General features: G+C 42.2%; 2 protein-coding genes and 1 pseudogene across 2 annotated transcripts in view; 1 reads left to right on the forward strand and 2 right to left on the reverse strand.

Moving 5' to 3' along the window:
* Positions 1-2,622: 2,622 nt before the first annotated feature.
* Positions 2,623-228,837, reverse strand: mocos (molybdenum cofactor sulfurase). Its single transcript, XM_080208753.1, has 15 exons — positions 228,643-228,837; positions 207,199-207,288; positions 204,011-204,077; positions 176,857-177,504; positions 162,634-162,710; positions 125,241-125,440; positions 117,365-117,481; positions 107,399-107,836; positions 50,547-50,709; positions 34,452-34,539; positions 22,255-22,379; positions 14,589-14,700; positions 12,544-12,691; positions 10,447-10,551; positions 2,623-4,010 (listed from the first exon to the last, which is right to left on the reverse strand). The coding sequence occupies exons 1-15, from the start codon at positions 228,767-228,769 to the stop codon at positions 3,909-3,911; spliced, it is 2,607 nt and encodes an 868-aa protein (XP_080064879.1). The 5' UTR covers positions 228,770-228,837; the 3' UTR covers positions 2,623-3,908.
* Positions 85,585-85,804, reverse strand: LOC145361861 (U2 spliceosomal RNA; annotated as a pseudogene).
* A 37,533-nt stretch (positions 228,838-266,370) lies between the features above and the next one.
* The window catches only part of LOC145356152 (poly(rC)-binding protein 3), a 238,112-nt gene continuing 216,124 nt past the window's right edge, over positions 266,371-288,358 (forward strand). Inside the window, exon 1 of the mRNA XM_080208805.1 lies at positions 266,371-266,730. The gene's annotated coding sequence lies outside the window, so the exon portion shown is untranslated. The remainder of the gene's footprint in view (positions 266,731-288,358) is intronic.

The raw sequence follows: 288,358 nt of genomic DNA on the forward strand, positions 1-288,358 counted from the left end.
ATGTTGTGAGCATGAGGGGATGCGCCTGGAGATGACTGGCCTTGCCTCAGGGGTGGAGGTCACTAGGCTTAACTCAGGGTGACCAGGGTCACAATTGTGGGATATCAGGCTAACATTAGATGGAAATTAGGGTGATACTGGAGGGGTACCAGGTGATGACGGACACAATCTTTGCAAGGGCACAAAACTTCATCCATTTCAACTAGGATCAGGCAAGCCAGAGTGCAAGAGCAGTTGGTTTTGCACAAATCTCTCACCACAGTGCATGGTACCATTATCTGCACCCATGCAGTGCTCAAATCTCTGGGGTATCAAGCATTGAACTATGTGAACTACAAAGGCTTTCACTTGTGAATATTTAACTGCACAACCACACATGGAGGAAGCCCTCGACGGAGCACCCTGTCTATTCCTAGTGCAGGTTTCCAGTTTTAAGATTGGGAATAAAAGAACACAGCTAATCAGAAGAAGGAGCCACAGAAAGGGAGCAACTAGTGAGTTTACTTACAGAGGTAAATGTTTTGTACATGCTTAACGCCCATGTCCATGCTTTGCGAATAGAGCTTCTTAACCTTTCTAACTCTGCCACTACATATTGGTATGTCCCCATCACCTACAATGGAGGTGAAGTGTTGTCTGCCAAGCCCTTTGTCTATGAGAACCTTGGCAGGCATCCTCTGGAGGGCTGAGACCTGAAAAGCCCTGGCCTGCTTTCAGAGTCCTGCTATGTGGCAGTGTCATCCTCTTCAGTCTGTTTACGTGGGCCTGAAGCAGTCACAGAAACAAGGGATTTAGATGGGGTGCACACTCTGAGTCACCTTCACTCTATGGGTTCCCCAGGGCCCCTGGCTTCTTCCTGGGATAGAGAGGCAGCTGGAGTGAGCTCAAGAAGCCCGCTGTGCTCTGGCATTGGCCCTGATGGATCACAGCAAGTGCCTGCACAATGGAGTGCATGTTCTGCACCATGGTCTCCACAGCAGCCACTATCCTGGCTGCATTGATTGTTATGTTATGTTGCATTGATTGTTATGTCAGCTCAGACACAAGGCAGATGGGCTCCTCCATGCAGCCCTCCAATCTGAGGAGTGTAATAGATATCCCTCCCTGAGTCTCCTGAGTTTGCCTTCATAGTCCCAGCAACTGAGGCATGACTGAACCTAGAGGCTCATCACTTGACTGGATCTCAGCAAGTTCCTGGCCTCCAGCAATCTTCCGTGTGCCAGCACCTTGGGACGTTTCCTGCCTCCGCCTGCTGTGACTCTGGCAGAGTGATGTGCTCACCAGACTGTGACCCCCATTCTGCTAGGTTGAACTAGGTCCCACTGAGATGTGTGTGTGTCTGTGCTGGCACAGGAAGTGCGTGAGCTGTGATGGTTCTCCCATATTGAGGTCCGTGAATCCTGCCGTTGTGCTGGTGTCAGGGCTGGAGTCAAGGACCTGGCTGGGTGGACTCCCTCAGCTGCTCCCTGGATGGGCCTGTGAAAGAAAGGAGAGGTCATTAGTGCATGGAAGGAGCCTGAGAAACAGGAAACACAACTTACAGTATTGTTGTCTGGCAGATGATGCAGTGCTAGATACTCACTTGGTTTGTCACCGCCAACCTCACCATCAGCACAGCAGCGGTGAATGTCCTCTCTGGCCAGTTAGTGGGGTCTCTCTTGACGTTCTTGAGTTCTGGCAACCCTCCATCCATCAGGGATTTCTCCTTCTTGTATGCAGCTTCTCCTGCATGAAAACAGATGTAAGCAGGACACATGACAGAGCAGATGATAAGGATGCCTGACACGTGTGGATGGTGAGCGGGATCAATGAGGTGATGAGGACAAAATCTTCAATGGAGATGAAGATATGTGTGGGAAAAGGAGGAATGGTGTATCTTGAGCAGGCACTGAGTGAGACCTCCTGTAGATGTACGATGGATGTGTGTGTATGAGTTGAGAGCAATGTGAAGATTGACTTATCCTTTCAGAATAGAGGAGATCATTCATCCTCTTCCTGCACAGGATGACTTTCCTTTTCTGCAAGGCATTGGCACTGATCACTGGTGTCATCACCTCTCATACTGGATCAGTGACATTGCTGCTGGGTTTTCATCCTGAACGTGGGTAACTGATATCACAATGGGCTTCAACAGTATCGAGCAGTCTCCACAGGAGGGCATCAGACAATTTCAGGGCAGATTTCCTGGCAGCTATCACTTCCCCCTGGCCAGGAAGGTGCCTAGATGATCACAGTGCTGAGGTGATGGTGGTTCGGGTGAATCAGAGGCTGCCTGCCAGCCACAGCGTGGAACCTGTGGTTGAAACTTTTTGGCCATTGCCATCAGCAGTCTCAACTTCTCCAACCCGCCACTGGCTTTTGCTCTGTGTCTTATAGTTAGTGACCCACCTGTCAGTAAAACAGTTTCTGCATCCAGGTTGCCAGTAGTGTCCACCTAGAATTGCCTGGTCGTATTTTGGAGAGGTGCTTTATCCATGATTGCAAGACTCACCCATTAGAAAAAGAAACTGGATGAGGTGTGACAGGAATTGCTGATTCACTATCACTCGGTGCTTAAAGTTAATATCAGCCCCATTGGGCAGAGGCAGGAAATAAGAGAGAAATGATTCAGAGGAGGAATGATTCAGATTATTCACATTAATTCCTCTTTTTAATCATTTAAATATGCTGACAATTTTACATAAAACAAATCTAGTGTGACAAAATCTTTGGCAAGTTAAATAGCAATAACACAATTTGTAACTTGATATATTAAGAGAGCTTAGCCATCAACTCCTTAATTATAATTTATCAAAATTATATTTAATATTAATTTCATTTGCTTTAAGGTAAATAAATGAAGTAATGAAAGTAAGTGCTTATATTTTTGTTTGGTGGGGTGGCTTACTGGAACAGATAGCATAGTTCACGTGCAGCTTTGCTAAGACTGCTATTCCTGAGGTGAAACCTCAACTGTGTCCATATGTTCGCCTGGACAGTGAATGTTGTCAGATCATTCAACTTGAAAGTGGCTAAATTTAACATTGCATTCATGCATTTTCACATGAATTTTCTAACTGAGGTCACGTGATCAGTAGTAAGAGCTCTGGCTGATCTTTACTCTATGACCCAGTAGCACTAAGATCAATTGCAGCAGCCTCAGTGTTGCTGAGGTGAGATTAAACTAATAAATTTAGTTTTAACAAAATTGAAACAATTTATACAATGCTGGTTTACATTTCCTGATTCTGCAAATGTAGTAAGGAACCTCACCAACTGCCAGAGTGCATTGATAAATTGTGGGTGAGGTTCAGGCAATAATCTCAATTACCCTCAGTTTCACCATAGAAGATTTATAATAAATTTGCAGATGTTAATCTGTCAACTAATCACAAGGATGTCACTTGAGTGCTAAATAGAACCATTTAACCAGCATCTTTAAGATTATGTGATTTTAGCAGCCAGGAAGAGGAATCAATGCAAAATCTGTCTAAGTATAACCTGAATAATGTATTGTAAACAAGTCAATTGATATAATTTAGTTCCTTCACATGTTGAACAGTACAAATTCTTAAAACTAAATCCTTAATGTATCAAAAATTACAATATAATACGGTCAAGTACAACAACTGAAATAATTTAAAATTCAGATTCACTTAAGCAATTCCTACTCTGTGATCTCATTCAAAGCAGGATATTGTTGTATTTTCTTTTTTAAATTAGGAAATTATGCAACACTAAAAGGTTTCCAGTCTAGTAAACTGGAATTAACATGGGCTTTACTTTGGAAATGCATAAATGGAATATTAATCTATAACTTTATTGTAAAAGAACACTGAAGCATTCATGTGGAATACTTTCACGTCAAGCATTCACTCCTATGGAAACTGCCGAGGATGTTATTGTCCAGCAGAAGGAGTAGTTGTTCTTTACTCTCTTTTTTTCACATCAGCCTGAGATCCGACAGCCAGGATTGCACAATGCCCTGATGTTGCTGGTGGCTGATGAAGTAGATATGCTCCAAAGGTCATCTGGAAAGAATATGACTTCAGTTACAATGCCACAGGTTATTTATACATACATATGAACATACTAATTAGGAGCAGGAATAGGTCCCTCAGTCCCTCAAGCCTGCTTCGCCATTCAATAAGATCATGGCTGATCTGATTTCTCCACATTCCTGCTATATCCTTTCATCCCTCTTATTATTAAGAATCTATCTACCTTAAAAATATTCCAAGACTCTACTTCCACTCCATTTTGGGGAAGAGAGTTCCAAAGCCTCACATGTTACCCCAGTTTTATCAAAAAAATGCCTTAACAATTGATCGGAGCAAGACAATATTTGAAACTGATAACATGGATTTCACGTTTTTTGGCAGAGTGAGGGATGCAGGATGGAAACTGGGAGTTTGCTTGCTCCCAATCTCGCCATCTCAGCTCATCCAATCAAGCTTTGGATGGCTAATTAGTGGTAAATCCAGCAGGAAGGAAGGTAATTAGAGAAGCAAGGGAGAGAGGATGGTTTGGTGGGGGCATTCTGTGTCCATTCAGACTAAGAAGTCTTACAACACTAGGTTAAAGTTCAACAGGTTTATTTGTAGCAAACACCACTAGCTTCCTGATGAAGAAACAGCCAGTTCCGAAAGCTAATGGCATTTGCTACAAATAAACCTGTTGGACTTTAACCTGGTGTTGTGAGACTTCTTATTGTGTTTACCCCAGTCCAATGCCAGCATTTCCATATCATGTCCATTCAGACTAGGTAGGGCATTAAGTGCCACAAACAGGAAGTCAGCTACATCAAGAAGTTTAAAGGCTTCCTGCCCTCAGATTTAGTCTTTTTTTTTCTTGAAGAATCAAAAAAGATATAAAAATTGAGTTGCATAACGATACAGATAATGCTGCCATCTTTCCCAGCAGAATTTGTAGCTACATTTAATCACAGTACTGGTGTCAGGCCCTTTTTACCACCCTTGAGTTGCCTCATCCTGGCTGCTATAAAACACTCCCAAACCTTTTCATGTCCAATGCCCAAAAAATGCAGCAGCCTATGAACTGAAGAAAATTGGGTCTTTAGCTGGTTAATTAGTCAGTGCAAATTAGTGAATGGGCTTCAGATCTTCACAAGTGCTCACCTTCATAATCTGAGAGACTAGTGTGATTGTCAATCCAACGTCATCATGCTTTGTTTTACGTACATGCCGGGTCCATGTGCCTGATTTGTGAATGTACAATCTGGCACATTGGGTGGGATTTTATGACATCGCTTTACTCGAGACTGGAAATTCCTGCCCGGGGTCAATGGATATTTCCAATGTCGGCCCCTTGCCCACTCCGATTCCACAGTGGGCAGCTAGAATTCCGGCAATTGTTCGAGGGACATGGAAATAATTGATTTTTCTCTTACTCATCACAACCTTACTTTTTCTGTTAATTTATTTAAGAACATGAGAACATATTGAAGAAGTAAGATTTCTCAATCCATGAAGCCTATCACTTCCATAAACCTGTTAATTCACAATAACATTAGCTGGAGTTAGGTTTTATGTAAAAATTATCCTCAATGCTCAAAAGCAATCAAACATAACTCTATTATTCTAGTCTAAACCACATTTAATTTTGCCTGCTCGACCTCAAAGATGGTGTCCAGCCCAAAAATAAAAATACAAAAGCAAGACTTTCATTTATATAACACTTTTCATGACCACCAAAGTCTCAAAGCGATTTATGGCCAACTAAATCATTTTGAAGTTTAATCACTGCAATAAGGTAGGAAATGCATCAGCCAATTTGCACATTGCAAACTTCCACAAACAATAATATAATGATGACTGGAGGATCTGAGTGGAATCTTGAGCACAGATTCTCTGTTATTGGAAGTGCTAGGGGTGGGTGCCAAATCTAGAAAAAAACAGAAATCCCTGGTGAGATTTCTGATTTTTCCCATCAGTTGCTGATGACATAATCAGGTTCGCACCCATATCACCCCTCACTAGGTTTCATACCATGCTTATGTTCCACATGTAAACCTGATAAGGGGATCATCCCATAGGGACTATATTTACACAAAGTATAGCCCCAGGGGAGAGGGATATGGCCAGGCAATGCCCTGGCACTGCTCCTGCACAGGCTGGCAGTGCAGGGGGGGGGGAAATGCTGGCGATGACTGTGTAGTGGGGGGAGGGGGTGGATTGCCAGCAATGATTGGTTGGTGAGGTGGGGTGGGGAAATGTCAGCGATGACTGTGCAGGGGCTGATGGGAGGACCAACAATGATTGGCTAGGGGGAGGAAGGTGTTGGTGGAAATACCCGCAATGGTTGTAGGTGAGGGTGATGGTGAGCCCCCAATATCTCCATCGGGGGGGGGGGGGGGGGGGGGGGGGTATATTTATTTCTGATCTTTGAAGATGGTGCCCCAATTTCTGTGGACCCTGTTGTTGGCACTAAGAGTTCCTGCCCCAGCTACTCAAGTTTTCCTCTTTTGAGAAGCCCAAAATCTGGAGAGAAAACTGGTCTGTGCAACCGTAGAGTTACATGTCAATTTCCGACTGAGACTGACACTGGTCAAATTCTGGTAAGATCACTTCTTCTGTTTTTGTGATGTTTATTGAGAGATATTTTGTTCAGGACAATCTTCTGAATAGTGCCATTGCAGCTTTCACACCAACCCAAGCAGGCAGATGGGGCCTCAGTTTGAGATATCAACAGATGGCACCTCCAACAGTGCAGCGCTCCTCAGTACTGCACAAGAATATCAGCCAAGATTTTTGTGTTAAATCCCTGGAATAGGAGTTGAACCTGGAGCTCAGCTGTAAGAGTGTTATGAACTCAGCTACTGCTGAATCTGTGATCCAGGGACGTGATGTTGAGACCACTTTGTAGGTGACACTACATTATTTCATCGTTACATCTTTTGCTGGTGCCAAGCACTAAGACTTGAACCTGCCAGTGTCAGGGTCAACAATGCATGCATTTCCCCACAGTTCCAGCTCTGATGCTCAAAATTAAATGAATAAAACATGTGCTATGTAAAATCAACTAAATAATTGAATGTCTGCTTTTTATTTTTCTTTTTCCACAGTGGGTGGCTGTATTCATAATGATGAAAGGCTTTCAGTGTGAAACTTTTGGGATCCAGGATGGACCTGGTGAGACTGAATTCCACACTATAGTGAAATGTGTTTCATAATGATCCTAACATATTATTATTAATAATAATGGAGAATTTCATTGTCTCAGTCTTTCCTTTATTTATATCAACCTTTCCATTTATTTTCTTTTATGTTGCAGCATACTAATAATAGCCTGAAAATGCAGTTGATGTGGTAATCAAAGGAAAACTGAATTATTAAAAGACTCTGGAAGAATTTATTCCTTTGCTCTCTCCTGCATAATGAACGAATAAGAAACAGCCAATAACTCTTCAAAATCAGATGAAAGCTACACATAGATGTAAATTAAGTAGCAGAAACGGCACCGTGAAATCAAAACAGGCTCATCAACCCGCTGCAGATTTGAGTATTTACTTTGAGTGACCAAAGTTTCAAAAGTCAAATCTGGGATACATTGAAAAACCAAGGCAAGATGGGTCTCCTTGGTGATTGACATGTTGGGGTAGGGGCAGTTGAAGTTCATTGATGACAGCTCCTGAAATATGTCCAGCCAGAGTTCGCAACCTTATCAGAACACCCAATCATTGAAGATGGCAGTTATGAACCACAATCTTTCTCCACTACTGATTCCGTTGCTGCCAGCTGAGGTTACACAGTTGATTGGAAACTGCTGTTGACATCCAAACTATTCCGCTGTACAGAACAGTGTTCCAGCTGTTATTTGCAATTTACATATAAGATATTGTTCAGACTGAACATTTCATTGTCAAATGTCATTGCAGTGCCTGGTGACAACTGACTGTAAAAGACTCTGACCAGACCTAGACTGTCAATAACTACTAGAATACTGGTGACAAGTGACATTTTTCAGTCCAGTCCAGAATTCATCATAGAATCATACAGTGCAGAAGGTGACCATTCGGCCCATCAAGTCTGCATAGACCACAATCCCACACAGGCCTATCCTCATAACCCCATGCATTTACCCTAGCTAGTCCCCCTGACACTAAGGGGAAATTTTAGCATGGCCAATCCACTTAATCCACACATCTTTGGACTGTGGGAGGAAACCAGAGCATCCAGGGTAAATCCATGCAAACTCCAATTCTCTAAGGTCTCTTTAAAACCTTTGCACCCCTCCCAAATTGCATTTAAACCAAGACAAAGATCTGAGTTCCTCCCATGAGATAAATCCAAAATTTCAGCTCCAAATTAATTCAAGTCTTCTCTTTATTCAGTGATACATTCTCTCCTTAAAATTGAAACAATCTGGCAATCTCACTTCACTGTTCCAAACAGGCTTTCTTGTTGCATCATTGCTCTTTCAATGGAAAGATAAGGTAATGATAACTCTACAATGTGGCTTCTGATTGGTGGATACCACTGTTGATCTTCTGTCATCAGTCAGCTGATTCCCAGATAGAGCATGGAGGATGGGTTAAAGGGGAGGGGCCTCAGCTAATTAGAAAACACAGATTTTCAGCAATCTTGAGAAAATTGTTGGGACACCCAGACTATCCCAGCCAAACTGCAACGTCTAGTCTCCATAGAATTACAGATTGAAAAAGACCAATTTGATGATCAGGACCTAGGAACTCTTCTGCAGAGTCCAAAAGATAGGAGTTACACATTAAAGGAAAAATCTCAAATGCAGTGTGCCTCAAACCTGCTCATTTTCAGTTTTAACAGAGGTGACATAAGTTGGAAACAATCTCAGTCACAGGAACAGGATTGTCATTTAACCATTTCAACAAGACTGCATGCATTAAATTCTTCTCTCTGTTTAAGCTTCAGTGCTGGCCAGTTGGATCTCCAAGGCCCATAAACACCTGGCAGCTGAAAGGAGGAAAGAACTGCTGGATGGAACCGGTACATGCTTTGCAAGAAGTGTCTTTAGGGTTGGAACAAAATGGGCACCAAACATAGCATTGCTATATTGTTGAGGCCATCTTTCAGGAGTCCAAATTGAATGTCGAAAACAGGTGATTAATTTTGCTAATGAGGGGCTTGGTACCTATTAAGAACATAAGAACATAAGAAATAGGAGCAGGAGTAGGCCATCTGGCCCTTCGAGCCTGCCCCGCCATTCAATAAGATCATGGCTGATCTGTCGTGGCTCAGTTCCACTTTCCCGCCCTCTCCCCATAACCCTTAATCCCCTCTCTTATCAAAAACCCATCAACCCGCTTCTTAAAAATATTTAGCGAGGCAGCCTCCACCACTTCAACGGGCAGAGAATTCCAGAGATTCACCACCCTTTGAGTGAAGAAGTTCCTCCTCAACTCCGTTCTGAACCGCCCCCCCTTTATCTTGAGGCTGTGCCCCCTAGTCCTACTGTCTTTTTTGAGCGGGAAGAGTCTTTCCACCTCTATCCTATCCATCCCATTCATCATCTTATACGTCTCAATGAGATCTCCCCTCATTCTTCTAAACTCTAACGAGTACAAGCCTAGTTTATTCAGCCTCTCCTCATAGCTCAACCCCCTCAACTCCGGTATCAGCCTAGTAAACCTCCTCTGCACTCCCTCCAAGGCCAAAAGGACCCCTCAACAAAATTATCATTCAGTGGTGTCAACAGCGGGCCTGCCACCACTGGATTCTTCAGTGGTGCCTACAGTCATCAACAAAATTTTATTTTAAGACCTTTTCAAAAAGTCACAGTGTGGAGACAAGTGGAGGTGTTTCACTCAACACAACAGATTACCTGATGTAACCCCCTGTGCCGAAATCTATATCAACTCAAAAATGTGGATGTAATGAGACCCAATGCAATTTGAAGGTGGAATCAGCGTCTGCGACAGGAAGGGAGAGAGGACAGTATAACAGTGATAATGCATCAGCAAATAAGACCTGTGCAAAAACAGTGATTAAAAAAAAATCCTCTTCATCTGAATGTGGAAAGAATTCTGAATAAAATAGCCTAATTAGCGAAACAAATATAGAATTTAAATAATTTAAATCTAATCACCGACAAGGACAAATGCAAGTTTATACTCCACACTATGGCATTATTCACCTGACATCAAATTGGCCTAGCTTGGCCAATTAGTGACAGAGGGCACACTCACCATCCAATTAAGAAAGGACAATGCAGCACAGGAACAAGCCCTTCAGTCCAGCAAGCCTGCGTCAATACATGGTTTCTAACCCTCTGTTAGTTTCCCATTCAGGTGTTTATAAAGGTACATATATGATTAGACGTAATAAATTATGAACAGTGTAATTATGACATTCTGAATGGATTATTGCATTGTCTTGCAAAACACTTTCCTTTGTTTCCTCTTTTATACAGCAAACCTCGACAATAATGTGAGTTTTAACAGATCTGCTCTTTTAAAAAGGCAATAATTACCTTTCTGTCTCTGCAAGAATATAGTGTTTGCAGGGGTTCAGTGCTTCTTTTTCCATTTTCTTGGTTAATACAAATCATTTGGCATCTGCTGCACAAACCCACAATCTGCAAAAAAAACATATATGGCATGACAGTGACTATTTTGTACCACAAGAACTGCTTCATTTCTCATTTTATTATCAATCATGTGCTGGTAACAAGAGTTCAAAATATGTATCAGTATTAGAAAACAGAAAATGTCTCTGCGCAAGATGTTTAAAAATACTCATTTAGGCCTTGGATGAAAACAATTCTTTGACTAACTCTATATTATGATTTGCAATCATGAGTTGCAAAGAAATCAGATAATTTGTGCATGTGGTTCAATCATATAATTCTGATATCATAAATTTGAAATATGATGCAAATAATACTTCTGTTCAAAGTATTTACACCAAATTCATGCTTTTGTCTGCTACACTTACATTTTAGGAATTTCAAATTACATCAGAGCTTTGGTGTGTAATTTTCTCTTTAATATGCTTGAAATAATTTTCAAATTCTTGGGCTTTGATTACTTTTAAAGTAGAATCAGTTTTTGAATATAAAGCATACTGTTGTATGTAGTTATCAGTAATTTCAGTGGCCATTTTGCCAAGTGACTTGGCAAGTGATAATTTGCCGGAAGATTGGAAGGGGCAACAGCATAGTAATAATGGTCCAAATCTTCTGATCAGCTTCAGAATTGCTTTGATTGACACTGACACTGATCAGACCGAAAACCACCCACTGACTTGGATATACATTTTCTGGTCAAATGTCTGAATCATGATAGAGAAAATCTGAGAGACAGAGAGCAGAAAAGAAAATTACTGCAGAACCCATGGCCGGTATTTTACGACTGCTCGGGCAAGGCTCGTAAAATCCTGCCCGAGGCTAACAGAGAATTCTGTTCAGCACTAACTACTAAACGATTAAAAGTCACAAAGCTATTCCGTTTTAGTGAATGACTGTATGAATGTTTCAGTGAGTTAGGCTCCCATTCTTTAAAATTCCTGAGAGTATAGGTCCAATTGCTCTGCCACCCATCACAGGACAATCCCTTCATCCCAGGGACCAGTTTTGTGGACCTTTGCTGTACCCACCTCCAACAGGATTATTTTAAAGGTTTTTACAAAGCATGTTCAAATGCAGTAATAGTAGTTTTTGTAAAGAACTACGACTGTTAGAAGTCAAACAATCAAATATTGAATTTTATAAACCAACTGTTAATTAACATATGTTTATGCTTGAAAAAAAAGACTGCATGATCTTATATTATAATTTTTATATTTTATGAGACAGCAGAATTGTCATTATTTCATGCTTAATGAAGAAAGTGAGTAAAAGGATCAGAGTTTCAGTGTTTTAGCAGTCTCCCTAACCTTCACAGCCTAGAGGCAACTAACGCAAGATCATATAATTACACCCTCCCTCCCCCTTCCTATTTGCCAATGCATTGCAACAAGCAACCTTGCTAAATTGTTTGTTTTTACATAAACACACATCTTGCTGAAAACTTTCTTAGAGCTGCTCCTGCATTGCTCCCATAACATCACTGGGAGTATAACAGAAACCTGGCTACAGTAGTGATGTCGGAGCAACTCTGTGGAGAGTTTTAAGAAGAGTGAATAGACTGAATAATGAGGATTACTTTAAATCAAAAAAACACAATATAGTTATTAGATGTCTTCACATACTTTTAAGCAAATAGTTCTGTAAATGACATCAAACATATTTATGTGGAAATTTCTCAATTGTAATGAGTTGATATTCTTTGTTATTACTCACAGGTAATCTGGGGTCTAGAGAATGGGTGTGAAGCTTAATTGCTAACTTTTTCAGTCATTTTACTGTACAGTTACTCTGTGTGCATGTGTGGACTGAATAGATTCGGCATCAGTTGAATTTTGCAGCAGTTCTTAAATGCCTGTAAACCCCTGTTTACAGGTCAGAAAAAAATAGCTTGTTTTCTCTTTTTATTTTTGATACTTTGGAGTGAGATATCTGGATTGTGACAGACATACTCAAGCTTTTATGTAAATATATTTAAAACTCCATGAGAACATTTATATTTACCTGAAAAGAAATACCATCAAAATCTATTGCAGCCCAGTCATTTTCTTCGTATGGCCTCATTGTGCTTATCACAAGATTGGCACGAAAACGATGGATTAGTTCCTCAGTTGTTAATGCTTCACCAGAATTCGAATCACTTGTTCCATCACTATAACAGAAGCACAATCACATTAACATTTATTTGAAATTATGAGATAATCTGGAGAAAATCTGCAGCTTCTAAAACCATAAATATTGAAAAATAAATAGGGAAATGTGCCGTGGAATCTCATAGAAAACTACTTTGATTAATCTGGTCATAATGAATTTGCTGAAATACTTTGTAATATTTCCTGAGCTCCACTGGCAGATAAGAGTGATAAGAGATATCTATAGTAGATCCAAATATATATCATATCTATGCCAGGTCAGGCAAAACACGTTTCAAAATTATGCTTTTTAGCTTGCACCATGTGGAAAAGGGAAGCTGTAAAGGTAATTTTAATGTGCCACAAGTTGGCCACAATGAATATATGAAAATGTTTTTTAATGCTTCCCAAAATGTGTTATTTTTAGGATAGTAAATTCAGTCACTCCTTACACTAGCGCTCACTTTAGAAGCCATGACAGAACTAAATCACCAAGCAAGACGCGTTACTATAAAATTTTAAGATGTTCCTTCTTTACGAATCAAGAAACAACAATTCAGTATATGTTCCAGTTCTGGTCAATGCAGAGCCGATGGTTTTGATGGCTGGAGACATGATGAAAATGGTGATGGTAACGTTAGAGATGATTTAACTGTTCCTTGTTAAAGGTGATCGTTAGCTGTCACTAAACTGGCAAATGTTATCTGTCCCTTGCTGACACACACCTGGATGTTACTCAGGTCCTGCAATAGACTCGTAAAGGGTGTTTTATATTGGATGAGTTGTGAATGGAACAAAATGCAGTATTTCCAGTCAGAAGGCCAATCCTTGATTTTTACGATGGAAGGCAAGTCATTGCTAAATCAACTGAGAAACTTCCTGGGGAGTTGATGGCATTGTGATAATGTTGTTGCAAGAGTAATCCAGAAATCCAGACAAATTTAAGTTTAATTAATAAATATGGAATTGAAAGCTAGTTTCAGTAATGGTGACAACCATTATTGATTGATTGTCATAAAAATCATACAGTTCAATCATATCCTGTCGAGAAGGAATCTACCATCCTTATCCAGTCCAGCCTAAATGTGGCTCTGGTCCCAAAACAACATGGTTGACTCCTAACTGCCCTCTGCAACAGCTTAGCAAGCCACTCACTTCTACAGCAATTTGGAAATGGCAGCAAATGCTGGTCTTCCCAATGATGCCTATGTCCCACGAAAGAGTAAAGAAAGAAAATTCTGCAGGAGTATCCTGGAACAATGATGATTGGCCTTCAACAGCCACAACTATTTCCTTCGTGTTATTTATGACTGCAGCTAGAAGTTCCCTTCAATTTTAGTGGTGTTGATGACCTGTGGGGTCAAATTCTGTCTTGCTGCCAAAGATGGATAGTGTCACTGTCCTGACATTTTGCTGACACGCATGTTGGAACCAAGGCTGTGATGGGGTCCAGTGTTGAGCTCAGATCCGTGAGCAGGTGAGTACTTCTTGCTTCACAGCAATTAAGACTCCTTCAATAATTTTGCTGATGATTGGGAGAAGGGTGATAATTAGTTGGGTTAGGTTTGTCCTTGTATTTGTGGATAGGAACTACCTGGGCATTTTTCCACATTGTTTGGTGAACGTCAGTTTCATAGCTCTACTGGAGTAACTAGGCTGAGGGATAGATATATCTATTGTGTCACTCTTACAGAATACAGCCAGGATGAGGTCAGTGCCCTGAACCTTCATTGTATTCAATGTTTTCTCTGCTCCTTCAATGTTATGAGGAGTGAAATATCTATGCCAAAATATTAATGCTATTGTTGCAATTCATTTTCTTTTTCATACTTAATAGTCTTACCTTTTCATTACATAACATAGCTACACACTGCTTGGCATTTTTTTTTCTTTATTACCCATGAAGATATATCCTACCGTTGTAATATCTGTTGCTTGAGATGCAGAATGCTAGCCATGTTTATCAGAAGATACTGGGCTTCATTAACCAATGAGAGGGAAGATGATTGGATCAAAGCTTGGTTTTGAACTGAAAATTTAAAAACACCATTAAAGACATGTGGAAGATATTATGGAAGTATTTGTAACCTTTGAAAAGTTATGTTAGGGCAAACTAATTGGACTTTAAAAATATATATCAATTCGAATCAACAGCAAATCTTTCAAAATTTAGTTTAAAATTCATTTATTTGTGTCACAAGTAGGCTTACATTCACACTGCAATGAAGGTACTGCTAAAATCCCCTAGTTGTTGCACTCTGATGTCTGTTTGGGTACATTGAGGGAGAATTTAGCATGGCCAATGCACCTAACCAGCACTTCTTTGGGCTGTGGAAGGAAACCGGAGCACCCAGAGGAAACCCAAATAGACACAGAGAGAACACGCAAACTCCACACAGACAGTGACCTAAGCAGGGAATTGAACGTGGGTCCCCTGGTGCTGTCAGGCAGCAGTGCTAACCATTGTGCCACTGGTTGTTCTCATTTGCTTTAAGACCTGAACCTTTTAATTTGAACTTTTGTCCTCTTTATTCTCATATTCTCCCTCTTCAGTGAAATCTGTCAACTGTTGCAACTGCAATGCAAACTTAGAGCATGACAAGGACTGCATTGCCAGTGTGTGTGAAGATGACTATGGCAATGAACTCTTATGCCTCAAACTTTGTCTGGAATGGAACTGGAGATATTAGCAATGTCTTGCAGTTTGAAATGCATTACTGCATAACGGAAAATACCAAAGCTCTTTATTCTGAGAGAAATAACATTTTAATTCCTCTTACCAGAAAGAAGCAGGGTGGAATACTGAAGTTTTAAGAATTGCAGGTTTCACCATAGTTCAAGATTCCATTGAGTGCACACACACCCTAATTTGTGTCAACTCTGCCAAACCTGAACTGAAAGTATTTTGCCTGAACATACAAATGATGTGTATCATACACATCAATGTCCTGTATCCCAGCAGCAGTCTGTTTGTTGTGAGGCAGACTGCTGTGCCAGCTCTATCTTAGGCACCATGATAAACTAAATGGTGGCTATTCAGCTATCCAGTGACAACATGTCTCATGACACGTGAAAGTTGCATTTTTCTTTGTTCATAGATTTGGGCAATGCTACATGGCCAGTATTTATTGCCCATTCTGAATAGCCCTCGGGAAGTGATGGTGAGCCACCTTCTTGAATTGCTTAAGTCAATGTGTTGTAGAAATCTGATAGAGCAGACCATTTGGATACCTAAACAGCAACTGCACTGCTTGCACCACTCTCAAAGCCCTGCAGTACTTGGCTGAGCAAGTCTCTATTTGTGGTGGTATGCTGCATAACAATGCCATCATGAAGATATGACTTTTGCCACAAACTATCAAGCAAGAAGCTGCATTCTCTACCTCCTTTTTAAGTGCTATCCAATTCAACCCCCAGGATCCTGGAATTGCTAAATAAATTTATTCAGTCTGATATGAAAGAGTGACAGAGATGGTGGTGTAGTGGTATTATCATTGTACCAGTAATCCAGAGGCTGGGGGTGATGCCCTGAGGACCTGGGTTCAAATCCTACCACAGCAAATGGTGACATTTGAATTCAATAAAAAAGTCTGGAATTAAAAGTGTAATGGTGACCATGAAACCATTGTCAATTGCCATAAAAACCCATCTGGTTCACTAACATCTCTGTAGGGAAGAGAATCTGTCACTCACAGCTGATCTGGTCTACATGTGACACTGGACCACAGCAACTTGATTGACTCTTAATGCTTTCTGAAAAGGCCTAGAAACTACTCAGTTCAAGAGGGCATTTAGGAATGGTCAATGCAGGCTGCCCAGCCAGTGATGCCCATCTCCCTGAACAATGAAAAAAAAACATTTTTAAAATTCAGTTACGTGCTGTCAGCATAACTGGCTAGGTCAGCATTTATTGCTCAATCCTAATTGCCCTTGAGAAGGCAGTAATGAGCTGCCTTCTTGAACTGCTGCAGTCCTTGAGGTGTAGGTACACCTGTGATGAATGGTGTTCCACGATTTGATCTAGCACAGTGAAAGAATGGTGATATTTTTCCAAATTAGGATAGTGAATGGTTTGGAGAGCAACTTCCTGGTGGTAGTGCTCCAATCTGTCTGCTGCCTTTGTCGTTCTTGATGTTGGAGGTCGTGGGTTTGTAAGGTGCTGCCTAAGAAAGCTTGGTGAGTTTTTGCAGTACATCTTGTAGTTGGCACACTCTGCTGTCACTGTGCTTTGGTGGTGGAGGGAGCAAATGTTTGTGAATAGTTTGCTAATCAAACTGCTTGCTTTGTCCTAAATAGTGCCAAGCTTCTTGTCTGTTGTTGGAGCTACACTCATCCAGGCAAGGGAAGATTATTCCATCACACTCCAGACTTGTGACAGTCTGGACAGATGGTGGACAGGCTTTGAGGAAACAGAAGGTGAGTTACTCTTCACAAGATTCCATCACCTTAAACAATTATATGAAAATTGAATTTTGATATGTACACCCAAAAACATTAAATAGGACAATTATTCTTACAAGGCAAAATTGAACATAATATTGTGAACAAGGCATACTTCAATCTAAGTCAACAGAAATGCTTCACCATGGGAGTTGATGCTTGTGTTAGGCAAGAGAAAGATATCTAGTAATAAATAAAACTGTGTCAATTTCCAGCAATGCAGAAAAATATTAAGCCGCTTATAAAGGACCTGCGTACATATATTTCCAAGGCTATATAAGCTACATACAGCATAATACTCAAATCAAGCTGCATACCACCAGAGTTTTGATGTCATTATACCACTAAATAATTGACCAAAATCATCGAATAATACAGAATGGCAGACACTAATTGTTCAACTTTGAGACTAATCACAAATTCAGCAGATACAGGTTGAAAATGGCGACTGTAACAGTCTGATTTGAAATGTTAAAGGACAGTTTGAATCCAGTTCCTGGCAGATATGCAGTCTCCTTCAACAACCACCCAATTCAACAATTAAGCCAGGTTACTAATTTGGGGACCCAGAAAATGAAACAAAAAATCTGCCATTGGCACATTGTGGGGCACATTGACAGGATAGGGGACAAGGATCTTACTTTGCATCTAACCTTGCTATCCATGATTTGGGATTGGATGTTGACATTGACTACCTTTGATGGAAAGAGTTCTATCTCCCAGCATCAATATTCTTTATCATGATTAGCAAATAGTAATTGAAGAATTTTGACTGGATGTTTAAATGACCTTTTTCCCTATGGGCTTACTGTAAAACTATAATAATTTAAAACTTTTGATAAGGTAATACAGAGAAAAATTCTACTTGTGTTGGTAAGCCAACTCGACAGGCATTTACTTCACTGTAAGAAGTTAGGTTGATGAAGGCAGCACAGTAACACGAGGTTAGCACTGCTGCTTCACAGCTCCAGGCACCTGGGTTTGATTCCCGGCTTGGGTCACTGTCTGTGTGGAATTTGCACATTCTCCTCATGTCTGCGTGGGTTTCCTCCGGGTGTTCCGGTTTCCTCCCCCAGTCCAAAGATGTGCCAGTTAGGTTGATTGGCCATGCTAAAGATTACCCTTAGTGTCCTGAGATGTGTAGGTTAGAGGGATTAGTGGGTAAAATATATAGGGATATGGGCTGAGTGGGATTATGGTTGGTGCAGACTCGATGGGCCGAATGGCCTCTTTCTGTACCGTAGGGCTTCTATGATTTCTATTTCTACGAAGTATCACTGATACAATATAATTTAGTGAGAAATCAGACAAGTAAAATCATTATGCCCCTTTGAGAGGGCGTCCTGTCTAATGATCTTTATGTTGTTTATGACAATCTTCAGATGATTGCAGATAAGGCCCAATGACCTCATCTAACCTCACCTGCATATTTGTAGAAGGACTCATCGGCTTCAAGTGAGGGTATTTCTCACATCTGAAGATCAGGTTAAAATTGACATTACAGTGAAGTAGGTGGGAAGTTGAATGATAAGATACCTCTGGTATTTTAGATGCCTGCCTGTCCATTTTCTGACAGACTGGCTGGAATTTTCCAGCCCTTAAGGCCCATGGGATCTTCTGGTCCCACCAACGTGAGCAGAGATTTCAACGGCTCATTGGCTCTGCTGCAGGAGAAGCCGCAGTGGAGGACCTGGAAAATTCTGGCCCCTGTGTTAAAATCCACTTTAGTACTTAACACAAACTACTGAAATGATTGAAAATATGCTCCTTTCCCTGAAAGAATTCAAATTAAGTTGTAAAATCCAAGATCAATGTTTTCTCTTAGAGAACAAATAACTTAAACTTATTTCAATGCTCCTTCTTTTTCCCTAGACCTGAAATTGCATCTTTCTCTATTTTCTCTCATATCTCCCCTCATGTCCTCCCTGAGCTCATCTTGTCCATAAGACTCACCTCCTGTTCCTTCAATCCAATTCACACTAAACTGCTGATCACCTAACTTCCCCTACTGGCTCCCATCTTAGTTGTCGCTATAAACAGTTCTTTTTCTGCAGGTATCGACTCCCTTTTCCTTTAAATCTGCTGTCAACACCACTTCCATGAAAGAAAACCATGGCCCCTCTGTGCCTGCAAACTACTATTCCATCTCCAATCTATCTTTCCACTCCCAAGTCCTTGAATCTCTTGTTATTTCCCAAATCTGTTCCCACCTTTCCCAGAACTCCTTATTCAAATCTCTCCGATGGGCTTTCTGCTCCTGCCACAATACCGAAATGGATCTGATCAAAGTCACAGATGATATCCCATATGACTCTGACAAAGGTAAACTTCCCAACTTCATCATTCTGGTCTGCAGCCTTTGATATGGATGAGTACACTGTCAGTACCAATGCATCTCCAGTGCCATCCAGCTAGATGGGACTGCTCTCACGTGGTTCCATTCTTATTCATGCAATGGCTTCTCTTCTTGCTCCTGTACTATTGCCTCTGGTGTGCTCCAAGGATTAATGCTTCCCTCCCTCTTATTTCTCATTTGTCACGTGCAAAATTGTACAAAAGCATGGCATCGTTTTCACAGCAAAGCCCAGCTATATCTCACCACCACCTCTCTCAACACCTCCACTGTTGCTAAATTTTCAAGCTACTTATCTGACATTGAGTACCGGATAAGCAGAAATTTCCTCCAATTGAATATTGGTAATTCTGAAGCCATTGTTTTTGCTCTGTTTTCCAAACTCTGGTCACTAACTACCAACTCTATCCCTCTTCCTGCAACAGTGTGAGATTAACCCAGGGTTGGATTCTCTGACCTCCCCCTCAGCTGGGGTTCTCTGGTTTCAATGCAGTGAACAGAGGTTTGGCTGAACAACAAATTCTCCATTCTCACTGGCAGTGGTGGTGGGGTGTGAATGGCCAGAGAATTCCAGCCCCAGTTTGTTTGCAGAGTCATATCTGACTCTGAAATGAGCTGCTGATCTCATATTTGGACCACTGATAAAATCACCTTTTCCATCACATGATTTCAGTTCTATCTCAGCTCATCTACTGCTAGAATCCTCATCCATGCCTTTGTAATTCTTGACTATTCCAACACACCCCTGGCTGGTGTCTCTCCTTTTACACTTCATAAAACTCTGCTGTTCATGCCTTAGCACATAGCAAGTGCTAATCCCCTGTGATCCCTGTACTTGCTGATTTACACTGGCTCCTGCTTGCAATGTCTGACATAGAAACAAGAAGGAGTAGGCCATTCGGCCCTTCAAGCTTGCTCTGCCATTCATTTTGATTAAGGCTGATAATCCTGATCCCCTCTTTCCCCCATATTCCTTGATCTTTTTAGCACTAAGAGCCATATCTAATTTCTTCTTGAAATCTGACAATGTTTTGGCCTCAACCATCTTCTTGGTAGTGAATCCCACCCATTCACCACCTTTTGGGTGAAGAAATTTCTCTTCAGTTGTCTTGATTTAAAAATTCTCACTGTTGTTTTCAAAACACTCCATGGCTTTGCCCCTCCTTATCTCTGTAATCTCTTCCAATCCCACCAACCCTTTAGATAACTGTGCTTCTTGCTCCTATAATTCTAGTCTCTTCCATGTTTCCAATCATAATGACTCCACCATTGCTGGCCGTGCCTTCAGCTGCCTAGGCTCACTACACCTCTCCACCTCACTTTCTTTTTTTAGGACATTTCTTAAAACTCAACTCTTTGGCCATACTTTTAGTCAACTGACCTAATATCTCTTTCGTGGCTCGATAGCCTACTTTGTTTTGTAATGCTCCTGTAAAGTGCCTTGGAATGTTTCATATTTTTATAGTGCGCTTAATGTAATAAGCTGTTTTTGTAAAACTCTGATTCCTTTCTGTCTGGTATTGTGGCATTCAGTAATGCGATTTACTTAGTGCATAATATAAATGGTCAGTGCTTGAAATGGTTGGCCTTGGCTAATGTCAGTTTTTCAATTTATGTACCTCACAAGAGGTTATTGCAGAAGGTCAGGGGACATGGAGTTGGGGGTAGGGTGTTAGCGTGCATAGAGGATTGGTTGTCAAATAGGAGGCAGAGAGTGGGGGTCAATGGGTGCTATTCGGATTGGCGGTTGGTGACTAGTGGAGTGCTCCAGGGGTCGGTGCTGGGGCCTCAGCTATTTACCATTTATATAGATGATCTGGAGGAGGGAACCGAGTGGATGGTGTTGAAATTTGCTGATGACACCAAGATTGGTGGAACGGCAAATTGTGCGGAGGGTGTGGAGAGTCTACAGAAGGATCTAGATAGGCTGGGCGAATGGGCCAGGAACTGGCAAATGGAATTTAATGTTGGCAAGTGCGAGGTGGTCCACTTTGGTAGGAATAATGGTAGGAAGGATTATTACTTACGTGGAGAAAAACTGCAGCAGGCGACGGTGCAGAGGGACCTCGGGGTCCTTGTGCATGAGTCGCAAAAACCCAGCTTGCAGGTGCAGCAGGTGGTCAGGAAGACGAATGGAATGCTGACCTTCATAGCGAGGGGGATTGAATATAAAAGTAGGGAGGTCTTGCTGCGGCTGTATAGGGCATTGGTGAGGCCGCAGCTGGAGTACTGTGTGCAGTTTTGGGCGCCGTGCTTACGCAAGGATATTTTGGCCTTGGAGGGAGTGCAGAGGAGGTTTACTAGGCTGATGCCGGAGTTGAGGGGGTTGAGCTATGAGGAGAGGCTGAATAAACTAGGCTTGTACTCGTTAGAGTTTAGAAGAATGAGGGGAGATCTCATTGAGACATATAAGATGATGAATGGGATGGATAGGATAGAGGTGGAGAGACTCTTCCCGCTCAAAAAAGACAGTAGGACTAGGGGGCACAGCCTCAAGATAAAGGGGGGGCGGTTTAGAACGGAGTTGAGGAAGAATTTCTTCACTCAAAGGGTGGTGAATCTCTGGAATTCTCTGCCCGTTGAAGTGGTGGAGGCTGCTTCGCTAAATATTTTTAAGACGCAGGTTGATGGGTTTTTGATAAGCGAGGGGATTAAAGGTTATGGGGAGAGGGCGGGAATGTGGAACTGAGCCATGACAGATCAGCCATGATCTTATTGAATGGCGGGGCAGGCTTGAAGGGCTAGATGGCCTACTCTTGCTCCTATTTCTTATGTTCTTATGTTCTTTACCTTGTAAGTGACGCTTTTTCAAGGCTCTGTGAAAATTAGAACTCTGTCTGATCAGAAAACTCTGCCGTCCAAGAAATGTGGAGATCCATCTTGCAGCATTTTCTCCACAGTCCAGTCCTTTCACTCTGCATTAAGAAGACATATATATATAAATTTTCTAAAGATACAAAATATTCCTGGCACATTCAGTCTGTCCCATAAAGCTGTGGTCACAATACAGACGGTAGTCATGATGTGGAGATGTCGGTGTAGGACTGGAGCAAACACAGTAAAACGTCTCACAACACCAGGTTAAAGTCCAATCAGTTTACTTGATAGTAACCCACAGCTTTAAAAAACACTGTTCCTTCATCAGGTGTGTGGAACCTTCCACACACTGACGAAGGAACAGTGTTACGAAAGCTTGTGGGTTTACTATCAAATAAACTGGTTGGACTTTAACCTGGTGTTGTGAGACTTTTTCCTGTGGTCACAATACATCCATGGAAGCCATGTAATCAGCTGGGGTGGCAGGGGGTGGGGGGGGGGGGGGGAGGTGGCAAGAAAGCAGGTTGGTATGTAGCTTGTCATGTTACCCTCTTTACTGCTCTTATTTGGCTTTTTTGGGCTTGGTTTTATTTGCACATGGGATGTAGCATCACTGGCTCAATTAGCATTTATTGTTCATCCCTATTTGTCCTTGAGAAGATGATGGTGAGCCGTTTCCTTAAACCATGTGGCTTAAGTACACTCAGGTTTCCAGGTTCCAGAATTTTGATCCAGTGACGGTGAAGGGATGGCAATATAGTTTCAAGCCAGGATGGTATGTGAACTGGAGGGGAACTTGAAGTGATGGTGTTCCCATGCAGCTGCTGCCTTTGTCCTCCTAGATGGCAGAGGTCATGGGTTTGGAAGGTGAAGCTAAAGGAGCTTTAGTGAGATATTTCCTGCAGTTCAAAAGAAGTTTATTCTCATATCACAGAAATTTCAAACTGTCTGCTACCAGAAGATGCATGAATTTGGTCAGTTGAAAACTCCTCAACTTATTTTCGGTCCCCTCCTCTATTTCCTGCCAGCTTCTGTGGAGTGAAATTAAAGATTCAATAAAGTTGGGAATTGAATCTGCATTGCACCAGTTTATGAATAGACACTTCAAGAACTGGTGACACATTATAATGTATGTCTTTGTATGTTATTAGCAGCTTATGATCAATTTTGGGAAATTGAAGAATCTTTACAAAGAACATTCCTTGCTGGGACCTCACTCAACTACTACCTCTCTTAGTCTCACAAGGGAAAGACAATCTTTATCTATCAGGTCCTTTTCATATCCTGATTCTCTTCTGCAGGCACCTAAAATATTTTTTTTCTTATTGCCTATTTTGCCACATTTTAATTCTAATTTATACTCCATTTATCTTTTGTCATTCCAGTCATCCTAAATTTTCTTGGAGAACTTGCGAGATTCCAGCTGGAATCCACCAGAACCTGGCAAGGACTCAGTTATATCAGGACCTTGAGGTTTGTGAAAATTTCTTCACCATATTTAAGGAATGGAACCTCCAACTGCCTTACAAAGTAAGTATTGGAACATTGAGCCGGTGAGCCATGAGCCAACACAGGGATGTAGGACTAATGACCAGCAAGCTAAGTGAGCTCGGGGGGGGATCTCTCCCCTCCCGCCCACCATGGGAATTGTAACGGGTTAGGGCCGGACCATGCAAAGGTCAGGATTCTCCAGTTTTGGGGCGCACATGGCCAGAGAATCCCACCCTAGGTGTATCAGCTTCTTGAAGGGCAGGAGGAAACATCACTGACGGCAGGATTTGTTGGCTGTTTCCGATGGGAGGATCTTCCGGTGAGCCCTGACTGCAGATTCCCCAGCAGTGCAGGGTGCAATCAATGGGAAACCTCACTGACTTTGGTGGTACCTGCTGCTGGCCAATGGCAGACTGTCTCTGCTGCCACTTTGCACGCCACGGGAGAAGAGGGAATCCCAACCAGGGCAAAGGAGTTTAGGGTCTGGAAGAGATTGACCTGACCAAAGTTTAGCCCCTTGTTTACTTGCTTTAAATCTGAGGATATAGCTGATGCTGGAAATGCTAGACAGATTAATTTTCATTTCTAGCTGCATTGAGTATGTAGTACGGGACTGGAATCACATGAAAGACAGACTGGATAGAGATGGTAGATTTTGTTCCCTGAAAGTTATTGGTGAATCAACTGGGTTTTTAGGGCAGCATGGTGGCTCAGCTGCCTCACAGCGCCAGGGACCCGGGTTGAATTCCGACCTCGGGTCGCTGTCTGTGTGGAGTTTGCACATTCTCCCTGTGTCTGCGTGGGTTTCCTCCAGGTGCTCCAGTTTCCCCCCCACAGACCAAAGATGTGCAGGTTAGTTTGATTGGCCATGGTAAACTGTCCCTTAATGTCAGGGGATTAACAGGCTAAATATGTGGGGTTAAGGGAATTGGGTCTAGGTGGGATTACGGTCGGCACAGACTCCATGGGCTGAATGGCCTCCTTCTGCAATGTAGGGATTCTCTGATTCTATGAATATTTAACTATCATGTCACTAGGTGTCAGCCCATACATCACTCATTTACTGAACTCAGTTTCCTGATCTGTCATGGAATTTGAACTCACATACTCTGGATTGAGAATCTAATACCATAACCATATGAGCTAAGTCTAATGCTGCCTTGATCTCAAGGACAACCACTTTCACCTCTAACTGACAGTTAGTCTCAGTGATAGTGACCATGAAAATATCACTGTTAGTCAGAAAAACTCACCTGGTTCATTAATATCCTTTAGAGAAAGAAATCTGCCATTCTGGTCTGGCCCATGTGTAACTCCAGACCCACAGTAGTGTGATTGATTCTTAGTTGTCCTCTGAAATGGCCTTGCAAACTATTCAGTTGTTAAGGGCAATTAGGGATGGCAATAAAAACTGGCCTTGTCACTGCCACTCACATCACGTGAAAGAATTAAAAAACAACTAACTGAACACTCATTTCTTTCCACTTTTTAGCAGAAGCCACACTATTAGTTTTAAGATTCCTTTCGTTCCAATGTCACAAGTCGCTGATTTTGTTGTTGTTGCAAAGAACTGCCATAAGGAGTATATTCCTTCTGTCAGAAGGTGGCAGTGTTGGTTGAAGTTAGCATGAAAACTCCTAAATATTTCCATGTTTTCAAAAATGGATAAATTATTCCACACTGCAAATAGGATGATTTTTAACAAATTGCCCAAGATTAGTTCAATAATGTTAGCTACTTATTTTGAGTAACTAGCAATCAATTCTATTACTTACTTGTCCAAAACAATGTCATATAATCACACTGAAAATCATTCTGGGAGCACAGTCAAAACTGAGAGAAACAAAGGTACAAACGGTGTTTTTAACATGGAGAAAAGGCACTCCCTGAAAAGCAGATTCTTCATCATTCTGTGTTCGAGCAGTCAAAAAGGGTTTGAGAGAATCTAGACAATTAACAATTTAGCACTCACCAATAAAAAACAAATAAATTACTTCCTGGAGCCTGAGAATAGTAATAAACTCAGGCATAACTGTGTTAAGTTCTAGTGCACAAAGTTATCAAGAATTCTTCTCTGGATTTTCAAGAACGTTCCAAAATGAATCCCAAATTCATCAAATTTTGTCCTCTCTTTCCAGCTCCTGAAACTTATTCATTTCCAGATGAGGGTTGGTCCCATGTAGTATGCAATACCTCCAGTACTTTGCATATGCTAGTTATTATGCCAGTGTCATAGCTAAACCCAATCCTGCTTTCAATGATTTTCACAGTCATGCAATTCCAGTAGGTTAACAATTAGGAACAGGAACTCTGACTCATCTTCCTCTCCCCAATCGACAAATAATAGTGCTTTACTCATCAGCCCAAGAGAGAACAGGCTGGAACCTTCCGGTTTTTGTGGATGAACTAACTTAACCATCAGGCATCCGTGAATTTTCAGCGAGAATGTATGAAGTTTGCATTTAAAGAATTAGCTTGACTGAGGCCCACAAAATAGGGTTCAAAGTTGAAAACTGCTTTCTGTGGTAATGTAAATCCCAGACACTCTCAAGCCATGATTATGTTACAAAGCCAATTAATAAATTGGCTCCAAAGATTCTCCTTACTGGGTGTGGAAGTGCTCCATTCATGCTGAGGACTACTTTTATAAACAAGAAGAATAAAACATCACAATTATAGAAAGAACCACGACTAATGCAAACTTAACTCCTTGCTTCATTCTGGTCCTCCTTCAAACACTTTTGTGACACTTAATCGAACAGTTATTTTAGAAATCTTTTCTCCTTCATTCTTTTTAGACTTACAGTGAAGTAGGCAATCTCTCAAAAAAGACCACAAAAACTGCAATTGGGAAGGATAGGTAGATGGGGAAGAACTCTATTAATTAAGTTATAACATTGAGCCTCCTCTCTTTCCACTCCTTGGGAGAAATGTCAGGAGCAGCGAACATATAGATTTCTCTACAGACCATTATCAAGTTGGGACAGGGCCCAACTTTTAGCAAAAAGAAGCCGTAGAAATGGTCCTATTCTATTTTTTTCTCTTACACCAATCATATTAAAGGATGCTTTGTCTCGTGAAAAAGATGAGCAAAAGCTGGAATAGAATAAACAAAGATCATATAGGATAACCAGCACAGTTAGTCCAAAGAATCCAAGTCAGTTTTTCTGCTACATTTGGGCCTCCTGCCTTTCCTCATCTGATTCAGCATAATCAGCATAACTCTCTCTCCCCTTCAGTTGCATATTTAGCCACCCCTTAAATATATCTTTACTGTACATTTTAAGATGTGATAGAAATTCTAAGATAACAAAATCTTTTCAGAACTGTTTTATGTAATCTTTGTAATTTTTTTATAGAAAAAGAAAATGCTGGAAATTTAGCTTTTCATTCTGGTACTTTTTGATCTCCCCTCCCCCCCTCCTTCTTTTCCTGTCCTCTACTTGTAGTAAACCTACAACTTCTCTTAACGGTTTCCATGTCTGACTGAAAGTTCACAGATCTGAAATGTTAACACTGTCTCTCTTTCTATAAATGCTACCAGATCTGCTGAGTATTTCATTATCATAGAATGGTTATAGTATAAAAGAGTTCCATTTGGATATCAAACCCGTGCCAGTTCTCAGCAAGGAACAGTTTAGCTAGTCCCACCACCCCACTCTTCCCATTCATTCTGAAAATGTTTTGTCTTCAGGTGTGCACAGAACACCCTTTTGAAAACTAAGATTAAATCTGCAATCATCATCCTTTCAGGTAGCGTATTCCAGGTTGTAACCACTCATTGAATAAAAAAAGCTTTTCCTCATGTTGCCTCTAGTTCTTTTGTGAATCATGTGTGCTCTGGTTTCCAATCCTTCCACCAATGGAAACAATTTCTCACTATCTAATCTGCCTAAATCCCTCATAATTTTGAACATCTCTATAAAATGTGCTTTCAACCGTTTTTCTTAACCCCAGATTCTCCAATCTGTCTGCATTACTAATGTCCCTTATCCCTGGAAATATTCTCACTAATCTTTTCTGCAACCTTCCAAAGATTTCACCTTATTTCCAAAGTGGGGTGCCCAGAATTGAACACAATCCAGATGAGGCCAAACCAGTGTTTTATAAAAGTTCATCAGAACTAGTACTCTACGGCAGTTCTCACACAAAAATTCTCCTGAATTGGCAAAAAAAACTGGTGTAAATCACAATTTTTTTTCACTGGGCAGCTACCCAGTGCTACCCCTCATTTCCCACACCCCCCAACAGACTAATTGCAACCCCCATATAATCATTCCCAGGACAACCCCAAACCACCCCACCCAGAGCGCCCCAATCTCCAACAACCCCCCCCACCCCCCGCAGCAGTGACAACCCTCCAACCCCCTCCGTGAAGCAGAAACTGTCTCCAAGAGGTACACCTCCCCATCCCAGGAGACCTCCCCCCAACAGGAGGCAGACCCCCCCTAGCAGACCCCCAAACCCCCAGCCCGCCCTGATCACTGGTGTTCCTCCAGCCCCAAATGATCCCAATTCAGAGTGGCAGTGAGACTCCCCACCCTCACAGATTACCTGCCTGACTTCTAATCTGGCCTATCCCATTAAGACCAAAAATACAATGTCTGGTCAGCTATTTTTAGAAGTCAGGTTCACAGAGCTGGGAGTTCTCCAAACTGCGCACCCAATTGCAGACCAAATTCCAGATCAAAGTATTTTGCCTTCATAATATTTTATGGTAATTTCAGTTTCTGAAATCTGCAGTACAAAGTTAAGTTTTGCATTGTGCAGCATCTTAGTACTGTGGGCAGATTGATCAATTTTTTTAAACTAATACTAAATGTCTTGCTTTCACATCAGCAATTTTAAAATGAATGACTTATCCATTAAGTGCTTTTAGTGCATGCTGGCAAGGAATGCCAAATTGTAAGTAGTAATGCTGATTCAGTTATGTGGATTGGTTGAAAAAGCTGGGTAGTGTGTGGAAGATCACAGAAGATAATTGCCAGCAAGAAATAAGACACAGAAATATTGTCAAAAGTAAACTGCTGCAGGTTGAAACAACAATTTACCAGCCCAGTGCAGAAGGAACCTTTGTCTTCACCCTTACCAAAAGGAGCACAATTCTGGCTGTCTATGTGAATGAGGCAGATAGATGAGAAAACTGATGATGGCACCATGGGTAAAGGCAGTCAGTCAAGTGGGAAGAGCGAAAGGGAATGTGGAAGTAGTGGGATACTCTATAATCGGGGGATAGATACTCTCTGCAAACATATATCAACTGTTAGATTAAAGTGACGTAAATTGAGTGCCTGGAATACAACTTTTCTACAGCAATCTTAAGAAACAAGCTTAAATGTACTTAAGGTTGCTGATGATACAAACTAAATAGGAATGCAATGCAAGAACACAGAGAAGCCACAAAGAGACATATAGTTAGGTTTTGTGAATGAACATCAAGGTCAGGCTGATGCACTACAACTTGGGGAATTGCAAAGTTATTCGCAGTAATAATAGAACAGCAGAATATTTTTGAAAAGGCTTAAAATTTCCAAATGTTGATGTTCAGAGAGACTTTGGTACACTCGTACAAGGAACACAGAAGGTTACCATGCAGGTGCAGTAAGCAATGAGGAAGATGAGTGGCATGGTGGATTTTAGTGCAAGTACAAGAATAAGGAAGTCTTGCTGCAATTAATTGTACAGGGCTTCGAAGAGACCACACTTGGAGTATTGTCTGCAGTTTTGGTCTCTATATTTAAGGAAGAAAACACTTGCAATGGAGGCAATAGAGTGAAGATTTACTAGATTTGTTCTGGGATGAGAGGGTAGTCCTATGATGACAGGCTGAGTAAACTGGGCCTATGCTTTATGGAATGTAGAAGAATGAAAGGTGGTCTCATTAAAACATGCAAGATTCTGAAAGGGTTTGACAGGGTAAACAGTGAAAGATTGTTTCCCTGAATAGAGTATCTAGAACATGGGAGCAAAGGGTTAGTATAAGAGGTTTCATTAGGGCAGAGATGAGGGGAAACCTCTTCACTCAAAGGCTTGCAAATGTTTGCAATTCTCTAAACTATAGGTTGTGGATGCTGCATCATTGAGTATATTTAAGATTGACAAACTTTTGGTGTCTCAGAGAATCAAAGGTTATGGGGAATGGGAAAAAAACCATGGCACAGGGTGTTCAATAAAGGGCAGTTTGAGGCATCCACTTTGGATCTGAGAAAGACAAGACAGATTATCCCTTTAATGCTTAAAGAATAGGAACTATAGATAAGTAAAAGGGTTTGGGTGTCCAGGTACACAAATGATTAAAGATAGTGCACAATGCAAAAGGTAATCACAAAATGTGAATGCAATTATTTTAAGAGGGTTGGAGAAAAGAAAGAAAAAGAAAGAATTGCACTTTCACAAACTCAGGATATCCCAAAGTGCTTTATAGTCAATTAAGTACATGTAAAAAAGTGTAAATACTGTTATAACGTAGAAAGTAATGCTTTGGTTGTGCAGAACAAGAATTAAGATATAAAGACAATTTGCATAAACTTGGCTTTTACTCCTTTCCATTTAGATGGTTGAGGAGTGATTTAATTAAGGTGTTTAACACGGTAAAAGGTTTTGATAGAGCAGACATGGAGGAAGTTCAAAGAATCGAGAACAAGGCAACACAATCTTACAATCTTAAAATTAGGTCCGAGCCAATCAGGAGTGAAATTAGTAAGTGCTCTCCCAAACAAAGAATAGAATGAACATGGAATTCTCTCTCTCAAAGAGCCATGGGGAGGGGGTGAACTGAAATTTTTAAATTTAAAATTGATATATTTATTGTATAAGAATATTAAGAGATGTGGATCAAAAGTGAGTGGAGTTGCGATCAGCTTGAATGATGAACGGGCTCAAGGGGGTGAATAGCCTACTTTCCTTTTGCTCCGAAGATAGATTTGTAATACCACATTGATGCTAATTTTGCTGTTAATATAAGGGTGGTGCTAATGACTGTTACTGTTATTTAAATGTAAATGGTGCAGCCAATTCAGGCCAGGGCTAGATGGGCAGTTAAATGCCAATACCGAAAGGTTGTTGTACAAGTGCAGTGTTCTACCATAAGCTTTGCCTAAACACTTGCTGCTCTAACTGCAATGCAACCTCTGCTTTAAGAGGTGCAGGTTGACTTTAGAAATACAGGCTACTGTAAGAACTAGGGACCTTTCAGAAAAGGTTCTTTTTAAAGAATGATATGGAATTCTCATGGAATTAGTTGGCACAATATTTAATTCTCTCCCTCTGGAAAATAAAAACAGTTTTCAGGAGTCAGAGACTAAGAAAGTAGAGATCAAGATCACAAAGATTGGGTTCTTTGCATTGAACTCACTAGATGCCACAACACTCCTGAACCCAAAGCAGAAAGCCTGTTGGTACCTTGTACACCCTAGTAATTTCAAGCCAAAGTGCGGAACAGGGAAGGGAGATGAACAGCCTGAAATCTTGGGTTTGAATCAAAAGGGTTTGAATGGGTGATTAACACTAGGTAAGCTACCAGCCCCTAGAAATTAAGAATATTAATAAGTGTTTGGAAATAGGAGCAGTTCTCATCAGGAAACTGCCATCTTCAGACAGAGGATGGACCAGGAAAAAGCAAGGATGATGAGAGAAGAGCGCTCTAACACTTTGCCTAAAGAAGAATGCTGCTGTCACAAGCTTCTGATGTCAACAACACTCTATGCTAACCGTCTGTCATCCTCTGGGATCAGTGAACTGCTTTCAACTGTGATAGGTTGTATACTTTTCTCATCTATTTTGCTAATGCATCATATCTAAATTGTTATTTCCTAATAAACTACCCTAAAATTACAAATATTTGACTGCCTATCTTAGGTATCTGTGGCTCCTGAACCCCAAAAACTCAGCTTCAACTCATGCTAGCATCTCATAATTTTAACCGCAGATATAATAATATGAAAGCAATATAATTGATTCTTTTGTAAAAAATGAATTTCTGAACTATTTTTCAACTAACTCGCTCACACTGGCCACAGATTTCCCATCCCACTCGCCACGGGAGTCATAGCGCGAGACTGAAAATTTGGGAACCGTTGAAAGGTCTGTGGAGCTCGAGGGACATTTTTGGTCTTTGGGGGTGCATGGCTGGAAAATCCCACCCACCATGTTTTGATATTTTAATGTCTGATCATATCTCAAGCACTGATCCTGCCAGACTTGTGGCTCAGTAGGAGGCCATCTCATTTACCGTAATTATGTTGCCCTGAGTAAGGTCGTAGATTTGTAAAAATTATTTAAACTCTTCAAGATCCATGCTATTTGTCTTATTTGGACCACAATAGTGTGACTAATATACACCCTTGTGGATGCTTTCACCTAATCTATCAACCACCATTAATAAACCAGGATCCATTCAAACTCAACAACGAAGTTTCGACTAACGAATTTCCTACCATTTGACTTGTTCCCAACTGGGACTCCGCTGTTTTCCTGCAGAATTTGCTGGTCTTGCACTGGTGCTACAATTGGAGATATGGGGGTCAAACTTGTCAATCTTTGTATTGTTTAAATTATGTCTGACTATGTGGAATGACTTAAAGTTTAAAGTTTATTTATTAGCATCACAAGTAGGCTTACATTAGCACTGCAATCAAATTACTGTGAAAATCCCCAAGTTGCCACACTCCGGCGCCTGTTCAGGTACACTGAGGGAGAATTTAGCATGGCCAATGTGCCTGAGCAACACATCTTTCGGACTGTGGGATGAAATCAGAGCACCCGGAGGAAATCTGAAATCTGCGCAGACACAGTGAGAACAGACAGTGACCCAAGCCGGAATTGAACCCAGATCCCTGGTGCTATGAGGCAGTGGATCTACCTATTGTCATTAAGCACTTGGGACATTTCATTATGTGAAAGGGAATATATAAATATAAATGTTGTTGTGATGAGAAATATGCCACAAATTTTCCTTTCCTGTGTACCTATAAATTGCTTAGTTTCAAGGAATAAAGGAAAGAAATTTGCAGATGTGCAACTCCGAGTGCCTGATCTTTATATGCTCAAGATTTCCTGGAATCCTGTGAGTGGACACTGTACCCAGAGCCGGCACCATCAAGGGCAGCTACTGAGAAAGTAAAACTAACTGGATCCTCAGCCTCATCATCCTCTTTGTTAATTGAATATTCAAACACAGGAGCACACATATAATGTTGATAGTGTCCCTTTAATTTGACCATTCTCAAACTAGAGGTTAATAGCACCTTTTCTTTAATTGGTTCAAGCTTGGGGCTGGACACCTGCTTGTTGCTATTTTTAAACATGCTTTTGTTTTAAAATGTACTATTCCACGTCTCCCTTAACTGGACTGCAACTGCCACCTGCCTAACCATTATGTTGCCTCACAGCGTTTGCATTTTATCACACTCGGGTACACCTCCAAATTTGGTACAATCAGAAAACTTCATCTTGTACATTTGTCAAAACTATTGTGTCCTGTCCAGAAACAGGAAGGAAAATATATATGTACATCAGCCTGGCTACATTGTAAAATTAGTGTTTTATTTTAAAAATAGACAAAGGCATGCCTGACTAGTCAAGATTCATACCAGAGAAATTTCTAGCCTTCAGCAATCAGCAGGGACCTTGTTATGTTTGAAGAAGCGTTAATGCCCCTATGGCTGCTGAAAATCAAATTCTAAAGAAATGCACCTACAGTGTTTACATTTCTGCGGCAGAGCTCTGGTCACAAAGGCCATAGATTTGCAAGGACAAAAGGGATTCAGCCTCCTCTATTAAACATCTCAAGCTTCTGGGCCTGGGAAAATATATGCTTTGTCCAAAACCCAGGAGAAGTGGTGGGAGATCTGTCACATGATTGAACACAGGCAGTGTACCTGTTTAGCACCTAACAGGTAGCAGCAGAAACAGCTCTGTCCAGATAAATTGCCTGGAACCTAGTCTATACTTTGAACTACTGGATCATTGGAACTCTTGCATCAGTGCCTAAAAGACTAATTCCTTGGTCCCTGCCCTCTTCCATCATGGAAGTCTTCACTTCTGGAAAGACAGATCATCCTGCAACAGTTTCGGCCTGCTAACCTCTGAAGAAATGTACCATTGGACTTTTGACTCTGGACTCACAAATGTCATAAAACCATAACTCTTATGTTATCATGATCTTTGCCCTGTATCCCTTTCTTTCCTTTATCCCTCTCTTATTGCATGAGTGCAAAAGGGGTAGGTGCTGTGAAATCACTTCCTTCATTTTCTATGTGTGAAAAATAAATCAACCTTCTTATTTGTCCTTATCTCCAGCTTGCTGTGGGATTATTAATAGAGGACTGGATCACACCAAACTGAAGGGTTGAGGAAAATACTTACAAAGGGGGAAATCAAAAATACTGTTCTGTAAGAGGAGAAATCAAGGCTGATAAATTAAACCCCCTTCCATCCATAACAATTTATATGATAAAAAATAAACGAGATCCTAGCAGAGAGCACCAGCTAGGCCTTTTCCAATTTCACGAAAGGCATTTACACTGTGCTGTATCAAATTTTAATATGTTGCCTCCAGTTCAATTAATGCAATGGCCAATTCATCTTTGTTTATCCAATGTAACTATTCAGGCCTGGTTGCGAGAGCAAATGGTGTAAATGCAGGAAGCAGTAGCACATTTGTAAGCTTATATGCTCACCTGTCTCCACAGACTTTGCTTTGACAGAATTGAAGTGGAAATTGTTTTCCATCTCCTTCTTCTAGAGACACAATTATGGGATCCATTCCTGAGGGATTGAAGTAAACTAACCATTAGCATTTTAGTAAGCCAGAATGCATCTTATAGTCACTCTGAATGCACTTTTGGCACTGTCTCCAGATTATATCTTGGCTAGACTCTTCCCTCATCAAACTTATTCGCTTTTTGGCTCAAAATGAAAGTACAACATATGTCCTGCCTTAGAGAATACTTCATTTGGAATCAGGCAGGGTTGTAATAGAGTCAGAGTTATACACTGCGGGATAGGCCCTTCGACCCACCAAGTCTGCATTAGTAAAACTACACTAAATTTACACTATTCCCACTTTCCAGTACTTAGTCCATAACCTTGAATGTTATGACATTTCAAGTACTCATACCTTTTAAAGGTTGTGAGGTTTCCCGCATCTGCTACCCTCCTAGGTACTGCATTCCAAACTTCCACCACACTCTGGGTGAATTTTCTTTCCTTAAATCTAAACCTCCTGCCCCTCACCTTAAAATAATGTTACTGACCCTTCAACTAAAGGGAACAGCTGCTTCCTATCCACCCTGTCCATGCCCCTCATAATCTTATACACTTCAATCAGGTTCTCCCTCAGCCTCCTCTGCTCTAAAGAAAACAATCTGAGCTTATCCAGCTTCTCTTCTTAGCTCAAATGCTCTATCTCAGGCAACATCCTGGTAATTCTCCTCTGCCCTCTCTCCAGTGCAATAGCATCCTTCCTATGGTAAAGCAAATCGAACTGCACACATAACTCCAGCTGTGGCCTAACCAAAGTTTTGTACAGCGCCAACATAACCTTCCTGCTCTTATATTCTATGCCACAATTGATAAAGGCAATTGTCCCAAGTGCCTTCTTAACCATCTTATTAACCTATCCTGCCACATTCAGGGATCTGTGGACAAAACCCTTCAGGATTCCTCTGTTCCTCTCATCTTCCTTATATCGTGCCATTCATCGAGTACTCCGTTTTTTTGAAAAGTTTATTTATTAACCATAAGTAAAGCTTACATTAACACTGCAATGAATTTACTGTGAAGTTCCCCTAGTCACCAGACTCCGACACTTGTTTGGGTCAATGCATCTAACCTGCACGTCTTTCAGGCTGTGGGATGAAATCGTGTCTAGTTTCCTTGACTAGCTTCTCCTTCCAAAGTACATCACCGCGCACATTTCAGAGTTAGCTTCCATCTGCCCATCTCACCAACTCACCTACAGCTTCCTGCAACCTAAGGCTTCTTCCTTACTATGAACCATCCTGCTATCCTTGTGTGACCTGCAGACTTATTTATCATTCTCCCCCCTCAACATTCTCATCTATATCATTTATATATATCACAAACAATAAGGGACCTAGCACTGATCCCTGAGGTACGTCACTCGACACCAGCCTCCAGTTGCACATACAGCCTTCTATCACCACCCTCTGTTTTCTACCACTAAGGCAGTTTTGGATCCATCTTGCCACGCTACCCTGGATCCCATGTGCTTTCACCTCCTTTTTCAGTCTCCCATGTGGAACCTTGCCAAAGGCTTTTCTGAAACCCAGATAAACTACACCAGCTGCATTACCCTTATCTACACACCCGATCACCTCCACAAAGAATTCATTCAAATTTGTTAGGTCTGATCTCCCTCTGACCAAGCCATGCTGACTATCCCTGAGCAAACCTTGCCTTTCCAAGTGGGGATTAATTCTCTCAGAATTTTCTCCAATAGCTTTCCTACCACTGATGTGAGATTCACTGGTCTATAATTCCCCGGTTTATGTCTACCACCCTTCTTGAAAAGTGGAATCACATTAGCTGTTTTCCAATTCTCTGACACCTCCCAGTGGCCAGAGAAGAATTAAAAATTTCAGTGAGGGCAGATGAGACACTTTCCTCATCTTCAAGAAACATTAAAAGGTAATCTTTTCAAATACAGGTGCTTTGCATGTCACAAGCAAGGGCACAAAAAAATCTACATTTAAATGTTTTCTCGAAGGCCAAAGCAAAGAGTGGAGATTCTTGATCCCAACGGAACAACAGAGAAAGTTCAAAATGACAAGCTGTCTGATGTGCTATCAATCAGAAGCTAAATGTTCCAGAAATTATTTTCTGTATGCACTTCACAACATCACCCTGCATGCAATTCTTCCCTTGAGTGTATGGAAGTAGATTTACTGTCCTTTGTGGCATCAGAAATATCATAACTGTCCACAAATCTGATTTTTGCCTTGTGGGTGACAACATTTTTTAAACAATGTCTGCTGTGAACATAATTCATTCCCATTTTTCCTGATTGCTATATTTGCGGCAATTAAAAAAACGGCAAGTTCCAGCTTGCACAGCTGTAATTCTGTCTGAGAATAATCGTCCTCTAATTTCAAATCTAAAATAGATATAAAAATCTATATTAGTTTTCATTCAATTATAAGGTTTTATTTTTCTCATCATCCTTCCTTTGGTCTGGAAGATATGCCACTGATATTGCGTAGCATGGTCTGGGGAGTAGATGTCCAGTTCCACAGAAAAACAAAAGGTTCTGCTGCTGATTGACATTCACTAATTGCCAGTTGCTAACCCTGGGAGTTCTCTTTGCTCATTGCAGCTTTCAGCAGATGCTCATTTTCAATTGTACAATATGTGCAGTGGCTGTGGATAGCACTGTGTTTAGTTATGTTAGAAAAAGCAATTAGAAAAAAAGTACATGACCCTAGAATATGTCATTTTCAACATAACAGCAATCTTCAATTTCTAAGAACGTGCCGTTTTGCGCCATAAGAGGACCAACAATTCCATGGTCTAATTATGTTTTCAAAAATAAAATGTAAACTACTGCAGATGCTGGAAAGTTGGATCAATAACAGTAGATGCTGGAAACACTCAGCAGGTCAGGCAGAATCTGTAGAGAAAGCCAAAGTCAATATGTCAGACGCATGTGCCTTCTCATAATATGAGAATATGAAGTGTGGTTGAGCAAGAGATCAACTAGAATTTTAGAAAATATTTATTACAAAGACATGGCTCCTGAGGGCTGCACGTTGTAGATACTGGGTAAGTTGTTATGAAGGATACACAGGAGGGGTATGGCGGCATGAAGGGGCATGAATGATATAAAGGGAGGCATGGACAGGGCATGGAGTGGAAATGATGGGGCATGCATGGTGCGTTGAAGGTGAGGGGTGAAGGTTTGAGGGTCTGTCATTCATTATTACAACTGGGTTGATGTTTCAGTAAATGAAGGTGGACATTCAAGCCCGCCAGCCTTGCCATCCACTTACTTCGAGCCTGCACCAGAAGCTGGCAAACCCAACTCCATCCCATCTCCATCTCTCTGGAATGGAAATATGGTGGATGGAGATCTTTTTAAAGGATTCGCACCTGCGAAGTTGGGAAGTTTCCCAACTCAGCTTTCCTGTCTCCTCTACAAAAATCTGGCCCAGAGTGTTGAACGCCTAAAGGAGAAAGCTAAGTTGGGAATAGTTATGTCAAAAGTGAAGTTTTTTAATGGGCAGATTGAAAGAGGCTTCTAACGCCCCAGAGTCTCTTCAATTGAGTACATTACCCTGCCAACAGTGTACTGTTAGGGAGTGGTCCTTACATCAAGCACCAACCTGTTCTTTCCCCAAATTTCAAAATGGAAGCATGGGCCAGGATAGCTGGGCACTTAGATGGGAAATCCAGGGTGCACTGGAATGGCAACCATTGGAATCTACCCAGTTCTCAAGAAAGAAACACATGCTGAGTCTCTGGCCTTACAGCTCAAATTACCAAGCAAGTGTTGGAAGTAACACCAGTGGTCAGGAGCGAGCTCCAAAAATGCAATAAGTCACACAAATTGCCATTTGATAAGGGTCAACTCAGTCCCATGCGTCCACTGCAGAGCACAAGCAGAAATATGGAAGGTTGAGACCACAGAAATATTTTAAAATAAGGATGGGAATTTAAAATTGAGACATTGCCTAGCCAGAAACCAATGTAAGTCAGCAAGCATGGAGTGATGGGTAAATGGAGCTTGGTTTAAGTAAGGACACAGGCGGAAAAGCTTTGGCCGACCTCTATCTTGCAAAGGATACAATGTGGGAGGCTGGCCAGGAGTAGATTAGAATAGTCAAGATTAGTGGAAACAGTGGTACTACTGAACAGCAAATGAATTGGGGCAGATGAAGACAGGCAAAGTTATAGGGGTGGAAATAGGCGATCTCACTGATAGCATGTACATGAAGCTGGGAGCTCATCTCAAGGTAATTAGGTCAGTCACTAAGTTGTAAATAGTTTGGTTCAGCCTTAGACAGTTGTCAGGGAGACAGATGGATTTGATGAGCAGAAATTTCCTCCAAATAGTCTTTGGGAAGACCGAAGCAATTTTCTTGAGTCCCCATCAAAACCCCCAATATCTATTTGGAGTAAAGTTCTGCTCATCCAGTACTGGATGTCAGACAAGCAGTTTGATATTTTAGGGATAGTGAAAGAGTTGAGAGGGAAAGTGGGTGTCATCAGCATACATGTGAAAACTGGCATTGTATCGTCATATGATTTTCCAAGGACAGAATGTAAACAGGAAATACGAAGGGGCAAAAACACTGGAGTTAACAGTGAGAGAGCCGATTACAATTAGATAGTTAGGAATGGAACCAACCAAATGCATTCCCACCTGGCTCAATGACAGTGGAGAAGCGCCAGAGGAGAATGGTGATCAACTGTATCCAGAGTTGAAAACTGGACGGGAAGGACTTTATCACAATGACATAGAATATCAAATGTGACCTTGGTAAGAGCTTTGGCACTGTGATAGTCCAGACATGTAATGAGAGGGATTCAAACAGGGAGTTCCAGGAACGATACACATGTATTTGGGAAGCAACAACCTATATAATGACTGTGGAGAAGAAACAAAAGTTGGAGATGACATGGTAGTTGCCAGGACAGTGCAATCAAGATGAGAGGGCTGATGACCAATGCTTGTATTAAATTTTTGTTGCACATGGTCTATTCATTTAATTGCACAGGTCTTTGATTTTTTTCTGCGTGGCCATGCAGATGCGGTAACGTAAAAGGGTCAACTTTTGTTCGCCCTGAGAGGAAATGCCTGGCTTGTCGTGTGACTTAAAAAGCTTAAAAAAACATTGGTGGTGAAGGCAGATTGGAAAGAGAGAGTGACCGTGTCTGAAGTGGGAGAATTGTTAACAAAGTTGGGTGGTCAGCAGTTAGTGGGAATAGGGTTGAGGGAGCAGGAGGTGGATTCAATAGACATGATGATCTCAAAAAGGGCATAAGGGAGACAGTTAAAGAAAAATACAAATTCAGAGTAAAAGGAGGAGCTTTCGTGAAGTTTGGTCCAATGGACAAGGCGAAAGGAGGACAACGACAGATGCAACTGATTGGCCTGTCTCAGTCTTAGCGACAACGAAGTCCATAAGCCCCTCACTTGAACAAAAAATGCAAGAAAATCTCAGCAGTTGACGAAGAGTCATCTAAACTCAAAGCACTGTCTCTATTCTCTCCCCCAAGGAGCTGCTGGACCTGGTAAGATTTTCCAGCATTTTCTGTTTTTGTTTCATCCACAGTATTTTACTTTTAGCTCCTTACATTTGTTGTTGGAGGCAAATGCAGAGGAGATGTAAGAAGTTGGAGGTTTCCTTTTTGCATTCCTGGATGATCCTGGAGTAGTGAGCAGTAGACAACAGCAGAAGCTAATAATACTTTATGTGGTTCAGCTCGATCTGACAGTGAATGGCTAAATCAGTTGACTGTCATATCTGTTCAGGTCTGCATCCTTTAATCTGAAGGAAGTGAAGATGTAGGGGCACAGCCAAGGTAAGAGAGCCAGGGTTTTAGTGGGGACAAAAGCATCAAAGCTGAAGGAGAGAGTGTGGTTGATCATATCAGTAGCTGCTGTGAATGGGGCGTCCAATAAAGTCGAATCTAATATGACATTGTGTTTTGTTATTGATAGAAGTTAGAATCATATAAAAAAGTACTTATTTAGTGCTGATGCTTTCACTCAAATGTTGATAACTGGCATGTCCATGTAGAGTAAAAGGGGGTTGATCTGTTGCCATATTATAGGATTGTTTGCAGATTAAAGGAGTGTTACTTTATTTCAAAATAGGGAAGAAGCAGGTAAGACAGTGAGGCTGAAGGTCTATGTTGCCAGCAGTTAGGTGTGCTGTGAACTCCTGCAGTGAGTGTCCTTTACTTTGCCCTGTGTTACTCCTCTTCCTCCATGGTACCAGTACACAAGGCTTACTATACCTGCTCCTGGGAATGCCTATGGTAAGGAGTGGGATGTGTGGAAAATCTCCTGATGTTGTATCCTGTCAGAAGCAGTCGGAAACAAGCCTAAATGCCTTAAGGCAGAATGGTAATAAAACACTTTGAAAATCATTTCTCTGCTGCAGCAATCTGTATCAAAATCTCCAGACTCTGTGTCAGAAACTCCAGGGTTTTACTTTGATCAGTTGATCATGGCAGCTACTGCAATCTCATCAAGCTCAAGAGTATATTGGGAATATCAAATCAGGGAATGGAACTGTAGCACAACAGAACCTCTCTTTTATGTATGCAAGTAGGAAATCAGGAAAGCCGGGTGGGTGAATTATGAGTGAGGGAAGTTGAGACAAGAAGTTAATGACAAACTGAATAACGAATTTTGCCACATAAAATAAATCCTGTGTCTGTTATATGCCGCTATGCACTGAACATGCTGAGGACATTCAACCCCAAAATGATCTTTGGATGGTTCAGGCAAGAACTGAGTGTGTTCTAAAAACAAGTTGTGTGAAACTACATGTTACTGCGCCACGGAGGCTTGAATTTTGTGTACATCGTGCATGCAAGATCAAAAGCCCTGGAAGTGGCACGACTGCAATTAGCACACAATTTCACATTGGCTGACCAATTAAGCCAGACAAAATATGGTGAAAAATAGGCTCAGTGCTGCTGATGGGGCCAGGAGCTTTTCAAGCACTGGATCCAACGGGGATTCAGTGGGGTATTAACCAGAGGAGAGGCAGCTCCCTGAAGGATGGGGAGGCAGTGCAGCCATGGTATTGTCACTGGATTACTAATCCAGGGACCCAGGCTAATGCACTGGGGACATGAGTTCGAATCCCACCATGGCAGCTGTTACAACCTGAATTCGATAAAAATCTGGAATTAAAAGTCTAATGATGACCATGAAACCATTATAGGTTGTTGTAAAAAAGCCATCTGGTTCACTAATGTCCTGAAATCTGTCATCCTTGCCTATACTGGCCTACATATGACTCTAGATCCACAACAATGGGGCTAATTCTTAAATGCCCTCAGGGATGGGCAATAAATGCTGGCCCAGCCACCAACACCCACATCCCATTAATGAATTTAAAAAAGGATGACAGGAATTGGTGAGGAGCACCAGGGAGCTGTCCCACAGAGACTGTAACATTTGGCTGCAGTAATGGCCTCAGTGCCAGTTAGGCATGCTAAGCAGGAGGAGAATGCCTGTCGTCAATCCTCTGGTAGCACAGTAGCAGAATGGTTAGCACTGCTGCTCACAGCACCAGGGACCAGGTTCAATTCCAGCCTTGGGTGATTGTGTGGAATTTGCATGTTCTCCCCATGTCTGCATGGGTCTCCTTCAGGACTCTCACTCCTGTGGTGCTTGTGCAGTGTGGTGAAAATTCCCAGCTTAGCACACTTGTCTCAGGAGATACAGCCTCGAATGGCTGGCTTTTTATTCCAGTGAGGCTGGCTGGAATCGGACCCACCATCCCTGGAAACAATTTGAAGACAGCCTCAAAGACAATCAAGTGCAAAGTGTTTAAAAGGCCTAGTTTTAATAAAGGAAATAAGGCCTTTCGGCCTCACCCCTCATATCCACCTCACTCAAAATCCCACTCCTCTGCCCCATCCATGCCAACTCATGCACACCCAATTACCCCTCAAAGCCTTTATGCCAACCTATATTCCTCTATTCACCCCAATGGTCCCTCATGTTTGCCATCTTAAACTATGCTCCTCTACCCAGCCACATGAACTTTCACACTCTCCATGCCAATCTATGACCTCCCATTCATCTGGTGGCCCCAATGCCAACTTTGTGCCAACTCATGGAGCTGTGAACTCCCACTCCCAATATAGTGCCAGGTTTGGAAGCAATCAAGCAATAATAATGCAATAATGATAACCACCCCCAGGCTTATGCCACCAAGCAGCTGTCGAAATTACAAGCACTATTGCTTTCAACTCAGAGACACAGCTGTTTCTTTTCAGAGAATTTAAAGAACAGGAGACTTAATTAACTTGACAGCTTGGCTGTTCCACAGACCTCATCCACCTTTTACACACACTTATGTTTACTCTTAAAAGTCTGTTCCCCATAGTTGTTTTGTCACACACTATGGGGAACAGACATCCCTCCAACAAAACAAGATCAATTCAAACTCAGCATTGTGCTCCAATGGCCTTATTAGGTTCAGGTTTCTCCTATGTGTGAATTACAACCTTCCCCTTTTCCCCCGAGTGAAACTAGGATCTGTCAGGAATGGGGGTGGGATCTCTGGATCTGGATATTTTGGATAAAGCATGGAGTCTCTACAACTCTGAAAAATCCAACCCAGAATTCAGCAACTTCACTTACATGGGGAGAGTGAACAAGCTGATGTTGTTATCTTTAGAGCAGAAAACATGAAGGAAGATTAAGAGGAGACTTAATAAAGGTGTTCAAAATTTAATTGGTTTTCAATAAACCAAGTAGGGATAAACTGTACCTCTTAAAGTCTAATGCTCATGGATTTAAAATAATTGACAAAACTGCAGGATTAATGAGAGAAATATTTTCACATACTGTGTTTCACAGTCACTGTTTGAAAGGATGGTGAAATAGGATTCTAAAGGAACTTTCAGTCGGCAATTGGACATATACTTGAGGAGAACTAATTTGGAGGTTCTAGGAAAAAGCAAGGAGCGAGACTAAATTGGGAACTGTTTCAAATTTTTATTCACTTGTGGGACATAGGCGTTGCTGGCTGGCCAGCATTTATTACCCATCCCTAGTTGCCCTTGAGAAGGTGGTGAGCTGCCTTCTTGAATCGCTGCAGTCAATGTTCTGTGGGTTGACCCACAATACCATTAGGGATTTTGACCCAGCGACTGCTAAGAAATGACGATATGTTTCCAAGTCAGGCTGGTGACTGGCTTGGAGGGGAACTTGCAGGTAGCGGTCTTTCCATTTACCTGCTGCCCTTGTCCTTCTAGATGGAATTGGGTTTGGAAGGTGCTTTCTAAGGATTTTTGGTGAGCTGCTTTGTGACATAGGCATAATAGTGCTGAAAACCCCCCATGAATTGAGAGATATATGATTCTATTCTTTGAATGCTGCTTCATCTATACATTCTGATAAGTACATACTATAGTCTTCCTGTTATCTTTCACTGACTACATTCCCAGGGAGTTTCCCAAAGACAGTATCATTTAAGGGGTTTACTAATGTTATCATCCATGTAGATATTGATAACTTTTAAAAATAAATTCAAACTTCCAGTGAATGACTGCAAGAATCGTATGACAAAATTTCACATTTTAAAGCTTTTTACTGTAAGAACAAACTAAAAACAATATTGAATAAACAGTATTTCAAAAGCGGTTGCTACTCCAAACTACAGAAAAGACCCCCCATAACATGTTACAACAATGGAACCCCTATACATTGCTCTGTCCCTTAAGTGGAAGATACATAATTTGCTAGGAACCAATCCAGGGTTATCTTCAGCTCCTTTTTTCTCAGTCATATAAATTCTACTCCCCAACCTTACTTGCACAGGAAGGGATGAATTGGAGATTCCTCCCTTTAGCCAAAGATAGCCAAATTTCCAGCTTTGTTTAAAGTACCATGCACTTGATATCTTCAATCTGACTGAACATTCCAATCCACATCCTGCCTACTGAACATTAAAGACTTGCTACCTCTATTTCTCTGCTCTCTTTCTCTTTCACACACATTCAGATTTTTGCATATTGACCCTGTCCGTAAAGTTCAGTGATATTTTAGGAAAACTTGCAATGAAACCCTACAATGGCTTTCTATGGACTCTTCCCCTCTTAAAGACCAACTCCATGGCAATGTGAATCACATGGGCCTTGTGTCCAGGTAAAAATGTTAATTAGCTATCCTCAGGCCCTCAGCTACATTTTATCTTGGAATTAAATTGGTAGTTTAAATTATAAACATCTACAAAACATGACTTGATGAACACCTCCCTGGAACTTGGAGACTAACAAGCTGCTCTGGTCTTTGTTTACAGGTGTGAATACATATATTTCTTCCTATAAAACAACTTGCCCCCCCCCCCCCTCACTTCTTTTAACCTTTAACAACCAAGCCACCTAGGCTTGTCGGGCAGAATTCAGAACAAGTCTCATGACCTCCTTTGTTCCTCCAATTTACCCTGGATTAAAGAGACAGTCCCAAAATATGACAATATTGCAAACTTCATATTTGTAACACTAATCAACAGGTCTAGCTGACTAGTTCAAACATATTGATCCATTTTGCAGGATGTTAGTGCTGGAAGCAAATATTAGTCATCTCCCACTGACAACCATTTATACATCTGTTCTTTCAAAACTGAATGTACAGAACTACATTGCCAGGTTGTGGCAAATATAGCAATCTTCAATTTGAATAAGTTACAGACTGCTGCACAGGAACTTGGGCTGTAACACACTTGGCTGAGGATTGGAAACTCCTGAGAGGCAGCGGCTCTTAAAATACTATAGCTGTTCATAAAAGGGGAAGCTGCAAAAAAGTGAATTATAATTATTCACAATGATCAGAGTTGCAAGCATGTAGACGACAATGTTTCCTTTGATGCTGAGGATCTGGATGTCCAAGAGAAACACTAAACTAGCCTTTATGAAGGCTTCCCTCCAGTAAAAGCACTGTTGGAAAGTTTTCGACTGAGGCAGCATAGTCACTTGGCCTCATTATTGCTGACTACAAATAAAGAAATTTGTGCTGAGAGTATGATCATCAATTTTCCATTCATTTACTATAGTTTCCAATAATCATGACATGAATCTAAAATGGAAAGTATCACACTCTCTGGGAGGTTCCAGTTCAAGTACCCTACACAGCAATGACTCTTTGCACATACACAACTGGATTTCTTTGATGGTCCTGATGAAGGCCAAGAAACAGAGGGGCAACGCATCAAGACCATTTGGAGGAAACCTGACTGGATTGCATAATAAACTAGCATGAGCTGCCATTGAGGCTCCTGTCTTTTTGAGGGATGGGATTCTATCTCCAAGACCTGCTGGTCAATGGAAGGGTCAGCAGCTCTTCAATTCCAGCAGCTCAACCTAGAGCTGTGGTCAGATCTAGGACTGTACCCTAACAGGGTAACCAGCATGGACACCATCTTCAGAGCACGGGTCAGGATCCAGCTTACTGGGACAGTCAGGCAGGTACCGTGTGGAACAGTGGAGGGTATAGTTGGTGAGGGCTGGGAGGTGTGATTAGGGAGGGTAGGATAGTGTGCTGCAAGATTGGCCATTGTCCTCGCAAGGCTCCTCTGTGGATCACAGGATGTCTGATAAGGAGGGAAACCACTTCCCTTCCATCCGCTCAGAGCCCACAGTATTTATCAGGTGATCTCCTCATGCGATTGAGCACCCACCTGACACTGGTAAAATGCCTCATGGGGGAAAAAGCCCATAACTGGCCACTTAAGTGGCACAATTGACCTCTGTGGTGGTGCAGCATCTGACACTATACATGCTACTGGCAGAATGTCTTAGCAACAGAAAGATGACAGGCACACCACTGTCTGTCCTCTCTCCTGATTTTTGCTGAGATTTTCATGAAACTTTTTTTTTAAGTCTTATTTAATGTAAAGGCCATCTCCTTGATTGGGTATCAGTACTGGAAGGAGAAAAAACACCTTTTAGATGTGGAAGTTTGATGGCAGACTAGATTACATGTTGAAAAAATTCATCCCCTAAATGTTGTTCTTAAATCAGCTTTTCTGTTTACAAGTACCTTACTATAAATATCTCTGCGAAAATGGTTTTGCCATAGGATTTTTCAGCTGTAATTTAAGTAGGATTCCGTTTCTTTTCTCCATGGGTGAGGGGGAAGAAGATGAGGAAAAGGAGTAGGTAGAAAACAGTGAAGCAGCTGGACAGTCAACAAGCAGGTTGTCCTTACAGACGCAGCCATGTGCACAGGCCAAAGAGAAAACATCTGCAATTCTGCGAAATACAATGCATGAGAAGGCTCTGTTTCCCCAGGGAAGCAGTGAGAGATGTGCATTGCTTGCTGCAAGACAACCTTAGGTTCACCTTCCTCTCCAAGAAGAAAATCAGCACAGACTGCATGACAAGGGTTTTTGTTGGGTCTGAGATCTGAGTGCCTGAACTTGTTCTCTACCATCTCATTTAAGTAAAAGATGTAGCTATTGGATGTAACTGAGCCAAGCACTTTGGCTATAGAACATGTCTGAGCAAATCCCAGGCCCTAAAGGCAACCAGCAGTTTTCAAGAGAACAGTATAGTTAAAGTGCCATGGGAAAACTAGAAGGTTTGTTTTGGCGGTATTGCCATGGGATTGCCTCTAGGTCTGGCTCTCGCAAATGTCTTTGTTGGATTCCATGAAAAATGTGTTGGAATCTAACCTTGCATATTTCAATATATGGATAATGTGGTTCACTTTAAATTCATTCATGGCGCATTAGCTTCGCCGGCAGGCCAGCATTTATTGCCCATCCTACTTGTCCTTGGAGGCCAATTGACAGTCAACCACATTGCTGTGGCTCTGGAGTCACATGAGGCCAGACCATGTGAAGATGGCAGATTTCCTTCCTTAAAAGACATTAATGAACTAGATAAGTTTTTCCGACAATCGACAATGATTTCATGGTCATCAGTCCATTAAAATATCTGGAATTTTGTTGGATTCAAATTGCTCCATCTGCCACGACGGGATTTGAACCTGGGTTCACAGAACATTAGCTGAGTTTCTGGATTAATAATGTAGTGACAATACCACTAGGCCATCACCTCCCCTGCAATATATCTAAATTCATAGCAACATGTAAAAATTTCCTTTTCTGTCTTAATGAGATACATTTTGCACTCAAATTCACCTTTGAAATGGGGCAGTCAAATTCACACCCCTTTCTTGATGTACTTTTTGGGAAATCTGCCAGGGAGTTCTCTATCATGATCTACCGCAAGTGTATCTTCACTGGTCAACATACACATCGGGATCCTTACTGTTCCACACATAATACAACTGGCATTATCAGCAACCTTGTATATAGAGCATGAGCTATTTGCTCACACTGCAAGCTTCATATTGTAATACTGTGCATCAAAGACATCCTGTGGAGTCATGAGTACCATGATCAGATTATTTTGTGCTGTATATTGCACAAACTCATGAATAGGCCTAAAGTCATCATATTTGTTCCTGAAACATGCCCAATCTACCTTAGATTACCCTGGGAAGGTAAGGGAGTTCAAATCGTTGAATAACAGGGGAAGTTAGGTGTTTCATACTGCAACTATGCAGTAGCAACATAAGTGGTAGTCACCACTAACAGGATGCTGTTGTCAGGCCAAAAAGATGCTTTGCGTACAGATGAGTAATGTGATGTATGAATTTCAGTGGCAGTATGACGCTACATATGAATGCTTCATGTCCCAAAGACTGTCGGATCGTATTAAACAGCATGTCCCTTCCATTGTTCGCAATGGACAAGGTACAGACCATATAAGAACATAAGAAATAGGAGCAGGAGTAGGCCATCTAGCCCTTCGAGCCTGCCCTGCCATTCAATAAGATCATGGCTGATCTGTCGTGGCTCAGTTCCGCATTCCCGCCTTCTCCCCATAACCCTTAATCCCCTCGCTTATCAAAAACCTATCAACCCGTGTCTTAAAAATATTTAGCAAGGCAGCCTCCACCACTTCAACGGGCAGAGAATTTCAGAGATTTTATTTCCCCGATTGAAAATTTGAGCTCAATTTTAACAAACTGCCAAGCCGTGTGACCTCTAAATTATTAGTATAGGACTCTGGATTACTATTCCACTAACACAATCACTACACCATACCCAAAATCAATGCCATGCTACTCCTGATGGACATGAGGTGGAGATGCCAGTGTTGGACACCAAGTTAAAGTCCAACAAACATGTAAACCTACCTCCACTCATTTGATAAAGGAGTGGTGTTCCGAAAGCTCGTGCTACCAAATAAACCTGTTGGACTTTAACCTGGTGTTGTGAGACTTCTTACGTCTGATGGAAGCTGGGGATGTTTGAGGACAAGATGAGCGTTGGAGATGGCTGGAATACCGTATCTGTAATAACACCTATGCTTACACACTCAGAACAGCAATGGCATATTGAGGAAGCTCTGCACAGTCAGTGGTGTTATTATTTAGTTGAGACATTAAACTCAGGCCCTGTGTACCCCCATGGTTATATTTAAAAGGCTCTGGTTCTATTCGAAGAGCGGGGATGGTCTCCCTATTGTCCTTGGGTGACATTTATCCCACAACCAACACCATTAACAAAAAAATCCCCCCAGCTGATTATTAGTCTCATTGCTTTCTGTGGGTCCTGGCTGTGCACAACTTGGCTATGCACAGCCAGGACCCACAGAAAGCAATGAGACTAATAATCAGCTGGGGGGATTTTTTTGTTAATGGTGTTGGTTGTGGGATAAATGTCACCCAAGGACAATAGGGAGACCATCCCCGCTCTTCAACCAACCTGTGTCTAACACTGGATGTGATTGTGCAATTGGACAACATTTGCTAAATAATCCTACAGAATTACACCAACAACCAATATAAGGTTGTCAGTCGGGCTCGCAGTCCGGTGCAGTTGTGTGCCTGGAAGCTGCACCTATTAATACACAAGGCCCCGTTCTTTGCAGGCAGAAAGAACATGCTAGTCTTCATGTTTATTTAAAAAAACATCTGCCACCGTGAATGGGTATGTACTGCTGAGCTATTTCTGGAATGGCAGTAGCACCCAAGCTCCAATCCAGATACTTCTGCAATTGGCTTGGGCATGGTTTGTTGCTAGAAAGAGGGTGGAACTGTTATGTCAAATAGTAGGTGGAGGAAGAGTGAAAATAAGTGCTTCCAGGTTAAAGAAATGGTGTTGGTTTGACTATGAAGCTTCTTTATACTGAGATGAAACAGATGTATGGTCAGGGAAAGGATTTCCTATTCTCTAGTAGAAAACACAGCAAAAAATACCTGCAAAAATTAGCATAAGTTGTTGTTGAGATGTGAAAAAGGATTGCTCATCTGAGATTGTGATGAAGGCCCAGATATGGGTACCTCTCTTACTGGCAGGTTGGTAATGGAGTAGGAATACAACTTAACTTAAGTTTCATTACAAATCCACATGAATAACTTTTGAAGGCTGTCGTTTACTATGCCAGCTAGGTTTGAAGTGGTAATACCATTCCTGATAGTGTGAGGAAATTAGAATTCTATGAAAACATATTCAATTCTCCAGTGCTGATATCAGTTATTTTCAGCACAAAATTTAAAAGAAGAAAAAGAGAAATAGTATTATTTATATGATACATTTCACAACCACTGGATGTATCAGCCAGAATTCTCCAACCTTGCCTGCAGCTGGGATTATCCGGTCCCCACTGCGGTGAACAGAGATTTTGCTGAGCGCCAAATTCTCTGCTCTCACTGACAGCAGCAGCAGAGAGACTGGAGATTTCTGTACTTTAAAACAAATGAAGTCTTTTTGAAATGTAGTCACTGATATAATGTAGGTAACATGACAACCAATTTGCATGTAACAAACTCTGACAAACAGCACTGTTATAATCACCAGATTATCTATTTTGTTGAGATGCTGGTTGAGAAATAAATATGGGCCAAGGAATCCTTTACATTCACCTGAGAGACACCTTTGAATATCACTCCCTTAGCGCTTGTGTTCGAATCCAAAAAAAAGAAAAAATCTAAACAATGGAATAGTCAGGAGCATTCAAATTGCCTTTTCTAATAAATTGCTAACCTTCTGCATTGATGGTCATGATCCCTTGATCTAGGTCAATGTGTGGACGTATCAAACAAAGTCTCGGCTCCTGCTTTTGGCTAATACAGACACCATTTTGGTTGACAATCATCCAATTACGGTCATACAATAAGCCTTGCTTTCCAATGGGCCACTTCTTAACCTGTAAAGCAATAGAAAAAGACACAACTGTATCTTTCACACTGCAAACAGCACACAAAAAAATCATGATATACATGTCAAAGCAGAACTGATTCTTGCATGTACATTATTCTTAGTGCAAAAGGAAACTGCTCTGTAATTTCACTGTGAGCTACCTGCAACTTAAAAAGAAAACTGGCATGTAGGTTGTTCTGGTAAATTTAACATTTATTGCCCTTTTCTAGATGGCAACTGTGTGGCTTATTAGGCTACTACAGTGAGCAGTTAAGAGCCAACCACTCTGGTGTGGGATTTTTCTCATATATTGGTCAGATTGGGTAAGGATAACAGATTTACTAAACTAAAAGACAATTTTTTTAATCCTAAAGTTCATTATCCTTTTTGCTGATAACAGTTTCTTTTATTAAACTTGCTCCTCTTCACAAGACATTCAAATGTGAACAGAAGTCATTTTACTCCTCACACCGTTCTTGTCCCACACATATCTTCAAAGACTTAAAATCAATATATAATCTAGCTGCCTGTCAAATGATAACTTTTGAACATGCAGGAAAGATTATAGGATGGCCACATCATTGTCACCAGTGATGTTCTAGTTTGGAAAATGCGGCAATGCAGTGACGTACAGCTGCTGTAACCATTCAGTGGGAATTGTGTGGATGTGAACCTGCAGATGATTCTTTGCTAGCCTGCAATAAGGTGCCACCAAAAAGGTAATTGGACGTCAATTGGGGGAAAAGCAGTTGCTGATCTTGGCTTACACAGAGGTTGGGATCATCCCAGTTCTGCGGGGTCAGCTTCAAAATGAAATTGGGAGGAAATGCAGGGAAAGGACCCGCAAATTTTTAAAAGAGACACGATTCCACCCAAATAGTGCCATTCCCGTGCTGCCAGTTGTTTGATGGAGTTTTTACAGATCTGCAATTTGCTTTGTAAAAACCTAGTGCTTGTGGAACAAGTTCCCATCGGCCTACCAAAGCCTGCAGATTAGGTTTGATAATGTAACGGCAGATGGAGGGCACCCGGCTCTGGGACCTACTGATTTTCCTTCACTTTCACCAATTCAAATTGAAATAATCTTGCTGTGCTGGCTGAAAGCCAATCCCCAAAATTAATGTTAATTTGATCACCAGAACCTAGTCACTTAAAATGCCTTAGCAAAGTGGATGCCCTGAGCCAAAATACTGAATTTTGGGAAACTTCAATTATGGGAAAGCAAGTCTTTGTTAGTAAAGGAATTTTGCTCTGATATGGGAAGCATATTCTTTGAAGGTTTTGAAAAATACTCACTTCATGGCACTTACTAATGTAATAAACATGTGGCATTTTCACTGCACCTTTTTATATTTTTTCCGAACACAATAAGCATTCTGATCATTCAGATTCATTTATTTGAGGCTTCCATTCCAACTATGTTCAATCACTTCAATACCACTTTTAAATGGAATTATTTTTATTGCTCTTACATCCCAGACACAACTTCAAAGCAGTTCTTTTTCAAAAACAGCTTTGATGATAAAAACATACTAATTCAAAATGTCAGATCAAAAATGTAGAAAAGAGAGCTTCACAGCTATCCTCTGGTACCCTAAACCCAATCTCTAGCAAATACCATTTTATTAAAGATAAATGATAACAGAAGTGACTTCTAATTTAAATAAAATCGTATTCCACAAAAGCTTTGGTCCTTCAATGAGGACAGGCACATAATTTTCTTCAGGGAATCTGCTGATCACTCAAGAATCAAAACAGAGAAAATGTACAGAAATAGTTTAAATCCTGTTTACGTAATTTCTGTGAATTTCCATGAATTTACTCTCATGCTATCTCGGATGATTGGTAAAAAACCCATGAAAATTCAACCCCAGCAGGTCTTCATATTGATTTTGAGCTTAAAATAATAGATTACAAATTCCAGCAGTGGAACTTGGTTATCTTTGCACTTTGCACTTGCACTTTGACCAAAGTTCAACTTGTGTTTTACCAGTGATACAGACCTGTATTTATTCTTTTGCAATTGTGGATTGTTTGGAGATAGGTAAGAGTACAGTGAATAGTCAACTGAAGGGTGAACAAATTCGACGACATGCATTTCAGTAGCATTTTTGATGTAGAAAAGGCATTTCAGAGATTTATATTCAAAACGCACACTGAGCTAAAGTAGAAGGTGTTAGAAGGAGTGACAAAAGCTTCACTAAAGAATTGAATTTTTGGATGATTTCAAGGAAGGAGAAGGAGAGGTGAATAGGTACAAAGGGCCTATACAACTGAAGCCAAAACCCTTTCAAACAGGTATACCATTTTGGATATTCTTGATGGGGATAGCCTGTCAGGAGGAGATACGAGCAGCAGCCAGGCCTGTGGCACCACATCTGGTTCTGCTGAACAGCAGGGTCGGGCAAAGAGCAAGTGAGCAGTAGTAATAGGGGACTTGGCTAGACTGGCATTTCTGTGGCTGCAATTGAGACTCCAGGATGGTGTGTTGCCTCCTTGGTGCCAGGGTCAAGGATGTCTGAGTGGTTGCAGGACATTCTTAAGGAGGACGCTGAGCAGCCAGAGGTTGTTGTACGTATTGGTACCAATGACGTAGGTAGGAGAAGGGATGGGGTCCTGAAGTGTGAATATAGAGAGTTAGGCAGAAGACTAAAGTGCAGGACTTCGAAGGTAGTAATTTCTGGACTTCTACCGGTGAGAGGAGAAACAGGAAGATTAGGCAGATGAATGTGTGGCTTGAGAGCTAGTGCAGGGAGCAGAGATTTAGATATTTGGATCATTGAGATCTTTTCTAGGGAAGGGGTGACCTGTTCAAGAGGGACAGGTTACACCTGAACTGGAGGTGGACTAACATCCTGCAGAGGAGATTTGCCAGAGCCACTCGGGAGGGTTTAAACTAGTTTGGCAGGGGGGTGAGATCCAAAGCAGTAGGGAGATAGAAGGAAGGTTGAGGACAGCACAGAAGTTAAAGAGAGCATATTAAGTAGTAAAGGCAGCATCGGTAATGCTGGAAATAGACAGATCAGACAAAAGCAAGACAGAGAGCAAGGGACCTGATGAAGTGTATCCCAGAACATTGTGGGATGCTATGGAGGAAATTGTGGGTTCCCTAGCCGAGATATTTGAATTATCGATAGTCACAGGTGAGATGCCTGAAGATTGGAGGGTGGCAGATGTTGTGCCTTTGTTTAAAATGGCCTGCAGGGAAAAGCCTGGGAATTACAGGCCAGTGAGCCTCACATCTGTGGTGGGTAAGTTGTTGGAAGGTATTTTGAGAGACAGGATCTACAGGCATTGAGAGATGCAAGGATTGATTAGGGACACTCAGCATGGCTTTGTGAGTGCAAAATCATGTCTCACAAATTTGACTGAGTTTTTTGAAGGGCTAACCAAAAAGGTAGATGAGGGCAGTGCACTTGATGTTGTCTACATGGACATTAGCAAGGCCTTTGACAAGGTACCGCATGGTAGGTTGTTGCATAAGATTAAATGTCACGGGATTCAGGGTGAGGTGGCTAAATGGATACAAAATTGGTTTGATGACAGAAGCCAGGGGGTGGTTATAGGGGGTTGTTTTTCAAACTGGAGGCCTGTGGCCAGTGGTGTGCCTCATGGATCGGTGCTGGGTCCACTGTTATTTGTCATTTATATTAACAATTTGGATGAAAATTTAGGAGGCATTGTTAGTAAGTTTGCAGATGACACCAAGATTGGTCACATAGTGGATAGTGAAGAAAGTTACAACAGGATCCTGATCAGTTGGGCCAATGGGCTGATAAATGGCAGATGGAGTTTAATTTAGGTACATGCAAAGTTGGTAGATTGAATCAGGGCAGGACTTACTCAGTTAATGGTAGGACACTGGGGAGAGTTACAGAACAAAGAGATTTAGGGGTACATGTTCATGGCTCCTTGGAAGTGGAATTACAGGTGGACAGAGTGGTGAAGAAGGCATTCCGCATGCTTGGTTTCATTGGTTAAGACACTGAATACAGGAGTCGGGACTTCTTGCTGAAATTGTACAAGACATTGGTAAGGCCACACTTGGAGTTCTGTGTACAGTTCTGGTCACCCTATTATAGAAAGAATATTATTAAACTAGAAAGAGTGCAGAAAAGATTTACTAGGATGCTACCGGGACTTGATGGTTTGAGTTATAAGCTGAGGCTGGATAGACTGGGATTTTTTTCTCTGGAGCATAGGAGGCTGTGGGGTGATCTTATAGAGGTCTATAAAGTAATGAGGCGATAGATCAGCTAGCTGGTCAATATTTTTTTCCCAAAGGTAGGGGAGTGTAAAACTAGAGTGCATAGCTTTAAGGTGAGAGGGGAGAGATACAAATGTCCAGAGTGGCAATTTTTTCACACAGAGGGTAGTGAGTGTCCGGAACCAGCTGCTAGAGGTAGTAGCAGGGTTGGGTACAATTTTGTCTTTTAAAAAGCATTTAGACATTTACATGGATAAAATGGGTATAGGGGGATATGGACCAAGTGCGGGAAATTGGGACTAGCTTTGGGGTTTAAAAAAAGGGCGGCATGGACAAGTTGGACCAAAGAGCCCGTTTCCATGCTGTAAACCTCTATGACTTTATAACAGTGGGAAAAGCAGAGCATGTATATGAGATCAGAATCAAAGGAATAAAGTTTGGGGGTTTTTTGGGCTCAAGGAATTCATAGAGGTAGGGAGGATGGAGACTATAAAATGAGTTAAACATGAGAATGAACATTTTAAAATAAATTTGTTGTAGTTCAAATGCTATCATCGCTCTGTGATGACACGAATGTGGCTAAGCGAGACTTGGTGCAAGATGGGGCGTAGCATCTCTTTTGTTTATTTATGCCTCTATGAAATGCCATATGACATTTTCCAACCCACCCCATCCACCATAGGAGAAAGTGCAAGCAAAGACAGAGGGTGGAATTTTCCCGTGTCCCCCCCCATGGCAGGCTTAATGGCAGATGAGGGGAGCAACAATGTGGGAGGAAACAACAATCTGTTTTATGTTGGCTTAAAATAATATTGGAATCTTCCATTCCCGCCCACTCATCATTTTGTGTCATAATTCCCGTCAGAGCGGGAATGCAGCATGAAATGGTCTGCATCCCATTAATGAGATACAGATTAAGGCCCAATTGTGATCACCCCTTTCCCACATGCCCGATTGTTTGCACCTTCAGTGGGAGATCATGCCAGTCCAAAACATGTCTGGAGGAAAGTGGTGTATACATGTCGGCATTTACCTTAAGAAAGCCTTGGAGTGGAAATCTCCAGCAACTGTGGATCTTGGAACATGCAGCAGTGGGTATGGGGAGCATTGATCAGGTGGATCTGCCAGCTTCAGTGTTTTCAAGGAGGTCCAGTTTCCAACTTAAGAATGTTCCTGGAAGTCTATCTTCTTTCTTCAAAGGTGGGTCAGATACATACAGATATCTTTTATAGATATCATGCTGGGGCATGGGCTGTCCAGCCGCCAGCCACATGAAATGTTGTAAAATCCCCCACTGCAAACTTAATGCGGTTGGGGTCGCCTGTTATGGTGCAAATTCCCAACAGCCTGTACGATGCAAAGTATTCCCTATCCCCACCACAGGACTTAATCCTGTGATAGAAACCTCCACTCGAGAGGTTTTGTGGGGGAGAGAGAGGTGGTGCTAATTGGAAATGAGCCACAGAGGCTGCTGAGTGACTCTGGAACTTTGTCCCATTTGTGATATGACAGCAAAATAAAGAGTTGCCTTTATACTATTCATTCCTCTCCCCCTCACACCCCATCCCTGCCAACTCATGCTACCTCAAGTCCCTCACCCCTGATGTCCCTCTTACCTTGCATGTCAAGCTATGGCCTTGCACCCACCAACCGCGCTGTCAATCAATCAGCCAACAACGCATAGCGAGACTGGCTGAGAGCCCAGGCATTCATTAGGGTTTTGAAATAAATTCACCCCTGGAAGAACATTGCGTGATTGACAAGGACAAAGTAAAGGGACAAATCTAATACACATAGTAGTTCACAGTAATTACAAATATCATGATTCTCCTCAAAATGTCAAAACCTGTCCTCATCATAAAACCATTCCTAAAACATGCCCACCATATCTTAATATGGCATCACTAAGACTATCAACTTGCACTGTTACTGCTGGCTTTTTAAACTGAAAGGGTAGCCGAGCACAGGCATAAATGCTCACAATGGGAAACTTCTGCCAACAGAAGTTTCAAAACGATGCAGGCTCTTGGTCCTGCCCATCTCAGAGTTACCTCATGTTTTCACCTCAGACATTGCTATCAACCAAATCTATTACTTTAAAAAGATCACCAACCTATAAATCATATGGGATACTTGAATTGGTATGACTCCTTCACAGGAAACACTTTGAACAATCTCTGCTTGCAGGAAATTAATACTTATCTGAAAAGGAATGACAGTCTGGACTGAAAGATGCTAAAGGCTCTACTTTTAGGAGGCATTAGCACATTTAACTATCCTTTGTTTCACAGGAACAACCGACAGGCATATATTAATAGCTCTGGTACGTCAGGTTTAATGTGTATTTTCAGCATAGTGATGAAGCAGCTAGTAGCACTTCATTTAACCAAATGTGCCATGACCTCAAAAAGAAAGAAATAAAATATTACACCATCAACAATTAGGCAGAGAAAGAATGGGCATGTAGTAAATAGAGGGAAAAATCAATGGTGGAGGATTTTGTTGATGGTGAATAAACTATGATTTGATGTTGGTAAATTAACATAATTTAGCATTTACTAATTTGACTCCACCTAGTAGGTAAACAAAAAGGGGTAGAATTAGCTTTCGTAATAGTGAATATCTAGTCCTACAGATTCTGATGAGACTTGACATTAATAGGATTAATTCCTCTGTAGTTCATGTAAATTTGCTAAGATTGAAGCGCTTTCTTCACGGTACCTGAAGATTGAAACACTATTGAATAGGAGTAATATATATTAAGAATTTTATAGCTATTACCAGAAAAATGTTCCTGCAGATCGGGAGACATTTTGTCACAGATTAGGTGCATTTGCAGCATGCAACGTAAGAGCTGCAGGATCTTCAAACCTCTTTTATTCCTGACTGACAGATCAAAGACATAAACCTGTTTTCCATCAGCTACTACAGCTAAGAGTAATGCATATGCAAAAAACAAATTCAGAATAGTGAATATACCAGACAGCTATTCAGTAAATTGATGGAACCAATGGCAAATTAACTAAATGGACTGAACATGAGAATAGCAATAAAATTTAAAGGGTGACAATAAAGGGGTGTTCATGTGATTTATAAATGTCTTCTCAGATGTACTAAGCCATCAAGTGATATTTTCATGTTACATTGGAGCTAAATTCAAAAGCACCTGAAGATGGACAATAGCTAATTCACCCTCAAAGCAGGCAACACTCCAAATTTGTCCTGCCTGTTGTTTTAAATGACCACAGCATGCATCCAGCATGAACTGTGTCAACTACTAGCTGAAAGTCTTAGCAGGGATTCAATATTGTGAGTGGCTAGTATTAGGTAAAACTAGTCTGCACTGCTTGAACTGTAGTGCTTTGTGGTTGGAGCAGATGCTTGCAGGAAGTGAATCTGACTTCCGAAACAGATGGAAAGTGATTCTTTGTACACATGCTCACAGAAGGCAATGGGACCAGATATGTGTGGAGATCAGTGCTAGTTGTCAATCCCTGAAGGTCTGGATGTAGTGTCACCATATATTCAATCACGTCACGTGTGGTCTATGTCAAATAATGTGACTTCATACTACAAACAACACCAGTTGCCTCAATTGCATCCTCACGTACTACAACCTTATCCTTGTGCCTTTCAATGGTCAGATACCAAAGAGGAAAAAACTGGTCAGGCAGTGGAGGTATAGCAAGAAGGTAATGATGATAGAATCACAGAATCGCTACAGCGCAGAAGGAGGTCATTTGGCCCATTGAGACTGTACTGACAACACTCCTACCCTGGCACTATCCCTGTAACCCCATGTATTTACCCTGCTAGTCTCCCTTACATTAAGGGGCAATTTATCATGGCCAATCCACCAAACCTGCAAGTCTTTGAAGTGGGAGTAAACCGGAGCACCGGAGGAAACCCACATTGACACGGGGAGAATGTGCAAACTCCACAGTTACCTGAGGTCAGAATTGAACCCGGGTCCCTGGTGCTGTGAGGCAGCAGTGCTAACCACTGTACCACCATGCCACTCATGTGCTGTGATGAAGACTTGTGCTCTAGTACTAGGTGCGCTCTTAGCCAAACTGTTACCATCAAGCTACAACATAGGCCCATGTAGAAAATTGCCTCGGTATATCCTGTCCATGAAAAGCAAGACAAATTCAATCCAGCCAATTACCATCCAACCAGCCTGCTAGCAAAACAATAGGAAGTGTCTTTGACAGTGCTATCAAATGACACACAGGAATAACCTCCTGACTAATGCTCAGGTTCAGTTCCACCAGGACCTCTCAGTTGCAGATTTCTTTACTGCCTTGGTCCAAACATGGACAGAAGAGCTGAATGCAAGAGGTGAGCTGAGAGTGACTGCCTTTGATTTCAAAGAAACATTTAACTGAGCTGGCATCAAAGAACCCAAGTGACATTGAAATCAATAGGAATTGGGGGAAACTCTCCACCAGTTGTAATCATACCTAGCACAAAGGAAGATGTGGTTTTGGAGACCAACCTTTCCAGTCCCAGGGCATTGCTACAGCAGTTTCTCAGAATAAAGCCCTTGACCCAAACATCTTCAGCTTCTTCACCAATGATCTTCCCTCCATTATAATATCAGAAATGGCAATGTTGCCAATGATTACACAGTGCTCAGTACCACTTGCAACTCCTCAAATACTGAAGCAGTTCTTGCCCACATGCAGCAAAACCAATAGCAATCAGACTTGGGCTGATAGGTAGCAATAATAAGCATGTCACACAATGCTAAGCAACTCTGGGAAATGTTTTTAAAGGGTGCTTTGATCTCTGATAAAAAAAAGAGCTCCATGCCCTCCACACCACATATATTCTCCCCCCTCCCACACACACACACAAATGCACACAGAGAATAAGTGGAACCCCACCCCACGGAGCTCTCCAGAGGGGCCCCCCTTGGTGCTGGGGGCAGTGCCAGGTTAGTCCCCTTTCTCCTTGGGGACATTCCCTGCTCTACACTTACCTGTGCACCCTAGTGAGTTCCCTTTGCCTGGTTCATGTTTTGCAAAACCTGTAGTAAACTTGCCAATGTCACATCATACTACCAAGGGGAAATTCCTAATGTGGGGGGGATGAAACAGCAGGGAAGCCTGCTAATTATATTTTAATGTATGGAAATGAGGATCCCCACCTTCTTGGGAGGAAGCTTTATTATGTCATTTGCAAGGGGGCATGAAAAATCCTGCCTTAGAGAAAATTTAGAGGAAATTCGATAGAGGTATTCAAAAACTAGGAGGAGTCTAGACAGAGTGAATAGGGAAATTGTTCCCATAAGTAGAATGATCAAGAACTAGAGGGTGCAGATGTAGGATAATTGGTAAAGAAGCAACAGCAGTGTGAGAAAAAGTATTTTTATTAAGTGAGTCATTCAGATCTGGAATGCATGCCTATACTGTATATACAACTAGAAAAAAGGAGAGAAGTGTGATAATGTTAGTTTTAAGATATTGATATTATAGATAGTACAGCAGTTTGAAGGATGATATTACAGGATTAGGGACTTAGAGTTCAAAACAAAAGTAAATTATTTCCCTCGCAGAAGAAATACATTAGCTTATATTTGAGTTACAAATGTACTTGCTTTTGATTACCTTTAATTATTCCCAATTAATTAATTATTTAATTAATTATCAGTGGTAGTCACTGAACTTTAAATCAATGGATGAGTTATAATCCAGTCCATGAAGACTGGCACATAAAGAGTTAATGTGTAATGACGTCAAATACAGCTCACAAAGCGATGTGAGAGAACAAATTACCTACACCTAGGGGTCAGTCTAGTGTTAGGTAGAGACATGTGTAAACGCAAGCATGGAGACAGCTCCTAGCCTGGACCCTTATTGTGCCTATGTATATATTTCTAGTAATTAATAAATACTTAGTATTGAACTACCCAAGACTGTGAATACCTTAAAAAGGCCTACCGAACTATGCCCAGCACCTTACACAACTATAGAGGCAGAGAATTGCCTTAATAGAAAATTAAATCAGAAGTGAATAGAAAGTTGCATACCAGTTGAATGCTGCATCTCACTTATGGCAGTGATGGCAATCTTAATTTTTACAGCAGCACTGAGACTGTAATCCTGTTTCTTGAGACTCTGAGACCCGTCTTTACTGGCGCCAGTAAAAATGTTGCTGCCTAATGTGCAGACAGCTAATCTTTATTGTGACTGGCAGGCTGAGGAACTCAGTCTGTCCAAACACAGCACAAAGCACTATTATGTATGATTTAAAATATGGGCATTCTTCAGCATTCAAGAAAGGTGTGGCAAGTGAAATGCAGGTTGAGAATAGTGACATTGAAATGTGCACAAAATAGCTATTTCTAATGCTCTGAAATCTTTCAAACAATAAAAATAGGTGATTCTCCAGCAGCATTGTGAAGTTAAATTTGACAGTGTAATGTGCATTCAAATAAAAGGCCTGGAGTTTGTGAGGTTGAGGTGTTTTCTTCAGTGCTATTTTCCTCAAATTGGACAAACCAGTTGAAGTGATCCAGGAATTTAAAGCACGGGTTACATCAGCACAAACTGAATTTCCAGGATATTTTGTGCTGCCTTAAAAACCGTCATCAGCTTCATCTGCAAAACTGCCCACATCGCTGGATCAAATTCATCACCATTGCACATTTCTGCAAATTGCAAGCCTTCAGGCCAGTGCTTAAAATGATTTTTTTTTTAGGTGCAAGGGCACCTTGGAAAGCTTATAAATATGAAAAGCATTACTAAGAAACAGACTACACTAGGCCAATGAAAAACTGCACAATTGTTTTTTAATGTATTTTCTAAGTATTTAAAGTGAGCTTACTAGATATGGAGTCGATGAACAAAACTGGTAAAAGGTCATCAACCTGAACTGTTGGGTGGATTTTCTGGGCCAGATTTTCAAGTCTTGAGGGGCACCTGGATCTTGCTGCCAGCATGCCAGCACATTCTGACCCTGAGCGATTTTCAAAAAGGCGTTTGTTTGCTCCCTGCCTGTGAGTGACAGGTCGCCAACGAAGTCGACTGTGTCAACTGGAGTCTTTCAGGCAGCAGGGGGAGTTCCCAGGATGAAACAAAACCAGTGAGAGGAGATGACCTGCCAGCAGTAGAACTAAGGGCCAAGGCTCCAGTGGGCTTTCTTAACAACCCTTCCCTCTCAACTGCCAAAGCATGATTGCTACAGATCACAGGCCTCCCTGTGGAGGAGATCCTCTTCCCTCCTATTGGCTCTCCTGCCTTGGAAGACCACCTGCTGTCCTTAATTAGATGGTGAGCTCTCCCCCTGGCCAATGATAGGCCTTCATTGAAAAATCACATTGGAGGTTATGCCATGTGATGTGCAGCTCCTGTTTGTTGACCTGAGGGGTCTTTGTAACTTTTTGCAGGCGTTGCCTGTTTTTTTTTACCAGGACCTGCTTGAAGTCTGGGACATGGTCATCTCATACCACAGTTCTCCCCTGCCAGGAGTAGTGGCTGTTGTCAAGCAGCCACTGCTCACAAATCTAGGTGACTAGGTGGCTGGCCGAAGCTGTGGCTGTCAGGGTGACCAGGGTCAGGGGCATGCTGGATGGTGGAGGTGTAGGCTGGATGACGCTCATGAATTGGCTCAATGCATGGCAGTTAGTATCCAACACACAATTGATGCCATACACAACCTCAAAACGGTCATGTTCAGACTCAATGTCACACATGGTTTTGAGGAGGTGCAGCTGTATTGTGGACTCCCTTCTGAGCATAGCCCTGCACAGATGGAATTTTATTTTGGCCCCAAGCCCAAACCTCCCGCCCTCACTTATCAAAGGCTGCAGCCCCACAGCCTGTGTCGCATCACGGAAATAGCCTCCATGCCTTTTACCACTGCAGTGAGGGATTTCATGTATGGACTGCTGCTACATGTCTACCACTTCCTTGCACTTTCCCGGACATGCCGTGGCATGCCTTATTGACGTCCAGCAGCAGAGGTCCTTAGTGGAGCTGCCTCTATGGAGGAATCCTCCCCTTAACTTTGGGGACCTGGGTTGGAGGGTGTTGCATGCAGCTGTCCTATACAACTAGCTCACAGGCTCAAGAAACCTGCCTTTGTGCAGTCTTGTGGAGTTCATAGACCATGCTTATATAAGTTGCTTTAGGCAGCACTCCTTTTTAATTATTTAGAAAATGTTCTGTTACAGTTTTGTTTGCACTTTGGCCCCACTCTCCTGATCTACAGGCACCCGGTGCAGAGGAGGATGGGGAAGGAGGAGGACCTCCTCATGAACCTGCTTCCTGGCCTGCCTAAACTTGCTGTAAACAGTCTAGGCACAGTAGACCAAGGGGGTTCTCCAAACTAACTTTCTACCCCTCTACTGCAGTTACATTTGCAGACTTGGGAAAAGGACATGCTGTGTCCACGGGTATTGCTGAGGCCTTCCATTTTTGTTGGACACCACAGGGACTGGAGACCTTTAATCACCTTTTGGTTTAATGTTTTAAATTTCATTTGTGATTTGTTTTTGTTCTGGGCGGTACCGTTTTAAGGGGCTGCCCCTCTTGCTTTGTCCCTCAGTTTACTTAATTTAGTTTAATTGGTTCAATTAAGAGAGTTGGGTTCTTCTGGCATCAATTCCATCACCCTAAACAGAAAACTCAGCCCTTAGATCCTGCTGAAACAGTGGGACAATCAGGAACCCATTTGATTTAGTGGGCTGTGCTGAAGCTCTTTCACTGAGCCACAGCACTAACATCCTGCCTCCAGGTTGCCTGAAAAATAAGGGAGGGCCAGTGGGGTAACCCACTGAATCATTTATTGTAGAATCTCCATTTAAAGGAACTCTGGTATAATGACAATGGGAGCAGTAAATGTTGCAATGGAATGGAGAAAACTGCTGCAGGATGTAAGGAAGATGCTAGATGTCTCCACTCCAGTTTTTGACCTTTGAGGTAAAGATTGATCTGGTCAGGGCCAGAAGAGAAGTCCTCTTCCTTGAGAGCAACGAGAGGATGTCAACCAGGCTGACCAACTAGATCTGGCTGGAGATTTCAGAAGAAATCTGAAGAAATGTGGTTAGCACTGCTGCCTCACAGTGCCAGGGACCCTGGTTCAATTCCAGCCTCGGGTCACTGTCTGTGCGGAGTCTGCACATTCTCCGCATGTCTGCGTGGGGTTCCTCCAGGTGTTCCGGTTTCCTCCCACATTCCAAAGATGTGTAGGTTAGGGGAATTGGCCATGCTAAAATTGCCCCTTAGTGTCCCAGGATGTGTATGTTAGAGGGATTAAATATGTGGGGCTATGGGGTTAGAGCTTAGGTGGAATTGTTATCAGTGCTATGATTCTAAGTGAGCAGCTGGAGGGTGCTGCTCACATCTGGGTCCAGTGGTTCAAAAGCTTTAATGTTCTCATGAGGTCTGACTAGGTGAGTATTCTGAAACTCAGTCAGCAACAATTACTCTCTCATTCTCTTGCACTGTACTCCTCTCACTGACCCACCTTGCTGTCTCACACATATTTCTTTCTCACCAGCGTTCTCCTCAAATGTCCATTTCAACAAATATCAACCACACTCACTCTAACCCTACTGCCCTATAACATCCATTCCTCACAGTTACTCACCATAAATGTTTTCTATCCATCCTCAGTCACCAGTTCTCCTCTTACACTCTAACTCTGCTTTTTCTAATTGCAGGAGAAGAACCAACAACCCCAGGCTCTTGTAGCTATTGCCACCATTTCTGTTGGAGGATACCCAGTGGTACAAGCAGTGGCCATTGGTAGTAGAGAAACTGGGAGTGGCCAGAGATCTGATAACATTATTAGATGGAGTAGTGCCACCAGCATTCAACTGTCACTCATGTTAAACTGATGTCATCAATGCATAAGCTATCATGGCCTACATTATGCGACATTTGTACCCTATTTCACCTGCTCATGTCTTTCATCCTTCACAGGTTCCAATGTAAAGGAAGAGGGAATAGACTGATGAGCTTCAGTAGAGGACCAGCACTTTGAGGATGCATTATCACCTGATTCCAATGCAGATAACTGACTTTAATGGATGCAGCATTAAAGGGGTGTACATGAGTAGGATCAAGTGTTAGACACAGGTAGAGAAGTAGAGAGTCCCTGTGGAAGAGTGAAGGACATTTCAAGTCCAGCTCAGAATGTGTAGGCTGCCAGTTTACAGAAGATTGAGCAAAATCTCACCTTTGTGTTTAACACCTTATTAACATGGATCCATAATAATGGATCCGTGGATCCATAATTGGAGGATCACGTGGAGACTGCTGATGGTCCACTGACCTGCTACTGTGAGTTCATCTCCAAGTGCTGGGTTAGGACCTTAGCAAGATACCCCCTGACATTGGGAAAATGCAGCTTCTGAAAATGGTACCAAGTAGGGTCTTAATTGGCTGCCAGCCTCTGTGGAGCAGTTCACAGTTTCTCATTGAATCCTTACAGTGCATAAGAGGCCATTCAGCCCACTGGGTCTGCACCAACACTCTGATAGAGACAGCACAATGGCACAGTGATTAGCATTGCTGCCTCACAGCACCAGGGACCTGGGTTCAATTTCTGGCTAGGGGCACTGTCTGTGCGGAGTCTGCACGTTCTCTCCATGTCTACGTGGGTTTCCTTCCACAGTCTAAAAGACGTGCTGGTTAGGTGCATAGACCATGCTAACTTCTCCCTCAGTGTGCCCAAACAGGTGCCGGAGTGTGACAACTAGGGGATTTTCACGGTAACTTCATTGCAGTGTAATGTAATGTATGCCTACTTGTGACTAATAAACTTTTACCCAGGCCCTCTCCCCCGCCCTATCCTTGTAACATTTGTCCTGGCTAATCCATCTAACCTACACATGTGAACACATTATGGAGCAATTTGGCATGGCTGATCCACCTAACCTGCCCATCTTTGGACAGTGGGAGGAAACTGAAGCACCCAGAGGAAACTCACACAGGCATAGGGAGAGTGTGCAAACCCCCCACAATCATCCAAGGCTGGAATCAAACCTGGGTCCCTGGCACTGTGAAGTAGCAGTGATAACCAGCCACCATACTGACCGATGGCATTTTGATGGCAGCCAACCTTTAGAATTGAGCCCAGAGGTGGTCAGTATTGAGAAGGTGACCCGAGATGCAACAATCTGAATCCCCTGTACCATTATCTCGAATGCAGGATTGGTAAGATTCTGTTCATGAAAAGTTTCTTCCTTTGATATAATATTTATTTTGTTAGCCACAGTTTTTTCTTTAAGGGTTTCTTTTTGTTGTAAATGATTAGTTCTTTATTAGTTTTTTAAGCACTAGCCATCATTTGTCTACTGTCACATCATTTAATGTAATTTTCCTAATTTAGCTTGAGCTGCTGTGGTCCTGGTGTTGAATGTACTTCCACAGAGCTGTTTAGGACGGAATTCCAGGATTTTGACCCAGTGACAATGATAGAAAGATGACATATATCCAAGTCAGGGCACTGTGTAATTTGAAGAGAAATTTGGAGGTAATGTTGTTCCTATGCTCCAACTGCATCAATCCTTCTAGATGATGTAAGTCATGGGTTTGGGACACACTGCCAAAAATGAGTTGGCAACTTGCTGCATTGCATCTTACAGATTGTACACACTGCAGCCACAGTATGCTGTTGGTAGAGAGAAATGATTTCTAAGCTCCTGGATGAAATGCCAATCAATGGAACTGCTTTGTGGGGGAGGATATTGTGTTTCTTGAGTTATGTATCATATACCTGATTCTGCTTTGCGGGTAATGGAGTGGCTTTGGGCAATCTGGATTTGAGCCATTCACTATAGAACATCCAGATTCAGGCCTTTTATTTATTTTTCACAGCCAGCACTTTTATTGCCTATCCCTTATTGCCCCGGTGAGCTGCCTTCCTGAACAACTGCAGTCCATATGATGTAGATAAATCCACAGTGCTAATAGGAAGAGAGTTCCAGGAATTTCTCCCAGTGACAGTGAAGGAACAGCAATATAATTCCAAGTGAGGCTGGTATATGTCTTGTAGTGGAACTTGCAGGTCGTGGTGTTCCTATGCATCTGTTGCCTTTGTCCTTCTTGGTGGTAGAGTTTGCAAGTTTGGAAGATGTTTTTGAAGTATCCTTGAGTGAGTTGCTACAGTGGATTCAGCGATGGTAATGCCATTGAATGTCACGGGGAGGGGGTTGGATTCTTTCTTGTTAGAGATGGTCATCGTATACTGCAAATGTTACTTGACACTTCCCCAGAATGTTGTCCAGATCTTGCTGCATACGAGCACAGACTAAGTTGTGAATGGTGAGTATTGTGCAATCATCAGTGAACATCCCCCATTTCTGACCTTATGACGGAGGTAAAGTCATTGATGAAGCAGTTGAATATGATTGGGCTTCATGATATCCTGGAGCTGAGATGACTGACCTCCAACAGCCATAACCATGTTCCTTTATGCCAGATATGACTCCAACCAATGGAGACTTTTCTCCCTGATTCCCTTTGACTCCAGTTTTCCTCGGGCTCTTTGATGCCATAATCAGTCAAATGCTGCCTTGATGTCAAAGGCAATCACTCTCACCTCACCACTTAAGTTCTGCTCCTTTTGTCTATGTTTGGACTAAGGCCCTAATGAGTCAGGAGTTGAATGGACCTGGTGGCATCTAAACTGAATGCCAGCTGATAGCGCTGTCTACTACCTCTTCCACCACTTTGCTCAAGAGTAGGCAGATGATGAGGTAACTGTTGAGTTGAATTTGTCCTGCTTTTTGTGGACAGCACGTACAGGCAATTTTTCACATTGCCAGGTAAGTACCAGTGTTGTAGCTGTGATGGAACAGCTAGGCTAACAGAGTGGCTTCTTTTGGAGTACAAGACTTCAGTACTATTGCTGAAACATTGTCAAGACTCATTGCCTTTGCAGTATCCAGTGCTTTCAGCTGTTTCTTGACATCATTGAATTGGCTGAATATTGGCATCTATGGTGCTGGGGCCTCGGGGGAGGCTGAAATGGATCATCCACTTGGTACTTCTGGCTGAAAATGGCAAATACTTCAACCTTATCATTTGCACTGACATGTTGGGCTCCCTCATCATTGAGGATGGGGATATTTGTCGAGTCTCCACCCCCCAGTGAGTAGTTTAATTAACCACCACAATTTACAGCTGGATGTGGCAGGATTGCAGAACATGGATTTGATCCTTTGGTGTGGGATTACTTGGCTCCATCCGTCGCATGCTGCTTTCACTATTTGGCATGCAAGTAGTTCTGTTTTGTAACTTTATCAGGCTGACACCTCTTTCTTAGATATGCTTGGTGCTGCTCTTGAGGGATTGCTGTGTATTCTGTTTCATGGAGACGTGACTCACTCCTGCTTTACTGGACAGTGCCCTACAACCAAAGGGCTTCTCAATCCATCAAATGGACCACACAACGGCCTCAGGCAAGGCTAGGGGAGGTGGAGTCTGCTTCCTAATTAACATGTTGTGGTGCTTAGATGTAGCAACACTGGCAAGTTTCTACTCTCAAGCCCTAGAATACCCGATCCTAAAATGCCGCCCCTACTACCTTCCGTGCGAGTTCACCTCCGTTACCTTGATGGCAGTTTACATCCCACGCCATGCGGACATGAAGATTGCACTGGACGAAATATACGAATAGCTTTGAGAAGGAACATCCTGAGGCCTTGTTCATCGTGGCTGGGAACTTCAATCAGGCCAAGCTCAAGAGCATATTACCAACCCATCTTCAGTTCCACCAGGGGCCCAAACATCCTAGACCACTGCCACACAAATGTGAAACATGCCTACTGCTTTATCACACTTTGGCAAATCAGACCACAGGGCTGTGCTCCTGCTCCCAACTTGCAAGCGTGAGAATCCTTCAAAGAAAGTCATGCAATGTTGGTCTGAGGAATCAGATAATTGTCTATGGGTTGTTTGGAGTCAATGGACTGGTCAGTATTTAAAAACACTGAGGCCAGCCTGAACGAGTACATCACTACAGTGACTGACTTCATTTGTAAGTGTGTAGAAGATTGTGTGCCAAAGAAGCAAATCCGTGTGTCCCCCAACCAGAAGCAATGGGTGAACAGGGATATCCACTGCTTGCTGAAGTCCAGGTCTGAGTCATTTAAGTCAGGTGACACTGACCAAGAAAGCCAGATACAATCTAAGGAAATCCATCAAAAATGCCAAAAGACAGTCGTGGATCAAGCTGGAGTCCCAGGATAGCCACACCAACCCCCGCTGACTATGGCAAGGTCTGCAAGACATAACGGTCTGCAAGATGAAGGCATGTAAAGTTGCCAGCTCCAACACACCCCACCCTGATGAGCTCAATGCATTCCAAGCCCATTTTGAGCAAGAGATCAGCGAGAGCATGCCCTCCACCCTGTAAGCCCTGGATGAACATATAGCTAGGGTCATCATTGCAGATGTCAGTTCAGCTTTCTTGAAGGTCAACCCACGGAAAGCGACTGGCCCGGATGGGGTACCCGGACGAGCACTCAGATTCTGCCTGGAGCAGCTGGGGGTGGGGGGGGGGGGGGGGTGGTATTCGCAGATATCTTCAATCACTCTTTACAAAAATCTAAGGTCCCTATCTGCTTCAAGAAGATGACCATTACCCTGATACCTAAGAAAAGCCAAACAGCGTGCCTTAATGACAATTTGCTGGTGGCTCTGACATCCATCATTTTGAAGCATTGCAAAAGGCTAATCATGGCACGAATCAATTCCAGCCCCCCGGACTATCTGGATCCACTTTGCTTATTGGCGTCTGCTGTGGACCTGTTGCGGCATCTCCCTGGTCCTGCATTCAATCCTGGAATATCTTGTTAACGTGGACTCCTAGTTATTGACTACAGTTCAGCCTTCATCACCATTATTCCCATGAAGCTCATCTCCAAACTCCGTGGCCTGGGTCTCGGCACCTCCCTCTAACTCACAGACCACAATCAGTAAGGACAGACAACAACACCTCCTTCATGAACATCCTCAACACCGATGCCACACAAGGCTGTGTTCTCAGCCCCCTACTATACCCCTTATACACTTATGACTGTGTGCCAAATTCCCCTCCAATTCAATTTTCAAGTTTGCTGACGACACCACTGTAATGGGGTTGAATCTCAAACAATGACGAGACAGAGTACAGGAATGAGATAGAGAATCTGGTGAACTGGTTCGGCAACAATAACCTCTCGCTCAATGTCAACAAAATGAAGGAGATTGTCACTGACTTAAGGAAGCGTGAAGGAGAACGTGCCCCTGTTTACATCAATGGGGACGAAGTAGAAAGGGTCGAGAGCTTCAGGTTTTTAGGTGTCCAGATCACCAACAACCCGTCCTGGTCTCCCCACACCAACACTACAGTTAAGAAAGCCCACCGATACCTCTACTTTCTCAGACGACTAAAGGAAATTTGGCATGTCAGCTATGATTCTCACCAACTTTTACAGCTGCACCTTAGAAAGCATTCTTTCTGGTTGTATCACAGCTTGGTATGGTTCCTGCTCTGCCCAAGACCACATGGAACTACAAAAGATCGTGAATGTAGCCCAATCCATCAATCAAACCAGCCTCCCATCCACTGACTCTGTCCACACTTCCCGCTGCCTCAGCAAAGCACCAGCATAATTAAGAACCCCATGCACCCCGGACACTCTCTCTTCCACCTTCTTCCATCAGGAAAAAGATGCAAAAGACTCAAGAACAGCTTCTTCCCTGCTGCTGTCAGACTTTTGAATCGATTTATCTTGCATTAAGTTGATCTTTCTCTACACCCTAGCTATGACTGTAACATCACATTCTGCAGTCTCTCATTTGCTTATTTCCAAACGGTATGCTTTGTCTCTGTAGTGCACAAGAAACAATACTTTTCAATGTATGTCAATACATGTTTCACTAATAAATCAAATCAAAGCTCGGCAAGCGGTCCTGCATTCTTTGTTAAACCAGAGTTAATTTTCCAGTTTAATAAAAAACGTGGAAACATAGAAAATAGGTGCAGGAGTCGGCCATTCAGTCCTTCAAGCCTGTACCATCATTCAATATGATCATGCTGATCGTGTACTTTCAGTATCCCACTCCTGTTTTCTCTCCATTCCCCCTTGATTTCTTTCGCCAAAATGCCCATATCCAGCTCCCTCTTGAACATATCTATCGAACTGGCCCCAACAGCTTTCTGTGGTAGAGAATTCCACAGGTTCACAACTTTCTGAGTGAAACAGTTCTTCCTCATTTAAATCCTGAATGGCTTACCCCTTATTCTTAGATTGTGACCCCTAGTTCTGGACTTTCCCAACATCAGAAAAATTCTTCCCGCATCTAGCCTTTCCAGTTATATCAAGATTATATATGTCTCAAAGAGGTTCCTGCTCATTCTTCTAAATTCCAGTGAGTACAAGCCCAGTCGATTCAGTCTCTCTTCATAAGTCAGTCCTGCCATTCTGGGAATCAGTCTGGTGAACATTTGCTGGACTCCCTCAGTACCAAGAATGTCCTTCCTCAGACTAGGAGACTAAAACTGCACACAATACTCACCAGGGCCCTGTATAATTGCAGCAAGACATCCTTACTCCTATATGCATATCCTCTTGCTATGAAGGTCCGCATGACATTAGCTTTCCTCACTGCCTGCTGTACCTGCATGCTAACCTTCAGCGACTGTTCCAACATGACACCCAGGTCACATTGCACCTTCTCTTTTCTGAAACTGCCATCATTCAGATAATCTTCCTTCCAGTTTTTGCCACCAAAGCGGATAACCTCACATTGGTCCACATAATATTGTATTTGCCCACTCGGTCAGCATGTTCAAGTCACCCTGTAACTTTCAGCTTCCTCCTCACAGCACATATTGTCACCCAGCTTAGTGTCGTCTGCAAATTCGGAGATATTGCATTCAATTCCTTCATTCAAATCGTTAATGTATATTGTGAACAGCTGGGGTCCAAGCACTGAACCTTGTGGTACCCCACTAGTCTCTGCCTGCCACTCTGAAAAGGACCCATTTATTCCCACTCTCTGCTTCCTATCTACCAACCAGTTCTCTATCCACATCAATATATTACCCCTAATGCCATGAGCTTTCAATTTTGCTCACTAATCTTGTGTGGGACCTTGTCAAAAGCTTTTTAAAAGTCCAGACACGTAACATCCTCTGGTTCACCCTTGTCAATTCTACTGGTCACATCCTCAAAAAATTCCAGATTTATCAACCACGATTTCTCTTTAGTGAATCCATGCTGACTTGGACCGATCCTATCACTGCTTTCCAAATGCTCACCTTATTATATCCTTAATAATTGACTCCAGCATTTTCTCCACCACCGATGTTAGGCTAACCAGTCTATAATCCCTGTTTTCTCTCTCCCTCCTTTTTTCAAAAAGTGGGGTTACATTAGCTACCCTCCAATTCACTGGAACTCTCCCAGAGTTTACAGAATAATGAAAAATTTCTAGAGCCACTTCGTTGAGTATACTGGGATGCAGTGCACCAAGCCCTTGGGACTTATCGGGTTTTAATCCCAGCAATTTCCCCAATACAATTTCCTCATTAATAAGGATTTCCTTCAGTTTCTCCTTCATGCTACATCCTATGTCCCCTCCTATTTCTGGAAGGTTATATGTATTCTCCTTAGCGAAGATAGATTCAAAGTATTTGTTCAGCTGGTCTATCATCTATTTGTTGCCCATTATGAATGCACCCAATTCTAACTGTAAGAGACCTGCATCTTTGTTCACCTGTATTGTCTTTTTCGGTTTACACATCTCTCAAAGCTTTTGCTGTCACTTTTTATGTTTTCTCCAAGCTTACTTTCGTATTCTATTTTCCCCTTCTGAATTAAACCCTTTGTCCTCCTCTGCTGGATTTTAAGTTTCTCCTGGATCTCAGGTTTGCTGCTGTTTTCTGGCCAATTTATATGCCTCCTCTTTGGCTTTACCACTATCCCTGGTTTCCCTTGTTAGCCATGGATGAGCCACCTTCCCCATTTATTTTTACGCCAGACAGAGAAGTACAGCTGTTGAAATCCATCCATGTGTAAATGATAGAGTGGGAGGTATGCTGAGCTGTGACTGTGGTTTTATTACAATTCTGCTGCTGCTGATGTCCCACAGCACCTAATGTAGGTAGAGAATTCAGGGAGAGGGACTGCAAGGTTCTTCAACAGCTTGACATATGGAGTGAGGAGGTATTGGAGGTTTCGGCGATCTCAAAGTTCTCCAAGTTCAGATTGAGTTGCATTCCAGGCTACTGTGGGGTGTGAAAGAGGAAATTATAGAGACTCATTTCCGAATTTTTAATTCCTTTCTGGCCACAGATGATGTGCCAGAGGATTGGAGGACAGATCATATGGTTCCACTTTTCAAGAAGGGTGGTAGAGATAAACTAAGGAATTACAGATCAGTGAGTCTCACATCAGAGGCAAAAAAAGTACAGGAGAAAATTCTGAAGGAGAGGATTAATTTCCACTTTGCAAGGAAAAGTTTGATCATGAATAGTCAACATGGCTTTGTCAGAGGGAGGTCATGCTTCAAAAATTTGACTGAATTTTTTGAGGTGATCAGGTGTGTAGATGAGAGTAGTGCAATTGATGTAGTTTATATGGATTTCAGCAAAGCCTTTGACAGGATTCCACATGGGAGACTGACAAGGAAGATAAAAGCACATGGGACCAAGGGTAACTTGACAAGTTGGATCTAAGACTGGCTTAGTGGTAGGAGACATAGGGTGGTGGTAGAAGGCTGTTTGTGCGACTGGAGGCCAGAGTCCAATGGTATAATCCAGGGATTAGTGCTAGGTCTCTTATTGTTTGTGATCTATATCTTTTACATATATGAGATTATGGGAGGATGATAAATAAATTTGTGGCTGACACAGAGATTGGCATTTTGGGTAATATTGAGGAAGAAGGTCTTAGGTTGCAGGAAGAAATAAGTGGGTCGGTCAGATAGGCAGATCAATGGCATATGGAATTTAACACCGAAAAGCACGAGGTGAAGCACTTTGCAAGAAGTAACAAGACAAGGATGCTTCTAAGACTCAAGGGACTGAGTTATAGGGAGAGATTGGACAGGCTAGGATTTTTTTCTTTGGAGTGTAGGAAACTAAGGGGTGATCTTTTGGAGGTGTATAAGATCATGAGAAGCATGGATAGGGTGAATGCACTCAGTCTTTATTCAAGGTTTGGGGAATTGAGAACTAGCGGGCATAGGTTTAAGTTAAGAGGGGGATGAATTAATAGGAACCAGAGGGGCAACTTTTTTTACTCAGGGGGTGGTATATATGTGGACTGAGCTGCTGGAGCAAGTGGTCGAGGCTGAGATGTTGACAACACTTAAAAGGCATTTGGACAAGTACATGGAGAGGAAAGGTTCAGAGGGATAAGGGCCAAATGCAGGCAAATGGGGTTAGTTTAGATGGGCATTTTGGTCAGCATGGATCAGTTTGGGCTGAAGGGTCTGTCTCCAAGCTGTTGATTCTATGATCCTAGAAAGGAAGTATTCAAAGAATGGTTGGATATTAAGAAGCTCAGAAGAACAGAGGAATCTTGCGCTTCTGCACAGATCCTTGAAGATAGTTGGACAGATTAATAAGGTAGTTACAAAGGTACATGAGACACTTGCCTTTATCAGTTATGGCATAGACTAAGAGAGCAGGAAGGTTATGTTGGACAGTAAGCAATTTTGGTTGGGTCATAATTGGAGTATTTCCTCACTATAGGAAGCATCTGATTGCACTGGAAGTGAGCAGAGGAAATTCACCAAGATTTCACCAAGATGCAGTATTTGAGCTATGGAGAGAGGCTGGATAGATTCTGGTTGTTTTCTTTAGAGCAGGAAAGACTGAGAGAGGATCAGATTGAAGTGTATAAAATTATAAGAGGTATGAGCATGGTGGATAGGGTGCAACTGTCCCCCGTAGTTGAAAGGTCAGTAACAAGGGAGCATTATTTTAAGGTACGGGGCAAGAGACTTAAAGGAGATTTGAGAAAGAACATTTTAATCCAGAAGGTGGTGGGAATCTGGAATGCACTGCCTGGGAAGCTTGTTGTGGCAGGAAACCTCACTAACTTTAAAAAGAATGTGGATAAACACTTGAAATGTTATAACGTTCCAGGCTATGGGTGAAATGCTAGAAAGCGGGACTAGTGTAGATTTAATGTAGTTTTGTAAATGCAGACTTGATGGGCTGAAGGGCTTCTTCTGTACTGTATGGCTCAATGCTTTTTGTAGCCAGGATATATCTGATAAATTTGTTTGAGCCAATGTTATACTAGAATAGCTCAGTTAGGATTAAGGTCAGTTTTGAAGGACAGGTCCTCAACACTCTGGTGGGGATGTCATGGCGTGTTGCCTTTGGTGTATCTAGTGTACTTAGCCATTTATTGATGTCACACAGAGTGAATCAATTGCTCTGTAGAATGACAGCTTGGTGGGGGATTCCTCAGGAGGGATTCCTAAACATGGTCATTTCGACCTATGTTATGATGGATAGACAGATCTCTGATAGTGGAGACAGCAAGGTCAAGAGAATTCTTTCCCCATCTATCTCATAGTGCAATTAGACAACTATGTCTTAGAATGTGATCGCTCAGTCAAAGATGCTATAATGCTCATCATGCGATAGCGTTCAGGGCAAAGCGGATCACTTGATTAGTACCCCATTTGAATAGTACCTCAAGTGTCCTACAGTCATGAACCACCTTACATAAACACAAGTCTTCCTTTTTCATTATTCAAATTATGAGTTTGCTCTCAGTTACCAATGCTATCATGTACCCCCTTTAAATTGGTTAATTGGCATAGCAGCATTAAGTGCCTTTGATGGGAGTTTATTTCACATAATGCACAATGTGGAGGAAAAGAAATCTTCAAATTGTTAGTTTTGCTTGAGGCATGTTAATTTTATACTCATTTCTTTTGGTCCTGCAGTTGGAAGTTTATATTCAGCTTAACTCCCACATTATTCATTCCTCTTAGCATATTAAAGATCCAAATTGTGTTCTCTCGCAACCATCCCTTCTCCCATGAGAAATCATTCAATTCTGTCGGCCTATTTTCATAATTGTCAGCCCTGGAAGTTATTCTTGCCCTCGAATTCTCTTATTAATCTGTATGTGTTGCCAGAGGCTGTCAATAATGCTTTTCAATCTGAAAACAATTAATTCATTTCTTTTTAATGAAGGTAAGATAAACCAATTGAAGATTATTGAATTTTTAAGTCCACCATTAACTCTGCAGAGCTTGTTGGCAATTGTTGGAAATGAAGGAGGGACGCAGCACAGAATGCGAGAAATGCATGTACTGAGGCTCACTGCCACTTCATTACCCCAGCTAGAATTTACCTGCCCGCACTTGCACCATGGGGCAAAGATGCTGATTGTTTCTTCATGACCTCCCATATGCAAATGACAAGTGGTAGCAGGGAGAAGAGAGTGGCAGGCGGGATCTAGTGAACAAATGTAAGCAGCCTAATTTTCCTGTGCTGCTCCAATATATCTTGCAGCTGGCTCTACGGTGGGTGCATGCACACAAACATACAAATTAAGAATAGAAGTAGGCTACTTGAGCCTGTCCTGTCATTCAACAAGTTCATGGCTGATATTATTGTTACATTCCCACATATTCCCAATAATCTTTCACCCCCTTGCTCATCAAGAATCTATCTTGCTCTGCCTCAAAAATATTCAAAAACTCTATCTACTTTTATCATCTTTTCAGAAGAGAGAGTTCCAAAGACTCTCTCTGTCTTAAATACACGATGCATTATTTTTAAACAGTGACCCTCAATTCTAGGTTCTCCAACATGACAGCACATCCTTTTTCAAATCCACCCTGTCTGAACTGCTTCCAACACATTTACATTCTTCTTTAAATGAGGAGACTAATATTGTACACAGTACTCCTGATGCAGTTTCACGGGCAGCATGGTAGCACAATAGTTACTACTGCTGCCACACAGTGCCAGGGACCCAGGTTCGATTCCCAGCTTGGATCACTGTCTGTCGGACTCTGCATGTTCTCCCCACGTCTGCATTGGTTTCTCCTGGGTGCTCTGGTTTCCTCTCAGTCTGAAAGATGTGCTGGTTAGGTGTATTGGCTATGCTAAATTCTCCCTCAGTGTACCCGAATAGGTGCTAGAGTATAACGACTAGGGGATTTTCACAGTAACTTCATGTTAATGTAAGCCTAGTTGTGACAATAAATAAACTTGAACTTTAACTGTTAACAAATACCCTGTTTAACTGAAACATAACTTCCCTGCTTTTATATTCAATTCCCCACCAAATAAATTATAACATTCTATTAATCTTCTTAATTACTTGCGTACTTGGACACCAGATCCCTCTGCATCTCAAAGCTCTGCAATATCTCATCACAAAATGGATAATTTCACATTTTCACATATTATACTCAACTTGCCAGATTATTGCTCACTCACTTAACCTATTCCCGTTTGTAGTCTTTTGTAATGTGTTCTTCACAACTTACTTTGTTACCTTTCTTTTTACCATCAGCAAATATTGCAGCTGTAACTTTGGTTCCTTTATCCAAGTCATTTTTGTAAACCATAAAAAGTTGAGGCCCCAATACCGATCCCTCTGGCATAACACTCGTTGCATCTTGCCAAGCAGAAAATAACACACTTACGCCTACTCTGCCTCCTGTTAGCTAGCCAATCTTCTTTCCATGCCAATATGTTACCCCCTACACTATGAGCTTTTCCTTTCTGCAATAATTGATGTGGCACCTTTTGAAATGCCTTGTAGAAATTATGGGTGTCACGGTGGTTTGCCCTGCTGCCTCACAGCATCAGGAACCAAGGTTCAATCAAGCCTTGGATGACTTTGTGTGTGGAGTTTGCATGTTCTTCCTGATTCTGCATGGACCTGGGTAAGATGGTCTTTCAGAGAGTCAGTGCAGACATGGTGGGCCGATTGGCCTCTTTCTGCATTCACACTGCATGGGTTCTATCGTTCTAAATACAGTACATCTACCAGTTCTGCTTTATTCACAATACATACTGTAAAGAAATTCCAATAAATTGATTGAAAATGATTTTCCTCTCACAAACCCATATTGACTTTGCCTGGTCACCTTGAATTGTACCTGCTATAACATCTTTAGTAATAGCTTCTAACACTTTCCCTCCGACAGATATTAAACTAACGGGCCTGTGGTTTCCTGCTTTTTGTTTCATTCCTTTACAGAGGGATTTCATTTGCACACTTGTAAAGTATTTACGTTTGATGAAAATATTAAATCTAATCTGAGATGAACATACTAAAAGAGATCTTTAATAAAGGTCATGTTGCCAATGCCACAGTAAAGGAGAAAGTAGTAGAGAAATCAGACACGATAAAAATACTTAGTTAAATAGTTAGCAGTGGTCAAAGTAGTAAAGCTACTCTGTCCATATCAGAGGCATCCTCAGTTGCTGAGGAAGTTAAGGAATTGAAACTGGCCACAATTTTCCAATCCTCCCTCGATATCCTCCTTTGAAACAGGTAGCTAAAGCTTCTACAAGTACATAAAAAGGAAAAGGATAACTATAATAAGCACTGGTCCCTTCAAGGGTGAGACTGGGGAATTTATGATAGAAAATGAGAAAAAGACAGAGGTCTCAAACAAATATTGTCTTCACAGTAGAAGACTCAAAACATCCCAAGAGAAGTTGAATATAAAAACCCAACTTAAAACAATAATTATAACAAGCAATAAAAATAACATGAATTCTAATGGGATAAAAGGTTGACAAGTCCCTTGGGCCTGTTGGCTGACATCTTAGGGTCTTAAAAGATTTGGCTGCAGAGATGATGGATAGATTGGTTGTAATCTTCCAAAATTCTGGAAAGATTCCAGTTGAGTGGAAAACTGCCAACACAACACCATTGTTCAAGAAATGAGGGAGGCAGAAAGCTGGAAACTATAGGCCAGTTAGTCTAGTGTCTGTCATTAAAAAAACGTTTGAATCCATTACTAAAGAAAATCATAGCACAATCAAGCAGAGTCAACATGGTTTCATGAAAAAGAAATCATATTTGCCAAATTTATTAAAGTGAACCGAGAATGTATCAAACAGAGTGGATAAAGAGGAACTTGTAGAAGTAATGGCCTGAATTTTTGCTCCTGGAGTGGGAGTGCATTTCCCATCGCCACAAATTCAACCAAGGATTAAATCCCCTGGAAATTGAGATTATCCTTTTGGGTGGCAGGGTTCTCTTGGTGTCGGGTCAGACACCTCGGAAAGAATACGGAGTCTGCTGGATGCGGAGCTGCTCTAATTTATGTCAATAAATCAAGTGAAATAACAAGTAATCTTTTTTTTAATAATCCAGCCATTTTTTTCCCAAAGATTTAAAGGCCAGGAGTTTTAAATGCTTGACAGTTGCCCTGATGTTTCGTTTTGACAGTTCCGCTGAACATGACAGTTAATGAGTTATGCACATTCATACTTACTTAAGGGGTACCTAATCTCCCCAAAGGACACTAGACCTCTCCAAACAATGTCCCAGGACCATGTCCAAAGATCTCCACAAAGTTCAAGACTGCTTCTACCAGGTAATATGCACATCTTGTGTTTCACACACCTGGGTCACCAAAATTCGACACTAGTAGAGGCATAAGCCTAATTTATACCGGCAGTTGTCTCCACAAAATGTGTATGCATGAAGCATGACCCTCCCCCATTCCTGCCCCAGTGAAAATAATAGGTGCCACATTTAGGGTCAAGGCTTCTGATTTTTGGTCTCTTCAAACATTTTTATAATGACAGAGTGGCTCTCTATTGTTGCAAAAATCCAGGCCAGTGTATTTAGATTTCCAAAAGGCATTCAAATATGGTGCAACATAAAATATTACACAAGCTAAGAGCATTTGTTTATTAGCTTGGAAATAGACGTGGAAAACTCAAAAAATAAACCTCTCCAACATCAAGTTTCTCTGCCTGCAGAACCATCCCCAGCCTCCTGCTGCTGGGTGTTCCTTCCTTCTGAACAATAAACAGATCTGAAAATATTGATGGAATCCTGAGGACCTTTGCCTCCACAATCTTGCCAAGTTCTTCTGCCATTTTCATTCTCACCCACACCTTCCTGCGGATTCAGGCCCTGTTTTCTCATGTGACAAAATACAAAGTTGTGCCAAAGCAAGCTGGTAAATATGATTCATATTTCCACAAATGAGATGACACAGTAACTTACAGATAACTCATTATGGCTTCATAAGTAGAAATATGAAACATTTCCAGATCGGCCAATTATTGCACTTGTTTCATTCTTTAATTATTGCGCTAATGGCGGTAACGTGGGAAAGTATAATGGAAGAGGAAGACGCAAGACCATTTGCTACATTGAAAATGATTTAAAGTACTTTAAGGATTACATTTTTAGTCTGTCTGATTTCCCGATAGAATTTGATTTACCACTAAGCCACAGAGCTAATAAAGCTCTTTGAGTCAACACAAATAGAGAAAAGTGTTTGCAATCAGTTTGCAAATCAACGGTAATAAGACTTCTCTTAACTCCTTAATTAATGGCCCAGAATTTTCTGAGACTTTTGGCAATTGTAAAGCCCAATTTGTAGCTCAAAAGTCTCAGGAAATTAAGGCTGAAGTAACTTCTTCCATTAAGTGGAACTTTTGTACCACTATCCTATTTGTTTTGCTGAAATAGTGAGAGTTTATTATAATAGTTCCACCCCAATAAAATCAGTGTCAACTGCAAATGTTCGGAATGAACACTAGATTGGCCATTGCTATTGCTAAACATGCTGGTTGCAAACACATTGAGTATTCAGAGTTTCGAATGAATGCCAAAATCAATGGTCAAGGCTTAAACATTTTGTCCAAACTAATTCCGAAGCTAGTTGAACGACAATACTGCAAAGGTCCCCTATTTTATACTTCTTAAGGAATGTGCTAGTTATTTTCAAAGTAAATGTTTAATAAATCCATGTTTTAACAACTATAATTATTTAAGTTGAAACATGCTCAATAAAAACTGATGCTTGGTGATGTTTCCATGTAGAGAAGTTAGAACTGCTTTCTAATTTTATTTCTGTTAATTGAGGCATGCCAAAGACAGTAAAGATTTTATTTTAACTTCAATTCAAGGTTTTAGTGACGTAAGAATGACAATAAACTATTCTCTCCATAGTATAGAAATAAGGTGCATGGAGGACTGAGAGAAACAAACAGTATTACAATGTAGAAACGAAAAGTAAAAATGCTGAAAATATTCAGTAGGTTTAGGAGCATCTGTGGAATGAGAAGCAGTGTTTGTGTTTTAAGTCAATGGCCTTCTATCAGAATTGGAAAAAGTCAGTAAAAAGCTAGGATAAAGAGTTGTCCACTGAAAGGAGGGATCAGAACAGGGGATGTTGGGGAAGGAGTGGGGGGGAAATGAAATGGACCAAAGTTTGAAATGCATGCATGCAAAAGTCCAGAGTGCTCAATAAGGTTGGTGAGCTGCAAGCACCAGTTGCTACATGGAGTTATCATATAGGTGGCAGTAGCAGAACAGTGGCTTCAATAAGGGCAGAAATAGAAACTTAGCATTCCTAGATACAATGGGCTAATCAATCAGAAAATCTGACCTGTGCAAACTCTACACTTGACTCATATGTGACTTCACATGCCATTTTTATTTTTTTTCACACATGGGTCAGGTTTGAAGTGCAACTTACTAGTTGTAAAGCAGTGCGCAAGGAGTGTGGGTTAGAAAGTCTGCTTCAGTTCTCCAACACAGTTGTCCACCTCCCAATATTGTTTAAAGGTACCCTAAACAACATCCCTCACCACCCCATCCACTCCCGGTGCCAACTCATGACCCCTCAAACTCTCATTCCACCCCCTGTCCTCTAGATCCTCCAGTCATGATGGAGTTCATAAAAGTTTCAATAGGTCTAAGACCAGCTGCAGAGCTGAAGCTATTGAAACCCAACAAAGCTTTCATAATGGATTGACTTTCATAACAAAGGTTTCCAGCTCTAGAGACAGAACAGATTGCTATTTCCATTTCAAAGCAAAATGCCTGTTAATGGGTGAGGGGGTTAGACTATTTTTTTGCTACCTTCAGAAGCAGGTCTTTTTTTATATAGAATAGCCAAATTTGGCAGTCTAATTAAATCAGAGCATAAAAACTTGGCACCAGAAGATTTGTTTTACTTTTCACTGCATTATGGCACTTCACCATTTGAAAACCGTTGTAATGCAATTGAACAATTACGCAATGATGGTCAATGTAAGGGTCAATGTACCTCTAAAGAACGGATTCCTACGTTGAATCCTCCATTTTAAAAACATGTCTACAATACAGCACAGCATCTAATAATGACATATGATATGAAAACATTTCGCATTCAGAATGTTCTTAACTCTTCAGCAGGCCCTCATTTTCTTATAAACTCCCCTATACATACACACACATATGTAAATTCTGCCCAATGAATTCAGGAGCAACAGAAAGGAAAAAAAGACAAGTAAGGCGTTCCAATATTGATCAAAGATAAATGTATATCCCTGGAAAGGGATGATGTGCTAGAGGGTTTGAAGATGGGACTTATTTGGCAAGGAGTGGGAGGCCTTACTGAAATATGCACAGGAGAACTGTATCAGTATATTTCCATCTCAATGAGGTTGGAAGCAAGTGCTAAATACAGTGCTCACATTCTGACTACGGTTAGAGTAGTTATGGAAAGGGACATAGGCAAAGATACTCAATGGGAACAGGATTAATTTCAGTGAGTTGATAAAGCAGCTGGTCCATTAAAAAAGCAAAATATTGTGGATGATGGAAATCTGAAATAAAAGCAAAAAATCATACAACACAGAAGAGGCCCTACAGTCCATCGAGTCCATACTGACACATTAGAAACACCTGAACTTCCACCTATTCCCATCTGCCAGCACTTGGCCCATAGCCCTGAATGTTATGATGTGCCAAGTGCTCACCCATAATACTTTTTAAAAGATGTGAGGCAACCCGTCTCAACCACCTCCCAGGCCATCACCACTCTCTGGGTAAAAAAGATTTTCCTTACATCCTCCTCTGGCACAGTGGTTAGCACTGCTGCCTCACAGCACCAGGGGCACAGGTTCAATTCTAGCTCGGGTGACGATGTGGAGTTTGCACGTTCTCCTGAGTCTGCGTGGGCTTCCTGCGAGTGCTCTGGTTTCCTCCCACGGTCCAAACATGTGCAAGTTTGGTTGATTGGCCATGCTCAATTTGCCCTTAGTGTTCGGGGGATTAGTGGGGTCAACACGTGGGATTATGGGAGTAGGGCCTGGGTGGGATTGTGGTTGGCACAGACTCAATGGACTGAGTGGCCTTCTCCTGCATTGTAGGGATTCTATGTAAATCTCCTGCCTCTCACCTTGAACCTATGTCACCTCATGACTGACCCTTGAACTAAGGGGAATAACTGCTCCATATCTACCCTGTCCATGTCCCTCATAAACTTGTACACCTTGATTCGGTCATTCCTCAGTCTTATCTGCTCCAATGAAAACAACCCAAGCCTATCCAACCTCTCTTCATAAATTAAATATTCCATCCCAGGCAGCATCCTGGGGAATCTCCTCTGTACCCGCTCCAGTGCAATCACATCCTTCCGATAATATGGCAACCAGAACCGAACACAGTACTCTAGCTGTGGCCTCACGAAAATTCTATACAACTCCAACATGACTTGCCTGCTTTTGTAATCAATGCCTCGCTTGACAAAGGCAAGTGTCCCATATGCCTTATTCATTACCCTACTAACATTCCCTTCCACTTTCAGAGATTTGTGGACAAACACGCCAAAGTCCCTTTGTTCCACAGAACTTCCTAGTGTCCGATCATTCATTGAATACTTTCTTGTCAAATTACTCCTTCCAAAGTATATCGCCTCACATTTTTCATAGTTAAATTCCATCTGCCACTTATCTGCCTATTTGACCATTCAGTCTATATCTTCTTGTAGCCCAAGACAATAAGCCTCATTTTTATCCACAAGGCCAATCTTTGTGTCATCCACAAACTTACTAATCCTACCCTCAACGTAATCATCAATGTCATTTATATAAATGACGAATGATAGGAGGGCCAACACAGATCCCTGTGGTACGCCACAGGACTCTGGCTTCCAGTCACTAAAGCAGCCTCCTGTCATCACCCTTTGTCTCTTGCAACCGAGCCAATTTTTTACCCACTTTATTAAATTACCCTGCATCCTATGTGAATTTACCTTCTTTACAAGTCTCCCATGTGGGACCTTGTCAAAGGCTTTGCTGAAACCCATATAAACCAAATCGACTGCACTACCCTCGTCGACACACTTGGTCACCCCTTCAAAAATTCAATCAAGGTCCAGAGGGTGGACTTGCCATCCAATTCATTATGGGGTGGGGATGGGGGATGCTCTTGAAGTTGGAGGGCCAAGGTGATGCCTTCCCATATAGAAGGAGCTGCAATCTGCAATTATAGGTAGGGTAACAGACAGCCCTGAAATTTGAAGTGCCCATTGCAAGTTTTAATGTTTTTGAATTTAAAAATGCCCACGCCTGCTGGGTTACCTGCAGCTATGGCCAGTTAGGAAGGTGTGAGAACCTTAAAGACTGTCTGGAGTGCAGACATCCCAATCTTTTATCAGGAGACCAATTGCTGGAAGCTGCCCAGCTCGTGACACCAGAGGGCTCACAGGTTGACTGAAAACTTCCAGTTGGCCTCTGATAATTGGCCTTAGTTATTCACCTTAATCCACTACCTATCACTTCCATCTCCCAGTGGGTAATCCATCCTCCAATCTCACTTCCAGGAAAATAGCTCAGGGTAAGATGGTGGTAAACTAGCATGTTAATCAGAAGCATGAAATTACATGTCCACCCATATTCATTCCCAATTGGGGTGATAATTCAGCTGCTGGCCTATTCTCAATCTAAAATTGGTAAAGATTTCCATATACCAAGATTTTACTTGTATAATGGGATGAATTTCAGTGCACATGATCCATTTGGGCAGAGTCAGATCAGGGCAGGTTAAAAGCCAAAGCTATTTGTAATTAAGGAATGAGAGCAATTTAGGCATGACAGCACTATTTGTCTTTGACAGGCCTTTATACAAACCTCATTTGCAAGCTTTATTCTTGGACACAATTGAACTGAGTGACATCAATATTATGTAGAAAAGTAAAAATGTTGCTTAAAAACAGTCAGATGATCTTTTCAATACAATTTCAGCTTTTTTGTCCTTCTGCTGTGAATTTAAGCTTTGGGTTGCTATAGAAAGTCAAATATCAGGTCACTGTATTGAATAAATTCAGTATTTGTATTACTTGATGCACTCAATCCTTTTTATGACCACATTGTTAAAGGAAAAAAAGCAATTAAAATCATCAAAGGAATAGATCCAAATGAGTTTGTCTCAAAAATTTTAAATATAATGTCACTTTTCCCAATACATTTTTAATGATAAACTGCCTTTACAATGTAAATAGCTCTCTAAATATATTAATCAAACTGTTCTGAATTACATAAGCATTACAAATGCCCGGACTCCACCTTATGCCATTTTTTGGGACTGCTAATTACTTAATTAAAATTATTTTATCAGGACTGGATTTTCTTTTTAAAGCACTTATGAAGCATTTTATATATTCAGTATATATTCATGGCTCATATATTTTTTGATCATTCACCAGATGCGGCATTAATGGCAAGATCAGGATTCCTTTCTCAGAGTTAAAAAACTAATCTGCAGAGAAGGCAGGGCAAGCCCTTGCTCCATCTCCTTGCTTGCTCCAAAAACCAATTCCACTTCCTGGTCCACACAAAACAAGATACACTAGATCCAAGCTGACAAGAACAGGCATTACCCTTGAATCCACACTTAATCCTAAGCTCGATCTTAGCCAAAAAGCCGAGAAGCAATTTATTGCCTATTCCTAATTGATCAGGATATTTCTAAAATACAACTGAGTGGCTGCTTAGTTATTTCAGAGGTCAGTTAAGAGTAGACCACTTTGTTATGAGCCCGACTGAGTTAATATGGCAGATTTCCTTCCCTAAAGGACATTAGTAAAATGGTTTTTTTGACGATCAGTAGTTTCACAGTCACCATTTCTGATTTAGCCCTTATTCCAGATTTATTTCAGTAACCAAATTTAAATTCTCCAGCTGCCTTATGAGTTTTGAACTCATTTCTCTAGACCATTTGTTCAAACCTATGGATTACTAGTCCAGTCACATAACCATTATGTGATTGTATCCCTGTACATACAGATATATGCTATCTTTAGCAACATGTAGAATTTCCAAAATGTCCATAAAATGTACTGATAAAAAGACTCCAAATCTTCTTTATCCAATACTATCCAATATTTTCACTTTTTCCACGAGATAATTTGACAATTTTCATTAAATGTTCAAAGTATTTAAGATGACATGTTTTGCTGGCAGAAAATTCATTGCTGCTTCAAAGAAATGTATGACAGTTTGACATAGTTTGACGAGCCAGCAAACTCTGGGTCATTGTCATCCACAGAAGGTGAGCTTGTTTTGCCATAGTGATTTCATCCCCAGGAAGACTTATTCAAAATTCCTATTGGGGGGGGGGGACTTTGTTGGAGCTCTTGTGTAGTTATTAATGATTAAACAAATCATTTAGAAGTGTTGTGAATCCAATCAGGTGGCTGTTCAAATTGTGAAAATATACCATTCTTTATCATTAGAGTTTTGAGGCTATTCCTTTTCTAAAATTTTCATGTATTAGTCAACAGCTGAGGGAAGGTGACAAAATGTGTGACATACTCCACATAAATTGCCTGCAAATTATAATCAAACTTGGTAGAACTGAAAGAGAATGGGGCGATCTTATCAAAAGTAATTCTCAGTGCCGAACGAGTGTGAAAATCACGAGAATCAGAGTTCCCCCTTTCTCCCACCTTCTTACAGAGCTCCCACTTTCATGGCCCCACCTATTCAGGCCCCGCCCACTCTGGGTCCCACCACTCCCCTCGGCACTGCCAGGGTGTCATGCTGGCACCATCCAAGGGGCACTGCCCAGCCCTGCCACCAACCATGTGGGGGGCTTCAATGGCGTCCGGTCCCACTGGTGAGACTATCATGTCTGGTTCCCGTAGATGAGCACATGAGCCAAGAGGATATCATCTGGCACTTACTAATTATAGTTAAATGAAGAAATGAATATTGAAATTGGCTTGATTGTACTGGCAAAACAGGGCCAGTAACATCGCGAGAGATGAAAAACTAGGCACGAACCTGATTTTTTGCCTCTTGCCTGATCTTAATGGCTCACCATGCGAATCAACTGTCAGCACGAGCTGGTAAGATTGCCCCCAGTGTTTTCATTTGTGGGGCAATTCAAAACCGGGAGCCACGAATACAAGATATCAATAAATTCAATGGAGAATAAGGAGAAATGTCCTTACTCGGAGTGAGAGGAGTGCCACTAGACACTAGCAGGACTGATGGTGGACAAGTCCCCAGGACCGGACGGAATGCATCCCAGAGTTCTGAAGGAAATGGCAGAGGTGATAGTAGATGCCTTAGTGATTATTTACCAAACTTCGCTGGATTCCGGGGAAGTGCCGGAAGATTGGAAAACGGCTAATGTTATGCCGCTGTTTAAAAAAGGTAGCAGGCAAAAGGCAGGGAATTATAGGCTGGTTAGTTTAATGTCTGTTGTTGGAAAAATGCTTGAATCCGTCATCAAAGAAGAAATAGCGAGGCACCTGGAAAGGAATGGTTTGATAGAGCAGACGCAGCACGGATTCGTTAAGGGGAAGTCGTGTTTGACGAATTTATTGGATTTCTATGAGGATGTGACTAGTGCGGTGGACAGAGGGGAACTGGTGGATGTGGTGTTTCTCGATTTTCAAAAGGCGTTTGATGAGGTGCCGCACAAAAGGTTGCATGGAGTTGGGGGTGAGGTGTTAGCGTGGATAGAGGATTGGTTGTCTAATAGGAGGCAGAGAGTTGGTATCAATGGGTGCTACTCTGATTGGCAGTTGGTGACTAGTGGAGTGCCGCAGGAATTGGTGCTGGGGCCTCAGCTATTTACCATTTATATAGATGATCTGGAGGAGGGGGCTGAGTGTAGGGTGTCGAAATTTGCTGATGACACAAAGATGAGTGGAAAAGCAAATTGTGCGGAGGGTGTGGAAAGTCTGCAGAGGGATCAGGATAGGCTGAGCGAGTGGGCGAGCACTTGGCAGATGGAGTACAATGTTAGCAAGTGTGAGGTTATCCACTTTGGCAGAAATAATAGTAGGAGGGATTACTATTTAAAGGGCGAAAAGCTGCAGCATGCTACGGTGCAGAGGGACCTGGGGGTCCTTATGCATGAGTCGCCCACTTTGGTAGGAATAATGGTAGGAAGAATTATTATTCACGTGGAGAAAAACTGCAGCAGGCGACGGTGCAGAGGGACCTCGGGGTCCTTGTGCATGAGTCGCAAAAACCCAGCTTGCAGGTGCAGCAGGTGATCAAGAAGGCGAATGGGATGCTGGCCTTTATAGCGAGGGGGATTGAATATAAAAGCAGGGAGGTCTTGCTGCAACTGTACAGGGCACTGGTGAGGTCGCAGCTGGAGTACTGTGTGCAGTTTTGGTCGCTGCACTTGCGCAAGGATATTTTGGCCTTGGAGGGAGTGCAGAGGAGGCTCACTGGGCTGATACCGGAGATGAGGGGGTTAGACTATGAAGAGAGACTAACTAGACTGAGTCTGTACTCATTGGAGTTTAGAAGGATGAGGGGGGATCTTATAGAGACGTATAAGATAATGAAAGGGATGGATAGGGTACAGGTAGAGAGATTCTTCCCGCTCAGAAAGGACAGCAGGACTAGAGGGCACAGCCTCAAGATAAGGGGGGGCAGTTTAGAACAGAGTCGAGGAAGAACTTCTTCATTCAAAGGGTGGTCAATCTCTGGAATTCTCTGCCCGTTGAAGTGGTGGAGGCTACCTCGCTAAATATATTTAAGACACGGATAGATAGGTTTTTGACAGACAAGGGAATTAAGGGTTCTGGGGAGAGCGCATTGTTTAAGAAGGGTGCCAGGCAAAAGGCGGGGAATTATAGGCCGGTTAGTTTAACGTCAGTTGTAGGTAAAATGTTAGAATCCGTCGTCAAGGAGGAAATAGCGAGGCATCTTGAGGGGAATTGCTTGATAGAGCAGACGCAGCACGGTTTCGTTAAGGGGAAGTCGTGTCTGACAAATTTACTGGAGTTCTATGAGGATGTGTCTAGGGCAGTGGATAAAGGAGAGCCGGTGGATGTGGTCTTTCTTGATTTTCAGAAGGCGTTTGACAAGGTACCTCACAAGAGGTTATTGCAGAAGGTCAGGGGACATGGAGTTGGGGGTAGGGTGATAGCGTGGATAGAGGACTGGTTGTCAAATAGGAGGCAGAGAGTGGGGGTCAATGGGTGCTATTCGGATTGGCGGTTGGTGACTAGTGGAGTGCCCCAGGGGTCAGTGCTGGGGCCTCAGCTATTTACCATTTATATAGATGATCTGGAGGAGGGAACCGAGTGGATGGTGTCGAAATTTGCTGATGACACCAAGATTGGTGGAACGGCAAATTGCGCGGAGGGTGTGGAGAATCTACAGAAGGATCTAGATAGGCTGGGCGAATGGGCCAGGAACTGGCAAATGGAATTTAATGTTGGCAAGTGCGAGGTGGTCCACTTTGGTAGGAATAATGGTAGGAAGGATTATTACTCACGTGGAGAAAAACTGCAGCAGGCGACAGTGCAGAGGGACCTCGGGGTCCTTGTGCATGAGTCGCAAAAACCCAGCTTGCAGGTGCAGCAGGTGGTCAGGAAGGCGAATGGGATGCTGGCCTTCATAGCGAGGGGGATTGAACATAAAAGTAGGGAGGTCTTGCTGCGGCTGTATAGGGCATTGGTGAGGCCGCAGCTGGAGTACTGTGTGCAGTTTTGGGCGCCATACTTACGCAAGGATATTTTGGCCTTGGAGGGAGTGCAGAGGAGGTTTACTAGGCTGATGCCAGAGTTGAGGGGGTTGAGCTATGAGGAGAGGCTGAATAAACTAGGCTTGTACTCGTTAGAGTTTAGAAGAATGAGGGGAGATCTCATTGCGACGTATAAGATGATGAATGGGATGGATAGGATAGAGGTGGAGAGACTCTTCCCGCTCAGAAAGGACAGTAGGACTAGGGGGCACAGCCTCAAGATAAAGGGGGGGGCGGTTTAGAACGGAGTTGAGGAAGAATTTCTTCACTGAAAGGGTGGTGAATCTCTGGAATTCTCTGCCCGTTGAAGTGGTGGAGGCTACCTCGCTAAATATTTTTAAGACGCGGGTTGATGGGTTTTTGATAAGAGAGGGGATTAAGGGTTATGGGGAGAGGGCGGGAATGTGGAACTGAGCCACGACAGATCAGCCATGATCTTATTGAATGGCGGGGCAGGCTCGAAGAGCCAGATGGCCTACTCCTGCTCCTATTTCTTATGTTCTTAAAGCAGGAAAGTGGAACTGATCCACTTCAGATCAGCCATGATCTTATTGAATGGCGGGGCAGGCTCGAAGGGCTAGATGGCCTACTCCTGCTCCTATTTCTTATGTTCTTATGAGGATATGGAACTTGCTACCACAGAAAGTAGCTGATGCAAATAGCTTTGATTTGATTTATTATTATCATCACATGTATTAGTATATAGTGAAAAGTATTGTTTCTTGCACTATACAGCTTAGATTTTTTTAAAAAAACTAGAGCAGATATAATAGTAAGGGAATAGAATGATACACTGAAAGACTGTGATGATATCGAATGAATAGACTGTGGAGTATAAACACCAGCACATACTAATCGGGCTAAATGACCTGTTTCTGTGCTGTATATTCTATATATATATAGATATCTATTTTAAAGTGTAGTTTAACAGTCAGATGATGGATATAGCATAGGTCTCAATTTCTGATTTATTTCTAGAGTTCTTCCTAAGAAAGCAAATATATTTGCAAAAGCAGGAAATAACTGACAAACTACTTTCACTAATTATACCCTTCATTTAAATTGCTACAGCTTTATCTTGGTGCATGTTGTGAAATTTAAATTTCACAGGTGAATGAATCCTTTGTTTTTTTTCCCCCATTGCACTTCTGTAGTGTTTTAAGCAGCATTCAAACAGTGAGACTAAATGATGACTATTAAAGATTCACAAGGACAAAAATTATCCATCGTTTGAAAGCACCACTGCAGGGGTAGATTAATGTATGTACCTATGGGGTCTGTGCCCAGGTGCTATGTGTAAACGTGAGGTCTCTAGTAAAATTTTCCATAATGCAGTAAAACTATATATAAACTGCAGTACCAAAATATTCTATAATTTAAAAATACTGGGTGGAACTTTCTTATTTTCTGAAGTGTGTCCCAGTAGTCATGAAAAATGGATGGAAGCCAAGGGCTCCTTGCTGAAATTTTAGGCATATAGTTAAAGAAAATCTAAGGGGTAAGTTCCACAATATCATGCTGGTGAGGTGGGCTCTGATTCAGCCCATCCCCATAGAAAATTAGGTTTTTAAAAGATTGGGGCACACTTAAAAAATAAAAATAGGATTGCTCCCCCCACAGAACTCACCTCCTCACCTCTCCCCCTCTCCCACCCTCTACAGGAGGCAGCCCCTAGCAGGGATCGTCGCAATGGGAACTCCCATTGGCATAAAACCAATTTCCAGACTCCCATGGGATTGTCGGTCTCTACCACTGATCCCACCCCAAAGACAGGAGCGGAAAATTCCCCACTGTCAGAAAGGGATGAGGCAGTCTGTAGATTTTCCATAAATATCATCATTGTAAGAATGCAGAGTGGGCCCAAATGATTGTTGTCCAAGGCCAAAGAATTGCTAATCTGGATCTTTTCCACTGATACTGAGAGCAGATAATTATGCACCCATGTCTTTTCAACAGAAATAATTTTTTTTTTGCTTTGAGTTTGCTTTTCGTACAAAGTGAATGGAATCTTGTGCACTCCTATGTGATAGGTTTGGTGGTGAAAGTACATTCAATCAGGCAGAAGCTTGGTGGTTGTGGTCCCAATCACCTTGCTCTCTAATCTATTTAAGTCTGTGGATGGCCCACTGCTCGTCAAGGCCCTTAAATGGGCTATTAATGCCTACTTAAAGACCTCATTGCTGTTAGCTCACCAGCTGACTACGCAGGGAGCATGGCAAGCAAATCAGTGCTGGGTTGCTTGTGGACAACATGAGGGGTTCCCTCATTTATAGGCACTCAGGAGTGGGCCTGTTAAGAGCCCTTGCTGCCAACCACATTCCCCTCAACCATCCAATGCAATCATTCACCTCTAGCCTGAGATTTATTCAGTGGTTGACCCTAACCCTACCTTCATAGGAGAAACACAACGTGAAGTGTCATGCACCCTGGGCAGTGGTATTGCCATTCAATAGAGCTACCGCCTTTGATTGGCTAGAAGCTCTTGGCTGCTGGGATTTCCTTTCCTGGGATCCTCATTCATGGGAAAAAGGCCGACTATTGGCCTGTTAAGTGCCTGAATGGAACCAGATGCAACAAGACTTCCTGAAGACATGAGCCTTTTTCTGGCTCTTCAGCCAGTGGCTGTGATCCCGAAGATTGCTTCTACAGGATTCCACCTATTTAATCCAATTTCTATCAAATCATTTGTTACTGACAAAGTAGGAATAAAATTCCATAGGTTCAGTTCTATTAACTTGTAATGACTTAGCCAAGTATCCAACCAAAAGATTACATAAACTAGGCTTAATGTTCATTAGAATCAGGAGTACCAATTAGGTGTTAGTGATTTATCATTGATTTGACTGGGAGGACCTGACTTCTGATTGTAACAGTTAACAACATTCTAAACTCAGGAGATTATGAGTTTGTGGAGATCTATCTATAATTACAGCCCTAAACTAAAAAACAAGCAAAAACAAAATAAGTGTCACTGAAGTACAGAATGGTAGTATAAATACATTTCTGCAACATTAGAGCACAGGATGCATTTGGGCAGTTTGTATACATGGCTGTTTTCTGTTCAAATATAATTGACAAGATAGAAAATAGTTTTAGCAGCAGTCTCAATTAATGTACTAGGTTGCTAATAATACAAAAATATTGTGTTAAATTTCAGTTACGTCACACTCGCGCAGTGAAACAGAAAAATTAGAATTTAGGAAGATTACAGAGATATAAAAAGCAGTGTTTACTCTGCAGCAGGTTTTTTTAATGAAAACCAAAAAAATCCAAATTGATCTAATCTCCTACTTGGATATTAGGAGCAGAAATTCTATCATCCTCTTCCTTCTGTTAAAAAAAACAAAATATGACCTGTAATTCATTCTCCACCTCCTCTTCCTGTGAGTGTTAAGTAAATCAAATAAAGCCAGTGACTGAACACTTGAGTGCTATCAGTGTTGCCTAGCCTAAGTGTACTGATTATCTGCAAAGCACTTTGTTGCAGCGCTGCATTTAGAAATTGCAATTCATAACTTGGTTACTTTAAATTATTTCAGAATTGCAATATGAAGAAGACATGCATATCTATTTTTAAGGCAGTATGATTGGATATCCCAGTCACAAGAGGGATTGGACAATGTCAGGAGTGGGTATTGCCAAGTTGAGAATGCAGTATGGAACTGAAGCTGGGAATCAGATCCAGTTGGTAGGCTGAGGACAATTCATAAGCAAAAGGAAAAAATGGTTGATTACAAAACTAGAATTATTATTACAGTGCGAGGAAAAGAGCATATTTTCCCACAAAAGCATGTCAAGCTATTTAGGAATTTGGTAGATAAGAGGCAGGTAGCCAAACCACATATCTCTCATATTGGAAAGGCTGCACTAGCATGGTGTAGATTCATAGAAACATAGAAAATAGGAGCAGAAGTAGGCCATTTCGCCCTTTGAGTCTGCTCTGTCATTCATTATGATCATGGTTGATCATACAACTCAACTGCCTGATTCTGCCTTCGTCCGATTTCCTTTAATCCTCTTTGCTCCAAGAGCTATATCTAACTCCTTTGAAAAAAAAATGTTTTGGTCTCTGAAATGAAAACAGAAAATGCTGGAAAACCTAAGCAGGTCTGATAGATCTATTCTCTCTCCATAGGTGCTGACGTTTCAAGTTTGGATGATCCTTTGTAAGAATATTTTGGCTTTAACTGCTCTCTGTGGTAGAAAATTCCACAGGCTCTGGATTAAGAAATGTCTCCTCATCTCAGCCCTAGATGATTTACCCTGTATCCTCAGACTGTGAGCCCTGGTTCTGCACTCCCTGCCATCGGGAACATGCATCCTGTCCAGCTCTGTCAGAATTTTAGGAGTTTCTATAAGACCCCCATCGTTCTTCTAAATTCCAACGAGTTCCTAACTGACTCAATCTCTCCTCATATATTAGCCCCACCTTCCTAAGAATCAGTCTGACAATTACTCCCTGCACACCCTCGATAGCAAGAACATCCTTCTCAGATAAGGAGACCAAAACTGCACACAATATTCCAGGTATAGTCTCACCAAGACCCTGTACAACTGCAAAAAGACATACCTGCTCCTGTAGTTGAATCCTCTTGCTATGAAAGCCAACATACCATTTGCCTTCATTATCGCCAGTTGCACCTGCATGCTCAACTGGGTGTACAAGGATACCCAAGAACTTGTTGCACATTCCCTTCTCTCAATCTCTAGCCATTCAGACAATATCTGCCTTCCTGTTGTTACTACCAATGTGGATAACCTTGCATTTATCCATGTTATACTGCATCTACCATGCATTTGCCCACTCACTCAGCTTGTCCAAACACACTGAAGTATCTCTGCACCCTCCACACAGCTCACCCTCTCACCGAGCTTTGTGCCATTTGCAAATTTGGAGACACACTTAGTTCCCTCATCTAAATCATTAACATATATCGTGAATAGCTGTGGTTCTGATCCCTGTGGTACCCCACTAGTCACTGCCTGCTACTTGGAAGAAGACCTGTTTATGCCTACTCTTTGTTTTTTATCTATCAACCAGTTTTCTATCAATCTCAATACACTACCCCCAATCCCATGCGCTTTAATTTTACACACTATTCTCTTGCATGGGTCCTTGTCTGAAAGTCCAAATAAACCACATTTTCTGGCTCCCCCTCATCAACTCTCCCAGCTACATCCTCGAAGAATTCCAATAGATTTTCTCAAACTTGCTTTTCCTTTTGTAAATCCATGCTGACTCTGTCAAATTCTACCACTGTTTTCCAAGTGCTCTGCTATAAAATCATTGAAAATGGACTTTAGAATTTTCCTCACTATTGGTGACAGACTGATTGGTCTATAATTCCATGTTTTCTCTCTACCTTCATTTTAAGCAGTGGGGTTAATTAGCTACACTCATATCCATAGGAACTGTTTCAGAATCTATACAACTTTGGAAGATCAATGCATGCACTGCATCCAGGGTCACTTTATTAAATATTCTGCAATGTAGTTCTCAGGCCCTGGGGACTTACCAGCCTTCATTTCCATCAATTTCCCCAACATAATTTTCCTATTAACACTGATTTCCTTCAGTTGCATGCTCTCACTAAACTTCATGTTCCCTAATATTACTGATGCATTATTTGTGCCCTCCTTTGTGAAGACAAATAAAAGTATGTATTTAACTGGTCAGCCACTTCTTTGTTCCCCATTATAAATTCCCTTGTTTCAGGCTGTTCAGGACCAACTATTTTCTTTAGCAATCTTTTTCTCTTTGCATACCTTTTATAGTCAGCCTTTATGTTACCTGCAAGCTTACTTTCCCCTGTCTTAATCAATCCCTTTATCCCCCTCTGCTGAATTCTAAACTATTCCCAATCCTTAGGTCTGCTGTTTTTTTCTGGTCAATTTGTATGCCTCTTCATTGGATCTAAAACTATCCCTAATTTCCCTTGTAACCATGGTTTGGCCACCTTTACATTTTATTTTTGCACTAGATATGAACACCCATCTGCTCTTTGAATGTTTGTCATTGCTTATCCACCAACATCCCTTCAGCATAGAAATGTAGAAACTAGGAGCAGGAGTAGGCCATTCGGTCCTTCGATCAGTGATCAAATGGTGTAAACTCTGGATGAGTGATGAAGGTGATTGGCGGTTGCAGGTCATATTTACATAAATGCAGTCACTGTGACCAGAAGGTGTGTTTCCAGGAGTCACCTTCCTACTTCAAGTGAGGACAAGTGTCCAAGTGAGGACAGCAGAGCATTGAAGGTAATTGGTGGTTGCAGGTCACATTTGCATAATTGCAGTCACTGCAACCAGAAGGTGGATCCATCCTGATCAATCGTGTGCTGTACCCAGCAGGAAGATCTCTGATAGCCTTGTGCTAATCAGGGATATGACTGCTGATGTGCAGGACAGATGGATGGATACTTACCTCATCAGCCTAGACCAGGAGAAGGTATTTGACAGACTATCGCACAGTGACATGATGGATGTGCTCTCTAAAATGGGCTTTGGGGAGGAAATCTGCAATTGGATCCAACTGCTCCACACAGACATCAGTAGTTTGGTCTCAATCAACAAGTGGAAATCAGATAGGTTTCAGGTCTGGAGTCAGGCAGGGCTGCCCTCTCTCCTCCATCCTTTTCGTGTATTGCATTGAACCCTTTGCCGAGTCCCTCAGAAGCGACCCAGGCATCAAAGGGGTTACAATCCTAGGCAGCAGAGGCACGCAGGTCAAAGCCTCCCTGTACATGGATGATGTGGCTGTCTTCTGCTTGGACCCCTCGTCTGTTTGCTAGTTCCTCCAAGTCTGTCAGTAGTTCAGGCTGGCCTCGGGAGCCAAAGTCAACTGGGGCAATGTGAGGTCATGTTCTTTGGGAACTGGGCTGACAGATCCTTTGCCCCCTTCACCATCAGGGCAGACTACCTGAAGGTGCTGCGGATATGGTTTGGAGCAGCTGGGGCATGCCAAAAACTGGGAAGAGCGCATCGCCAAAGCCAGGCAAAATTGGGCTTGTGGGAGCAATGCTCCCTCTCTATCACCGGAAAAAACCTGATTGCCCGTTGCGAGGTACTGTCCGTGTTATTGTACGTGGCGCAGGTGTGGCCTTTACCCAAATCCTGCGCAGCAGCAGTGACCCAGGCCATCTTCAAATTCATCTGGAGATCAAAGATGGATCATGTCTGGAGGGAAGCGATGCACAAATCTCCAGAAAAAGGAGGGAAAAATGCTCCCACCTGTCCTCATCCTGATGGCCACCTTTGTGTGCAACTGAATCAAGCTGTGTGTAGATCCTCGGTACACTAACAGCAAGTGTCACTACTTTTTGCCACTCTACCTGTCCCAAGTGTTGTGGAGGATGGGTCTGACCACACTGCTGCGGAATGCACCAAGTAGTTGCACCGTACCACAGCACCTGTCCTTCGTGGAGAAATTTTTCCGCAAACACACCTTTGACCACATGGCGATCAAGCAGTGGTCCTTGAGGCCCTGAGAGAAAAAGAGATGGCAGATTCTGTTGGATGGTTCCCTGAGCAGACTGTCAGTGTCATCTAGTAGAATGCTTCATCAACACAACTCACAACATGCACCAAGACCTGGCTTGGCTGGTGAGAAGGGCACTCCCCATTAGATCCTTTATGCTCACTTGAGGTCTCAACATCACGCTGCCCTCGAAGCGGCTGTGGGCGGTGATGAGATGGTCGCACACCTCCTTGTGGAATGTGCCTTTGCAAAGAAGGTCGGGAGTGAGATGCAGTGGTATTTGTCGAGGTTCGTCCCAAGCAGCACAGTGACACAGGACTCTGTGCTCTATGGGCTGCTTCCAGGGATGCACACCAAAACAAATATCAACCACTGCTGGAAGGTCATCAACTTGGTAAAGGACACACTCTGGTCTGCCTGAAACTTGATCTTCTAGTTGAAAGATTTGTCTTCGACCGTGTGTTGCAGACTGGCATATTCCAAATTCCAGGACTACGTGTTCAAGGACGCACTCAAGCTTGGGACAGCCGCCACAAAGGCACAATGGGGAAAGGCCACCATGTAAAGACTTCCAAACGAGGCAGATCGAGGGTAACTGTAGACTACCGTAGGCCTGTGTAACTGTGTGCTAATCTGAAAAACAACAGCACACACTAAAATCTGATATATGTACATAGTTTTAAGTTTTGAAATGTAATTCATGTAAATAAACATCGTGTGGTGCTGTAAAAATGACCTTTTTTTGCACTGTCTGTAATTATTGAATATGTCGTTTTGCAATTGTTTATTTGAGAGTTTTTTTATGAATAAAGTATATTCTTGAAATAAAAAGAAACAAAAGTTGGCAGGAGGATCACAAGCAAGGGACAGATGAGTTGAAATTCTTTCATCCTTTTACCTGCACGGGGGCAATATGGCAGCTAGGGCATTGGCATGCTCCTCCTGCCAGACGTGGGCAACTAGGGAGCAGTCTAGTCTCCCTGACAACTTTGTCTGCAGGAAGTGTGTCCAGTTGCAGCTCCTTACAGACTACATTGTTCGGTTGGAGCGGCAGGTGGATGCCCTGCGGAGCATACAGGAGGCAGAGCATACACTAGTTACAGGGAGGTTGTCACACCACAGGTTCAGACAGGTAGATGGGTGACCGCTGGAAGAGACAGGCAGATAGATAGTACAGGAGTTTCCTGTGCCTATTCCACTTTCAAACATGTATATTGTTTTGCATACTGTTGAGGGGGATAGCCTGCCAGGGGGAGATACCAGCAGTAGCCAGGCCTGTAACACCACAGCTGGTTCTGCTGTGGGACAGGGTCGGGCAAAGAACAAGTGAGCAGTATTAATAGGGGACTCGCTAGTTAGAGGTACGGACAGACGTTTCTGCAGTCGCAATCGAGACTCCAAGATGGTGTGTTGTCTCCTGGTGCCAGGGTCAAGGACGTCTCTGAGCGATTGCAGGACATTCTTAAGGGGGAGGGTGAGCAGCCAGAGGTCGTTGTACATATTGGTACCAATGACATAGGTAGGAAAAGGGATGAGGTCCTGAAATGTGAATATAGAGAGTTAGGCAGAAGGCTAAAGTGCAGGACCTCGAAGATAGTCATTTCAGGACTACTACCGGTGCCATGTGCTAGTGAGAGTAGGAATAGGAGGATTAGGCAGGTGAATGCCTGGCTTGAGAGCTGGTGCAGGGGGCAGGGATTTAGATTTTTGTATCATTGGGATCTTTCTAGGGAAAGGCTGATCTGTTCAAGAGGGGTGGATTACATCTGAATTGGAGAAGGGCTGACAACCTGGTGGGGAGATTTGCTCGAGCCACTTGGGACGGTTTAAACTAGTTTGATAGGGAATGGGATCCAAAGCAGTAGGGAGACAGAAGAGAAGTTTGAGAACAGGACAGATGTTAAAGCGAGCACATTAATTAGTAAAGGCATTGTCAATAATCCTAGTACCAGACATATCAGGCAAAAACAAGACAGAGCAAGGGAAATCCAGATTAAACTGCATTTATTTCAATGCAAGAGGCCTGACAGGCAAGGCAGATGAACTCAGGGTATAGATGGGTACATGGGACTAGGATATTATAGCAATTACTGAAACATGGCTATGGGAGGGACAGAACTGGCAGCTTCATGTTCCAGGGTATAGATGCTATAGGAAAGATAGAACAGGAGGTAAGAGAGGAGGGGGTGTTGCACTTTTGATTAGGGAAAGCATCATGGATATATCCATAAGAGGGGATATATCCGAGGGTTCAGCCACTGGGTCTATATGAGTAGAACTGAGAAATAAGAAGGGGGAAATCACTTTGATAGGGTTGTACTATAGGCCCCCAAATATTCGACGGGAAATTGAGGAGCAAATATGTAAAGAGATTACAGATAGCTCCAAGAAAAATAGGATGGTAATAGTCGGAGATTTTAACTTTCCCAACATTGACTGGGACAGCCATATTAGACAGTTGGATGGAGAGAAATTTGTTGAGTGTATTCAGGAAGAATTTCTCATTCAGAATGTGGATGGCCCGACTAGAGAGGGGGCAAAACTTGACCTCCTCTTGGGAAATAAGGAAGGGCAGGTGACAGAAGTGTTAGTGAGGGATCACTTTGGGACCAGTGACCATAATTCTATTGGTTTTAAGATAGCTATGGAGAATGATAGGTCTGTCCCAAAAGTTAAAATTCTAAATTGGGGCAAGGCCAATTTTGATGGTATCAGGCAGGAACTTTCAAAAGTTAATTGGGGAAGTCTATGGGAAGGCAAAGGGGCATCTGAAAAGGGGCATGCTTTCAAAAGTGAGTTAACCAGGGTTCAGGCTAAACACATTCCTCTTTGAGTGAAGGGCAAGGCTGGTAGAAGTAGGGGATGCTTGATGACTCAGGATATTGAAACCCTGGTCAAGAAGAAGGAGGAGGCACATGACATGCATAGGCAGCTGGGATCAAGTGTATCCCATGAAGAGTATAGGGGATGTAGGAGTAGAGTTAAGAGAGAATTCAGGAGGACAAAAAGGGGACATGAGATTGTTTTGGCAGATAAGGCAAAGGAGAATCCAAACAGCTTCTACAAATACATAAAGGGCAATGGAGTAACGAGGGAGAGAGTAGGACCTCTTAAGGATCAACAAGATCATCTATGTGTGGATCCACAAGAGATGGGTGAGACCCTGAATGAATATTTCTCATCAGTATTTACTATTGAGAAAAGCATGGATGTTAGGGAACTTGGGGAAATAAATACTGATGTCTTGAGGAGTGTACATAGTACAGAGGGCGTGGTGCTGGAAATCCTAAAGCACATCAAGATAGATGAATCCCCGGGACTTGATGAAGTGTATCCCTGAACATTGTGGGAGGCTAGGGAGGAAATTGCAGGTCCCCTAGCCGAGATATTTGAATCATTGATTGTCACAGGTGAGGTGCTGGCAAATGTTGTACTTTGTTTAAAAAGGGCTGCAGGGAAAAGTCTGGGAAAAGCCTGGGAACTACAGGCCAGTGAGCCTCACATCTGTGGTGGGTGAATTTTTGGAAGGTATTTTGAGGCAGGATCTACAGGGATTTAGAGATGCAAGGACTGATCAGGGACAGTCAGCATGGCTTTGTGAGTGGAAAATTATGTCTCTCAAATATGATTGAGTTTTTTGACAGGGTAATCAAGAAGGTAGATAAGGGCAGTGCAACTGATGTTGTCTACACAGACTTTAGCAAGATACCGCATAGTAGTGAAGTAGGGAAAAGGATGAATGCATTTTGTACCTGAAGGGAAAGGGTTAATGGATTTTGTACCTAGAATATGTCACGAACATAACCCTTCCTCATGACTGATCTCCTTAAGCTTATACTGTTCCTGGCAATAATATAAATTATTTGCTCATGTTAAAGTATGTGAAACTTTTATAACAGCCAATAGTTAAATGTGACTGTTATTTTGTAGACCTTGCAAATCTTACCTGTTTGTATTAGTGGGAATCGTTACACAGATAGTAGTTTACGATATCAGCTTTTAATAGCTGCTGATGGCAGATCACAATACCTGCTTTTAACAGGAAGAGTCCTGCTGGGATAGCCACGATCGCACAAGTAACTTCAAAGAAGAGATGCCAGTACTGCTGCAGAAGGCTTTTCTGCGTCCTGCCTGCAGGACTGTAATTCCTGAGTAACTCTGGGGTTGCATCATGACCCAGGAAGGAAGAACTGGAAGTCTGGCAGGAATTGGAACTTTGAATCGTGATTCCTGCTGGAGCTCATAATGTATAAGTGTCCACTTGTGTTTGTGTTCTAGGAGAAGTCTGGTAAGCCTTAATCGGAGCCAGTTTCTCCCCAAAGCTTTGGATTAAAAACCACTGTATTTTGACTCACTAACAGTCTTCGAGGTATTATTTTAACTACAACAGTAGGTTGTTACATAAAGTTAAATCTGATGGGATCCAGGGTGAGGTAGTTAAATGGATAAAAAACTGGCTTGATGACAGTAGCCGGAAGGTGGTTAGAGAGTTGTTTTTCAAACTGGAGGCCTGTGACCAGCGGTGTGCCTCAGGTATCAGTGCTGGGTCCACTGTTATTTGTCATTTATAACAATGATTTGGATGAGAATATAGGCGGCATGGTTAGTCTGTTTGCTGACAACACTAAGATTGGTGGCATAGTGGACAGTGAAGAAAGTTATGTCCAATTGCAATGGGATCTTGATCAATTGGGCCAGTGGGCTGATGAATGGCAGATGGAGTTTAATTTAGACAAATTGGGAGTTAAAGGCTCTGCTGTTGGATAGGCTGCATTACTAATAAAGTCACTCAAACTGGAAAGAGAGAGAAAAGAAAAATTTTGAACTTGAGAAGGAAAAAGAAATGCTTGAATTTAGAAGTGAGGGGAAAAGAGATAAAGGAAAAGGGCTGGAATTCTCTGGTCATTCTTGCCAGCAGAATTCTTTGCTCCAGCACAATTCTGGTTTTGCAAGGAATAATTGCTTGTTGCCTAAATTCAATGAGGAAGGATTGAAATGTATTTTGTAGCATTTGAATGTTTAAGAAAATTGCTACAAAGTTACAATGGCCAAGAAAATCTGGGGCAATTTTATTGGACTGTTTTGGTCAGGAAAATGTTGCAGATTTATTCAATCCTTTCAGATGAAAAGTCTGCAGATTATGATATGGTTAAGACTGCTGTGCTTAATGTGTATGAATTAGTTCCAGAAGCTTACAGCAAAAGCTCAGAAATCTTAAGAGACAGAATCAGATTTTTGTTCAATCTGCTATCCCACTTCTCTCTTTGCCCTCCCTGGGCCAAATTCCCCCCAAAAAATGACTCAGCGTCATCTCCAATGAGAAAAATGGTGAGAATTCCATTGGGTAGGTCGATGCGATCCAGATCACAATTCACCCACAAGTCATTTTTTGGAGCTTGGGGAGATTCCCGCCAGTAAGAGAGATATGCAGGAAAGAAGATGCCAGCAAGATCAGCTCCTCAGAGATCGGGGCACCTTTTAAAAGGCACCCCATCTCAAAGCTGAGTTGAAAGTCTCCTTTTCTCCCTCCACCACCATGGACTATCCAACACCCTGCGTACATGGGGAACACTCCCAATCCTTGACCCAGAGGGGCAACATCCCATACTATTAAATTTCCAATGCACACCCCCCCCACACACACAATGCAGGCACTAAGGTGATCCACCCCCCTATCCATCCTCGCTGGCATCAGGTCCTCCCACTCCTAATCGCCAGCATCAAGCCCCCACGCAAGTGACTGACAGCCTGCTATGGGGTTAGCTAAGGCCCCACCTCTTCAGGGAACCTCTTCAGAGCTGCCCCCTCAAGCCCTGCCACTTGCCAGTGCCATCCCTGCACTCTGGCAGTGCCACTTACCAGGATGCCAGCGGAGTTTCAAAGACCTTCAAAAGCCCCCTGTTGTAGCCATCATGTCTAGTCTCCATTTGCGAGGTACCCGCTGCACTTGAGTGTCAGTGAATCCTAGGAGATGGGTGAATCCAGATTTAAATATGCTAATCTGGTTCACCCCCAGCAATTACATCATGGCTCCGGGATAGGGAGAATCCCAAAAAGGGTTTTCCTCAGTGAAAATCGCATTTGGCCCTCCTCATGATATTCTCTGGCTGGAGAATCGCACCCCCCTCTATATTTTCCAAACATGTTGAAACCTTGGCTGCGACTTTGAACAGGGATTTGCGCATGCGCCAGGAACACATGTGCATCTCCCAGAGCTGGCAAACAGTCACCAGCCAGACTACGCTGGAAACCAGCAGGAAGGCAGGTAAGTAATTTGAATCTTTTCTGCATGTATGCGTTCATTCTCAGGACCTTTAATTATCAGGGTGAATCTCCCACCCCAGCAGGGTTCAGACTAGCTCCCCACATTCGGGGAACAAGCGGAAGACTCACTAGAATTCCGGGGGGGGAGCAATCAGGGCCCCCCGGGTGGATTTGGGTGGGGGCAGGTCGGGTGGCAGGGTGTCATGTTCCTGGGCATGGGCATCCTGGCAGTGTCTGCCTGTGCCTCCTGGCACTGCCCAAGGGGCAAAGTGCCCATGCCTATGGGCATCTTGGCACTGCTCAGCAGACATCAGGCAGTGCCAAAGGGGTGGAGCCTATTGTGGGGGGGCCTGGGGATGATTAGTGGGGGTTTGGAGGTGGGGAGGGGGGGTTCCACTGCCATTCTGCATTGCGATCGGTCTGTGATGAATAGAAGTCAGTGATTGGGGCGGGCTGGGGGTTGGGGCCTGGCCATCAAGGCATTCTGGGACAGAGGGTCAGCGCTGGCCTGGGAATTGTTGTGGGGGCCATGATCGGGCAGTGCGGGGAGGGGGAGGCAGTTTGACAGTTTGGGACTACTGTGCATGTGCAGAGCTCCAGAACTGTCAACTCTGGCACGAATAAGCCGCTCCCTCATCCTTGGATTTTTAATGATATTCACAACTGGGATGGGTGCAGTGCACAGAGTGCGGAGATTCAGGTGAGAAACTGAACTGTCAGAACATTCGAGATTTAGAACAGTTTTCCCAACAATTCAGCATTTTTGGAAGAATTGTCCCTTCCCTTGAATATAAGTGCCCAGTCCACACAATTTTCAAACAAAGTTTCTGTTATTGCCACTATATTATGTCCCCTCACAGTTATTTGTGCTTGTGACTTACCTTATTCATGCTTTTTGATATTTACATAATGCATCTGAAAAGCCTACCTCATAAAAGTATTTCTCCTAGTCCTTCTTAGTCTGCTCCTATTGAATATGGTACTACTCCCTTCTCTAGTGCTATCCAACATACTCACTCCTTTATGTATCTTACTCTCACTTGCCATTTCTATGAATCAGTGCTCATGCCCTTGATAAGTTAGTTTAAAAACTCCTCAACCACACCAGTGAACCTTCCATGAGATCTTGGTGCCCATCCTGTTGAGGTGCAACATGTCCCTTATCAATGGTGCCTTCTGCCCTAGAAATGGCCCAAAATACCCAAAGAAACCAATGGTGCACCTCTTTCCTGTACCATGCCTCAAACTGTATTGTGAATCTATCTCTATCTTCCGATTTCTACCCTTGCTCGTACAAGGCATGAGGAAGAGTCCAGAGATGATCTCCTTTGAGATCCTACTTTTTAAATTCTTCCTGAGCTCCTCAAAATCTGACCATAAGACCTATCTATGTCATTGGTACCAACAGGTACTACAACTTCTGGCTCACTCTCTTCTCCTTGCAGAATATTCAAAACCCATGCCATGATGTTCTCCCACATGGGAGTCAACTCACCATGTAGGACTCATAATGGTGGTTACAAAAATGCTTTTCCTCTAACTTCTCCTCGGACTGCATTTCCACTCATTGCTGTTCCCCTTTGTGCAGTCTCTTGCCCATTGATTTGGACTGCCCACCTTCAGGACGTCCTCACTGCCTGAGGTTTCTAATGCTGAGTAAAGTTTGAGAGTCGTGCACACCCTGAAGACTCCTGCATTTTCTAACTCTCCCAACTCTTGAGCACTTGAGATGCCATAGCATACGAGAGTACATAACAAGTGCTGGAAAATGGGATTAGAATAGATAGATGCTTGATACCTGGTACAGACACGATAGATTGGTGGGCCATATTTTGTGCTGTAAAACTCTATGACTCTTCCAGATGGTCACTGATCTGTTATCCCAAATGTCAAACCACAAGCACTATCTCCTGGAACATGCAATCAGGAAACTATCATCCTTCTTGATGCTCCAACTGCTCTTCAAGTTTGGAAATCTCAGCTTGAGTTCAAACTGCTGAAGATTCTTCTTATACACATGGGGAGACGGCAGATTAGTGGTAATGTCATTGAACAAGTGATCCAGGGGTGGAGTTTAAATTGTTAATTAATTCAACTGATTAATAAAAAATCTGGAATTGAAAACTAGTCTCAGTAATGGTGTCACAACCTTATCATTGAATGTCCTAAAAAAAACCCCATCTAGTTCACTAATTTCCTTTAGAGAAGGAAATCTGCCATCCCTATCTAGTCTGGCCTACATGTGACTCCAGAACCACAGCAATATGGCTGACACTGACTTGCCCTTTGGAATGGCCGAGCAAGCCATTCAGGTGTACCAAACTCAAAGTGTCCTGAGGTTCACACAAAGCTCAGGAATTGCAAAGAACAGTTCTCAGCTGCCCATCCACAAATCTGAAGCATCGCTATTCGCTCTTCTAGAATCTAGTTAGTACCTCGTAAAATAATTGATTTTCAATTAATGCCTCCAGGCCTGCTCTAAATTCTTATTATTACTTTGCTTATCATGTTATTTTTAATCCTTGCTCCCTAACACTGCTCTGCTGCTCTGTTATCATCAACAAATCCACTACATTGCGTGAATTTACACAAGTTCTGAGGCTCAGGACAGTTTTTTACTTATTTGCAAGCTAGAAGACAGGCAACAATACTCACTCAGGGGAAGTAAACTGGCTTCAACGAGCATTTAAGCTTCCAAAAGTATATAAACAAGCCAAATTTATGGAGCTACATCAACTACAGATTAAATGTGATGTCCAAGCTCAAAGAGCTGAATGTTAGTTATAGAAGTTTGGAATCTTAAAAGGCTAACGGTGACTGGAGTAATTTGCAATAAGAATGATCACTTTGCCTTCTTGTAATCATGACACTGTCCTTTTAATGCCATCACTATGTATAATGGGAGAATTACTTGGATTAGCAGCTAAATCCAGGATAAAACAATCGAATCAGTGCACAAAATTGGGAACTTTAAGTCAAGTCAAATTTCTGTGATCTTTAATTCTGGTATAAAAATCAGTTGACCCAAACTCAGCCCTGCCACAAAAGTGGCTATGCCTCCTCTCTGCCAGTCACCATGGTATGTGAATCTGTGATGACTGAGGTGTGCCCAGACATGTCGTTGGGTGCATCCTCCCAAGCGCAGCCTGCCCAGCCTCGTCAGCCAGTGAATAACCACCGAGGTCATCAGGGCCGACACGACAGTGAAGTCTGCAATCTGCTTCTAATGCCTCTACCAGAAATGGTGTGTGTGAGGGGTATGCAGCACTTGTCTGCAGAAATTTAAAGCACCATCAGGTTTTCATAGATTTCAGCAGTATTATGTATTGTTTTTGTGACAGGAGTATCAAAATTATTATGTTCCTTTTTGTCTCCTGTGGAACTGGACATTGGACATGTTGGAATAGCTAGATTGCTGCCTGGAAAAAATATAAATATAGGTTTTGTTTCAGTATCCTGCGTGTCTTCATGTTTTCAATAATTTCAGGTATCTTTATTGCCTCATAATAGATGGTAGCAATAGCAAACTTTATTACAGAGGTTACGAAGTGTCATTGGGTCATGAGATTGCCTCCTCAGGAACATGTGATAAGGTGGGAACTCCTTGTCACAAGCCTTGGCATCCTAACAAATAAAGAGTGGTCATGTTAGACGTGAGTCATTGTATGGCAAACCACAACTGGTCCTTCAACCACCTGGTTTGTAAGTACTGACAAAACAATGGCATTGAATGATAATCGGAGAACTTCACAATACTATAGCTTTTGTTACAAATAAAACTCCATACGCACCTCAACACCAGCACAGGACTTGATTGGGTATAAGTAGATCTTAGTGAGTGTTATTGGCTCATTGTCATGGTAGGTTAATTTGGAAGCTTCTGGATTTTTGTTCAACGCTGACTGATCTTCGGAAAATTTTTGATATGGAAGAACTTCAATCCGGGCAGAATTGAGTGTTGCAGCAATTTCTGAAGAGATTTTCTTTGCTTTTCCATTTGTGAGAATTTCTGCCTGCAATTTATCACTTTCTTTCATTGTTCCACATCGTGTTAGCTTAGACAGGGTGTCTTTGTCAAAGCAAACTGGCTGCTGAACAAAACAATCTACAATAAACTTTAAAAATGTCTGTGCATCATCAAACGTGGACATATAGCCAAAAGATATTCGGATTGATCCAGTGGGACGGCCATCAATTAGATCCAAAGAATCTCCACAGACATGACCAGCCTGTTGGAAAAAAATATATACATATAAACATTTAATATGCTGTACAACAATCTTCAGTAGCCACAGTTCTTTCCAGAGGCTGCTAGCTTGTGAATTTAATTCATAATGGGAATAGGATCACACTTCTTGTTTTTTTAACAGTTAATCTCTGTGACATTGCAATCAACTGAGCCTCAGAGGTAGCATCTTCCCCTTCGAGTTTAAAGATTCTGGGTTGAAGTCCACACAAAGATTTGGAGCACAAAATTGAGGCTGACACTCAGTGCGATGCTGAGAGAGTGCTTACACATGAATCAGTACAGGCAATGCAATTCAATTTCCAGCTAAATGTCATAGAGTTTAACCTTATTTTTCTGTGACGAAACAATTTCCTCTGGCAATATAACTGGGGAGTGAAGATCAAATGTAGAATTTCAGTTGAAAAAGGGTTAGAGGGCAAAGGATAATTGGACCAGGGTGCACAGATTTAACTTAGCCCCCATTTTGAAGTAATCTATTCCATCCCTTTTAGTAAACTTCATTTTTATATTTTTACAGTCAAATAACAAATCTTGCAGCAATTTGAGAAGCAAAGGAGATGATGGGCTATCGAAGTTTCGCTGCAGTACTGAATGAGGAGCTGGTAGACCCAGCATTTCTCCCACAGCAAGTAAACACATTTAGCTGGGTTGTTAGCACATGCCAAACAGGAGAACAAGAAAAGATCTGATGTTGACTCAACTCAGTTTGATCCATCTTTAATTAATTAACTGGCAGCATAGAAACATAGAAAAATAGGTATAGGAGTAGGCCCTTCAAGCCTGCACCACCATTCAACATGGTCATGGCTGATTATGCACTTTCAGTATACCACCATTTTCTCTCCATACCCCTTGATCCCCTTAGCCACAAGGGCCACATCCAGCTCCACCCTGAACATATCTAACAAACTGGCCCCAACAACTTTCTGTGGTAGAGAATTCCACAGGTTCACAACTCTCTGAGTGAAGAGGTTCTTCCTCATCTCAGTCTTGAATGGCTTACTCCTTATTCTTAGACTGTGACCCTTAGTTCTGGACTTCCCCAACATCGGGAACATTCTTCCTGCATCCAGACTGTCCAGTCCCATCAGGATTTTATATGTTTCTATGAGTTTGCTGCTCATTCTTCTAAATTCCAATGAGTACAAGCCCAATTGATCCAGTCTCTCTTCATACGTCAGTCGTGCCATTCCAGGAATCAGTTTGGTGAACATTCGCTGGACTCCCTCAATAGCAAGAATATCCTTCCTCAGACTAGAAGACCAAAACTGCACACAATACTGAAGGTGCAGCCTCACCATGGCTCTGTAAACAACAGCAAAACATCCTTATGCCTACACTCAAATCCTCTTGCTATGAAAGCCAGTATGCCATTAGCTTTCCTCACCGCCTGCTGAACCTGCATGCCAACCTTCAGCGACTATTTCACCATGACACCCAGGTCATGTTGCACTTCCCCCTTTCCTAAACTGCCACAATTCAGATAATAATCTTCCTTCCTATATTTGCCAACTAAGTGAATAACCTCACATATATCCACATTATATTGCATTTGCCAAGTATTTGCCCACTTAACACGCATGTCCAACTCACCCTGCAGCCCCTTAACGTCCTCCTCACAGGACACACCACTCAGCTTAGTATCGTCTGCCAATCTGACAATATTGCATTCGATTCCTTCATCCAAATTATTAATGTATATTGTGAATAGCTGGGATCCAAGCACTGAACCCTACAATATCCCATTAATCATTGCTTGCCAGTCTGAAAAAGAGCCATTTATTCCCACTCTCTGCTTCCTGTCCACCAACCAGTTCTTTATCTAAGTCAATACATTATCCCTAGTACCATGAGCTTTATTTTTGCTCGCTAATCTCTTGTGTGGAACCTTGGCAAAAGCCTTCTGAAAGTCCAGATACACAACATCCACTGCTTCACACTTGTCTGCACTAATGGTCATATCCTCAAAATATTCCAGAAGATTTGTCAAGCACTATTTCCATTTAGCGAATCCATGCTGACTTGGACTGATAGTGTCACCACTTTCCAAATGTTCAGTTATTCCATCCTTAATAACTGAATACAGCATTTCCCCCACCACCGATATCAGACTGACGGCTCTGTAATTCCCTGTTTTCTCTCTCCCTCCTTTTTCAAAAAGTGCGGTTACATTAGCTACCCTCCAATCCATTGGAACTCTTCCAGAATTTACAGAACGGCAAAAAACAATCACCAATGCGTTCACTACTTCTGGGGCCACTTTGTTGAGTACTCTGGGATGCAGAGCATCAGGCCCTGGGGACTTATCAGGTTTAAATCCGAGCATTTTCCCCTGCGTAATTTCCTGACTAATAAGGATTTCCTTCAGCTCCTCCTTCATGCTGGACCCTCTGTCACGTAGTATTTCTGGAAGTTTATTTGTGTCTTCCTTAGTGAAAACAGATACAAAGTATTTGTTCAGCTGCTCTGCTATCTCTTTGTTGCCCATTATGAATTCATATGGGATACTGTAGGGTTCAGTGCTTGGATCCCAGCTATTTGCAAAAACCCAGTCTGTAGGTGCAGCAAGTGATCAAGAAGGTGAATGGAATGCTGGCCTTTACAGCAAGGGGGATTGAATATAAAAGCAGGGAGGTCTTGCTGCAACTGTTCAGGGCACTGGTGAGGCCGCAACTGGAGTAGTGTGTGCAGTTTTGGTCGCTGCACTTGCGGAAGGATATATTGGCCTTGGAGGGAGTGCAGAGGAGGTTCACTAGGCTGATACCAGAGATGAGGAGGTTGGACTATGAAGAGAGACTAAATAGACTGGGTCTGTACTCGTTGGAGTTTAGAAGGCTGAGGGGGGATCTTATTGAGACATATACGATAATGAAGGGGATGGATAGGGTAGAGATAGAGAGATTCTTCCTGCTTAGAAAGGATAGCAGGACTAGAGGGCACAGCCTCAAGATAAGGGGGGGGGCAGTTTAGAACATAGAACACTACAGCACAAACAGGCCCTTCGGCCCACAAGTTGTGCCGATCACATCTATACCTACCAAGCCATAGAACTATCTGTAACTTCCAATGCCATTAGATCCCATATACGCATCCAGAAGTCTTTTAAAAGACCCCAGCGAATTCGCCTCTACCACCACCGACGGCAGCCAATTCCACTCACTCACCACCCTCTGAGTGAAAAACTTACCCCTGACATCTCCCCTGTACTTGCTGTTTAGATCAGAGTTGAGGAGGAACTTCTTCACTCAAAGGGTGGTGAATCTCTGGAATTCTCTGCCCGTTGAAGTGGTGGAGGCTACCTCGCTAAATATATTTAAGTCATGGGTAGATAGGTTTTTGATAGTCAGGGGAATTAAGGGTTATGGGGAGAAAGCGGGAAAGTGGAACTGATCCACTTCAGATCAGCCATGATTTTATTGAATGGCGGGGCAGGCTCGAAGGGCTAGATGGCCTACTCCTGCTCCTATTTCTTATGTTCTTATGTATGTTATGTTCTTATTCACAATATACATTAATGATTTGAATGAAGGAATTGAATGCAATTTTGTCAAATTGGCAGGTGATACTAAGCTGGGTGGTAGTGTGTTGAGTTCCCATTCCTGATTGTAATTGTAAGGAACCTACATTTGTCTTCACCAGTCTTTTTCTCTTCACATATCTACAGAAGCTTTTGCAGTCACTTTTCATGGTTTCTTCAGAACCTACTCTTGTATTCTATTTTCCCGTTCCATACTAAATACTTTGTCCTCCTCTGCTTGATTTCAAATTTATCCCGGACCTCAGGTTTGCTGCATTTTCTGGCCAATTTATATGTCTCCTCTTTGGCTTGAACATTATCCCTGATTTCCCTTGTTAACAATGGATGAGTCACCTTCCCCGTTTTATTCTTACACCAGGCAGGGATGCACAGTTGTTGAAGACCATCAATGTGTTAATGGTAGACTGGGAGGTATGTTGAACTGTGATTTTGTACAAGTATGCTGCTACTGATGTCCCACAGCACCTAAGGTAGGTACAGATTTCAGGGAGAGGGAGTGCGAGGTTCTTGAACAGTTTGACATAGGGAGTGAGGAGGTCACAAAAGTCACGAAGTGCTTGGAATATAGTTTACAAAGGTACTGTTTGCATGTTTGCAAACATAGAGAAACATATAACCATTGTTAGAGATTTTGACATGTATTTTTGGATATTCTGTATTAAAAGCATATAGCTTGATCAATAGCACAAAGCTCTAAGGCATGTTTGGGCATAGTCAAGTAAAGAGAACCACACTCCTCAGAGCAATGCCGCTACAGAATGAAGGGTAAGCAATTCTTATCAGTGTCTCTAGATGATCCTAATGAATAGAATATTCACTATCCAAACACCAGAGATGCCAGTGATCTCAGACAGTTCAGATGAATAGGTCGTACATTGTACTAGATAAGGTCTTGAGAGTATTAGGAGACTGAGAGAAAGACTCTTGAAATCCATGAACCCACGTAATCCTATGCTATCAAGGTAAACAATCTATACTAATAATTATTGGTTCATACCCAGATGGGATGAGCAAAGGGTGAGCAAATGGCTTTTGGAGATTGTATAATTGTAATACTGAGAGTGATGTAATTTCAGGATGATTTGTTACATCACCAAATCTCTCTTCCTCATATATTGAATCAGGCTTGGAAAATAAAGGAACGTCTTTAACTAGAGCACCATTTCTGCAAGAGTCTTTGTGTTGGCTGAGCCATAATCAGGAAGGGAAATCCCTCATGTGAAAGCCAGCTTAATACTTAGCCTCTGAAAAAAGCTCCAACACTTCTCTGTGGCTTTAACACTATTCCTGATTTCCCTTGTTAGTCATGGATGAGCTATCTTCCTCATTTTACTCTTACACCAGATAGGATGTACCGTTACTGAAGTTCATCCATGTGTTCTTTAAATGTTAGCCATTGCCTATCCGTTGTCAACCTCTGAAGTATCCTTTGCCAGCTTATCCCAGCCAACGCATGCCTCATCCCATCAAATTTATTTTTCTCAAGTTTAGGAGCCTAGTCTCAGACTTAACTCTCATTCTCCATCTCAATGAAAAATTCTACCATATTATGGTCACGTTTCCCCAAATGATCTCAAACACAAGGTTGCTTATTAATTCTCTATCATTACACAACAGCCAGTCAAGGATGGCCTGCTCTCTAGTTGGTTCCTCGACATAGTGATCGAGAAAACCACTCCTTACATATTCCAAGAAATTCTCTTCCATTACATTTCTACCAGTTTGGTAAGTCTGATCAAATGCAGATTGAAGTCAATCATAGTAACTGTTGCACCCTTACTGCATGCATCTCTAATTTCCTGCTTGATGCCATCCCCAACCCCTTTACTACCATTTGGTAATCTGTACACAACTCCCATTAACGTTTTCTATCTTTTGGTGTTCTGGAGCTCCACCTGTACAGGTTACACATCGTCCAGGTGAATGTCCTTTCTTACTATTGCAATAATCTTCCTTTTAACCTGCAACACTACCCCACCCTCCCTTTCCTTTCTGCTATCTTTCCTGGATATTGAATATCCCTGGATGTTGAGTTCCCATTCCTGGTTCAGTATTGGCAGAAATCGGACTGCTCCCTTCCTGCCTTTGAATAACATCTCTGAGTCCAGAACCTTGATGGGCTCTCCTCAAAAGGAGTAATGGATTGTAGATTTGAGGAAACTCCCATCTCTAGCCTGCATTTACTGATGCCTCCCATAGTACACATTAAAGGTGAGTATGTTTAAAGAGGAATGTGAGAAATGTGTGTCATCCAGATATCAAGAAATTATTGAAGTCACTGGATATAGCAAAGGCCATCAACCCTGATAACATCCTGTATTATTGTAGGCTTCTGGTACTCCAGAATTGGCATCTACCAACAATGTGAAAAAGTCACATTTCCCCAAACGTATGTCCAGTCCACAAATGCAGAACAAACCTAATCTAGCCTACTATCATTCCAATAATCTGTTCTCCATCATCAGCAAACTGATGGAAGATGGTGTCAATCACGCTATCAAGTGGCACTTACACAGCAATAACCTGCCCACAGATGCTCAGTTTGGGTTTTGCCATGATGACTTGGCTCCAGACCTCATTACAGCCTTGGTCCAAACATGGACAAAAAAGCTTAACTGAAGGGATGAACTGATAATGGCTGCCCTTGAAATACATCTGATCAACTGTGACATCAAAGGGCTCTGGCAAAGTTGAAGTCAATGGGAATCGGAGAAAACTGGATTGGAGTCATACCTAGCACAAAGGAAGATTCTGTGGATGTTAGAGGTCAATGATCTCAGTCTCAGGACTTTGCTCCAGGAGTTCCTCAGTGTAGTGTTCTAGACCCAAGCATCTTAGCTGTTTCACCAATGAGCTTCCCTTCATCAGAAGGTCAAATGTGATGATTGCACAATGTTCAGCACATTCGCCACTCATCAACAGTGAAACAGTCCATGCCCACATACAACAAGATCTGGACAACATTCAGATTTGGGCTGAAAAGTAGTAAATGATATTCATGCCAATAATGATCATTTCCAACAGAAGAAAATCTAACCATCTCCCATTGACCATTCAAGAGCATTCCAATTGTTGAATTCCCTCACCATCAACATTGCCAGAAACTTTTTTTTTTATTGATTCAATTGTGGGTGTCACTGCCTGGCCAGCATTTATTGCACATCCCTAGTGGTTGGGCACATGGAAAGCAAATGGCGTATTAGCCTGTATAGCAAGGGGATTGGAGTAGAGGAATACAGAAGTTTTGCTAGAGTTGTACAAGATTTTGGTGAGGCCACATCTGGAATACTGTGCGCAGTAGTTTTGATTCCATATTTAAAGAAGGATATACATGTGTTTGAAGCAGTACAGTGAAAGTTCACTTCATTAGTCACTGGGATGAGGGTTTATCCAATGATGAAAGACTGAAATCATTGGGGCTTATATTCTCTGAAGTTACAAAAAATGAGAAGTTATCCTTCTTTGATTCTGAAATCAAAGAATCAGATTCTGAAGGGGCTTCATAGGATAAACAATAAGAGATTGTTTTCCATGGCTGGGGATTCTAAAACAAGGGGCCAGAGTCTCAGGATAAGGACACAATCATTTAGGACCGAGACAAGGAGACGTTATTTCACTGAAAAGGTTGTAAAATTTATGGAGTTCTCTACCCTAGAGGTTGTTGATGCTCCATCATTGAATACATTTATAGCTGGGAGAGACCTTGGTCTCTCAGGGAATCAAGGGATATGGAGCACAGGCAAGAAAGTGCAGTTGAAGCTCAAAATCAGTCATTATCATATTAAATAGCAGAGTAGGCTCAGCAAGTCACACATCTTCTCCTACTCCTATTTCTTATGTTCTTGTAATCTTAATACTATGGCTACAAGAACAGGTCAGAGGCTGAAATTCTGCAGTAGGTAACTCATCTCCAGATTCCCAAAGCCTGTCCATCAACTACAAGACATAAGTCAAGAGTTTGATGGAATACTCTTCCATTTGTCAAGAACAGTACTGCTTTAGCAACATTCAGAAAACTCCACACCATCCAGAACAAAGTGACTGCTTGATAGGCACCTGATCAACAAGCTTAAACATTCACTTTCTCCTTAACAAGCACACAACAGTAGCAGTATGTACTATCTATAAGATGAACAGCAGGAACTCACCAAATATCTGGTGAAAACATCTTCTAAACCAGCAACCTTTACCATCTAAAAATAAGGGCAGCAGATGCATGGGAGCATTAGCACCTGAAAGTCACAAACCATTCTGACTTGGAATTCTATAGACATTCCTTCACTGTGACAAGATCAAATCCTGGAACTTCCTTCCTAATAGCACTGTGCATGTACCTACTCTGCAGTGGCTCAAGAAGATGGCCCACTAACATCTCAAGAGCAATTAGGGATGGGTAATAAATGTTGGCCATGCCAGCAATGTCCACTTCTCAATAACATTTTTTTAAATGCCCAAGACACTGTCTTATGTCAGTGTGCTAACATCATTAAGAAACCTTTTGCTCAAACAATTGTTAATGTTTGGTACTTGCCAAACTTAATAGGCCCAAACTATTTACTTTCAAAATCTGATGGGGGCATTCAAAGGGCCTCCTGTGCCCAAAGGTTTATCAAAGACTTTCTTCTCATTATATTCAAAGATCGGTATTGGAGATTTGGTGCTCAATATACCTGTGGCCTAAAAGATAGCATGTTATTCTTCCCTGCCCTCTTACCTAATGAAATGAAACTTCTGCCTGTTTAGCACAAGTGCTCTCTGGCTCCGGATCTCAACCTCCACATAAAGGGGCCTAAATGTCACTCGATTTCTTGACATCTACTGTCTTATTCTGTGTACAAGTGGAACAGACGAAGAGAACAACACTGACTTCATTAACGTTTGGCAAGCTTTCCTGTATAATCCTCTGTGATGGTGTATCAAATTTACAGAGAATATTAAAGATGCTTTACAAGGCCCTGGGATTATATCTCACCCAGGGACTTCAGACTACTTGCAATGTCATAACACTTTCATGTACATACTTAGCATAGAGTTTCCCAAGAATCTGTTAAGCTCAAAATACTCTTATCGTACACAAACAGTATGGAAAGGAGGAAGATTAGAAGTCAGGTCAAATTCAGCGGTGGCATTCTTGTATGTTGCTTAGTTTGAGATTCTGATGGGTAATGGGAAATGCTGCTCCTAGATCTGGTTCAGCATAACATGAGGTTTTTAAGAAGAATTACTTAAATTGATGGGAAGTAATGGTGGCCAGGAGTCTATGCTAATCCTGGCATAGGCTCTGGTGCATAATGTTGATCAATAGGCAAGGCATTCTTTGTACTTAGGTTATAATGGTTTTTATATATTCTGTCTTGTGTGTTAACTTGTTGAGATATAACCAGGCAAAATATAACATTTATTTGATGTAATTAAAATGAATATGAAAAATACAAAAATAATTGCAAAGCACAAGTGGCTACCCATTGGAACCACCCAGGAAAAAAAACAGGAATAGTATCTTGCTTGTATTGACAAATTATTCAAGAGGTTGTAAAATCTTAAACTGATGAGTTTACGAGGATAAATATAATTCCCAATGTTTGCTGGTGTCAATAAGCAAAAGGTCAGGAAAGTATGAACTTTAGGTGCTCACATATAAATGAATTAAATTAGAATTATTTTTTTAAAAAATCACTATTTGTGGTCCAAATTATCAATAGATTTCAATTTAGTTTTCGTTAAATGTTTTTCCTTAAGTCAAAATCAACCAGGTCTATGATTTGAAATATGAACTCCTCTTGCCTCAAAACCAAGCAGGTCTGATTTGGCAGCATTCTTGTTAGAGGATTAATTATGACTCCTTCTGCTAATAATGAGACCGAGAGTAGCAAAAACTTATCTCCACTATCACAAATACAAATCTGTTTCCAAATGAACATCACAACTAAGACAGATAAAATATGGTGTTCTTATACAGCCAGTACTAACCTTCAGGTTTTTTTTGACATCTTCATCACTGATTCCTAGGTGTTGCTGACAGCCTCCGGTATTACAAAAGCAACCAGTGCGTAGATGGATGTTGAACAAATTTGCCAGTTTGTCTACCTGTAGCAGTAAGAAGTGATAGTATTTTCATAAAAATCACATTACCATCTAGGTTGCAAGTGAATTTGTTTCAACATTGTGGAGATTGGCCTGCATTTTTCACTTTTGGCATTTTTTAAATTCAAACTGTTACCCAATGGAACGGGGGCATCCAATTCTCAATTGATGAAATGTTATGTGCAAATCGCAACAAACATGGGGGCTACCAACTGGTAAATTTCATGTAAATTTAATTTAGGCAGATGAGGGAGCAATGGAGTTGGGGTGTGGTGGCAGTGGCTGAACTGACAACCCAATGGTGTGAGGATTGACAAGCTTTATTTATACAGGCTTTGCCAAGATCCTCTGTGTGTGTGTGTGTGTGTGGCGGTGGTGGTGGCGTGGAGAAGCTAAGGTACAGAGAAAAGAATGCAAGGAATAAAAACCCAAAAAAAATCAGCACAAGTCTTCAGGAAAGTAATCAAATAGCCCAGCATCTTGCCGTATTTGATAGCTGCTGAAATGAGCCTCTGTGCCACAATGCAAAGCAGCATTGTCTGAAAAATCAGCTTGCAAAAGGTCTTAACATTGTTGGAGCCAGCATTCTGGCAATCACTAATGATTACTATCACTTAATGTGCCACCTGTATACTGCATGGTATCTGCAGATGTCTTTTTGACATATGCTACAGCTCAGCACCTAGCTTTCTGATAATCCAAACTCAGTGAAGACAATTTCCCATGTTGTCAGGTAATGGAGCTGGGCTGACAGACATATCTGATGACACCTTAGTTGGTGCAGATAAATGGGCTCCACTGCTGTTTATTACCCTGACATGAATTTCCAAGCCATGCCAGATCTAGACATACAATAACTTCTAATGGAAGGTGATGTAGTGTGAATAATAATTTAATCTGAACTAATTATTGTAAAGTGGACCAGTAAGTCAAATTTAGACATCATTAACTCCAAAGTATAGACTGGTAGTAAAGGCTTATTTTATGAGGAGTTAAAGTGAGGCATTACGGATTTATCTGATTTGATAAGTATCATTGCAAGGGAATCAACCCTAGCATTCTTTCAGAATATAAGTGTCTTTAAAAAGTTTTATGAAAAGACAGTCCTCAAGACACTTTGAAAGGATTCCAGGAAGATGAGTTAAGAGTTAAAGAGCTAAATGTGGTCTAAACAGCTTGAGCTGATAAATGGCAAATAACATGCATGACACAAAAATACCAGGCAATGAGCAACGTCAAACATTTCCATTGTTGGAGTCCCCCATTATCAGCATCTTGCGATTACCACTGACCAGAAGCTAAACTGAACCAGCCATATAAGTACTGTGGCTACAAAAGCAAGCCAAAGATCGGGAATTCTGGGTGAGTAATTAACCCCCTGATTCCCCAATCTAGCACTTACAGATTACATGTCAGGAGCGTGAAGGAATATTTTCCACTTGCTTGGATAGGTGCTGTTCTTAATAGCACTCAAGAAGTACGGCAACATACAGGACAACACAGCCCACTTGACTGGCATCCCATCTACTACTTTAATCATTCACTCCTTCCACCATCAACACACTGTGATGACACAAGTGCAATTAACATAATTTTGTTTTCATGTTTAACGATAATGTTTAAAATTTCAGGTGTATGCTGCTGGCAGCCACTGTGTCTGGAAAACACATAGCCCAAGACTGTGAAAGCAAGTTAATAATTCATTTTCTGCTTGGAATTTGTTACTTGGATAGACTTAATAGACTTTTGTGTATACAAGAAGTTCCTCTGGGATTTCTGATTAAAGTTAATTGATATGGATATGTGATAATACGGTCTATAGCAGAGAAAAATGAGCTTTTTTCATGTGGGTGCCGGCGACGTAAGCAAAATGCAGACTGAGGATCTGGGGAGGGAGTATGAAAAGCTTGGAATGGAATTAAAAAGTAGAACCGACAAGGTGGTTATCTCTGGGCTACTGCCTGAACCGTGTGCAGATGGGCGTGGGGTTGACAGGATTAGGGAAGTGAATGGGTGGCTCAGGGATTGGTGTGGGAGGAATGGGTTTGAATTTATGGGGCATTGGCACCAGTATTGGGGTAGGTGGGACCTGTTTGGGAGGGATGGGGTTGGTCTGAACCGTGCTGGGACCAGAGTGCTGGCGAATCGAGTAAAGAGGACTGTAGACAGGGCTTTAAACTAATTATGGGGGGGGAGGGTGTGAGAGTAGGTGACCTTACAAGGTCTAAAGTTAAGGAGAGTGTACATGTAAGGGAAGAGGCCGAGGATGTCCCAATAATAGAGGGAGTAGGGGGCGTGAGTATAGTTGGTGGCGTTGCGGCAAATAGGGTCCAGGTGAAGGCTGGGATGAAAACACTTTATCTGAATGCACGAAGCATTCGGAATAAAGTGGATGAGCTGATGGCGCAGATCGACACAAATGGATACGATCTGGTGGCCATTACAGAGACGTGGCTGCAGGGTGACAGGGACTGGGAGCTGAATGTACAGGGCTATCAAGTGTTTAGGAAGGATAGACAGGAGGGAAAAGGGGGGGGCGTAGCTCTGCTGATTAAGGATAGCATCACGGTGGTAGCAAGGGATGATATTGGAGCCAAGGAGCAGAGGGTGGAATCGTTGTGGGTGGAGATTAGGAACAGCAAAGGGAGGAAGACGCTGGTGGGTGTCGTCTATAGGCCCCCGAATAATGATCTGGAGATGGGGCGGGCTGTTAACGCGCAAATAAGTGCGGCGTGCAGGAATGGGACGGCCGTAGTTATGGGGGATTTCAATCTGCATATTGATTGGTCGACCCATGTTGGACGTGGGGGGCTCGAGGAAGAGTTCTTGGAATGCTGCCGGGATAGTTTCCTCGAACAGTGTGTGTTGGAGCCGACGAGGGAGCGAGCTATCTTGGATCTGGTGCTATGTAATGAAGCGGGTAGAATTAGGGACCTTGTGGTGAAGGATCCTCTTGGGGAGAGTGATCATTGTATGGTGGAGTTTCTGGTGCAGATGGAGGAGGAGAAAGTGGGTTCCCGGACACACGTCCTTTGTTTGAATAGAGGGAAATACGGTAGGATGAGAGAAGAATTGGCGAATGTGGACTGGGAGAGCGCGTTGGAGGGAGGGTCTGTTAAGGAGCAGTGGAGGATCTTTAAGGAGATCTTTCTTGGTGCTCAACGGAAATTTATTCCGATGGTCAAAAAGGATAGTAAGAGGAGAGGTAATAAGCCGTGGATAACGAAGGAGGTGAAGGAAAGTGTTAAACTAAAAGCGGAGGAATTTAGAGTAGCTAAGAGTAGTGGGCGAGAAGAGGATTGGGAGAGGTTTAAATGTCAACAAAGATTGACAAAGAAGTTGATAAGGAAGGGTAGGAGAAACTATGAAGCTGGGCTAGCGCTTAATATAAAAAAGGATAGCAAGAGTTTTTATAAATATATAAAAAGGAAGAGGCTGGCTAGGGTGAATGTTGGTCCTTTAGAGGATGAGAAAGGGGACCTAGTGGTAGGGGATGGGGATATGGATAAGGTATTGAATAACTTTTTTGTTTCTGTCTTCACGGAGGAGGACGTGAATAATTTGCCGGGTGTTAGCAATAGAAAGGTGGTAGGACTGGAGGGTCTTAATGACATTACTGTTACTAGAAAGGCGGTGCTCGACAGACTGGAGGGGCTGATTGTGGACAAGTCCCCAGGACCGGATGGAATGCATCCGAGGGTTCTGAAAGAAATGGCAGAGGTGATAGTGGATGCCTTGGTGGTTATTTTCCAAACGTCGCTGGATTCCGGGGAAGTGCCGGATGATTGGAAAACGGCTAATGTCATGCCGTTGTTTAAGAAGGGTGCCAGGCAAAAGGCGGGGAATTATAGGCCGGTTAGTTTAACATCTGTGGTAGGTAAAATGTTAGAATCTGTCATTAAGGAGGAAATTGCGAGGCATCTTGAAGGGAATTGCTTGATAGAGCAGACGCAGCACGGTTTCATTAAAGGGAAGTCGTGTCTGACAAATTTACTGGAGTTCTATGAGGATGTGTCTAGGGCGGTGGATAGAGGAGAGCCGGTGGATGTGGTCTTTCTAGATTTTCAGAAAGCGTTTGACAAAGTGCCTCACAAGAGGTTATTGCAGAAGGTCGAGGGACATGGAGTTGGGGGTAGGGTGTTAGCGTGGATAGAGGATTGGTTGTCAAATAGGAGGCAGAGAGTGGGGGTCAACGGGTGCTATTCGGATTGGCGGATGGTGACTAGTGGAGTGCCCCAGGGGTCGGTGCTGGGACCTCAGCTTTTTACCATTTATATAGATGATCTGGAGGAGGGAACCGAGTGTAGAGTGTCGAAATTTGCTGATGACAGCAAGATTGGGGGAACGGCAAATTGTGCGGAGGGTGTGGAGAGTCTGCAGAAGGATCTAGATAGGCTGGGCGAATGGGCCAGGAAATGGCAAATGGAATTTAATGTTGGGAAGTGTGAGGTGGTCCACTTTGGTAGGAAAAATGGTAAGAAGGACTATTACTTACGAGGCGAAAAACTGCAGCAGGCGACGGTGCAGAGGGACCTCGGGGTCCTTGTGCATGAGTCGCAAAAACCCAGCTTGCAGGTGCAGCAGGTGGTCAGGAAGGCGAATGGGATGCTGGCCTTCATAGCGAAGGGGATTGAATATAAAAGTAGGGAGGTCTTGCTGCAGCTGTATAGGGCATTGGTGAGGCCGCAACTGGAGTACTGTGTACATTTTTGGGCGCCGCACCTGCGCAAAGATATTTTGGCCTTGGAGGGAGTGCAGAGGAGGTTTACTAGGCTGATACCGGAGTTGAGGGGGTTGAGCTATGAGGAGAGGCTGAATAAACTGGGCTTGTACTCGTTAGAGTTTAGAAGAATGAGAGGAGATCTCATTGAGACGTATAAGATGATGAATGGGATGGATAGGATAGAGGTGGAAAGACTCTTCCCGCTCAAAAAAGACAATAGGACTAGGGGGCACAGCCTCAAGATAAAAGGGGGGCGGTTTAGAACGGAGTTGAGGAGGAACTTCTTCACTCAAAGGGTGGTGAATCTCTGGAATTCTCTGCCCGTTGAAGTGGTGGAGGCTGCCTCGCTAAATATTTTTAAGACGCGGGTTGATGGGTTTTTGATAGGAGAGGGGATTAAGGGTTATGGGGAGAGGGCGGGAAAGTGGAACTGAGCAGCGACAGATCAGCCATGATCTTATTGAATGGCGGGGCAGGCTCGAAGGGCTGGATGGCCTACTCCTGCTCCTATTTCTTATGTTCTTATGTTCTTATGTTCTTTTGCAGTTTTAGAGTTGCAGTTCTAGCTGGGATAATGCCGAAGACAGAGGTCTGCAAACTGCTCTAAAACTCAATTTCTCTCTGAAAGCTTCAAGAGTGTTAACAAAATTTATACACGTGTATTCATAGTTGCTAACTGTATTTAAAGTGGCATTTAAGTCTTTAAGAGGTATGTTGCTTATTTGGAACTGAAACCGTCATATGCTAGAAAGTAAAGTTGCTTCCTCTCAATTTTAAATATGTTCAGCAGTTAATAGTTCAGCTGCTTCCTTTGTTGGAGTTAAATTTAAATTGTGTTCTTAAATGAAGTTTGTTTTACTATAAAAGATCCTAATTGCCTCATAGCGCCAGAGACCCAGGTTCAATTCCCGGCTTGGGTCACTGTCTGTGCATTCTCCCTGTGTCAGTGCAGGTTTCCTCCGGGTGCTCCAATTTCCTCCCACAGTCCGAAAGATGTGCTAGTTAGGTGCATTGAACATCTAAATTCTTCCTCAGTGTACCCGAACAGATGTCGGAATGTGGTGACAAGGGGATTTTCACAATAATTTCATTGCAGTGTTAATGTAAGCCTACTTGTGACATGAATAAAAAAATTGTATGTTTCAGTGGAATCATCCCTGGAAAACAGAAAAATTGTTGAGGTCTAATCTAGCATCCTATTGGCCTCCTATTATAACTTGGTCCAGCACCCTAACAACACAGTGTCAGCAAAGTATCACATCTACAAGATGCACCACAGCAGCACACCAAATTACCATCAAACTTTTCCAACCAGAAGACAAGGGCAGTAGAGGCATGGGAAAACCCTCACCTGCAAGTTCCCCTCCAGGCCACCTTAACTTGAAATATCCTCATTCCTCCTTTGTTCCTAGGTCAAAATCCTGGAACACTCTTTCTCACAGCATAGTGGATATATCTACATCATATGGATTACAGCAGTTCACGAAAGCAGTTTACCACCACTTTTCTTGGGCAATTAGGAATGGGCAAGAGCCAGCAAAGTGCACATCCATGAGCAAATAAATAAAAAAAATCAATGAAAATGTTGCTTTAGTGTACTTTACAATAAATCTATGGGTTGTTCAGTATATTGAAACTTTGCATTGTTTGTTTCTGGATTATAAATCCATGAATCTAAATTAGTAATCCACTGAATACTGCTTTCTTTGAAACATTTTGCTGAGAAGTATTACTATATGTTGCTTTTATATGGGAAATATAGTAGCCAGAGTCATGAGTGAGCCTGCACTGTTATCTGTCAGTTCGAGGCTTGTTCCTCTATTATTCACTTGATACACAAAGGAACAAAAAATATGATGCAAGAAAAGTTAACCAAACAAAAGTAATTAACAAAATTAAAACAGCAAGTATGGAAAAAAACAAAAAAATGATGCAAGAAAAATTAACCAAACAAAAGTAATTAACAAAATTAAAACAGCAAGTATGGAAAAAAACAAAAAAAATGCAAGAAAAGTTAACCAAACAAAAGTAATTAACAAAATTAAAACAGCAAGTATGGAAAATCTCAGCAAGTCTGGCAGCATCTGTGGAGAGAGAAACAGAGTTCTTCAGAAACAATTAGTGCTTGCTTTATGACAACCTTTTCTTAACAGGATAGCACTGTCAATTTGGAGGATTATATACACATCAGATTCCAAATCTTTTTTTTATTCATTCATGGGGCTCAGGCGTCGCTGGCAGGCCAGGATTTATTGCCCATGCCTAGTTACCCTTGGACAGCACTTGTGAGTCAACCACATTGTTGTGGCTCTGGAGTCATATGTAGGCCAGACTTGGTAAGGACAGCGGATTTTCTTCCCTGAAGGACATTGATGAACCAGATGGGTTTTTCCAACAATCGACAATGGTTTTATGATCATCACTAGATTCTTAACTCCTGATTTCTTTTTATATTGAATTCAAGCTCCGCCAAGTGCCACAGCAGGATTCAAACCCGGGTCCACAGAACATTAGCTGAGTTTGTGGATTAATCATCAAGCGATAATACCACCAGGCCATCGCCTCTCCTTCCCCAGAGATTCCAAAATCTTTGCTCAGAAACACTAAGGTGTGCAGCTGTTGATATGACATTGGTTGTCATACACCTCTTGCATTTTAATTATACCTACAGCATGGTTACAGTTACTTGCAGAGCACATATCATCGTGATGAAGCCTCTTTAATCATGATAACCTACCACTGTGATTTCTCTGTGCAGCATACAAAAGGATATGGAGGTTTCTTTTCTGTATGATTTATAATAAATGGTGTCTTAATTTTGCTATTCCTCCCTCATTAATTTTCTCACCTTAATTCCTGGAATATAGCCATTCATCAAAACACCAGCACAAGTTTCTACAGCTCTCCTTTAATTTTCTGCTTATTCGTGTCATGATCTCAAGTCATTTGTCATATTCTTAGAATGCATTTATAATTACAACCAATTCTACAAATGATTTACAACAGAAACTATGAGATAGGGACAAGATTACGACATACCTTGGCATAACCAACAATGCCACCTTTCTCATCCAGCACGTTCATATTAATGATAGGTCCCTGAGCATCTGGAGTGTCAAATTCATTATCGCTATAAATCCGAGCAACTGGTGTTCCATTAGTGTGCCGCATTCCAGAGAGTATTATGTAGGTATAACGGGCTAGACTAAAGGCATGAAGCATAATATTTTGCATTCCACCTGAGAATAAGATAAAGAAATAATTATTCAACTGTTACAGTCAACACCATCTGGGACCACAATTGGAAGTGTCTTAAATCTATCATAAAAATTGTTAATTAGTACTTAAATTATAATTTGCAATTGGTGAAAATAACCTATTACTTGAACAACTACAACTTCTTTACATCAATTTCACTTCAAGCATTATTTTTCAAAGTTGCTTAGTGAGTGCACAGAGCTGTTAAATAAAAACATTTGCCATCTCACATATCTAATTATTGTATGTACTCTAAACATTCACTTTGGAGGCAGATAGGCCAGCAGCAGACATACAGGCCAGGAGCAGGCAAGAAGATGAGGCAGGCAGGCCAGAGGTAGGCAGGCAGGCAGATAATTTGTTTATTGAAAATCATCATGGTGATAGATGGCAAGATATAATGAGGGTACAAATAAAATGAGTAATCATAATTCATAACATAGTTATAGACAATCACTGAAATAAAAAAAGCACAAAGCGATAAAATGATTGTACAACTATGAACACTTTAATGTCTACAAATAATTACAATCTGTTGCAAAATGCAGGTCTCTTTAATTTACAAATAAAAATGAAAGGTCTACTGCACTCCGCGTTTTGCATTGAAGTCCATAGATCATATGTTGTCAAGTTGAGTTTGTTAAATTCTCAATCACTTACAGGATATATTTGAGTTTTATAAAGTAAGGGATTGGGCTATCTTGTGGTCATTTTTTCTACATTTTATTTGCTGAATGGTGACTCTCCTCCTCAATTCCAAAACACATTTACTTTTGTGACAATGGGAGGCTGAATTCAAGAGTTTTTGAGCAAAGTAATGTAGAAGAGCTAAGAAACCAATTTAGTAGTTCACAAATTAAATAATATTGGTCTAGCAACTCAGAAATATTCAATAATCATCTAGTTTTCTAAAAAATCAAGTGACCTTTAGGAGCTTGGAGCATGTTGTCTCCTCTTTGATCTCTGTATAGCCTTAGACATGTTTGACAACTTTCCTCCTACAGCAGTTCTTCTCTATTATCCTGTTCAATAGAACTGCCCTTGAATAGCCCCTTGAATTAAACAGACATCTTTGGCTCCCAACACAAACTTTTTGCTGTGGAATCTTGGCTCAGCTCAAGGGAGCCTAGCAGAATGAAAAAAAATTGATTGACCTTAGGTCAATGGTGTTCATTTGCGCCACTCACAAATCAGCCACTATAGCCACAACCCCCAATGTTTAGTACAGAAGTGACATACACCATATAGGTGCAGTCTGTCTCTTGAAATGGATGGAGGTCTACAAAACCAACGAAATAAGTATCCCTGAGCAAGATAAGAAAAATAACAGCAACAGCTTATTTTTTTTCTGGCATATGTCCAGATTGGAAGTAATAGCTGACCAGTGATTTTCCATTAATGAGTGGAGGCATCCAAGGTCGTTTTAAAACTTGACATTTGTTCTGGGGATGATTACTATAAGGCTTTTAGTTTTCTTAAATGTGATTCAGCAACCTTTGTAACAGTCCCTCTCCTAATACCCTATCCTTTGTAGGAGCAAATATCAAGATACAAGAGCATAAAGGCATTCTCTGGGGTCCAGACTGCTTTCTTGGCCTGGAACTAGTCAGTGACACTCACTTTTATCCTTCTGATAATATTTTGGTTCAATTCACTGACGATGTTGTTTCCAGTACCATGCCGAATGTGCAAGGTAAATGGAAACTTCAACTGTGCATCTCTGATGACATTTGCTTACTAAAGGGTGGATAGAGATTCTGCCTCTCACAAGATAGGTCAGAAACTCTTGAAAATGACACAGATCCAGGAGAAATTCTATCACATTTCAGAACTCTTGATGAAAACTGCATTTTCAAGGCTTCACTGATCTCGATTACTGGTTATCTGAGTTGATGTTCTTTGATTGAAATGGAAGCAGAATAACTAAGTTCATTTCCAATATTATTAAAACAAATTATTACTGACAGTTGTTTTAAGCATCAGAGCATATTGAGTGCCTATAGCATATAGAAAGGACTGCCAATTATTACCTTAATCACAATCATGGACTTCAATACATGGGTCATTAACAACCTTATAAAGTTTTAATGCTTTTCTTCTCGTTATAAAATAACTCCAATTATACTCTCCGATGGCTTGATCGTAGTATTTCACACACATGACTGACAGTCTGCAATCAATAGTTTTTGGCATGCTTTTGTGTTACTGAGCCCCACGCGAACATACAGCATTACAGCGCAGTACACGCCCTTCGGTACTCAATGTTGCTCTGACCTGTGAAACCAATCTAACGCCTGTCTAACCTACACTATTCCAATATATCCATATGTTTATCCAGTGACCATTTAAATGCCATTTAAATGTTGGCAAATCCACTACTGTTGCAGGCAGGTCATTCCACATTCTTACTACTCTTTGAGTAAAGAACCTACCTCTGACATCTGTCCTATATCTATCTCCCCTCAATTTAAAGGTATGTCTCCTTGTGTTAGCCATCTCCATCCGAGGAAAAAGGTTCACACTGTCCACCCTATCTAATCCTCTGATCATCTTATATGCCTCTATTAAGTCACCTGTTAAAATTTTTCTCTCTAACGAAAACTGCCTCAAGTGCCTCAGCCTTTCCTCATAAGACCTTCCCATCATACCAGGCAACATCCTGGTAAATCTCCTCTGCACTCTTTCCAATGCTTCCACATCCCTCCTATAATGCAGCGACCAGAACTGTATGCATTACTCCAAGTGCGGCTGCGCCAGGTTTTTGTACAGCTGCAACATGATCTCATGGCTTTGAAACTCAATCCCTCTACCAATAAAAGCTAACACACCGTGCACCTTCTTAACAACCCTATCAACCTGGTGCCAACTTTCAGGGATCTATGCACATGGACACCAAGATCTCTCTGCTCAACCACACTACCAAGTAACTTACCATTAGCCCAGTACTCTGTATTCGTGTTACGCTTTCCAAAGTGAATCACTTCACACTTTTCCACATTAAACTCCATTTGCCACCTCTCAGCCCAGCTCTGCAGGTCATCTATGTCCCTTTGCAAACTGCAACAACCTTCCACACTGTCCACAACTCCACCGAATTCAGTGGCATCCGCAAATTTACTAACCCATCCTTCTACACCCTCATCCAGGTCATTTACAAAAATGACAAACAGCATTGGCCCCAAAGCAGATCCTTGCGGTACACCACTAATAACTGAACTCCAGGTTGAACACTTTCCATCAACACCACCCTTTGTCTTCTTGCAGCTAGCCAATTTCTGATCCAAATCACCTCAATCCCATGCCTCCATGTCTTCTGCAATAACTTACCATGGGGAACCTTATCAAGCACTTTACTGAAATCCATATACACCACATCAACTGCTTTACCCTCATCCACCTCTTTGGTCACCTTCTCGAAGAATTCAATAAGGTTTGTGGGGCACAACCTACCCTTCACAAAACTGTGCTATCCCTAATCAAATTATTCCTTTCTAGATGATTACAAATCCTACCTCTTATAATCCCTTCCAAAACTTTGTCCACAACAGAAGTAAGGCTCACTGGTCTACAATTACCAAGATTGTCTCTACTCCCCTTCTTGAACAAGGGGACAACATTTGCTCTCCTCCAGTCTTCTGGCACTATTCCTGTAGATAATAACGGCCTAAAGATCAAAGCCAAAGGCTCTGCAGTCTCCTCCCTAGCCTCCCAGAGAATCCTAGGATAAATCCCATCCGGCCCAGGGGACTTACCTATTTTCATACTTTCCAGAATTGCTAACATTTCCTCCTTACGAACCTCAATCCCATCTAGTCTAATAGCCTGTATCTCAGTATTCTCCTCGACTACACTGTCTTTTTCCTATGTGAATACGGACAAAAAATATTAACTTAGCACCTCTCCAATCTCTTCGGACTCCATGCACAACTTCCCACTACTGTCCTTGACTAGCTCTAATCTTACTCCAGTCATTCTTTTATTCCTGACATACCTATAGAAGGCTTTAGGGTTTTCCTTGATCCTACCTGCCAGAGACTTCTCATGTTCCCTCCTGGCTCTTCGTAGCTCTCTCTTGAGGTCCTTCCTGGCTAACTTGTAACTCTCAAGCGCCCTAACTGAGCCTTCATATCTCATCTTGACATGTCTCTTTCTTTCTCTTCACAAGCGATTCAACTTCTTTAGTAAACCACGGTTCCCTAGCTCAACCACTTCCTCCCTGCCTGACAGTTACATACTTATCAGTATGCAGTAGCTGTTCCTTGAACAAGCTCCACATTTCAATTGTGCCCATCCCCTGCAGTTTCCTTCGACATCCTATGCATCCTAATTCTCACCTAATCACTTCATAATTTCCTTTCCCCTAGCTATAATTCTGCGGTATATACTTATCCCTTTCCATCACTAATGTAAACGTAATGAAATTGTGGTCACTATCATCAAAGTGTTCATCTACCTCCAAATCTAACACCTGACCTGGTTCATTACCCATTAACAAATCCAATGTGGCCTCGCCTCTTGTTGGCCTATCTACATACTGTGTCAGGAAACCTTCCTGCACACACTAGACAAAAACTGACCCATCCAAAGTACTCGAACTATAACTTTTCCAGTCAATATTTGTAAAGTTAAAATTCCCCATAACAACTACCCTGTTACTTTTGTTCCTATCCAGAACATCCTATCCATGGTTGTAAAAAAATTGGCAGAATCTTTCCATAATTTGTCAGAGTGTCAGTTTCAGGGACAAAAACCAACATGTAGCTCTCCATCTGCACAGCTGAGGTTTCTCTCCAGTTTTCTGGCACTTAGTGCTCAGAGGCCCTGGGAGAATGGTTTTCAATTTCACTCTGGGGATAGGCCTGATAGAGCCAGCAATGCCGGCTCCACAGAAACTGAGGTACCATTGTTAAAGAGTACCCTGATCTGTACTGAAAAGAAAACTGCCCCCTTGTAACATCACAGGTAAGGGGTATGGAAAAATCAGGAAATTAATCTTATTGGCGAGAATCTCATTTCTCCTGCAAGATTTCGGTCCACATCACCGTTTATGCTAATGGTTAACGTGAACTCAAAATGGCCCCCAGAATAATTAAAAACCCGTAATTTAATCTCAGAATTCATAATGCACTCATAAACTAATTCCATTTCACTTAATTTAGAACATCACCTGAACTGTGGCATTGTTTTCTTGATTTGAGATAAGTATTACTAATTCCACCATATAAATTGTTAAATTTCACTATCATAGATTTTTATGGCACAGGAGGCCATTAAACCCATTGTGTTTGTACTGGCTCTTTGATAGGGCAATTCAAAATTTACTCAATGCCTTATGCGCTCCTCATCTATCTTCCTCTGTTTCTAATATTTACCCAACTTTCTTTAAAAGATGCTAAGATCTCTACCTCAACTATTCGCTACAGCATTGTACTCCCTAGCCCAACAACCACTGCATAAATAAATTGCTCCTCCTTCACTTAGTATCAATGTTAAATCAATGACTCTTCTCACTCACACAGCAACCAGAGGAAGCAATCTTTCAGTTATCACATTTCAAATTTCCAGAAAAAATGCCTCCGCAGCCTTGTCTAGTGAAAATAGTCTTTCTATCTTAAGTTGTACCAGTCAAATTTCAGGGAATCATAGTGAAACCATTTTGCTTATTGATCCTAGACACTCCTTCATCATGGGCACTTGATTGTTTTACTTGGGAAAAATCATGCAGACTTTTGTGTTGCATGAAAGGCACAGGAATGAATTAAATACTTTGTGAATATCTCCTACATTTGTATTCCTTTATGAACCGCCTGATAACATCAGTCCTGTAAAAGCAGCTCATCTGCTATCTGGAAGCATCTCACTCATCTGTATTCTTTCAGTCTGCAACATCAATATTTGCACAAGGACCTGATCCTGCCAGCTGAATTAATGGGGCTATGTATGAAGTAACCAACAGTTAGCAGGTCAACTCTTCAGAATGTTCAAGTTTCACAATATCAGCTATGTCCCACAATATCAGCTTTTATATAGTGTTATAATCTGGACTCTCAGCATTCTTTACCTATTTTCCCAACAAAAACGTATTTTTACACCTTCCACAAACTGAAATGTGCAAATCTACACATGAAATGGATTGGATGTAACCTATCACAGCATTAACCTTTTTATCATGTAACTGCATACCAGAAACAATATCATTTGCCCACAAGAGATAATTGCTTTGCCAGACTATTAAATGTAACTTAAAACTAATAGGCAAAATCATTTACAAAAAAAATTACACGGAAGAAAGACATGCACATACACAAATCCTAATAACAGTATAAAAATTGATCTGCACAACATTAGAGCAGTTCAAGAGTCTTTACTGAAGACTCTTAATTCTGTTTCAGATGTAATATGAGATAAGCAATAAGCCCACAGGACCCCTTTTCACCATTTTACATAGAATGGGCAATTTTAAGCACGGAATTAGGGGAAAATACTATGGGCTAGATTTCACTGGGTGCTATAATGCTCGCAATACCCCTCCCCCACCCTCCCATTGTAAGAATAGACTGGCAACTGACACACTCAGAAGAAATCTACCTCACAGTCACAACATACTGCCAGCAGGCTGAACAGGCAGAGTCAGAATGCCCACTCTCAGTGAGAGGAAGTCCTGCTCTTCCTGCTGGCCAGTTAGTTTGGCTGGCAGCTCTAGTAGTTTTAGCAGCACCATAACTCAGTAATGAACACAGCTCAGACTGAGGTTAAGACCTGGACTTTTAGGGCGGAAGGCATCTGGCAATCAAAGAAAGGGGCAAGTTGGGGGGAAGGGGGAGAGGGGGTGGTGGCGGTGGGGAGGGTCGGTTTTGAAGATGAGTAGCAGAGAAACAAAAAGAGGTGACTTTACGAGGGGTAGGTGCACCCCTTGTAGGACAGTATGCTTAAAAAAGGCAGCCTGCCCATTCTAACCATAATTATGCAGGGCAATTGGCTCAGTAATGAGTGAATTTGCCCTTAATTATTACTCAGTACCCATTAATCTACCATGTTATGGGGGATAGCTCTGGGGTAGTCTGGAAGGTGGTGAGATTGCCATCCCTCATATTCCATATGCACTTTCAATTTCCAAAATCAAAAACATTATACAAAGTACTAGCAAGGCAAGGCACATTAATGAGCAATCTGATGAGCATCAACACCATTCATTCTAGTTGAAGCCTAAAATAATACATTTTGCAATTTTGACTGGATTGAAATTCCTGGTCATTGGAGATAATGACACTTCAGGCACTATTAAGCCATGAAGATATGTGCAGAATGGTATGATAAACTAAGTGAAAATCAGTTCTGTTTAATTTGCAAACATTGTGTTGTGATGGCCTTTGGAGCAGATGTCTGAATTTCTCAGCAAAACAGGCGGAAGCTGCAAATGGGAGATAGAAGATCTTGCGTAAAATCTGCCAGCTTGTGGGTTTGCAGTACACCTAACGCAAACCAAAAAACCTGGCAACCTGGCTTCCTGCAGACTCACTGGCAGGGTTAAATCAAAAGATACAGAATTGAAAGGTACCAGCTCATGAATCTTCCCTGGCTTTTTAACAGAATAGTCTTCTCAATTTCTGTTTATTCATGAGTCTCTGTGCAATAGTTGTTCTTAATTATTAATTTTTGCTTTGATATCATTACTGGCCCAAAAAAAAATCCATTGTATTATATATTACATAAGTGTGTGTACACATATATATATAGCAGCTTTCACAAACACCGGTTTTCCGAATGTACTTTATAGCCAGGAAGTGCTTTTGAAATGTAATCACTGTTGTAATGTAGAAAATGCAGCAGACAAATTGCACATAGCAAATTCCCACATCAATGGGATAATGACCAGACAACTGTTTTTAAGATGATAATCAATGGATAGATATTGGCCAGGACGCTCGGTGTAACTTCCTTCTTTCTTTTGTCCATCTGAAAGGGCAGACGGGGCTTCAGTGTAACGTCTCATCTCAATAAAAATAAAAATATGCCCCCTGGAGTGTGCCCACACATCAGCCTCTACAGACAGAGAAGAAATGACCTTATTTTCCCATACTTAGTGCTCGAAGAGGATTTGCTTCCCAAAGGACGCTGCTTCATCAAATCCCTAATGGCACTCAAAATATATATGAATTTGTGACAAAACTTTATGTTGGATAGTTTATATGACCTTGCATGAAATAGTAAAGGTAAATTAGCATTAGCTGATCAGCCAAACCCCCATCAAATTCCACCAAATATTTCCTAACAAGTTATGCAAAGTCTCAGGGCCTAGATAAGAATACTTGCAATCTATTGCAGAGACTCTTGCAGATTCCCTGCAGGCTGGAGCTGTCACTTGCAGCGATAACAAGAATGTTGCTGACTGAAATTTGGTTGCATCACTTGCAGAAATGCTGCAATGCAGAATTAAACAGATGATGCCCTAATATAGTACTTGCAAGTGGTGGTGTTCCTATGTATCTGCTGCCTGTATCTTTTCAAGTGATAGGATTCGTGGGTTTGAAAGAATACATGAGTAAACCATCTGGCCCTTCGAGCCAATAAGATCATGGCTGATGTTTCCATGGACTCAGCTTCACTTACCCACCCACTCACCATAACCTTTAATTCCTTTACTGTTCAAAAACCTCTTTATCTTTGACTTAAAAACATTCAATGAGGCAGCCTCAACTGCTTCACTGGGCAGGAAATTCCACAAGTTCACAATCCTTTGTGTGAAGAAGTTCCTCCTCAACTCAGTCCTAAATATGCTCTCCCTTATTTTGAGGCGATGCCCCCTACTTCTACTTTCACCCGCCAGTGGAAGTAACCTGCCTGCTTCTATCTTATTTATTCTCTTCATAATTTTATATGTTTCTATAAGATCCCCCCTCATTCTTCCGAATTCCAATAAGTATAGTCCCAATCTTCTCAGTCTTTCTTCATAAGCCAACCCTCTCAACTCTGGAATCAACCTAGTAAATCTCCTCTGCATCCGCTCCAGTGCCAGTATATCCTTTCTCAAGTAAGGAGACCAAAATTGTACACAGGGTTCCAGGTGTGGTCTCACTAGCACCTTATACAGTTGCAACATAACCTCACTGTTTTTAAACTCCACTCCTCTAGCAATGAAGGACAAAATTCCATTTGCCTTAATTACCTGTTGCATCTGCAAACCAGTTTTTTGTGATTCATGTATAAGGACACCCAGGTCTCTCTACAAAGCAGCATGCTGCAATCTTTTTACCATATAGTCCATTTTCCTGTTATTCTCCACATAACTTCACATTTATCAACATTGTACTCCATCTGCCAGACCTTTGCCCATTCAATTAAACTATCTATATCCTTCTGCAGACTTTCAATGTCCTCTGCACACTTTCTCCACTCCTTATCTTAGTGTCATCTGAGAACTCTGACACACTACACTTAGTCCCCAATTCCAAATCATCAATGTAAATTATAAACAATTGCGGTCCCGGCACTGAGCCCTGAGGCATATTACTAATCACTGACAGCCATCCATAAAAACACCTATCTACTCCCATCTTTGCTTTCTGTTAGATAATGAACCCTCTATCCATGCTAAAACATTACCTATAACGCCGTGCATCTTTATCTTATGCAGCACCTTATTGAATGCCTTCTGGAGATCTGGATCCACTATATCCACCGGCTCCCTGTGGTCCACCGCGAAAGCGCTGTTGAAGAAGATCTGGAGCGTTACTACAGTGCATCTTGTGCATGGTATACACTGTTTCCACGTGCAATGGTGGTGGAGGGAGTGAATGTTTAAGTTGATGGATGAGGTGCTAGGTTGCTTTATCCTGGATGGTATTGAGCTTCTTGAGTGTTGTTGGAGCTGTACTTATCCAGGCAAGGGAAGAGTATCCCATCACACTCCTGACTTGTGCCATATATATGCTGGACAGGTTCTGGGGTGTCAGAAAATGAGTATTTGCATCGGAATTTCAAGCCTCCAACTTGTTTTTAGTCATGGTATTTACATGGTTAGTCAACTAAATTTCCAGTCAATAGTAATCCCTAGGATGTTAATATTGAGGATTGAATGTCAAAGAGAGATGGCTAGATTCTCTCGTTGGAGTCGGTCGTTGCCTGTCTCTTGTCAGGTCAAACGTTAGTTCCTACTTATCAGCCCAAACCTGGGGTTTCACTGCATATGGACACAGACTGCTATGCAATCATCAGTGAACATCCCAGCTTCTAACTTTTTGATAGAGGGAAGGTCATTGAGAAAACAATTTTCATGTTCTTAGAAAGCTATATGAACTGTTGATCTCCGATTACTTTCCCCTTCAACTTGACCTGTCCCATTATATTTCACCAAAAAAGAATTTTCCATTCTGTCAACTAATGAGTTACTCAAGCTTTTCTGTGTCTGCACTTGACAGTGTGATTAATTATGCAAATAAGATGACAGTGTAGTAGAATAGTGATTACTATGACAACCACAAAGGACATGAAGGATTGTTGATAGATTTCCCCATGGGCTTTGTGGAGTATGAGCTCCCTTACTGAGCAAGTGGAGGCTCGCTAAATAAGAAGTGAGCAGTAGGAAGTTCAAACCTGTTGCTCCAACTTGGACTGTGGTTGTAGGTCCCGGGTATAGACTTGCTTGCTGTAAGCTGTGGGTGCAGCTCTTCCTTTGCTTTCCAATAAAGGGATTTTGATGGTGGGAAACTAGCCTTGGCTGAATTGCTACAGTGATATTACCAATTGCCCTTTCAAGTGGAGTCTAAATAACAATTTAAAATAGACTTAACCTATAAGATAGGGAAGTTAAATTGGACAACCCCCAAAATCGGTTGTGAGGATCACAACGTGTGATTACTTTGTGCTTGTACAAAGTGCTACAGGCTTCGAGCAAACTTTGAACTGCTTGCCTATTATAGTGGTTGTGGTCGGCATACCTTAGCAGGAGCCCCAAGTTCATATGAGGCTGGCACCACTTAAAACTAATTGGCACTATTTAGAGCCATACTGCACTTCTCCCAGACTGCAGGAAAGTCTGTAACTGCTTGAAAAAGAGTGCAGAAAGCAAGAGCAATGGCTAAACAGACTAGAAAGTGTGTCTGAAGGATCTCAGATGCAATGCTGGACAAGAGGAGAGAGATTATCTTCCTATATGGTGTCAGGAAGACCTCCAGGCAGATACTAAGAAGGCAATGGGAGTGGGTAGCTTTTTCAGTCAATGCCAGCAGCCTGGCTCCACGAGCCTGGTACAATGCTGAAAGAAGTTTAATCACCTCACATGAATGGTCAAGGTTAGCAAATGCACTCTCATATGCCATATCCTGCCAATTGCACCACTAGCCTCACATAATACTCAATTTACCAAAGCCCTTTCATTTGTCTATCAACAGTAAGTATCAACCAAAACAAACCTCACAGTCACTTCGCCCTTATACAAGTAGCCCTGCTGCATGTTGGATAATCACAGCTTGCACATGATGCCAGCCATCTGACTATGAACACAAATCACTCAAACACACTGAAACACGCACACGGACAGACTTGCCTATCTTTTGCAGGTCAATGCAACACATATCAAATGGCACAGCAAAAAAAAAGAGAAACAAGAATTCTCTGTGCACGTAACCCCAAGGAGGAGATGGTGGCGGGGCTAGCAGGGAGGGTATGTGCAGTAGCATCGTTGAAACCATCTAGGATGATGGTAAGTTCTTGCATTATGTATTTTCACTATTTCCACTTCGCCCTCATCCCATAATCTGTGATAATGCACAAGCTGCAGATGGTGTAACCATGCACCCCTTATTTTCTCAGCTTTCCCTCAGCCCAATCCTCTCTTGTGCATTTATGCTTCCCAATAAATTATACAGCCATCTAGCTAGTCATTGATGGGAAAGGCTGAAGGCCAAGATGGAGAATGTCTTGCTGCTGATCATATGTTCAGCTGTGTGTGTTTAAGAGGGGGCATCAACTCGAACAGTAAGGTTGAAAATCCAGATCAGCATTACCACCAAACCCTGATGCAACAATCAGCAAACACTTCATACTTCCAAGCATGTACAGGGCACCCACACACGATTGCCCTAAACATCATGGTGTTTGACACCAAAACTGTGTGACCGTTTTTCTACTCTGCAGTGCTGAAAGTACAAGCAGTAGAGCTGAATTCTGCACCCAAATCCCTGCGTTTAATAGTGTTTCACAGTGTGTAAGCCTGTGTATAATATTTCAGAAAAAATGGAGAGTTAACCAAATTAACTTGCCCTGATGGGGCAGTATTACCAACAAAGGCTCACGGTCTTCAACAACTTGCATGAGTAGAGCAACTTCAAGGTAATAAAATGTTCAAAGGCGCGTTACAATATCATTAATAAAAACTGACATGAGCCACATGGCGAAAAGCTTGCTCAAAGTGGCAGACTTTAAGTTGCATCTTATGAAAGGAAAGTGAGGTTGTTGCATACGTTAGGGCGTAACTCCTTTAAGGAAATGAGTCACGTGACCCACACAGGGACCATCCTGAGAGGGTGGTTACTGTTTGGAGTGTGGAGCGAGTGAGACTGTAATAAATTGTTCCCCATTGCCTGTCTGTGGAGCAAGTTTTTGAGGATATTCCTCAGTAGTGAATAATTTAACAGAAATGATGGGGTTTTAAGTAGGGAATTCCAGAGCTGAGGGCCTTAGCAGCTGAAAACATGACAGCTGATGGTGGAGGAATTAAAATCCAAGAGACCTGCTGTCCCATGAAACTAATAAATTGTACAAAGTTTTGTTTTTCTCCGGTAACTCAATGCTCAAAGTCAATCTTTTAAATATATAATCTGTAAACTTATTATGTAAATAATATATAAATAAAATTCATACAGTACTGGAGAGCTTTGCTTCTAGCACATTTATAATAACAAATATTCCATAGAACTGGTACCATTTGCAATTGTAGTAGGTTTTTTTTAAATCACAAACCTACTCTTGCTTACAGTTTATTAAATAAAACCACAACCATGTTATTTGTTTCTAGCTGAGGTGTTAGATTAACTCACTGATATGTAGAATTAACCAAAAACACTATAGAGAAGTTCTGTCAATAATAATTTCACTGGAATCATAGAAGATTGCTTAGGCTTGACAATGTTAACCATCTTCAACAGATAGTATTCATTCTGCAGTGTTAAGAGCATAACTGATGTCAAACGCTAGGATATTCCAAATCCCAGAAGCTTGAAATGCCTGCGCTCAACTATATTTTGTAATTTGGTATAATGTAAAAAAGGATATGAAAGCCAATGAAAGATGCCCCAGATATTTGTGAGTATTTTAAACAAAATAAATATTTATTAAACGATAAAACACACAAGAAAATCAACTAGAAATACATTTAAATACATTAGGGGCTGCACACAGTGGAGTGATTTTTTTCCGTCCCGCCTGCCATGGGAATTAGAGTGGGCGAGGGATGGACCGTGGAAAGGTCTATTGACCTTGGGCAGGATTTTACGAGTTTGGGATGAGCGCAGCTGTAAAATCCCATCAGTATCTTTAAATTTACCCAGTTCCAAATCTCTCTGTTTTTCTGACCACAAAGTTAAACTCACTCAAACAATATCCCATAAGTTTTTTGAAACTATAGGTAAATTCCTGCAATAATTACCACACCTGGTACTTATATTTTCAGGGTTGCTTCCACCTTAAGATAGAACAGCCAGTTTCTCAAACAGATTTTCTCCAAGCACAGCTTGTTGGGAGCTGACACAGCTTCAAAAGTTTAAAGTTAAAGTTTATTTATTAGTCACAAGTAAGCTTACATTAACACTGCAATGAAGCTACTTTGAAAATCCCGTAGTCGCCACACTCTGGCCCCTGTTCGGGTAAACGCAATTCAGCATGGCCAATCTGCCTAACCTGCACATCTTTGGACTGTGAGAGGAAATGATGCACCCGAAGGAAACCCATGCAGACATGGGGAAAACGTGCAGACTCCGCACAGACAATGATCTAAACTAGGAATTGAACCCGGGTCCCTGGCACTGTGATGCAGCAGTACTAACTAGTGCAATGAGCTTCATTCTGTGGGTTGAATTCTCAAAAACAGCTAACTTGCATAGATCAAATTTGCCCCTGATATATTGTCTTTCCCTTTTGATCTTCCCTTATCTGAACAAACCTTCTCAGAAGTCACTATTAATTACCTTTATTTCATGAGTTCACCTTTTAGAATGTAATTTGAAATTCACACCTCATCACTTCCTTTGGATTTATAAGAGCTTTACTTAAACCCTTAACATTCTGTCCTCTATTGTTATCAACTTGCCTTGGATAAACATCTGTTTACAATTGCCAGACTTATCAACAAATAGAATCATAGAAACCCTATAGTGCAGAAAGAGACCATTTGATCCATCGAGTATGCACCAACAACAAACCATCCAGGCCCTATCCCCATAATCCCACATATTTACCCCGCTAATCCCTCTAACCTATGCATCCCAGGATACTAAGGGGCAATTTAATATGGTCCATGCATTTAACCTGCACATCTTTGGACAGTGAGAGGAAACCAGAGCACCCGAAGGAAATCCATGCAGACATGGGCAAAACGTGCAAACTCCACACTGGCAGTCACTCAAGCCGGGAATTGAACCCAGGTCCCTGGGACTGTGAGGCAGCAGTGCTAATCACCGTGCCACGTAATTCCACCAACCCAGATAACCTGGCTTTACTACAGTTTTCATTTTTAAATAGTTTGTTTTTTAAACATGCAACCACCACAACACATACCTAATTACTGGATTTCGAACTGATGGCAGCTCTTTTCTCTCCTTACAGATGCTGCCAGACCTGCTGAGATTTTACAGCATTTTCTCTTTTGGTTTCACATTCCAGCATCCATTGTAATTTGCTTTTATCCATTAATTACTGGATTTCCTTGCTTTTCATTTTATCATAATTTCCCAACAGCAGCAAATTCAATTCCTGTATCTTTTCTGCTTCAGACCTCCTCTTGATAATTCCTCAGTGGGCTGAAAACCATCCTCAGATTCTTTTCTTTTAATAATTTTTTGAGAACTATAGTAGATGTGAACACCCAAAAAGAATAACTGCAATTTTCCACTTTATTCCAAAAAGGCTTCTTCATTTATACTGTTACACTACATAACACATGTAGTGTAACAGTATAAATGAAGTATACTGTATAATGAAGTATGAATGTATAACACAGAAACAGGTGATTTAGCCCAGTTGTGTTCATCTGGCTTCCTCTTAAATGCATCTGTACCATTCAGAGGAATATAACAGGAGGAGGCCGTTCAGCCCATCGAGTCCATGTTAGCAGTAATAGAACATTCCAGTTAATATCATTTCCTGGCACTATCCTCATAGCCCTATAGGTTTATTGCACAGTGCCTTTGCACACTTGTTAGAACAAATTGCCTCTCACCCTCCCTTCTGCCAAATTTTGTCACCTCATACTGTATTAAATTGTATTTGCCATGCGTATGCCCTTTCTATTAGCCTATCAATATCCTGTTGTAGTCACTTGGTATTATCTACACTTTGTCACACTTCCAAGTTTGGTATAAATTGCCAAATTTTGAAATGGACTCTGTATTCCCATATCCAAGTCACTTATATATAAAAAAAAATCAGGTCCTGGTGCTGACTGTCAGGGAACACTCCTGCTTTCCTTCAGTCCGCGAAACAATATATACTGTGACTCATTGTTTTCCGTCTTCAAGCCAATTTTTTTAGCTGAGCTGACATTGATAGTACTATTTCATAAGCCTCAAATTTCTTAAATCATCCTCTGATATGGTACCCTGTTAATCATTTTCCTAAAATCCATCCATACATATTCATTGCATTCCCTTCATCAAACTTCTCTGTTACTTAATCAAAGCATTCAGTTACTTAATCAAAATATTCAGTTCAGGTAATCTCCTTGTGGTAACAAGTTCCACCTTCTAACCATTCTATGTAAAGAAATTTCTCCTGAATTTCCGATTGAATTTATAAGTGACTATTTTATATTCATGGCCGACAACCGGAAATATTTCTTTGACATCAAACTCTTTCATAATCTTAATGGGCTCTATCAGGTCACCTGTCGGCTTTATTGTTTCCAGAGAAAAGTCACAATCCGATCAACATTTTTGAGAGATATAACTTCACAGTTCTGGTTTTATCTGGCTAAATAAAGCAAAACAACTCCAACCAAATGAGTTACCAACCTCTCAATCATCAAAGTGACAAACCGTGCAACTGACAGTGCTATCAAGTAGGGCTTGCACAGCAATAGCTGGCACACTGATGCCCAGTTTGGATTATGTCTGGACCACTCAGCTCCTGACATGGACAAAAGAGCTGAACTCCAGAGATGAGGGGACAATGATTCACCTTGACATCAAGAAGTCTGAGCAAAACTCATGTAAATAGAAATCCAGGGGAAAATTCTAATGGTTGGTAGGCAGCATGGTGGCACAGTGGTTAGCACTGCTGCCTCACAGCACCAGGGACCTTGGTTCAATTCCCGGTTTGGATCACTGTCTGTGTGGAGTTTGCACATTTTCCCATGTCTGCGTGGGTTTCCTCCAGGTTATCCGGTTTCCTCCCACAATCTGAAAGACATGCTGGTTAGCTGCATCGGCCATGCTAAATTCTCCCTTAGTGTACTCGAACAGGTGCCGAGTGTGGCAACTAGGGGATTTTCACAGTAACTTCATTGCAAAGTTAATGCAAGCCTACTTGTGACTAATAAATAAAACTTCAAACTTTTTTATCTCCAACATAAAGGAAGATGGTTGTGGTTGTTGACAGCCAATCACTTCAAGTTCAAGACATTGGTGCAGGAGGTCCTCAGGATGATGTCATAAGCCCAACTATCTTCTTAAACCATCATCTACTTCATGAGAGGAGTCGGCTTAGCTCAGTTGGCTGGACAACTGGTTAGCGATGCAGAGCGATGCTAATAGCGCGGGTTCAGCATCATTCGCAACTCCTCAGATACTGTAGCAATCCATGCCCATATGCAGACCGAAATAATATTCAGGCTTAGGCTGATAACCAATAGATAACACTTGTGCCACACAACTGCCAAGAAATGAGCATCTTCAACAAGAGAGAACCTAATCATCTCCCGAAAGACTGACAGTGCTATTGTGGGCTTGAGAGGAAAATGTTGAGTTGGAATGGCAGGTAACAATAAGGTTGGGGTCATGCTTGCAGACTGTGCAACGGTGTCCCGCAAAGCGGTCTCCCAGTCTGCGTTTAGTCTCCCAAATGTAGAGGAGATTGCACTGGGAGCAGTGAATACAATAGACCAAATTCAAGGAGGTGCAAGTGAAATGTTGCTTCACCTGAAAGTGGTGTTTGGACCCTTGAACAGTGAGAATGAAAGAAATAAAGGGGCAGGTGTCACGCCTTCTGCGATTGGAAGCTAAGGTGCCATGGGAAGAGGGTAACGAATTCACTGTGATTGAGGAGCGGACAAGGATGTTATGGAGGCAGTGGTCCCTGCAGAATGCTGAGAGGGGAAAATGTGTTGCCTGGTACTGTCATGCTGGAGTTGGCAGAAATGGCAGAGGATGGTCCTTTGAATGCAGAGGCTGTTGGAGTGAGGACAAGGGAGACCCTGTAATGGTTCCGGGAGGGAGGGGAAACGGTGAGGGCAGAGGTGTGGGAGCTGGGTCGAATCTGATTGCATGCCTTGTTAACCACAGGGATAGATCCTCAATTAAGAAAAGGGGCAGACACGTCATAAGTGCCATTTTTGAAGGAAGCATAACCAGAAGAGATGTGACGGAGGTGGAGAAACTGGGAGAATGGGATGGAGTCCATACAGAAAGCAGAGTGTGAGGATCTGTGGTTGAGTTCACTGTGCAAGTCAGAAGGCTTGTAATAAATATCAGTGGTCAGTCTATCAGCAGAAGTGAGGATAGAGAGCCCAAGGAAGGGAAAGGATATGTCAGATATGGGCCAACTGAAGCTGAGAGGGGTGTGAAAATTGGAAGCAAAATTGATAAGCTTTTCCAGATCCAGATGAGAGCATGAAGTGGCTCAATTTAATTGTCTATGTAACAGAGAAAGAGCGTAGAAGTGGGTCTGAGTAAGACTGGACCAAGGAACGTTCCACATACCTCACAAAATGACAGGTATAACTGGTGCCCATGTGGATCCCATCACCACACTTTTTCGTTACAGAAAATGGGACGAGTTAAAGGAAAAATTGTTGAGTGACGGAACAAGTTCACCCAGGCAGAGGAGAGTGGAGGTAGATGGAGATTGTTTGGGCCTCAGCTCAAGGAAGAAGCGAACAGCCCTCAGACCCTCCTGGTGGGGTTGGAGGTGTAGAGAGATTGGACATCCAAATGAAGAGGAGGCAGTTAGAACCAGGGAACAGGAAATTGTTGATATGATATATGGCATCAGAGGAGTCACAAATATAGGTGGGAAAAGACTGGACAAGGGAAGAGAGGATGAAGTTAAGAAATAAATTAGTTCCATGGGCAGGAACAGGCTGCTACAATGAGTCCACCAGGGCAGACATGTTTCTGGATTTTGGGAGTACCTAGAAGTGGACTTTATGGGGTTGGCAGAACCGTGAAGTTGGAAGCTGTGGAGGGAAAAGCTTCAGAGGCAACATCAGTATCTGTCCTGGAAAACAATGGCTTGATGGTTGACGGTAGGGTTATGGTCCAGGGGAAGTCGGAGGAAGCGTCTAAGAATTGGTGCTCAGCCTTTGCAAGGTAGAGGTCAGTGCATCAGACAACAATAGCACCACTTTTGTCAGCAGGTTTGACTGTAAGGTCAGGGTTGGACGCAAGAGAATGAGATGCAGCAGGTCCAGAGGGAGACAGGTGGGAGTAGGTGAGCGGGGGGAGGTGGGGGTGGGGGGACAGGTCAGAGGATATAGTGAATATAGAACAGCTTATTTGTAGGGAGAAAAAAAGCAGTGAACTGAAAGGCGAGAGAGAAAGAAAAATTGAGATGATCATTGAAACTACTGAGAAACAGAAGTAGCTTGGTAGAGAGGCTGAGGGAGGAAAGAGAAGATGTCTCAGTGAGAAACTTTGTCTGGTACTTGTTTGTGGTACAGAAGAAAGATTGGAGATGAGAGTGGTGATCTAAGCATTCAAATGAGGAGATGTTGCCTGAGACATAGAGAGTCAGCCCAAGGTGTGATTTAAAGGTAAGGGCTACACAACCATTGACACAGCCATGTCTCCTTCGAGGGCACGATGGCAATGTGATCATCCACAATACATCCATGGTTGGCAACTGCCTTGTTCATAAGCAAATGTCCATTCAAAGGGGAAGATGATAAAAAAGGGGATCCAGTGGCAGTGTACAAACAGTCAGAGCTTGAAGTGACAAGAGGGAGAGGAAGGAAATTGACAAGATAAGCCTGCAGCAGGCAGGAAAAAGTAAAGGCAGACAGGCAGAGGATAAGATGGGGCAAATGGAACTACTGCTCTTGTGGAGACAGAGACAAGTGCCTCAGTGGTCTTTTGGAGGATGCGAGGTGGAGGAAAGCTGCAGAAATATGTAAGAGCAAGCACTAAGCTACTTAGGAGTTGTTACACAATAGATCAAATAGGCATGTTTTGAAATCCACAGGAAGTAAAGGAGAGATAACATATGGGAAAAACTAAATTTAAAGGTAGGGATCTGATTTTGTTGATGTAGGCTGGATGAAATCAGAGACAAATTGATGCTCAGCTGCTAAGTCAGGTCGGGGAGACCAAGAGCAATTCAACCTGCACAGAGGGTATTGAGCTGTGTATTTTTAATAATTCAAGTATCTTTTGTGGTTGTATTGAAACATTTGCTGCCAGCACTTAGACTTCCACATGAAGACAGATTTATCAGCAGTGATTTCTAAGTCACAATGACACAGTACCATTTCTCCAACTCTCAAATTGAGATTCAAGAATCATTGAAATGAAACAAATCTGATAGTTTCCCATTAATTTTAAACCAAAGACAAAATAAGTATAATTGAAAACTAGTTAATCCCAAGCTGTCACTGTCAGATGCTCAATAGCTACAATGAGAAGCTGCCACCTGAACCACTATTACTTCAGCTGCTGGTAAGACAAAGGCCTGAGAGGTGATTTGAGATTGGACAGTCTTAGATTGTATCACAAGTACAAAGAACAAAGAAAATTACAGCACAGAAACAGGCCCTTCAGCCCTCTAAGCCTGCACCAACTATGCTGCCTGACTTAACTAAAACCCCCTACTCTTCCAGGACCATATCCCTCTATTCCCATCCTATTCATGTATTTGGCAAGACACCCCTTAAAAGTCAGTACTGTATCTGCTTCCACTACCTCCTCTGTCAATAAGTTCCAGGCACCCACTATTCTCTTGAGTAAAAAATCTGCCTCGTACATCTCCTTTAAACCTTGCCCCTCACACCTTAAACCTATGCCCCTTAGTAATTGATTCTTCCACCCTGGGAAAAAGCTTCTGACTATCCACTCTGTCCATGCCGCTCACAATCTTGTAGACATCTATCAGGTCTCCCATCAACCTCCACCGTTCCAGTGAGAACAAACCAAGTTTCTTCAACCTCTCCTCATAGCTAATGCCCTCCATACCAGACAACATCTTGGTAAATCTTTTCTGTACTCTCTCCAAAGCCTCCACATCCTTCTGGTAGTGTGGGAACCAGAATTGAACACTATATTCTAAGTGCGGCCTAACTAAGGTTCTATAAAGCTGCAACGTGACTTGCCAATTTTTAAACTCAGTGCCCCAGCCGATGAAGGCAAATATGTCGTATGCCTTTTTGACTCCCTTCTCCACCTGCATTGCCACCTTCAGTGACCTGGGTACCTGTACACCCAGATCCCTTTGCCTATCAATACTCTCAAGGGTTCTGCCATTTACTGTATATTTCCTATCTGTATTAGACCTTCCAAAATGCATTACCTCACATTTGTCCGGATTAAACTCCATCTGCCATCTCTCCACCCAAGTCTCCAACTGATCTATATCCTGCCGTATCCTCTGATGGTCCTCATTGCTATCCACAAATTCACCAACCTTTGTTCATCCACAAGCTTACTAATCAATCCAGTTACATTTTCCTCCAAATTATTTATATGTATTACAAACAGCAAAGGTCCCAGCATTGATCCCTGAGGAACGCCACTTGTCAATGCCCTCCATTCAGGAACACATCCTTCCACTGCTACCCTCTGTCTTCTTTGACTGAGCCAGTTTTAACATAAGAAATAGGAGCAGGAGTAGGCCATCTAGCCCTTCGAGCCTGCCCCGCCATTCAATAAGATCATGGCTGATCTGTCGTGGCTCAGTTCCACATTCCCGCCCTCTTGTATCCACCCTGCTAGCTCACCTCTGATCCCTTGTGACTTCACCTTCTGCAACAGTCTGCCATGAGGGACCTTGTCAAAGGCCTTATTGAAGTCCATGTAGACAATATCCACTGCCCTACCATCATCAATCATCTTCGTCACTTCCTCAAAAAACTCAATCAAGTTATTGAGACACGACCTCCCCTTCACAAAACCATGTTGCCTCTCACTAATACGTCCACTTATTTCCAAGTGGGAATAAATCCTGTCTTGAAGAATCTTCTCCAATAATTTCCCTACCCCACTGATATAAGGCTCACTGGTCTGTAATTACTTGGATTATTCTTGCTACCCTTCTTAAACAAAGGAACAACATTAGCTATTCACCAATCCTCTGGGACCTCCCCTGTAGTCAGTGAGGATACAAAGATTTCCCTCAAGGCCCCAGCAATTTCCTCCCTTGCCTCTCTCAGTATTCTAGGACATATCCCAATTAGGCCCTGGGGACTCATCTACCTTAATGTTTTTCAACAACACCAATACCTCCTTTTTGATCTCAGTACGACTTAAACTATCTGTGTATCCTTTCCCAGACACATCATCCACCAAGTCCTTCTCTTTGATGAATACTGACGCAAAGTACTCATTTAATACCTCACCCATCTCCTCTGGCTCCACACATAGATTCCCTCCCCATTTCTTGAGTGGGCCAATCCTCTCCCTAGCTACTCTCCTGCTTTTTATAGATGTATAAAACGCCTTGGGATTTTCCTTAATCATGATCCCTTTTAGCCCTTCTTACTCCTTGCTTAAGTTTCTTTCTAATTTCCTTGTATTCCATACTTGCTTCGTGTGTTCCCAGCCTCCTAGCTTTGACAAATGCTTCCTTTTCCTTTTCAACTAGGCTCACAATCTCTCTCGTTATCCAAGGTTCCCAAACCTTGCCATACTTATCCTTCATCCTTACAGGAATATGCCGGTCCTGAATCCCTATCATCATACACTTGAAAGCCTCCCACATGCCAGATGTTGATTTACTCTCAAACCTCTGCCCCCAACCTACATTCTTCAGTTCTTGCCTAATATTGTTATAATTTAGCACCTTAACTTGAGGACTACACTTATCTTTATCCATCAGTACTTCAAAGCTTACTGAACTATGGTCACTGTTCCCGAGCTGCTTCCCTATTGAAACATTGAGCCTGGCCAGTTGGTCATTCTCCAATACCAGATCCAGTTTGGCCCCTTCCCTAGATGAACTATCTACATACTGTTTCAGGAAGCCCACCTGAATGCTCCTTATAAACTCTGCCCCATCCACACCCCAAGCACTGAGTCCCAGTCAATATAGGGGAAATTAAAATCTCCCACCACAACAGCTCTGTTACTTTTACACCTTGCCAAAATCTGCCTACATATCTGTTCCTCAATCTCCTGCTGGCAGTTGGGTGGCCTATAGTAAACCCACAACATCGTAACTAGACCTTTCCTATTCCTGAGCTCTACACATATTGCCTCGTTATAGGGGCTCTCTGAGGTGTCCTCTTGGAGTACAGCTGTGATATTATTAACCAGCAGTGCAACTCCTCCACCCCTTTTACATCACCCTCTATCTTGCCTGTACCATCTGTATTCTGGAATGTTAAACTGCCAATCCTGTAATTCCCTTAACCAAGTCTCTGTAATGGCAACAACATTGTAGTTCCTAGCACTAATCCAAACTCCAAGTTCATCTATTACACTTCTCACATTGAAACAAATGCACTTCAGTCCACCATTATGATTAGCAATCCCATCCTGCCTGCTGTTTCTCTGAGTCTTACTGGCCCTACTCTCTGGTTCCCCTTCAGCTAATTCATCTTTGCTTTGGTTCCCGACCTCTGCCAAACTAGTTTAAATCCTCCCGTGTGACACTAGCAAACCTCCCAGTCAGAATATTTGTGTCTCGCCAGTTTGGATGCAACCCCTCCTTCTTTTACAGGTCCCACCTGCCCCGGAGGAGACCCCAATAGTCCAGATATCTGAAACCCTCCCTCCTACACCAGCTGTTTAGCCATGTGTTGAGCTGCACTATTTTCCTATTCCTAGCCTCACTAGCACATGACATAGGGAGTAATCCTGAGGTCCAGCTTATACTCCAGCTTTGCCTTCAAAAGAAGAAATGTGAGATTGACAGGAGCTGTGAAGTGGATCAATGTTGATATTGATATAGGAAGTGGTGTTTTGAGTTACTGGTTAAAAAGTGAATGCAAATTACTTGACAGCTGAAATATGGATCTGGCCTAACACAATTAACATCAGCAAACCAGCCCTCTTGCCAGTACTGAAAGATCTCAAGCGCTCTTCTGAACAATCCAGTTCAGCATATAGGTCTAGAGTGCAGTCCTAATACTACAAAACACAGTGATAGCTCTTGACTTTAAATATTAAATTAAAATATTTTAAAATTTAAACATTTAGTGTCTAGACTTTGAAGCATTTTCCAACGAAATTAGGGTCTCATTCTTACTACTAACATACAATACCTCATAATTATCTATACTGAAATTAATTAGTCATTCTGTATGTTTGATACCTCCTCAATATAAATGATGTGATGATGTAATTTGAGAGCAGTTATATCACTGCAATGTGTTTATATAACTGCTTAAGTGGATTGTGAATACTGCATGTCCTACCAAAGCGTTGGAAAGTAAGGCTGTGAGAAGAGTCTCAGGTGTTCACTGTTACACTTCATTGAATGCCTGTATAATGTCTAACTGTTTTATTGGTGCGAGATGAGATATTATGTAGTTTTCTATCCTGTTGGCACTGATTCTTATTACATCACCATTTCACTGTTTCCACGTTCTTCATATTTCTCCTTTCCAGCTACTGGAAGTGAGGGGCAGGATTAGGAGAGAAGGATTATTATTGAAGATGCAATCTTGTTGGATATTGGGTGGCAGCTGCTCGATAAGCTTGTGCACAAACCCGATCTAACTAAACTTCCAATAGTTTATTTTGTTTCTGCCTCATCAGAAGATGCAATAGCTCCAGTTCAGAAGATGGGTACTGGCGCTTGGCTCAATAACATGTAATTTTAGCAACAAAGTAGCATGAACACATTCATTATTAACTAACTGCACATCAAACCTAAAGAAATGAAAAAACAATGGGTCAAATTTTCTGGTCTCCATACCATCAGAAGCTGGATGTATGACCAAAGAAATGCATTGGGACCATGTGGAAGTCCAAACACACAGACCTACGTGGAAATTGCCCAGGAAATTTCAACTCCCAATGGGAAATTTCCATGTTCCGCGGGCTCTCTGCAAAAGATTCCGATCTGAGTTAGAATGTTAATTGCCTGGATAGTTACCCTGGACAACTTTTGACAGATTAAAATCTAGTCTAACATCTGGAAAGGACACAACTGACCTGTCACCCTCCTTGACCAACTCTGACTACCCCCAATCACCTGAGTAACCCCCAATCACTCGATTAACCTCCAAACTCAATGTGACTATCTCCCCCAACCTGATTACCCAACCTCCTATTGAACCACCACCCAGTCCGGCCACCCTACCCCACAACCAACTAACCTCCCAACCTGAGTACATCTTCTGATTAAATCTGACTGCCCTCCTAACCAACTGAGTAAATCTAAACCTGACCATCCATTCACCCACCTACCTTCATATTCCCTACCCAGTTATCCAGCTTACCCACTTAACCACCTCATTCACTCATCCATTCACTAAAATTTAAAATGCTTTTTTAAATTCTCCCATGTGGCAGATAATTCTACAAAAAAAGAGGGCTGTTCCTGTCTTCACCGATTCTACTCTGCTCCAACAGAGCTTAGTAAAAAGTCTGACAACACCAGGTTTTAGTCCAACCTATTTATTTGATAATATACTCACAAGCTTTCGAGGGGAAGAGGCAGTCCCCTCGAAGAGGCAGTCCCCTCGAAAGCTTGTGAGTATATTATCAAATAAATAGGTTGGACTAAAACCTGGTGTTGTCAGGCTTTTTACTGTGTTTACGCCAGTCCAACGCCGGCATACCCACATCATGACTACCAACAGAGCTTCCCAAGGGATGCTGTGCTGCATATTTTTGTGAAAGCCTGGCTCAGAAGACGCCGGTAGAAATGCACAGCAATGTCTAGTTGGAAGAATTTACAAGTGACATGGCAATCCACTCATTATTGCCAATGCTTGGAAGACTTGGGCTAAAATGTAAATTTGTTACTGCCCCAACAAATTGTGGGATATACCATCCTGTGACAAAGATTGTGAAGGCTGCAGAAGATTAGAAAGAGTCTAGCAGGGTGAGCAGACAAATAGTGCTGGAGTTCTATGAAGTTATGTGTCCTAAAAATAGAAAAAAGTGGTAATATTTAAATTAAAGAACAGAAGAGTCCTGCTTGAAAATACACAAGTCACTAAAACTGATAGTGCCGTAAGAAAGGAAAACAGTGCTCTTAATTTTCTCTCTAGAGGTACAGAACGTAAAATAAAAGGGGTAATGCTGAATTCAAATGAGATCTTAGTTCAGCTGAGGTGGCAACATGCAGTTGGGTTCTGTTGAATGGCAAATATGCATGGCACATTCACAGAGATGTTATCAGAGATGGGAGGTTACTTTCTATCAGCAGAGAGTTGAGAACATCAGTTTTTCATTAGAATTGAGAAAGCTAACTGGAGATGTGCTTAGTTACGAGCTTGCTGATCTGTGGAAACACAATTATTTTTGTAACAATTTTAAATAAGAGAAATGTCTATATGCTTAGGATGTAGAATTCTCTGCCACAAATGTGTTGATGTGGAATTCATAAATTCTTTAAAGGCAATTAGATAGTGACCTTCGCAAAGAAAAATATTGACGAGAGATGATAAAGAGAGTGAGATAATATTAAATGGTTCACATAGTGAAAATTACTGGCACAAATTTGATGGGCCAAAAAGTTTATTTCCATACAATAAAACTTTACGTGTCTACATACAATAAACAATCTCCGTTGAAGAAGTTGTGCAAGATAAAAAAGACTTGAGAAGCCCGAGTCACATAAATACAAAAGACAGTAAAGCAATATGACTTGCTTTTCTGGCTTCCTCTAGTATGAGATTATAATTTACACCATAATAGCTGCTTGCACTCATCAGGACAAATGCAAGAAGGTCAAATTTCAAACAATTTATACTGCTTGAGAAAAGGGGTGCTGATCGGTTGGCAAATTGGCTCTGATTGGTTAAGATATTGTACAATGTGAGTTCAAGTGATAATTTTAAATTGGTTTTTTATATAATTCTTTGCAATCTAGCTCAATTATGCTTGCTGGAAGCTACATATATGTAAAGACCTTCCCTTGAAGGCAAAAGGAATATGCACCTTAAGCTTGGGGGGGGGAACAATAGTTTCTTGGAGCATTCACCATGCCATATCTCGACCACTCAGAAACGACTTGTCAACCAATCAGTACCCCTTCTCTCATGCAGTATAAATTGTTGTATCCTCTGAAATATGGCAATTTTTGAGTGCAAGACAAAAAGCTTCAACAACATGTCTCTTTTTGTACTATTACACCATCTTATTGCATTGTTTAGGATTCATAAATCTGCAATTTGTGTTTTTCTGATTTATAAATAATTTAACAACATCATATCAATGATGATGAAGGGAGCTCAAGGGGAATGTACATGATTTTGATAATGTACAACTAAAAAAAACTTTCAAAACTGACTGCAAATGTATAAATTATTTGTATGTTCCATTAGAGTCTGGCATCTAAGTGTCCACATGTTAGATTGGATTTTACAGGGAGATTGTGAAGGGACGGCATCATTTGCTTGCAGATGTTTCTGCTGAAACCCCAAAAATATTCCTCGATTCATAGAAAATAAATGTCAGGCACAATGGCCTTTGCAAGCTATAATGAATACTTCAAAAACTCAAAATCCAGCATTAGCTTCATGGCAAAACTTACCAGACAGCCCTCTTTCAATTAATTTTGTGACAGGCTAACACCAACAAGGAGGAAATTTTAACTAATATAGAAATATATAAAGTGCTGGAGAAACTGAGCAGGCTTGCAGCATCTGTGGAAAGAGAACCAGAGTTAATGCTTCCAATCCAATATTACCCATCTTCAGAACAAGACCTGCTGAGTTTTTCCAGCACTTTGTTTTTATTTTAGATTTCCATAGATTTTATGGTACTGCTTCTAAGCCAGGAGGAGCAGGACTTTTCCTTGTAAGATTTGATCAAGAATCACAGATCATCCAAAAAGGAGAGTGGAGGAGTCACTACTGGTTTAAAGGGGTTTATTGAAAAGCAAATGTTTAAATACAATACATATTTAGAACAGACATAATGAACATATGACCATGTCAGATGAGAAAGTTTTTCTAATCCCAGAGTGGAAGGATGGAATGACCTGCTCTCTACTACCTGCCATTCATGAGGATGCCTCGCCTAACCAACCTCCATCCTTTGTTCATGTGCTTCCATCATTGGTGAATAGTTACACCTTCCATTTAAATGGCTGATTGCTAGAGCCAGATACCCAAAATACGCCATTCCATCCACGAGCCCATGAGGTAACTCTGCCTATCTTTTACAATAACATTTTATTAATTTCATTCAGTTGTTTAGATAAGTAAGCATGACATTCCATCTTATCAGACCCAGGAATGTTTTTACCAAGCCCTGCGCTCATGGTAACTAGGCTACGGGTCTTGTAAAACCTAATCCATCTTGACCTGGCTGTGCTGTCCTCTGGCAAGCTTTTAATGGGAGAGACACAGAATGAGGGAGACTATTTCTATTACATTAATCAATTTCTTAAACATTTATAAGGTCATTAAACATCTTCTACTGATAGCAAATCTCCTTGCTGCCTTGATCAATCCCAGAACCGTGCCCTAATCAATCCCTGAACATGCCCTGATCTTTGGCGTTTGCTTTCATGCTCTAATATCACCCTGCCAAGCCTCAATCTTTGTCTGCCCTGTCTTCTTGCAGTAATATTTTGACATGTCTCCACCGAATCCCAATCTATACTCCAACATTCACCACTCAAGCAAACGCACTCCAATCTTTTCTGATTGCCCAAATGCATTCCTGCTGTTCAATTTAGCAGGTTTTGCCAAGAGCAAAACGTGATCAAAGCTGAGGCAAAGTGGAGCTCAAGTTGTAAGACCAGGTACGGGAGAGAAAGTAATCCAATTAATAATGTTTAAGGGCAGTACAAAAGTTGGCTGAACAGAAATGTGGCATCAGGAAACATGATGGTATATTTGCAGCATTTATAACGTTTTCAGCTCATTCTTATTGTTGTACACAATTATATTGGAGGTTTAAATAGGTAAAAATGTCTTATTGAAGCAGATGCAAATATGCCTAGATCTCTGGATTTCCAGTTACCACAATGAAGAGTGAAGCTTCCAGCTAAGCAGAAAGGGAGGGATGACGTCCATTTAAGCAGAAACAATAGCCTCAATATCTTACATAATATGATGTATTAACAGCTGCCTCAAAATGCAACTGTGTTCTTGTCAAGATCTACTGCTACATCTGACTCAAAATCTTTTCTTGCAATGCTGATAAAACCGGAATTTCACACCTTCATCTATCATTTTGATCGATTGCAGCATCCAACATCTCAAAGAACATATTTTCCACCATCTTTCAAATAAACTGAATCAAAACATTCTTTGCTTGCATGAAATGCCACTCTAATCTTAACCCATGCTGTAAAATCACTTCAGCTTATGTCACACTGCAACAATTCAGCAATTTCGTAAACCCATTTTGGATACTTAATCCAAATTCCATAACATTTACATTACGAATCTTAAAATATTTAAATCCAGCCCAGCACACTTAGTAAACAAAGGCTAGATACAGATACTCAATTTATTCTACTGAATGCTTTTATCATTTTAAAGATCTCAATTAAATGAAGCAAATTTTTAATTGACAAAGTCTGTTTCACAAGGTGACAAACAGAAACTATTTTGCATCTAAAGAATGCTGTGGAACATCATAATTTATTGGTCATGGTGAATTTCAACACTCCTGGATTCAGAATAAAATAACCTGAATGGAGAGATGAAAATACAAACAAATTCACTGAGGCAGCCAGTGTGAAACAGGTTACAAGAACAAGGTTGTGTTGTATTTAATGGCAAGCAATGCACTGGCTTTGGACTGGAACATGATGAGTGGCTGGGACTACATGGCCTTTGTATCTTCAACTTAATATTAACATGAAAGCTGAAACAAAGAACAACATGCAATTTCCAAGCCCCCTAGCATTGGATTTAGGGGCTACCCCAAAGATGCGCAAGGGAACTCTTCTCAGAGCTTTATAGGTGGGAATTTGCATCACGATTGCCAGAAGTATAAATTTCCTCTGGGTAATTTTGATGTGAAGCATCCTAAAAAGTGATTCAAATTGCTCAATACAGATGGTTATGCTGAGGTTAAGTTAATGGTTACTCTCAAAAAGTTAGAAGAATTAAAACCTCTTCCCTTTTCTGGTTAAGTTGTAAGCACATAGACCAGTCTCCCCATGGGACTCCCATCACAAGATTACCCTCACACCCAGATCCCTTCACAGGACTAATGGAAATAATGGGCAGAATTATAAACCATGTTTATAAGATCTTGGGTTCTAAAATTGCACATTCATTGCTTAAGGTTTCTGCTTGATTCTTTAATAACCTTGCGCCAACTTGAACAAGGAGGTGGAAGAAAAGTACAATTTTGTGCTGGGCTGTACTAAGACCAGATGTTTATACTGAAAGGAAGAGGGAGAAGATTAGCACATTAATTGAAAGGGTTAGATGAAGATGGGCGATAGCCTGAAGAGGTTATCCAATTTTAAATTTGTCCATCGTCCTGACTAGAATGATCTCAAAGTCAATAATTTCTGTTTTGTTATTAGAGATAACTTAACTAATTTATATTTTCCTGCACTATTAGATTATTTGCTTCTACTACATGATGTTTTAATCCATTAAGAACAAAACTAATTTTCAAATTGAACAAATTTCTTTTAGAAAAAAGTGTTTAAAAATCTATTTTTTCTAGCAGCAAAAGGGCTTTCAGCTGCACCAGCTGTGGGAGAGGAGATAAGCCTGCTCTTAAGTTGAACTGGCCAGTAGGTGAGGCCTGAGGTGAGGGAGTTTCCCACAAAAGAGGAAAAGGCAAAGGATCTGAGGTCCTTTTAGAGTCTGCACCATGTTAACTATATATCAATTGTATTTAATAATATCCAGAAGTGTGCATTTTGACAGTCCAAAGATGTGCAGATTAGGTGCATTGGCTATGCTAAATTGCTCCTTAATCTCCCGGGATGCGTAGGGTAGAGGGATTAGTAGAGTAAATATGTGGAGTTATGAGGATAGGGCCTAGGTGGGATTGCTGTTGGTGCAGGCTCAATGGGCCAAATGGCCTCCTTCTGCACTGTAGGGTTTCTATGACTCTATGATTATAGACACAGATTGAAACTGCGGTTGTTGCATTAGAAACTATATAATTGTAGTGTGTAGCTCCAAAAATACAAATATAAAAGAGTGTAAAGATTGGCTGTTTTTTTGGAGTATAATGCATCAGCGATTTGTTTTAGGCACTCGACAATTGGTACATATGAGTGCAGTATACACAGCACAAGCCTCATCCCCTTGTACTTCAAAATAATAACCAACTCCCAAATCTGCAAAATTAAGTTAACATTACTTATTAGTCACAAATAGGCTTACATTAATACTGCAATGAAGTTACTGTGAAAATCCCCTAATCGTCACACTCCGGCGCCTGTTCAGGTACACTGAGGGAGAATTTAGCATGGCCAATGCATCTAACCAGCATGTTTTTCAGACTGTGGGAGGAAACCCACGCAGACAAGGGGAGAATATGCAAACTTCGCACAGACAGTGATCCAAGCCAGGAATCATCCCGACTCTGTGAAGCAGCAGTGCTAACCACCGTGCTGCCCCAGTTAAACAGCCTCCCGTATGAAATAGGCAAGCAGATTATTTGGCCGTTTATAGGACAACATGAAAAATGCAGACAGATCTTGGATGTCTTCTCCCAATTCTCCCCTGCCAGCCATCCTTTTTTCAGATGAGAAGGGGGCATCTGACATTTTAAAATCAACCACCTCAAATGAAATGGGAGGATAGTCTCCTTACAGAAAGCTCTATGGAAGGTAATGTAAATTCCATTTCCTGACCAGTGACATTTATAAAAAAAGGATTCTTTATCTGACTGATTTATCTTGTTTCCAAACCCAAACCTCTTCTAAAATAGCCTGAATTTCAAAATCAAAAGTTACTCTTCAGGATTATACAGTATTTTCCAAAAATGGGCAGCCACCAAGTACATTAACAAATGAACAATTTATTAAGGTAAGAAACTATGTGTGGAGAATGATAATAAAACCACTGGACTCCGTGATTCCGAACTCCGAGCAAGGAAAGCCCATGCTCAGTTCCAGGATTCATATGCTCTGGCCCAATTGGCCAAATGGGTCACATGACTTAGAGCTTGACCCTTAAAGGGACACACTGCCACAATAAGTTCATGTTGCTGTCTTCTTGTTGAGAGTTCAAATGGTTTGGTTCAGAAGCCATTAGGTTCTAATTTGTCATGATATCTTCTTTTCAAATGATTCATGCAATTAACATTGCAAAAAGAAGTATATGTTTTATAAAAATGGATGATTTCAGCATTCCGTGAAAGTTGTGCTTCCACTTGGTCTCCCTAGATATTGCACTAATTGGTTCAGCATGAACCAAAAATAAAAAATATTTTTCTTTTAATTAGCACGTTGATTAATATACTGTACAGATCCAACCAGTAACAGTTTAGCAGTTTGTGATTAATATTTTATCCTCTGGGTTTTCCATTCTATATTAAAATTCAGTAAATGCATTCGACCTGGCAAGAATTGTCTTTAAATGCAATTAAGTTTAATGTTTAATTAGAGGACTGTATCAATTGTTTAACTATGTCTTCTACATGGACTTCCACAGCAGGATTGTTTTAAGCTGGCTAAGCAGCTCCCTTAATGAGTGTGCTGGTTAAGGTTACAAATAGCTAAGCTATACAACCCAGGAAATGCTCAACTTGAGATACATTTTGCCAGTAATTCAGTAGGAAGAATCATATATAAAGATCATAATCCCCTAATATTTCTGGAGAGGTTTTGAAATCAGTACACTGGGTGATTTAGATAGTTTGTTATTGCAAACATTTAATTTGAAAATCATTCATGTGGATGGGAGAGGAAGCATCATTGTTGATGCACTAACATGAGTATAAAAAACATTATTCGAAACCTTGTGTATAAATTATCTGTCAAGTTATAGAACTTGAGTTGAAAGTGTTAAGAATTGAGGAAAATTATTATAAAATGAAGCTGGGATAAAAGAAAGGAGACAAAAGAGAACTGATTATGCCACTGTCTGAAGGGATGTTTCAATATGCAAATTAGCATATCAGTGGTAAAACAAGTATTCGTCTATGTAACTCGGGGAAAACAATGGCGTAAAGAAGAGGTGAATTCAAAGTGGAGAGATAAGGAATTGGCAATTAAATGCTAAAAGCTTCAGAAGGTTAGCATCAAAGGGAAAGAATGATATACATGATATAGAGATGCTGGCATTGGACTGGGGTAAACACAGTAAGGAGTCTCACAACACCAGGTTAAAGTCCAACAGGGATATTTGATAGCAAACGCCACTAGCTTTCTGGGCTTTGCCCCTTTGTCAGGTGAGTGGGGAGTTCTGATCAGGTTTGTAATCAGAACTCCCCACTCACCTGATGAAGAGGCAACGCCCTGAAAGCTAGTGGTGTTTGCTACCAAATAACCCTGTTGGACTTTAACCTGGTGTTGAGACTTCTTAAAAAGAATGATATAGCCATAGCACGATAACAGGAGAAAGGGATATAGTAGAAGCAGCTACCATCATTGCCACACACAGTTGTTGAAAGCAGGCTCTCCTGGAAACAAATCATTGCTAAAACTTTAAAATCCAAAACTCAAACAGAGAAGATTATTCCTTTGCTGAAACTGAAGACGTCTTTCCCAAAATTGGGTGAATAGCCTTTGAACCATAACCATTTGCTGGATTAGTTTCAAGGTTATATAATATTGGATGTCGTTTGGGAAAAAGGGGAATTTCTCAGAGTTCAAGAAAGTTGTTCAAGGTAGTTGGAAATAAGGGATGATTTCAGATACTGTGTGTGTATAGCCATTAGTGTAGTTAAGTGTACTGTTGCTGGGTATTATAATCCTTCTTGTGTCTTTTCTTTTAAGTCAATAAATTTTCTTTATTAACTTATCACAAAATGACTGGATTGTTTCTCACTGGTTTGCAAATCTTTTCTCACATTATACAAAATTAAAAATATACACCACCAAGAACCAGCGTTTTAGATTACCCTTCCAGGTTTTAGGACACCCTCACAGTCAATATCAGCAGGGTTGTTAACACAATACCTCAAATGAACATCTTTGTTTCAGCAACTTTACTTCTCTGCTTCTCAAATTACCACCATTACAATTTAGTAATAATATAAAATCAAATGCTAACTAAAAACGGTTACAGTGTATGGCATTAAAATGAGGACTGAATTACATCTGCTCAATTTAATCCATTTATTCTATGTCCTCTAATCACACACCATCTAAAGACAATGCTTGAGGCTAGAAATAGGTACATATTTTGGGAGTAGGCTTATAACCTGTCCATGCTAGTTCTAAACAAGGTGGGCAACATGTAAAATTAGTTCATCCATTTCATTTCCAAGACTGCAGCTGGCCCCAAGTGGAAATGATGCTGCTCTCCTTCTGCCAGAGATCTCTGTGCTCCACAGGGGTCAATTAGCATTCTGAAATGCTCCAGATAACCATTCCATTCAAAAGCACTCCCTCTTAGAGGGATGCTGCATGAATGAACCCAAGGCTGCTGGATTATCATTTTGGAACATTCAGATTGTGCCAGTAGGAGGGCTGCCCACTTCAGTAACACCATCCTGTCAGCACCGATGATATATTGTCAGAAGGGATGGGAGCAAGTTAATGTCTCGAGCTTTGTCCTGAGGACAAGGCAGCAGAGCAGAAAAGAACTAAATGACCTCACTCAGGTGACCAAGGTATGAATGCTTTTGCATATCACACCTTAGATCTGCCACACCAGCCACCTCTCATACTGCACAATGCACCACATCTCCATCACTCAATCTGTACTACACCTTGGCATACAGAGATCACCCCTACTGTCATTAGACTATACTTTATCCACACGCACTTAACCATTATGCTAGTCATACACATCACTCCATGTCTCCACAAACTTAAACCATTTACTTAGGCTAGGCACATTAGCCAAGCACAATGACAAACAGTCCCCTTGCTCGCAGGGTGTATATTATCCACAACTCGCAAGAAAACCAGAACATCTGTATTCCCTCAACACTGTGGAGGAGATAGGCAATTAACTATTAAGACTTATCCCAGAGCTAGTGTCACCTGACACTACCAAGACCATTCTAGATAATGGCAAGTTGCTGCATTATACAACATCTTCACTCATTCCTCCTTTTCATCCTGAAAAGTGCCACAAAATGGAAAGTGCAGATGGCATGACTGTGGGACTCCTATTTTCATCCCCATTCTCCCCATCCTAATTTCAAATCTTTCATTACAGTTTTATGATTTTAGATGGTGGAAAACAGATGTTTGCTCAGCCTGCAGCCATGAAGATGAGGAAAAGCAACCTCAGCAGAATGAAGAGATGACACCATCACTTGACCTTACACTTCTAGACACCAGTTCAAATACTAGCATTGCACAAACCAATGTTGAGTTGGCATCAGCACATGCTGAATTACCAGGTTCAAATGCACTGAAGCCAAGGTTGGATTAGGTCAATTCATGTTCAAACTCTCCAGGCTGCATGGTTGCTGATGAATTCTGCTGCAATGGACTGAGATGAGGATCTCTTCGAAGTGTACAACAGAAACACTGATCACAATGCACACTTGTGATACTTGCTGCGCTGTCAGTCATGTCAGAGAGGCTCCATTCATGGAGCAGTATGACTCCAAAGTGACAGTTAGGACTTGCATAGAGTATGGAGTCCCCACCTATTTCAATGTGAAAGTAGTGAGCAAATTCCATGGCATCATTACCAGACCGACCCGGGTGGCATGGTGGTACTGCTGCCTCACAGCGCCAGGGACCCAGGTTCAATTCCAGCCTCCGGTGATTGTGTGGAGTTTGCATGTTCTCCCCATGTCTGCGTGGGTTTCCTCCAGGTGCTCCGGTTTCCTCCCTCGCTCCAAAGATGTGCATGTTAGGTGGGCTGGCCATGGTAAAATGCCCCTTAGTGTCAGGAGCATTAGCAGGGTAAATATGTGGTGTTACGGGGATAGGGCCTGAGTGGGATTGTTGTCAGTGCAGGCTGGATGGGTTGAATGGCCTCCTTCTGCACAGTATGGGGTCTGTGCTTCTGAGTTTTATGGCCCATGCTGGACTGTCTGGTGGCCATGCTCTTCTCTTTCACTGTAGCACAGGTGCAGGCCATAAGATCCATGGCTGCTGGTATACGGACACAGAGTGTTGCAAACTACCTTAAGTGTGGTGGGAATCATGGGGGAGAAAATATTGTGAATAAGGCTCAAAATTGCATGTGCTATTGAGACTTGCACTGTTTTTCTCACCAGAACCAGTACTTTGCCAAATTCTGATAAGATTCTTCCCATAACATAGCGCTGACTTCACCGAACTGGGATGAAAAATTCAATGCGACTGAACTGAAACTCCAGACTTTGATTCGCAAATAGTTATTGGACAATGCAATTACAGTCTCTATTTTTCAGGTAGAATTGACAAAGCAATTTAATGTTCTCATCTTGCATCACATTTTGCCATCTTGCAAAACATAAGAAACTTATTTTCATCAACTGAACACGGTCATGGCACAGAACAGTTTACTAGTAATTGACAAAAGTGCAATTAAAAAGTAAAATGTTTAGCAATAATAAGGTAATCATAATACCTACACTGAAAATATACTTTTTTTAGATTGTTCAGCTATTCTAAGATACTACAAGGTAGACCTCAATTCTTAGAGTTGGAAGACAGTTTTACATCTCAAATTTTATTTCCATCATCTTCAATGGAAATAAAAATTTGATATGATGTAAAATGGGCTACCAAGTCATTGTCACCCATTTTACACTACTGCACAAAGTCAAGATCTGCCCTCCATTCTGTTGGCTTGAGCCTTAGGCCTGTCATGTCACACTTGTTTCCAGCCATCTCTGTTTTCAAAGTAGCTCATTTTTAAAAAAGTTGGTTGAGGTCACACAGTTTCATATTTTATTCCTGCCAGACACCATCACAGAAATTGGTGCTTAAGGTGGGCTATAAACAGTAAGCTGGAGAAGTCTGCATTTGGTTAAGTACCTAGCAAAATTGAGCAGGTTAGATAATGGTGGCAAGAACACACCAGTGGACGGCTTGCCAGAGAGCAAAGTAATCTTCCAGTTTTGCTAAGCAAGATAAAGATATTGGCTTCGGGAACCCAGCCATGAAAGAAAACTAGCTTACAGCACATAACCAATTGCTCATCCTTAACTGCTCTCGAGAGATGGCCATGAGCTGCCTTCTTGAATGACTGGAGTCCATATGGTTTAGGTATGCCCATGGTGCTGTGAGAATTTCAACATGCTTGCAATCTCTCACTATTTTTATCTATGAAAAAATCCATCTTTGCAATAGTTCAGAAAACTGTGGTATATTTTCATGGAATCCTTATAAAACTTAAAAAGATTTAACATTATACTTTATTACTGACCTGTAAACTTATCCAATGCATTGAATCCATGATTTACTGCTATTATATCAAGGAAAGAAATAGTGCCATCTTCAAACCTGGAATGAAAATAATAATTTATCACACAGGAAATCCATGCAATTAACTATAATACAATGGATAACAAAACTAGATCTTTTTCTTTATAAGATAATGACACACTCAATATTCTTATAGCTAAGGTGCAGGAACACACAGTGGATGTACCTAGACCATATGGTCTGCAACAGTTGAAGAAGGTGACTCACCAGCATCTTTTCAAGGGCAATTAGGAATGGGCAATAAATGCTGGTCTCATCAGCAATGCCCACACCCCCACAAAAGAATAAAAACAATTTCAATCTTTTTGAATCGCTTAAGTCTGGCTAATCCATGTGAATTTATAGTTCTTTAAACTAACATTTGTGAAATGATCTTGGACAAAATTTGAATGAATATTCCCACAAAACAATTGTATAATTAAAGATGGAACCAACAATACATCTTTCATTTAAAAAAAGCAAAGTCACTTTTTTAGATGTGTGACTCTGTTATTTGTTTGCAAGGACATTTTAGAATTTCAATCACATAGCGCTGTATAGTTTCTTAAAATAATCAAGTCAAAAAAGGACATTTCTAACTTTGTGCAAAATAATTACTTTTCAATTCTCAGCTATTGGATTACATCGTTTCGTAAGGCATAGTGAAGCCTGTGTGTCAAGTTTTTCATTAAAGATACAAAGGCTAGTAGCTAATAGTTTTAACATAAACAAGTACACTCTATGATGAAATTCCCTGCAATGAGGTACAAAATCTTCCGACAAAGGAACAGGAGTAGGCCTTTTAGCTTCTCAAGGCTATTCAATTCGACTAACATCTGAACATTACTTACCCACCTTGGGTTCCATGACTGTTAATAGCTTTGCATGATGAAACCCCATCAATTTTAGTTGACCGAGCTTCAACTGCTTTTTGGGCAAGAAAGTTCCAGTTTCCCTTTACTATTTGACTGAGGAAATGCTTCCTAATATAATTCTTGTTACCTCACTCTAATTTTAAAGTTATGTCTCTTCGCTCTAGATTTCACCACCAGTGGAAGGAATGTCTATCTACCCTATCAAATCATTTTATCTTCATAAATCCAGAATCAGATCACACCTTAATCATCCATACTCAAAGGAACATAGGCTAATTTAGAGAAGTAGAAGCAAAATCAGTGGAACTAGTTAACTATTGGGTGCAGGGGAATGAATGCTTTTTCACGATGGATGAGCAAAGAATCAAGAATGTCATCCAGAATTATTTTGTGATGTAACGTGTTTCAATACAGCCACTCTACGATGTTCCTACAACATGAACAAAATACTACAAATGCTAAAAATTCTAAATAGAAATAGAAAATAGAAATTCTCAGCAAGACGTTCTTAGCTACTGATATCAGTTAGTGACCAAGCAGAAATAAGATCACATTTTCTTCCAGGCAGTGATTTGACTTTTAAAAACAAAGTCAGATATTTTTAGCTGCATATGCATTTACCTCACCTTTGCCTAGATTTTCCATTGGTTTATCGCTCATGTGGAAGTATTGCGTGAAAGTGGAACTGGATGGTGGTAATAAGTGAACCGGAGGGGAAGAAGTTTTTCATTATGGCACTGCCTGCTGTGATGATACTAAGTAAAAAACTGATTTTGACATTTAAATATACATTAGACAAATTACAAAATAAAAATCAACAGTTGTCAGAGACATCTTTTACCGAACAATGTTGGAGTAGGTAGTACTTTGCTATAGGAAATGATTGATACAGACATCTACATCTATTAAGATCAATATTTGAAGCAAAGGGAGGTACAGAGGTATGGGAATAAAGTGGGGCAGCAGAAGCAGTATTAGATTGCTTCAGCAAAGTGTCAGCACAAATACAATGGGCCAAATCATATAATCATAGATACCCTACAGTGCAGTAGAGGCCATTCGGTCCATCAAGTCTGCACCGACTTTCTGAAAGAACATCCTACCCAGGCCCAATCTCCTGCCCTAACCCCACACATCGATTATGGCCAATCCACCTAACCTGCACATCTTTGTACTGTGGGAGGAAACCGGAGCACCCAGAGGAAACCCACACAGATACAGGAGAATGTGCAGACTCCACACAGGTTGTCATCCAAGGCCTGAATCGAACCCAGTTCCCTGGCGCTGTGAGGCAGCAGTGCTAACCACTGTGCCACCATGTTTTCCTTCTGTGCTGTAAACTTCTTAGTATACCATCCTGACTTGCATATTTTTGGCATTGTTTCTTCTTTTTCATATTCAATCATGAGGTGTGTATGTCTCTGGCAATATTATCATTTATTGTCCATTTTTAAATACTCTTTAGGAGGTTGTGTCGCACCACCTGAAGTCCATGTGGTTGTTCGGTCGAAATCCTGAAGCTCCCTGCCGAACAGCACTGGGAGGCTATCTTCACTCACAGATTACAAGCATTCGAGAAGGCAGCTCACACCACTTTCTCAAGGGTAATTCAGGATTGTCAATTTCCACTAAGACCAATATCTCATGAATTTAAAAATAACAAGTCAATCTGGAAGGCAATGGCTGGAATGTTACAGCCGGCTGGATTTTCCCATCCCACTGCAGCGAATGAAGATTTGACTGGCTGCTAAAATCTCCGACTTCATTGCAGCAGGACCATGGCATGAACTGTTGGTAAGATCACGCCCAATACCAATTGTTCACATCTTCAAGACATGCCTGTTAATACTGCCATCCTTTAAGATCAGCAGGTGAACTCACCTGAAGAAGGGGCAATGCTCCGAAAGTTCATTCTACCAAATAAACCTGTTGGATTTTAACCTGGTGTTGTGAGACTACCTACTGTGCCTACCCCAGTCCAACTCTGGCAACTCCACATTATTTGTTGAAATGGCAAGATAAAGGCAACAAAAGAGAATTGATCAGCTGCACTTAAATACCTTTGAAATAAACTGACTTCTGTGTATTTTCGAGATCTGATAAATGTATAGATTACTCACCCTTAGAATGCAAATGTTTTTGTTTCATGTTAAGACAGAACATCACCAGATCATTGCCACCAAGAAGGAGCCCACTAGTGCCAAAGAGGGGACTCCCAGGAGTGTTGAAGTGGACTATTGATGGAATATCAGAAGGAGTGACTGCACACTTCAAAGTGGACAGTGATGTGGAAAAGAGCCCCAAATAGGAAATCTACATTTGTGCATTGCTGACAAAAAAGACATGCTGTTGAAGCTTTTGATCTTGCACTTATCAGTACAGAATCACAATAATACCAAATCTCAAAGGCAACAAGAATTAATAGTACTTGAGATGAGGGTCCTGATTGATTGGCAAGTGAGTTTTGATAGGCAGACATTGTGCTATGGAGAATGTACCAGCACACAATTAACAGCGAAGCTTTGGTTTAAATTCAAACCAGACAAGTTGACTCTTTTTGATCAAGGCATTGCTATAGGGAATGAACCAGGGAATGACTGTCCACCGAACTTTTTGTTTGGTTTAAAAAGACACAATGCGTAGGTATATTCTGTTTGGATATATGTAGTCTATCATGTGTAAGTGAGCCATACTGTGGGACACACGGATAACCATAAATTTATTGTTAGTGTAATTCTAAGCACAATGTGAATTGTTTAGCGAATGTTCTCCAATCATGGAATCATATCTAAAGTTGGACACAATGGTTAGGATTTTACGACCTCGCTCGGGTGAGGCTCATAAAATCCCACCCGAGGCCAACGGAGAATTCCATTCTGCGAGCCTCATCCACCCTGATTCCGGGGCAGGTGAGGCAGTAAAATTTTGGCCGTGTTCTGAATTTTGCAAGTACAGGCTGGTTGAATATAATCAGTACATTGCCTGTTCTGAATGGCTGAAGGGACATGCCATTTGATACAATCTACCAGTTGCTAGGATGTATGATCTACATAACTGCACCACATTTCAGCATCCAAGTGAGTAAATGGCTCAGGTTCTATTCATGAGTTTGCCGATAAGGCGAATCTTATATAGCGTCTGAAACAGGAGGAATCCCAACATGTATACTGACCAGTGAATGTAGGCTTGCAGTAGATATTTACCTTATCTACAGACTTTATCTTCAGATTTCAGATATCTTCAAAAGTAGTATTTTACTTTTCCTTATATTTTATCGATATTTATTTTGTCCTTGACCAAGACTGAGCCCTAAAAAGTTAGCGTGTAGGCAATCATTGGAGGTGGAGAGTGATGTATGTCACTGACATCCAACTAGAGGAAACAATCTTTTTCTGTCACTCTATCAATATCTTTAATAACTTTAAATACGTCTATTAAGTCTTCTTGTAACATTCTCTGCTCTGATGGAAATAACCCCACATCTCAAATCACTTATAACAATGATTTTCCATCCATGGCATTATTCTAATAGCTTCAATGCTATTTCTATATTGAGAAGCTCCAAAATGTGCACAGTACTCTAGCTGTAGTTTAATCAATGTTTAATATAGATGCATTATCTCTTTACAGTTGTATTCTATCACCTTACAGATACAATTCAACCATTATCTGCTTCTATTTAATGATTAAAGTTAACCTTCATTGTCCCAGGATCAACTGTCAACCTAGTCCTGGTAATCCCCGGGATTGGCAAGACAACAAAAATAAGGAGATAAATTAGAGATATCGGATCAGTGGCTATATTGGGGATAGGAGAGAAGGGGCATGACAAGCCTGTTTTGCAATCCTTTCCATTGTTGTCCTGCCTGTTTGCAGGTGTGACAGCAAAAGAAAATCCAGTTGCAGCTTACTTCACCAGCAGGATTGTCAGTTCATTACCGGGGAAAGTGATGGCTATAAACAATTTGAAGAAATTAATTGAGCAACCTGGTTAGATGATTTTGCAATATTGCTGGTTCATGCATGGCAGCTTTTGAAAGAGAAAAAAGTAACCAATTTACTTCCTTGGTGTACTGATGGTTACTCATTTCTCTGACATTTATGCCATTTAGTCAGTTGAATATTTGATTGCTAACTTAACAGATGATTACTTGAACCAGTTTGTTCTCAAATCAATGACAGCTTGGGGCTGAGATTCCTCAGAGGCCATGACATCAGCTGTTATGTCTGAAAGTCAAACACAACAGACACTCTTGATGCAATACTTCTAGAAAGTAGAAAATGTTCCTGTAGATAATATGAAGCTGTAAACCAACACTTCAAAACATGCTCAAGGAAAATGGACACAGCAAAACCTGCATCAACCACAAACCATGAATAAATTATCAGAACAGTTCTTTGAGACATACTGATCTTATTATGGGTTGTTTGAGTAAAATTTGTAACCAAATGTAGGGAAAATCTAATAAGACTATGTTGTATAAATTCAATATCTTGTTGGCTGAAACTAGAGGAAAAAATAATTTTCCCTCTTCTGAAAAGCAATCCACTGTAGAAAAATGACACAAAAAGGACAACTATAATTACATCTTATCCAAATGGCAATAAATCAAGACTAACATTGAATGTCATTTCACTTAAGGGTTCCTGTAAGTAATGTTTCTTTCACCAGTAAAATCCAATTTGTAACATAAATCTAGAAAATTCTTGGGATAACATATCAGAGCACTTTCACCCTACAAGGGTGTTTGTATTATTGTTTATGGACTGACTACACTCTGCCTTCTATTGAAGGTATAAACTGCTTGGTCACTTGGACCACTTTGACTTTTACTGGTCATGGGCACAACAAGTGAAAACGAGAGCTCAGGGGCACTCAGTGTTGCAGGATGTTAGATATGGTTTGGTATGTCTTAATAAAATCTTCGTCATGGCAAACAGATTAACTGTACGTATTAACTACTAGAACTATGCACACAAACAGTAAAAACTCAAGCTTGGAGCTAGGAACTCATGCTTGTTTGTGCACATGGCCCAGTCCAACACTAGATTGACCACTATTTGTGGGTCATGTGTTCTTTTACATTATTGTGTGGGCAGTCCTGTACTCAGTGTTGCGCTAACCCTTTTAATGCCAGACCTCTATATTATACGTCCCCATCACCCCAAATCTTCATCCAATGTATTTCAAGTTATTCTAGCTTATTCCATGTATTTACGTCATTATTACTATCCCTTTTCTCCCCTTGAAGGCTCTGAGTTCACAGGCTTAGGCTGTCTGGAAGTCTTATTAGCTTCCGTATCTCATTTTCATTATTGTAGGAGTGGTAGGATCCGTCACTGCAGGTAAATTCTGTTGATCTGGAGAGTGTTCTGACATCTAGGTATCTTTCTTGACGTTTCTCCACTGTACTGAATGGATGATCTAGGGATAAGGAAGCAACCTTCCTATTTCTCTTTACTGTACTGTCTGGGATGCCAACCAGGTTGGACTAAGGTTTGTTATTGTCCTTTCTGGTGATTGTACCCCATCTCTCAGGGGCTTCAATCCAGATCTTGTCGTCCTTTTGTGATTGTGGCAAGTGTCTTATTTGGTATCTTTTGCTGTAGGTGGAAGCCTCCTTCTGTCTGTAGGACCGCTCTATTCTTGAATGTCCTATCAATACTTGGTTACCAACTCTGGAATTTATGTGCAACATTTCATGCTCATCATGATTTTCAATAGAGTCAAGCCAGATTGTAATGAGGTGGAAGTGTGAAAAAATCCTCACTCTTTTTCCAGGGGTCTTTTACAGGTCCTGAGAACTAGTATGGTGATGGAAGTTGGATATGGTGATGAAGTGTGTAATGTATTCATTTGAAAATTGTGACCTGCTTTTAGACATAATCTTATCTGGGATTCCATGACTTGTGAACATTTCTTTTACTGTCTTAATTACTGCCTCTGTGGTAATCATATATAGTTGCTTCACCTCAACTCATCTGGAAAAGTAATCCACTACTAAAAAAAATGATTTGCTGTTAAAGACAAGTAGGTTAATGCCCAGCCTCTTCCATGGCCTGGTAAGAAATGTGTGGGGATGTGGAGGCTCTCTTTCATCCTACTTGTGTATCACATACACCTGACGTTTTCCATGGTGTCCCAATCAATTTGGAAGTGCCTGCCCATCAGATAGTAAATTGGGCCCCTGACCTGTACAAGTGATGTCCAAATGGCTCTGGTGTATTTTTCCAGCCTAAGAGAAACTGGGACAACCTTTGTAGACCAGAAAATTGGCAATGATTGTAAAATGCTTTAGTTGTTCAATCCAAGCTTTCATGGTACCACCATTTGATCTCTAGTGTGGCCAACCTTGCAGCTGCAGACACATTCCTCATCATGCATTTCTTCCTGGTGAATCTATTGGAATTAAGCTGTGATTGATTACAGATACCTCCTTGTCAATTGGTATGCTTCCAGCTCTTTGATGAAATTGACATCCTCTTTTGATGGAAAGGACACTGTGGCCCTGAAAATGTATCAATCGTTGTTTAGTTTTTAAACTTGTACATTTACTGTCTCATAGGCAAACCTCATGAGGCATAGGTGGAACCTCTGGATTCTGGGAAGCATCTTTGCTAGCTCCTGCTCATCCACTAATGAGACTAATGACTTATAGTTAGTTTCAATTGTGTCCTTGAGGCCAATGATGTAGTCTGAAAACTTCTCACCTGTGACTGCAAAGGTTTATTTTTCTGTGCCAAAAGCCACTGTTGGCGTCCAGCTTTGAAAATACCATGCTTTTCAAGAGTTACATCTTCCTTCACTTGCAGCATGTTTGAGTGTGTTGTCAGTTACACTCCAAATATTTTATCCCTGATATGTTCAGATTTTAGATCCCTGTGCACACAGCCTTCAACCATCCTGAACAGATCATTAATTAATGAGTTAACAGGTTCTTCTGGCTGCTAGATATACTTATTAAATTTAGCCCTTTCAAGGATTTTGTTGCTTCTTAAGTTGGTGGATTATTTGTTGATTCCAAGTTCAGCAATAATGTTGTCCAATATCAGGCCTATTAAGGAAAGTAGGTGTTAACTTGTTGAGTTTGCCTTTTTTATCCATACCTAAAGCAATCATATATCTATCTAAGCAATTTTTTTTTTCCAAAGACCCCAATTATGTGATTGATCTGGAGAAATTAAATTTTGATCCATGGTCAAAATATTTGAAGTGTAGGTTCAGCTTTAAGAAGTTGCTAAAACTCAAGATGGCGCCAGCATTCACTTGAAGCCAAAGAATTTACCCATGTTTGCTGGCTTTGGTGGGCTCCTGCTGCAATGGCACTTATGCTCAGCCTTGAACAAATTTTAATCAATGGCTACTTGGATCGCCTAGCTTCAGACTGAGGCATCCTCCACACTGCCTTCCTGCCCAAGATGGAGAAAAGTATTTTTGTCTGTTTCCCACATTAGACGCACCTGCTCCTGCCAGCCTTAAAATTGAAGCTGGGCAGGAAAAGGCCCTGAAGAGGCCATTTAAGGGTCTAAATCGGTGAAAGGCAGATTTCTTGCCCAAGGTCCTATTAGACCAAGTGTGAAATTGTGTCTGGGTTTGGCCTGTCAGGTTCCCAGGGAAATTTTCTTCCATTCAATTTTACACATCCTGCCTCAGAACCTGCTTTAGGAGATGCGTAAAATTCTACCTAGAATTTGAAAACACACCTGTTGTTGATAAAGATTTCCGCACACTCCGGCTGCCTCAAAGTGCTTTACTGCCAATTAAGTACTGAAGTGACTGTGCGTTCTGGATTTTCAGAAGGCGTTTGACAAGGTACCTCACAAGAGGTTATTGCAAAAAGTCAGGGGACATGGAGTTGGGGGTAGGGTGTTAGCGTGGATAGAGGATTGGTTGTCAAATAGGAGGCAGAGAGTGGGGGTCAATGGGTGCTATTCGGATTGGCGGTTGGTGACTAGTGGGGTGCCCCAGGGGTCGGTGCTGGGGCCTCAGCTATTTACCATTTATATAGATGATCTGGAGGAGGGAACCGAGTGCAGGGTGTCGAAATTTGCTGATGACACCAAGATTGGGGGAAAGGCAAATTGTGCGGAGGGTGTGGAGAGTCTGCAGAAGGATCTAGATAGGCTGGGCGAATGGGCCAGGAAATGGCAAATGGAATTTAATGTTGGCAAGTGTGAGGTGGTCCACTTTGGTAGGAAGAATGGTAGGAAGGACTATTACTTACGTGGCGAAAAACTGCAGCAGGCGACGGTGCAGAGGGACCTCAGGGTCCTTGTGCATGAGTCGCAAAAACCCAGCTTGCAGGTGGTCAGGAAGGCGAATGGGATGCTGGCCTTCATAGCGAGGGGGATTGAATATAAAAGTAGGGAGGTCTTGCTGCAGCTGTATAGGGCATTGGTGAGGCCGCAGCTGGAGTACTGTGTGCAGTTTTGGGCGCCGCACCTGCGCAAGGATATTTTGGCCCTGGAGGGAGTGCAGAGGAGGTTTACTAGGCTGATACCGGAGTTGAGGGGATTGAGCTATGAGGAGAGGCTGAATAAACTAGGCTTGTACTCGTTAGAGTTTAGAAGAATGAGGGGAGATCTCATTGAGACGTATAAGATGATGAATGGGATGGATAGGATAGAGGTGGAGAGACTCTTCCCGCTCAAAAAAGACAGTAGGACTAGGGGGCACAGCCTCAAGATAAAGGGGAGGCGGTTTAGAACGGAGTTGAGGAGGAACTTCTTCACTCAAAGGGTGGTGAATCTCTGGAATTCTCTGCCCGTTGAAGTGGTGGAGGCTGCCTCGCTAAATATTTTTAAGAAGCGGGTTGATGGGTTCTTGATAAGAGAGGGGATTAAGGGTTATGGGGAGAGGGCGGGAAAGTGGAACTGAGCCACGACAGATCAGCCATGATCTTATTGAATGGCGGGGCAGGCTCGAAGGGCTAGATGGCCTACTCCTGCTCCTACTTCTTATGTTCTTATGTTCTTATCACAACCAATTTTTGCACATCAAGGTCTTAGAAGTAGTAATAATGACCAGATGTTGGTTGGGGAGATTAAAATTCCCCAGGATGTCAGTGATAAATATTTCCGCCCTTCCTCAAAATAGACCCAGAGTATCTTTCACAGCCACCAGACAGTGCCTCCCAATTCTTCTGGAGCATGATTCCAACACGGAACATCAAGCCATTGTTTCCAGGACTGTCACTGATCTCATCTTCTCTGGGATTCTTCTCTCTTTGTCTTCCAATCTTAAAGTCCCCAACTCCAGTCCACCAGTTTCTGCCTCCTTGTCACTCAAACATCATTGGCCTGGCAAACCATCACTTCTGCCTGTTCTTGCCTAATTAATTAATTTCCTCCTAACTTAACTAACTTTCTTCCACTTGTCTAGTCTCTCTTCCCACTTCCTTCGTCCTCAACTGAGGATAACCCCAAAATGATTAACAGGGTTGTAAACGTGACGGCTCCATTTCACACACTTCTGTCTCAACCCCTTCCCCTCTCTCCTAGAATCATGATAGTGTTCCCCTTAATTCGCCTTCCATCCAACCAGTCTCTACAGTCAATGAACTATCGACACAATTTCCACCATGAATCTTGCATTCTATCTAGTCACCACATAGAATCATAGAATGCTATAGTCTGCATTGACCACAATCCCACCCAGGCCCTATTCCCATAACTCCATGCATTTATCCAAGCGAGTCCTCCTGACACAAAGGGGCAATTCAGCATGGCCAATCCACCTAACCCGCCCATCTTTGGACTGTGGAAGGAAACCAGAGCACCCAGAGGAAACCCATGCAGACATGGAGAGAATGTGCAAATTCCAAGCCGTGAATTGAACCTGGGTCCCTGGCACTGTGAGGCAGTAGTGCTAACCAATGTGCCACCATGCAGAATGGATGTGATTGCCCTAGCATGGACACAGAAAAGATTTAGTGGGATGTTACCTGGACTAGAGAATTTTAGCTATGAATAAAAATTAGATAGACAGAGGTGGTTTTCTTTGGAACAGAAAGGCTCTTGATAGAGTGAACAGGAAGGACTTATTAATATTAACTTAAAGTAATCGATAGAAGGATTAGACCAGAGTTGAGAGAATTTCGGCCCAGAGGGTGATGGGGCCTGAACTCACTGCTTGAAAGGGTGATAGAAGCAGAAACCGTCTCTCATTTAAAAAGTATTTGGATATGCGCTTTATGTGCTGTAACCTACTCAGCTACAATACAAGAGCAGGAAAATACAGTTCTGGTCATCCTATTATAAAAAAGGTATTATTAAACTAGAAAGGGTACAGAAAAGATTTACTAGGATGCTACCGGGACTTGATGGTCTGAGATATAAGGAGAGGCTGTACACGCGGGACTTTTCTCTTTGGAGAGTAGGAGGCTTAGGGGTGATCTTATTTTATATACCTCTATAAAAAGATAGTGACTATTTAGCTGATCAATGCCTCTCATTTTATAGACACCTATGAGAGGCATAGATCAGCTAAATAGTCACAATCTTTTCCCAAAGATAGGGGAGTCTAAAACTAGATGGCATAGGTTTAAGATGAGAGGGGGGAGATACAAAAACGTCCAGAGGGACAATCTTTTCACACAGAGGGTGATGAGCATCTGGAATAAGCAAGGTAGCAATAGTAGAGGCAGGTACAACTTTGTCTTTTAGAAAACGTTTAGACAGTTACATGGATAAGATGGGTATAGGAGGTTATGGACCAAATACGGGCAATTGGGACTAGCTTAGGGGTTAAAAAAAAGGGATGGCATGGACAAGTTGGGCTGAAGGGACTGTTTTCATGCTGTAAACCTTTATGACTCTCTAACTCGTCGGATAGCTCTTTTTCTAGTACAAAGATGATGGACTGAATGACCTCATTCTCTGCTGTAAATTTCTATGATTAGCTATGATCTGATTAAACAATAGAAGAGGCTTGACGAGCTAAATGGATGTTCTAAGTTTCCACACATTCACAGATTGAAAAATCCATACTAAGTCTGTCACTTGTTCAAATATATTTTTGAGGCTCGTTGTGTTGCGAGAAAATAATGCTTTGGTTAATATAGTGAGAAGTGCAAGAGAACCTTCAGCGCTTGCAATAACAGTCACAATAAAAATACAGAATAAAAAGTACAACGTTAACAAAATGAACCCCAGATTTGTTGTGGCAATCTTGTAATAAAGAATTTATTTCACTTGTGAATAAATCCTCAAGGTCCATGCTTCTGGCAGGGGCACATATTGGTAATTTTTAGGTCTAGAAAATCATCAGTAGACTGATGCATTCTGTGTAGCGAGGCATTTCACTGAACCATGCACTTGTGAAATTACCCTCCTTTGTTTCATAAGTTACCAGTGAATTATTGTAAAGGAGGACTTGCACTTATATAGCACCCTTCATAACTTCAAATTTGCATACAACAAGCTCCCACAAACAACGTGAAAATGGAAAGATAATCTGTTGTGAGGTTGACTGAGGAATAAATATTGACAAGGAGAATGGGAATTACTCCTCTGTCCTTCTTCAAAATACAGCCATGGGATCTATTGCATCCACCTGCAGGAACAGATTGGACTTCAGTTTAATCTCTCATCCAAAAGACAGCACCTCTGACAGTAAAGACTTCCCTCAGCACTGCACTGGGGAGTCAGTCTAAATATTTCTACTCAAGTCCTGGAGTGAGACATGAGACTGTATATTTTCAACCCCTGACTCAGAAGTGGGAGTAAAAAGTCTGACAACACCAGGTTTTAGTCCAACCGATTTATTTGATAGTAAACTCACAAGCTTTCCAGGTTTCCCTCTTCATCAGGTGAATGGAGAGTTCTGGCCTCGGACAGAGCATATAAAGCACAGACAGTTTAGAGATTACTGATTAGAATGCGAATCTTTACACCTAACCTGCTGTTCAAGTCCTAAAGTGGCTGACAATGTGTGTGGAAGGAGCACTGATCACAGGTTAAAGAGATGTGTATTGTCTCCAGACAGCACAGTGAGTGAGGTTTTGCAAACCCAGGCAAGTCATGGGGGTTACAGATAGTGTGACATGAACCCAAGATCCCTGTTGAGACCGTCCTCATGTGTGTGGAACTTAGCTATCAGTCTCTGCTCAGCGACTCTGCGCTGTCGTGTGTCGTGAAGGCCGCCTTCACGACACACGACAGCGAGACGCTACGACAACGGATGAATGAACATCGCTCGACAATCACCAGGCAAGACTGTTCCCTTCCTGTTGGCGAACACTTCAGTAGTCACGGGCATTCAGCCTCTGACCTTCGGGTAAGCGTTCTCCAAGGCGGCCTTCACGACACACGACAGCGCAGAGTCGCTGAGCAGAGACTGATAGCTAAGTTCCACACACATGAGGATGGTCTCAACAGGGATCTTGGGTTCATGTCACACTATCTGTAACCCCCGTGACTTGCCTGGGTTTGCAAAACCTCACTCACTGTGCTGTCTGGAGACAATACACATCTCTTTAACCTGTGATCAGTGCTCCTTCCACACACATTGTCAGCCACTTTAGGACTTGAACAGCAGGTTAGGTGTAAAGATTCGCATTCTAATCAGTAATCTCTAAACTGTCTGTGCTTTATATGCACTGTCCGAGGCCAGAACTCTCCATTCACCTGACGAAGAGGGAAACCTCGAAAGCTTGTGAGTTTACTATCAAATAAATCGGTTGGACTAAAACCTGGTGTTGTCAGACTTTTTACTGTGTTTACCCCAGTCCAACGCCGGCACATCCACATCAGAAGTGGGAGTGCAGACTACGTAACTGAATGTACTTTAGAGAGACGTTCAAAATTAAATAGTATGCAAATATTAAATAAAAACCTCTAAAAAATTTGAAAACATTAAAAGTATTAAAGACAAAAGTACTTCTGGCACACAGCTTGCACACAAAACTGGCAATGACACTTCATGACAAGCGAGAAAGGTAAGCCAAGCTAAAGTTGAAGTAGTCACTTAAATATTCATTGTGGGCAGCAAATTTTGAGAAGGATAAATTGGATGTATGCTCCTTGGCAGTTGTCAGACAGTCTTATCCCATATTTACTGACATAGTTCACATTAGGGGGATTGAATAATTAGAAACATATTTTACGAGAAATATGAATATCAGAATACAAAAATCTTTCTGAAATATCCTTGCATGTGACTCAATCAAGATAATGTTAAAAGCTTGTCGCTGGCAAACGAATATTTTATAGTTCATGAATGTTTTTTGGCCAATAACAGTCAAGCAGTCAAAAAAAATACAAAAATATCTTGAAACTTAGATATTCCTTCCTGAGGAGAAATATCTTACCTGTCACTTATTGACTGCCTTGGAACATAGAAATCTTCCCCTGACAAGTACGAAGCTGCAGTTCCTCCTCCAAAATATTTCTTTCCCAGTGTATATCCACTTTCATTTTTCACCAACAGAGCTCCTAAACCTGTTGGGAACCCAAATATTTTATAAAATGAGATGGGGATAAAGTCTGCCTGATGTAAACTGAGGTCAAGTGGTGAGGTGCCCACAAATGAAGCTGCATCCACCAGCACAGACCATTTCCCTGGGATTTTGCTAAAAGGAGACAGTTTATTTAATTTGATGTCCCTTATCCAAGTAAGTGGGTATTTTGTCCCTGAAAAGTTGCTTTGAGCAGGATAACAGAACAGATGATGAGTGTGACACTTTTCCTCCTTGCCCACAGGAATGTTCTTGCTTTTATCTTCATAGATCTCATAGTGGTTTACTGGAATAGTTAAAGCACCAGCTAAAGCAGACAATCCTCTTATACCCACGACAGACGTATGGTTGTCAGTCAGGTGACAAAACCGACTCCTCGAGTCTCCTGATTCTGTACAAGTCCATTGAAAACTTTCAGCAACCAGTTTAAGAGCAGCTGTACTTCCAGATGTAAAAATTATGGTATATTCTTCTGGGCTGGTGTTGAAGTGCTGTAGAATTCTACAAAGGAAATAAGAAAAAGCTATCAGTCAACTTCTTTTTACTGACTTTTAGGATAAAGATATATAAATGCAGCATGAACATAGAAAATATTGAAAACACTCAGCATGTCAGGTAACCTCCATGGAGAAGAAATTTTAGATTTAATGTTTGAAGTCAATTAGATTCTATCTGTTGTGCTTCATTGTTTTTCATTGAACTGCATTTAGTAACTATTTATTCATTCCTTTCATTTTCTGTCCTGCAGCCTAAACTAGATTTAGCAGGGACACAGAAATGAGGATCAACAAAACCTTCTGGAGCCAGTGATCTGTTGAACTGCTCCTTCATCCCCATCTCTGATGCCCTTGTCTCCAGTAAAACTTCTCCAACCGCCACCTGATATTGCCACCATCTTCAATCTTTCAATTTCCAGAGACAAAGATGGGAACACACTGGCAACTAATTGTTTTCAGCTATTCATCACCAGATTGGATTGGATCACATTCAGCACATAGTAATAAAAGCAAATTACTACAAAAGCTGGAGAATCTCAGCCGGTCTGACAAAGAATCATCCAGACTTGAAACATTAGCTTTGTTCTCTTTTCACAGAAGCTGTCAGATCTGCTGAGATTTTCCAGCATTTTCTGTTTTTAGACAGCACATATCCATCTGTTGCACTCTTGTTGGGAGTTTCAGTGCATTACATTTAAAATGCCAGGGATTTCCAGAGTTTAAATTTTCAATACAATCTTTCAAAGCAAATTTTATTTATTTATATTTTATGCCACAGTATAAAATGAATAAACAAAAGCTTGTCTACAGCTTGACAGTTTTATGTTACAATGAAAGTATCACCAGTTATCCAACCTTATCCAAGATTAAATTACATGGTGCTGCATACAGTGAGCTGAACAATGAACATTTATGATATACATGTACTGTGCAAGCAAAGTGGTTAGGCTGTCAACTTTTATGAATATCAGCAATAATAATGGCATGCACTCAGAACTCTCAATTAATGGAAATCAGTAATACATGGAGTCCATTCATTCAACTACAATACTGATTATCTAAAATCTGCTTTGAAATTGACAAAACAAGAAGTCTAAGACCCTGTAACATACACGTGACCTAGTGGGTTAGAAGAATGAGATTCTACCATTATTAGGATCCATTACTGAGAGAACCTGACACTGCTGGGGAAATGAGTCAGTGACCTCCAAGAGCATTTTACGATCAGCAATATAATATGGGAGCAGCTATGAATAATCGATCAGGCTCTACACCCAGAAAGTGATGATCATTATTTTAAAGGCTTATCCAGTAGCACTCCAAAGGAAAAGTCAATTTAAACAGGTGAATACAATTTTAATTGAAAAGAATGTTTCATTAACAATGCACAATACTGCATTTCTCAAAAACACAAAATGGCAGGCACCTGTCATTAGGGATCTTAGCACAGAAACATTACAGCGCACTACAGGCCTTCAGAAAGCTTCTTGAAACAAATCAATAAGTGCTTTAAATAATTAAATTATGTTTGAAAAGTGCTCAAGAAGAGATCTGCTTATGCAACTACTGATGTAGAATTTCATCATGTGCCCATTGCAGTTTATTTAATAATTAAACATCTTACAATCCATCAGTACATCCACCCCCACCCAGTCATACAATTCAGTTCTCTTAAACTATTAAATCATTTTTAGAAATTGGGGCATTAATTTCATGATTAACTTCAGGGAATCGCTCATTCATAATAAATTGTATTACTCAATTTCATATAGATTGCTAAATTACTAATTTATTGTTAACCTTTATATTATCTTGCTAACTTTGCCTTTCCAGAAATACATCGGATGATCTCATCTGCCTCAAAGTTCTGAGGATGTATTCCCATCATCTCTCACAGAGAGAAGGATGCTAATCAGCTTTATCATTAGTGGTAACTGACTGTCTTGGCCTGTCTCTTCAATAGAAAGTAAAATTAGATGTAGTGTAAAATGGGTGCCAATCTAGTCAATTTCTGACTCTATGGGTGGGAACAGAGTTAGTAGTCAGCCAACATGGTTATGTCCTGTCCCACTGGCAGATCAGACCCAGCAGAGGTGGTGGCACAGTAGTATACAACTGGGAGGGAGTTGCAGGACATACCCAGGAATGGTGATGGTGTCTGGGTTTTAATCACTGAAGTATGACTCCATGAGCATGACTACGTGCTGTTACTTGACTGGTCTGTGAGACAGCCATCGCAATTTCGGCACAAGCTGTTAATAAGGAAACTTTACAGGTTCAGCAGGGCTGGGTTTACCGTTACTGCTTTCAGTGCCTTGGTCGACGCTGGATGGTCCATCCAGTTTTATTTCTTTTTGTTCCATTTGTAGCAGTCAAATACTTCTCATGAAGGAGAAGTCGTGTTTAACGAATTTATTGGATTTCTATGAGGATGTGACTAGTGCGGTAGACAGAGGGGGACCAGTGGATGTGGTGTTTTTAGATTTCCAGAAGGCGTTTGATAAGGTGCCTCATAAAAGGTTGCTGCAAAAGGTTAGGGTGCATGGAATTGGGGGTAAGGTGTTAGCGTGGATTGAGGATTGGTTGTCTAACAGGAAGCAGAGAGTTGGAATCGATGGGTGCTTTTCTGGTTGGCAGTTGGTGACTAGTGGAGTGCTGCAGGGATCGGTGCTGGGGCCTCAACTGTTTACCATTTACATGGACGATCTGGAGGAGGGGGCTGAGTGTAGGATAACAAAATTTGCTGATGACACGAAGATGAGTGGAAAAGCAAATTGCGTGGAAGGTGCGGAAAGTCTGCAGAGAGATCTGGATAGGCTGAGTGGGTGAAGACCAGGCAGATGGAGTATAACGTTAGCAAATGTGAGGTTATCCACTTTGGTAGAAATAATAGTAGGAGGGATTATTATTTAAAGGGTGAAAAGCTGCAGCATGCTTCAGTGCAGAGGGACCTGGGGGTCCTTGTGCACGAATCGCAAAAACCCAGTCTGCAGCTGCAGCAGGTGATCAAGAAGGCGAGTGGAATGTTGGCCTTTATAGCGAGGGGATAGAATATAAAAGCAGGGAGGTCTTGCTGCAACTGTACAGGGTACTGGTGAGGCTACAGCTGGAGTACTGTGTGCAGTTTTGGTCCCCACATTTGCGAAAGGATATATTGCCCTTGGAGGGGGTACAGAGAAGGTTCACCAGGCTGATACCGGAAATGAGGGGGTTAGCTTATGAAGAGAGATTGAATAGACTGGGTCTGTACTCGGAGTTTAGAAGGCTGAGGGGGGGATCTTATAGAGACTTACAAAATAATGAAGGGGCTAGTTAGGGTAGAGGTAGAGAGATGCTTCCCGCTTAGAAAGGATAGCAAAACTAGAGGGCACAGCCTCAAAATAAGGGGGGAGGGGCTGTTTAGAACAGAGTTGAGGAGGAACAACTTCTCTCAGAGGTTGGTGAATCTCTGGAATTCACTGCCCATTGAAGTGGTGGAGGCTACCACGCTGAATATATTTAAGTCACCAGTAGATAGATTTCTGATAGACAAGGGAATTAAGGTTATGGGAAGAAAGCGGGAAAGAGCCACTTCAGATCAGCCATGATCTTATTGAATGGCGGTGCAGCTCAAAGGGCTAGATGGCCTACTCCTGCTCCTATTTCTTATGTTCTTAACTAAGTGACTTGGTACCAAAGGAGAAAACACAGGAAAATCTCAGCAGGTTTGGCAGCATCTGTGAAAAGAGAAAAGAGTTGGCGTTGAGTCCAGATGACCCTTTGTCAAAGCTTTGTAGACCATTTAAGAGTCAAACCACATTGATGTGAGTCTGGAGTCATATGCAAGCCAGACCAGGTAAGGACAGCAGATTTCTTTGCCTAAAGGACATTAGTGAGCCAGATAGATTTTATGACAATCTATAACATCATTGGTCACCATTAGACTTTTAAGTCCAGGTTGAGTTTTAAAGGATATGAACCTGTGTCCCCGGAGGATTACCCTCGGTCTCTGGATAAGTTGTCAAGTGATAATATCACTGCGTCACAATAGGGCTGAAAAATCCTGGTTAATTTTAATTTTTCAGGCATTGAGTTGTTGAAATTTTGACCCCTACGTTTCATTAATATTGAACAGCGGAGATGATTTGCACCGGTCATTGGCAATTCACCTACTAGCTGGGATGGGACATGATATCATGTACCCTTGATGCTATTTAAAGGCAGCTTACTCATCTCAAAAGGGAGATGTACATTGGCTGTTGTAGATTATAATGTGGCATAGAGACTACAACACATCTGAAACACTAATGCAAGAAACCCAAAATTCTCAAATGCAGCTCGGTGCGTCCTAGTGGAGACAGCACATGCAAAATTATGCGACATTAGTGATGGTGGTCTGAAGAGTCTCATGGTAGGGAGCCAGACATCAGTGGGAAACGAGGAAACAAGGAAAAAGCATCTCTGCAATGTCAAAGTCAGTTTAACAACCTCACCAGGGTTAACATTTCATTTGTTTCCCTCCACAGATGCTGAGTATTTGCAGCCTTTTTGTTTCTATTCTGAATTTCCAGCCTCTGCAGCATTTTGTTTCTGTATCCATGTTATTTGATTTCATGCATATCCTCAAAACATCTCACTGAGCAATTACTAACACAATGCCTTCTCTATTACAGGACAAGAGGGCACATAATAACCAGCAGTAGCCATGAACATTATCAAAAGGTATTCAAAAAGGTGTCACAGAAGTGGTTGTTACACATAATTCAGGCTCATGAGACTCACACTAACATGTAATTGAAGATTTGTTAATGGGCATTATTTGAATAAGTGTAGCTTCTTTCAGTAGCATTCATTTCTCTCTGCTAATGCTTATTACTAACTTCTCATCCAATTCAGATTCTGAAATTACAGGTCCAGGGTGAGAAAAGAAAGAACATAAGAACATAAGAAATAGGAGCAGGAGTAGGCCATCTAGCCCTTCGAGCCTGCCCCGCCATTCAATAAGATCATGGCTGATCTGTCGCTGCTCAGTTCCACTTTCCCGCTTTCTCCCCATAACCCTTAATCCCTTCTCTTATCAAAAACCCATCAACCCGCGTCTTAAAAATATTTAGCGAGGCAGCCTCCACCACTTCAACGGGCAGAGAATTCCAGAGATTCACCACCCTTTGAGTGAAGAAGTTCCTCCTCAACTCCGTTCTAAAGCGCCCCCCTTTTATCTTGAGGCTGTGCCCCCTAGTCCTACTGTCTTTTTTGAGCGGGAAGAGTCTCTCCACCTCTATCCTATCCATCCCATTCATCATCTTATACGTCTCAATGAGATCTCCCCTCATTCTTCTAAACTCTAACAAGTACAAGCCCAGTTTATTCAGCCTCTTCTCATAGCTCAACCCCCTCAACTCCGGTATCAGCCTAGTAAACCTCCTCTGCACTCCCTCCAAGGCCAAAATATCTTTGCGCAGGTGCGGCGCCCAAAACTGCACACAGTACTCCAGCTGCGGCCTCACCAATGCCCTATACAGCTGCAGCAAGACCTCCCTACTTTTATATTCAATCCCCCTCGCTATGAAGGCCAGCAACCCATTTGCCTTCCTGACCACCTGCTGCACCTGCAAGCTGGGTTTTTGCGACTCATGCACAAGGACCCTGAGGTCCCTCTGCACCGTCGCCTGCTGCAGTTTTTCGCCCCGTAAGTAATAGTCCTTCCTACCATTCTTCCTACCAAAGTGGACCACCTCACACTTGCCAACATTAAATTCCATTTGCCATTTCCTGGCCCATTCGCCCAGCCTATCTAGATCCTTCTGCAGACTCTCCACACCCTCCGCACAATTTGCCGTTCCCCCAATCTTGCTGTCATCAGCAAATTTCGACACCCTACACTTGGTTCCCTCCTCCAGATCATCTATATAAATGGTAAAAAGCTGAGGCCCCAGCACCGACCCCTGGGGCACTCCACTAGTCACCATCCGCCAATCCGAATAGCACCCGTTGACCCCCACTCTCTGCCTCCTATTTGACAACCAATCCTCTATCCACGCTAACACCCTACCCCCAACTCCATGTCCCTCGACCTTCTGCAATAACCTCTTGTGAGGTACTTTGTCAAACGCCTTCTGAAAATCTAGAAAGACCACATCCACCGGCTCTCCTCTATCCACCGCCCTAGACACAAAGAACAAAGAACAACCCAGCACGGGAAACAGGCCCTTCGGCCCAACGAGCCCGCGCCGCCGCATCACCCTACACCTATTCTACCCTGCATGTCTACGAATGGAACCCTACTCAGTCAGATTCAGGGAAGAAATAGTGTCAATTTGGTAAAAACCGATTAGCCTAAGAGCACATCTTTGGGGTGCGGGAGGAAACCGGAGTGCCCGGAGGAAACCCACGCAACCACAGGGAGAATGCGCAAACTCCCACAGACACAGGCCCAAATCCATGTGTCTGCACAGCCAGCAGTGCTAGTCACTGAGCTGTTGCGGCGCCCGTCTACCGGTCCAGGATCAAGCACACACACCGACATGAAGTACTAGGCCACTCCTGGAACTTCCAAGAGCAGCCCACGCACGACCCACCGTGTGCATGCCCCTCGTTTGACACGAGGTGGACCTCCACCTGTGGAATAAAGACAAAAATATTAATCTTACAGCCTGCCTTTCCAGTGTCTCCCGAGGTTTAACCCTATTTAATAGCCCCTACCATATCCCTCCATTCTCGTTTCACTCATGTGCCTATCTAACTGCATCTTAAACGAGTCCAACGTTCCTGCCTCCACCACCCTACTCGGTAGCGCGTTCCAGACCCCCACAACTCTCTGCGTAAAGAACCTTCTTCTCACCTCCAAATTATACCTCTCCCCCCCTCACCCTTAAATGATGACCTCTCGTGTTCGTACCCAGTCTAGGGAGCAGTCTCTCACTATTAACTCTATCTATTCCCTTCAGTATCTTATATACTTCTATCATGTCCCCTCTCAATCTCCGTCTTTCCAAGGAGAATAGTCCCAGTTTCTTCAACCTCTCCTCGTAACCCAGTCCCCCCATGCCAGGCAACATCCTGGTAAACCTCCTCTGCACCCTTTCCAGAGACTCCACGTCCTTCCGGTAGTAAGGTGACCAGAACTGGACGCAGTACTCCAAACGCGGTCTAACCAACGTTCTGTACAACTGAAGCATTAGACGGCAGCTTTTATACTCTATGCCCCTTCCTATAAAGGCTAACATCCCATAAGCCTTCCTAACAACCTTCTCCACTTGTGACGCAACCTTCATGGATTTGTGAACCTGCACTCCCAGGTCCCTCTGTATGTCTATACTCCTAATCGGCCTACCTTTTATCACATAGCTCCTCTCTGCATTATTCCGTCCAAAATGCATCACCTCGCATTTGTCAGGATTAAATGCCATCTGCCACCTATCTGCCCACTGCACCAACCTATCTATATCCTGTTGTATCACCTGACAATCCAGTTCCGTACCCGCCAACCCTGCCATCTTGGTGTCATCAGCAAACTTGCTGATCACACCACCTACGCCCTCTTCCAAGTCATTTATGTAAACTACAAAGAGGAGAGGTCCCAGTACTGAGCCCTGCGGCACACCACTGGTCACTGGCCTCCAGCCCGACAAGGTCCCCTCCACAACTACCCTCTGTCTCCTATTTCCCAGCCAGTTCTCAATCCACCTAGCTACCTGGCCTCGTATCCTATGCGCTTTAACCTTTTCTACCAGCCTACCGTGAGGGACTTTGTCAAACGCCTTACTGAAATCCATATAGATGACATCAACGGCTCTCCCATCGTCAACCGTTTTTGTCACCTCCTCAAAGAATTCCACCAGATTCGTAAGGCAAGACCTCCCTCTAACAAAGCCATGTTGCGTATCCCTAATCAAATCGCAACGCTCCAAATGCTCATACATCCTACCCCTAAGTACTTTTTCCATTAACTTCCCTACCACCGACGTCAAACTCACCGGTCTATAATTCCCAGGGTTATCCCTACTACCTTTTTTGAACAACGGGACCACATTTGCTACCCTCCAGTCTTCTGGGACCTCACCTGTGTCCAAAGAAGAGACAAAGATTTGCGCCAGAGGCCCAGCAATTTCATCTTTCACCTCCCTAAGCAGCCTGGGATAAATACCATCAGGCCCCGGAGCTTTATGCGTCCTTACGCTACCTAAAAGCCCTAGCACTTCCTCTCTCGTAATAACTATATCCTGCAACTGAACCTCCGCTCCCTCCAAGAGACCGCACAATTCCGAACCCCTCTCCTTCGTGAATACCGACGCAAAGTATTCATTCAGGAGCTCCCCCATTCCCTCCGACTCAATACACAACTCTCCACTCTTGTCCCTAAGAGGACCAATTTTCCCTCTAACTACTCTCTTGCTCCTAATATAGGAATAAAATTTTCCTTAATCCTACCAGCCAAAGCCATCTCATGCCCTCTCTTCGCCCTTCTAATTCCCCTTTTTAGCTCCCTCCTACTCTCTCTATATTCCTCCAGCGCACTCTCCGTACCCATTTGTTTTGACCTAACATACGCCTCCCTCTTCTTCCTGACCAAGTCTTTAACATCCCCCGTAATCCATGGCTCTCTAATCCTACCTTTCCCATCCTTTTGCTTAACCGGAACATACCTCCCCTGCAACCATTTCATTTTGTCCCTAAAAGCCTCCCACTTGCCAACCGTGGACTTGCCAGCTAACAGTCCCTCCCAATCAGTTTGCTGCAGCTCCCTCCTAATCCTGCCATAGCTCACCTTTCCCCAGTTCAGCACACTCCCGTTCGGACGGCACTCGTCCCTTTCCATTTTTATCCTAAAGTAGACGGACTTGTGGTCACTGTTCGCCACATGTTCGCCTACCTCTACCTCACCCACCTGCCCCGGCTCGTTTCCCAACACTAAATCCAGTATAGCCCCTCCCCTAGTCGGGCTAGTTACATACTGTTCTAGCGACCCTTCCATAGCACCACAACAGCTCAGTGACTATCACTGCTTGCTGTGCAGATACATGGATTTGGGCCAGTGTCTGTGGGAGTTTGCGCATTCTCCCTGTGGTTGCGTGGGTTTCCTCCCATACCCCAAAGATGTGCTATTGGGCTGATTGGTGTACCAAATTGACCCTACACTATTCTCCCCTGAATCTGGCTACAATAGAGATACCATTCGCATACACACAGGGCAAGGTAGGTGCAGGAAAATGCTTTAAAATGGCGGCGTGGGCTCGTTGGGCTGAAGGGCCTGTTTCCCGTGCCAGGTTGCTCTTTGTTCTTTAACACATTTCACAAACTCCTCTCCCTCCGTACCCCCAGCTCTAGGCCCCCTCCAATTCACTCCGGGAAAATTAAAATCACCCACTACAACCACTCTATTCTTCCTGCACCTGTCCAAAATGCCCCTGCAAATGCCTTCCTCCACTGACTTTGGGCTGTTGGGTGGCCTATAGTACACCCCTAGCAATGTGATCTCTCCCTTTTTATTCCTCAGCTCCACCCACACTGACTCAATCCCTATCTCTTCCATATCGTCCTCCCTCTGCACTACTGTGATGTTTTCCTTGACTAACAGTGCCACCCCTCCACCTCTCTTCAACCCTCCTCTGTCACACCTAAAACACTTGTACCCAGGAACATTCAGCTGCCAGTCCTGCCCTTCCCGTAACCACGTCTCCGTTACAGCCACCACATCTAACTGCCTCACAAACATCAAGGCCCTAAGCTCATCCGTTTTCCCTGCCACACTCCTAACATTGAAACAGACACAGTTCAACCCACAAGTGTCCCTCGGAACCACCTTCTCCCTTATAATTTTCCTTTCACCCGACTCTCTCCCAGCCACCTCCCCACCCCCCCTCCCTATTAGTTTAAATCATTCCTGAACACCCCAGCTAACCTCCCCGCTAAGACACTAGTCCCCCTCCCGTTCAAATCCTCCCCACCCCTCCTGTACAATTGCCTCCCAGTGATCCACAAAAGTAAACCCCTCTACCCTACACCAGTCCCTCAACCATGCATTCAACTGCATGATCTCGTCATTCTTAGCCCTGCTCGTACTGGGCAGCAACCCAGACAGTGCCACCCTGGAGGTCCTGCTCTTTAGTTTGGCCCCCAACTCCCTAAATTGCCTACGGACCTCTCCCCTACTCCTCCTTCCTATGTCCCCCTCCCCTACGTGTACTATGACCTCTGCCTGGGTCCCCTCCCCTTTCAAAATTCCCTCTACCCTTTCCATTATATCCTTTACCCCTGCTCCAGGGAGGCAGACCACCATCCTGGAGTCGCGCCCCTGCCCACAGAACCTCCTATCAATCCCTCGGACCCTCCCATCCCCTACCACTATCACCATACCAGCCCCCTTCCGTCCCTCTAAGTCAGTCTCCCCTTCCTTCCTATTTTTCTGTGCCCCTGCCGACGAACCTTGGGGGGCCTCCGGGGAGGCCGGGGGACCCTGACTACTCTTCTTCTTCCTCTTTCCCCTCCTAACAGTCGTCTATCCTCCCTTCTCTTCAGCCCTTGAGACCTCCTCCTGCTCATGGTTCCCAGCCATTATCTCCTCGTTCTCCCTGACTAGAAACGCATCTTCCAGCCGCCCCTCGAGTTGCCTGACCCGGGCCCTCAATCGCTGCAGTTCTAAACATTTACTGCAGATGTGGACCTTGGGGACACGTGACACCACCAGGAACTCCCGCATGTGGCACCGGACGCAACTTACATTCCTCCCTATATTCCCTACCATGTCCCAACCTCCTGTAAGTGCCCAAAGGTAAAAATCTGTCACTCACCTTCTCTAAGCCTACTCTCTCCTAAGCCCAGCGAGCCAAAGCCCTTCTCACTCAGTTCCCACTCACTCCGCTGCCCGCTCCCGACACTGCCCGCTCTATGCTGCTACCCCTTTTTTATACCCCCCGCTCCCCCTTAACGACAATCCCCTGGCCTAACTTCCGGTACGGAAGTAAACTACACTCTAACAAGCCCCGAGAACCGGAAGTAGAGGAAAAAAGCGGTTTTTAATTCAAATCAGTCACTCACCACAGCCACCAGGTTCAATGCTCCGGAGAACGATGAGCCTCATCCTCATAGAACTCCAGTAAATTTGTCAGACACGGCTTCCCTTTAATGAAACCGTGCTGCGTCTGCTCTATCAAGCAATTCCCTTCAAGGTGCCTCGCAATTTCCTCCTTAATGACAGATTCTAACATTTTACCTACCACAGACGTTAAACTAACCGGCCTATAATTCCCCGCCTTTTGCCTGGCACCCTTCTTAAACAACGGCATAACATTAGCCGTTTTCCAATCATCTGGCACTTCCCCGGAATCCAGCGATGTCTGGAAAATAATCACCAAGGCATCCACTATCACCTCCGCCATTTCTTTCAGAACCCTCGGATGCATTCCATCTGGTCCTGGGGACTTGTCCACAATCAGCCCCTCCAGTCTGTCGAGCACCGCCTCTCTAGTAACAGTAATGTCATTAAGACCCTCCAGTCCTACCACCTTTCCATCGCTAACACCCGGCAAATTATTCACGTCCTCCTCCGTGAAGACAGAAACAAAAAAGTTATTCAATACCTTAGCCATATCCTCATCCCCTACCACTAGGTCCCCTTTTTCATCCTCTAAAGGACCAACATTCACCCTAGCCAGCCTCTTCCTTTTTATATATTTATAAAAACTCTTGCTATCCTTTTTTATATTAAGCGCTAGCCCAGCTTCATAGTTTCTCCTACCCTTCTTTATCAACTTCTTTGTCAATCTTTGTTGACATTTAAACCTCTCCCAATCCTCTTCTCGCCCACTACTCTTAGCTACTCTAAATTCCTCCGCTTTTAATTTAACACTTTCCTTCACCCAATCTAAGGGGAAACGCGACATCCCCTTACAGGCACAAACTCAGATATTGGTGCAGAATTTAGAAGATGGGACAGATGTGTTTGCATTTTATGTGACAGATCTCAAATATACCCAAATCTTTCAATGGATTTGTAATAAAATGTGGTTTTGACTAGTGAAACATAAATCACACAAAATTGTGAATAACATCAGAACATAGGAATTGAAATTTCCACCACTTATCATCATCAGTATGACAGTATTTTATTTAGGAGGCTGATAATCAGGTATCTCCAGGTCATTCTTCAAATTAAAGCTCAGCAAGAGGTCTCACAATACCAGGTTAAAGTCCAACAGGTTTATTTGGTAGCACAAGCTTTCGGAGCACTGCCCCTTGATCAGATGAGTGGAGGATTGGATTCATAAAGAGGGCATATGTTGACACAGACTCAATTTACAAGATAATGGTTGGAATGTGAGTCTTAACAGATAATCAAGTCTTTACAAATGCAGACGATGCGAGTGGAGAGAGGGTTAAGTACAAGTCAAAGAGATGTGAATTGTCTCAAGCCTGGGCAGTTAGTGATATTTTGCAAGCCTAGGCAAATCATGCCGATAACAGATAGTGTGACATGAGCCCAAGAATCTTAACCTTCTTTCCACTTGCATTGTCTGCATCTGTAAAGACTTGATTACCTGTTAAGATTCACATTCCAACCATTGTCTTGCAAGTGAGTCTGTGTTTATATATGCCCTGTTTGTGAACATAATCCTCCACTCACCTGCTGAAGGGGCAGCACTCCGAAAGCTCGTGCTACCAAATAAACGTGTTGGACTTTAATCTGGTGTTGTGAGATTTCTTACTGTGCCTACCCCATGCCAACACTGGCATCTCCACATCAAGTTAAAGCGGTTATGGTGGTTACTTGGAATTAAAAATCATCCTACTATAACCCAGCTTGTTTCTAGTCTGAATTTCCAGCCTCTGCAATTTTTGCAATTAAAAACAAAGAAATAACAATATAATGTAATTGCTTATGCCATGACAATTCGCATCATTCTGCTTTTTTTAAAAAAAAATTCGATCAATGTTATTTGGTTATTTTTTAAAAAGCATCAACATCCTGTACATACAATTCCAAAAACAAAGATTCTCCTCCCCTCAGAATTCCTAGTGTGTCCCCAGTGTAAACATCCTGCTAAAATGAACAGCACTTTCACTCTTCAGCACGTGTCATCTGGAATATTTTCTTACCATCAGAGTTTGAAAAGGACGGCACAGTGGTTAGCACTGTTGCCTCACAGCACAAGGGACCCGGGTTTGAATTTGGTCTTGGGGTTTTCATGTTCTCCCTGTGTCCATGTGGGTTTCCTCTGGGTGTTCTGGTTTCCTCGCACAGTCCAAAGATGTGTGGATTAGGTGGTTTAGCCATGGCAAATGTGCAGGGTTACACGGATAGGGCAGAGGGGAGGGCCTGGGTTGGATGCTCTCGAGGAGTCGGTGTAGACTCGATGGGCAGAGTGGCCTGTAGGATTCTATGGTCCTACAACTAAACACATGCCAAAGACAGTTTCTAAATCTATGACTGACTTCCAAGAGGTAAACAGCAATGATTTACAGAATAGAGGGCATCATTGGGTGTTGATGAAAATTACAGTCAGGTTCTAGTTATAACTGACATTCACCATGTTAAGGAAACAGGGCCCCATCCCATTACAGCAAGTTGGTCCACCAGCCTCATTGGGAAAGTACCTGTCAGCTGTCGGTGTCCAATGCTTCCCCAGAGGTTGTTCACCAGTCGTGGGATGGGAAAAGGTATGTCCTGCTCCTTCCAGTTCCACAATTAGTTAAGCTTTTTTTTTAAACAAGCCTTACAATTTTAATGTCTTTCAATGATTTTTACTTCAATGCTTCAGGTTAATTAAGGGTTTCCAATCATATTATTGCATTCTGAGCATGAGCAATCTACACAATTTGACTTCCTGCATCAGTAAATAGTCTGTGAATTTGATATTGATTAGGCAGAAGAAGCAGCCTGTCAACATGGAGGGAAAGTCAGGAACCAGCAAGCTGATGAATTACAGCCACTAACATCAGCCAAGTTGCTCTGTTGTTGCTCCCAGATGTGCCGATCACTTGCTTGGTTGCGTTAACTTTTGAGAGATAAAATTAATCCCATACATCAACAGACACACAAACAGAGGTCTGAAAGCTTCAAAACAGAAGCTGAAAAAATATTATGCATTTTCTTTTAAAACTACAAGCAGTCCCACAATGACAAGTGACCCAGTTAAGCTGGGGACTCTAAGTGAGGTGAAAAGGTGGGGGGATGGCAGGTTCAAGAGGCTGGGGTTGATTGGTTGGGGTTGGGAGGGGTGTGCTATAAGAAGAAATAATCTTTGTGCAGAGTGCCTCAGATGGGCCCAGAGGACCCACAAAGGAGGTTCCCCCCCACCTTGCCTTACCCTAAGCCGTACAACTAAAGTTGCCAGATTTTCCACATGGCATGGCCTACAGCCATGTGTAAAATATGGCGGCAGTTGTAATTTTTATTCATTAATGGGATGTGGGGTAATTAGGGATGGGCAATAGGTGCTGGCCTCATCAGCAATGCCCACACCCTATGAATGAATTTTTAAAAAAACATTGCCACTGCATGTTGCCCATGGTAGACATTGGCCCACACCATGGAAAACAAAGAAGCTATTCAGCCTGGTGTAAGTTTGACCTCTGTGTTGACAAAGAGCGGTGTTATTCATATCACATAAGGTACAGCTTTAATACGTCAGTACTCAGCATTGTATCCCAACAAAATATCACTAATTTAAAATGGAGAAGATGGAGAAAGATATTGAAAGAATGGGGAACAGAGAGGGAGGAGAAAAAGAGGAGAAATGGGACATGAGGAGAGGTATGGACAAGGAAGGAGAAAGTAGAAACAGTGGCTATGCAACAAATGATAAGCTGGAAGAAACAGGAAAAGAGGAGGAAAAAGGGTAACTGAAGGATGAAAGAGCAGATAAGTAGAGCGTAAGATGGGAGGGAAAATGGGGAAAGAGAAGGGTGGATGAGATTAGGTTTCTAAAAATAATGAAAATCGTTGATAAAATAAGGACTGCAGATTCCTTGACTTACAACTCAAAAATCACTTAAACTAGGCAATCCAGTAACCTGGAGTTTAGGAGAAACAATGAAATTCTAGTTATTTTTATGCATCAGTGCCCAATATGCTCAGACATATGCAACCTCAAACTATCTGACTCGGCAGTGTAAAGTGTAATTTTATACTGTCAAACAAATGAGTATGACCTCACTTTAATGGATTTTTGGGACACTGAGGACAAACTGTCACATTTTACCAGGTTGCTGGAAAGGATATTGCTTCACAAAGAAAGTGAAAGCTTTGAAGTCATTTCATTTCTAGATTGCTGAAACTACAGAATAAAAGCAAAAAGACAAATCAAGACTGGAGCCCCTGACCCTCTGGAATCTAACAAATAAAACAATACAGTTTTGCGGCTCCATGCCATTTTTAATCTGAGTGAAGTACTGCACACAGCAGATATGTGAAAGACTTTAAAAATTAATAAGAATTTAAATGTGACTGGGAGAAGTGGGGACGGTGGAAAGACTTAAAAGGAAGGGAAGCAGAAAAATAAATTTACGACAGCATTTACAGGCCAGACAAATCTACAGCACCGCCACTAATGATATAAATTCTGTAAGCTCTGTCCATGAGATACAAAGTATGGATACCAGATCGATACCCAGCCTTAAGTCAGTCATTCTTTCAGAATAAAGTTTTCTGATGCAGGAAAAGAAACTCAGGTTGATAGACATAGAAAGCTAATACCAGTTATTATGTTTTGAGATGCCAAGCTCGATGCTCACAATGGATGATAACAGGAAAGCTGACATAATAAAGTAAACTGAATTCATTCAACACTAAAGAAGGAAGATTCACAAATGTATTTTCTTGATTAAAATGGGAAATCTTTAGATACAAGGAGGACTTTGGTGGGATGTTTTTACAGGGTTTTTTCAGAGACTGAGTATTTGCCAAAACTTCAGCTAATACAAAGACTCACGAAGTCAGTGTCCTGGTTAAAGATGTACCCTTCTTTGACCAACAATTGCTGGGAGAGATAGCATTGGGCAGTTCAACACCTCTCTGAAGAGAAGGCCTTGAGCATTCCAATACCTCTCTGAAGTTACAATGCATCAGACAGGCCAATTATACATTTCAAGTTTGCTTTTCCAGCCTTTGTGTTAGTTATGAATCAGTCAACATTAGTACAAATCAATTGTTAACAGTTGTCATATATCTTAGCCAATTACATTCCACCCGCTGGCATCATGGGATTTCATTAGTCCGTTGAATCCAGATGCTTCTTCCCCCTGTTGCTTAGCAACCCTTGATGCTTAGCTATGGAGTTCAAGGTACTGTTCTCATCAACTCTCAATTACATCAGTAATTGAGTCAGACAGTTGATATTCCCATGTCTGAATGAAAGTTAAAGTTTATTTATTAGTCACAAGTGGGCTTACATTTACACTGCAATGAAGTTACTGCGAAATTCCCCTACTCACCACACTCCGGCACCTGTTGAGATACACTGAGGGAGAATTTAGCATGGCCATTCACTTAAAATGCACATCTTTGAAATGTGGGAGGAAACTGGAGCACCTGGAGGAAACCCATGCAAACACAGGGAGAACATGCAAATTCCACACAGACAGTGACCCAAGCTGTGAATTGAACTTGGGGTCTCCAGTGCTGTGAGGCAGCAGTGCTAACCACTGAAGCACTGTCTTATCAGTACAAACTGAACAGCTCTATTCATACTATTTATTCAGTAAGGGTTCCCAGTATAGCTTTGGGAACCCATACTGTCCATAACTTATGCTGATAAGAATATGCTCATTCTGTGGTTTCATTATTCCAAAGAATGTGGGTCGTCTCACTCGTCTTCATTCCATCATGCTCTGGCACAGCCTGCCTTACGCTAAAGTGTAAAGATTACTTTAAAAATACATTTTAAAATCCAAAGTACATATTTAAATCAGTAACACTTGTTCAAATCTCTTAATTGTTGAAATCTCTTACTGTGATCATGTGTCTTTATGCAGACAGTACCCCTGTTAGCCTGTAAGTCTGATCTGGAGTCATTTCACTTAGTGCTAGTAGTTTTATTGGTGTCTTAAATCCCTGATTATTTGAAATTTCTCTAACAGATGTATTCATGGTTTTCAGGTATATACCTTTTATTTATAAAATAAAAGCAAACTTGAAAATATTGCCAACACAAAGCAGGTCAATCAAAATCTGAAAAAATAAGAGTTAAGATATTTTGAAAACCAGGTACTTTCTGTTTCCACATGGAGGCTGATTTGAGTGTTTCCAATGTTTGAAGTATTTCCTTTTTGTTTTAAAATATTTATAAATTGTACAGCTTTGTCACTAAAAATCTTTGGCTACATTACAGCATCCTTTGCATCTCTGTGTGCCTCAGTCTAGACAAATACGCTGGAGGTAAATTGAATGTTATTGCAAATATCCTAATATACATTCTGAACACTATATTAGTAATTCCAGTATGCTTAATTTATACTTATTAAATATAACAATACTTTAAAGAAAAATCATGTGGACAGAAATCCATCTTCTGTGTTTGCCAGAAACCATTTTAACAAAAGTATTGAACTCCTCCTGAAAAGAGTTTAAAATTGATTATCTAAAAAAGATTTTTGGAATGCAGCACCATGCTCATGAAGCACTTAGTAGATTAAAAATAAACAGCAGACTTGTGACCCATGACAAGCAATATCTGTATGAAATACTGTAGTAATTGCACAAGAAAGGCTACCATCAAGGACACAATGTCCCCTAGAAACACTTTAGAAGAGTGAGGAGTATTCTGATGATCTACCCAAATTCCCAGCAGTACCGCAATTACATCGATCATTAGCAGCAAAGTCTGTTATGGAAATATAACCCATCTCACTTATTTTAATTAGCAAAATTACTGTTTAACAACTGAGACAAAAATATGAGTTGACACTGAAATTAAATTTTCATGGCAAGCTCATAGGAGTCAGATATACTCGGTTTGCAAAATTCACATGGTCACAGAATTGTTATAGCACAGTTTTGCCTCAATTCCTGCACCAGCACTCCAAATGAGCCATTCACTTAGTGCCATTCTCTCGCCTTCTCACTATGACCCCACGCATTCTTGTTTTTCAGATAACAGTGTAATTTTTGTTGAATGCTTGAATTGAACCTGCCTCTGTCACACTCTCAAGCAGTGCTTTTAGACCATATACCACTATCAAATCTCCACTTAGCCTTCTTTCCTCCAAGGAAAACAATCACAACTGCTCCAATCTATCTTCATAATTGAAGTTACTCATCCCTGGAACCATTCTCGAGAATCTTTTCTGCATTCAATCCAATGCCTTTATATCCTTGCTAAAGTGCGGCACTCAGAATTGGCTATAATACTCTAGTTGAGGCCAAATTATTGTGTTGTACCAGTTCAACATAACCTCTTTGCTTTTGTACCCTATGTCCCTTTTAGTAAAGCCTAGGATAGTCAATACTTTATTAACTGCCCTCACCTGTCCTGCCACTTCAATGATTTATATACACATAAACCCAGGCTCCTCTACTCCTGTAACCCCTTTAGAATTTTATCCTATATTTTGTTTTGTCATGCCATGTTCTTCCTACAGAAATGAATCACTTCACACTTCTCTGTATTGATCTTCATCTCTTGTCCACCCATTCCACCAACTTGTCTGTGTCCTTCTGAAGTTCTACACTACTCTCCTCACAGTTCACAATGCTTCAAAGTTTTGCACCAACAACAAATTTAGAAATTATGCTCTATTCACCATGGTCCATGTCATTAATGTATGTCAGGAAAAGCAAGGATCTCAGCACTGACATCTGGGGAACTCCACTACAAACCTTCCACCAGCCTGGAAACATCCAATAACCGCTATTCTGTTTCCTGTAACTCAGTCAATTTCACATCCACGTTGCTACTGTCCCTTTTATTACATGAGCTATAAGTCTTTTATGTGGAACTGTGTCAAATGTCTTTTGGAAGTCTATACACATCACATCAACAGCACTGCCCTTATCAACCTCTTCAAAACACTCCAGCAAGTTAGTTTAACATGATTTCCCCTCGAGAAAGCCCAGCTGGCTTAATTAACTCACATTTTTCCAGCTTTAATTTTGTCCCAAATTATTGTTTCTTCTCCCACCACCAAGGTCAAACTAACTGGCCTGGACATAAGGTTACAAATTGTGCTTGAAAACAATTCTGTTACTGATAACCCACAGTATCTCATGGATGTTCAGTTTTGAGCTGTTAAATCTGTTTTGAATTTACTCCAGCATACTAATGGTGCCATACAGCATAACTGACAGTATCATCGTGTGAAGATGAAACTTGGTCTCCACAACTGTGCAGTGGGCACACCCATCAACACTTTCATCGATACATCCTTCAGGAGCTGACCATTTCATTCAGTAGTGGTGTTACCAAACCAATCTTGGTAATTGACACTTAAGTCCCTCACCTAGAGTACATTTTGTGTCTTTATTACTCTCAGTGTTTCTTCCAAGTCATGTACAAGACAATGGAGAACTGATTCATCAGCTGAGGGGACAGTTGTTGGTAACCAACAGGAGGTTTCCTTGTCCATGTTCAACCTAATTCAATTGAACATCACAGGATCCAAAGTTATGTTGAAGATTCCCATAACCGTTCCCTCCCAGCTGTAAACCACTGTGCCACCACACTTGGTGTGTTTATCCTGCCGATGGAACAGGACACCATCCTGGGATATTGTCTGTAAGGTGCGATTCAGTGAGTATGACTATGTCAGGCTATTGCTTGACGGGTTTGTGGGACAGCGCTCCCAATTATGGCACAAATCTCCAGCTGTTATACCTATTATACCCTACTATAGAAAGGATATTATTAATAGAAAAGGTGCAGAAAAGATTTACTAGGATGCTACTGGGACTCGATGGTTTGGGTTATAAGGAGAGGCTGGACAGACTGGGACTTTTTCCTCTGGAGCGGAGGTGGCATGGGGTGATCTTATAGGGATCTATACAATAATGAGGGGCACAGATCAGCTAGATAGTCAATATCTTTTCCCAAAGGTAGGGGAATCCAAATCTAGAGGGCATAGGTTTAAAGTGAGAGGAGAGAGGTACAAAAGTGTCCAGAAGGGCAATTTTTTCACACAGTGGAGTGTGTCTGGAACATGCTGCCAGAGGTCGTAGCAGAGGCAGGTACAATGTTGTCTTTTAAAAAGCATTCAGTTGTTACACGGGTAAGATGGGTATAGAGGATTATGGGCCAAATGCAGGCAATTGGGATTAGTTTAGGAGTTTAAAAAAAAAGGGCAGCATGGACAAGTTGGGCCAAAGGGCCTGTTTCCATGCAGTAAACTTCTATGACTCTATGTTGGTGAGGAGAAGTGTGCAAGGTCAGCTGGACTTTGCGCTTTTGTTGTTTCTGGTGCCTACGTTCATGCCAGATGACCTGTCCAGTTTTATTCTTTTCAGTTTTTTTGTAGTAGTTTGATACAACTGAGCAGCTTGTTAGGCCATTTAAGAGTCAACTCGTTTTGTGACTGGAGGCACATGTAGACCAGACTGTCTAAAAGATGGTAAATTTTCTTTTCTGAAGGACAGTGTTGAACCAGTTAAGATTTTACAACAATCCAGCAATTTCTTAATTTCACTAAAATGACAAATCAAATTTAACGTATCTAATATAACACTAACATATACCTTTCATATTAAAAAAAGATAGGAATAGAAGTGTGCTGTTCAAGTCCTTGAGCTTGTTCAATTGGATAATCTGTACCTTAACTCCTCCTCTGCCCTGGCTTGACAGCCTTTTATACCCTTGGCTATTATGGATCTATCAATCAGATTTAAAATGAGCTAGCATTCACTTGTTCATGTGAAAGAAAGTTCCAATCTTCTTACTGATTATTGGATAATGAAATGTTTCCTAACTACTCTCCTGAATGGCCAAACTCTAATTTAAATGTTAAGACTCATGTTCTAGACTGCATCATGATGTGGATATGCCGGCATTGGACTGGGGTAAACACAGTAAAAAGTCTGACAACACCAGGTTTAAACCTGGTGTTGTCAGACTTTTTACTAGACTGCATCACCAGCAGAAAAAAATTTCGATCAATTTCTTTCATAATCCTAAAACCCTTTGTCAAATCACCAAATATATTCAAGTCTGGTTTATGTAATCTTTCTTCATCAGCTAACTCTTTAAACCTAGATTACATTCTGGTAGGTCTACAATGCACTCTTTCGAAGGCCATTTTAGCCTAAGGAGTTGTCCCAGAACAATACACAGTACTCCAAGTGGAGTCTGATTCCAGGTGTAGGTGCAGCAAAAGTTCTTCCTCTTTATATTGCAAACCATTTTGTGATAGAAATGGTTTTACCATTAAAATTACACATAGAAGCTGTATCACAATAATCCAAATTATGTTTGAAAGTTGTCGATATCAACCAGATTGGTCAGTATTGAAATTAAATACTATCAGAAGCTATCAGATAGGAATAACTTTATCCATTGGTAATTGGACTGAACCTTAAAGTAATAGAATTTTCATAGTTGTTATCTGACACTTACAATTCTAGATTTATTAGTGGTCTTTTCTCCAAACAAATTTTTATATTATAAGAATCCTTAATGCTCAAGAATGGCAGAAATCCTTAAGGATTTATTTGTCAGTATGGGCGGCACAGTAGCACAGTGGTTAGCACTGCTGCTTCACAGCTCCAGGGTCCTGGGTCTGGGTCACTGTCTGTGTGGAGTTTGCACATTCTCATGTCTGCGTGGGTTTCCTCCGGGTACTCCGGTTTCCTCGCACAGTCCAAAGATGTGCGGGTTAGATTGATTGGCCATGCTAAGAAATTGCCCCTTAGTGTCCAGGGATGCGTAGGTTAACGGGATTAGTGGATTTAATACGTAGGGATATGGGGGTAGGGCCTGTGTGGGATTGTGTTCGGTGCAGACTCGAAGGGCCTCTTTCTGCATCGTAGGGTTCTATGATTTCTATGATGATATTCATAAATGAATTCCAAGGTCTATTACCCTAGGATTGGCAATTCTAAATACAATTTCTTCCTCATGCAGGGACTATAACTTGTGAAGTGTAAATGCACCTCAAAGATATTGGAATTGTTTTTAATGGAAATAAAAGTACCTTCTAAAGTTGTGGTCTCAAAATAATTGATCACAATCAACAGAACAATCCAGGAATCTCAAAAGGTTGATTGTCATTGGCTGTCGAACGACTGCTGAAAATGTGTGGGACTCAGGCTTCATGTGATAACAAGCCAATCAGCTCATTGACTGCTGAACCACACCAAATGCACAGAACTCAGGTTTCTCATGAGGACAAGCAAATCTGCTCATTGACTGTTGAAACAAGGTGCCAAAACATGGACTAAGCTGGGTGAAGACAAAAGTGATGAGCAAGGAGCCAGGGGTCTCCAAGGGGCCAAAAACCTACTAATTCCATCAGGAATGGGGAAGTTAAGTTATTTTTACAAATGTCTAAGGCAAGACTATTTGTCAATAGAGTGTGTCCTTGAGTAAAAGAGGTAATTTGGAACAGCATTACAAGACAATGCATGCAAAATTCCAAGAAAATTTCCTGCTAAACAGCACCATTTGGACAAAGCAATTTGGGGAGTTAAAGGGAATGTTGAAAGTCGACAGTCACTTTTATTCAAAACCTGTGGCTAAAGGCAAGGCTTCCGAAAAGGTGTCTTTTTGGATTAGCTGTCTAATGGCAAAACGTAACAAACTGTTCACCGATGGGCAAAGTCATCAAGGAGGCAAACTATGCACCTTGTTCAGACTTTAAAAATAAAGATGAAATTATGACAGTCATCAAGAACATGCTGCTTGGTACTTTAACAATTGGCAGTAGGGTGAAATTGTTATCAGCAAATACACCAAGATTTATCAGACTGTGAATGTTTCCCATTGCAGCTTAATGAGTAAGTACACATGATGGTTATGGCCCAGCTGATTGTTTATCATTCGCATGGCATTCAAAGATGTATCAACAAAGGAAAACTTTTGCCACTCAAAGAGAGGATAAGAGGTGAGGATGTCTACAGTGAATTTAAAAGATAGATATCTGAGGAAAACATTCCAGTCAAGAAACTGGTTTCAATCACTTGTTTTAATCACAACTGACGGTGCACCGTCAATGCTGGGTGTCAGTGCAGGCTTTATTAAACTTTGTAGAAATGATCCTGAATTCCTCTCCACTGTGTTATCCACCAAGTGCCAGCGAGTAATGTTATTGACTTTTCTCATGTAATGATAGTTGTTGTCAAGATCATCAACTCAATTGGTGCCAGAGCTTTGTAATATCACTTGTTCAAATTGTTATCCAATGAGCTTGATGCGTTCTACAGTAAGCTAATCATTCATGCAGATGTGAGCTGGTTAAGACGAGGAAAAGTCCTCCAGAGATTTTTAGATCTGCTTCCTGAAATTGCCCCCCTTCTTAAATCAAGAAATGAGGTGCACAGAGAGCTGTCAGACAATGTGTGTTTGCTAGACTTGGTCTTTCTTATGGACATGAGTACAAAATTGAATGAGTGAACAATGAACTGCAGGGGAGGGACAGACTTGTCACACATGGCTAGTGCAGTAAATGTGTTCAACTTAAAACTGGTCATCCCAGTTAAAGAACAAAATTACTGAGCACTTCTCAAATTTGGAGTAAATCCAGCTACAGGCCAAACAGAAGGGGTTCCATTCAAATAATGCTGTGAACACCTGAACAAATCGGCTTAGCAAGCCATTTTGTTCAAGGGCACGGTGGGTGACACAGTGGCAGTGGTTAGCACACTGCTGCCTCACAGAACCAGGGACCTGGGTTCGATTCCCGGCTTGGGCCACTGTGTGTAGAGATTGCACGTTCTGCCCGTGTCTGCATGGGTTTCCTCCAGGTGCTCTGATTTCCTCCCACAGTCTGAAAGACTTAGGTACATTGACCTGAACAGGCGCCGGAGTGTGGCAACTAGGAGAATTTCACAGTAACTTCATTGCAGTGTTAATATAAGCCTTACTTGTGACTAAGAAATAAACTTAAATTTATATAATATTAACACTAGTTTGTTTTTTATTCATTCATGAGATGTGGGTATCCTTTAGCAGGGCCAACATTTATTGCCCATCACTAACTGGCCTTGAAGGGGCAGTTAAGAATCAACCACATTAAGGGACATGGATTCAAATTTAGACAAGAACAATAAATATTGAGTCAGTGTATATTTTTTCTGCAGAGCATGGCAAATGTGAAATAACCTATTCAGGGAGGCAGGGGCAGCAGAGGATTTAAATAATTATAAGAGGAAGATGACTATATTTTTCACAGTCAGGTCCATGGAAAGATAATAGAGGGAAACTAGGATAAGAATGGAGGGTAAAGGCAAAAGGCAGATGCTGGAATCTGAAACAGAAAACAGAAAATGCTGGAAAATCCCAGCAAGTCTGACAGCATCTGTAGAGAGAGACTGGAGCCAATGTTTCAAATCTGGATGACTCTTAATCAGAGCTTCATCAACTTTGACAAAGGGTCATCCAGATTCAAAACTCTATTCTCTCTCCACAGATGCTGTCAGACCTGCTGAGATTTTCCAGCATTTTCTGTTTAAGAATGGAGGGTTTCTGCTTTGAATATGTCAATTACTGCATCAAGGGCAATCCTCACCTTTTAAAGTTTACTTGTTTTCTAGGAGAGTTGGGAAGGAATTTTCAAGTGTTTCTTTTCCAAAAAGAATTGCTGAGATTTGCGTTTTCCTTCCACAAGCATTAACATAACGAGTGGTAGGCGGGAGGTGATGCATGAGATTACGCTGTCCAATGGATAGGCATGAGATTTGGATTCATTTCATACCTTCATTTTCATGTATTGCATAATAAACTTAAAGAAATGTCAGTTTACAAAAGCTAATTAGATTGAAATGACTCAAAAATGACAAAATATTGTAGACACGAGAATTAAGAACAGAAGATCAAACCTATGTTACATTTCCCACTAAACACATTTTCACCTGAGCAGGTTGACACTTGTCTATTTACATCAGGTGGAGTTTTGAATTCACTAACCAATCTGCCAAATGATTCTCACAAAATGAAAACACAGTTATCTTCAATGGCAGAGCTAAAGATTTATAAGAGCAAATTTCTTCAATGCTCAGTGAAGGACCCAAGACTCAGGCTAATTGTACTTTCACTTCAGTGTTAAAATGGAGCATGTTCTGCTCTCAATTGAACAAATGATTCAAGAACAAATTAATCTTCTGTTTTAGACAAGATCTCTAGCCCCTGTAAACTTCATTTGAATTTCAGCTCAGAGCTTACATTCAAAGACCTTTGGAAAGGTAAAAATCAATACCAAGTAGATAATAAATGTACTTTTGCCACACAAACAAGATCAAGTAATTCTAAAGGCTTACAAGCTTTTGATTCTGGTATGTTGCAAATCTACGTTGCCATGTTTGACTTAAACTTAAATAATGAATATGAAAATAAATACACTCTTGCACAAATAAAAGCAGTCAGAGAGATACAAAAAGACAACAAGAAAGAAACAGGAAAGCGACAGAGAGCCACACAAACAGATTGAGACATACAATTAAGCCAGCATTTTCAAAAGAGTCATGGGTCAGATTGGAGGCAGGTGCGTGTGATGACTTTAATGAGGCCCCATTACTGACTGGATACAGGCAGCTGAGAACAGGAGTGGGAGATGCAGGGTATGAGTCATGTGAGGGACACGCAGGCAGCTCCACAAACTGCCAGGACAGAGCTGCAGTTGCTGGCCATCCACTGGAGGGATGTCTCTCCAGGATCACACAGGTAGCAATGGATATTTAAGAAGTGAAATAAATTTACCTGGTTTGTCTCTCACAGTCTCCATCTTCAGATCAGCAGCACTAACCTTAGCCAGTGGGACGACTAATCACTGAGCGTGGGACTCCCACTGGCCCTTCACCCACTGTCGTCTATTGGATGGACAGCCTGCTCCCTGACCGTTAATTGATTAGAATCATAGAAACCCTACAGTGCAGAAAGAGGCCATTTAGCCCATTGAGTCCACAATCCCAGCCACACCCTACCCCCACATCCCTCTAACCTATGCATCTCAGGACGCTAAGAGACAATTTTAGCATAGCCAATCAACCTGGCCCACACATCTTTAGACTGTTGTAGGAAACCAATGCACCTGGAGGAAACCCAAGCAAACACGAGGAGAACGTGCAAACTCCACACAGACAGTGACCCAAGGCAGGAATCGAACCCAGGTCCCTAGAGCTGTGAAGCAGCAGTGCTAACTACTGTGCTACCGTGCCGCCTGGTTGAGGATTGAAAATCTCCACGGGCATGCATGAAGTATGCCTTGCGGATTTGAGAGTTAAATCATTTTTGGTTCCCAAGTCCTGATTGAAAATCCAGCACCTGAGCTATGTTGGAGATAGGAAATGTGAAAGACAAGTGCACAGAAAAAGTGAGAGACTTACAGATTGACTAACTTCACAGAATAGAATCTAAGGAAGTAACTTGGTACATGTGCTAAAACCTTATCATCATTACCTGTACCGAACATGTTCAATAGTGTCATGCATCAATCGACTGGCAACATTTGCACTGTGGGGATTACCTGAAAAATATCAGAAACAAGAAAAGTTATCTCATAAAACTTAAGCTCAAGTCTTCAAAAAATCAGATGTGTTCAAACATTAGAACAAAAAGTAGTGTAGCCTCTATAAATTTACATGAGCTTGATGAAACTGGAATGTATGCTATTGGATGTCTAGAGATCACAGTTGTGTTTTGCCAGCACCTAATATTTATTTTTAGTCACTACTAATCTGGTGACAACAGCAACTGGTCAGTCGCTGTTTGAGCTGTTATCAATGTCAGCATAGAAAACAGTCATGAAAGAGGAGAAAACCTTCAAAATTACTGACTTATCTCCTGAATTTCTTTTAAATTTTAACTTGCTATTGAGTGAGGGAAGTTTAGAGTTTGCAAGTCATTTGTAGATTTTCAGCTCAGACTAAATATAACTACTGTCTTTTCTGTACAAAAGTGGATTGTGTACTTCCTGACCACCATTTGTGATGCAACAAGAAAGACTGAACTAAATATTGAGCTGGAAGTAGTACCTGTATTCTCATCCCAGTTGGTGTTACTACTGGACAGGAAGGTCCCAGAATGGAACCACGGCTCAAAAGACCATAATTTTTACTTTTTTTAAGAAAAGGTGGATGGACAGTCATAGGACTGCCAGCTAACTTTTAACAACAAAAGAAAACATTTATTAAACATGAACAGTTTGACTATAATACAATACTCCTTCATTCCCAATGATCTTCATAAATGTACACAGATTTAAAGGATAACATGGGTTACAATATATATTTTATGCTAGACAGTTTTCAATAAAATACACAGTCCTTGCAAACCAACAGGCTAGCTGTGGTCAAAAGCATCTCACTCTGGAACCAAGTGGTAGATGTCACCCAATCGAACTTCTGTGGATTTCTCCTCAAATTCCCAATGATAACTGTCATATAAGTGTTCTCAAATTCCACCCACAAAAATCTGATTATAAAGACCATGGGTGCAATTTAGCAAGGATCCACCTTCAGGTTTTCCAACTTTCCTTTAAGTAATCCTTCCTCTTGAATTCCTACATGCAGCCGAACTTCTACACAAAACTCAAGTACTCAATCCCTAACAGAATACTATTGTTTCCAAAGGCTGAAAATAAAGGGGGTGATTCTCCCACCCCACCACGCTAATGTTCTAGTGCAGTGTGGTGGGAGAATTTCGCGTCTAGGCTTGCGCGGGATTCGCGCGTGCATTCCCGCCGTGCGCACATTTCCCAGCACCAGATTTCCAGTGCCATCTAATTCGTGCTGGAAACCAGTGGGAATACCAAGTAATTACTTTGCATTTTATTTCAAAGCGATTAGTGGGCTCGGGTCTGATTTCTCCGGGTCTGCTTGCATCTCCCTTCCAGCACAGTAGCACAGTGGTTAGCACAGCTGCTTCACAATAGCAGGGGCCTGGGTTCAATTCTGGCCTTTGGTCACTGTCTGTGTGGAGTTTGCACATTCTCCCTGTGTCTGTGTGGGTTTCCTCCAGGTGCTCCGGTTTCTTCCCACAGACCAAAGATGTACAGGTTAGGTTGACTGGCCATACTAAATTAATCTTAATGTCAGGGGGATTTGCAGGATTAAAATAAGGGATTATGGGAATGGGGCCTGGGTAGGATTGTGGTCAGCGCGGACTCATTGGGCTGAATGGCCTCCCTCTGAACTGTAGAATCTATGAGTATTTTGCTCCAGCAGGATTTTTTGGGGGACTTAGGGGCCTGATCCTGTTGGAGTGAAAGGGGAGGTAATCAGGGCCCCCGGCAATGCCAGCCTATGCCCTCTAGCACTGCTCATGAGGCTAGATGCCACTACCCACGGTGCATCAGGCAGTGCTAAGAGAATGGGGCAATCAGTGGGAGTGGGGGATCGTACTGCTACTCTGCCTGGGTGTTGTGAAACTTCTTACTCTGCACGGGGATAATGAGAAAAGGTGGGAAGCCAGCAATCGGGGTGGGCTAGAACTGCTGGAAATGGGGGTGGGGGGAGGAATCTGTTTTTGGAGGGACTGGAGATCAGGGCCAACTGGGATGGGGAGGGGGGGAACGATGGAGGAGTGGTCAAGGCTGGCCTGGAAATGGTCGGGGAGAGGGTTGCTGTGATTGGGCCATGGGGGGGAGGGGCATTGCAGGGTTTCTGGGCTGGTCAGCAATTGAACTGGCCAATAAACGGGGAGGGCGGACAGTTCGGGACCACTGTGCATGTGCAGAGTCTGCTGATTTCAGCCTCTCCAGCATGAACAGGCCCTGCCCCTCATGCTGGTGGCCTCTGCATTGCAGAGTGTAGAAGACTGAGTGCGAACTCCCACTCAAAAAACCAGCGTGAATTACTCCAGTTTTCCCACAAATTCAACACTTAGAACTTTTTCGGGAGAATTCCGTCCAAAGACACCAGCTTATGATTACATTAGCTCTGTGGCTTTTCACTAGCCAATTTCACCCAGATTGCCCTTTACAGGTCTTCCTTTAACTTCAATGAACAGTATTCTGCTCCAATTCCAGTTTCTTAAACTTTAAGCATCCAGGGAAGTTCTCTTTGTTCTCTAGTTTCCAAGACTAACTGTTCTTTAGTTCCTCTGGAGCTTGCTTTTGTACCCATTACACCATTGTTTTACTTCTGCTTCTGGCAGAACTGAGAGAGATGTTCTCTCCCTAGCTGCTGAGCTCCTTCTACCCAGATCCAGTTAAACACTAAAACTCAAAAAGGTCTTCTTCCTAAAAGTGCAAAGCAACATCTCATTCTTTCCCCAAGCTTGTGTTTACTTTCCCTGTTGTAAACTCTCTCTCAACACAACAGAAACACAGTTTGAACTGAAACCAAATTCCCCTTACATGTAAACACCTTGGTTTAAGATGAATCTAATTAAAGTTTTACTCTTTCCTACACAAAACGCTAAATCAAACTCAATTAAATCCATAACTTATAATTCTAATATTTAACAATACTAATGTAGATCACTTAAACTATCTGTTTCCTGACACTTGAATTTTTCAAAAGCAGTTAATGGAAGTTGAAATTTAGCATTTAAGGAAAATGTATATGACAGAGCAATTCTTATTATTTTGCACCAAAACATTTTAAAATTGAAGATAAACTAAGAAATTATTGCTAAGTTCATACCATAGATATTTTCTGCAAGGTCTTGGTAAAAGTGATGAATCTGACTCTGTGCATAAAGTGTTGTACCTCCATGGTCCAGGTAAGTGATTCCTAGAAACATCAAAACATGAATTAATGTTGTTGGTGCGAGAAATATTATAACAAATGTAATGTGAAATGAAAGCAGAAAATGCATTAGGCAATATTCAAAAGAGAAAGATATATTAACACACTGCAGATACTTCACTTTTTTCCTCACAAATTATTATCCTTACAAAATCCTATAGAGCATCTGCACAATTTTTGACAGCTGAAACACAGCAAAAATCAATCTTGTCAAACCCAACTTCTGCACGCTCTTCCATCTGGGGGTCAATGATTAGTGAACAGCTGCAGGTTCACGGTCTGCTGTTTCCCTCCCAGGAGCAGAGTAGTGAGATCAATTGTGTTTCGCCTATTCACATCAGTTAATTCAGTACAGATTAGACAGCCAATCTGGGATGTAGACCATTTAGGGAGCCTGAAATCCATTTTTATTTCAGCACTTCCTCTATAATACCTAGACTTCAAATGCATTTAACTAACATTCCTTCTATATGTGATTTTCTGTATTTGTAAAGCATGGAAAACAATAATTCCTCTTGCGATAATTCCAGATCAATTTTAATTTTTCTCATTTGAATAACTATCAAGACAGCACTGTGATTGTTAATAATATGAGCTTTTTGAATAGCTCTTGTGTTCAAACTAAACCGTTCTGCTATTCCTAATGATTGTTGAAAGTTCAGACAAAACATTCTATAATCACTTTTGAAATATTTAAATGGACTGTCAAAACACAATGGCACACAAACATTTCATTATATTTTACAGGATCTACTAACACAAAAACTTAAATAGAAGGAAATTTAGCACTCAGCAACTATTCTTAAAAATAAAAGGGCAGCATTTATTGCCAATCTCTAATTACCCTGATGGAATTAAGAGCTAATTACATAGTGTGAAATTGGAACCCCATGAAGGGGCTGCCTTCCTTAATGAAGGCTGACCTTCACTTCACAATGAAAAAAATGACGACTACTCAACTAGTCACTGGATCCAAGCTGCAACCTGGACAAGGAGGCCCTAAGGCTCTGGTATAAAAAGGTCAGGAAAGTGGTCAGCAGCACGCTGTCCCATTCTACCACTGACCGGAAGATCTAGGTCAAAATGTCTGCATTGTCCCCTTTTTTGTAAAGACAGATGCAAATAGTTAAAACCATGTCTACGTCTTCCACCTCTATACATAGATTACTTTTCTGGCCTCACAGTTCTTAGTTAACCTCTCACTCATTATGTGTTGGCAGGAGATTGTGGGGGAAAGGTTCTATACATAGAAGACTGCTGCTAGCCCCACAAAGAAACATATTACAATTATAGAAAGAGCCTCTTTATCCTTTTCAGCAACTGCCAACCTGTTTTAACCTAGTGAAAAATCTCTGGCAACATCTCCACTCAGGCCCTGGATTAACTGTTATTAGATTCCTAGTCCTATATTCATGAGGCCATCACTTTAGGCATGTGTCTCATCGCCTGCATAACCCTATAAGTTAGTATTGGAGATGATGGAAATCCAGTGAGTTCCAAACACCTGAGTAAATTGCTTGTTTGCCCTGGTTTGCTGGCAAATAAAGTTAAAATTAACTTTCATATAAATGATTTGGGCTTGGGTATATGGAACACTGTGTTTGCTGTCAAAGCAGATGGTTTAGCCAACAATTAGCACATTAAGGATTTTAAAAAGATAATGGGCATGATCTTACTAGCTTGCCGCGCCCATTGATCAGCACGACGAGCCAGAGAGAATAGGTGGACAGTGCCACGCAGGTAGTGCCAAGTTGCCAGGCTGGCTCTGCCCAAGGAACATTGCCCAGCCCTGCCCCCAAACATCCGGGGGGCCTCAGTGGCCTCCTTCCCTCAGGCAAGGTCATCACATCTGGGTCCCATTTGGTGGGAACTGTAAATGATCATCACCAGCGAGGACCTCGACCATGAGGCAGGTAAGGGTAAGTGAGCCCATATGATAGCATCTGGGACTCACTGATAATACATACACCAGCAGTAACGGACATTTCAAGGTTGCCCATCTCCTTCTTGAAAAGGGGTGCAATAGGTCTATTTAAAATTAATATTGAACTCGGCCTTACACCCGAAGCGCAAAACTGATTTTGCCGGCAAAATAGGCCAGTAAAAACCGGGCATGATCCTGATATTTCACCTCTCACCCTATCTTACCAGCTCACCCTGCTGATCGACCTGTAGGATGAGCCAGTAAGATCTCCCCCTATGTGTTTAGCATTGCACAAGTCCGAAAATTAATGTACAATATTTTCACTTAAGGCAGAACGTGTTTTTTTTGGCTTGATGGTAGCAAAGCTAAATGCATAAATATTTGAAACAGAAAGATACATAAACATAGGCAAAACATGGTGCAGTGGCGTTACTTTTGGACTAAGCAAGCAAAGAGCCAACAGATATGACAAACACAGTGACCTTCTTCTGTACTATAAACTCAATTGGTTTTATAAAAATACAGAACTGTCAAGTCTCACAGTGATTGAAATGTCAAAATATTGAAGCTGGAAAGAAGAAAATCAACAATGAGTCTTATCTAGTCCCCTGCTTTTCAATTAGTCAAGGAAGAATACACCAAGTTAGACACAAACACTGTCACCTCTACAGTAAAACACTACACCATGACATTCTTAACAAATGTCTATCAATGCCCAGGTATTAATAAACTTTTATGCTAGACTTCTTGGCATTTCATGATATAAACTAACTGGTTTATAACTATAAATTGATGAGGATTTGAGTTTCTTCACTGTACAACTTCAAAATTCTTCAGCAAACTTCAATCTCCAATGCATAAGAGGCAGTTTCTTCCAGTTTTGTTCCTATATATCTAAACACTTCACATTACAGAGTGACTTTGTCTAATTACAGATTAACTTGACTATCTCAGCTTGCAGGAAGAAAATGTCTTTGGAATAACTTGTTTAACCAAAAAAAGAACAGTTTACTTTTTATTATCCCTGTACTGGGCAAATCATTCTCAGACTATGAGCTGATGTTGTACTTTGCAAACACATTCAGTTTAATTACAGATGTGTGTATAATACTAGTGATGTGGAAGCATTTAAAATATGACTCTCACAAAATAATGATACCTATAAACAATTAAATCATTTCCACTTAATATTTTAAAATATCCTAGCGTACATGCTACAGTGTTGGAACTCATATTAATGGGAATGGGAAGAAAATATCTAATTAAAACCAAAACAATAGAAAGACCAGAATCTCTAGGGCTTACAACTACTGGACTAAAAAGGTAAATGACTGGGATAACCTTTAGCTGAAACAAGTTCCATTTTTTTTACAAGGAACAATTCTGGTGCTTCAGAAGTGGGAAAAACTCTTCATTGGTTCAAACTTGCTTTCAGGTATTCAAAAGCAAAATCAAGTAGAAAAACTTGCATTTAAATAGTGCCTTTCTTAACAAGATGTTCCAAATCATTTTTCAGCCAATAAAGTACTTGTGAGGTATAGCTGCTGCTGTAATGTAAGAAATGCATTAACCAATTTGCAAACAGCAAGATTCCAGAAACGTGATATTGCCCAGATAACTTATTTTAGTAATGTTGTTTGAGGTATAAGTATTGGCCAACACTGGTGAGAACACTTCTTGTAGAATCATAGAACCCTTCAGTGCAGAGAGGCCCTTCGGCCCATCCAGTCTGCACCAAACACAATCCCACCCAGGCCTTACCCCATATCCCTACATATTATACCCACTAATCCCACTAACCTCCGCCTCCCTGGACACTAAGGGGCAATTTCTTAGCATGGCCAATCAACCTAACCTGCACATCTTTGGACTGTGGGAGGAAACTGGAGTCCCCGGAGGAAACTCACGCAGACACGAGAAGAAAGCGTAAACTCCACACAGACAGTGACCCGAGCTGAGAATCAAACCCAGGACCCTGGAGCTGTGAAGCAGCAATGCTAACCACTGTGCTACCGTGCCACTCTTCTTTGAGATAGTGCCTTGAATTCTTTTAGGTCGATCTGAGAGAGCAGACTGATCCCCAGTTTAGTGCCTTATCTGAAAGTTAGTACCTATGCCAATGCAGTATTCATTTGAGTACTGCAGAGTGCAAACTTTGATTTTCACACTCAAATTTCTGGAATGAATTTTTTATGTTCATTTAGATTATCAGGTTACCAGTAAACATTTGGGGATTGAAATTCAACTTCAGTGAATAAAAGCTGGCGGCGCAGGCTCGTTGGGCCGAAGGGCCTGTTTCCCGGGCTGATTTTGTTCTTTGTAATATAGCATAGGAACAGGCCTTTCGGCCCTCCAAGCCTGCACCTATCATGTGTTCCTAACTAGATCATCCATTTGAATCCCTCTATTCCCAGTCTATACATGTGGCTATCTAGATCAGCCTTAAATGATCCTAGCCTCAATCAGCTTGCTTGGTAGTGCATTCCAGGCCCCCACCACACACTGTGTAAAATAAGTCCCCCACATATCTCTGTATTGAACCTTGTCCCCCCCTTACCTTGAACTTGTGACCCTTTGTGTTTGTCATTTCTGACCTGGGAAAAAGCTTCCAACTGTTCACCCTATTTATGCACTTCATAATTTAATAAACTTCTATTAGGTCGCCCCTCAACCTCCGTCTTTCCAGGGAGGACAACTCTAGTTTACTCAATCTCATCTCATAGCTAAGACCCTCCATACCAGGCACCATCCTGGTAAACCTTTTCTGCATGCTCTCTAAAGCCTCCACATCCTTCTGGTAATGTGGCAACCAGAACTGGACACAGTATTCCAGATGCGACCTAACCAACATTCTATATAATTGCAACATTATATGCCAACTTTTATACTCTTATGTCCTGTCCAATAAAGACGAGCATGCCATATGCCTTCTTCACCATCTTTTCCACCTGTAGTAAGTAGGAGTGGATATTCTTCTAGGGCCCATCCTGTGTTCTCGCCAATTCAAATTTCACTCCCTGGATTCAAACCTTGGGAACTAGCCTTTTACTTGGCCTGTTAGTAAATTAATGATCCAAAATCACATGCAAGATATGACTGCAAAGGGTATTTAATGAATCAGTTTTTTTTTAATTTTCTGTAAAGATTTTAAAGTCAACTGATGCACAGATTCAACTATTATTTATTACGAGGTACATACCATTCTCGTGTGCATTATATATTGGTTGATCAAAACATCAAGAGGCTGCAGTGTTTGACCACAGCATGGCTGTGTGCCAAGTATCCAATTAAAGTATCAAATGATGGCTGTCAGCAGATAGCTCAAAATGAAATTCAGCCATTGACTCCTTGTGCAAAACATTCTGATGCTCTTTTCAACATGTCTCACATCTAAATACAATGTACATGAATAGAAAATCTCAATCAACTGCAGCAATGTTTGTTTTAATATGTTTAATTATGCAATAAGTTACACACAATATTGTGAATTAACATATCCACTAAGACTAATTATGCCAGTTTTACATGTTTATAATTCAAGTATACTGCTTGTATGCTGATTGCACGATAAGTTCTGGTTGCTTTGAAATCTAACATGATGTGGCAAATAAAAAGCATTATCTTCTGATAAAGCATGCTTCATACAAACCTATACAATAATTTGCATTTGTATAGCAGGCAAAATCTTACCAAACAAAAAAGCAGTGTTTTTTTTCTTGCAAGAAAACCAGCGCAACAAGTCAGTTGTCTCTCCAGATCTCATGACGCTCTACCAAAAAAAAAACAAGGGGTGTGTTTCACACCAGCATGCAGAGCTGGGACTGCAACACGTCAGCAACATGCAATCTTTAAAGAACGCCCAAATCAAAACAGCAATAAACTGTTTGGAATCAATGGGTGCTATTCTGGTTGGCGGTTGGTGATTAGTGGAGTGCCACAGGGATCGGTGCTGGAGCCTCAACTATTTACCATTTACATAGCTGACCTAGAGGAGGGGGCTGAGTGTAGGGTGACGAAATTTGCTGATGACATGAAGATGAGTGGAAAAGCAAATTGCGTGGAAGGTGCAGAAAGTCTGCAGAGAGATCTGGATAGGCTGAGTGAGTGGGCGAGGACCTGGCAGATGGAGTATAATGTTAGCAAATGTGAGGTTATCCACTTTGGTAGAAATAATAGTAGGGAGGATTATTATTTAAAAGGCGAAAAGCTGCAGCAAGCTACAGTGCAGAGGGACATGGGGGTCCTTGTGCACGAATCACAAAAACCCAGTCTGAAGGCGCAGCAGGTGATCAAGAAGGCTAATGGAATGTTGGCTTTTATAGCGAGAGGGATAGAATATAAAAGCAGGGAGGTCTTGCTGCAACTGTACAGGGTACTGGTGAGGCCACAACTGGAGTACTGTGTGCAGTTTTGGTCGCCGCATTTGCGGAAGGATATATTGGCCTTGGAGGGAGTGCAGAGAAGGTTCACTAGGCTGATACCAGAGATGAGGGGGTTGGACTATGAGGAGAGATTGAATAGACTGGGTCTGTACTCGGAGTTTAGAAGGCTGAGGAGGGATCTTATAGAGACTTACAAGATAATGAAGGGGATAGATAGGGTAGAGGTGGAGAGATTGTTCCCGCTTAGAAAGGATAGCAGAACTAGAGGGCACAGCCTCAAAATAAGGGGGGGCGGGGAGGGCAGTTTAGATTGGAGTTGAGGAGGAACTTCTTCACTCAAAGGGTGGTGAGTATCTGGAATTCTCTGTCCATTGAAGTGGTGGAGGTTACCTCGCTGAATATATTTAAGTCACGGGTAGATAGATTTCTGATAGACAAGGGAATTAAGGGTTATGGGGAGAAAGCTGGAAAGTGGAACTGATCCACTTCAGATCAGCCATGATCTTGTTGAATGGCGGGGCAGACTCGAAGGGCTAGATGGCCTCCTCCTGCTCCTATTTCTTATGTTCTAATAAACCACCTCCCACAACAGAGGCCTTAGCATTCCCCCCAATCAGACCCAGCATTCACTCTGATCCCTTTACCCCTCCTCCCAATTGGAGATAGCATTCACCCTGAACCATCCCTCGCTCCCCACCCCAAGCCCAACTCCCCCGGATTGGTGCTGGCATTCATCCTTCAAAATAACCTCTCGTACCTCCTTGAAAAGGGTTAATAATCACACAAGTTTAAAAGTCACATAAGCTGCTGGACTGAGAAAACCACATGTCTTGATTAAAGCAGGCCTAGATAAGTACCAAGGACCATAAAACTACACACAACACTCCACTGAATTACGCACAGCTGCAACTGTGCCTGTTCTAACAGGAGACAATGGAACTGGGGAGTTGATGAACGACTGGTGAAAAAGATAACTTCATAATTGTGTAGAAAGAAATAGATGCTTGGTGATATTATGTTTAGGTAAATGGGCACAAGTTGTAAATGGACAACTATATGTTCATGTTATGCATGATGTAAACCTAATTGATTGTTGTGAATATAGATAATTCCTGTTTACATCTGTTGATTGGTGTACGCCAATTTCTTGTAAGTAGATCTTGACTATAATTATCTGAACAGTTCTCGAATCAGGGCCTTTTTCTGGTGGACCACTAAATAAAAAGCTGGATTTATGTGCAGTTGAAATAACAGCAGAGACATATAATGGACAATTGGCAAGACTAGCAAACTGGATTAAAAATTGATTGGAAAGCTAAAATAAATTAGGAGGTAAGGTCAGGTTTTCAGAGTGGATGGATGTGTTATGATCCCAGTAGAAACCAATGACTTCTATAAAGAGACATGAATTTTCCAATGACCAATGGAAAGGATCAGTTATTGCAACAAACTGAAATGAGCTCATCTCTGGACAGATTTAGTGTGAAGTTACATATGCTCATTTCCAGGAAGATTTCGTAACAGAACACATCCCCTTTCTAAACTATTCCATTTTAACTTGAGTTAAAAAAAGACAGTTCAAAACATAACTAGTGTGAGTGATGCTGAAATTTGCAGATGATACCAAAATCCAAGATGTAGATAAAACATCAAAGGAAACTTCAAATGGATGTTAATTAGTTGAGGGAAAATGATCTAACAGATATCAATGCAAGTGGGTAAGAGGTGATATATTTTGTATAAAAACTGTAACCTGAGGAAATATGCTCCACTTTAATAAGACTTGGGAAACAAATCTGAAAGGATTCTAGGACTTAGATTTTGTCATGAGGGATAAAATAGAGAGAGAAAAAAAACAAGTACAGTGGGCCTTTTTAAAAACTTAATACATCCTCAGTATAAGCACTGTGTGATTGGACTCAACCGTAGGAAGAATATAAGGCAATAGACAAGTTACAACTCAGATTCACTTGCTTGAACTATCAAACATTTTTTAATTAGAACAATGCAGGAATAATACGTTGGAAGTGATTAAAATTATGAATGGAGGAACAATGTGGATTTGGTAGACAGACTTCTCCATCTAGGGTCTGGAACATAATATCAGAAATAAAATATTAAACGTAAGAAATTTAGAACAGATAGCAAAAGAAATATTTTTACACAGAGGATTTGGTGCTGAGCAATTCAGTTTCAGGGTTCGTGGTTCAGGTTGAATCTGTTGCCCTAACATTTACAGGGAAGGACAAGTTGTAGCAAACAGGGAATACAACAATGCAGATAACCCAGAAGCCCTGCCAAATTTATTGGAGAGGGTGGGTAGTTGTTGGGTGGTAATGTTCACAGGATCAAGGTACAACCAAAGAGTGGGAAGGAGTGAGGGAGTGAAGGAAAAGTTATGGGTGGGAAGAGACTATTGTGGCGTGAAGGACATCTTGATGATGGGGCAGGGGTAGCAGGCAGGGAGATTATGGGGTCTGGAGAACACTGGGGAGTGGAAGAAATAGAACACAATTGTGGAACCAGGAAAAGCACTGAAGCAAGCTTGTCTAACTGACTGCCCCTGGGATGGATTATGGACTCCAAACCATTCAATGGCTATTGCAACCATTGTTCAAAATGCCAGTAAGATAGTTAAGTAATGTTGAGAACTCTGCAAGTGCATGCTCCTCCAATCACAGGCTGTAATTTGCCCACGTTTGCTGCTGATAGCACGACTAGTGATCGCTACTTGTCACTGGTGAACCTAAGTGCTGCTGTGCCTAAGGAGAGGGAGCCTGAAGAATAAGAGAATGGCTGCAGAATCCAGGGAGGGCACAGGGAGAAAGAGAGAGAGAGAAAGAGAAAGAAAGAAAGAGAAATGGGTAGGCTGCAGGGTCTGGGGAGAGAAGGTGCTAAGGGGCCCAGGGAAGGGGGCAGACATGCCACAGGCCAGGGGTGAAGAGACTCACCGCTTGTTGTTAATATGCATGTGAGGAGGGAGAACATGTATACAACTGCACATCTGGCTCACCCCCACGCTCAGGATTCTCAGTCATCCTCATCTCAACACACCAAGACTTATGTAATGAATCTCACGTTGGGTGATGGTGAATGAGTGACCACACAAATTGGGAGTGAACTGGACACATACACACTCACCCACTTACAATTTAATGGTTACCTTTATCAATTACTCCATTTTTAATTATCAATTTATTGCTTTTTTTTTGCTCAGCAAGTTGTTACTTTTCTTTATAATCGCCATTTGAAATTCAGGTACATTTCGCTCTGTGCATCAGCCTCTTGAGTGACAATAAAAAACAGAATTGTGGCCTCCAAGCAAAAAGGTTGAACAAGCCTGCATTATAGGTCCATTAGATTGTGGAATGGAGGGGAGTGACCTCTTATGGCAATAATCCTATGGCAGGAGAAGGAGGTGGATCATCAAATTTCAGGTAGCAAGGTTAACTTTTAATTGCAAACAAGTGTGAAAACAGAAGAGAATTGCATACATTTTCTAGGTAAGCTCTGAGATGCAATCGTTTGGCACTTAGTGCAAAGAGGCAAAGTGTGACTCACGCCAGTAGCGAGAGTGGACAATGTCTATTCTCATTGGGAAGCTGGCTGAGACGGGCATTATTGTGCATGCACCTTGATTTTCCAGTGTACTGTGTGCAAGTGTACACTCCCCCAACACAATCCTGGACATTGCTTTCCCTCCCCCACCCCCAGTCACTGGCCTTCCTGGGCAATCGCTGGTCTCTCCAGCTGATCACCATCCCAATTCCCCCCACTCCAGCCATATATCAATGCACAGTACCTTCTGCCTCCCCGTCATTGTCTTGCCCCGTCATGGCCCCACCCACTCCCATTAGGGCCCATCCCGGTGGGCACTGCCAAGATCCAAGGCTAGCAGTGCCAGGCTCCCAGGCTGACACTCCAAAGGGCATTTCCCCCCCGCCATCCCCAACGACCCAAGAGTCGTCAATGGTCTCTGGTCCCACCAGCGAGTTGTTGGGGACCATACATGATCCTCGACAATGTGAACCTTCAACGGCGAGACCATTAAGGCAAGTTAACCTGGATGATTCCACCACAGGTGCACTATCAATATTTAAATAATAACTTAAATGCTAAAATCAGCCTCTTGCCCAGGCATGAACCCGGTTTTCACCTCTCTGGCAATCTCACTGGCTCACCAAGCCAATTGACTGGTGCAAGGAGCTGGTAAGATTGTCCCAGAATGTTTAATTACAAAACAAAACTTTTTTAAAAAACAAGTTGCAAGAACTGGTTAACACAATAAACTCTGGAAATATAACAAACTTTCCCTTTTATAAAATATCCCAGCCTTACACACACAAACAAAAGACAAACAGGTAAGGTCTTTGCAGAGATTGGCTTTATAAAATAATGAAGGAGAATATAGTGCTCATTCAATTCTTCTCATCTCAGCTTTGGAGGTTTCCAAATGCAGGTAAGTTATACTCAGGTGAGGCATTTCTGGACACAAGTTGATGGCCTTAAGCTTGCTCATGAGTTTGTACTAAATACAGTGCACAATGATCTCATCAGGGTAGCCATTATCCCCCAAGGTGTCTTTAACGTGCTCTATTTCAACATCAAGCTTGCATGGTGAACAAATGGTTCAGGCCCTATTTACAAGGCTGTGAATAAGGCCAATAGTGTGTGGAACTTAAGAGCCCCAAAGTATGTACTGACCAGTGAAAGGAGGTTTGCAATAGACCGTTGGGAAATATGCCAAAGGTTTCTCCACAATCAGTACATCAAGGAAAGGAAGTACATTTGACTGCTCCATTTCAAAGGAGAATTTGGAGCACAGAATGTAGCTCATTCAGACATCTAAGGAAATTATTCCAAGTAGCTGCAGATTTAAATATAGCAAATGTATCATTCACATATCATAAATATGCAAGTAGGGGATTAAGAGTAATCCCATCAAAGACATGTTTCTCATGGAACCCAAATACATTTGCTGGGTCTAGAGGTATTCCCAAATCACTTTCTGCCCTGAAACTGCCAAGTCCATCTTAGATTACTTGAACTCTGCTGATGTGCAGTTGCAACACAGTGATATTTGCCACTAACAGGATGTTGCCATCAAGCCAAAAAGACATCCTGCCTATCACAAATGAGTAACATGGTAAGTTAATTTCAATGCCAGTGTGATGCCAGGTATGTAGACCATACATCCTAAAGATTGGCAGATCATAGCAAACAGCATGTCCTCTCCACGGTTCATGATGGGCAAGGTGCAGACCGGACCCAACCAGCTCATGCTTGCAAAACTCAATGTACAACATTAAATGTGATAGGACATTTGCTAAATAATCCTCAGTGTACTAGGGATTACACTGACAACCCATTTAAGATGTCAGCTGAACTAATAATTGGTGTATTTGCCTTTACTCAAAGCTACATATATGAACACAGGTCTCTATTTTTTGCAGACAGAAATAATATGTACACACATTGCCCCTCTTTCAGCTAAACAAAATAACTGACGTCCATTCACTGGTTCATTTCTCAAGACAATGCCTTGGCTAGAGTCAAGCTGTCTGGTTTAAATTTCAAACACTGTTTAGTAGTTAACTGTCAACCATCATCAACTGGTGCATCATCCATGGCAACACCTCTATCAATCACAGTCCACTTGCCAAACGATCAGTTCTCTCTTCTCATACAATATAAGTGTGTTGTCTTCCCTCACTTGATATTCTTGCAAATTGTGAATGCAAGATGAAAAGCTTCAACAAAATAATCTATTTTAAGCAATACTCAAGGTCTCTCTTGCTCTTGAGGTTACATAAAAGATATGCAAGATGATTAGAGATTTTGATAGTGTAGACAGGGAAAAATATTCTTTGTCAAGTTTATCAATAATCAAATACTACAGATTTAAATTAATTAGCAAAATATCTTGTGAGACGTGCAAAGTTTTTTTCACTCAAGGGATTGTCAGGATTCAGAACATTGCCAGAAAAGGTATTGGAAGCTTATTTCATGAATAATTCGAAAGGGAGTTAGATCGAGGATGAGCAACTCGTATTGTTATGGAAAAAAACCTGGGATGTGTGACTAAGCACACCTGCTCTTTTGAAGGGTCAGCACAGGCACAACAAAGCAAATGGCCTCTTTCCTTTCTGAAAGCTTCTTTATATCCATACTTTCATGTATGCACATTATAAATTTGGATACAATAATTCACAGCAAACATATAAAAGGCCAAAATTGAGTAACATGCATTCCCTGATCAAATTATTTCCTGCCCCTTAATATCACTTCATCTGAAAACTACACTTAGCCTTGATTTCCCACATGGAACACAATGGCAAATTGGTTGGATTAATATCAGGCCATTAATGTTGTATATTCCCTATACAAATTAACTTTAATTTCTATAGAACAGACTTCCTATAATGCAGAAGGAGGCCAATCAACCCATCGAGCCTCTACCAACAACAATCCCACTCAGTATTTATCCTACGAGAACCAATGACATTGAGGGGCAATTTTATATGGTCAATCAACCTAACCCACACATCTTTGGACTGTGGGAAGCAACTGGAGCACCCAGAGGAAACCCACACAGACAAGGAGACGATAGCAAACTCCACACAGACAGTGACCCGAGGCTGGAATTGAACTTGGGTCCCTGGCACTGTGAAACAACAGTGCTAACCACTGTGCCATCCTTCATATGAAAAAACAGTTGTTGTTAAACATTACATCCACAATACCCCATCACACTTTATTGACCTGCTGTTATTTTAGTTTGAGCCAAGTAAAACTGGGGAATAAAGAATAAAAAAATGCTAAAGGTAAATTATTACAAATTTATGAAACTAGCCAATGAGGTGGATTTACAAGTAATGCAAAATAAAGCACACCTACTAAATCAATTATAATACTTCTGAATATATTTTCACCTATTTGCATTAATAGCTGAAATTTCTAATGTTAGTAAGATTATAAACCAAACAGAATCATACCTTAAAAATCATACGTTTCATATTATAACCCACTGGATTGTCATTGTCCTTTTAATAATGTTAAAGTTTTTAACATGAAGACCTTAGTTTGCCTACTATACTTCAAAGTAACCCATACATATAAAAAGATATAAAGCATTTTGTATATGAGACACGCACAAGGCACTGTCTAAATTGAAGTCTTTCTAATTCTTCACCAGTTTTAATAATACCACATTCAATAACATATTCTTTGCATGATTTTCTATGGAATCCCACAGGAACATGGAAAAAAAAACCAGTCCAGCGAATAAAATATTTTCTGAAAAGTACACAATGGATACAAATGAATTGTATTTTTTGCAGTACACCATGCAGAATCTCAAGCTCCTTGGTATTCAGTACGATTGCAGCATTCTGCAAAGACAGGTTGGCCAAGCTCTTGGATATTAGTATCTCTACCAAGGGCTTTATTACATTTAGTTACATTCTAGTGTCAACTTTGCAGAGTGATATCGAAGATTTATCTTCAATTGAATGATTACGCAAAACATCTCTCTCTTAGATAGTTAACAGCTATTTTGAGTACCTTGGATTATTCAAATTTATCACCATCTCTGTAGCAGGTAAGTTCCAGCAAAAATCACCATATCTTGGTGCTTACAGTTTAGATTGCTACCGTATCACATTCAGATTGGTCTATTGCTTCCTTAATTTCTAAAATGTTGACCAGTTTAGTTTCCATTATAAAAATAGGTTTCTGAACTACGGCTTGATATGGACAGGAAGAATTGGGAAACGTTCAACAGTACAGAAAAATAGAAGCACTATTTGACGAGAGATTTGAATTGACCTGATTTAGGCAACTCTGTACAATTCAGTCCCTCAACCTCCATTGAGATTTTATTATAATATTCTGTTAGTATTCTGGGAGTTACCACCAACTAGAAACTGAATTGGACCAGCCAAATAAATTCTGTGGCTACAAGTAACAGGCTAGGAATTCTATGGAAAGTAACTCACCTCCCAACTCCTTCAAAGTCTGTCCATCACCTATAATAAGAAGTCTCACAACACCAGGTTAAAGTCCAACAGGTTTATTTGGTAGCAAAAATCACTAGCTTTCAGAGCACTGCTCCTTCGTCAGGTAAGTGGGAATTCTAATCACAAACAGGGCATATAAAGACACAAACTCAATTTACAAAATAATGGTTGGAATGTGAGTCTTTACAGGTAATCAAGTCTTAAAGGTACAAACAATGTGAGTAGAGAGAGCTTTAAGCACAGGTTAAAGAGATGTATATTGTCTCCAGATAGGACAGTTAGTGAGATTTTGCAAGCCCAGGTAAGTTTGTTTGTGAACGGAACTCCCACTTACCTGACGAAGAAGCAGCACTCCGAAAGCTAGTGGCTTTTGCTACCAAATAAACGTGTTGGACTTTAACCTGGTGTTGTGAGACTTCCTACTGTGTTTACCCCAGTCCAACGTCAGCATCTCCTCATCATGACACATTTTCCCCCAAACGCTATTAAATATTCCCATTTCTATGAGACTCAGATACTTTCAAGGTCCATGTGGAACATCCCCACATGTATATAAAAAAACTAAACTTACAATGCATTCTTCCCAAGCTCCACTTCGTCACTCCACTTCTACCAAACCCAGGGGTAGAGTGTTCTCTGTCACTGCAATATTCATGGACCCAATGATCAAATACTGAGCGGCCTCAAGTTTCACAACAGCCCCATTCCCTTTGTCTAATATAATCAAAAACACCTTGCCTACAATCGTCATGTGTATTCATAGCTTATGTTGGATACGGGTGGGGGCAGGAAGGAAGAATTGAGGGGAGCTGGAGCTACGTTTGGTGTCTGACCACTGCTTTTCCCTGGTTGCCAGAACAACAGCTACCTATTATCCCCAACCCCCTCCGGCAATTCCGTCACCTCCTCCCCACTGCCCCTCCCTCGTGTGGTTACCCCCCCACCGCCCCTCCCTCGTGTGGTTACCCTCCCCACTGCCCCCACCTCCTCCCCCTTCGAACCCACCTCACCCTCCCTCCTCCCCTTCCCCTCCTCACCCCCCTCGCTCCCTCCTCCCCCTCGCCTTCCCCTCCTCAATCCTCCTTCCTTTCCCCCCCTTCCCCACCATTCCCCCCTCCCCCTCCACCCCCCCTTTCCCCACCCCCTCCACCCCCCCTTTCCCCACCCCCTCCCCCTCCCTTTCCCCTCCCCCCTTTCCCCACCCCCTCCCCCTCCCTTTCCCCTCCCCCCCTTTCCCCACCCCCTCCCCCTCCCTTTCCCCTCCCCCTCCACCACCTCTCCCCTCCCCCCTCCCCCTCCACCCCCCTCTCCCCTCCACCCCCCTCTCCCCTCCCCCTCCACCCCCCTCTCCCCTCCCCCTCCACCCCCCTCTCCCCTCCCCCTCCACCCCCTCTCCCCTCCCCCTCCACCCCCCTCTCCCCTCCCCCTCCACCCCCCTCTCCCCTCCCCCTCCACCCCCCTCTCCCCTCCCCCTCCACCCCCCTCTCCCCTCCCCCTCCACCCCCCTCTCCCCTCCCTTTCCCCTCCCCCTCCACCCCCCTCTCCCACCTTTCACCTCCCCCACCTTTCACCTCCCCCATCTTGTCCCCCCCTCCCCCCCTTCCCCTCCCCCATCCCCCCTCCCCCCTCCCCCCCTTTCCAGGGTCCTTCCCAGTGACCATGTCTGCAGTAAGTGCTGGTTGCTGGAGCAGCTCCAGCTCAAGGTAGATGAGCTGGCCTCTGAGCTTCAGGCACTGAGGCTCATCAGGGGGAGGGAGGGTGCCATTGATAATGGGGTGCATGAGACATCCACCCCCCCTGGACTGGCTCACTCTAAGGGTCAGGAACAAGAGGGGATTGCTGAGGGGAGGAAGGAGGGTGGGGAGAGGAGGAAGGAGGGTGGGGAGAGGAGGAAGGAGGGTGGGGAGAGGAGGAAGGAGGGTGGGGAGAGGAGGAAGGAGGGTGGGGAGAGGAGGAAGGAGGGTGGGGAGAGGAGGAAGGAGGGTGGGGAGAGGAGGAAGGAGGGTGGGGAGAGGAGGAAGGAGGGTGGGGACCAAATGCCTCAGCCTCTTAATCTGCATAACAGGTTTGAGGTTCTTGCTTCTAGTGTTGTCAAGAATAAGGGCTGTGAGGTTGATAAGCAAACTGCACACGGTACAGTGATGCAGACGCAGGACATAGACAAAGAGAAGGTAAAAAGGAATGTAGTGGTAATTGGGGACAGTGGGGTTAAGGGTATAGACACTGTCTTTTGTCACAATGATAAAGAGCACAGAAGGGTGTGTTGTCTGCCTGGTGCTCGAGTCCAGGATGTTGTATCTGGGCTGCAGAGGAACCTGGAGTGGGAGGGTGAGAATCCGGTTGTTGTGGTGCATGTTGGTGCCAACGACATAGGCAAAATGCAACCTGAGGATCTGGAGAGGGAGAATGAAAAGCTGGGAATGGGATTAAAAAGCAGAACCGACAAGGTGGTTATCTCTGGATTACTACCTGAACCGCATGCAGATGGGCGTAGGGTAGATAGGATTAAAGAGGTGAATGGGTGGCTCAGAGATTGGTGTGGGAGAAATGGTTTTGAATTTATGGGGCATTGGCACCAGTATTGGGGCAGGTGGGACCTGTTCAGGTGGGATGGTGTTGGTCTGAACTGAACTGGGACCACAGTCCTGGCGAATCGTATAAATAGGACTGTGGATAGGGCTTTAAACTAATTAGGGGGAGGGGAGGGTGCGAGGGTAGGTGAAATTACAAGGTCTAAAGTAAAGGAGAGGGTACAGGTACGGGAAGAGGCCAAGGATGTCCCAGTAATAAAGGAAGTAGGGGGCATGAGTAAGGTTGGTAGCGTTCCTTCAAATAGGGTCCAGGTGAAGGCTGGGATGCAGACACTTTATCTGAATGCACGAAGCATTCGGAACAAAGTGAATGAGCTATTGGCACAGATCAGCACAAATGGATATGATCTGGTGGCCATTACAGAGACGTGGTTACAAGGTGACAGGGACTGGGAGCTGAATGTACAGGGGTATCAAGTGTTTAGGAAGGATAGACTGGAGGAAAAAAGGGGGGGGGGGGGTAGCTCTGCTGATTAAGGATAGTATCAGGGTGGTAGTAAGGGAAGATATAGGCGCCAAAGAGCAGAACGTGGAATCGTTGTGGGTGGAGATTAGGAACAGCAAAGGGAGGAAGACGCTGGTGGGTGTCATCTATAGGCCCCCAAATAATGACCTGGAGGTGGGGCGGGCTATAAACTCGCAAATAAATGCTGCGTGCAGGAATGGAATGGCAATAATTATGGGGGATTTCAATCTACATATTGATTGGTCACATGTTGGACACGGTGGGCTTGAGGAAGAGTTCTTGGAATGCTGCCAGGATAGTTTCCTTGAACAGTGTGTGTTGGAGCCGACGAGGGAGCGAGCTATCTTAGATCTAGTGTTATGTAATGAGGCAGGTAGAATTAGGGACCTTGTTGTGAGGGATCCTCTTGGGAAGAGTGATCATTGTATGGTGGAGTTTCTGATGCAGATCGAGGAGGAGAAAGTAGGATCCTGGACCTATGTCCTCTGTTTGAACAGAGGGGAGTACGATAGGATGAGAGAGGAATTGGCGAATGTAGATTGGGGGCGTGGATTGGTCGGTAGGTCTGTTGAGGAACAGTGGAGGATCTTTAAGGAGATCTTTCTTGGTGCTCAGCAGAAATTTATTCCGATGGTAAAGAAGGATCGGAGGAGAAGAGATAATCAGCCGTGGATAACGAAGGAGATAAAGGAGAGTATTAAATTAAAAGCTGATGCGTTTAGAGTGGCTAAAAGTAGTGGGCGAGAAGAGGATTGGGAGAGATTTAAATATCAACAAAGAATGACGAAGAAGTTGATAAAGAAAGGAAGGATAGACTATGAATCTAGGCTAGCGCTAAATATAAAAAAGGATAGTAAGAGTTTTTATAAATATATAAAAAGGAGGCTGGCTAGGGTGAATGTTGGACCCTTAGAGGATGAGAGGGGGGATGAGGAAATGGCTGAGGCCTTGAATAACTTTTTTGCTTCGGTCTTCACGGAGGAGGACGCGAATAGTTTGCCAGGTGTTAACGATGGAAAGATGGTAGGAGTGGAGGGCCTGAATGAGATCATTGTTACTAGAGAGGCAGTGCTCGACAGACTAGAGGGACTGATGGTGGACAAGTCCCCAGGACCGGATGGAATGCATCCACGGGTCGGAAGGAAATGGCAGAGGTAATAGTGGATGCCTTGGTGATTATTTTCCAAACCTCGCTGGATTCCGGGGAAGTGCCAGAAGATTGGAAAACGGCTAATGTAACGCCGCTGTTTAAAAAGGGTGGCAGGCAAAAGGCAGGGAATTATAGGCCGGTTAGCTGAACGTCTGTTGTAAGAAAAATGCTTGAATCTGTAATCAAAGAGGAAATAGCGAGGCATCTTGAGAAGAATTGTTTGATAGAGCAGACGCAGCATGGATTCATAAGAAATAGAAATAGGAAATAGGAAATAGGAGCAGGAGTAGGCCATCTAGCCCTTCGAGCCTGCCCCGCCATTCAATAAGATCATGGCTGATCTGTCGTGGCTCAGTTCCACTTTCCCGCCCTCTCCCCATAACCCTTAATCCCCTCTCTTATCAAAAACCCATCAACCCGCGTCTTAAAAATATTTAGCGAGGCAGCATCCACCACTTCAACAGGCAGAGAATTCCAGAGATTCACCACCCTTTGAGTGAAGAAGTTCCTCCTCAACTCCGTTCTAAACCGCCCCCCCTTTATCTTGAGGCTGTGCCCCCTAGTCCTACTGTCTTTTTTGAGCGGGAAGAGTCTCTGCACCTCTATCCTATCCATCCCATTCATCATCTTATACGTCTCAATGAGATCTCCCCTCATTCTTCTAAACTCTAACGAGTACAAGCCCAGTTTATTCAGCCTCTCCTCATAGCTCAACCCCCTCAACTCCGGAATCAGCCTAGTAAACCTCCTCTGCACTCCCTCCAAGGCCAAAATATCTTTGCGCAGGTGCGGCGCCCAAAACTGCACACAGTACTCCAGCTGCGGCCTCACCAATGCCCTATACAGCTGCAGCAAGACCTCCCTACTTTTATTTTCAATCCCCCTCGCTATGAAGGCCAGCATCCCATTCGCCTTCCTGACCACCTGCTGCACCTGCAAACTGGGTTTTTGCGACTCATGCACAAGGAACCCTAGGTCCCTCTGCACCGTCGCCTGCTGCAGTTTTTCGCCACGTAAGTAATAATCCTTCCTACCAAAGTGGACCACCTCACACTTGCCAACATTAAATTCCATTTGCCATTTCCTGGCCAATTCGCCCAGCCTATCTAGATCCTTCTGCAGACTCTCCGCACCCTCTGCACAATTTGCCGTTCCCCCAATCTTGCTGTCATCAGCAAATTTCGACACCCTACACTCGGTTCCCTCCTCCAGATCATCTATATAAATGGTAAAAAGCTGAGGCCCCAGCACCGACCCCTGGGGCACTCCACTAGTCACCATCCGCCAATCCGAATAGCACCCATTGACCCCCACTCTCTGCCTCCTATTTGACAACCAATCCTCTATCCACGCTAACACCCTACCCTCAACTCCATGTCCCTCGACCTTCTGCAATAACCTCTTGTGAGGTACTTTGTCAAACGCCTTCTGAAAATCTAGAAAGACCACATCCACCGGCTCTCCTCTATCCACCGCCCTAGACACATCCTCATAGAACTCCAGTAAATTTGTCAGACACGACTTGCCTTCAATGAAACCGTGCTGCGTCTGCTCTATCAAGCAATTCCCTTCAAGATGCCTCGCAATTTCCTCCTTAATGACGGATTCTAACATTTTACCTACCACAGACGTTAAACTAACCGGCCTAAAATTCCCCGCCTTTTGCCTGGCACCCTTCTTAAACAACGGCGTAACATTAGCCGTTTTCCAATCATCCGGCACTTCCCCGGAATCCAGCGACGTCTGGAAAATAACCACCAAGGCATCCACTATCACCTCTGCCATTTCTTTCAGAACCCTCGGATGCATTCCATCCGGTCCTGGGGACTTGTCCACAATCAGCCCCTCCAGTCTGTCGAGCACCGCCTCTCTAGTAACAGTAATGCCATTAAGACCCTCCAGTCGTGTCTGATGAATTTACTGGAATTCTATGATGATGTGTCTAGTGCGGTGGATAGAGGAGAACCGGTGGATGTGGTGTTTCTCGATTTTCAGAAGGTGTTTGATAAGGTGCCGCACAAAAGGTTGTTACAGAAGGTTAGGGGGCATGGAGTTGGGGGTAAGATGTTAGCGTGGATAGGGGATTGACTGTCAAATAGGAGGCAGAGAGTGGGGGTCAATGGGTGCTATTCGGATTGGCGGTTGGTGACAAGTGGAGTGCCCCAGGGATCCGTGCTGGGGCCTCAGCTATTTACCATTTATATAGATGATTTGGAGGAGGGAGCCGAGTGTAAGGTGTCGAAATTTGCTGATGACACAAAGATAAGTGGAACAGCAAATTGTGCGGAGGGTGTGGAAAGTCTGCAGAGGGATCTAGATAGGCTGAGCGAGTGGGCGAGGACCTGGCAGATGGAATTTAATGTTGGCAAGTATGAGGTTATCCACTTTGGTAGGAATAATAGTAGGAAGGATTACTACTTACGTGGCGAAAAACTGCAGCAGGCGACGGTGCAGAGGGACCTCGGGGTCCTTGTGCATGAGTCGCAAAAACCCAGCTTGCAGGTGCAGCATGTGGTCAGGAAGGCGAATGGGATGCTGGCCTTCATCGCGAGGGGGATTGAATATAAAAGTAGGGAGGTCTTGCTGCGGCTGTATAGGGCTCGAAGGGCTAGATGGCCTACTGCTGCTCCTATTTCTTATGTTCTTTCCCCTCCCCCCGCCCCCCCCTTTCCCCTCCCCTCCCCCCGCCCCCCCTTTCCCCTCCCCTCCCCCCGCCCCCCCCCTTTCCCCTCCCCTCCCCCTTTCCCCTCCCCTCCCTGCGCCCCCCCCCGCCCCCTCTCCTCTTCCCCCCTCCCCTATGGCGGTTACCTTTCAGTCTGCTGAACTCATGAGTCCGTATCGCCTCCATTCCTTCCCCGCACCCCTGGTATTTAAAGGCTTCTTTAAACCGATCCAGGCTGTGGGACTGGGCGGCCGGGGGCCCGCTCCCCTCCATGACGGGTCGGCCCGCAGCAGTCGGGAAGCCGCGGCCTGTGGCGGCCACACCGGAGGGATCAAGGGGCAACCCTGGCTCCTCCTACTCTGCCCTCGGTGATGTCAGGCCCTGTATCGGGAGGATTGAGCGCCCGGAACTCCCTGTTCAAGGAAAAAAAATCAACCAGCACCGAAACATTTATAAACAGTGAAAATTACAAGTTGGGGAGGGGCGGGGAACGGGGGGAGGGGCTGCGCTGGGTGGGGGTGGGGGGGGGATAGAGGTGGGAGAGTAATGTTACTGCCCGGGGGCGGGGGGAGTGCCCGGGGGCGAAATCAGCTGTGGTTCTTAAGATTTGTCCTCACGGGAGAGAAGGAGAGCCATTTGGCTCATCAGTGTCTGCATAAAAGCAAAATATTGCAGATGCTGGAATCTGAAACACAAGCAGAAAATGCTGGAAAATCTCAGCAGGTCTGACAGCAACTGTGGGGAGAGAATAAAGCTAACGTAAGGGGTCTAAGCTGACCCTTGGTCAGAATTGGCCATCTGTGGTGGTGGTGCATTGCGGTTCATGAAGGGAGATGGAATTGCTATCACAATATGTACTTTTATGGGCATGTTGTAGTCTATGGATTGTAATAAGCTCCAATATTCTTTCAATCACATAGCTGACCAATAGTCTCTCTCCTGCTCTTCCTGCCTGCCATTGGCATGTGTTGAAAATATTGCTCGACAATCACCAGGCAAGACTGTTCCCTTCCTGTTGGTGAACACTTCAGTGGTTCACGGGCATTCGGTGTCTGATCTTTGGGTAAGCGCTCTCCAAGGCAGGCCTTCACGACACATGGCAGCACAGTCGCTGAGCTGAGACTGATAGCCAAGTTCCGCACACATGAGCACGGCGTCAACCAGGATCTTGGGTTCATGCCACACTATCTGTAACCCCCATGACTTGGCTGGGTTTATAAAATCTCACTTACTGCCCTGTCTGGAGACAATACACATCTCTTTAACCTATGCTAACATAGAGTCACATTGTCTGCATCTTTATGACTAGAATAGCAGGTACGCTGTAAAGACTTGCATTCTAATCAGTATTCTGTAAACTGCGTGTGACTTTATATGCCCTTCCCTGATCAGAACCTTCCACACACCTGACAAAGGAACACCGTTTTCGAAAGCTTGTGAGATTACTATCTAATAAACTGGTTGAACTCTAACCTGGTATTGTGAGACTTCTTACTGTGCTTACCCAAGTCCAACGCCAGCATCTCTACATCATGACCTCCCCTGTAGCCAGTGAGGATACAAAGATTTTTTTCAAGGCTTCAGCAATTTTCTCCCTTGCATCTGTCAGTATTCTGGGTTTTATCCCATCAGATCCTAGGGACTTGTCTACCTTAATGTTTCTCAAGAACCCCAATACCTCCTTTTTGATAACATGACTTAAACTATCTACACATCCTTTCCCAGACTCATCCACCAATTCCTTCTCTGGTGAATACTGACGCAAAGTATTCATTTAATACCTTGCCCATTTCCTCTGGCTGCACGCATAGATTCCCTCCTTTGTCCTTGAGTGGGCTAACCCTGTCCCTGGCTACCCTCTAAACCTTGGGATTTTCCTTAATCCTGCTGGCCAATGCTTTTTCGTGACTTCTTTTAGCCCTTTTTACTCCTTGCTTATGTTTCTTCCTACTTTCCTTATATTCCACAGTTGCTTTGTGTGTTCCCAGCCTCCTAGCTTTGACAAATGCTTCCTTTTTCTCTTTGACTAGGCTCATAATATCTCTCATTATCCAAGGTTCCCAAAACTTGTCATTCTTATCTTTCACTCTGACAGGAATGTGCCAGTCCTGAATTCCTATCAACATATACTTGAAAGCCTCCCACCCTCAAACATTTGCCCCCAATCTACATTCTTCAGTTCCTACCTAATATTGTTGTAATTAGCCTTCCCTCAGTTTAGCAGTTTTAGCATTTAGACTACATCCATCTTTATCCATCAGTACCTTAAAGTTTACTGAATTGTGGTCACTGTTCCCGAACTGCTCTCCTACTGAAACATTGACCACCTGACCGGGCTCATTCCCTAATACCAGGTCTAGGTTGGCCCTTCTCTAGTTGGACTATCTACATGCTGTTTCAAGAAGCCCTCCTGGATACTCCTTACAAACTCTGCCCCATCTATGCCCTGGCACTGGGTCCCAGTCAATATAGGGGAAGTTAAAATCTCCCACCACAACAACCTTGTTACTTTTACACCTTGCCAAAATCTGCCTACATATCTATTCTTCTATTTTCCGCTGGCAGTTGGGTGGCCTAAATCCCCAATCCCCAACATTGTGATTATACCTTTCCTATTCCTGAGCTCTACACATATTACCTTGCTATATGAGCCCTCAAGGTGTCCTCCCAGAGTACAGCTGTGATATTTTCCTTAACCAGTAATGCAACTCCCCCACCCCTTTTACATCCCCCTCTATCCCACCTGAAACGTCTGTATCGTGGAACGTTAAGCTGCCAACCCTGTTCTTCCCTTAACCAAGTCTCTGTAATGGCAACAACATCTCAGTTCCTAGTATTAATCCAAGCTCTAAGTTAATTTGCCTTACCTGTTACACTTCTTGCATTGAAACAAATGCACTTCAGTCCACCTGACCCTCTTTGATTAGCTCACAGATTCACTGACCTCTGAGAGAAGAAATTCCTCCTCATCTCTGTCTTAAATGAGCGACTCTGTGATTATGCCCTGTTGTCCTCCTCTCTCCCACAATGGGAAATGAGCTCTCAGAGTCTGCCTGTTGAGCTCCCCAATATGTCTTAATAGGGTTGCTTCTCGTTCTTCTAAATTCCAATGAGTACAGGCTCAAACTACTCAACTTCTCATAAGAAAATCCCTCCACATCCAGGATCAACCTAGCGAACCTTCTCTGCCTCCAATGCCAATATATCTCTCCTTAGATAAGGAGACCAAAATTGTTTACAGTATCTCAGGTGTGGTCTAACCAGTGCTTGTATCGTTTGTACAAAATTTCCCTATTTTATGCTCCAATCCCTTTGAAATAAAGGCCAAAATAGCACTTACCTTCACTATTCATGGTGGCAGAGTGGTTAGCACTGCTGCCTCACAGCACCAGGGACCTCGGTTCAGTTCCTGGCTTGGGTCACTGTCTGTGCAGAGTCTGCACATTCTGCCCATGTTTGCATGGGTTTCCTCCAGGTGTTTCAGTGTCCTCCCATATTTGAAAGACATGCTAGTAAGTGTATTGGCCATGCTAAATTCTCCCTCAGTATACCCAAACAAGCGATGGAGTGTGACAACTAAGGAATTTTCATACTGACTTCATTGTGCTGTGGATGTAAGCCAACTTGTGACATTAATAAATAAACTTCAACAACTTATTGCATGCTAGCTTTTTGTGATTTATGCACGTGGACTCCCAAATCCCTATGCACTGTAGATTGCAGGAGTCTTTGTCCATTTAAATAATTTCCTTGGATCCCATGGGCTCTTACCTTCACTATCATTGTGGGACCTTATCAAAAGCCTTGCTGAAGTCCATGTAGACCACATCAAATGCATTACCCTCATCTACACACTTGGTCACCTCTTAAAAAATGTTGGTTAGATACGACTTCCCCTTAACAAAACCATGCTGACTGTTCTTGCTTAAGCTGTCAGTGCCTTTCCAATTGCAGATTAATTTTGTCTCTCAGCATTGCTTCCAATGGTTTCTCCAGCACTGGGATTAGACTATAGTTTCCTGGTTCATCTCTTCCTCCCTTTTTGAATAATAGTACCATATTGGCTGTCCTCCGATGGTTTTCCTGTGGCCAGAGAGGAATTGAAAATTATTGCCAGCACCTGCTATTTCCTTCCTCCCCTCGCTCAACAGCCTGTGATACATTTTATCTGGTCCCAGAGAGTTACTTATTTTTAAACCTGCCAGATCATTCAGAACCTCCTCTCTGTTTATGTTAATTTCTTTAATTGTATTACAGTCCTCTCCCCGATTTCTATATCCACATTGTCTCTTACTAGTGAACACTGACACAAAGTATACCTATGTCCTTTGTCTCCACACACATATTACCAATGTGCTCCTTAATTGGACCTACACTTTCCCTAATTAAGCTTTTACCCTTGATGTGGAGTTGCCGGTTTTGGACTGGGGTAGGCACAGAAAGTAGCCTCACAATACCAGGTTAAAGTCCAACAGGTTTATTTGGTAGCATGAGCTTTCAGAGCATTGCCCCTTCATCACCCTTAACTTACTTATAAAGCAACTTAGAATTTTCCTTTATTTGGCACGGTGGCACAGTGGTTAACACTGCTGCTTCACATTGCCAGGGACCTGGGTTCAATTCCTGCCTTGGGTGACTGTCTGTGTGGCATTTGCATGTTCTCCCTGTGCCTGCATGGGTTTCCTCCAGGTGTCCTGATTTCCTCCCACAGTCCAAAGATGGGCGGTTTAGGTGGATGGGCGGTGCTAAATTTCCCCTTAGTGTCATGGGAACTAGAAGGGTAAATATGTGGAGTTAGGTGGAAAGGGCCTGGGCGGGAGTGTTGTTGGTGCAGGATTGATGGGCCAAATTGCCTCCTTCTGCACTGTAGGGATTTTATGATTCTATGATAACCAGCAGTATCCTTTTACTTCCCCTTTTTGCTCTCCTATTTGCCTTTCTAAGTTCCTTCTTGCATGTTCTATACTCCACTAGAGCTTCTGCTCTTTTAGGCCCTCGCATCCCTTTCTCTCTTTACCAATGCTATATATCCCTTGATATCCAGTGTTCATGGATTTATTGGTCCCATCCTTTTTCTTTATTGAAAGATGTAGGTCCTGTACTCTCCCTTGTTGAATGTGCCCCACTATTCTATCACAGATTTACCTAAAAGTGTTTTTCCCAATCCACTATGGCCAAATCGTAACTGATCTTGTTAAAATCAACCATCCCCCAGTTTAGAGCTTTGATATCCAGCCCTTCCTTGTCCTTTTCCATAACAATCTTGAATCTAGAAGAGTTATGATTGCCATCTGCACGTGGGAGGCAACAACAGGTTTAAGGACTCTGAAGAGGTAAAGGAGGTTGGAGATGGGTCGATGATTTACAACCATTGTCTTGGTCAAGGGTTGGTTCTTTCAGAAGAAAAGTGATGATGACAAATTTACAGGAGAGAGGGACAATAACTGAAAAGAAAGAACCTTCAATGACATAAACTAACATGTTTACTTTTGTCTCCCCTGGGGGTTTTGGAGTAGCATTTTGATTAGGTAGATTGACAGGGACAGAGCCATATGCTTAATGAGAGGAGCTAAGCTTTCGGGGAAAATAATGTCTCTTTCATTTTTAAAAACAAACAGTTACTACCTGGTTATGGAAGAAGCAAGACTTATCTCCCTGTCTCTCTCTCTTTCTCTAGAGGTTGTCTGAAAGCTGCAAAACTGGCATCTTAAGTATAAACAGGTGGACCTGTGTTAAAGAGGGATTTTAAAGAGGAGCTGTAAGAGGAATATTGCTTGAATTGGAACACATAGGGATATGTGAACAGTTAGGAATTGTATCTTGTCAATGTTTTAAGTATTATTCAATTGTTAAATGTTAAGCTAATTCATTTGTTGCAGTTAAACTGTGTTGTTAAGTAAAATTTGTTTTGATATAAGATCCCCAGTTTGTCAGTAGATTCGTGCCTGGAGTGAAATACCATATCTTCACATTAATGGCAAAATAGCAAATTATTGGGGTTTAGTCTGACTTCGTAATATATGTCGGGTTTCTGATCCAGCATCTTAACATAGTTCAATTTGCAACTCTCCAGATAATAAGTGCCCATATTCATCAAGAGCCTAACAATATTCAAATTTAGGTTAAGAAGTGGAAAGTACCATTCATGCCATTCAAAGCAATAACCATCTCCAACAATAGAGAATCTAATCACCATCCCTTGCCTTTCAATGGTATGAATCATTGCTGAATTCTCCCAACATCCATATTCTGGAAATCACCATTCACCAGGAACTTAACTGGTCCTGTCATATAGATATTGTGACTGCAAGAGCAGTTCAAAGGCTGGGAATTCTGCAATAGGTAACTAATCTCTGGACCCCCTAAAGCAAGCTTGTCCAGCCCACAGCCCATGAAGTCCCTCTTTGTGTCCCTTTGAGCCATTACAAAATACCATTATAACAGATCAGTGAGGTTGAAGATTTCTGCAAGAAGCTGCTCCGCCAATCATAGGCCATTCTGCTCCACATTTGTTGCTGATAGGCACATCAGCAGGCCTCCACTTCACACACTTTTCCCCAGCTCCAATGGCTTTTCTCTTCTCCTGCCATCTTTCCCCTGCTCCAGCTACCAATCCCCTTCACTTGCCATCTATTCAGGGGCTCCTGCTGACTTTCCCAACTTCCATTGCCTTTCCCCCTTCCCACTACTATCGTCTGGTTCCTGCCACCTCCCCCTGTCTCTCTTGCCGCTTTCCCCCAGCATGCATCGATAATCGGAAGTTGCTAGTCCTTGCTCCAATATCTCTTCCCCTTTCATAGCACTCATCCCATCCACGGATTTAGTAAGTGAGTGCGTGAGGGTGGGTGGGTGAATGAATGACAGTGGGCGATTGAAGTGGTGTTTCTGAATATTTTTAAGGCGGAGGTAAATAGATTCTTGTTCAGCAAGGAATCAAAGGTCATTGGAGGTAGATGGGGAATGTGGAACTCAACACAAACAGATCAGCCGTAATCTTATTGATGGAGCAGGTGGAGCAGGCTCAAGGGGTTATATGGCCAATTTCTGCTCCTATTTTGTAGATAAATATCTGATTGAGTGAAGGTGGATGGCAGAGTGAGAGTAGTTGTGTAAGTGAGGTCGGTGAGTGTGGGTGAGTGGTTGAGTGAATGAGGATGGTTGAATGACAATGTGTGTTGGTTTGTACACAGATAATGTCCCCGAACCATGCAGCAGGCATATTTTCAACTAGGATTGTTTGATATTGTATGATTTTTGATTTGATTTAATTTGATTTATTAATGTCTCATTTATTAATATACAGTGAAAATTATTGTTTCTTGCGCACAATATAGACAAAGTGTACTGTTCATAGGGAAGGGAACAAGGGAGAGCAGAATGTAGTCTTACAGTCATAGCTAGGGTTTTGATTTGATTTGATTTATTATTATCATATGTATTAACATACAGTGAAAAGTATTGTTTCTTGCATGCTGTACAAACAAAACCATTCTTAGAGAAGGAAACGAGAGAGTGCAGAACGTAGTCTTACAGTCATAGCTAGGGTGTAAAGAAAGATCAACTTACTGCGAAGTAAGTCCATTCATAAGTCTAACAGCAGCAGGGAAGAAGCTGTTCTTGAGTTGGTTGGTACATGACCTCAGACTTTTGTATCTTTTTCCCAAAGGAACACATGGAAGAGAGTATGTCTGAGGTGCGTGAGGTCCTTAATTATGATGGCTACTTTGCCGAGGCAACCAGAAGTGCAGACAGAGTCAATGGATGGGAAGTTGGTTTGAATGATGAATTGGGCTACATTCACAACCTTTTGTAGTTCCTTGCAGTCTTGGGCAGAGAAGGAGCCATACCAAACTGCGATACACCAGAAAGAATGCTTTCTATGGTGCATCTGTAAATATTGGTGAGATTTGTAGCTGACATGCCAAATTTCCATAGTCTTCTGAGAAAGTAGAGGCATTGGTGGGCTTTCTTAACTATATCATCAGCATGGGGAGGTTGTTGGTGATCTGGACACCAAAAAACTTGAAGCTCTAGATCCTTTCTACTTCATCCCCATTGTAGAGAAAAGATCAACTTAAAGCAAAGTAAGTCCATTCAAAAGTCTGACAGCATATGGAAGAAGCTGTTCTTGAGTCCAATTTGTCTTTGCAAAACAGTGTTGAACACTCATCCATATTGATTACTAACGTCATTTCTACTGTAAATATCCAATCCAGGTACCTGACTGACCTAAAATGTATCCTCCCACTCAATCATGTGAAAGTGTTGGATAAGCTGACCCAAAACTTTTCCATCATCTACAAGCCACAAGGTAGATGTGTGATGGAATGCTCCCAACTTGCCTGATGAATGTAGCAAGAAAAACACTCAGGAATCTTGACACCATCTAGGACAAAACAACCACTTGTTTGGCACCCCTTCCACCACCTTCCATTGACAGCACCTTCCAAACTCATGACCTCTAACAACTCAAAGAGCAAGAGCAGCAGGTGCAAAGGAGTAACACTACCTTGAAGTTCCCCTCCAAGTCACATATCATCTTGACTTTGAGATATATCACTGTCCCTTCACTACTGCTGACTCAAAATCCTGGAATAGAACTCACAATCTAATAGCACTATGTGAATGCTTACATGATGACTGCAGAGGTCCAAAAAGGTGGCTCACCACCACATTATCAAGGGTAATTCAGAAGTTCAACAATGTTATGATATCCTTTGAGACTAATAACTTTTAAAAAGAAATTTGAACTTCCAGTTAATAGCTCAAAAAATGCCACTGCAAAATTTCACATGAAGTTGTTCGCTGATGCTTATAGTTTCAACTTCATTGGAAATTCCTGAGATAATGAGGAAGTCTAGATTTGCATGCAGCGAGACCAGGAAACATACGTGCCTCTAGTGAAGTAGCAAGGAGTGAATGCAATTATTTTTATTCCCTGGAGTCTTGCACTGTGGTTTCTGAATTTGTGAATGCTATTTGGTTATTGATGAAACAACTGAAGATAGTTAGATCTAATAAATAGCCCCGAGGAACACATCAGAATGAGTTGTGTTAAAAATTGGAAAGATTGTGTTATTGCATATGGTAACAGCAAGAGACTAAAGAGTGAGCCTAAGATGGAGTAGTGAAACAGCAGTAAGAGTTTAAAGACTTAGCAGGCGATTCTGTGTGTTCAGAGCATATTATCTGCTTTCGAAACAAAAGTTGACATGTGAAATTATAGGAAAGAAGGTAAGTGATTGCTTTGTGAGCATTTTTTCTCTTTTCTCTCTTTAAATTATGTTATTCATTCAAACTAGAATCTGTGAAATTAAAAATTTTTGAAACTTGAAGAAAACATAGTAACGAAGGCTGAGCATGTGATTATTGCAGCTTGTAGGAATTCATAGATGCTAGTGTGATTCACAGCAACCAAATCTGCAGTAAGTGTCTACAGATCCAGGAATTTCAACTCAGGGTTGGCATTGCAATGCATCAGTCACACCTCTCAAGCTGGATTCTTTTAGTTCATGATGTGGAGTTGCCGGCTTCATCAGGCACTCACCTGATAAAGGAGCAGCACTCCAAAAGCTCCTGCTACCAAATAAATCTGTTGGACATTAACCTGGTGTTGTGAGACTACTTACTGCTTCTAGTCCATGGTCAGGGACAGGTGGGTGTGACTACAAGTGAGACAGCAATAGGGATTGAGAAGACAGAAATGGAATAGCTTCAGGCCCTTTTTTATTTATTTGATCATGGGATGTGGGGCATTGCTGACTAGGCCAACATTTATTGCCCATCCCTCATTGCCCTTGAGAAGGTGGTTGTGAGTTGCCTTCTTGAACCACTGCAGTCCACATGTTGTAGGAACATCCAAATACTTCCATGAAGAGAGTTCCTGGATTTTGATCCCATGACAGTGAAGGAACGGCGATATAGTTACAAGTTAGATGGAGTTCAACTTGGAGAAGAACGTACAGATGGTGGTGAACTAATGCTACTGCCTTTGTCTTTCTAGGTAATGGAGATTTTAGAACGTCCTGTTGAATGAGCACACAGGTGCCATTTTTTCAGTAGTGATGGAAAGAGTGAATGTTTGCAGGTGGTGGACGGGGTGCCAATCAAGCAGACTAATTCTGGATGATGTTAAGCTTCTTGATTGTTGTTGGAGCTGCACTCATCCAGAAAATGGAGAGTATTCATCACTGTCCTGACTTGTATCTTGTAGATGGTGGACAGGCTTCAAGTAAGTCAGGAGGTGAACTATTCTCCACAGAATCCCCAGACTCTGAGCTGCTCTTGTAACTGCACTTTTTACATGACTGGTCCAATTCAATTTCTGGTCAATAGTAACCCCAAGACGTTGATGGTGGAGGATTCAGTGATATTTGATTTGTTATTATCACATGTATTTGTATACAGTGACAAGTATTTATTCTTGTGCACTATACAGACAAAGAATACCATACATAAGGAAGGAAAGGAGACAGTGCAGAATGTAGTGTTATACTCATAGCTAGGGTAGAGAGAATGATCAATTTAATGAGGTAGGTTCATTCAAAAGTATGATGACAGCAGGGAAGACGCTGTTTTTGAGTCGGTTGGTACGTGTCCTCAGACTTTTGTATCTTTTTCCCAATGGAAGAAGGTGGAAGAGAGTATGTCTGGAGTGCGTAGGGTCCTTGATTATGCTGGCTGCTTTTCCAAGGCAGCAGGAAGTGTAGTCAGTGTTAATGGATGGGAGGCTGGTTTGAGTGATGGACTGGGCTTCATTCACAGCCCTTTGTAGTTTTTTGCAGTCTTGGACAGAACAGGAGCCATACTAAGCTTATGTTCAAGTTTATTTATTATTGTCAAAAGTCAGCTGACATTAACACTGTAATGAAGTTACTGTGAAAATCCCTGAGTTGTCACACTCCAGTTCCTGTTCAGATACAGAGGGAGAAATTAGCATGGCCAATGCACCGAACCAGCACGTCTTTCGGACTGCGGGAGGAAACCTACGAGACACAGGGAGAATGTGCAGACTCCACACTGACAGTGACCCAAGGGGGATTGAATCTCAGTCCCTGGCGCTGTGAGGCAGCAGTGCTAACCTGTGATACAACCGGAAAGAATGCTCCCTATGGGGCATCTTTACAAATTGGTGAGAGTTGTAGCAGACATGCCAAATTTCCTTAGTCTTCTGAGAAAGTAGAGGCATTGATGGTTTTCTTAACTATGGTGTCTGCATGGAGAGACCAGGACAGGTTGTTGGTGATCTAGACACCTAAAAACTTGAAGCTTTTGACTATCCCTACTTCATCCCCATTAATGTAGACAAGGACATGCCCTCCACAACGCTTCCTGAAATCGATGACTACCTTCTTTGTTTTGTTGGCATTGAGGCAGATTATAGTCGTCACATCAATTCACCAGATTCTCCATCTCTTTCCTGTACTGTGTTTCATCATTGTTAGAGATCTGACCCAGTGGTGGTAACACTAATGAATAGTTTGGTTCTCTCTTATTGGAGATGGTCATTGCCTGGCACTTGTGTGGAGTGAATGCTACTTGTCACTTATCAGCCCAAGCCTGAATATTGTGCTGGTCTTACTGCATATGGGCATGGATGTCTTCAGTATCTGAAAAGTTGTCAATAGTGCCCAATATTACAATTGTCTAATAGGTTTGAGGCTCTTGCAGCTTGGATGAGAGCAAGGGCTGCAGGGCAAATGCGTAAACTGACCATAATTTAATATCCAAATTTTATTGGTAAACTCACCTTTCTTTCCAAAAACTATAGCCATAGAGAAACTGTGCAGGTCGGAGGCTCAGAATCCTATCACAAGTAACCCATATGGCTCCCCCAAAGTCTGTCCACAATCTAGAAGGCACAAATTAGGTTTGCAATGGAAAATCCCTACTTACTTGGTTGAGTTCAGCTCCAACAAAACTCAAGAAACTTGACACATTTCAGCACAAAGCAGCCCACTTAATTGGCACTCCACACACAAACATTCACTCCCTCCATCACTGCCACACATTGGCAGCTGTGTGCACCATTCATAAGATGTACTGCAGGATCTCAGCAAAACTCCTCAGAGAGCATCTTCCAAACACACAACTCGTGCCATCTAGAAGGTAAAGGGCAGCAGATACATGGGCATGCTATCACTTGCAAGTTCACCTTATGTTGCCATTCTGTCACTGTTGTTGAATCAAAATGCCAGAGTTCCTTCCCTAACAGCACTGTGGGTGTACTATGGATCACAGCAGTTCAAGAGAGCAGCTTACCACCATTTTCTAAAGAGCATTCATGGATTGGCCTAGCTGGTGACATCCTCATCCCATGAATGACTATCAAAAAAAGGCACCTGTGTATATTCAAGGCTCCAAGGTGACCAAGGATGGAAACTAAATATTGAGGGCTATTCAGTGTTTAGGAAGGACTGACAGAATCAAATCAAATCAGAAAGGAAAAGGTGGTGGAGTTGCATTGTTGATGAAAGAAGATATTGATACAATACTTGTATGCCTGCCATTACCTGTTCACTGTCCTTCCTTTCAGTAATGTTTCCCAGTCCATTATAGCCATTTCATGTCTCATACCATCATAGTTACCTTTATTGAGATTCAGAACTCTTGTCTCAGAATCAACTGTGTCACTATCCAACTTGTCAAAAATTTTTGTCATATTCTGGTCACTCATCTCCAAGGGTTCTCTCACAACCAAATTGCCAACTTATCCTCTCTCATTGCACAATATCCAGTCCAAAGTGGTCTGTCCCCTTGTTGGTTCCTCAACAAACTCATCCAGAAAGCCACCCCGTATGCACAGACGATGTGGAATCAGTACAGACTGAGTCAAGAAACACCAAAGGGCAAAAACAATTGTGGGGTGGTATACACACCAAACCTTAGTGCTAATGTTGGCAATAGCAATATTCAGGAAATCAGATGCATGTGTCAAAGGAGCATATCTGATTAAGGGTGACTTTAATTTGAATACAGATTGGGAAAGTCAAATTAATCACAGTACAATAGGGGAGAAATTTATGGAGTGCATACGGGATGGCTTTCTGGATGAGTATGTTGAGGAACCAACAAGGGGACAGACCACTTTGGACTGGATATTGTGCAATGAGAGAGGATGAGTTGGCAATTTAGTTGTGAGAGAACCCTTGGAGATGAGTGACCAGAATATGACAAAATTTTTTGTCAAGTTGTATAGTGACACAGTTGATTCTGAGACAAAAGTTCTGAATCTCAATAAAGGTAACTATGATGGTATGAGACATGAAATGGCTATAATGGACTGGGAAACATTACTGAAAGGAAGGACAGTGAACAAGTAATGGCAGGCATACAAGACACAAATAGGTGAACCCCAAAAGTTGTTTATTCCTATTTGGCATAAGAATGGAAAGAGAACTGTGGCCAAACCATGGCTTACAAGGAAATTAGAGACAGAATTAGATCTAAAGAAGAGGCATATAAATTGGCAAGAGGAAGCACTAGATATGAGGATTGGGAGCAGTTTAAAATTCAACAAATGAAGACAAAGGGATTGATTAAGGGGAAAATATAGTATGAAAATAAGCTAACGGGGAATATAAAAACTGATTGTAAAAATTTCTATAGGTATGGAAGGAGAAAAAGATTAACAAAAATAAATGTAGGCACTTTACAGTCATAAGTGGGAGAATTCATAATGGGGAACAAAGAAATGGCTGGGGAAATAAATTTGTTCTTTGGTTATATCTTCACAAAGGAAGACATGAAGTACCAGAAGTTCTGAAAGAAACAAGTTTTAGTAGGAAGCTGAAGAAAATCAATATTTGTAGAGAAATGGCTTTTAAGAAATTGATGGGATTGATGGCAGATAAATCTCTATTGTCTGATAATCTTCATCCCAGTGTACTTAAGGAAGTGGCCCTAGAAATAGTAGAACCACTTATGATAATTTTCCAAAGTTCTTCAGACTCAGGGCTGGTTCCTACAGATTGGAGGGTAGCTAATGTAAGCCAGGTATTCAAGAAGACAGGTAAAGAGAAAATAGGGAACTAGACCAGTGAGCCTAACATCAATATTGGAGAAGTTGCTGAAGTCCATTATCCAGGATTTCATAGTTCAGTATTTGGAAGGCAGTTTTGTAATCTGACAAAGTCAGCATGGATTTACAAAAGGGAAATCATTCTTGATGAATTTTTTGAGGCTGTAATTAGTAGAATTGATCAAGGGTAACCTGTGCATGTGGTTTACTTAGAGTTCCGGAAGGCTTTTATCAAGATCTCGCATAGCAGATTACTAGGTAAAGCTAACGTGCATGGAATTGCGGGTAGTATTTTGAGATGGATAGAAAGCTGATTAGCAGATAAAAAGCAAAGACCTGGCATGAATGGGTCTTTTTTCAATTGTCAGGAAATGACTAGTGGATACCACAGGGATCTGTGCTAGGACCCCAACTATTCACATTATATACTAATAACTTGAAAGAGGGAGGGAACTAAATGTATTATCTCCAAATTTGCAGATGATACAAAGTTGGGTGGGAGAGTTAGATGTGAGCAAAATACAGAGATGTTAAGCGTGATTTGGACAGGCTGAGTGAGTGGGCATATGCATGGCTGATGCAGCATAATGTGGATGAATGTGAGGTTATCCACTTTGATAGCAATAATAGGAAGGCAGATTATTATTTGAATGGGTGCAAATTGAGAGAGGTGATATTCAATGAGACCTTGGTGTCCACATGCATCATTCACTGAAAGTATGTGTGCAGGTGTAGCAGGCAGTGAAGTACACAAATAGTATATTGGCTTCCATAGCAAGAGAATTTGAGGATAGCAATAGGTATGTTTTACTACAATTGTATAGAGCATTGGTGAGGCCACACAAAATTGTGTGCAATTTTGTGTCCAATTTTGTTGTTGGGGTGGGGAAAGAGGGAATCAGCAAGAATGCCTACTTGAGGTGAATATGCCAGAAAGCTGAAAAAAGTTCCATTCCAATCTGAGGAAGGGTGTCCTTGCTATAGAAAGAACACAAGAAAGGTTTACCAGGTTGATATCTGGGATGGCAGATTTGACATATGAGGAGAGACTAATTTGGTTAGGATTATAGTCATTGGTGTTTAGAAGAGTGAGAGTGGATCTCATAGAAACTTATAAAATTCTAACAGGTTTAGATAGGGTAGCTTCAGAAAAACTGTTCCTGATGGTGGGGAGTCCAGAACCAGGGGTCATATTTTGAGGATAAGGGATAAGTAAACCTTTTAGGACTGAGGTGAGGAAACATTTCTTCACCCAGAGAATGGTGAATCTGTGGAATTCACTACCACAGAAAGTAACTGAGGCCAAAATGTGATTTCAAAAAGAAATTTGATATGTGTCTTGGGGCTAAAGGAATCAAGGGATTTGGGGGAAAGGACAGATCATGATATTGAATTTGATGAACAACCATGATCAAAATGAATAGTGCAGCAAGCTCGAAGGAACAAATGGTCCACTCTTGCTTCTATTTTTTATATTTCTGTGTTCTGTTTCTTATATTATATGTAATAACCCTATTAAATTTATTCCTACACAATGACTACTGAGTTCTATCTGTACTCTTCAGTATCTGTTCCAGCTTTATCTCGCCATACGTTACCCTCACTGCAGGTATGAAACTCACTATTCATAGATATTGTCTATATGTTAGATGTGGCAATCTTCCTTCCTGAGCAGACTACTATGACTGTAATCTCTCTATGCCTTGTGAAGTGCTTTTTAGTCCAAACTACCCAATTTATATTTCCATTGACATTATCTTCTGAGTCTTGTCTTCCTGCATTATTGATAGTAAGTGCCTGGTATCTTGTCTAACAAAATAATTCTTGAGTAGCTCAAAGCTACCTTATCTTTCTTATTGGTTTTATCAAACCAAAATCCCTATTTCCTTGGCTTCCCTCAGCAGTTGACTCCGCAAGATACTGGTTTCTTGCTCTCACCACAAAATCTGGTGATATTTACTTAGCAAGTGTAATTTGCCCTCAACAATACTTCACCTTGGCCTATAACTTCTGCCTTGTCACTGAAAACCAAATAGGGGAATTCCTTCTGAAGTTACCCACATTCAAAAATCCCAGTCTAACTCCCGATGGGATCAGCTACCTTCGACCTGTGTCAGAACAATTTCACAGTAAGAAGTCTCACAACACCAGGTTAAAGTCCAACAGGTTTATTTGGTAGCACTAGCTTTTGGAGCGCTGCTCCTTCATCCTCCACTCACACAGTGGGACTCCACATCATCGGAACAATTTTTGCAGGGTCCAGCATGGCACAGGAGGACTCTAATCACATTCCCTTATGATGGGGCCCATTGAGGTCATGCTTTGAAACAGCAATTTTAAAGTGAAGACAGAGAGATCAAAATGATTCCCGGCTATTATGAAGGTATGTTGAAGTTTTTTTTTGCTATTGCTTTTAAACAGTTAATCCTTTTGTCATTGGCTCATTTAAAGTTTAATTTTTAGGTTTTTTTATGGTTGAAGGTAAGTATTATTTAATATGTATAACTGGACATAGGTTTTATCTGTTTTAAATCCATGAAAATACTATTTAAATCTGTATTATGTTATTGTATAGCTTTACGTGTGGCATACTTAAAATTGTTTGTATGTTTTAATTTAGAAAACAGAAACTGAAAATGTAATTGGGAATAGAGGTCAGAATTTCTTGGATAATGATTTGTATACTTTATTTCATGGGGTTGAGCAAAGGAGAGTTCACATTTTGGGCTATGGAAAATCTAAACCATCATGTATTTATCATTATATTCTTCGACCTTATTTATTTCAATTATGTTATTCATCTATAATTATCTCTTAAGTATGATTCAATAAAGCATTTGTAGAATTTTGCAAAGTTCAATGGAAATCATTCATTAACAAAATAATGTGAGAAGTACAAAGCTTTGATACCATGTTAACATTGAAGGGAAATGGGGAGGGAGGTGAGGGAAGGGAAGTGAGGGGAGGGGGGAGGAGGAGGGAAGGGGAAGGGAGGGGAGGGGAGGAAGGGAGGGGAGGGGAGGGGAGGGGTAAGGAGGAGGGGGAAGAGGAGGGGATAGGGAGGAGGGGGATGGGAAAGAAGGGGGGGAGGTAAGGAGGGAGGAGGGAAGGGGAAGGAGGAGGGAATGAGGGGGGAGGGGAGGGGGAGGGGAGGGCAGGAGAGGGGAGGGGATGGGGAGGGGAGGGGAGGGGGGATGGGGAGGGGAGAGGAGGGAAGGTGAGGGGGGAGTGAGGGGGGAAGGGGTGGAGAAGGTAGAGGGAGGGGAGTGGGGAAGGAGCAGAGGGAGTGGGAATGATGGGGGAGGGATAAAGGATGGGGAGAGGGAGAGGAGTAAGGGGGAGGGAAGGAGAGGGGAGTGGTAAGGGGGAGGGGGAAGGAAGGAAGGAAGGGGAAGAGGGGGAATGGGAGGAAGGGTGGGGGGGAAAGGGAGGAAGGGGGACAGGGAGGGAAGGGGAGGGGAGCAAGGGGGAGGGGGAAGAGGAGGACGGGGATAGAGGATGGGGGGGGCGGAAGGAAGGGGAGGGAGGGGGCAGGGAGGTGATGAGGAGTGGGGAGGGGAGGTGGGGAGTGGAGCGGGAGTGGAGGGGGTGGGGAAGGAGGAGGGGCAGGGAACGAGAGGAGACGGGAGGAAAGAGGATGCAGGGAGGGGAGGAGAGGGGAGGTGGTGGAGAGGGGAGAAGAGGGGGAGGAGAGGAGGGGAGGAAAGAGGAGAAGGGGAGGAGAGGGTAGAAGGGAGGAGAGTAGTGGATAGCAGGAGCAAGGAGGAGAGGGGAAAAGAGGAGAGGAGAGGGATAAGGGGCAGGAGTGGAAGGGGAGAGGGAGGGGGAGGAGGGGAGGAGAGAGGGAAAGGATAGGAGGAGGGACGGAGTGGGAGGGAAGAAAGAGTAGTGAGGGAAGGGGGAGCAGAGGGAAGGGGAGTAGAAAGGAATGGATGGGAAGGGAAAGGAGGGGAAGGGAAAGGAGGGGTGGGGACGAGAAAGGAAGGGGTGGGGTGGGGAAAGAGGGAAGGGCCTAAAATGTATGTTATAGGTCCCAAATCAGCAAGAATGCCTACTTGAGGTGAATATGCCAGAAAGCTGAAAAAAGTTCCATTCCAATACCAAGTTGACTGACATTGTAGTACAGGACTTTAATCTATTTTATGTCCCAAAATAGGTACAGCGAGATCCAATTTCAATTCAATTCGACTTCTCTTTGCTGTTCACGTGTTCGTTCATTTTGAGGTACATTACTCGTACACTAAAAAAAATTACACATAAACAAATAACAATAAAATGAAAGAATATTACCCTACTATTCCAATGCATTAAAATAATTTGTCAGTTCCACCCTGAGTGCATATCCTTGTCGATACATCAAACTAGTCCTGTTAAAATTTCTTCTCGCGAAGGGCACAAACAAGTTCAGGAACCAACTTGTCCTGCATCTGAGGGATTTTCCCTGAATACATTCAACGGTAATGCTGAGACAAGGGGTATTTTTCATGACATACTTCACTTCCATCAAAATTTTTCGAGAGGAAGTTTCATCAAGAGTTTCTCATCACTCTTTCTGTCTGGTTCAATATCCCTGTACCCTGAAAGAGTCTGCTTTCCGAAAACAACAGTAACATGGAAGGCATCCAAAAGGGATAGCACTCTCAACTACAGTTGTATAGAAAGTTTGCCTTTCCTAAGTGGTACCTGGCTTTCACTTTTTAATTAAAAAAAAGACAACAAAACAAATCCAGAAATATGGAATGGAGCTTTTTGGCAAGCAGTTGAGTGGTGTAGTACTTGAACTTCATGTTTAATGGCTAGCAGAATCAAGAGACTGCTGTGTAGGTGAATATAACAATGTTAACACTCACAGCGCTCTCTTCAGAGGGCAGCACTGAAGTATGCTTGACAGGAGGTGGCAGTGCAGAGGACTGGGAACAGTGCATAACAGTATGATCCACCTTAAGGAAATGATTAAGGTAAAGAACAAAGAAAATTACAGCACAGGAACAGGCCCTTCGGCCCTCCAAGCCTGCACCGACCATAGTGCCCAATTGAAGTAAAACCCCCTATCCTTCCGGGGATGATATCCTCCATTCCCATTCTATTCATACATTTGTCAAGACACCTCTTAAAAGTCACTATCATATCTGCTTCCAATACCTCCCCTGGCAATGAGTTCCAGGCACCCACCACCCTCTGTGCAAAACATTTGCCTCACACATCTCCTTTAAACCTTGTCCCTTACACCTTAAGCCTATGCCCCCTAGTAATTGACTCTTCCACCCTGGGAAAAAGATTTTATCGACTCTGTCCATGCCCCTCATAATCTAGTGGACTTCTATCAGGTCCCCCCCTCAATCTCTGTAGTTCCAGTGAGAACATACCAAGTTTCTCCAACCTCCCCTCCATAACTAGGCAATATCTTAGTAAATCTTTCCAGTAACCACTCCAAAGCCTCCACATCCTTCTGGTAGTCTGGTGACTAGATTTGAACACTATATTTCAAGTGTGGCCTAACTAAGGTTCTATAAAGTTGCAACATGACTTGCCAATGTTTAAACTCAATGCCCCAGCCAATGAAGGCAAGCATGTCTTATGCCTTCTTGACTACCTTCTCCACCTGCATTGCCACTTTCAGTGACCTGTGTACTTGTATCTGTAAGATGACCTAACAATATAACTTACCATGTAGATAGTCCAACTAATCATGCCATAAATATCTTCTATACTGTTCCAACTCTGCAATTCTAAATTGCTTAACTTGCATACCCATATTGTAACTGGACAGGTGCTGGTTAGGTGGATTGGCCATGCTAAATTCTCCCTCAATGTGTCCGAACAGGTGCCGAAGTGAGCCGACTAGTGGATTTTCACAATAACTTCATTGCAGTGTTAGTGTGAGCTTACTTGTGACACTGATAAATAACATAAAAAAATGCAGAAAAAGTACTCGCTCTCAAAAAATGGTTATCTCACCTAAGTAGTCATGATGTGGGTATGCCGGCGTTGGACTGGCGTAAACACAGTAAAAAGTCTGACAACACCAGGTTTTAGTCCAACCGATTTTCTTCAACATATCATTGATGAAGACGTACATCTCGCCAGGGCTATCCCCACACCCCCAGTTCTTGCTTTCAGACAACCACACAACCTCAAACAGACCATTGTTCGCAGCAAACTACCCAGCCTTCAGGAGAACAGTGACCGCAATACCACACAACCCTGCCACAGCAACCTCTGCAAGACATGCCGGATCATCGACATGGATAACATCATCACACGTGAGAATACCATCCACCAGGTACATGGTAAATACTCTTGCAACTTGGCCAACATTGTCTACCTGATACGTTGCAAGAAAGGATGTCCCGAAGCATGGTACACTGGGGAGACCATGCAGACGCTACGACAACGGATGAATGAACATCGCTCGACAATCACCAGGCAAGACTGTTCCCTTCCTGTTGGCGAACACTTCAGTGGTCATGGGCATTCAGCCTCTGACCTTCGGGTAAGCATTCTCCAAGGTGGCCTTCACGACACATGACAGCGCAGAGTCGCTGAGCAGAGACTGATAGCCAAGTTCCGCACACATGAGGACGGTCTCAACAGGGATCTTGGGTTCATGTCGCACTATCTGTAACCCCCGTGACTTGCCTGGGTTTGCAAAACCTCACTTACTGTACTGTCTGGAGACAATACACATCTCTGTAACCTGTGATCAGTGCTCCTTCCACTCACATTGTCAGCCACTTCAGGTCTTGAACAGCAGGTTAGGTGTAAGGATTCGCATTCTAATCAGTAATCTCTAAACTGTCTGTGCTTTGTATGCTCTGTCTGAGGCCAGAACTCTCCATTCACCTGACGAAGGGACTAATCCCGAAAGCTTGTGAGTCTATTATCAAATAAATCGGTTGGACTAAAACCTGGTGTTGTCAGACTTTTTACTATCTCACTTAATTCAGCCTTAGAGGAAGTCATTAGAAGGAGTTGTGGCAGAGCTGACGATTCTAAAACCTAATACAAGCCTTGTTTAAAATGAAAATTAATTGATCCTTAAGTGTTGCAGAGCTGAAACCTAAACAAAGAACCTAAATATACTTTCAGCTGTTGTTGTTAGCAGGTCACTGGAGATGGAGCCTGCTTAGATATGTTGGAACAAAGCTTCTCAAGGTTATGAATAGTGAATTGAATAATGCCCTGTGAGGCCTGTAACACAAAGACTAACAAACAGGAAAGCCTTCTGACAGTTGGGATCACTGCTCTAATGGTGAACTCAGCAACAGCAAAATGTTTTTCTCCAGGAGAGCTAATGACAAAGAAAACCTTTGGATTCAATTGGGGTTTGAAACGAGGGTTTTCTCTTAGATGCTAAGTATTGAGCTGAACCCAGCTAAATGCAAAGACTTGTGAAAGACAGTATGCTGGTTAAAGGTGTTTTTTATTGACCAACACATGCCAGGAGAAAGGTAGCCAGACACACACCAACTCTTTCTGAAGTTTACAATGCTGTGGCAAAATGGTTATACATTTTTGAAAATTAATTTCTCCTGCCTACCCTGTCATCCTAACTGGATGCTCCAATTACATTAGTACACATTAATTACCTTGGCCAATTGCACCTTACCTTCTAGCAGAATTAGGAATTCATTGGTCTATAGGATCCAGAAGTTCCTATCCACTGTTACTAAGCAACCGCACTTACATAAACCTGTAAGATTCAAAGGTTGCTTTCTCACTGTAAGCCACGGAGTTGAAAAGGTGATGTTCCCACTATTTCACTCTGCCTTATTATCAGTAGGAATTAACTATTTTATATACTTTGTGAAACTCCTATTCATTTTCACTCTCCATGATTTTCTTCTGATAACATAATTGTATTCTGGGGCTTATTATTCCCAAAGAAATTGGCCTGTTTCACTTAACTCTCTTCCCATTATACTCCAGGGCAGTTTGCATTTTGGCCAAGGTGCACAATCCATTCAAAGATACTTGTTTAAATCTAAAATACTTCTAATTTTTATAACAGTAGTTATGTGCATGTCTATATAAGTGGTACCTTTGTATAAAATAAGTATAAGGCACATTGTGGTCCTTATTCTCAGTTGATTTCCCCAGTTTAGTAATCTTATTAGTTTTTAAATCCCGGTGTTTTCTGAATCCCTTTAATAATCATAACTAGATTACTTGAACTCAGTGGACATTAGAATGTCAGGTAGGTCAAAACATGCTTCTGTAAAGGAACTCACTCAATTTCCATTTATTAATTTATATGCAAAAAGTTCAGGCAGATTCCTACATGTGTTCAAACAAGATCCAGTCTCTGACATTCACACTATTCCAATGATCCAGTGCAGCTTGGCACAAAAGCAGGAAATCTTTCCTATGAAGTTATGCATATACACACCTCGAATTGAAAACAAAGAGACAATAGGCAAAGGGGAAGGAAGATATATTCCGAGAAGATTCCAGTAAATTTTTAGGAAGCTACTAAACAAGAAAGAAAAGTTAAGAAGAAATTGTGAACAACCTTTAAAATAGTTCAGCAAAATCAGAGATTGTTACAGTGCAAGTTTAAACAACTAGAATTAAACTTGCAAAATATATCACAACTATCGGTTAACAGTTGAAGGGGGCTACATTCAACAGTTTTTGATAATGGGCACAAAGATAGTGATGCATTATTAACTCACACCATTGATTGAAATGCATGTCAATATTGTGCTGCATGTTCACTGGAATTTTTTTTTGTACTAAGCCAATGTAAACCCTGCTGCTTATTAACTTTGTGCATTTTTTAAATTCATTTATGGGACATGGGCATCGCTGGCTGGCCAGCGTTTATTGCCCATCCTTTGTTGCCCAGCATTTATTCCCCATTCCTAGTGTTCAGAGTCAACCACATTGCTTTGGCTCTGGAGTCACATGTCGGCCAGACCACAGAAGGATGGCAGATTTCCTTCCCTGAAGGACATTAGTAAACCAAAGGAATTTTTCTGACAATCAACAATGGTTTAATGGTCATCAATGGATTCTTAATTCCAGATATGTTTTATTGAATTCAAATTCCACCATCTGCCACAACAGGATTCGAATCTGATTTCCCCAGAATGTTAGCTGGGATTAACAGTCTAACAATAATACTACTACACCATCACCTCCCCTTATGGGCCCAAAACCAGAGCTTCCTAGGACTGCTTAAAGTAACCTGCAGTCTAGCCTACATATTTTAAAGGGGAGGTACATTGTGGCTGGAGCAGATGCAGGGCGTCATGCAGTAGGGGAATGTCCTGGAAAACAGTGATGATTGGCACGACATATAAGAACATAAGAAATAGGAGCAGGAGTAGGCCATCTAGCCCTTCGAGCTCGCCCTGCCATTCAATAAGATCATGGCTGATCTGTCGTGGCTCAGTTCCACATTCCTGCCCTCTCCCCATAACCTTTAATCCCCTCTCTTATCAAAAACCCATCAACCCGCGTCTTAAAAATATTTAGCGAGGTAGCCTCCACCACTTCAACGGGCAGAGAATTCCAGAGATTCACCACCCTTTGAGTGAAGAAGTTCTTCCTCAACTCCATTCTAAACCGCCCCCCCTTTATCTTGAGGCTGTGCCCCCTAGTCCTACTGTTCTTTCTGAACGGGAAGAGTCTCTCCACCTCTATCCTATCCATCCCATTCATCATCTTATACGTCTCAATGAGATCTCCCCTCATTCTTCTAAACTCTAATGAGTACAAGCCTAGTTTATTCAGCCTCTCCTCATAGCTCAACCCCCTCAACTCCAGCATCAGCCTAGTAAACCTCCTCTGCACTCCCTCCAAGGCCAAAATATCCTTGCGTAAGTACGGCGCCCAAAACTGCACACAGTACTCCAGCTGCAGCCTCACCAATGCCCTATACAGCCACAGCAAGACCTCCCTACTTTTATATTCAATCCCCCTCGCCATGAAGGCCAGCATCCCATTCGCCTTCCTGACCACCTGCTGCACCTGGGTTTTTGCGACTCATGCACAAGGACCCCGAGGTCCCTCTGCACCATCGCCTGCTGCAGTTTTTCGCCATGTAAGTAATAGTCCTTCCTACCATTATTCCTACCAAAGTGGACCACCTCGCACTTGCCAACATTAAATTCCATTTGCCATTTCCTGGCCCATTCACCCAGCCTATCTGGATCCTTCTGCAGACTCTCCACACCCTCCGCACAATTTGCCGTTCCACCAATCTTGGTGTCATCAGTAAATTTCGACACCATACACTCGGTTCCCTCCTCCAGATCATCTATATAAATGGTAAATAGCTGAGGCCCCAGCACCGACCCCTGGGGCACTCCACTAGTCACCAACTGCCAATCCGAATAGCACCCATTGACCCCCACTCTCTGCCTCCTATTTGACAACCAATCCTCTATCCACGCTAACACCCTACCCCCAACTCCATGTCCCCTGACCTTCTGCAATAACCTCTTGTGAGGTACCTTGTCAAACGCCTTCTGAAAATCAAGAAAGACCACATCCACCGGCTCTCCTTTATCCACCGCCCTTGACACATCCTCATAGAACTCCAGTAAATTTGTCAGACACGACTTCCCTTTAACGAAACCGTGCTGCGTCTGCTCTATCAAGCAATTCCCCTCAAGATGCCTCGCTATTTCCTCCTTGATGACGGATTCTAACATTTTACCTACAACAGACGTTAAACTAACCGGCCTATAATTCCCTGCCTTTTGCCTGGCACCCCTCTTAAACAACGGCATAACATTAGCCGTTTTCCAATCTTCCGGCACTTCCCCGGAATCCAGTGATGTCTGGAAAATAACCACCAAGGCATCCACTATCACCTCTGCCATTTCTTTCAGAACCCTCGGATGCATTCCATCCAGTCCTGGGGACTTGTCCACAATCAGCCCCTCCAGTCTGTCGAGCACCGCCTCTCTAGTAACAGTAATGTCATTGAGACCCTCCAGTCCTACCACCTTTCCATCTCTAACACCCGGCAAATTATTCACGTCCTCCTCCGTGAAGACCGAAACAAAAAAGTTATTCAAGACCTCAGCCATATCCCCATCCCCTACCACTAAGTCCCCCTTCTCATCCTCTAAAGGACCAACGTTCACCCTAGCCAGCCTCTTCCTTTTTATATATTTATAAAAACTCTTGCTATCCTTTTTTATATTAAGCGCTAGCCCAGCTTCATAGTTTCTCCTACCCTTCTTTATCAACTTCTTTGTCAATCTTTGTTGACATTTAAACCTCTCCCAATCCTCTTCTCGCCCACTACTCTTAGCTACTCTAAACGCCTCCGCTTTTAATTTAACACTTTCCTTCACCTCCTTCGTTATCCACGGCTTATTACCTCTCCTCCTACGGTCCTTTTTGACCATCGGAATAAATTTCTGCTGAGCACCAAGAAAGATCTCCTTCACTGCTCCTCAGCAAACCTACCTTCCAACACGCTCCCCCAGTCCACATTCACCAATTCTTCTCTCATCCTACCGTACTCCCCTCTGTTCAAACAAAGGACGCGTGTCTGGGAACCCACTTTCTCCTCCTCCATCTGCACCAGAAACTCCACCATACAATGATCACTCTCCCCAAGAGGATCCTTCACCGCAAGGTTCCTAATTCTACCTGCATCATTACATAACACCAGATCCAAGATAGCTCGCTCCCTTGTCGGCTCCGGCAGCATTCCAAGAACTTCTCCTCGAGCCCACCGCGTCCAACATGGGTCGACCAATCAATATGCAAATTGAAATCCCCCATAATTACGGCCGTCCCATTCCTGCACGCCGCACTTATTTGCGCGTTAACAGCCCGCCCCACCTCCAGATCATTATTCGGGGGCCCATAGACGACACCCACCAGCATCTTCCTCCCTTTGCTGTTCCTAATCTCTACCCACAACGATTCCACTTTCTGCTCCTTGGCTCCTTGCTACCACCCTGATGCTATCCTTAATCAGCAGAGCTACCCCCCCCTTTTTCCTCCCGCCTATCCTTCCTAAACACTTGATACCCCTGGACATTCAGCTCCCAGTCCCTGTCACCTTGCAGCCACGTCTCTGTAATGGCCACCAGATCATATCCATTTGTGCTGATCTGCGCCACCAGCTCATCCACTTTATTCCGAATGCTTTGTGCATTCAGATACAGTGCCTTCATCCCAGCCTTCACCTGGGCCCTATTTGCCGGAACGCCACCAACCATACTCACGCCCCCTACTCCCTTTATTATTGGGACATCCTCGGCCTCTTCCCTTACCTGTACTCTCTCCTTAACTTTAGGCCTCGTAATGTCACCTACCCTCGCACCCTCCCCCCCTCCCAATTAGTTTAAAGCCTTGTCTACAGTTCTCTTTACACGATTTGCCAGGACTCTGGTCCCAGCACGGTTCAGACCAACCCCATCCCGCCCGAACAGGTCCCACCCATCCCAATACTGATGCCAATGCCCCATAAATTCAAACCCATTCCTCCCACACCAATCCCTGAGCCACCCATTCACTTCCTTAATCCTGTCAACCCTATGCCCGTCTGCACTCGGTACAGGCAGTAGCCCAGGGATAACCACCTTGTCGGTTCTACTTTTTAATTCCATTCCCAGCTTCTCATACTCCCTCCCCAGATCCTCAGTTCGCATTTTGCCTACGTCGTTGGCACCCACATGTACCACAACGACCGGATTCTCACCCTCCCATTCCAGGTTCCTCTGCAGCCCAGATGCAACATCCCGGACCCGAGCACCAGGCAGACAACACACCCTTCTGTGCACTTTGTCATTGCGACAAAGGACAGTGTCAATACCCTTCACCCCACTATCCCCAATCACTACTATGTTCCTTTTCACCTTCTCCTTGCCTACGTCCTGCTGCATCACTGTCCTGTGTGCAGTTTGCTCACCGACCTCACGTCCCTCGTCCTCACTGGAAGCAAGAACCTCAAACCTGTTATGCAGATTGAGAGGCTGAGGCCTCCTCTCCCCACCCCCCCTTCCTCCGCTCCCCACCCCCCTTCCTCCTCTCAGCAGCCCCCTCTTGTTCCTGACCCTTAGAGTTAGCCAGTCCAGGGGGGATGGATGTCACTTGCACCCCATTGACAATGGCACCCTCTCTCCCCCTGATGAGCCTCAGTGTCTGTAGCTCAGAGGCCAGCTCATCTACCTTGAGCTGGAGCTCCTCCAGCAACCTGCACCTACTGCAGACATGGTCACTGGGAAGGACCCTGGGTCCACCAGTTCCCACATCATACAGAAACAACACATCACATGCCCCTCCGTTATTCACTGTAGTAGTATTGAAAATTTCCACACGAACTTACCTGGCCCTTTTTCTCTCAAGCCCTTTTGATCTTAAGCCCTAATAGCACACTCTGCTTCCCACTCACTCCGCTGCCCACTGTCTACACCAGGCCTCCTTTTAAACCTGGCGCTGATTTAAAGCCTGCTGCCCCACAACTCCCTTCTAACCACTCCCTCAGAATTCTTAAAGCGGTAAATACAAAAAGCCTGCAAAAATGCTTTTAAATGATTGAAACAGTTCTACAAGGTAAGTTCTTACTACAAAGTGCTTTAAACTTATTTATGAGACGGTGGGCTCTGAAGTTTTCAGGTTTTGCCCTGAAAGTCTTGATGGAGGAGGGGAAAGGACACATGCTCTGTATCAACAAGAAGGCAGTGAGCCTCCAGATCTAAGGTCAAAAGGCAATCGGAGTAGATAGCATTGGAGGTTAATGCCAGGACTGAAGCTGAAAGGACCTGTATGTGGCACTGCAAAAAGTTAAGATTTCACATGAGTGGTAAAGGTCAGTGAATGCATCTTCAAATGCTACATCCCATCAACTGCACCAAGAGTATCAGCCACTGCTCAATCCAACACAGCCCTTTCACTCATTTATCAACAATTTCTTCATCATGGCTCATACCTGGCATTCATATACTTCATCTCACTGTCATACATTTAGCATTATGACAAACCTTACACTAGGCTTGTCCTAATTCCTCTATGTAGTCATAAGAACATAACAACATAAGAACATAAGAAATAGGAGCAGGAGTCGGCCATCTGGCCCTTCGAGCCTGCCCCGCCATTCAATAAGATCATGGCTGATCTGTCGTGGCTCAGTTCCACTTTCCCGCCCTCTCCCCATAACCCTTAATCCCCTCTCTTATCAAAAACCCATCAACCCGCTTCTTGAAAATATTTAGCGAGGCAGCCTCCACCACTTCAATGGGTAGAGAATTCCAGAGATTCACCACCCTTTGAGTGAAGAAGTTCCTCCTCAACTCCGTTCTAAAACGCCCCCCCTTTATCTTGAGGCTGTGCCCCCTAGTCCTACTGTCTTTTTTCAGTGGGAAGAGTCTCTCCACCTCTATCCTATCCATCCCATTCATCATCTTATACGTCTCAATGAGATCTCCCCTCATTCTTCTAAACTCTAACGAGTACAAGCCTAGTTTATTCAGCCTCTCCTCATAGTTCAACCCCCTCAACTCCGGTATCAGCCTAGTAAACCTCCTCTGCACTCCCTCCAAGGCCAAAATATCTTTGCGCAGGTGCGGCGCCCAAAACTGCACACAGTACTCCAGCTGCGGCCTCACCAATGCCCTATACAGCTGCAGCAAGACCTCCCTACTTTTATATTCAATCCCCTTCGCTATGAAGGCCAGCATCCCATTCGCCTTCCTGACCACCTGCTGCACCTGCAAGCTGGGTTTTTGCGACTCATGCACAAGCACCCCGAGGTCCCTCTGCACCGTCGCCTGCTGCAGTTTTTCGCCCCGTAAGTAATAGTCCTTCCTACCATTCTTCCTACCAAAGTGGACCACCTCACACTTGCCAACATTAAATTCCATTTGCCATTTCCTGGCCCATTCGCCCAGCCTATCTAGATCCTTCTGCAGACTCTCCACACCCTCCGCACAATTTGCCGTTCCACCAATCTTGGTGTCATCCGCAAATTTCGACACCCTACACTCGGTTCCCTCCTCCAGATCATCTATATAAATGGTAAAAAGCTGAGGCCCCAGCACCAACCCCTGGGGCACTCCACTAGTCACCATCCGCCAATCCGAATAGCACCCGTTGACCCCCACTCTCTGCCTCCTATTTGACAACCAATCCTCTAGCCACGCTAACACCCTACCCCCAACTCCATGTCCCCTGACCTTCTGCAATAACCTCTTGTGAGGTACTTTGTCAAACGCCTTCTGAAAATCCAGAAAGACCACATCCACCGGCTCTCCTCTATCCACCGCCCTAGACACATCCTCATAGAACTCCAGTAAATTTGTCAGACACGACTTCCCTTTAATGAAACCGTGCTGCGTCTGCTCTATCAAGCAATTGCCTTGAGCCATTGTTCAAAAGCTGGTAAGACAGGTTGATAAATTCAAAATGCAGGTAAGTGCAATTTGATTTTGAAAGGGCTGCTCCTCCTATCGCAGGGAGTTACATTCCCATGTTTGCTGTTGGCATGAGGCGGAGAAACGCTCCCTGATTAGAGGATAAGCTGAGGGCTACGGGGCCCAGGGAAGGTGAGGTCACAGCAGGCCCAGGGAGGGTGACATTGTGATGGGCCCAGGAAGGGCAAAGTCACAGTGATCCCAAGTCGCAGCAGGCCTGGAATGGCATAAGTCCTGGTGGACTTGGAGAACGAAACTGTGGCATGCCCAGGGAGGGTTAAGTCAAGGCGGAGCCAGGAAGCCAATGTTGTGTCTGGTCTGGGGAGGCCAAAGTCATTGCTGAACCCAGGGAGGCTGAAGTCACAGCAGGCCCAGGAAGACAAAAGTCATTGCTGAAGTTGTAGCGGGCCTGGGGAGTCTGATGTTGCGATGAACCTGGGGAGGCTGAATTTATGATGGGCCCTCGGAAGAGTAAGAACCGTGATGAACATGTTTGGAGTGAGAGAGTTGAGTATTTGTGTGTGACTAAGTGTGAGCAGGTGCCTGAGAGTGAAAGAGAGGGAGAAAGACAGTGGGAGGAAGTGAATGAGTGTGTGCATTACTCCCAGTCTCAGGTTTCTTACTCAATCTCAGCACCACACACCTTTGCATAAACACAAACCCTTCACTGTGGGCTAGGGTGAGCGACAGAGCACTCTGAGACATGGAATGAGCACACACACAAACTGATCCTCTCACATTCTGCTCATTTTTATCAATTACTGTTATAATGATGTATTGCTGTAATATTGTTTTACTTTTGCTCAGCAACTGTTTCTTTTCTTAATACATCAGCTTGTTTTTTTCAAAATTCTGTTTCATTGTTGTGCGAAATCTTAACCTTCCAAAATATAATTACTGGCCTTTTGAACAGAAAAAATGCAAACATGTCCCCTTGAGTAAAAAGACTGGACAAGCCTGCCTTACATCCACATGTCACAGTTTGCACACACTGTGCATTGTTCAACCATAACAGCTACATCAGTCAAACAGACTGCATAATGTTCATAGGCATACTTCCTCTCCATAGACCCTGAACCTGCTATCCTCTCTCCTCAAGATGACAGCAATCATCATCCTCCCTCTTCCACTTCACCAGTACCCTTGCTGTTGCCTGTCACTTGAGGTGGCTTTTATTTTTACATTGTGGTAAAGTGGACACTGTGATGATCAGTGACATAGGGAAGTTGAGTTGTGGAATTGTTGGTGAAAGTGAAATTGGGGTTGTGGTTACTGCACACGTCAGTTCTTCATGGACAGCCAGGGCAGTAGAAAGCTGTCCAGCTCTCCTTCCTCCTCTTTTCTTCTTCGTCCTTTGAATAGCACAGGTGGGATGTCCTTCCTGCTGTTTAATGTGTGTGCTGCTTTGTGACGTTAGGAAGTGATTCAGCTGGAGTATTGAGCACCAAGTTCTGGCATTATGTGGGCATTGCATGCTGATTGATTTCATGATCTGTCTGCCCTTCTGATGGCTGTTAGCTGCATGTGCAAAAACCCTCTCACCAATATGATGTGTGGTGAAATTTACAGCAGAAGCGTACATCTGTGCGGCAGATAACACTTCGATTCCAAATTGGCACTCATGGTCTCCTGGGTCCCTGAGAAAGTAAAGTAATAGTGTACAATACTTAAGAATAACATATGTGCAAAATTAATTAAGCCAAGTCCAGAAGACAACAAAAGAAAGAAGACATGAATCAAGAACTGTGACTCACCATAACATCTGTAGAGGAGAAGCTGAGCAGCTTGGAGGAAATCAGTGAACTAGTCAGGCTACTAAAATGGAAACACTGTATGTTTTATATTAATATTTCAGTAGAACATTAGGAAGGTGAAATTGTCAGTTATACATTGAATGGAAATTCTAAATCCTTGCTAAATCATACTGACATCTTGAATGTTGAATATAGTTCAATGGAGTGTCAGTACTGGTTTAGTTGTAGCATTCTTGACTGAATCAGAAAGCCATACTTTCAGGCACCACTTTCAGACATCAGCATTTAATCTAGGCTGATACTCCAATGTTGCACTGAGGGAAGACTGTATTGTTGAAAGTGATGTCATTCAAATGAGATGTTGAGCTAATGCTTTGCCTATTTAGATGGAGATAAACGATCTCATGACATTGTTCAAAGAATTGCAGTGTTCTAGACAACATTTATCCCTTCACTAATGCGACCAAATAGATTAATTAGTCGTTCATTTCATGTTGTTTGTGCAACCTTTTTGCACTGCATTCCATTTCTGAATGGTTTGGAATTATGTAATTGTAAATACATTTAATCTGGACAATATACATCGGTTCAGAATGAGTGGCTTTGGTATGTTAAAATCTCACAGGTTAGGAATTGGTTAATGCTATGTTTTGGGAATGAGGTTGGTGATTCTCGATGTGCCCTTTATATTCAAACTGAGGTGAACAACATGCCCACTTTGTATATCCACCTCAGCTGAGTAATGAGAGGGTTGACTCAAGTGGGGTGGGATTTTCCCCAAAAAATTCTAAGTGTTGAATTCATGTAAAAACTGGAGTAAATCCCACTGTTTTTTTCAGCAGGATATTCAAAGTAAATCTTCCCCATTCTATGCACAGCTTGAATCTCATGAAAAAGTGGTGGACAAGACCTATTCCTGCTGGAGAGACTGGCTGCATAATGCCGAGTGGGCCACTGCACATGTGCCAATCTGTCATAGCAGAGATCAGCGCATGTGCAGTAGCCCTGCACTGCCGCCTCCTGATCACTCAGGCCCGTGACCCCACATCACTACCCCAGTGATCCAACCACGGACCTATCACTGCCCCCACCCTGCCCCCCTCCTCTGGATGTGTCCAGGCCAGCCTCAACCCCTCCACCCTGGCAGTTCTGATCTCCCCACCACTCCCCTACAGTCCCAATTTCCCCCCCTCCTACCTGCAGCCCTGACCCTCCCCACCGATGGTCAGTCCCAATTGCTGCCCTCCCTCCATCACCGCGGAATGTGGTGGCAGCCAGATCTCCCACCCTGCTCACCACCAGAGGCCCTGTTCCCATTAGGCCCCACCCCCATTAGGCCCTGCCAGATGCCCAGTGGTCAGTGCCAAGGGAACCCCTTGGGCATTGCCACTTTGCTCTTGGGCAGTGGAAGGGGGCCAGGTGGCATTGCCAAGCTGGCAATGCCCAATGGGCACCCTTCTTACCTCAGACATCCTGAGGAGTCCCTGCACTCCGGTGGGGTCACCTATCAGCACCCTGCAAGTGGGGAGCTATTGTAAACCCAGAGGCTCTAGTTGGCCCAGAGGCTTCAGTCCCAAGCCCACTAATTACATGCAAAATTTCATTTAAATAATGAAATCTGGTGTCTGGAGACTCATGAAGGCCATGGCACCCAGTGAGAGCCCGCTAAATGGCCTCTGCTTGAGTGTGGGAGAATCGCCTCCGTGGTTTCTTCACTTTTTCCTCTGCTGCAACAGTCTGTGGCCCCTGAAAACAGCAGGACTCAGCAGCTTTATTTGCAGGCCATCATGGTACAAGCATCATTCTCCTCTTAAAGGCATTCAATGGCCGGAATTCTCCAGCCTCCCATCAATGAGTTTCTCGTCAGTGAGAGTCAGGGGTCTTTTCACTAGTGTCGTGATCTTCTGGTCCCCACCACTGTCAATGGGATTTCCCATTGAAGCCATTCACTGTCTTACCAGGTTCATGGAAAAACAAGGTTGTCTGAAAATTTTCCTGTTCCTCATTGCCAATGTAATGACTCAGGAAGCCCGACTGGAAAGGAACACAGTTTATTATGGAATGCAAAGTAAAACTATTACTGTGATATACATATTCTAGTCCTTACCTTGGACCATCGTTCAGCATTGGACCTGCCTTAGAAAAGGCTTCAGATAATGAGTTCTAGCTGGACATGCCACTGCCTGTTACCAGGAGAACTCATTCTCAACAAGACCTACAAAGAAACCAATCAGTAATTTCCCATGGACCTTGTGGGGATCACAAAATGGTACAATGCCTGAATCTTCTAAGCAGCAGCAATGAGCAGATTGATGCTTTGCTCAAAGATTCTCCTGACTTGATGCAGCTCTGCATTTCTTCCAGAATTTTCCATGCTCAGCCTTCTGAGAAATGCACAGTGCTGTGGGATACTGAAGTGGTCATTCAGAATAGAGTCAGGCACGGCAGGACACATCCATTCACAAATATTCAAAATATACCTTGCAGCACTAACTTCTGTAAGGTATATTTTGAATGTTTGTGAATGGATGAGTGAATAGTGGATAGATGGATAAGAAGGTAAGGTGGGTAGGTCAGAAGGCAGGTAAGTGGATAAAACATAAAACATTACAGTGCAGTACAGGCCCTTCAGTCTCGATGTTGCGCCAACCTGTGAAACCAATCTAAAGCCCATCTAACCTATACTATTCCAATATCATCCATATGTTTATCCAATGACCATTGAAATGCCCTTAATGTTGGCGATCTGGTTTTCTAACTAGGTGCATTGAATACAAAAACAAATAAGTCATGTGAAATCTTTACAAGTTACTCTTTAGGCTTCAGGTGGAGAATTTTCTTCAAGTCAAGGTTCCACTTTTAAGGATGCCAAGGCCCTGGAGTGAGTATAGAGGAGGTTTACCAGGATTATACCATGAGGTGGAGGTGCCGGCATTGGACTGGGGTGTGCACAGAAAGAAGTCTTACAACATCAGATTAAAGTCCAACAGGTCCATTTGGAATCAAGTGCTTTCAGCTGCGCTGCTCCTTCATCAGGTGAATAGAGATTAGTTCATCAACACGGCATATATAGGCAAAGTTACAGTTAGAAGATAATTACAGATTGGAATGTGAAGAATGGTTGGAATGAGAGTCTTTAAAGGTAATCAAGTCTTTACAGGTAGAAACAGTGTGGGTGGATGGATAATTAATGAGGTGTAAATTGTCTCAAGTCAGGACAGTTCGTAGGATTTTGCCAGGCAGCATTGTGGGGGTCACAGGTAGTGTGGCATGAACCCAAGATCTCAGCTGAGGCTGTCCTCATGCATGCGGAACTTGGCTATCAGTTTCTGCTTAGCAATTTTGCGTTGTCATGTGTCTTGAAGGCCACCTTGGAAAATGCTTACTCAAAAGATCGGAGGCTGAATGCCCTTGACTGGGAGGGAACACTTCTGACTGGCGATTCTTGCGTGGTATCCATTCATCCATTATCTTAGTGTCTGCATGGTCACGCTGATATACCACACCTCAGGCCTTCCTTTCTTGCAGCGTATGAGGTAGACAGTATTGTCCAAATTGCATGAGTATATGCCATGTACCTGACATGTGTTGTTCTCACGAGGTAGTGTTATCCATGTTGATGATCCGGCGTGTCCTGTCGAGGTTGCCTGTGGCAGGGTTGTATGGTGTCATGGTCGCTGTTCTCCTGAAGGCTGGGTAGTTGGATTTACTACTGTCACACGTATTTACAATGAAAATATTGTTTTTTTGAACACTATACAGACAAAACATACCATTCATAGAGAAGGAAACAAGAGAGTGCAGAATGTAGTGTTACAATCATAGCTAAGGTGTAGAAAAAGATCAACTTCATGAAAGGTAAATCCATTCAAAAGTCTGACAGTTGTAGGGAAGAAGCTGTCTTGAATCGCTTGGTATGCAAACTCGGACTTTTATATCTTTTTCCTAATGGAAAAAGGTGGAAGAGAGAATGTCCGGGGTGCGCGGGGTCCTTTATTATGCTGGCTGCTTTGCCGAGGCAACGGGAAGTGTAGACAGAGTCAATTGATGGGAGGCTGGTTTACGTGATGGATTGGGCTACATTCACGACCTTTTGCTGCAAACAATGGTCTGTTTGAGGCTGGGCGGTTGTGGCTTTGCGGGTGATTTTCTGGCTATGATTAGATGGATAACAATGGAACCACTTGACAGCAGCCCCATCAGTTGAATGAAAGTGGAGAGACATTGGGAATGGATGATAGAGTTACGGTGTCAAAGACTTCATGCAAGTGCAGGATGTCATTTATGACTTTGCTAGGAGTTGTTTTGACATTGTGGCAAGTTAGCCTATTTCCTTACCCGTAACAACTTATGGATTCCTTGGAAATAACTGGTTATGGTCTGTCTTGTGATGAATCTCCTTGAGGTTGCTGTTTGGCACCCTAACTGTTTATAGCTATCCTAGTAAGTTTGATAGTAGACAAAGGGTTTTCTGTACAAAAAAACTGAAGTCTGCTCCAAAAACAGACAGTAAAAATTTGTAGGCTTCATGAAATGCATGTAATTTCCCACAAATAGAAAATTAGCCTTTATTACTACTGTGACAGTTACTGATTTGATTTATTGTCACATGTATTAACTTACAGCGAAAAGTATTGTTTCTTGTGCGCTATACAGACAAAACATACCATTCATACAGAAGGAAATAAGAGATGCAGAATGTACTATTACAGTCATAGCTAGGGTGTAGAGAAAGATCAACTTAATGTAAAGCAAGTCCATTCAGAAGTCTGACAGCAGCAGGGAAGAAACTGTTCTTGAATCAGCTGGTATGTGACCTCAGACTTTTGTATCTTTTTCCCAAAGGTGGAAGAGAGAATGTCTTGGTGTGTGAGATCCTTAATTATGCTGGTGCTTTGCCAAGGCAGCAGTGAGTTTAGACAGAGTCAATGAATGGGAGGCTGGTTTGCATAATGAATTGAGCTCCATTCACAACCTTTTGTAGTTCCTTGTGGTCTTGCAGAGTAGGAGCCACATCAAGCTGTGAAACAACCTGAAAGGATGCTTTCTATGGTGCATCTGTGAATGTTGGTGAGAGTCATAGCTGACATGCCAAATTTCCTTAGTCTTCTGAGAAAGTAGAGGCGTTTGTGTGCTTTCTTAACGATAGTGTCAGCATGGGGTGGGGAACCACAACAGGTGATCTGGACACCAAAAAACTTGAAGCTCTCGACCCTTTCTACTTTTTCCCCAATGATGTATACAACAGCATATTCTCCTTTACGCTTCTTGAAGTTGATGACAATCTCCTTCGTTTTGATATTGAGGGAGAGATTATTGTTGCCGCACCAGTTCACCAGATTCTTGATCTCATTCCTGTGCTCTGTCTCGTCATCGTTTAAGATCCAACTCACTACGGTGGTGTCATCAGCAAACGTGAAAATCGAATTGGAGGGGAATTTGGTCGCACAGTCATGGGTGTGTAAGGAGTATAGCGGGGGCTGAGAACACAGCCTTGTGGAGCACCAGTGTTGCGGATGATCGTGGAGGTGGTGTTGCCTACCATTACTGATTGTGGTCTGTGATTTAGGGAATTCAGGATTCTGTGTTGTTACTGGGATAGTGAATGAATACGAGTTACTATTGCAACAGCGCATTAGTCCTCCTGTTAGTATTTCGGCTGTATATTTTTAAAACGAAGTTTACAATAAATCGGTGCCTTTCGTTATAGTGATGACTAAGTGTGAAGCTGATGAATGATTTAACTGTGCGCCTTGAATTTCCAGACACGTATAATTTGCATCCAAACAAGTTAACCGGTTTAAAAAATCACGGGACTTTAGTGAGTAATGCATATAATATTCCTAATCTTCTCAAGCTATCGATCCAATCCGCCCGTAAAGCTGGCCAGGTCCACCAGTTAGTCTGAAATACTAGTTTCCTGCAATTTCTCTTAATTTCAAACTCTGACAAAGTCTCTCAGATTTTCAAACGGAGCAGTTTTTTTTATTGCATATTTGAGCGTTTTGAAAATATATTTTGCTGGGATGTGCAGTTTATTTTATAAATGTGCAGTTTATTTTATAAATGTGTATGGTATCGATTGGTCACGTTAACAACTGAAAAAGTTCTCTGATTGCTGGTTCTGAACCATGTTTTCCTCATGTGTGTGAACCATGGTTGAACGAGCTGAGACCTTATTTTTCAAGACGAACATAGGGTATAAGTTTGACTTCCCTTGAGCGCGAATTGTTTATTCAGCTAAATGTCCATTCTGTTTTCGGGGGCTGGGGGCGGGGAGATATTCTGATTACATTTTCTGGGAATTCCATATACGGGGTGGGGCGGGACCTTTCGGTTCTAACTTTTTGGATGCACCTATTCATGAAATTCAGGACCATGAAGTACTGCTATTATTCCCATCTTGTTACTAGGAAGATAAAGGGCTGCTCCTCCCCAGTGGGCTCTATATTAGGAGTGAGCAAAGCATCAGTGATGTTACCGCCATCCCAGGCGCTGACTGACCAGATCACAGTTACCGTTACTGCCGACTTCAAGGCGCCACGAGGAGCAACTCCGACTACCGCGTGCCCCCCTCGCTCGACTCGACCGTTAACCCCGCGCGCCGGGTCTTCATTGAGGGGGCGGCTGGCCGGGCGGTGAAGAGGCGCTATCCCTCCGCCAATGACAATGAGAGCGAGTCAGTGCGCGTGCGGAGTTGGAGTGCAGTGAGTGGAGGTGGAGATAAGGAGAGGTGCAGGTGGCGGCGCGCTTCCTGCCTGCAGACAGTTAAAATCCCAGTTGGAAGCGGACGTTAAACACGGAGCACTTAAAAAAAATCCAAGAAACCGCGGAGCCGACTCATCTTCAGCTATATAGAAAAAAAAACGAGTCAGAAAAAGGAGCAAAGGACGAAATATTTGTGTTACCTGGGTGATTCCTGACTTGTAGTCTTATTAAAACCCCGAATTCCCTCCTTCGCTTTCCTTCAGTCCGAACCCTGTCTTGTATCTAATCATCATCTCCGCACCTTCCTGCTCTGACCCTCTACGTTTGCATCCCCCCAAAAAACAAACCCTCCTCTGTATTCTCGTCCAGGTGAGTTTGTCTTTTCATCACTTTCCTTTTTATTTTGTGCAAGAGGGTAGAGTCGTGTACTTAAACTAAGGGCTTCGACGGCATCCCCATTCGAAGTAAGCAGCAGCTTTCTTTTCGTGCAGCCTCAGTCAGCATCATGCAAAAGGTGCCTCATTCCGGGGTGTAGCTTTTAGAGAAAGTGAGTAGCCAGAGTGAGCTTGGTGTGTATTTGGGGAAGGGTGACATATCTTTTCTCTTAATGTAAACTGTGTGTTCCTTCAAGCGAGCGAGGGGAAACATGTTCGTGAGGCTGAAATGTGCCAAGTTCGTAAAATTTCCAATAAATCTACCAGTGAAAATCGCTTTCAATGGACTTTGCAGATTTCAGTTACTTTGCTGTTTATTTATCCTGGGCGCTTGGTTGTGGGTAGTTGAATTTGGTAGGCAGCTGAAGGGAAATTTCCACGCAAGGCAGAGAACTTGATTAGATTGTTGCAGGTTTGTTTCGCAAAATCTTTTATTTTTAAACCGTTTTAGAATTGTGATTTGTTTTAGTCCGATTTTATACGTTCTTATTCAGGACCTGCCTATGATAGTCATGTCGAGATTATTATAATGGCTTTGATTCACCTTTGCACAGCCTTTTTAAGTGCTCTTCAATTTAGTTGATCATATTTCAATGTTCTCAGTTTGAAAAGCTTGGCGTATTCGCCTGATTTCCTCCAAAGTAACGACAATGTAACTTTACTCTCTCTAACTAGAATACATTTATTGAATGGTTTCTTACTCTAAAAAATCATAGTACAATTAAACCTAAGCATCCTGTTAGCAGTTTTGCTTCAATGGTGGTTATAATTTAAAAAGTAAGCTATAATACTAAATGGTGAACATGTTTAAAAACTAGAATTTTTTTCGTTATATAATGCTGCAATTTGTATTTCAAGGGACAAATTCCTTACTAGTGTTAGTTTTATTTTATCCAATCAAGCGAATATGTATGTTCTGGTGTCAGAAGGATGTGGTGCCTTATTCCTTCCACTATCTCAGCATTCAGTGTATTCCTTGACATGTACAATTTAGTTGTTTTTATTTAATTAAAGCTGTGACCCAGAACCTTGCTTCAGGAGAAACATGATATACTTGGTCTCTCCTGCAACATCTGCAGAAAATTTCAAATAAAGTCATAAAAATACTGATTGTATTTTAACCTATATGAAATAAATTATGTCAAGAAGGGACAACGGGTCTTCAGTATTAATTTAATGATCCATGTAACAATCATATTTTTGATGCAGGGTAGCATTTTGCATCTAATAAATATCCTTAGTGATTCAGAATTCTTGCTTGCCAGCATAATTTTAACATTGCTTTGCTTTCAGCAGAACTTTAATAATTGATGTGGCTACTTTAGACTTGATATAGAGACCCACTGTGATTGGCTGCAAAAGCTGGCATTTGGTGGTAGATTAGTGACTGTACAAAGATAAACTCGAGCATCCATCTGTTGCCAGGTTGGGTACTAATTAGGAAGGATGCCCACAGTGCTTGAATTGCAATGACTATAAGACAGAACTGTTATATCATGCCTGCAGATAATGCTTTTAAGTTTAGTAGAGAGGTGTTTTCACCTTTCACTTTTTTTTAAAACAAGAAGGGATTGGACAAATTTTTTCAAAATGATGTGTATAAGGTACTTTAATGTAAAGATGTCTTATTCAACATAATTAATATATTGAACTCACTCTCACTGTCATATGAGGGGAAGCTGAGTCGGTTAGGATTATATTCATTAGGGTTTAGAGTGAAGGGAATCTCGTAGAAGCTTAGAATTTTATAAGTGGCTTAGATAGGGTTGATTCAGAAAGAATATTCCTGATTGTGCGGGAGTCCAGAACTAGGGATCATAATTTGAAGATAATGGGTAAACAATTTAGGATTGAGGCGTGGAGAAATTTCTTCACCTCGAGTGGTGAATCTATGGAATTCACTACCACCGAAAGTAGTTGAGACCAAAACATTGATTTCAAGAAGGAATTTAAATATAGCTATTGTGGCTAAAGTAGTCAACAGAAATGGAAGGAAGATGGGATCAGAATATTGAATTTGATCAGCCATGAACATCATAAATAGTAGAGCAGGGCTGAATGGCCCCTGCTTCTGTTTACTATGTAAGTTTCCTTATAATCAGAGTATAATCATACAAAGTACATTTTATAGTCTTCAGCAATATATATAATTTCAAAATTATGCAAGTGCAAACCTGCATTCTTACTGGTATATCAAGAAATTTCATGCAAAAACTATTATGTTTGAATGAGTTTAAGAATGCCAAACCAACCAATGGGACAGTTTTCATACATCTTTGAATTAGAAGGCTTTATATTTTGGCAATATGGATTCTTATGGATTTATTTTTTAAGGCATAACGTTTACTTGAGAGTTAAAGGTAGTTCATATGGTATCTCTAGATTTGATTATGAATGTATTGACAAATATGAAACAAATGCAGACAAGTTCAAATAGATTTTTCTCTGATTAGAAAATTGTTTCTTACAGACCTAATCATATAATAATGAGCATGAATAAATATTTTGGCAAAATAATATGAATTTCTCTTGTAATTCATTTTATTTTTAAATTAGTTGTTAATTAACTTTTCAAATTAAAATTAGCTAACTTGCAAACTTTCAGCTGCATTTCTTCCTTTTTAAAGCATAAATGTATTTCTTTTGACCAGAATCCACGTTGGTGTTTTATGTGGGTTAAACTAAATGAATGATATGTCTATTGTGTGGTGGTGTGAGATTAAGTACTATGTGCACCTTCACAAGCTGTTAAGATATGTTTTAACATTTTGTAGCTGGTACTCAACTGTAAAGAATTTTGTAAAAAGTATTTTGCTAAATCAAACATGTATTTTAGAAATGGAAAGAGAAATATGTAAGTGTGAAATGTTGCAAGGGAGAGAGAATCAGGGAATCTTAGATAGCTAGGTGTTCCTTTTTTTTTGCTGAGTGAAATTTCCCTGTGGAATTTAGGAGAAAACTGAGATGCCATTTTGTTAAACTGTATATTTTTAAAAGTGCTTTGAGGCTGAGGAGGATTGTTGTTCTTTCTGTTTAGCTGTAATTTTCTCTCCCTTTGATGCCATCACCACCTGGATTGAGTTCTGTCCTGCCATTCATTAGTCACAAATGCTGCATTCGTGTGGGCTAGCTGAATTTGATCCTGATTTTTCACCCTGACCCCTGACATTGTATGATCCTAGTTTCCTTTGCATGTGTTAGAAACCCAGCCTGGTTTCCTCATGGCCCTTTCATTTACCCTTATGTACTTCCCTACCCTACTTCCTCTTTCTAATCGATACCCTCAGTTGCTACGTTAATCCAATCACAGCATAACGACTGAACAATTGAGGATATAAAATATTGACCACGCTGGCAACTACAGAGATGGAAACAGACTTACAGGAATTGAAAGCTGATGTCCAGGATGCACCTAACAACAGCTGTTAATCACTATATATTCTATTTGGATGTAGTTTTTAAACTGAGAAGACAGTTACCAGCAGAAAATAATATGGGCCAGCTATTGTTTTAGTCCAGCATACCAAAGAACACATCGTCAAACATCAACAGTCTGAGATTCCTGAAAAAGTAATTGTGTAGAGAACAGTGACATGTGCAGTTTGAAGTTACTCAACTGTATTTCTTCAAAGAAATTATTCTAGTCCTCTGGATGTTATAAAGGAATACTTTGGATTTGCTTGAATATTAATGGATTCCTATTCCTTGAACAGCTTTTCCCCTTGGATATGAAATTTGAAGCAAGAAATATGTCACAACGAGTTGACAGGAAAGAAGCATGGCTTATTTGTATGTTCGCATTCTAGGCAACATTTATTCAGACTATCTCCATGCGAAACAGGTGTCCATTATGGTGGAAGACATTGCAGCTGCTCTTGTGTGCCTGGATGGTTTGCATTGTTAAATTCTCTGTCTCTCAGAATGCCAGTTCTTTGAGGCAATGTACTGTGCACAAAAGGCCAGCTCCCCAGGGCTATGGAGATAAAAGAACAGATGGTACACTCCTTCAACTGTTCTCTAATTGTGGAGTTTGCTGTAACAGATTAACGCAAAATGGGAGATTTATGTGCACAACACTTGTGTCAGATAAATAAACAAAATGTTGCTTGTTGCACCAAACAAAGCAATATTATAAATCCAACATATATATTCATTGGATATAATGTATATTTTAAAAGAAGAAATTGCTAATGTAAACGTAAAATAACCATGTTGACTGTTGTGAATAGCATAAATAGTTTATTTGAAATTAACATTCCGATAAATCTTCTACATGCAAAACTGGGCAAACTGCAGAGTTTGGTATTAACATCTGAAAAACCATCTTCAAACAACAGATGAATCTAGGTAATCAGTTATATTTAATTTCAATTATAATCTTCAAGTCTCCACATTTTCAGTACAAATCATCATATTGCAGTTTGAGTTTTTATGGGTTGCAAACCTGGAGATTCAATTTCTACACCCGCATGAGTGATAATTGGCTGACTGCTACAGAAGTAGTACATGTAACACTTCTGTTTTATGAGAATAAATCTATTCTATAAAATATATATTTCTATAAAAACTGATTTGGCATTCTCATTTAATTTTTTAAATACCATCTGAATTGCATCACCAGCAAATGATACCACAGTGACTAAATGCATATTAGCTCTTGTACAACTACTACAAAAACGATCTCTCAATCATGCTTCCACAGATGTTCTTGTATTATAACTAAGCTTCAATGTGCCTCCAGTGACAGAGTAGTGTCTGCAGAAGATCTGCTCCTTGCATTCAGCAAAAAAAAATTGTTGGTGGCTAACTTAAAGGGCTTGTGCATTTTGATGTCAAATCTTTTGTTTTTACTGTGCATTTGTGCTGAACAGTAATGTAAATTAGCTTCTCTGGTATGTGCAGACCTCTGAGAACAAGAAAAATAAAGGTATGAACATGAATTTAGAACAACTCTATCCTTGGTTGGAGAGAGAAAACAATCAGCTTCTGTTCCTGCCAACTTGGGTCCACTATAAGAAAGGACACGTGTATGTGGATCTGATGGGAAACTGTTTGATTTGTTGTGACGTTGTGCTTAGTAGAATGGCGTAACATTGCCTTAAATGGTTAATTAAGAATTCTGAAGTACTGTCATGTGATATTTTTCCAATTTCTAAATACACCCTGCATTGCAAAGTGGCCGGTTCTGAACATGAACAAGGAAGGTGACTGGTGAGACGCTGGCAAACATTGAATAATAAGGAGATACCAATATATTTAAATTGGGCTAAAGTTGCTTCAATATTCTAAACAGACACAGGAATTCACATATGAATTAATGTAACACAGAGGAATTGATTGTAATAATTGAGAACACAGCTAGCATGAGTTCGGACAGAAAGTATATCATTCACTTTCTTTGAGGAAGTGACAATTCAAGCAGACTGAAACACCCTATGATATAGTGCACTTAAGGTTGCAGAAACATTCAATAACGTTTCACTTAAACTTAAATTTCATTAAATTCAAAGCTGTGATGCTTCAGAGTTAATATTTAGAAATGCATAAGAAAGTGACAAAGTAGTTAACAACAAGCAGTTTTGAGAACTGTGCTGGAATGGGTGGGAACTGCTGAATGATGGCCCAAGGCATGGCATTGAGTTTGATACTGTTTAAATTTGCTTAAATTGGATTCAATTTGATGTAAAGTACAGAAGGAGAAAGGGCAGTGGCAGAAATTACAGGAAGTATCTGTAGTGAGGGATGAAGCTAAAAAGGGACAAGAAACTTGGTAGCCTTAGCATTCAGTATGTCCAATCAAATGCAGCACAACAATCAATGAAGCCAGTAACATGTTACCAAAATAGCAAAACAGTAGACTGAGTCAGAGGAAGTTGTAAATCATACTCCATAGTGCTATGGTTGAAGTACACTTTGAATACGTCATCCATTTCAGGTTGCCCAGACGTGAGAAACATTCAAGTTCTAGAAGCAGTGCAAAGAAAAGCTGATCGTAACAAATTTTCTTTGAATTCTACAGCAGCAAGATGTTGGCATTGTGGTTAGCACTGCCGCTTTACAGCGCTAGGGACTGGGGTTTGATTGCTGACTTGGGTCACTGCCTGTGTGGAGTTTGCACATTCTCCCTGTGTCTGAGTGGATTTCCTCCGGGTGCTCCTGTTTCCTTCCACAGTCCAAAGATGTGCCGGTTAGGTGAATTCATAGATCATAGAATACCTACAGTGCAGAAGAAGGCCATTTGGCCCATCTGCACAGACAACAATCCCACCCAGGCCCTACTCCTGTAACCCCACACATTTACCCTACTAATCCCCGTGACACTAAGGGCTAATCTAGCATGGTCAATCAACCTAATCCGAATTGGCCATGCTAAATTTTCCCTCGGTGTACCTGAACAGCGTGAGTGTGATGACTAGGGGATTTTCACAGTAACTTCATTGCAGTGTTAATGTAAGCTTACTTGTCACTAATAAATAAACAAACAAGACTGGAGAACTTTGGCTTTTCATCCTGGAAAGGAGGCATCTGTATAATGATCATTTGGAGTTAAGAGAATAGGAAAAGTAACTCCAGACAAATGACGTAAAACTGAGAATTTAACAAGTGGTCACAGGTTCCATCTAATAAAAAGTAAATTCAATTTGATATCAGGAAATACTTAGCTGCGAAGAGTATAATAAATACCCATAAAAATCAGTAGAGCGGAAAACCATGGTATTGTTAATGGAACAAGGGATGCTGAAATGGAAGTGGCAGGAACTTAATCTTTCTGGATGTAAGTTTTAAAATGGGCCATAATGGTCAGTCTTGGCCTTAATTATTTTGTGATTTTTATTAACGAATTGTTCCACTTGTTTGATCTAAGTTGTACTGCTAGAAGCTGCTTGTTCAGAGCAGAGTAAGAGAGTGTAAATCATCAGGGAAAACATCTCCAAGATTGATTTGCAAGCAGCAAATTCAAACTGGGAGAGGCCATTTGCTGCCATGCTGAAAGAAGACGAAAGAAGGAAATTAAAGTATAGCTTACCTTTTTTAAAAAAAAAGTTATTCAGATTAGGGTGGCACAGTGGCTAGCATTGCTGCCTCACAGCACTAGGGACCCGGGTTCAATTCCTTGGCTGATTGTCCATGTGGAATTTGCACATTCTTCCTCTGTCTTTGTAGGTTTCCTCCAGGTGCTCAGGGTTTCTCCCACAGTCCCAAGATGTCTAGGTTAGATAGATCAGTCATGGTAAATGTGTGGGGTTACAGGGATAGGGTGGGAGAAAAAGGGCTCGGAAAGGAACTCTGTCAGAGTTGATGCAGATTCAATGGGCTGAATGCTTTCCTTCTGCACTGTAGGAATTCTGTGATCAGATCACTTTTTTTTAATTACAAGATTAGTGCAAATTAAAACTTACTATATTTGTATTTGGTTTTAAATTGAATTCTAATCAAAAATTTGCAAAATAAACACTACATGAAGGGAAAATGTACATCATTATCGAGTTGAAGAGATTCTTCTGTATTCAAGATACTAATTCAGCCAAACTTTGAAAAATCAAACTAAAAGCTGATGATCAAAATTCCAGGAACAGAAATATTTCTGAGCTACCAAAGAAACGTCATGCTGTGTTTCACCATGCAATATGTAGTTTTTTTTAGATGAAATTAGATTTTACAAAGCTATTTGAAATGCTGTTAATTTACTTTAACCGCACAATGCTTTTTTCTTTTCCCACTCAATGTGAAGGGAGAATTATGATTTCTGAATTTTTATGGAGATGTTATCTCAATGTGAGAAATTTCATTTCAACAAAACATAAAATTTATTTTTCTAAAGGTCAAATACCAGGTAAGATGTGGTCTTATCCAGAATCCATATGCAGTCATTTTGTTAAGATTTAGAAGTATGTACTTTAATCATGAAATAACTGAATTTAATAAATGTTTAGTATTGTATGTGAGTTTATGTTTTTGAAACAAACTCATTTTATAATTTCTAATTTTTAGACAGCATCTTGAAGAGATCCTTACAGAAAAGGGTGAAATCTAAGTGGCCCAACCTCAGCATCCTGGGGTAGCATTGAACAGAAACTTAACAGGACCAGTCACTTAGTATGCCTACAAGTACAGGTCAGAGGCTGGGAATTTAGTAGTGAGTATCTTGGCTTCTGACTCCCCAAAGTCTGTCCACCATCTACAAGGTACAAATCAGGAATGTGGTAGAATACTTATTGGATGAGTGCAGCTCCAACAACATTCAAGAAGCTTGACACAGGGACAAAGAGGCCTGTTTGATTGGCATCCCATCCACCACCTTAAATATTCATTCCCTCCAACACTGCCACACAGTGGCAGCAGTGTGTACCATATACAGAATGCACTGTAACAACTTGTCAAAGCTTCTTCGACAGCACCTTTCAACCCACAACCTCTACCGTTTAGACGGACATGTACAGCAGGTGCTGTGATTGCCACTACCTGCAAGTTCCCCTCCAAGCCATGAGCCTGTTTCACCATTGCATCATTATTGCCGAGCCAAAAACCTGGCCAACAAATGTGGACCTTGTCAGTGACGCTTGTATCCATTGAAAGAATTGAACGATGTTACTTGTGTAATATTTTGTTTAGCACTTCAATTTAAGAGATAATGTGGTAGATGAGTTGTTTAAGAGTTGCTTTACCTCCGTCAATATGACTTTTATTTCAGGAACTTTAAGGGAATGTTTGACTTCATTCTTTAAAAATAGTAGGAGCGATTTCTTCTGATAAGTGAGGTAATCTAATTAAAGTTTTCAATATTATGGAGACCTTTTTTGATCAAATTTCATGGTTTAAAAACCAGGGTCAACTTTGGGCCAAATTGTTTTAACAAAAGAATGTTTGAGAGAAATAATTATTTTAGACATTTTTCAATAAGTTTTCCTTCATTTCAGTAGTGGACAAACAACTTGTGCATTGCATATTTGTGGAAAAGAAGTCCCTTCCTCTGCAAAGTGTAACCATAGCAACATAAACTTTGCTCTGTTAATGTTCAATTGTATTGAGGTACCGTTTTTTATTTTGAGAAAGTACTACAAAATATATTGATCCAGTATTACTTGGATTGTTTGCATCCACTATTATTGAAAGTAGCCCTGTTCTTCATTATTAATCTAAGTTATTTGAAGAATTAAGTTAGAAATCAAAATGTCTTTGTCACAGTAGGCTTGAAGCACTACATTAAGAAAATGCTCGTAACAATTTTTGAGTGCAGCTAAAATTTGTGTTCAGTCTTAAAATAAACTATAGCTTAGTTGATTGAATATGCCATCAGTACTTTGTAGTCTTAATCCACTTGCTTATAAAATGCACAAATGTGAGTGTTTCTGACTAAAGAGAAACAGATTGGCTGGAATGATGCCAGCCAAATGTAAAGCAAATAAAAATGTAGATGCTAGAAATCTGAAATTACAAACAGAAGTTTTATAAATACTCAGCAGGCTAGGCAGTATCTGTGGAGAGGTAAGCTATGGTCTTATTATATTTCAGATCTTATAACCTTTCACTCCAACCAAGCATAAAAGGCCTAAAATGTTTCTCCATGGATCCCAGCTGACCTGACTATTTCTAACACCTTCTGTCAAGGAATGATTGTGTTAAGTCGCCTATGTATACATGATCATAATTCACTGCTACATCAAGTCGACATGAGTAAGTTCTATATGCCAGGTGGCTGTGTGATAATTCAATTGTTGGCAGTAGTTGGAGATACACATATCTTAATCTCTGTTTATCTCCATTACCTTCTGTGAAGTTGCCAGTGTGGAATTGGGTCGAGAAAGGTTTTGATTCCTATTCAGAGTGCAAGATTATAAGACTTGAAATAAAATCAAACCTCTCTACAGATATTGGCTTGAGTGCCACCTCTAGTTCTCTGCTCCCCCATGATGTTCTGTACTCTGTTCTCTTGTGGAAAGAGAAAAGACTAATGGGTGACAGCAATGGAATTTGATATGTAGGTAGTTAGACCACTTTAGTGAAAGGGATCATTGTAACTTTGCATTAAGATGAAGATGTGGCATTGCAGTAGCTGGCTAGATGGGCATGTGAAGAATTGTAAGACAGAGAACAATGGTACACTTGCAAGGTAAATAGGTTTGAAAAAATTATGTACTAAAATTAGCTTATGAAGGCTGAAGAAAGGGAGAGTTGGGTTAAATACTTATCAGAGTGTACTTGAATATGTCAAAGTACTTGCGAATCCCAACCTGAGATCATTAACTGCAATCCACATTCCTGTGGCTGGAAATACCTACTCAGCACCCAGCCATGCCTTCCTGTTCTTTGTTTAGAAACATAAAAAAACTACACAAACAGGCCCTTCGGCCCGCAAGTTGTTCCAAACGTGTCACTACCTACTACGCTAACCTATAACCCTCGATCTTACTAAGTTCCATGTACTTACCCAAAAGTCTCTTAAAAGACCCCATCGAATCTGCTCCACCATCACTGCCGGCAGCCGATTCCACGCACCCACCACCCTCTGAGTGAAAAACTTACCCCTGACATCTCCTCTGCCCCTACTCCCCAGCAACCTAACCCTGTGTCCTCTTGTGGCAACCATTTCAGCCCTGCGAAAAAGCCTCTGAGAATCCACTCAATCAATACCTATCAACACCTTATATACCTCTATCAGGCCACTCTTCATCCTTTGTTTCTCCAAGGAGAAAAGACCAAGCTCTCTCAACCTATCCTCATAAAGCATGCCACCCAATCCAGGCAACTTCCTTGTAAGTCTCCTCTGCACCCTTTCTATGGCTTCTACCCTTTCTGTGGCTTCCTTTCTGTAATGAGGTGACCAGAACTGAGCACAATACTCCAAGTGGGGTCTGACCAGGGTCTTATGCAGCTGCAGCATTATCTCCCAACTCCTAAACTCAATTCCTCGATTGATGAATGCCAGTACACTGTACGCCTTCTTAACCGCAGCCTCTAACTGCGAAGCTGCTTTGAGTGTCCTATGAAGCTGGACCCCAAGATCCTCCTGATCTTCCACACTGCCAGGAGTCTTACCCTTATATTCTGTCATCCTCTTTGACCTAAGGAGGTGAATGCGTGGCTCAAAGATTGGTGTGGGAGGAATGGGTTTGAATTCATGGGACATTGGAGCAGTATTGGTGAAGATGGGACCTGTTCAGGTGGGATAGTCTCGTCTGAATTGTGCTGGGACCAGAGTCCTGGCGAATCGCATAACTAGGGTTTTAAACTAAATAGTGGGGGTAGGGTTCAGGGGTATGGGGAATTACAAAATCAAAGGTAAAGGAGAGGGTACGAGTGCAGGTTAATGTTTAGGACATTCAACTAGTTAAAGGAGTCGAGGGTTCAGGAGAGGTTAATAGCGTTTCAACAAATCAGGTCCAGGTAAAGGCTAGCATAAAGACACTTTGTTTCAAATGCTACATGCATTCAGGTAAAGTGAATGAGTTGATGGCACAAATCAGTACCAATGGGTATGATCTAGTGGCCATTACAGAAATGTAGTTGCAGGGTGACCGGGACTGGGAACTGAATATCCAGGGGTATCATTTCAGAAGGATAGACAGGAAGGAAAAGGAGGCAGGGTAGCTCTGTTAATAAAAGATAACATCAGGGCAATAGTGAGAGACGATATAGGCTCTAAGGAGCAAAATGTGGAATCGTTGTGAGTAGAGATAATGAATAGTCAGGGGAGAAAGTCACTGGGCGTGGTCTTATGGCCCCCAAATAATAACTTTGAGGTGGGATGGGCTATAAACAAGCAAATAATGGATGCTTGCAAAAACGGAATGACAATAATCATGGGGGATTTTAACCTTCATATTGATTGGTTGACTCAATTCGGACGAGGTGGACTTGAGGAAGAGTTCTTAGAATGCTGTTGGGATAGTTTCCTCGAACAGTGTGTTACAGAACCTACGAGGGAGCGAGTTGTCTTGGATCTGGTCCGATGTAATGAGACAGGTAGAATTAAAGATCTTCTTGTGAGGGATCCTCTTGGGATGAGTGATCACAATATGGTTGAATTTCTAATACAGATGGAGGGTGAGAAAGTAGGGTCCCAAACCAGTGTCCTCTACTTGAACAGAGGAGAGTAAGGATGAGGGCAGAATTGGCTAATGTAGACTGGGAGTGCACACTAGTTGGTAGAGCAGTGGAGGAACAATGGAGGATTTTTAAGGAAATTTTTCTCAGTACTCAGCAAAAATATATTCCGGTGATGAAGGAATATAAGAAAAGGGATAACCAGCCATGGATAACAAAGGAAATAAAGAAGAGTATTAAATTGGAGATGTTAAGGATTTTGAGGAGTATAAGGATTGTAGAAGGGAGCTTAAAAGGGAAATTAGGAGAGCCAGAAGGGGTCATGAGAAGGCCTTGGCGGGTAAGATTAAGGAGAATCCCAAGGCCTTCTATAAATATGTGTAAAGTAAAAGGATGAGAAGAGAAGGGATAGGACCTATAAAAGGTGAAGGGGGAAAGGTCTGTGTGGAACCAGAGGAAATGGCAGAGGTGCTTAATGAGTACTTTGCTTCAGTATTCACAGTGGAAACTGATCTGGGAGATTTTGCTACGGTTTTGCAGCAGATGGAAAAGATTGAGTATGTGGGTATTAAGGAGGAGGATGTGTTAGAACTTTTGAATTCTATCAAGATAGATAAGTCGCCGGGACCAGATGGGATGTACCCCAGGATACTGTGGGAGGCGAGGGAAGTGATTGCAGAGCCCCTGGCGATGATCTTTGTGTCGTCAATGGAGACGGGAGAGGTTCCGGAAGATTGGAGGATTGCGGATGTAGTTCCTATTTTCAAGAAACGGAACAGAGATAGCCCGGGAAATTACCGACCGGTGAGTCTGATCTCAGTGGTTGGTAAGCTGATGGAGAGGCTTCTGAGGGACAAGATTTGCGATCATTTGGAGAGGTTTGACATGATCAGAAATAGTCAGCATGGTTTTGTCAAGGGCAGGTCGTGCCTTACGAGCCTGGTTGAGTTCTTCGAAAATGTGACTGAACACATTGACGAAGGAAGTGCAGTGGACGTGGTGTACGTGGACTTCAGCAAGGCGTTTGATAAGGTTCCCCATGCAAGACATCTTGCGAAGGTGAAAGGGCATGGGATCCAAGGGCCTTTGGCCTTGTGGATCCAGAACTGGCTTGCCTGCAGAAGGCAGAGAGTGGTTGTGGATGGGTCTTTTTCGGCATGGAGGTCGGTCACCAGTGGAGTGCACCAGGGATCTGTTCTAGGACCCTTGCTGTTTGTCATTTTCATAAATGACCTAGATGAGGAAGTGGAGGGATGGGTAAGTAAGTTCGCTGATGACACGAAGGTCGGTGGTGTTGTGGATGGTCTGGAAGGATGTCAAAACTTGCAGCAGGACATAAATAGGATGCAGGACTGGGCGGAGAAGTGGCAGATGGACTTCAACACGGATAAATGTGTAGTCGTCCATTTTGGTAGAACCAACGGGATGAACGAGTACACTATCAAGGGCAGGAGTCTTAGTAGTGTTGAAGAGCAGAAGGATCTTGGGGTCCGGGTCCACAGGACTCTTAAATCGGCCTCGCAGGTGGAGGATGTGGTCAAGAAGGCGTATGGTGTACTGGCCTTCATTAATCGAGGGATTGAGTTTAGGAATCGGGAGGTAATGCTGCAACTTTATAAGACCCTTGTCAGGCCTCATTTGGAGTACTGTGCGCAGTTCTGGTCGCCTCACTATAGGAAGGACGTAGAAGCTTTTGAAAGGGTACAGAGGAGATTTACAAGGATGTTGCCTGGACTGGGAGGCATGCCTTATGAAGATAGGTTGAGGGAGTTTACAAATTTACTGGAGTTCTATGAGGATGTGTCTAGGGCGGTGGATAGAGGAGAGCTGGTGGATGTGGTCTTTCTAGATTTTCAGAAAGCGTTTGACAAAGTGCCTCACAAGAGGTTATTGCAGAAGGTCGAGGGACATGGAGTTGGGGGTAGGGTGTTAGCGTGGATAGAGGATTGGTTGTCAAATAGGAGGCAGAGAGTGGGGGTCAACGGGTGCTATTCGGATTGGCGGATGGTGACTAGTGGAGTGCCCCAGGGGTCGGTGCTGGGACCTCAGCTTTTTACCATTTATATAGATGATCTGGAGGAGGGAACCGAGTGTAGAGTGTCGAAATTTGCTGATGACACCAAGATTGGGGGAACGGCAAATTGTGCGGAGGGTGTAGAGAGTCTGCAGAAGGATCTAGATAGGCTGGGCGAATGGGCCAGGAAATGGCAAATGGAATTTAATGTTGGCAAGTGTGAGGTGGTCCGCTTTGGTAGGAAGAATGGTAGGAAGGACTATTACTTACGGGGCGAAAAACTGCAGCATGCGACGGTGCAGAGGGACCTCGGGGTCCTTGTGCATGAGTCGCAAAAACCCAGCTTGCAGGTGCAGCAGGTGGTCAGGAAGGCGAATGGGATGCTGGCCTTCATAGCGAAGGGGATTGAATATAAAAGTAGGGAGGTCTTGCTGCAGCTGTATAGGGCATTGGTGAGGCTGCAACTGGAGTACTGTGTACATTTTTGGGCGCCGCACCTGCGCAAAGATATTTTGGCCTTGGAGGGAGTGCAGAGGAGGTTTACTAGGCTGATACCGGAGTTGAGGGGGTTGAGCTATGAGGAGAGGCTGAATAAACTGGGCTTGTACTCGTTAGAGTTTAGAAGAATGAGAGGAGATCTCATTGAGACGTATAAGATGATGAATGGGATGGATAGGATAGAGGTGGAAAGACTCTTCCCGCTCAAAAAAGACAATAGAACTAGGGGGCACAGCCTCAAGATAAAAGGGGGGCGGTTTAGAACGGAGTTGAGGAGGAACTTCTTCACTCAAAGGGTGGTGAATCTCTGGAATTCTCTGCCCGTTGAAGTGGTGGAGGCTGCCTCGCTAAATATTTTTAAGACGCGGGTTGATGGGTTTTTGATAGGAGAGGGGATTAAGGGTTATGGGGAGAGGGCGGGAAAGTGGAACTGAGCAGCGACAGATCAGCCATGATCTTATTGAATGGCGGGGCAGGCTCGAAGGGCTGGATGGCCTACTCCTGCTCCTATTTCTTATGTTCTTATGAGCTGGGACTCTTTTCCCTGGAGAGACGAAGGTTGAGAGGCGACCTGATAGAAGTTTATAAAATGTTGAGTGGAATAGATAGGGTGGATTCTCAGAGGCTATTTCCCCGGGTTGAAATGGTCGCTACGAGAGGACACAGATTGAAGGTGTGGGAAGGCAAGTACAGAAGTGATGTTAGGGGTAAGTTTTTCACTCAGAGGGTGGTGAATGGAATCGGCTGCCGTCAGTGGTGGTGGAGGCGAACTCGCTGGGGTCTTTTAAAAGACTTCTGGATGAGTATATGGAATTTAATGGGATTGGGGGTTATAGATAGGTCTATAGATTGGTAGGTGTTGATGTGATCGGCGCAACTCGTGGGCCAAAGGGCCTGTTTGTGCTGTAGTGTTCTATGTTCTAAATTAAAAACCAATGTGTACAGAGTGGCCAAAACTAGTGGGGAATTAGAAGATTGGGAAAGCTTTAAAAAAAAACAAAGAATGACTAAGAAAGCGATAAAGGAAAGATAGATTATGAAACTACGCTAGTGCAAAATATAAAAACTGACAGTAAAAGTTTTTACAAATATATAAAAAGGAAGAGAGTGGCTAAAGTAAATGTTGGACCCTTAGAAGACGAGAAGGAGGATTTGATAATGGGAAACGAGGAAATGGCCGAGGCCTTAAACAAGTTTTTTGTGTTGGTCTTCACGTAGAGGACACAAATAGCTTACCGAACGTTAACGGTTGTGTGACTGTAGGGGGTGAGGTCCTTAAAACAATTACTATTACTAAAGAGATAGTGCTTGGTAGACTAATGGGACTAGAGATAGACAAGTCCCTGGGCCCGGATGGAATGCATCCCAGGGAACTGAAAGAAATGGCAGAAGTAATAGCAGATGCATTAGTAGTAATTTATCAAAATTTGCTGGACTCTGGAGAAGTGCCGGCTGATTGGAAAACAGCTAATGTTATGCCGCTGTTTAAAAAAGGTAGATAAAAGGCGGGTAGCTACAGGCCGGTTAGCTTAATGTCCGTAGTTGGGAAAATGCTGGAATCCATCATTAAAGAAGAAATAGCAGGACCTGTGGAAAAGAATGGTTCAATCAAGCAGACGCAGCATGGATTTATGAAGGGAAAGTCGTGTTTGAATTTACTGGATTTTTATGAAGATGCAACGGGTGTGGTTGACAGAGGGGAACTGGTGGGTCTGGTGTTTTTAGATTTCCAGAAGGTATTTGATTAGGTGCCTCAAAAGGTTGCTGCAAAAGATTAAGGTACATGGAGTTGGGGGTAAAGTGTTAGCATGGATTGCGGATTGGCAATCTAACAGGAAGCAGAGAGTTAGAATAAATGGGTGCTTTTCTGGTTGGCAGTTGGTGACTAGTGGCATGCTGCAGGGATTGGTGCTGGGGCCTCAACTGTTTACCATATATGTAGACGATCTGGAGAAGGGAACCGAGCGTAGGGTAACAAAGTTTGCTGATGACACAAAGGTGAGTGGAAAAGCAAATTGTGTGGAGGACACAAAGTCTGCAGAGAGATTTGGATAGGCTGAGTGAGTGAAGATCTGGCAGATGGAGTATAACGTTGGCAAGTGTGAGGTTATACAGTTTGGAAGGAATAATAGTAAAATGGTCTATTATTTAAATGGTGAAAAATTTCAACATGCTACTGTGCAGAGGGACCTGGGTGTCCTTGTGCATGAATCACAAAAACTCAGTCTGCAAGTGCAGCAGGTAATCAAGAAGGCTTGAATGTTGTCCTTTATCGCTAGGGGGTTGGAATATAAAAGCAAGGTGGTCTTGCTGCAATTGTACAAGGTACTGGTGAGGCCGCAACTAGAGTTCTGTATGCAATTTTGGTCCCCTTATTTGCAAAAGGATATATTGGCCTTGGAGGGAGTACAGAGAAGGTTCACCAGGTTGATACTGGAGATGAGGGGGTTAGCTTATGAGGAGAGATTGAGTAGATTGGGCCTGTACTCGTTGGAGTTTAGAAGGCTGAGGGTGATCTTATAGAGACATAAGGTAATGAAGGGGCTAGATAGGGTAGAGGCAGAGAGATTCTTTCCACTTAGAAAGGGAACAAGAACTAGGGGACACAGCCTCAAAATAAGGGGGAGTCAGTTTAGAACAGAGTTGAGGAGGAACTTCTCTGAGGGTGGTGGATCTCTGGAATTCTCTGCCCATTGAAGCAGCGGAGGCTACCTCGTTGAATGTTTAAGTCACAAGTAGATTTCTGATCAATAAGGGAATTAAGAGCAGATGGGTATGTGGAACTGAACCACTTTCAGATCAGCCATGATCTTATTGAATGGCGGGGCAGGCTTGAGGGGCTAGATGGCCTACTCCTGCTTCTATTTGCGTTCTTATGACCTGCCAAAATGAACCACCACACACTTATCTGGGTTGAAGTCCATCTGCCACTTCTCCGCCCAGCCTTGCATCCTATCAGTGTCTCGCTGCAACTTCTGACATCCCTCCACACTGTCCACAACACCTCCAACATTTGTGTCATCGGCAAACTTATCAACCCAATCCTCCACTTCCTCATCCAGGTTATTTATAAAAATCACAAAGAGCAAGCGTCCCAGAACAGATCCCTGGGGCACTCCACTGGTGACCAACCTCCATGCAGAAAAAGACCCATCTACAACCACTCTTTGCCTTCTGTGGGCAAGCCAGTTCTGAATCCACAAGCAATGTCCCCTTGGATCCCATGCCCCCCTCACTTTCTCAATACGCCTTGCATGGGGCCCCCTTATCAAACGCTTTGCTGAAGTCCATATAGACTACATCTACTGCACTTCGTCAATGTGTATAGACACATTATCAAAAAATTCAGCCAGGTTGGTAAGGCATGATCTGCCTTTGACAAAGCCATGCTGACTATTCTTGATCATACTATACCCCTCCAAATGTTCATAAATCCTGCCTCTCAGGATCTTCTCCATCAGCTTACCAACTACTGAGGTTAGACTCACTGGTCTATAATTTCCTGGGCTATCTCTTCTCCCTTGAATAAAGGAACCACATCTGCAATGCTCCAATCCTCTGGAACCTCTCCCATCTCCGTTGATGACGCAAAGATCATCACCAGAAGCTCAGCAATCTCTTTCCCCGCCTCCCACAGTAACCTGGGGTACAACCCTCCTGGTCCTGGTGACTTACCTAACTTGATGTTTGTTCTTTATTGCGTCATCAGAGAATAGAATCTTCCTGTCGGTTCCAACTGTACACAACATTAGTTTGAGGTGGCCATCGTTTGAAACAAACTACTATCTTGTGATTCCATTGCTGCAGCTTCTCCCTATGTTGGGATTTTTTTTTCCTCCGCTATTTTCTTAAGTTTTTGTTTTATAACTGGGAGTTCATCCTTGATAGATAATAGCTCAATTTCCAAAGGCTGTTTAGATAAGTTGATATTTTTCTTAATGCTGTTACAGTTTTTGAATTTGGCATCATTTTCATTGATCATTTTATCATATTGGTCCTGTTATGACCATTTCAGCAGTCTTCTTCTGGTGCATAATCCTGGATTCTTTCAGTGTCTATATTGTTGCTTCTGCTATCAATTTGTACCTCTTCATTTAACCTTTCATTGTAGAGCTTCCCTTCTTCTGAAGGCTCTGAATAGTTTAATCAGATTCCTTGTTGAGACTCAACAGTTCCAAATTCAATTGTTCTTTATCCATCTTGTAAGCATTGCATTGCTTTGTTTCTTCTATAATCTTCTTCAAACTCTTCTTCTGATTCATTTCTTCACTGGACTTGTTCTTATTCTCAAGTTGCTTTTTCACGGAGTTCAGCTTATTCTCAATTGTCTTCATTTTTCTTAATGTCATTTTGTATATGTTTGCAATTTCTTCCATTTTTCTTCAAGTTTGCTTGAGCCAATGCATCTTGTTTTAATATCTTCTCTAAAGCTTTAATTATTTTTCTGATTCTTTATGGTCAATAATTTCTCATTTTACTTTGGAGGTCATTTGGTGCTGTCAGGGGTTGGTCTTGGCCCTCCCTTTGGCATCTTTCTCGTTGCCCCCAACCCGGCTCTTTATTGAACTTTCTGTAATTTTCCTACCCATAGCTGTTTATTTCTTCTTGTGGCAGCTGCTTTAAATGTATTGCTGCTTTAAGACTGTCACTTTTTTTCACCTAGCTGTTTCTGCAGCAGCTGGTTGAGTCTGTGTTTTTTCCCATGCTTTTCAACCCTGGTTAGTTCTCCAGCGACCATGGTTTGCTCCAAACTTGCCAAGACTTTCAAGGTAAGGACATTGCTTCCTGTTAAACTTCTGCAGGGCCTCTTTGAATGTTACATGATGTGGGAGTATCAGCAGACATGTTTCTTTTTGAAGTTCTTAGCTATCGATTTCTACTTGTCTTTCATCTTCCTGCTCTTTGGGAAACCCAGCGGGTGTGCACTATTTTGAAAGCCACAAGACTTCAACTCGGCAGGTTGTTTGCTTTCTTTCTTTGACCTTTTTTGAAACTTAGTGACAACCTCCCTCTGTCTTCTTTTCAGACTCTGCAGCTTTTTTTTTTAATTTAAGTTCCTTTTTTAAAAGTTAAAGCCATAGCACATCTTACCATTGGCATCACAGGGTTCTTCTTTTTAATTCTGTGTTTCTTTTTAAACTTCTGTTTCTGTGAGCTAGTTTTACATGTTTTCTGCATCTATCTTTCAGCTTCAGCAATCTACTGAACCTCTAAAATGTAATATAAGTACCTTTCTGCAATTTGTTCACCATTCTTGTAGATTCTGAGCAAGAGGTTTTACAATGTTCTCTATATTGCTTACCCATCCTATAACTGCCCAGGTTCTTTAACTCTGTTAGTCAGAGAATGATAATTATCTTTGGTGCACATCCCTTTAGTTAGGTTCAGATTTTCCATACCTTCGGTATTATTTTGCATTTAGTCGCCACCTTTTGTATTGTTGTTGATTGCTACCATCAATCACCATGCTATCGTCATCAAATCCCATTCCCAAGCCATGTCACAATATCGGTTCTCTATTCTGCTGTGATAAGGTTTTGAGGATGGTGTGATTTAACATGAACACTTATTGATGAGAATTAACAACTTACAGTTCCATGTGTAAATTGAACCCTCCTCTTGTTATCCTTTGGACAAAAAGATCAGGTTGCCTGCTCCTACCCAGCTGCTCACGCCAAATGTCTTATGAAGTGGGCTGCGTGTTTAAGTTAATTGGCTTGGTAACGAGCTTAACTGGCTCACTTTCCACTCCATGTATTATGGCGTGTGCTTGGGGGATGGGTGGAAAAATGGTGGAAAGGAAACCCTATTTTACGTGCGCCCCCCCCGCCCCCAAAACACATCTGTGGGACACAAAAATTACAGTTCCGTACCAGTGCTTTCAATATGTCTTCCTTTCACCTCAACAGAGGATTCCCCCTCCACTCTGGTTTATCGGGCTCTCACCATGCCTGTCCCATTTGCAGCACTTCTACTTTCAACTCTTTTTCTCCCTAACCTACAGTACGGTTTCCTTTCTCCCCACCTTCCATCCCACCAGCCCCCTGTATTCAGATGATATCTCTGCCCTTTTTTTTACCTCCAACATGATTTCACTACCAACTTTCTTTTTCCTCTCAGCATTTCAAAAGGATAATACACTCTGTGATAGCCTCAGTACTTGCTCAATTACCCCTAACAGCTTCTCCCCTTTCTATGATGCCATCCTATGCAAGCACATTTTATGCAGCACTTTTTTCCTCCTCTGTTCCCAGAGTCTTAAGCCCCAAACTCCTTCAGCTGAAACATCAAAAATGCCTGGCGTTCTATTGCCTGTCCAGACCACATGGCTGTGCTCCAGCTCCTGGCTTACAAGCAAAAACTGAAATGGGGGAATCCAATAAATAAAGTCGTGCAGTGTTGGTCTGAGGAATTGGATGATCTCCTGTGGGACTGCTTCCAGTCCGTGGACAGGTCAATATTTAAGAATTCAGTGACCTCCACCAGTGCACTACTATAATAGCGGACTTCATTAGTAAGTGTGTAGAAAACTACCAAAGTGTGCCAAAGAAGCAAATCAGTGTTTTTCCCAACTGGAAATCATGGATGAACAGGAATATCCATTGCTTGTTGGAGTCCAGGTCTGAGGTATTCGAGTCTGGTGACCCTGACCTGTACAAGAAATCCAGATACGATCTATGACAAGCCAAAGATGGCAAAAGATAGTATCAGGCCAAGCTGGAGTCCCAGGCTGGCCATATGGACTCCCACCAATGGTGGCAAGATCTAAAAGACGTAATAGTGTACGAGATGAAGGCATGTGGAATAGCTGGCACCAATGCATCCCTCCCCAGTGAGCCCAATGCATTTTGACCGTTTTGAGCAAGTCATCAGCAAGAACAAGCCTTCTGCCCCAGAAGCCTTGACTGAACCTTTATCCAAGGTCAGATCAGCCTTCTCAAAAGTCAACCCATGTATGGTCCACCCAGATGAGCTCTCGGATCCAAGATGGACCAGCTGGTATGGA

The sequence above is a fragment of the Carcharhinus amblyrhynchos genome, chromosome 2, assembly GCF_965287045.1.
Source record: "Carcharhinus amblyrhynchos chromosome 2, sCarAmb.v2.hapA, whole genome shotgun sequence".
NCBI classification, from domain to species: domain Eukaryota; kingdom Metazoa; phylum Chordata; class Chondrichthyes; order Carcharhiniformes; family Carcharhinidae; genus Carcharhinus; species Carcharhinus amblyrhynchos.

What these genes read in the sequence shown, in the direction of transcription:
- mocos (XM_080208753.1), bottom strand. Translation starts at nt 228,769, where the DNA reads ATGGAGGGGAGCGGGCCCCCGGCCGCCCAGTCCCACAGCCTGGATCGG. An exon ending in ATGTCAAAAAAAACCTGAAG is followed by an intron (nt 107,837 to 117,364) that starts GTTAGTACTGGC and finishes TTTTTCCAACAG; the next exon opens with GCTGGTCATGTCTGTGGAGA. An exon ending in AGCAAAGTCTGTGGAGACAG is followed by an intron (nt 22,380 to 34,451) that starts GTGAGCATATAA and finishes TTCTTAATGCAG; the next exon opens with AGTGAAAGGACTGGACTGTG.